At 46.7% G+C, this 287,313-nt stretch overlaps 1 protein-coding gene and 2 long non-coding RNA genes across 5 annotated transcripts; 2 read left to right on the forward strand and 1 right to left on the reverse strand.

Moving 5' to 3' along the window:
* Positions 1 to 62,024: 62,024 nt before the first annotated feature.
* On the reverse strand, positions 62,025 to 210,678 carry MDGA1 (MAM domain containing glycosylphosphatidylinositol anchor 1). 2 transcript variants are annotated; one of them, XM_054629836.2, is made up of 18 exons: positions 210,145 to 210,678; positions 209,238 to 209,482; positions 162,930 to 163,069; positions 160,017 to 160,191; positions 155,460 to 155,656; positions 152,532 to 152,664; positions 147,565 to 147,834; positions 146,843 to 147,172; positions 143,259 to 143,552; positions 118,466 to 118,735; positions 114,594 to 114,745; positions 97,565 to 97,742; positions 96,493 to 96,516; positions 88,968 to 89,120; positions 87,652 to 87,786; positions 73,386 to 73,516; positions 72,633 to 72,741; positions 62,025 to 71,509 (listed from the first exon to the last, which is right to left on the reverse strand). In XM_054629836.2, exons 2-18 carry the CDS (start codon positions 209,362 to 209,364, stop codon positions 71,418 to 71,420), a joined length of 2,910 nt encoding a protein of 969 aa, XP_054485811.2. In that variant the 5' UTR covers positions 209,365 to 209,482; positions 210,145 to 210,678; the 3' UTR covers positions 62,025 to 71,417. The 2 variants fall into 2 exon arrangements, with proteins under 2 accessions (XP_054485811.2, XP_077031918.1); XM_077175803.1 differs by lacking the exon at positions 210,145 to 210,678 and having other exon boundaries at positions 160,077 to 160,191; positions 209,238 to 209,364.
* LOC143693593 (uncharacterized) lies at positions 209,547 to 212,660 on the forward strand. 2 transcript variants are annotated; one of them, XR_013181440.1, is made up of 2 exons: positions 209,547 to 209,673; positions 209,997 to 212,660. It is a non-coding gene; the product is annotated as an uncharacterized LOC143693593 (long non-coding RNA). The 2 variants fall into 2 exon arrangements; XR_013181441.1 differs by having other exon boundaries at positions 210,059 to 212,660.
* Positions 212,661 to 218,830: 6,170 nt separating this feature from the next.
* LOC143693730 (uncharacterized) lies at positions 218,831 to 223,181 on the forward strand. The gene is made up of 3 exons (XR_013181672.1): positions 218,831 to 219,327; positions 219,440 to 220,753; positions 223,050 to 223,181. It is a non-coding gene; the product is annotated as an uncharacterized LOC143693730 (long non-coding RNA).
* Positions 223,182 to 287,313: the final 64,132 nt, after the last annotated feature.

Genomic DNA, 287,313 nt, shown 5'->3' on the forward strand with positions numbered 1-287,313 from the left:
AGTCTGTTAGGCTCCATTCCCTGCTGTCCTATGCAGAGCACTGACACTGGAAGTGTCACTCTCAGGGGGTTGTTTGTACAGACAGGAGGGGATGGAGGTGCAGTGACGTGTGGGAAGGGCTGTTTATTTTTAATCTATGCCAAGTTTTCAGAGCCAACTCCCTACACTGCGCTTCTTTCTCAGCTCTCCTCTCATCCCACCTTTCCTCTTGTCACTGTCAGAGGCTCACAAGGATGATGGATGAAAGGCCTTAAAAGCAGCTGGTTTCACATTTCATCACTGTCACATAACTTGCTTTCCTCTTTGCCTGAAATCACTCCTGCTGCCAGAAATGCCCTTGGCATCCCAAGGTGTTTTCCCTAGCTGGTGCCCAGCCAGGGATGGCCTGCTGGAGTCAGGTGTCTCCGTAGTTTTGCAGAGCCCCTGGATGCCTTGAGAGGAAGGATCCATCACAGCCCTCTGCTCCTGACAGCTGGAGACAACAGCATTATTTTGATGGTGGGAAGAAGGGAAGATTTGAGGTTGGCAGGATTGGCCAGGCAGAGGTGACTGAATAGCTCTGATGAGGGAGGGGAGGGAGCTGGCATGGGAAACCTTGGTGGTCCAGGGACATGTGGGAATGCCTTTGGGACTCTCTGTTCTTGTGCAGCCCAGCCTCCTGCTAGCTGTGTGCTGGGCAGCTCTGCTGTGCCCACAGGGAGATGTGCTTCAGGTGCAGTGGGCATGACAGTGACTCCTTTGGGGATCAGCTCTTGGTGTCTGGGGTCCCCTATGGCACCAAAGAGGGTTCCTGTCATGGGCAGGAGCACCCTTGATGTGGGGAGCAGAGGAAAGCAAGTCCCAGAAGGACTGCAGTGCTAATGCCCTGATGCCCATGGATAACCACACTGCATTTCCATGTCATCTCTCAGTGCCTGGGCATGGCAAGACCTCAGCCTATATCCCCTGTGCTGGCAGGCTCAGGTCCCAGGCATGCCTCCCAGACAAGCCTGATCCTCAGGATGGATCTGGGCAGGGACTAGGTAGAAAATATTTATACGGTTGCTCCACGAATTCCGTCCGTTTGCAGCGTAAGCAGGTGAAAATCTGGGTTGCAACCCCCCGCCCCTTGCAGACATCTGTGATTGAATGCCTAAGGAGGGGAGGGGAGGGGAGGGGAGGGGAGGGGAGGGGAGGAGGACAAGAAAAGAAATTCTTGAATAAAAAAACCTTAAAGTAAAATAAGAATCAGTGTGAAGCAAGAGAAGACATTGTAAATCAAATTCTGCAAAAGGAGGCAGAGAGCAAACATTTCAGCCAGGTCTAAGCCACCACCAGTTATTTATTCAGATAACATATTATTAGTGAGGAGAGACACTCACATCTGATATATATCTCCAAGTCCCAGAGAAATATGAAAAGGCAGCTGGCTCTGCTCCTATCAGAACCATTCCAGATGTTTTCAGCTGGTGTCAGATGTGCTGCTTGGCATGACAAAGCAAAGGGGGGAAAAAAGCAGAGAGAAAGAAGGGAAAAGAAATGTCATCATATTTTTTTTTAAAACACAGAAGGAAAATAAATCATGGCTTCACATATTAAATGTTTCCCCTGGCAGCTCTCGGTGTAGTTGTCATTAACAGTTGAAGCAGCAAGGGAGATAGCAGAACACAAGGCTTCTATTTACCATTGTTAATCAAGCACTAATTGGTAGTTTAGACATTCTAAAATTATTGTGGGGAACATTTCAAAAGTGTCAAGAACCCAAGATCCATTCTCAGAAGTGTCACCCAAATCTGATTTCCACATCTGAGTCATTAAAATGCTTTTGAAAATTTTTACCTTAGCAGTCACAGCTGACACTGGAGCATAAATTCTGGTGCCATGCGCTGCAGCACGGAGCAGTGGCCATGCCCCAAAGGTTTTGATCAACATCCAGGAGGAAACTCAGTCACGCTGTTCTACATCTGAGGGGTTAAGATATGCAGGGATTAAGGGTGGGATCTATATTGCTTTCCTGGGTAGTCCTGCAAACCACCCAGGCTGGTGTGTGTGTGTGCACAAGCCAGCAGTGCCACCCCACCCGCCCTCGCAGCACGCCTCTCGTGTGGCACTTGCTGAAGCCTGCTGGCACCTCCAGGCTCCTGCCAGGATTCCAACACCAATGTTGTGCTTTGGTAATTAACCATCTCTGCTGTGGACCCATAGGGACTCCCAGGTGATGAGCAGGGAAGCTGTTGAGTGAGGTAGTGCTTTATCTGTGGGGATCTGTTTGCCTGTGGTTAACACAGTCTCTGGGAAAGGAGGCTGGGAGCTGTTACAAGACCTCGCTTTTGCCCTTGGTCATGAGAAAGAAGGAATAAGCTGCAAACAGACCATGGAAGATAAACACAAGCACTATTGAGGAGAGGCAAACATGGAGCTGGGATGCAGCGGAGACAGTTACCATAGTTACTCCCCATGCCTGCAAGGTGGGAGGCTCAGGCAGCTGCCCACTGCTTTGGCACACAGAGCAGAGGTGTCTCCCAGAGCCCAGGGGTGCTGCTGGCAGTGGGAGTCAGCTGAGGGGGACATCAGTCTGCTTGTCCTGAGCTTAACCCCTTACCTGTGCAGACCTGGGCAAGGGAAATGTCCTGACAGCTAGCAGCCTTGGGGGTGGTGGAGCCCAGCTGTGCAGGCAGGACCAGGGCAGGGGTTTGCTAAGCAATGGGCAAAGCTGCAACAGTGCAAAGAGCATCCAGAGGTTGGTTGCAGATTTAGCTGGGATGCTTGTGTACCTATGGGCCTGGGAAACTGAGGGGGAAAGAGGGCTTTCCTTGAGATTCCTGACTGGGATCAGGTCAGGGCAGAGCAGGACAATTGACATCTCCCAGTCCAGTTTGGGGATTGAGTTTAGATCTCCTTAGGGCCATTGGAAGAGGTGCATGCAGGATGATTATGCAGACTGGTGGCTGAGATGCACGGAGATGATTACACAGCCCCAACTCAAGCTGTGCTTTGAAATGTCAATGGAATGACATGACATGGAGAGCATGCTTTACTTGTATTCAGTATGAGCCTGAACCCCAGAAAAGCCAGCTAGAAGCTTGAGTCATGCTACTTGGTGACTACAGAGAAAGAGTAGTCATTTTTCCCCATCAAGAAAAAGCCTTTAAATCACATCAGCTGATGCACAGTGACACCTCATTAGCCACTAGCTGGCTTTTCCTCTAAGAAAGAGTAAAGAGAGTGATGCCCATGCAAGAGATAAGCAGCCTACAAAATGAACCACAGGGCCCTGGAAGGTGCCTGTTCAGCTCCAGCTTACCCATGGCCATCCACAGCATGTCAGCTGGGGCTTGTCTCCTGATGGACAGCCCCAGCATCAGCCAGACCTGCTCATTCTGGCTGCCAGCAGTCCCACTGCTGCTTCCCTTGGGTGCAGGGCTCACAGTGGAGTGGGATGTGCTCAGTGCTTCGGTGCAGCAGAGATGTGTTTCAAAGCCAGAATCTGCAGATACAGAGAGCTGATGCAGAGGTGGTAAGAGAAGTTGTCAATGGAAGGTGGTGCCAGGCTGCCCTGTCCTCTGGGAAGAGGTCAGCATGGCACACAGGCTCCCAAGGCTCAGCCCACTCCAGAGGATGTAGCTGGGAGCTGGATATTGGCTGGTTGGGACTGTAACCATGGCAGCAGCAGCTTCTGCACTGCAATATGGCTTGGAGACCCAGAAAAAAAATAAAAAAGAAAAAGGACCAAAAACTAAACAGAAAAACAATTAGAAAGTCTAATAATTATGTAAGCTTGGTGGCAGATCAAGTTTGCTGAATGCCTTCCACTAGGCAGGGCCCACCCCTGGGCACCAGCTGAAGGAGTGATTTCTAGAGGAAGCCAAGCATGTGCTCTGGGAAATCAGGTTGTGAGTATTCAGCTGGTGCCTGGGAAGGGGCTCTGCTGGCTTCTGTGCTCCTGCAAGCTCTCATTACACTAAGAGGGAGCATCGTGGGCAAAGACATGGGTACCAGCACCCTTACTGTGCACTTAATAAAGTGCCTGAAGTTCCTCTACGTATTTTTATTAAAAAAAGTGTCAGTGCCTCAGTGAAAGGCAGGAGGGAATGACTAAATTGCTGTTAAGTGACATGTTCAGACACCAAATCAAGCAGAGTGCTACATTTTTAAATTAGTTTTTGACAGTCTTTTCCCCAGCATCTCACCAGGCTGCAGCTTCTGGGAAGATGTGTCCAGTCCCTCTCCTGTTCCCAAAGCACAGAGCTGCATCTCAATCCCATTCCTCGACTGACACCTGCAGTACCAGTTTCTCCTTTTGTGGAGGTGAGATGACCCCACTGCCTTATGGACCTGTGCTCCTGGAGTCTTAGGTACCTGCTGAGAGCTGGGACAAGCGTGGTGGGTGCTTCAACACGCGCTGGAGCTCCTCTGGCCTTCCCCAGCTCATGTGGGCGCACAAGCAGCTGTGTGAGTGAGCTGTGAGTGCTTCACGACGTCATGGATCTCATCTCAGGGTGATGGGCCCTCTCTGGGGCCCTGTCTCCCAGCAGCTGGCTGTGATGACCATGCCAGACTCCTGCTTGACCTAAGTGACTCAGTGATGATCCCAAGTTTCGTGGCTCCTCAGTATGAGACTCTCTCACTGCCAAAAGCAGCTCTTGGTCCATGCCAGCCCAGCCCATGCCTAGCTGCCCATCCCTTGCCCCAACCACATTTTGCCATGTCCCTGCTCTCCTGTATGGCAGCAGGGGTTGGAAGGATGGATAAGGTACTGCTAGGGAGAATTAGAGGTGTTGGACTTTCAGCAGTGCTGTAAGCAGATTGAACTCTGTGCAGGCTTGTTCATGTTGCTCAGCACTAGAGAACACCCCTCTACCACCCTCACCCCAGCAGAGGGGTGAGGGATTCAGCCCAAAATTCCTGAGCTCAGTTTGTTTCAGCTTGTCTGGAATTTTCATGTAGAGGATTTAGACTGCAAAAAAAAAAAGGCTTTGCAAGTTAGGAATCAGGGTTAGGAGCCTTATTAGCTTTTACAGAGAAGACAGCAGTGACAGAGTGGGGAAGGGTAGAGGAATGAAGAGAAGTTTAGAGAGAAGCTGTGGACTTGTGCAAAGTACTGGATGTCTTTAGGGTCACTCTGTCCCTCCTTTCCCAGCCCAGCATGCTGTAGGGGTTGTGTTGATGTCTGTGAAAAGTAGGAGTTGTGAGCAAGGGGTTGTACTGTTTTAGCATATGCATGCCAGGTAACGTGCTGGTGGATACCAAGGAAGAGCTGATGCAAACTCAGGGATAGGCATGTACTTGGCCAGCCAGGAGCCAACATGCACATCCCCAGTTCCTGTATCTCAGCATGTGCACAGCCATGACACCTCTCTTGCAGTGGCACAGCGGGGCAAGGGGCCCATGCAAGCTTCGTGGCACACACGCCTTCATCCCTGGCAAGCAGTCCTTGAGTTTAAGCCTCCTGAAAGCATCACCAGATTTCTCTCTGAGATTTTCCTAGAGCTCTTGGGCTGCATTTCTGGGTGCAGGAAGCTCATATGTAAAACTCAAAAACTCACCTGCAGTGCATCTCTTGAAAACCTCTTGGGTGAGAGATGTGAAGACAGTCCATGGAGGGAACAGAGGGGGCAAGCTGTCATCTTCGATGGGCAGGGCATTGCGAAGAAAGGAAGAGTTTCCTGTCTGACACCCGCTGGTTTCTCCAGTCCATCGCTTCTGTTATGGACTATTAAAAATTAAGTGAATCCTGTTCGTCATTAGCATGCGCTGCCTTTGTTCTCCAGGCTCCTAGTACCCATTTGTAGGGCTTTTGTTATGTATTTTTCAGCACTTTGTCTCTTTAATTGCTCACTTCTCTCTGATGTGCTGGGCTGTGGTTTGCAAGTCAGCTGGAGGGAACAGAGGGGCATTTTTATTGCTCCAGATTGGATGTCAGGGAAAGGAAAGGCTCGGCAAGCCCTGGCTACAGCAGCCGAAGCTGCTACAGACCCTGCAGTCTCTGGCGCCTATGCACCAGATGCTCCTTGCTTCCAGGCAGGCAGGCAGACAGCTCTGGAGTCTTTAATCCATTACCAGGGAGAGGCAAGGAGGCTTTGCTGAAACTTAGGCTGCCTTTGCTCCTTTTTACACCTTTCCTCCCAGACAGAGTCCTGCTGCTTTTCTCACTCTCTGCTCTCAAATGATGTAGCTGTTTTTGGCACCCTGAAGTGCAGTGCGGGGCTGGCTGTGGTTCTGAGGAGCTGGATGCCCTGGGCTCTGCTGCTGGCAGCACTGCAGGGGCTTGCATGGCTATGGAGATACCTCCAACCAAGCCCAGGCTGGAGGTATCCCCACAAGCCTTTCCTGGTATTTGTCTCTTCTTCTGAACATAAGTGCTGCCTTCACTGGAGTTTAGCTGGGCCAAGCAGGCCTCCTAACAGCTTGTATGGTCTGAATCCCCATAGAAATGGATGCAGCCTGGTAATCCCACCAGCTGGGCTGAGACTGAGCAAGGAGGTGTGAGCTTCTGCCCCACTCTTGAGGCTGTGGTGTGGACATCACTGTTGCTAAAGGGAGGTGGGCATGCAAGACCATGGTGATCATGAATCCTGAGATGCCTCCTCCTGCTGAGGGCTCCAGAGAAAAGGGGTGAAAACAGAGAGTGAGCTCAGTAGTAGGCACATAGACTGCTTTTGTTGTCAGGAGAGCTTTCTCCTTTGCTGACCTGGGAGGAAGCCAGGAAAAGAGATTATGGGATAGGGTACTATTGCTGAGTCTCCTGGGGCACCCCATCACTTGAAGCTACCAGTCATGCTGGCAGTCAGCTGGAGAGCACAAGAGATGGGTCAGCTGTTTGATGCTCATGCACAGTGAGTCAGTCCTCTGCCCACAGCTCCCCAGTGGGATGCTGAGCGGAGCTGACAGGCAAAAGCAAAACATCTGCTTCAAGCCCTTGTTCTTTTTAAGCTCAGAAATTCTCAAACCAAGAGCTCACCTCGTGGAACAGAAGTGCCCAAGGGAGTGGTACCAGGACCTGGCGTCTCTGGTTCGGGAACAGGGGTCTGTTTGGCACTGAATCCTTCACTTTTGCAACTTGGCAGGGAAGAAAGACTTGGTTTCCCTTTGGGTATGGACAATTAAGACTAAGACTGGGATTTACCACTTTGATCAACAAAAAAAGCCTAGACAGCATGTCTGCAGTTCAACAAACCATGCTATTAAGAAAAGCAAAGATAATAAGAAGTTTCTTGTGCCCTGAACCTCTGTGTAACACCCTGAATGGAGAAAGATTTTGATCTCAATTACCCTGGTTAGTCTCCTAATGTTTCTTATCAGAAAGGTTGTAGATCCCCAAATCACTGTTGCATAACAGCACATCAGAAGGACTCCAGTCCTTTTGAAAATGATGTAAATATTTTCCTTGGCTTCATCAGTCTTTGGATCAGGACTGGGCTTGTGGTCTCTGCATTGTCACTGTGATTAAAACACCCAACTGCAGGGGTGATGGTAGGAAGTGTTAGAAGGGGAAAGGTTGATGTCAGCATTCCCTCTAAGAGCTTTAATGCCCAACATGTTGAAATTTAATAATTAAGGAGTTACTTTCAATTTTTCTTTTTTTTAATAGTCTGACAGCATGAACTAAGCCATTCAATAATTAATTGATAAATTTGAACTGCACATGCCAGCAGCCGAGCTGAGGGTGTGGGCTCAATCTTTGCAGACAAATGAAGTGAGAAGTAATTGCTTCATGGAGAAAAGGACGATATTAACATAAGATTTGTCAGGTCCCTCATAGGAATTCATCATAGTGGGTCTGGGGCTTCAAATGGGATTTGTGCTGCTAATTAATCACTAATTAACACTCTAAATTGGCCCAAACATGAGGGAGGGAGCTGGGGCAATTCTAGACTACAAGAGGAGGGAGAGAGAGAAATCTTTTCTTTGTATGGGGGATGATTCAGAGGGAATAAGGAGGAGATAAATATGGACTGCTCATGCTGGACAACATATGCACGCATGTATTTGTTGTTGGGAGGGATCTAGCAACACTGACATCCACAGGGATGATCCCAATGTCTGGGTGGAGACTCAGTTCTGAGGAAAGGAGTTTCAGTTCCGCTCCTGGCTGACTCCAGTCTCCTTCCTTCTCATGATTCTCGGGATATCTCTGCTGTTGCAGATGTTACATCTTTTCTGTCTGGGTGAGATTAGCAATTCAGCCTGCCTCTAGTGCTCTGCTGCCTTGCTCCATGTGAGCAAGCCTATAGAAAGAACAAGGTGCCACAGTGAGAGGGGAGGCACCTCTCCAGTGTAGGCTCAATGTGCCTCTGAGGTGCTGCTGTAATATGGGAAATAACAAATCCTCCCACCTGCCACCTACAAATGGCAGCTCTACCTACAATAGGATGTGACACCTCAAAGTTGCAGCAATAGTTTAAATCTATCTCACCAGGCTATCTGTCTCTGTGTGCTGTGTGACTTGGGTCTCTCCTTGTTACCACGTGGGACAGCTCCACAGGAGAGACAGTGAGGGCTCAGTCAGTGTGCCTGAACCTGGCAGCTGGGTACTAACTAAACTTGGGGTGCTCTGTTCCCCTCCATGTACTCTGATCCTCCAGCTATTAGAGGAGTGTCACCTTTCCTGTGATTTTTTTTCTTTTTTTTTCCTTTATGAGAAAGCTCAAAAGCCTATTTCAAACATGATAAAACCACTAAAACCTTGAAAAATGCTTCTAAGAGTACAACTTTCTCCTTCCCATCTCCTAGTTTATTCCCAGGACAACAGATTAGTAGCATTTACAGCTACAAAGGATCTCTGGTTTAATCAATAGATTAAAAAAGATCACAACTGTTAGTGCCAGACTTTGATTTTTACACTGCCACTACATTTTATGTGGCTGCCTCCCCCTTTTGTGGCATTTTATAGTACTCAGGATACCTCTGTGTTACCTCAGTCCAATTTATGCCCTAATTTTATGCTATTCATCTATTCCTTTGCTATCCCTCATCTCCTCAGATCTTCCTGGATCCATGTCCTGCTGTGTTTCCATCACTCACAGGTGGGAAGCAGTCCCTCGAGAGACTGGCAGCGTTTGTGTGACATTTCCAAGGCAATGCAAGGGCAGGCTCTGGACTGCCTGCTTTTCACTTCAGGACCAGCGACTCCTAATTTTGGCTCGAGGCTGACCAGGGACACATGATTTGTGTCCCCAGACACCACAGCAGAGTCCTGAGCTAAGCCTCTTCCCCTTGAAGGTGATGATGTGGACAGAGTGCCAGCCACGCTCAGAGCACTGAGCAGGCTGCCAGAGTCCTCTGAGACGGGACTGCCAGGAATGGGGTCACTTCCAGTGAAGAAAAGGTATTTCTCTCCCCTTTTCACTGTTTACAGCAGCTGAGCTACTTACTCCCTCCCCACCCTACATGTTTTTGATCTTTGCCTTGCCCATGGTGACAACTGTGAAGCACCCTTACGAAGGACAAAGGCTTCAGGCAAAACGTGCTGCTGTCAGCAGCTGCTGCAGAAAGGGCAGTGGCCAGAAGGGCCTCTGTGCCTCATTTTGCAAAGAAAAATAAATGGATATAAAGAACAAACTTGTTTCCTCAGAAAGTCAGCTATGAAGGTCCCCTGAACTTGTGTAATCATTTTGCTGCCCGAATGTGACTAGATATGTGAGCAGATGGATTGAGGTGCTGCAGCAGGACAGGCTACAGACAGAAATGAAGGCACTGACAAATTATAGTGTTTCTTTGGTGTGGTTTATTCCAGAGACCTTGCTGCAGCTTCTAGGAAAGGAGTTACTCTTGAGGGAATGCAGCAAGTTTTCTAAAGTCTCAGGAGATAAAACCTTCCATAAAAATGCTATATTGGCTTCCAGCCAAAACCCCTCTAAGGAGTGTCTCAGTACCTTTTGGGCTTTGGGTTATCCATGGATTGTATGCACAAACATACCCCTTCCTTGTGTCATATACCCTAAAAAGGAAAATGTAGGTGTTGTCAGCTGTTTTTATGACTTTTGGAAATTTTGAAAGATAGAAAAACATAGGCAACTTCATTGAGGAGAGCTACAAGTCCATTCTCTGACTTCCTGGTACAAGTCCCTGGATGAGTTTTCTCTAGTTCTGCTACACATGAATGAAAATTTCTATCCCAACCTTAAATTAATTGGCATTGTGGGTCTCTACTCCATTATGTTTACAGATGGGGAAAATGAAAAATCCCCACATAAGGTCTCCAGCTCTGTATTTCTGTCTCTGGAGAATCAGTCTTCACAGCATCCCCTTGGACATTGCTGATCTAGTAGAAAGCCCCCCAAAAGATTTTGTTTTCTGCTGATCATCAAAGCTTTTTCTTCACCAGATTTTCTCTTTGGGTTTCAGGGTAAGTTGGAAATCTGAATAGCATTTGAGCACCCTCTGTAAGTCCAGAACAGCTATGTCATCTGATAAAACACTTCTTGTTAGTCTTCTGTCAGCCACAGAATGATTTCTGCATTGGCTTGTGTTTGCCCTAGTGATGATGTGAGTTCTACCCTGTTTCCCATGCATGAATAATCAGACATTGATTTGAGGGGGGTTCCTGCAAACACTGCAGCTTTTGTGACAATCCTCAGGATTCTATGAGGTCAACACCTCACTTGTACCTTGATGAGGACACTGAGGCCCTTTGTCCAGAAAAGAGCAGGGGAACCTGGATGATTGTCAGCTGTCAGTGCTATAACTTCAGGAGAATGTTTCCCTCTAAAGTTGATCTGGGATGCACAAATCAGTACTGACCCAAAGGGTAACCTCATAACTGTTACTGGATCCCCAGAAATACAGATACCTGTGGCTCCTGGATTCTCCTGGAGGGTTTCCTGCCCCAGAGCCAGCCAAGGACTTAGCTGAGGGTGTGAACATTGCCTCAGTGTGTACACATGGTCCAGAGGATAGTGCAAGCTTCCTTCTTCAGTGAGAACAGCAAGTAGATGCAACCTTGGAGAAAAGATGAACTCCTTTTCTTCCACAGCAGGATTTTTAAGACAGAAGAGCCAGAAGAGGGGCTCTGCTCTATGGAACTCCTTTGGAATTGTGTCTTGCCACAGTAATGAAGGTGGGTGCAAGCTGGGGAGAAATGCTTGGATAGAATGGCTCTGCTTTTGGTGTGTGCCAGGTATATGGCAACTGGTGGAGAAAAAAGTGACACAACTGTGGATATTCCTGTCCCTTCAGGTGGGATTTCTGCTCTTTGCCACGTGCTGTGTCCTGCAGCATTTGAGAAAAATGTACAAAGGTGAAGGTCTCTGATGCCTGGAAGGCAGATTTCCTGTGAATACTTGGACCAAACAGAATTCAGCCAAACTGGGGCCCATTGCACTAGAAAATACTCCAGATTAGGAAGTGGGGCTGTGCTGGCTAGCAGGAATTCTGCTCCCATGTCTTTCACACCCTGGAATATTTCCCTGGTCTCACATTCAAGAGTCCCAAGACATATTCTAAAGTGCTATAAATCCTGAACCTTTTTCAGTTTAAATGGTACAAATCAGATTTCCACTTTCCTAGCAACATGGAGGCTGGAGAGTCCTGGTTGTATTACTGCTTCACTGTGCCAAGAGCCCTGCATCAAACCTATTCCTTTTACATTCCTGCCTTCTGAAAAAGGGATGCAGGTAGCAGCAGAGTGTACCTGGAAAACACATCTGCAATGTTAGTTTAGGCTTGTGGCTCCCTGGAAACTGCTAGTGAACTGCAAGCAATAGCAGTGCATCAGAGCATTGCAAGGAAAAGCAACACATCAGCTCTGAACAAGCGCTGGTTTGGCTGCAATAGCCAGCTCAGGCAGCTCTGACAGCTTTGCACTGACTTTCTTCTGGAAGAATGACTCCTGGTTCAAACAAGAGACATGTATCTGTGGCCAAGGGAGGTTCCCCTGCACCAGCAGCTGTCTGTGAGGGACACTCCAACACTTTACCCCACCTTGTCTGTGAGGGACACTCCAACAATTCCAAGCCAGAAAATCTGCAATCAAAATGACCCTAAAATATCCACTTCCGTGACATTGAAATGAAACCTTGCAGCTTCATAAATCAAACTGTGGTGGGGAAATAAGTAGAGGTTCTGCAGTCTGAGTCTGGAGGATATAAACAATGGAAGGAGCACCTTGAGCCAGAATGCTCAGGGTCAGTTTTATCAAATTTTTAGGGGCAAGGAATAGTGTCCTGGCTGTGTGTGATAGTTACAGGATGGATGGCCTGGTACAGTCCAGGACAGGCAAATCTACAGCTGAGCAAATAGAACTGAACATGCAATACATATCAAGCAACTCAGCCTCTTTTCCTCCTGGGGGGAATGCCAGCCATCTGCCATTTCACTAAATCCTGTTAGCATACAAAATAATGGGAGTGACTTGCAGAGTGGGGAAATCACCACACATTTTGTAAGTGACAGCAAAACGATCAGCTGCGAGGGTCTGATCTGCCATGGCTTGTGGCAAAGCTCTGTAAACTTTTCCTGCCATCCTTTAGACACGTGGTATCTGCTTTGCTTCTGTTGGCTACTTAGAAAATGGCCTGCCTTATGTAACCTGTCCATCTGCCCTCCTCTGGGGACTGGTGCCTTCTTCTTCCTTCCGGAATCAGGGGTGGAGCAGAGTGTGGGGATGCTGCTGATACTTCACAGAGCCATGGGGATGAGGGAGTAAGACATGGAGGAACATCCCACAGGAGGCACCACAGAGCTGACACTGATGGGAATCTCTGGAAAGAACTGATGGGCAGAGTTATCAGAGCAAGACCAGACAGGGAGAGCACAAAGGTGTCACCTGTGCCTGGGGAGGAAGTTGTGGTGCTCCCTGGTCCCCTCCACAGCCCTGGCTGGTGCAGCTAGGGAGAGACAATGCTGTGGGGTAAGGCACCAAGGGCAGGAGCCACCCAAATCTCCTTGGTCCATCACCTCTTTACCCTCAGCAGAGCATTCACTGTCCAAGAGGCGCTAAGGTGGAGTGGGACAGGGATGTGATGTAGGGAAGGGGTGACCCCACTCCCAGCCATCAGTGAAGTGTGCTGCCAGTGGCAGCAGGGCTGTAACTCTCCCCCATGCAAACACTCAGTGGTTCCTTCATTCAGGCAGATGTAAAAGGAAATCCGATGCCGTTTACAAGCTCCCAGCCCATTACCGAACGGGTTCATAAAGCAGCGAACAAAGGCTAATCAATATGCTGAGTGCAGGGGAGAGGGAGCCTGAAAGCATTGGCTAATCAGGGGGTTGCTGCCGGCCCTATAAATAAGGAGGGTGTCTCTGATGGGGAATGGGCCCAGGGAGCAGTTTGGCACATTTCATCTCCAGTCGCCTCTAAATGTCTCTCTCCAGTAATGAGCCCGGCGCTCCCTTTCCTCCCCAGCGCCGAGCGGAGCGAGGAGGAAGAGGCAGGCGGAGCTGCTGCTAATGGTAACTTGCCACAGGGATCAATAGATGGGAAGCAAATTAACTAAGATCCCGTGGGAAGGGATTTGTTGATATGCGGGGTGACATCGGATCGGATGGCTGTGCCTTTTCGGAAATACCAGCCTGTAATGAACCCCCGAGGGAGGAGGAGGGAGGGGACCTTCCTGCCACTCTGGAATGCTGTCTTTCCTCACCTCATCCTTCCATTAGCATACACACCGCTTTGATTTTTCCCCCTAACGAGTTCTCTCGCTGCCTCTCTCCTCCGAAGTGCTGCTCTCTCCAGCAAAACTTCTTCCACAGATGCTCCTGGAAATAGGGCAGGATCCTCAGAGCCCACGGAGGGTGACCTAGGTGGCTTTGCCTTAGGATATATCTGTAGCCCTTTCTAAGAGGCTTGCAGCCTTCCTGCCCTGGAAATGTGGCATGTGCCTGAAGGAAAAGCCCTAGTCTATTTAGCTTGCCTCACTGTCGTGTGAGGCACTGTGCTGTGAGGTGGGGAGGTGGGCAAGAGAGGGCTTAGCCAGGTGTTGCTCACCCCTTCCTTCTCTGGGCCTGGGGAACGAGGCACTGCTTCTCCAGGCAATGATGCTGGCAAACCATGCTCCTTTTCCAGCCCAGCCTGGCAGCTTGGTCAGTCCTTGGATCCTGTGTGAGCACTCCCAGAGATGGAGATCTCAGGCCCCTCTGCCAGCAGCCAGCACAGGGGGCTGGAGGAGGAGACTGCTCCCAGCCAGCTGCTCCACAGAGCAACCTCACGGCTGGGAGACTGTGACGAGGCTGGGATTAAGGAGCAAGCGTCTTCAGCAGAAGTTGATGCAGCCTGTCCACACTGCTAGAATCAGAGAATCATTCAGTTCAGAAAAGACCTTTAAGATCATCAAGTCCAACCATTAACACAGCACTGCCAAGTCCACTGCTAAACCCATGTCCATAAGTGCTCCAACTACAACATTAGGGGAACAGCCCGACTTGTAGGGGGCTTCTCCTGCCTTTCCTCCTCTCCTGCACATGGGTAGCCCAGCACTGTGGGTGTTAGTCTTGGCATTCAGCACCTCAGCTGGAGCCAGAAGAGTGGGCAGAAGGAAAGGTAAGTAAGGCTCAACTGCCTGCTGGACCAAGAGTAGCTGGGAAAGGGCAGGAGCTGCAAGTTGTGGCACCTGCTGGAGATGGTTCAAACAGGAAATCTGTGTGCAAGTAGTGCTTTTAAGAATTGGAACAGCTGTCATTACCTTCATGCTCATATAAGGGAGGCCTGGCAGAAGGGTGGGTGGATTGGAAGTGCAGTAGCAGGGGAAAACAGTGGGCTAAGAAAAGCAAGTTCTGAGCACACACAGAGAGCAGGATGACCCTGCTGGAGCGTCAGTCACATCTGCAGAGCAGATCCATTTTTAGTATCTCTCATTTACTGCAGATTTCAAGGCACAGCATAGAAGGGAATCAGTTGTTTGCTGAGGCAGCCAGGAACTGGATTTCCCAGAACAGTCAGCCAAGAGGAGGGAGCCTTGGACTCCTGGAAGCCACTACCTGCGTATTTGCAAGACAAACTGTGGCTGAACAATGCTGAGCATTCCTCCTGGAGCTGACCAAGGAGACCCTCTTAATCCTGAAGCTCACTCAAAGCAGAAGTCATGAGCAAGGCCCGAGTCCAGTGAGTTTTTTGGAGGACACCCAAGTTCCCTTGGAAGTCTGGGGGGTGGGTGGGTGGCCTGGAGATGTATCCCTAGGCATGCAGAAGCGCCTCTCGTTCTCAGCAGTTGTGGAGGTGGCAGCAGGACAGGGTTCATCAGTCTGTTGTGTGGCAGGCAGTGTGTTCTGGCAGCTGCTGCTCTGAAGGAGCGGGGGCGATCTCCTGGCTGTGCTGCTTGTGCCGCTCCGGCAGGGAAAGCTCTCGCTGCTCTGCGCTGGCGGCCCCTCCTCGCTGCCTGACAGCTTATGCCCCGGGGGGCTCATTTGGTGCAGATCCAGCAGCGAGTTCAAACCTCATTTAATTTTGCCCACACGCACAAAAGAGAAATTCCTATTGTTTCTGCTGCTAGCTGCTTGATTGGCTGCCCAAAAAAACCAGGGAAGATAAAGTGACCCTGGGCATCTCTGCTAAACCATGGCCAAGGCTCGGCTGAGCAAATGAACCTGCAGAGAGAGAACAGAAAATGGCAAGAAATTGCTCTGCCTTGGCTGTCCTCCCCACCAAACACTGATGGCACCCAAAGGAGTGGAGCCTCCTGGGCACCTTTCCTGCTGGGGGTCTAGGAGGGCAGGAACAGGTGGGGAGAAGTGAAGGGAGTCCTCATTTGGGAAACCAGAGCACTGAGTGATCAGCAACTCACAAGGTCAAGAACAGAATTTCTTTGGGAGGTATGCTCTGTCCAGCTCCTGGGAGTGCAGCTTGCTCATCTGCCCCACTTCTCTGCTTTCCTCTCTGCTTATGGCTGAGGAGTCCAGTGTCTCTGGGCATACTTAGGAAGGTAGGCTCAGGGCCATGCTATTAATAACTTGAAAAGAAACCTTCCATCGCTCCTTCTGTCTCCCCCTCACTGCCTTCTGCACCCTGCTTTCTCATACTTCCATCTTTCCCTCCTGATCTCTACCTGCCTTCCTTATCATCCTTCCTGTCTCTCCCTCCTGTTTGATCTCATCCTCCCTCTGCAGTGGAGCTGTGCCTTTCAAGCAGCCTATTGAAGGGACTCGCTGAAGGAGCCATTAGCTGCAGGAAAAGCGGAGGCCTGTGGTGGAGGGCGGGGAGGGAAGAGCTGGTCTGTACAATCCAGCTCTTCTCACTGCCAAGTCAGAGTGACCCCCCTCGCCAGGCATCACTCAGCCATGCTGTGACAGCCCTTTGTGAAGAGTTCCAGCATTCCCATCTGCATTCCCTAATGAAGACAGAGACTCACAGAGCCCCAGCTGCATCACAGCCCACTCCCTTCAGCCCCATTATGGGAAGCATGGGTACCTCCTGGAGTTTCTGCTTCTCTGAGGAGGCTAGCTCTCGCCAGGAGGTGAGAGGAAGGTGTGTAGGTGAAAAGGGACCTAAGAGAAATCTAGAGGTGGCATCAGGGGCTGGCAAGCTCCTGACTCTTTTAGGCTGTTAGACTGTATTGTCCCAACAACAACACATTGCCTAGTTGAGTATCAGGGGCTGGGTGTGAAACTCTCTTGCCTCTTCGTCACTGTTGGCAGCGATAAAAGAAGGTCTGTGTATAAGAATGGAAAATAAGATTGGATTGGAGTTGTGCCTCTCTGTGCTAATGCCCTTTGACGTTAAAATGATGTCTGGATTTAGGGACAACTTCTGTTGGGACTGCTTGGCAGGATCTTCTGAGTGTTACTGTTCTTTCTGTAACAGTGAAGCCTGGCTGTGGCCCCAGCACCATCTGAGCACTTTCCCTGCACAAAGCTCTGTCCTAGCGAAGATCCAGTGTGTGCCTACAGGTCTGCTTGCTCTTTCTGTGGCATCTGTGGTCATGGAGTGTCCTTGCTTGAGCAGAGAGAGGGTGCCTGCAGGATGGCTGAGTTCTAGTTCAGAACTTGTGCACTGCAGCCAGTAAAATACTGGGATGCTATAGCTATAATTTCATGTAAGCAAATGCTAAGATTCCAAAAAGGCATCATTGTATCACTCTCCATCTGTTTAGTGCTTTGAGATCATTGGATGCAACGTTTGATATAAATGCAAAATAATTATTATTTAAAAAAATTATTAATTTCCTTCCATTACACTCAAACGCACCAAGAAGTACATTCCCATTGCCAGGCATTTGCACACAATCTCTAGAGAGTGGCTTGTCTGATGTGTTTATTCAGTGTAAATAAGTTAAATGCTGGAGAATGAATGGTTCTACTAATTGAATTTATTCTTGTAAATTTAATATGTCATTCTTGCCAAATGTGCCATCAAAAATGTGCATTATTTTGTTCATCTGCATGGTCATCATTGAAATTCAGAGAACACATTTGAAATCCTACTGCATGCTTGGAAGAAACGGTCTTTCCAGCAACCCATGGAAATACTGTGTGAGATTTCAGTATTTGTATATCCAGAATGATGGCAATTGTAATGCTGAAATGTGCTCACTGTGAGGGAAAGTTCAGTTTTTCAGCTTTTGTTACTCCTTGCATATTGATTCCTTTTAGGCTTAGAGTCCCTCCTGTGCTTGGTCTTTGCCCAAAGAGGATTTTAAAGCAGAGAGGAAAGGGACAAGGAAAAGCTATCAGTTTGTGTGCTTTGCACACACTGTAAGAATTGTATCTGGGTGTAACTCAGCATCAGTAAGGTATCTTTTGCTCTAATTCTCCTGCTCTGTAGCTCTTATGGGGAACTGACTGCAATGAAAGAGCTGTTTGTGAGGACACAATTGATTTGGAAGACCTGAGTGTAGGAGTTTCTTTTTGAATCTGAGTGCTAAGAGGGTCTTTTACATTTCTTTAAGCTCTTCATCCAAATCTTGCACCGCAGAAGGTCATGTATCTGCTGCAGACTCGATATCACACTTTTCAGCCTGTTGTGTGGCAGTTCAATAAGACGGTTCAGAGGTGGAGGAAGCTCCTGCTAGCCCAGCCACAGGAAGGGAAATAAAGCAAAGCAGAGAATGTCATTATGCCACTGCCCACGTGCTGAGTAGGGTATACAGCTCTGGCTTCTCCAACTCAAATGCCTTTTATATAATAGAGCTAAAAACAGCTCAGAGCAGCAAAGATGACCAAAGGTGGGAAGTGACCTGGGTGTGGAAAATTATTAACTGGGCTAGGACTCCCCTGTGTGGGAGAGGCTGGTGAGGAGATGTGGAATTGTGAGTACCACGGAGAAGGAGAACAAAGAGCAATTGTTGTCCCAGCAACAGGACTGGGCTGGGGGTAGGAAGGAACAGGCAGGTGGTGTTTCAGAAGAGACCAGAGGATGTGACTCCATGACAGGGGCATTGATGAGCTGTGAAATGCCTGGCAGCAGGCATCTGGAGCATCCCAAAAGTGAGTGGACAACTCTGTGGCAAAAAACCCAGGAAGTATTAAAGACAGAAATGACACATGAGACTTAGTATGTTTGGAAGCCAAAGGTGGCTGGGAGAGTAATCTGGGTAAATCCTGTGGCATGCTTGCCCTGCCCTCACCTGCTGCTGTTTGGAGGCAGGCTGTCATGTGAGATGGGTCTCTGGTATTACCCAATATGATCATTACTGCACTTCTATGTCCATTGCTCAAAAAACACCCCATGGTAGTCAGTTCAGCTCTAAGACCACTCAACTTCAGAAAGTTATGTGACTATTAACTGCTTTATCTCCATGCCATTAAGTATCATTAGGTCCCTACTATGGGTTTAGCAGAACCCCGATGAGCCAAGAGGGAGAAATAATTGCAGCCCATATGCTGAAATCATCCATCCCACTAAGGACTGCAATTCAGCTTATGAGCTGTAATCACATCAATTAACCTTTGTTCCATTGAACATTAGGAGGGCCATAGAATTACAGTTTTTGTAATTAACCTCCTAAATAGGGATGTATCCAAAACAGAGAGCCCTATGTCTCCCAGGCCTGAGCGAAAGGCAGGGAGAGAGGGAGATGAGGATTACAGAACAAAAAGAAAGAGAGATTAAAATGCCCACTGAACTCTGTTGTTGCCTTGCAAAGGGAAGGGCTGAACTCTGAGTCCTCGGGTCCTGTGAGCCTCCCAGACATGTGGCAGTTCTGCAAGAAGGGCCTTGGATCCAGTGCCAGAGAAAGGAGAGATGTGGGATCAGGAGTGGGGGAAAGAGAAAGCACCCAGACCTATGTAGAGGTGAATAAAGGAAGCTCCTGCCACAGAGAGCCAGCCTGTGTGGCATCACAGCCGCCTGGGATCAAGTGCTGAGCTGAAGATGCATGGGATGCTTGAGACCTGGTCTCTGCTGCTCTGTCAGAGGGTCAGACAGCAGAGCTGGCCTCAGGGGGGGAAAAAACATGGAGCAGCCAGTTAAAAGAAAAAATGAAGAAGATTCACTGAGCAGTAATGGGAAAGTAATTGAGCTAAACTGAAATGTAATTGGAAAATAATCATGGTGAGCAGCAGTTGAACACATTTTATTGTAATCTGAACAGAAGGTGCTTTAAGAGTTTGTGTTCAGCTCCATCTTGGGGCTTGTGGTGTGTCTATGATGTAGACAAAATACTTTTCCTGTGGCTTGGAACTGAAGCCAGAAAGAGACTCTGCTCCCTCATCCTCACTGCTGCCTCTGTCTCCACATTCAGCATTGAGGCAGAGCAGGAAGAAGAACCTGGTTTCTCTAGCAGTGTGGGAAAAGGATGATGATACCACCCACAGCAGAATGTGGCAGCTGCTGGCCGGGGGGGGAAATGCTGGGAGACCCCACTTGCTTACTCCATGTGAGTCAAGAATATTTTCCATCCATGTGTACTGTTCTGCTCCAAAGCAGCTTATATAAAGTGTTCAATAAATACCCCTGAAAGTGGAGGAGATGAACAAAGTAATGTGAAGATTAATGAAATGTCCCTCAGCCTCTAGGGAAGCAATATTGACCAGCTGTGGAGAGAGCTCATAATGAGCCAACTTTACCCAGAGAGAACAATAATAGCCTTCCTTTCTGTAGCCCCTGCTTGCCATCCCTCTAAATTGTGTTTGCTCAAGAAAATTATTTGTGCAGGAAAGGAGCCAGGCAGCAAATGCCAAGTGGAAGGGATGGTGTGGAGGGAAGGAGAAAGGTTGCAGGGGGAGTTATGGCTTGGATATGGCTCTGCACAGTCACTATTGCAGACAAGGTCTGCAAGGTGTAAAATGCTCCTCTGGACCCTGCTGGCCCAGGATCCTGGGGGAAGGAGGCTTTTGGGTCTGGGAGCCAGAGCTGGCAACAGGGGGTGGATCCTGTGCTCAGTGAGTGTGACCCTCGTCCCAGTCATGGTTTTCCCTTGCTTCACCCAGGTCTCTCTGTCCAAACCTCTGTTCTTTATGCAGGTGGTGTGGTCCCTGCACTGGCCACACTCTGTCCTGACAGTCACTCCAGGTCCTGAGCAATGCCCCTGCTCCCAGCCCCTTTTCTGCTGCACCTGTCTGGACAGAACCAGGGAACTTGCATCCTGGACTCACTGACCACTCTCCCCCGGCCCCTTTACCCACCATTGTGTCCTGTGGAGATCCCCTGAGCTGTGGCAGAGCAGCCAGCTGAGATGTGTGTCTGGGCAAATGATCAGCCCCACAGGGGTGTAACCCAGAGTGCCCAGTGACAGGGCTGCAGTTTCCCACCTGCAGTGGCTCTTGTTTTCTAGCCCATGACATGGGGTTCCTGGTGGCCTCTCCAGCACTACAATGTCTCTTGTTTCAGCAGCCATGGGGATTTCTAGAGAGCACCAGCTGCTCACCTGGTTTTAACTGTGCTATCTGTTCAGTGCAGCATCCTGGCTACATTAACCTTGATCACATCATCCCTTCCATTCCTCATTTCCATTCCTTGCCCCCTTGTTATCTGGGGAGGCAACAGGTCTGTCACTTTGCCTTTCTGTTCTTCCTATTAATTTCTCTGCCTTTTACTGTCAGAGCTTCCTTTGCCCGCTCCCTCCTTGAGCAGCATGCCAGTTGGGACCAGCATCTCATTAGACTGCAATTCCCTTTGCCTTGGTCCGGTGTACAAAGTGCCAGAACATCTCAAATTGAGCTGGGACTGTTGCCTCACAGACAGCAAGGTCACTGCAATCCAAGGAGTTCCTAAGCCTGTGTGTATTCGAGGTGGCCCACATTCACACAGTGCAAAAGGCAGCTCTGCAAACTTTAGAGCCGAGTCCTTAAATGGGTGCATTAAAACACTCACACATTGCATCATTTCTTAGGCAGATTTGGTTTAATTATCATTATTATTGTATAATTGATTTCCTCTGTAATGCTCAGAGGAGAGACTCCTTCCTGATTCCATGGCAGGTGAGAAAAAGGGGCAGGAGAAAACCCCAAATGGTTGAGACCTGGGATAAGGCATGGACCTGATAAGGTTGACTGGTGATACAACACTTGATGTGTGGTAGATCACAGATAGATGGTGATCTTCTTCCCTGCAGCACTCTGATGTGGCCCATTGTATGGCCAAACCAGGCTGGGTTTTCAGCCCTTTGTGTTGCTCTCCATGGTCTCAGCACAGCCTTTGTGACAAGGGGTTTCTCCCCCTGAGCTGTGCCCAATCCCACACTGGCACCCCCATGGTGTGTCCATCATCCTCTGCCAGGCAACAGAGGGGTGAGGCTTCACTGTGCCCTGAGGAAAAGTCTCTGGAAGCTGTCAGCCTAAAGCAAATTGGAAGAGCCCCCCTACTGTGTTCAATCTGTTGATTAACGCATAGCTGACCTTATTGTTATTCCTAGCAGATCAGCCTGAGTTTTCCCAGGCTGCCGCTGAGCCCACTGTTAGTTTGGCTGGTTGCAATGATCTGAATATATCCTAAGGGTTTTTGGTTTTTCCTTCTTACAATTTTGAGTCTGGAACAAAAACTTCTTTTTCATTTTGTGTTCATTGGGATTTCATGTGGCAGAACCTGCCAACCTGGCAAAAAACCTTTGATAATGAGTTGCTGAGAGCTGCTGGAGCAAACCAAACTAAACCAAGCCATGTGAAATCCAAAAAATCTAAGCTATGGCCAAACCAGACCAGATTCAAAAAGACCCATCAGATCAGCCTCAACTAGAGCAAACCAGAGACCTATTTTACCTTGACCAAACCTAATTGAATTAGTATTTGAGTTAGGGGGAATAGAAAGGCTCTTGGGCAGAAAGGCATTTTCTTTGCTCCTTCTACTGACTCCAGGAAAAGCTCTGCTCTCTTTTTCCCTGATAATAACTTGCCACAATGCCACAGTATTTCAGCAGGGATGTTTTTTCTATTCATAGAAAAAGCCAAATAAAAGCAGAGAATCATCCTTGCCCAGTATATACTTCCTTAGGAATCTCTGGAAAGAACACGGGAAATAGTCTCTTGCTATCACAGCACTGACTATGACTTTTCTGCTGTGGTTGACACCAGAGCTAACCTGGATTTCCTCCTGCCTGGAGGTGACACACAGCTGTGATCTGAATGAAGGGATGAGGAAGCTTTGTGCCTGTCCTTGTGCCTGTGCCACACGATCACAGTCAGCAGCACCAACTCATGGCCTTGCTGCTGTCCACTCAACAGGTATCCAGCAGCAATCCCAAAATGGAACAGTAATTGTCAGATGGAACAGCTCTTTGGAGACCAGGTATTTACTAGGCTGTCACTATCCATTGAAGCCCCTTATGATTTTTTTTCTCATAAGAACAAGGAAACAAACGACCTAGAAGAAATAATTTTCTGCCATCTCAACAGTTAGGATAAAATGTTTGTATTTAGACCTTCTCTTCTTCCCCATGCCTCAGGTTGAGCTCATTACTCTCCCCAGCTAATTAGCATGCAGCCTGCAGGTTCCACAGCATCAGCTAAATATAAACCATCCTTTTATTTTTTCTTTTTTGTTTGAGGGCTGTTGACAGAGCTTTTTGTTCACTTGAAAGGTAGAGGATTAGCCATGTGAGGTTCATTCCTCATGTCTGTCTCCTGTCATCTCATTAGCCAGGCACACATCCAAGGCAAGGTGTCAGACAGGAAAATGTCACAGCTGGCCTCAAGGGAGTGAGTGCCTGGGCTCTCGTTTGGCCACAGTGCTGAGGACAGGAGCTTAGCTCTCATCACTCCTGGCTTCTCTTGCCTGCCTCTTGGCTGTTACAGGCAAGTTACCTCTCCTCAATGTGCTTTGTGTTCTCCACATTGTTTGTCTGGAACAATCCTATTTGGGGAGAAGAGTGGCTGAGGTCTGTGAATAGGAGAGTTAGAGTGGGATTGATCCCAGTCATCATCCTTTTGGTTTAACCAGCCAGTACCTGTAAAATTCTGTGAGATTTGCTAAAAAATTAGCCTCCAGCATACATGGGATAATGATATGTGTCCTCTCCATGTCCTTTCATGCTCCTACCAACAGAGCTGGCCCCCATCCCTGTCTTGTCTGCCAGTTTGTAATGTTTTAGGAGTGATGACATTCCAGATTGAGGAAGAGTGAGCACAGTTTCTGATGTTAATTTCTCATCATTTGGTGCCCCCTGTGTCCTTTTCATACCCATTAGGAGGACAGGGTGACATTAAGGGAGCCGCAGACCGCATTTCAAAGCCTAAGGGATCCCATCTTGGCTGAACTGTAGCTGACATTTCACCCACCCTGGGCTTTAAATTGCAGCAAAGACCCTCTGGGCATGATACACAACCGTTTTATAGAGCACTGAAACAGCATTTTCCAGCTGGGATAATAAAGGAGGGGATTCTTTTTATCCAATGGCTCCTGTTGGAACACATTATGAAATCCTTTGTGAGAGGCTTTAAAAAGTGCCTTTAAAATTAATTCAAGTGGAGTGAGACTTGGCAGAGTTTGAAGTGGAAGAAAAATGTGGGGGATGGAGAATCTCCAAACCAAGGGAAATCATTCCAGGAGCATGGAGAAAGCTTGTCAGCAGGATTAGATCTCTTTCCTCCTCCCAAGCAATGAAGCAAGACTCAGATTTCCCCCCCTGAAGCTGACACACGGTTGTCCAGTTCATCACTGAGTCACACGTTTGGTCACACTTTTGCTACCCTACAACCACAAACAGCTTGGAGTGGACCCTCAGAATTTGCTTAAAGTGTTAAGATTGGAAGAGCCAGGGCTGATGTGTTAGAGGCTTTCTGGGGCCTCACAGTTCTGCTGGGGAGCCTGGAGAAAGTGGGTGCTTTCTGATAAGGGCTTGCTTCCTGACTCTGATTAAAGGGGTTCTGTACGGAGTAAGGGATGAAATTTGAAGATAGGGATGAGTGTGAGAATCTGTATGGTAAGGTCTCTCCTACATATTGAAATCTTCTCCAGAGAAACGAGATGAAAATTAGTCCATGGCTGAAGCACAAGAGAGCTGGAGTTTTCTTTGGCCTTAGGAGAGGAAGGGAAGAAGAGAAGAGTGTTTAGGGATCTCCACAGTCTGCCAGTGAAGTCTTCAGGTGCAGTTCAGGTCTTGTGTCATTGCTGTGACTTCCAAAAGCAGCATGATGGCACTCAAAACAAAAAGAGAAGCTAGAAATCCTGTGGCTTGATCACTAGCTTGGCTCTGGTATCTTTTCCTTACATCCAGACTCATTGCTACACTAGAACCACTAGTTTCAAAACCTTGATTCCTCTGTGCCTGCTCCAAAGTTGATCCATATGTTAACTGTGCAAGCTGGGGTTTTCAAAGCTGAAAATATGCCTTGGGCTGTTTTAATGTTTCATCTAAATTGGGTCATTCATTTCTGAAGAGAAGATTAGGGAAAAAACAAACACCACTGCTCTGACCACACTGAGCAAAATTCTGACAGATGGGTGGTTGGGAAGTGCAAGCCTACATGTTGGAGACAGGAATCAATGTTGTAAAATTCCATTCAACCTAACTAGAACTGTTCCAGTGAAAAGCCATGCATCTTTGCAAACTCCATGGCCCATCTATTTTCTGTAGAGACTGGCTGTATCTGGACTTCTCTGTCCTCAGAAGCACCTGCATTTGCTGAGCTTGCTCTGCCTTCCTGTAGCTCCTGCAGCCCAATTTGACAGCACTTCTAGAGGGTGATTTTTCTGGTGCAGCTGTTACTCTGTTGTATCATGGTAAAGTTTTCAGCCCACAAAGCATTCTACAGCACTACTGCTGAAAGCTGTTTCCCCACTTCCCCATTTTCTAGAGGAATATTCCCTGGGATATAGGTGAGGGTAAGGCTGGAGGAGGCTCCCCCTCCAAGTGCTGCCTTAGCTACAGCTCACAGTGAATATTAGGAAGGACTAAGTGAGGGAAATGCAAAATGCAGAAAAATGACCTCATGCTGCCCACCCCAAGAGAGTGGTTTTTTTCTTCCTCTGTCACTCTGCTCCTTGCTGTCAGGGAAAGGTGGCATAAGGTAAGACATTCATTGAGAGCAACTCATTTCTCCTTTCCTGAATAATGAGCCTGATTTGTGCTGTTCCTTATTATAACCACATGGATTCATGCTTCAAACACATAAAATCCCATGTAAACCCTGAAAAATCAGACTTCAAGATCTTTGCAAATCTAGCATCCCAAATTAATGATAATTTTGAATGAATTTGGCTTTTTTTCTGTCCCTCAGTTCATCAGGTGTGAAGATAATAAAGCCACCAGATTCAACAGGGGAAGCACTGATGAATAATTCATTAATACTCGTGGCACTAAATGCTGTCATGAGCAGAACTTGGGAAAGGCTTTGAGGAAGATCTTGACTCTGCTGAAGGCTGTGAATGAGCTGGAGCCAGAAAGGCAGAGGGAACACTGGGGGGATTGGAGCAGTGAGAGTCACCATGAGCAAAGAAAAATGACTGTCTGTCATTGTGATCCCTCAGCCTGGAAACCTTCTCCCTGGTTCCTCTGAGGGGCTAAGACATGGGGATACTTGTCTGGAGGTGCTTGGTGATAAGACTGGAAGTGCTGGGGAATAACCATGTGCTGATACTCAGGAATGGGATCCCCCGATGGGATAAGTGGGTCATCTCTGTTACAGCATTGCATCATGCAATTTCCACCTATAAAGAAGCACCAAGCTGAAGAGACAAATGGCTGTCCTTGTGGGAATGTGGTACTAAAAGAGGAGCTCCACCAAGCCCTGGCTCTCCTGTGTGTGCCAAGCTACAAGGCAGGACAGAGTCAGCTGGCTTACCTGTCTCCATGCTGCTGGCCTTCATGGCTCCTGCTCCCTGGCCACCGTGCAACCTGGCATTGCACTGGGAGCAGGCAGCTTGTGCCATCAGCCCAAATGCAACTAACCTGCAAGGGAAGGAGGAACATGTGTTAAATCTTAAATAGTGCATGGACATTAAGCACTTCTGAAAAATTCCAGCTCGGGTGTACAAACTCACGTAACTGTGAATCAGTGGATGAAGTCCCCAGTGGTAGTTTGTGTCAACAGAGTGATTAAATGCTTGTGCACAGTGCAAGGCAAAACCATGCCCAGAGCTCTGCTCCTCAGATGGGCTTCCTCCTGCTGTTTCTGACCTCACATACACAATTTTCTCAACCCCCAAACTCTGTCTTTTCCCTTAGTGCCTCGAGGTGCTAAGTTATTGAAGGGTTTAATTTCAAATATCTGCACTACAAAAGGACAAGAGTTTTCTGAGAGGTGGCTCACATATACAAAAAAAAAATTGAGTTCTTTGGCTATAATGGGGTGGTTCTTCAGTTGCTGGGTAATTCAAAGCATCTGACATGGTAGTGTGGTAGTATGAACTTCCTTTATGTCACAGAAGTCCATACCTTATAAAAAAAAATCAAAGTGACCTAAGTGATGAGAATAATCCATCTGGAGGATTGGTGGAGGTAATACACATCCCCAGGTGATCCAAGTGTCTGAAACCCTGGTCACTCTAACTTCTTCCATGGCGTATCACCAGAACATCAGGACATGGGTCTGCAACTGTCTCTTGATTTTCTTGGCTCCAGGTGGACAGCCTAGGTCAGGTGAAGCAGTGAGATCTTACTTTGCAGCAGGTCAGAAGTTACCTGATTGGGATAGAAGTGTACTTTGCAATAACCTGAGCAGTTTGAGCTAATATTTGATCAAGAAGTGCCACAGAAATGGTGTTTTCCACTGGAAAGATCCAGTTTATTGAAATCCAGAGTGTGTAGCAATAAGAGCTGACTTCAGTGATGGGAAAAAAAATATATGTGCAAGAGCATACATTTGTAGGGAAGGAAAAGTTCCTAGACTGTCAAAACCACAGTGAAATATTTGTGGCTTTCAGTTTGCAGCAGCTTTCCATTCTTGAAATGTTATTTAATTCATACATAGAAGAAGAAAAAAAAGGCCTTGAAAACAGTAAAGGTTGAAGAGGCTGCATGAATAGAGGTCTGTAGCCTTGGAGCTGTTGGAGAGGCACTTTTGCCACACAAAAGCCAGGCTGCCTGTCAGGAGAACAGTATCTCCCATCTCCTCAGGGGAGTGCCCGGGCAGGCTCTCAGCCCTGGAGTGGTAGCCAGCAGCTGGCTAAGAGCTCCCAGTCCAAAGGGGCATTTGGCAGAAAAAGGACACGTTTCCTCTGGACAAAGGGAAAGACACTGTGACACCCTCTCCCTGCTGCTTTCCCCTCCCAAGCCACAGCTGGATCCATCCCTCTCCCTCTCAGGCTGAGGGGAGGGAAGGGGGAGATCTGGCAGCAAGGAGGGCTGGGTGATAGCAGTCTGTTTGTAACCCTCGATAAATGCCAGAGTGCAGCCAGCGTGAAATGAAGAAATATTGCTTCTGGTAAATATTTATTTTATATCAGAAATTAGCATACCAAATGTAATTAAAAACAAATTTATGTGCACGTTCCCTCCCCCCCTCCCCAAGTCTGTCAAATTACAGCTTAGAATAACTAGTCATAAAGAATGTGGCCTAATTAGCAAGCATCCCAGCCTACTGCTGCTGTTTGATAATTACCCTACAATGAGCTTCTGAAACAGGGATTTCATTCCTCCTTTCTGCTCTCCTCCAGACGAAACCAGCACCTTTCTGTTGGTGAATACCCGAGTGCTACATGCCAGAGCCATCCTTGAAATCCCTCGCTTTGCTGAGCTGGGGACAAGTGAGTGACACCTGCCAGCAGAGCCACCCCTGTCATTTGGGGCAGTTTCTGCAAGGCAGGCACTGGGGTGTCACCTGTGCTCCTGAACTCCTTGTCCAGGCACCGGGGGCTTGCCTGAGGTGAGAAGAGTGATGGGATGGCAGGGCTTGGATGAAGGGAGACTGAAGAGAGGCATGGGGAAGAGCAATTAGAAAGGTCTCAAGACAAAGAGGGAAGCAGTTAATCCCGATCTGGCGTGTGGCTGCTTAATTGCTTATCCCGGGGCTGCTTGGGGAGTGCCTGCGTGCAGTGAGCCTCCTGCCTCCGTTCACCAAGGCATGCAGGAGAAAAAAACAGTTTTAAAGTCTTAAATCCCCCAGAAATGACCCATTAGTGGCAGGGAAAAAAACAAACCAAAACAACACAACAACAAAAAACCCAAAACAGCACAACAACAGCAACAACAAGAACAAAAAGCCCCAAACCAAAAAACAAACAAACAAACAAAAAACCCCCAAACAAACAAACAAAAAAACCCCAAAAAATATCCCCACCAGATGGTTCCTTGTGAAAGACAGCCTTGTTGCTACAGTAAAACCAAGGCTGCCTTCCCCAGCCCAGCACAGGTTGAGCCTGTGGAGAGGGACTGCTGGGGACCAGAGGTTTGGGAATGTGCATAGCTTATTTTCTCCTCCTGAGATTTTTTACTCCCAGTGATCCCTGCATCTTGTGCTGATGTGCACCCCTGACTCACTCTGGCCCCTTCCTTGCAGATCCATTCTCCCCACGAGCATCCTCAGGCTCCCAGGGGCAGAGTGGATGGGGGACAGTCCCTGAGGCAGGTCCTCAGGGCACTGCCTGCCTCAGCCTGCTTGTCTCTGAGCCCCTAGCTCCCCTTCTCCCTAGGGCAGAGGACACAGTGCTTTTAGGAGCTGCTTCGTCTGACTTAGTTTAAACACTGACCTTAGTATGAGACAAATGATGTCATGGAAGAGTCCATTTTCCTCACCTGACCAAGAAGGGACCACAGGGTTACTTGCTGAGATAAGAAAAACAACAGTGAAATGAATCCTGTTCTGAGGTGTTGTTTTCCCACAAACAGAGGCTAACCAAGACAAAGCAGAGGAGAGGGGCAGATAGGCTCAAAGAACAGCAGAATTAATTCTGATGGGAAGCGTTTCCCAAGAGGCTTTTTGAAAGATGCTTTTCATCAGCACACAAGAGAGGTATTGCCTTTGTTTGCCTTTGTCTGGGATACTTTACTAAGAGGAATGAGGGCACAAAGAGATGAGATTTTGGAGAGAACCACAGCTGAAAGGGTCACTCTGGAGCTGAGTTCTCTGGAAATTCAGAACATTCATTGGTGGTGGTTTTGATAGCTTGGTTGAAAGGAGGAGTTTTAAGGGAACCAGAGGCTTTAGGGAGAAAATTTGTGCATGTCTGGGAAGGCCCTAGGGACTTCTGTTCAAGCCACCCCCACCTCTAAGGGCAGAAGAACAGCATTGCCTTACTGCTTCCATGCCAAGTGGACTTTGGATCCCCTCATGGGTTAATGGCTGGTGGGGCTCTTTGGGTGTGAGGAACACAAAAAGTGCCAAAACTGCTGCTGGGCTGAGACATGCTGAGGGAGGGCAGGAACAGAGGGAAAGAGACCTGGATGGCTCAGGAAAGCCTTCCTGAGACTCTGCAGTAGCCTCTGTCCCCGTGCTGACAGTGCTCCCATCTTTATAGAGACCTCCTTCTGTTCCTGAAGAGGGCAGAGAGGATCTCCATGCTGGCACTGCAAATGCAGCAGCCCCAGGAACGAGTTTCCTAATTGCTGTGCATGGCAGGGTCCTCTTGGGCATCTGTCGGGTCCGGCTGTCTGTCTCTGCCCCGACACGGGTAGGGTGGTTCTTGGGTGGCACGCGATTCAAAGGACGAGTCTGGACTCTTCAGCTTTTTGGTCTTCAGATTGTTTATTGTCTCTTATCTACAAAATTTTCTGTCTACCCAACAGAGGTCTGATCTGCAAGCAGTCACAGGCACTCTCTGATCACCCACGGGGGGTCATGTCTTTTTATACTAAAATCTACGTACATAATATTTACCTTTATTTCCCAATACTTTTCACCCATGTTAGCAAGTGCACCTTCACCATAAACCAATCCCCAAGTGCCAACATCACCACAGGAGATGGAGGACAAGAAGAAGAAAGAAGAAGGACGAGACACGCCCTGATCCCTCCATCTTGTCTCCATAACCACCCTGTACCAAAAACCTTAAAGTTTATATTTCACCCTATAAATGTGTCCCTTTTACACTTTTCACTCTAAAGTGATTCTCATGCCCTCAAACTCTTGTTACTTCTGTGGATGGGTCAAAATCAAGCCACCAAACACTCTTGGCAACATTCCAGGATTTTCGAGACCCCCAAGGGTTCTCCTGGCATCTCTGGACATCGGGAACGATGTGCTGAGATCCCACAGGCATCCAGCAAGGAGGGTTATTGGAGATAGTGAAGGCTGGTGTTTCATTTAAGTCATTAGAGAATTCTTCAGGGAGCTGGAGAGAAGGCAAAGTGAGAGGTGTGGTGGGGGAGAGAGAGGGAGAGAAGGAGAAGAGGAGAAAAGGAAGGAATGAAGGAAGGTGTGGGTAAAACATGATGGAAATATGGTGAAGTATCTGGAAAGTAGAAGAAGAAGAAGAAAGATCAGAGAGAGAAGAGTGGGCAAGGGAGGTGGGGGGTGTGGTGGAGGAAGAACACCCCCATGTCTGAGGATGAGGGTAAAAAACCTGGTACTACCAAAGTAAGGAGCAGGAGCACTGCAAATTCTTCCCTGGTGTGTGCTCAGGTCCTGTGGCCACCTGCTTCTTCCACCCCTCTTCCCTCCCTTTTACCCTGCTCTTTGTGTCACCTTCCCAGTGTTTCTCTCCTCAGTTAGCACCCTGCAGCCATCTCCCTCCCCTGAATTGGCAGATTTTTAACCTTGGAGGTTTTTATTTTAATTTCTTACAGCAGTGAGAGCAGCATGGTCTCATTCACTCACTCTCTATTTTCCTTCTTTCTTTATTTTCTTGTTACCCCCTTTCATCCTATTATCCTTTTTTTTCTTTTAATTTTTCTTCCTTCCTTTCTTCCTTCTGGTTTTCTTTCCTTCTATCCCCCTCTGCCTCTCTATGTCTCTTCCTGCTTTTGAAATCCTAAAGCCTTTCCATCCCCTGCTTCCCTACCCTCAAAGGTGGGAAGCAGGCAGCTGCTTGCAGAGCAAGGAAAGGAGCTGACCAGCAGTACAGTGAGCTTAGCATCACAGTCTGTACTCTCATGAAGTTCTAATTGGAAATAATTCACTTGTTTTCTTTGGAAATACTTTCTCATGAAAAAAAAAGCAACCCTCCTCCCTATGCACATTTTTTTTGAGGGGGGCAGATTGTTTTTTCTATTAGATATCATGCTTTGTAGATGGAGGAAAACCACAAATTTGTATAACAAATATCTACTCTCTTCCTCTATTTCCACACAGGGAAAAATGACATGCCTGAAAAAGTGAAGTATTTTCATGGATTCTTTTGAAGAAAGTAATCTTTTTTGTGGTTGTAGAGCAAAAGATAAAAAAAGATAGTTTTAACAAACTATCTGCTGGCATTCTGAATAGACAAAGCAAAATAACCTCACTGTAGCTGTTTCACTGCTGTCTTTTAGCAGGGGAATCTGAGACATGCCCAGCTTCATGGGCTGACTCAAAGGCAAGCTGTGAGTCTGTAGGAAAGTGAAGCATCATTCCTGGCTTGCAGGCAGTGCCACACTTGAAATGACTTCCCTGCTGGCCATGAATCCTGTGCATCCCAACAGCTCAGCATCTCTGTGAAGCCCAGGAGGTAGAGGGAACCAGAGTTTTGCTTGCCCTGAGGATGGGGGAATGGGAGAGGGGCTGGATTAAGCTAGGCAGCTGTGCCTAGTTGCCATACAAACAGTTACCTCCTTCCAGGTAAATTGCACCGTGCTGTCTCCCCACCACCCTCAGTACATTTGACCTCACCTGCTCCAGCTGCATCCCACCCCAGTTCAGCTGCGCCCTTGCCCTCAGGGCAGTGGGCACACTGGTTGAGAGCTGTCCAGCAAGGATGTTTCTGCAAATGAGGAGGCCAGGGAGGAATGGGAAGAAGATTTAATTGCTGAAACTCAGTATGTTTTCCAGAGCTTGCAACACAGACTTCTTCAAATACGGGATGCGTCAAACCTAATTGCTCTCCAGGCTGGCCTGCTCCTTAATTAGAAAGTGTTTTAAAGCCCCATGTCAACTCCCTGCTGATAAAACTGCTTTGCAGTGTGAAATGAGATACAGCTGCTCCAGCACCTTGCAGCATTGCTAGGACAGAGGCAGGAAAACAGGCTGGCCCCAGGGCTGTGGTGTTGTGGGGTTCAAGGGTGGCCTCTGCTTCTGGCTAACTCATCTTCCCTCAGCCTGTTTCCAAACAGAACTGTCCCACTGGATATGTGTCCTTCCCTGGCATAGAAATTCTCCTACTAGAAACCCCAGGTCAGTGAGGACATGAGTGATTGTCTTAGGCTCAGTCTTGAGGCTGGACAACAGGGCAAGCAGAGGAGTTGCTCCCAGGCTTTCCCTGGCATGGAGATGCCACTGCATCAGCCCTCCTGCCTGAGCTTGTCCAAGCTGTAGCAGATCTATGGGAGAAAGAGGAAGCAAATAGTTTCCAGCACAGTTTCTTCCTTCTGAATGTGCCCCCCTCCTCTGCCTTTCCCCAGTCTGCCATTGTCATTTCCCAGTTGGCCGGCTCCACAAACATCTTAATTTCATGCCTGCTTGTCAGGGCTGCTTTGTGAAACATCTGAATGACATTAGCACAGTTAAGGAGTGTGACAGACTGAGGAGCAGCAGCCTCCTGTGATCTCCTATTCCAGATGGTTAAGTGACAAATCTCACTTCTGATATCTTAACTAGAGAGGTGCAGGAGGAAAATCTCTCCAGGGAACACCAACACCCCACCCCCAGCTCTGAGCCTTTACTGGGACCAGGCAGCGGTTAATCCAGACAGAGGGAGACGTGCAGCAGATGCCATGTTCTTTAGGGACCCTGGAAATGTTTTCCCCTCCCTCTGACTTGTTGCTGTCTCATATAAATTACATGGACAGCCATAAACAGCTCATCCATACCCAGTGCTTTTTCCAAGTGTCTTTCACCCAGAGACTCTTCTCACTGGGGTGATACCTTATCATGTTGCTTTCAGAGGGTATCTGCAGTCTCATAGGAATGCTCCAAGCCCCAAGCCATTGCAGGACATTTGGGGAATGAAGCTGCATTCACAGCAGTAGTGAAAGGCAAACCCTGCTGGGGGTGATTTTAGAGTCAAAACTTGGGGGGGGTGTGTGTGTGTAAGGTTAGTGTAGCAGAGACTGGTGAAGCCCCTGGCTCAGGGCACCTGCTTGCATCTTACCTGCCTTGCTGCTTGCAGCTTTACTTTCCAGTGTAACCTCTCCTGGATCTGTCATTAGTGTAAGAGTCTCCTACTCCCACCACCTCCGGGAGTGATAGAAATGCACTGTGTGACCAGTGCTGGCAGGTTCAAACTCTGCCAGCAAGAAAAGCTGGAAGTTTCTGGGTCAGCACAACAATCGCGTGTGTGACTGTGTTTACGGGTTGCTATTCTAACTCTTGAAATGCAGCTGACTGCAGCCTGGAGCACAGCAGCTGAGTTGGACAGGAGGTAGCAGGGCAGGAAGTGAAGCAAAATACTGTAAAACTGGGGAGGGATACTTGGTGATCACCAATAGCTGGAGTTTTGTGCCTTCTCTGCAGTATAGCAGTGTTACACTGCTTCCTTTTCCATGCAAGATAATGTAAATTCCCATCCTGGCTCAGGATCTGGATCCTGAGGTGATGCTGTTCTTTCTCATGCTGTAGCAACAAATGTATTCTGGGTCTGCAGGCCACAAAAAATTCAACAAACAAGGTCAATATTGAAAGGCTGTGTCCTCCTATGCTCCCAGTTCTGTTCCCATTGCTATAGTTACAGCATCTATGTGTTTGCTTCATAAATGCCCTTGCCTTCCCTAATTCCTGCTACCTCCAGCCTCTACTCCCAAGCTCAGACACCTCAGGGGCAGAAGCTCACAGAGCCTTTGCTGCCAGCACACCTGGCTTGCTTGTGTCAATAACCTGGGAAGGGAGCTGAGCAGCTTTACTAGCCCCCAGGCAGGGAAAAGTGTCCGTCCTTCCTGCCCTGATTCAGCCTCCCATCCCTGAAGAGAGGGCTCCCTGCCTCCTGGAGTGAGAAGCTGAAGTCATTAGCAATTGGTCTGGGCAGTGGGAATGAAAGACAGCAGCTGATCAGAAAATAAAACCAGAGACTCTGGGGAGAGGAACTAAATCTGGCTTTTACTGGTCTTATACAAAATAGCAGCGACCTTGTAGTTAGATAATTGCTTTTGTAAAATGCTTGGATTTCAACGTAATGTTGAAGGTTTCCTGGTGATGCCACATGAATAAATTTGGAGTCGATGCAGGTTCTACTTTCGTCTTGATGAGATGTTTGCTTTTGGTGCCAGGTGACTCAAAATTGCAACTAATGCTCTGTTCTGTGCTTGCACTCAGCTGCTGCAGTCTGGACGCAGGTCTGACTTGCAGACTCCTGAGAAGTGCTCACAGGAGGCATCCATCAGCATCCTGGTCTCTGCCTGCCTTCCTCCTGTTGTGATGGAGCACATCTGTTACTTCAGAAATATCCTTTGAGCCTCTTAGAAATAGAAATACATGGGAATTAGTATGTGCTGTTGAAACCCTATCTTCTGCCCTCTGCAGATAGGAGGCAGAAATGGCCTTGGATCCAGACAGGATTACTCTGGATGGCTGAAACGATCCCAGTCTTGTCCCAGAAGAATGATAGGCAGAAAAAGCAATGCAGGGGGAACAGATGTCTGAACCTTTGCTAGTGGAGAAATGTTTCCAGTTAGACACTCAGTGAAGAAAGGAAATGTTCAAGGCCCCAAGATAGGTGGCCTGGCCTGATTTAGTTCACCTGAGTGGCTCTGGGTGTAAGGAATCCCCTGTCCCAGCCTTGCCTGGGACATGGTGTTGCTCATTACCTCCAGCCCCTGCTTCCCTCCCCAGGGATCCTGGAGGAAAGTGACAAGCAGAACAAAATGAAACCTGTGGGACTCGGGAAGACAGCAGCAAAGTCCCCAGCCATGAGTAAACTGTGCATTTCTCAGCGCTTTTAATCTCCTTATTATGGTAATGGGCTGATAACTGATTGTGTAGTTAAAATGGAATTTGGCACCAGGGCTGCCGTTTCTCTGACTTCAGAGAGATTCTGCAGTAAACAACCTGGTAAAGAGCTATAAGAGCTGATGTTCTGCTTCAAACCTGTGCTAATGGGAATATGAAGAAGTGCAAGAGAATAAAGGGAAGCTGAATTTATGTGGATAGAGGCATCAAATGGCCCTGGATAAATAAAGCATTTCTTGGCCCAGAAAGGGGATGGTAAGAGAGGTCACCCTGTGGGTGGAGATGAAAAGGCATGGGAAAATGGGAGCTGTGCAAATAGAAAACTCTGAGGCCACTGCCTTCAGTGTACAGCATTTGCACAATGCTGCTGCCATGACTGCACACATAGCCTCAGCAGGCAACTGCCTTTGGTGGTCCCATCATCCTCTTACCCCTGCAGGGGCACATCACATTCTTCCGATGTGGCTCCCCTCTGTTAGTCCCAGCTGCTCACCAAATCTTTTTACTACATTTCTTTTCTCTTTCTTCTGCTGTTTTATTAATTCATAGATGCTGATTTTGTATTGTCTGCTGTATTGCCTGCTATGAGGTCCAGCGTGAGCCAGCATTTTGGCTAAGCATTTGCCTTCCATGGATTTCCTTTGAATTTTCCGAACATTTCAGGACTTAATTCTATTGCTTGACATGATCTGAGAGCTTTGCTCCTATCCTATCCTATCCTATCCTATCCTATCCTATTCTATCCTATTCTTCTGCACATCCCACTGTTCAGTGTAAGACTTTCCCAGCAAAGCACAGACTAATGTCCATGGCTTGTGGTTTGTTCTTGTATATTCACTCCTGCCATTGATTTGCCATCAAGATGTGTTTCTACAAAGGAGGAAAGGGATTTCTATCATGGTCCTAGCAATTAAGTTGCAGAGGATAAGAAACACCAAAGTGATAGGGCTGCAAACCTATCTTTGCCTCCATCCCTATAAGCACATTTCTTCCACACTACAGAAAAAGAAGGTGAAGAACTTCTTGCCACTCACCCTTCTGAGATAGGTGACAGCTGATAAGGCAAACTGCAAACCCCTCTGAACTGCTGGACTTCTGGTGCTTTTCCAGTTCCTTAATTCTGAGGGATTTCAGGTTGATGACCTGATGGCTGCAGGGAAAATCCTTGAGCAGTCCTGCTGGGTTTACCCCAATGAAGATCTGTAGTCATGCTCTACCAATTACTTTGCCTGTTCCATTCTCCCTTTGAAAAACAGAAAGGAGAAAACATCATGATGAGGATCTGCTTTTACTTTTTTCTAAATTCACAGTCAAGTACATTTGTAGGGGACAAAAGACCCATTGAATTTCAAGGTCTCAGGCAGCAGCTATTTCCTCCATTAAGCAAGCGGACATGGGGAAATGAGGGAATGTGTATTGATTGATTTTACCAAGGTTCATTATAGGTTGTGTGGATTGAAATATCAATCTGACTTTGACATTAGGCAGAGAGGAAGCTGGACTCCAGAGAGGATGCTGCAATGAGAAGGCACAGGCTTGGGTTTTTTGGTGGGCTCAGCAAGAGGAGGACGAACAGCGTCCCCAGGTGCCAAAACTGAGGCTGTCTTCAGAGTCTGCAGGTAGTCATGAAGTGCTCACAAGCAACCTCCCAAGCCATCCTCTTCCACCTAGAGAGCCATGGATGGTGTAGCTATGGGGTGTGTGAAGCCTTAGACCCCACCATGGACACACAGGGATGGGATGCCCTGGCTCCTCAGGCACCCTCTGCCCATGTGCCAGCACTGAGAATGGCACTAACACGGCTCCTTCACAAGAGAAGCTTGGGGACTGCACTCAGCCTGTCACTGAATACTGGATGACTCTGGTGCTTGATAAAGTAGCAGTATTTATGGAGGAGTCCACTGGAACCTCCAGCCTGAAAGGTGCTTCTTAGGGAAAGCCCTGGCTGTCTGGTATGATTAGCTGGGAATGCCATATGGAGGCTTTTATCCAGCTGCACATAGCATCTTCATGTAATGAGAGCAGACTTGCAGAAACTCCTTGCTGGCCTTGCTCTGTAAGTGCTGGGAAGCAAGCAGGTCTGAGGGCATTACACTGTGATGCCCAACAGGGTTCATGGGCTAATGGATGTCTCACATTCACCTTTATTCTTGGCATGTAGTAGAAGTAGAATGCACAGTGTAAATAAGAGCGAGTTCAGCTCCTTTAGGCAAAGCACTACCCCAAATCAAGCTGTGCTGATGCACTCAGCACATGCTAAGCTGTGGAACTCCTTGACACAAGAAATTAATGGTGAGAATAACTTCACCAAGATTGATGACACACATAGATAGGCAATGTGTCATAGATAGCTACTACACATAGATAGCATGTGTAGTAATACAATCTTTTGGTCCACGGCATAAGATGGAGTTTCTGTTCTAGCTCTTAGGTCTAGGGGGTTTTCCCAGCTGTTTTTTCAGCCTGTTGAACACATACATCTTTGCTATATGCATGCTATATGCATGCTTCTATTTGCACTAATTTTTTAGCAGGGGATTAGAGAGGTAACAAACGTTTTTTAATCTGCAGGATGCTGCTTGGCTGATGTAACCTGAATCAGAAATGCAGCTCACAGGAGTCTATGTGTTTTCTTTCCTTCCCAGAGCTGTCAGTAAATCCAACAACACCATCCTACAGGTCAAGCCCCTTAACCAGCCTGGCTGTTGTTTGGGTAAATTTGTGACCTTCTTCAGTTCTGACAGTCAAAAGTATGCTCTACCCTTCTGCTGGGAGAATCTTTTTGTCCTTTTTTGTCTACAACCCAGCTCCCTCATCCCAGACTTTGAACTTGTCACACATTGCCCATCAACTTGGAACAAACAGAGGCTGTTTGCTGCCTGCTTGGCTGCCTCCTTCCTAGCCCTGTCACTGTGGTTGCGCACCAGATTCAAGGCAGTGTTCCCTGGTGTGAGCTGGGCTCTTGTCTTCTCCTTCCCTTCCACTGCACATCATTTGTGTCCTTGTCACCTCTCTGATGCCATGATGCCTTCTCCCTGGCCTCTCCTCATTATATGCCACTTCCAGCCACCCCTTCCCTTGACACAGTCCAAGGAACACCCATTAGCATGAGGCTTCCCCTCCTTGCAAGTCGCAGGCAGACCCACTCCTTTTAGGCTTAGTGTCTAATTTTAGCATTACTTTTTCTTACAGCCACTCTTCCCACAAGGTCAGAAGTGTCCCTGCCCTGTCAGAGACATTATTCTTTTAGCAGCAAGCAGATATTTTGCCATCATAAAAGCCAGGCTTCTCAGAAACAAGCAACCTTTCTTAGGCATTACACAACAGCTGTGATGTAGGGTCATTAGGCTGGGCTGGCATGGAAAAGCTCACACACACAACAGCTGGGGGTCCCTCCCCAGCCCTGCACTGGGCAGCAGAGGAGTCTCCCTTTCCTGCCTGGCACTGCTCTATGATTGTGCCTCCCAAGAAATTCCACACAGACCTGGACTAATGCCATCTAAGTGCTGCCTCAGGGAGCAGCTCACTCTTTTTCTTCCCAGTTCTCAAGGTGTAGGTGATCCCTGCAGACTCACCTGGGTCCTTACCCAAACGTTTTTATTCTGTTTTTGTGTTTCAGAGAGCCATTTAAGTGCTGGGGAGAGCAGAGTGCAGCAGAGGTCTCCCCTGGCTCCTCTGGGAGAAAGATGTGCTTTCCTAAGCAGCATTCCCGGGTCATTGTACATCTCTGTGAGTATGGCTTTTCACAGAAACTGCCTCTGTCTCTGAGCTGACTGACACCCTCTGTGGAGTGAGCTGCCTTTTGGAAACACTGCACTCGTGGTATGACAGGGCTGTGTGTTGAGGTTCTCTGTGAAGAAAGGCAGTCCATGAATTATTTAAGCACCTCTGTTTCTGATTAGCTTATGACTAATGCTCATTGCACTAACCCCTGAGACACAGCACGTTAAAACTAATGCAGAAAATATAATGGATTTAATTGCTTTCTAGGTAACAAGGTACACACGGAGCTTCTGTGGACTCTTGTGTATTTGTTTTGCTTTTAGTTTTAAATAGGTATGCTGAAAGAGAGCTCAGAAAGTCTGCTCAGGGACTGGAAGTCCACAGTGGGCCTGAATCATTTTTCAAGGTCAACAGGGAACAACAGGGAGTGAATACCACAGCAGACAGGGGAATAGGAGAGAAATCTTCTTCTGATTTTACATTAAGGTTTTAAAAGCCTTAAGACCAGGAGCAAGGAGGAGAGATTGCCTTGAGATAGCCTAGGGAATGAAGGGTGCATAACCAACACCAGAAAATTTCACATCATGTTGAAAAAGCACAGAAAATATTGTTGGTGGAGCTCAGAAACCAGAGGGTGATGTTAGAGCAAGTTAATAAATGTCTGGTGTGCACTGACCTCTTGGTGGTCTGTGGCTGGAATTGGAGGCCATTTCTCCTGCTGGAGTGGATCTATGACAATCCCAAGTACCTGCCTCTTACCAGAGAGTGTGAGTCTTACCTCACAGCTCAGCTACTGACTGCTGTATGGATTGAAGACACCAGCTCAGGACCTGGAGATTCAGATATTCAACATGCAGTTTCATGTAGGATTTGGATTTTTAACTACAGTTTTCCAAATGATTCCTGTACCTATTAGCATACCCCATTGCCAGGTGGCAGAGCTATCTTTGGGTCACTGGAGACCACAGATATCTTTATGTCTGCTTCCCTTCTTTCTATGGGTCAAATGAGTGGAAAACTCTTAGACTGTGCTTCTTTATTCACATGCACTGACTGTTAGCTGTGTGTCCCTCTGGATACCTGTGTGCTGGCTTATTAATCACCTGAGTTATATTTGCTAACTATGAATCTTCATCAGAAAACCCAAGCAGCAATAAAAAATTGAAAACTTCATTATTCGTTGTATTATTTCACAATCATAGAGCCACCTGTGCCGTGTGTCCCAATGGTGTTAGTTTCCTGCAGACCTTTTCCTCAGCTGAGCTCCCAGTTGAACAAAAGCCACTTAGAACAAAAGTTTGGGGTCCAGAAGGAACATCAGGATATTCCCTGCTGGGAACCTCAAACTCCTGCCGCTTCCTTCAAAACTTGCATCTGGTTCCAAAACTTCTTTTTTCCTCCATATAGGTCCTGTTTGGGTTCCTTCCATCTGAAGGAACACTGTTTTTTGGGTTTAGCAGGATTGTCTGAGACCCCACATAGCATCAAGAAAAAGGAAAAAAAAGAATTGGGTTACAACAAAGAAATAGGTTACAACAAAACAAGGTCTCAATAGCACAATGTGCTATTCATTGAACTAAAGAGCATTTTCAGTGGGTGCTTCATATGTTCTTTTCATCTGGAATAGATAAGATTTTTCGTGTCCTTGAAATTGCTCTTCTCCAATAAAGGGATCCTGGGGTGAATATTTCACATGGAGGCATTTGCACAGCAGACATGCAGAGGGTGAGCAGGAGGGGGCAGATTTGGCCCCTGGTTACAGAAGCAGATCACAAAGATGAGAGCTGTCACCCAACTCTTCTACTTGCTGCCTTGTAAAGCAGGAACCAAAGTGGTGTTTTCCTGAACAGACCCAACCAGTGAGTCCCTGTTTAGAGTTGGGAGCATCCAGCTTCTCCTGGAAGCAAAGGTGGTTTCAAAATGTCTTCCAAGAGCTTCTCAGTGGCTCAGTTCATTTGAGGGATCCCCCTCTGCAGTGGTTTGTGTGTGCCTGCATCAGACCCACAGCCCATTTTCCTGCCATGGGTGCAGAGGGTGTGGAGCACAGGCTCTCCCATCCCTGCCACCCTTGCCTCTGAGGAGGCCAGCTGAATCCCAGCTCTGAATTCATGTGGGTCCTACCTACCAGTCCTACCTCACCCATCAAGTCATCTCCTCACTCTGTGCTGAGTGCTTGTTTCCCTGCCAGTTTGCAGAGACTGCATATCTCAGGCTAAGGCAATAGATGTGGAATCTACTTATGCTTGCTCCCTTCTCTGTCCTTGGGGGGATAACTAGGTCTTTCTAGCCTTCTGAATTCACCAAAAGGTCTTACCAAATCCTGGATTTCACCAGATTTCCCAAAATAAGTAGGATTTTGCCTGGTCAGTGTCCCTGTGGGAAGCCTGCAGGGCACATGCAAAGAGCTAAACCAAACAGCAGTGGCTTTCAGCATCACTGGCATGGTGTGACAGGAAGGGAGGCTTAGATGCAGGATGAGCAGTCTTGTAGTTAAATCCTGAAATGCCAACTGCAGTGGTGCCTTGACAATTTTTAGCCCTGATTTTATGACCATACCACAAAGCTTGTGAAACTGCTTTGTGCAGCACAGTTCCCATTGGGGCATTCATTGCTGCTTGCCTGATTTCTGCAAGTGCTGCCTCACAGCCCACCCCAGGGGCAGCTGCACTGCAGCACAAAGGACCCTGTTACTTTTGGGAGTCCCTTGAGAGGGGAGATGCCACAGCAGTGTGTTGATGGTGGCACAAGAGGGGCTGTTGCTGGGGACCAGCTGCTCTCCCTCTCTGCCATATGTCTGTTTCTGCTTGCAGCCTGAGTGCAAATACATTTTATTAAATAAAAACGCCTTTAATTCTATGAAACTTCCAAAGCTGGTAGGACTCCAAAAGCAATGTCAGCTCCAGGCACTGCTTTCCTTTTCTCTTTGACTTTTACCCTCTGAAGTCCAAACATCTCTCAGATATTACCTCTTCTGCATTTTCAATTGGCAGGGCTCACAGGTTTAAAGTATTTCTGTGCTCAGTTCAGGGAACACCATGGCCTCAGGATTGCTGCCAGCAGGATGCATACACGAGGCCATCCTGCTTTAGGAGGAGTTAGTTTAGCTGCATGGATGTCAGCACCACACCATGCTCTTTGCTCTCCTCACCAGAGAACAGGCCTTGGTCTCTGAGACCAGGAGAAAGGGTGTTTCGTCCTAGCACTTCTGGTCTCCTGGTGCTCCCTGCCACTGCTTCAGAGCATTGAAACTGGGCTGGCTATGGTGGGAGATACTTCATCTCCAAAGCCACCATCCTAGGAAAAGGATGGACAGAGCAATTGTTCAAGAAGATGAAAGCACTGAGAGAGGAGATGTACAATATCTCCCTCAACAACATCTTAAAGGCATGGCACCAGTGTGTGGAAGAGATTCCCCTTCTCCGACTGTTGCTACAGAAGCAATTTTCCACTCTGTATTGTTATGATCACTTGCAGGAAGATCGTGAGTCTTGTGCATCCCTGGTGTTCCTTTCAGCTTCCTTTCCATAGTGACCTTGCTACAAAACATCCTGCTGAACCTGTCCTCTCCTTCATCCTTTCAGTGTCAGCTGCTCTGAGAGGGTGCCTGTCCCTTTGCTGCAGCCCACTAGGGAATCTCTCTTCCTGGAGTCCTGATCCTCACAGTACAAACAGTGTGCTGAACCAGCTGAAGCACAGGCAGCCGCATGGGACACACGTCCTGGGGGTGGCCATATGGGCTGGGACCCTGTATGGAGACTTTGAGGGGTAACCAGACTCCAGCAGGGCATTTTCTTCATTCCCATGTCAGTCTGTGGCCACCACACAAAACTCCTGGCTGTGCTCTTCCCAGAGACACCCAGTGCTGGAGTATTACAGAGTGATGTGCTCGGCACTGTGCATTAGGCAACCTTGACATACACTTAACTGTTGTTTCCAAACAAAGACAAAGGCAGTCATTAGTGCACAGACATTATCTCATCCATCCTAGCAGAACCCACTCTGGCTTGCTCAGTGTTCCTCATGGCAGCCTTTCCACGATGACGAGAGAGGATGGCTCATCTGTCTGAGTCCTCTTCATTGCACTTAACTGCTGCTCCCTGCAGCCAGCACCACAAAAAAGCCTGTTTTCTCCTCACAATACTTTCAGGTTTGGGATTAAAGCAGCAAGAAGCCAGGTATATTTCCCTTCTATACAGTGAGGCTGTTGCCATTGAGAGCCTTCATTTGACTGGTTGAAACTTAAGAGTGGAGCTCAGGGATCTGCAATCAGAGCCAATTGCTTCTATCACTGGATGCTTTCAGCACTCACCCGGACACAGTCCCCAGCCATTCCTTATAGCATCACTTCTTGCACTGAGAGCACTTTGCTTTTGACAGTTGTCCACTCTAAGCCTTTTGCAAGACCCTTGCTTAATGCACTGCACAGATCATAGGATACTGTCACAAATCCCTGGTATCTTTAGTGCTTGTTTCTGGGGATATTCCAATTTCTTGAGCAGGTTTGGGGTCAAATCAGCCTCACTTTATAATCACTGGTTGGGGGTTGTTTTATTTCCCTGAACACAGAGTACCCAGTTCCTTCATGTATCATTTATATTCCCTGCACCCTGGCAAAGCTCCGGCCATTTCTCTATTCCAGCCACGTTTTCAGAAATGTTCATTTTCTTTCAGATTCTCTTTATAAAAACAGAGCTCCTCTATCATCTCCAATGACTCTGAGGATAGGTGATTTTATGAATTTTCCACAATCTCAGCAAATGCTTTGTCTGCAGATTTAATAGACACTGTTAAACTATGCAGTAGATTATAAATTTTAGCCACTATTATGGTGAGTAAACTGCCAGAATTTTTTAGATGTTATGCATTTAGATGTTTCCTCTCATAGCATAGGGTGAGCAGTTTTCTCCCAAGACACTGGGAAAGCCTGTTTTCAGCCTGCCCAGAGCTGAACATGTTTAATCCTCTCTCCTTTGCCCTCTGCATGGGTGGATTCCTTACATTGCTATAGCTGCCCTGTGCAGCTCCTGCCCTGTGCTGTATGAGGGAGTTTTGTGGCTCTCCTCATTCACCAGTAGCCCAGAAACAGGATTGAGCTGAGCTGCAAAAATGGATGGGGAGAAAATGGCAGTAAGTTCTGAGGTCTGGTTTATATCCACAGCTTTGCAAAGAGATGATTTTGTGCACCCATATGGGTGGAAGAACTGTGCCCTCACTTTTTGTGTTGCTACCCAGGTCTCCCTCTATCTTTTCTGTCTTGCAAAGTTACAGCAGAATCTCTGCCAAGTCCTGCAATGGGTTTGCATGGTATGGACCATGTTGTGGTTTAACCCCAGCCAGGAGCCAGGCCCCACCAAGCTGCTCACTCACTCCCCCACCAGCAGGACCAGGGAGAGAATGGGAAGGGTAAAAGCTGGAGAACTCGTGGATTGAGATAAAGAGAGTTTAACAGGGAAAGCAAAAGACAAACACACAGGCAAAGCAAGACAGGGAATTCATTCACCATTTCCCATGGGCAGGCAGGTGTTCTGTCATCCCCAGGAGAGCAGGGCCCATCACAGGTGCCAGTGGCTTGGGAAGAAAAATGCCTTCAGTGCAAATGTCCCCCCAGTTTCCTCCTCCTTCCCCCACTTTATACCCTGAGGAGGATCTCCCATGGGCTGGAATATCCCTTTGGTCAGCTGGGGTCACCAGTCCCAGCTGTGTCTCCTCCCAACATCCCATGCACACCCAAATTCCTTGCCAGCCATGGCAGCATGGAAAGCAAAAATGGCCTCAGCTCTGTGCAAGCCCTGCTCAACAATAACAAAAACATCCCCATGTTACCAGCCCTGTGTTCAGCACAAATCCAAAACAGCTGCATTCCAGCCACTGGGAAAAAAATGAACTCTACTCTGACTCCAGCACGGGCCAGCACCCTCATCTTGGCTGGCACCCCAGCTGCCATGGCTCAAACACTGCCAATCTGCAGAAATGTTGCGAGCAGGCTGCTGACACTTCCATGCTGGAGAAATGACAGCCTGGTGGGCTCTGTGCAGGCTTTGCCTTAGCTGGACTATGTTTGAAGCAGAGGGTGGCTGCAAACTGAGCAGGTGAGGCATTACCTGTACCTCCTTCCCCAGGCTGTGTTCTGGCTGCCTCATGTGGCTGCTCTGTGAGCCTGGACATCTCTAGCCAGGACAGAGCTTCCTGCCTCTTTCAACTTTATAGGCTGGCTGATGAGGATCTGAGGGTGCTCAGCCAATTAGCACAACTCTAGGAGAGCTTCCAAATCCTCTCACTGTCTTCTAACTCTCTGCCTTCTGATGCCATTGTTTTCACATGACACTTCTTCTGACAGCTGGATTTTTCTCCTGGTCAGCTCTTCTCCTCTTTCTGCTCTCTGCAGCTTGCAGTCAATTCAGTGGATGGAGGCTTTGGTACAGGAGTGGGACAGGAGCAGGAGCTGGATGGACAGAGCAGTCTGTGAATGTGAGATCCATAGTCCTCGGTCTCTTCTGCAGAGGGTGGGACCTGGGAGTTACGGTACTGTTCAGTATCAAGAAGCTGGACACAAAATCCCTTCACTCCTGTGATGTAAGATGGAAGCTGGGATGGCCAAGTGGTCTCAGGCAGAAGCAACTGAAGCAGGAGGAGAAGGGTTTTACTGATGTCTCTTCAGACAGTGGTGATTAAGTTACACAGACCATCCCAGTCCCAGTGCTCCTCCAGAGAGCTCTCTGCTCTGCGCTGAAGCTGTCTTTGCCGAACCATTCAGGCCCCTGGAGTCCTGGGAGAGATGGATTAAAGCAGAGCACACCTGAGCTGTGGGATGCCCACAGGCCCTGATGCAGCTGAGCAGAAAGGCAGCTATTGAGTCTGCTGAATGTTTTATAGTGCATTCAAGTACTGAGACCACTCTCAAAGCTGGACATTATCCATTTAGAGCCTTGTCTTCAAAATAAACGATAACCCTTCCAGGATGAGCTCCTGACAAGTGAAGAAGAGAGGCTGTATGTCTGATATGGGAAGAGAAACTATACCAAGAAGGCTGAACATTCTCACCTGAAGGGCAGAAGAGATGGAAAATGAGCTAACAGAGCGCAGGCATCCCTCAGATCATGGCATCATCCAAAGCAAATTTCCCAGCAAACAATATTTTTGTATTAAATTGGAGAATTTTGAAACCTACACTCCCCAGAAGAGAGGGTTGGGTTAGCTTAGCACAGATGGCTTGGGAAAGAAAGAGGAAATCAAAAGGACTGTGCTGAATTGGGAATGTGATGCCATAGGCACTGGCATGCAAGGGAAGGCAACATGGGCCTGAGGAATCTGAGGAAGGAGCTGTGCTCTTTGGGAATTTACACTGGGTGAAGATGTGGGTAAAATGGAGCTGTAGGTGTGGGGAGCAGGTAATGGGGTATAGGAAGATTTGCAGAGATCTGCAGGGAGCAGTGGGACTCATGAGCCCTGGGGGGAAGGGGGACAGCAGTGGGAGAGGGCAGAGCTTCCTCCTGCAGGAGGTGGTGACCATCTGGGGCAGGTGACCATGACCCACACAGCAGTAAAGCTCACTGTGTGCCCAGCCCTGCTCAGAAGCACAAAGAGACAACTGCTGCATAGAAAAACACAGGAGCCATGAATCCAAGCAGTAAACAAAAGGGGTGAGGGAAGGGGGAACAGGGGGCCACTGTGAGCACAGGAGATGCCACACTGGACAAGATGAATGTCCCTTTAGGCCCTTATCTCAACCCTGACAATGGCTGATATCAGATGCTCCAGCGAAAGCTGCAAAAACTATCTTCACAACACATCAGGGCATCTGTGTGATAGCATCCCCACAGGGGCTCTTCCTGCCAGACCCCATTTGCTGATCAGCCTACACATGGAAATCAGAAGACTGAGAGCTCTTGTCAGTTTTGCTCTGGCTGAAGTTGCAGCCAGAAGGACTTTCACTAGCATAGCCTGCTAGCCCAGCTGGTTTCCTTCCCCACTCGCTCTATTCTGGGTGTGCTCTGGGGTCCTCAGCCCTTGTGGCAAGCACAGACCCACGAGCTATGTCCCTATCCCCACGTTCCTGCAGACAAGCACAGCCCAAGGTGGACTATACCCTTTCTAGCTCCATCTAATTGCCATGGGCTGGGGGCTCACCCATGCTTCATCCTGCTGTTTTAAACACCTTGCAGCAGCATGCCACCACTCTTTCCTTCTGTGGAGGGCCATTCCTGAAGAATGGGTTTGCAGGAGTGTGAAGAACAAACCACATACCACTGCTGTGGAAGTAATGGAAGGTCCCACAATGCTCCATGGCCCAACTGGAGGGTGTATGCCAACATTTTCAGGTGCTTGAGGCATTAACTCTGCTGCCTTCATTCTGCACTTGGCAGGACTGATGAATAGAGGAAATAAATTTGAGGAAGGATCCCAGGAACACAGGACAAGCATCTGGGATTTACTGACAATTGCTATCTGGGATTTATTGGCAATTGCTGAGCAAGTTGATGGAGTGCAGCATTATCACAAGAGATCTTTGACGGGCCCTAAGATGACATTCCATAAGATACCAGAGTATAATCTACAGACCTATTGTACATAGATCTCCTAATGGAAAACCCACACTATCTATTCATACTCAAAGTACAAGGAGACCAAACAACAAGCGAGAGAGAAATAAAAATGGAATAAAAGAGCTTTAAAAGTTTTGTTTGGCTGTAAATGAGAGTTGCTCCTGGCTCTCTGCACATGATGTTCTTCTGGAGAATTTCTCAGTAGCTTGGTTGGTCACAAAATCACAGATGATGAAACTCTGATCTAATAGATTTTCTGGACTAAGTCCTCTCCATGGATGTGATTAGATGTGAGCCTGGGACTGCCTTCAGAAAGACCTTCCCTCTCCTCAGCACTGAGTGGGAAGTTGCAGCATAAACCACAGGGGACCCCCTGGCTCTCAGCTCGTTCAGTTCCTCTGACAGACTGCTGGTAACACTGAGAGGTGTGGGGCTTTATTTTGGCCCTCCTGTCCCTTGCATGCACACACGTGCATACATGTGCACAAGTGCCAGTGGTTTCCAGGTGCTTGAATCTGTGATTTCCCCCAGCTGCAGGATTACACACCCAGCCAGCAGAAGTGGTTTTGTACTATTCCCCATGCCCCCCCTCGCCAAATAACTGATTTTGGGGAACACACTGCACCAATTCATTGCTACTCATTGATGTCCCTACTGTGACATCCTTGACCATGGATCATGGTCAAGGGGCAGGGGCTGCATCTCACTGTCCTCGCTGTGCCCGCTCCTGGAGGAGCCCCAGGGAGGTGAGCACTTGGCTGCTCACTGCTGCCAGCTCTCTGGATGCCTGTCCCCATCTCCCCTCTGCCCTCTCTGTCCCGCTGCAGCCCCCAGAGGAGGCGGCTCTCCCTCCCTGGCTGGCTGCATCACGGGGTCACGGCTGTGCTGGCTGTGCCTTGTCACAGCATGGCGTGTGGGACCAGCTGAGCACAGCAGGTTCACAGGAGTTCCAGCACAAGGGACTTGGCTGGCTACTCCAGCTGTGTTAAAATCCACAGGCAGACAAATCAATGGCTCTCCAGGGAGGATCTCTCCATGTACTGGCCCCTTCCCTCTTCTTTCTCCTGGCCTTTGTGGTGAACTCTCAGTATCACAGAGAGGTAAGTAAGGACACTTAAAATCTGTGATTCACACTTGTAGGACTATGCTGCCTGATTTTTTAAGGCTCTTTTTTATTCGCTGCTGGGACACCACACTTGTACTTTCACAGTTTCTTTAGTGCAACAGTGTTCATCACAGAAAGCACTGCTCTCCATGGGTTAACACTGCCCTTCCTTGGGAGCAGTGGCAGCTCTGCACACTGCTCTTTGAAGTTCAAGGTGGCAGCAATAGGTAATATTTCTTGACCTGCTAATGGCTCCTGGTTCGGTTTATGTGAGCTTTGTGGTTTCTGGTACTTGGTTTGTAGTGTGGCTTATAATGCCTAACAAAGAGCAGGGAGCAAAGCTTACTCAGAGACCACATGAATGCTTGCACTTTCTTTCCCTTTAAATTAACACTTCCACAGTGTCAACATGGAGCTTTCCAGTCCACAGACATTCAGGGACTTTATCCCCACTTTAATGTAATTTTTTCTTCAATACTCATTGTTAGTTTGTTGGTTGGTTGGTTGGTTTAGGGTTTGTTTGTGTGGTTTTTTGTTTTTGTGTTGGTTTGGTTTGTTTTTTAGAGGTAGCAATGCTTATTTCTAAGCTGCTTCCCAAACAAAAAAAGTGCCTTTAATCAGGCTGGGAAAACCCACAAATGATGCAAAGGCAACTATGGGCTGACAGAGGTTACTGAAGCACACTGGACTTCACCACCCCTCCTTACAAGTGCAATGTCTGCCATTAATACAGAGCACAGATTCATTAAGTATTTCTTACACAGTTAAAAGAATCCTCACAAAATATCCTCCCCTTCATATAGATTATAACTACCGCTCCCTCCCTTTCCTCCCCCAAAGTAAAAGCTCAGTTTTCAGCTAGGGTAACCCCACTACCCACACAATGTGGTTCCACAGCTCAGGGACTGCCTCAGCCAGCTCTACACTGCTGCTCTCCAAGGTTTGCAGCAGGGCAGGGGTGCCAGGGCAGGGAGCAAAGGTTGTTTCTATGAAATGAGTTGGAAACAAAACCTTGGATTTTGAGCTTGGATACTCAGGAAGTCAGAAAAGGTAGAGATGGAAGAAGGGCATAATTGTGCCTCTGGCAATACAACCATGTAGAAATGTGTTTAGCTGAAAACAATAAGATCATCTCAGTGTCACAGAATATGTGTCTGGGTCCAAAAAAATTGCCTCCAATGCTGCTGATGCACACGCCGAGGTGCAGGACTGAATGATGGATTTGTAGCTCCCAAATTGTTCATAACAAAGATCCCAGTAGTGATCCATGCAGTGCCTGTTATTTATTCTGTGCATAAACAAAAGAATTCATCCTCCAGGGACTCCGAGTCTAGTTTCTTTCATTAAGAATAAATGGAGTGTTAATAACAACAAAAAAAATTACAGAACAAAAATTTTTAAAAGTGTTTTTTTGATTGGAACACATTTCTGTAAAGCTCTGGCTGGAATAAGCAGCTTGTAGTGCAATGTATTTCAAATAGATAGAAATAATGCCCTAAATAACTGGGCTAATTAGATGTACTTTCTCCACAAAACCACAATTCTAATGTTCCTGTCTCACTGTAATTAAAGAAGCATTTACCATGCATTGGAACTTTTAATTAGGTCTAACATCTAATAAACTTGGAGTAAACTAACAAATATTTTCTCTGCCAGTGGGTAGTTTTTAATCAGTGTTTAGAGGTTTAAAATTTCAGATAACAGACATCAGCCAGTGTCTAAAGAGCTTGAAGAGGCATTTGAGCATAACCATTTGAGTAACTGTTGTGCTCACCCCTGTAATGTTGAGGGAACCAGTTCCCAGCTTTTTCCCTTTGGTAGTTTAATTTTTGTGGGGAGAATTACTCTAGAAACTGTATTTGCACAAGGTTTTTCTAGGCTGTGGAGACAATGTGGGTACCTGCTGGGTGGCAAGTGTGGGTTCCTTCCCTCTTGCAGCAGCTCTCCAGAGGCCAGACCAGCACTCCTGCTGTAGTCAATGGAGGAAAAGTAGGCTCATTCCCTCCCAAACAGTGTTTAAGAGAGGTGAGGCCAGCCCCCTGCTAAAGATTCCTCTCTTTCTCAAGGCAGAGAACCTTAGTGGCCATCCCAGAAAAAATGTCTGAATTTTAGACATGTGAAGAGAGGTAAGAGGCCTGTCCCTGTCCTGTTCCCCAGGAAAGCCCTGCTTGTATGAGATGGAGTTGTGAGTTTGCTGACATGTCCCTGCACAGAAATCAGAGCATGCCCCACAGGAGAGCTATTGGGGAGGAGAAGACATCTCCTGGTGGCAATGGGGCTACAGGAATCCAGTGGGGACAGCTTGTGCTAGCCATGTAAACAACTGTGTCCCTTTCCTCAGGAGGGAGGGACAAGGCTGGGGAAGTGGGGCCTGGATGATGAGGACAGAGGGACTGGGGGCAGAGCTGTATCCGTGTGCTGTGCTGGTATGGGGTGGGGAAATGGACATTTCTTGGTGACAAGAGGCTGTGAGTAGGAAGGCTGGCAGCCCATCCTAAGCAGTTTGCCATGGCTGTGTTGAGGTTCACATGATGGTAAGAGAGAAAAGACATTGCAGTGGCCAGGCAAGTACACAGATGGACAGCACAAGTGCACAGAGCTGTCTGTGGCTGACAGGTCTGAGTCCAGGGAAAGAGGTCACCTGAGATCCTCAGGACAGACCTCCCTGGCAGAGGAGTCGATTCTGCAATGGAGGAGTGCATCCATCCACATGGATGTTTCAGTGGGATCAGACAAGTGTAGATCCTTTAGGACTTGCCCTCTCAGGAAGTTTCCTGTGCAACAGGATAACCGTTTTGAATCATAAAACACAAATCCTTTATGTTTTCCTCTGGAAGGTGGGGCATGATGCTAGAGCTCCAAAGCATACTCAGCATATTGTGTCTCTGCAGCATCCTAAACTGCCTCCAGGAACCAGTCATGCTATCTTCCCATGATGAAATAGCTCAGAAATTTCCACATTCTCTGCAGAAGAAGAAAGAGCAGGGAAGGAGAGTATAGGAATATATGTTAAAGGACCAACTGAGGAAACAAACAGAGAAGTCAGGAGGCACATGCACAGGGTAAAGACAGGGGGTATGCTCTTTAGAAAGAGAGTGCTATGGAGGATTTGTTACAGTGAAGAAAACTGGCAAGATGTGAAAGGGTAAAAACTTTCAGATTTGGTCATGAAAATGGGGTTAGGACACTTTGGAGGGGCAGGATGGAGCCCAGGAGCTGCTGAAAAATGGGCACACAAGACAGTGCCTGTGAAGGTAATATTTGCTTCAGCACAACTGACACGTGCCAGTACTTGTGGAACAGAAGGTCATACATTTTATTTTCTAAGTCTTCTGTGTCTAGGGAATTACTTTAATGTAGCTTGAAGTACCGATAAGTGGAATAAATATGTGCCATTACCAATAACAATAACAGCCCTGGAATATTTTCTATCCAAAGATCTCAAAGCACTCCTTTTTGTGATTTATTCATTGACTCTGTGTCCTCAGGGAAGGAGGGGATTATCATATTCACCCACTTTGCAGGTGGTGAAACAGAGGGCAAGTAGCTGAGCTGTAAATAGAGCCATGACTGTTATCTCTCGGCATCAAGTTTCCAAGCCAGTGGTTGGGAAGGAAAAAGTTACAGCAAGTGCCAGGAAAAGCCCCTGGCTTCCCAAGGAGCATGCTGAGGGGTACTTGTTGAACCTTCCTGATAGGACTGTGATGTGAAGACAAACATTTGGACACCATGAGGGCAGAGCCAAGCAGGTACAGCCTTGTGCCAGGCAGGTTCTCTGTTGCTCTGGCTCCTGTGGCCTGGACCCCAGCACCATTTGGAAGTGCTCAAGACCTGTTTTTGAAAAATAGATTTACATGGGTGAACCCCAGCTCTCTCCCCTCACTCCCAGATACCAGGCTGGTTTCTCACCCACTCACAGAGGGCAACTCACAAGTCAACAAGGGTGTTTGGTGTGATCTGAAAGTGTGGAGAATATTTGGGGTCTGCTACATCTCTCTGGTTATAACTGATGTTCAGGCTGGCTTTTAAGCTACCAGACCAAAGCAAAGGGGCACTCTTCCACACAGCTATGGGTGACACAGTGTGTGTGCTCTATATGCTGTACTGTGTGCAGTACGTACAGATTTAAATGGAAATTTGACAGGGAATTTCCTATCTCTGTGTATATCTTTAAGAAGCCTACTAGGAACTTATCTGGGGGCTATCAATGCAATAGACAACTTCCCAAAAGGCAGCTTTCCACAGCTGTGCAGAAGGTTGTCTCCAGATGAAGAAGAGAAGATTAAAACATTCCTGTTGCAGTGGGACCCTAACTGGACAGGATACAGTTAAGTTGCTTGGCCACAACCTACTGGCCTAGAAGGAGGCTAGTGAAAACCTCTGTGTTGGTGAAGCCTCTGTCTTGCTTCTGTCTTACCTCCTGACCCTTTCCATCAACGTGACTCCCTCTTCCTTCACTTACTGCCTTTCCTGGATCTGGCTGAAAACACACACAAGGAAAGCAGACCGCCACAGCCAAGCTCCTGAAGAGGTTTTTCCAGTGGGGGCCAGCAGACCAGCTCACCCTGGGGTGGAAGGTGGCCTAACCTTGCTTATGCTGGCTGGCTCTGTCTCTCAAATTAATACAGGCTAAAGTGAAAAGCCTGAACTTGCCTTCTGCAGCTGAGGAGGGGCTGGGGGAGTAGTGTGGCAGCACTGAGAGTTATTGCTGTGGCATTTATGGAGCATGTTGCTATGAATCGATATCTCACCATAATTACCTCATTTGCCTGTTTTTCAAATTAGATAACAAGGTTCAATGCTTGACCAGATCATTCTTCATCCATTTGCATTTCCTCCTCTCCTTTGCAGTGGAGGGGAGCCCCTCTCCTATTAATCAGCAGGCCTTGGGGTGAGTGGGATGACACCCTGAAAACCCCTTTTGTCTCTTATGCTGGAACACTGTCATCAAAAGGTGGGAGGCCAGGCCAGGCTGCCCACTCTGGGAGGACAGGGGGCTGTTTGTCCAGCTGGCTCCATGCTGAGATGGGAGGCGGACAGCAGTGAGCTCACGCTCTGCTCAGACAGTGACATTTCCGTGGGGCAGGGCTCATCCATCATGATGTGGTGACTGAGGAGAGCTGTTAACTGTTTCGAGCTGGCTGCCTGCCTCCTGTGCTGCTGCAGCTGAGGTTGCTCCCACAGGGAGCTCAGGACCTGCAGCATCCCTGGGGAAGCAGTGTATGGGTCTGGGGAGAACCCCCTCCTGAGCAGGGGACAGTGAAGAGGACAGGAGCCCCCCACCATGACTCAGTGTTTGGGGAACAGAGAAAATCCATTTGTAAGGGAACTGCTTCTGTTTTACCCCCAGGTCTGAGGAGATTTTTTCCTCTTTGTACCCACTGTTCTCCTTGCAGAGAACAGGCAGACTCCCCCCAGCATGTTTCCTGCCTGTGCAGGAGCTCATGGTTTGTGTCACAGACATGCAGCCTCTTATCTCAGGGGATGATTTCTGGCTGAACACATCACCCTCCATGTTGTGGCTGGGGCTTTTTTGTTTCTTTTGCTCAGCAAAGCATCACGCTCATCTGGGTGGTGACTTGGCTTTTGTAAAAACACCACTTGCTCAAAATCAGAAGATTATAATATCCTCAACCCCTCTTCATGCCTCATTCTCCTGAGCCAGCCTCCAAGGCAATACCTATTACCAGGTATTACAAGCAAAGCAAATTCTTGTAGTCAGATGGCTCATTAGCTCCTGCTTCTCTGGGGACGCCCCTGTGCCTTTCCTCTGCTCTCTCTCCCCTGTGAGGAGCAAAGGACTCCACCTTTGCCAGGGCAAAATAAAGAACAATTAGACAGTCATTAATCTGCAAGAAGGGAGGGCAGGAGGAGCAGCAGCTGCTGAACTGCTGTTGCACAGCTGAAGTGTGGTTTCCCAGGGGCAGGTGGGAGTGCAGCTTGGATCAGAGATGGGAGAACTGTCTTGTGCCTCTCCCTTGCTGTCAATTAGTACAAGAGGTTGGCCTTACCTCCAAGTAGCCAGAGACCTCAGGAGCAGCTCTCAAAGCTGCAAGCAGACTCTTTGGAGACTAATTGGGGTCTTTCACCTCCTTTTAGCTGCTTCCAGGAATGCACTCTGGAGTGCAAACAGGAGAACAGATGCTTATTTTGTCAGGGAGTCAGCAGGGCTTTACCAATTCCCTGGAGCTTGAGAGGTAATAGAAAGAGACCTGGGAGACACAGCCCTGAAGTCAGCAAGCCACTTTCAATCATTTACCAGTAGTCCTGGCAAACTGGGGAGGTCCCAGATGACTGAAGGCTGGCAAATGTGACACCCGCCTATAAAAGCCAGAGGCATGATCCAGGAAAATACATGCCTGTCATCCAGATCTGAGTACCAGGGAAGGTCATGGAGCACATCATCTTGAATACCACCGTGCAGCATGTATGGGACAATCAGAGCCACCACAGGCTTATTAAAGGTAGGTGCTGCTTAACAAACCTGATCTCCTTCTGTGACAAGGTGACTGCTTGGTGGACAGTGGAAAGGCTGTGGATGTATCTGCCTGGGCTGCTGTAAAGCCTCTGACACTATTTCCTCCAGGAGAAACTGGCTGCTCATGGCCTGGATTGGTGCACTCTTTTGGGCAAAAAACTGTCTGGATGGCCAGGCCCAGAGAGTGGTGGTGAATGGAGTCACGCCAGCTGGTGGCTGGTCACAAGTGGTGTTCCCCAGGGCTCAGTGTCAGAGCCAGTTCTGTTTAATCTTTATTGATGATCTGGATGAGGGCATTGAGTGCACCCTCAGTCAGTCTGCAGGTGACACCAAGATGGATGGAAGTGTTGATCTGCTGGAGCATAGGAAAGCCCTGCAGAGGGATCTGGACAGGCTGATCGATGGGCCAAGGCCAATTGTATGAGGTTCAACAAGACCAAGGCTGACAACAACCCCATGCAGTGCTACAGGCTGGGGAAAGAGTATCTGGAAAGATGCCTTGCAGAAAAGGACCTGTGGTGTTTACCCTGGAGGAAAGGAGACTCAGGGGGCACTTTATTGCTCTCTACAACTGCCTAAGAGAAGGTTGTAGTGAGGTAGGGGCTGGCCCCTTCTCCCAAATAACAAGTGACAGAAAAAGAGGAAATGGTGATGAGTTCTGCCAGTGGAGCTTTAGATAGGCCAATGGGAAAAAATTTGCTGAATGGATAGTCAAGCATTGGAAGAACAGGCTGTCCAGAGAAGTGGTGAGGTCACCATTTCTGGAGGTGCTTAAAAGACACGTAGATGTGGCACTGTGGGACAGGGTTTAATGCTGGACTTGGCAATGTTGGGTTAATAGTTTGACTCAGGCATCTTAAAGGTCTTTTCCAGCCTAAATGATTCTATGTTTCAATAAGGTGCTTTGTGGCTGGAGAGAGACCCTTGCAGGGCAGGTGGTACCTGCACTGGCAGCCAGCAGCAGGGCTCCCCATCCCCAGCTTTCAGACCCTGCATGAGACTCCCTGCTCCCTGCTCATGTCCATCTCTGTTCCCAGGTCCTTGGGCCAGTGCTCATCCAACCTGTAAGGGACCACCTGCCTTCCTCTATACCTTCTCCTCCATGGAAACACGTGTGGGGAGACCTTTATGCATGTGGGGGAAGCTGCTGTTTTGCCAATGTGCTGCAGAGCAGGAACATGTACATCCACATGAAGAAGCCCCCCCTTTTCACTCCTGCTGCAGGCCCATGGCGGCTTACATGAAACAGTAACAGAAGCATCCTGTGAAAAGGAAAGGGAAAAGACTGCCCAGAGGTCTCCTGCAGGAAAGGTGTTTCCTCCTGGGGAGAGCAGAAAGGGATGAGTCCAGAGCATCTCTGAAAAGATGCTCTGGACTGCAACAGAATCTGCCATGCAACGAGTGTGAATGGCGGCTGGTTATGAGCCCCAGTGGGGAGGGCAGCAGGATTCAGGCTCAGTTATTAAGACCATAAATCATGGAGACAGTCATGGGAAAGGCTGATGAGAAGAGTATGTGCAGCCAGGAATGCCAGGAGGGAGAGATGGTGGGCATCAGAGGCACAGAGCTTCTACACATTCTGTTATTTTAAGAATTTTTCTTTTTTATGGCAGTGCTGTCATTTTTATCAGAAGAAGGGACCAAATGATTTTAAGCTCCCATTTCCTAAAGACCCAGGCACAAATTCCAGGTTACTCCTGATAAGAGCAAAGGCTGTGGAGTTGGGGGTAAAACAGCATTGGCAAGGGCTGCAGGGCAAAAGTGAAAGGCAAGGACAGGGCTGGAGTGAGGCACCAAAATACCAGGAGTTTTTGAGGCAGGGGCCAGCCAGGATTTGGGACTGCAGTATTTTCACTGTCAAAAGCAGAAGGCAGGTTTTGGTGAGATGGGGAGGTCAATGCACAGCACTGTCTGCAGGGGAAGGTGGGGCTGTTTGAGGTAGCAGGGAGGGAGGCTCTGCAAAGCCAGGTTTGCTGCAGCCCTTTCCCTTGGGCAGCCCATGTGGCACTGATGGCTTCTCTGCTGCTCTGCTGTTTGTGCTCAGCTCTGGTATCTCCGTGCTGTGCTGTAGGTGTGATGCATAACTACCTGAAGAGTAAGCAGGCGGATCCTTGTCCATTTGCAGCTGCCCAAGCCTCCCATATCTCCTTAGGAACCTTCAGCTCTTTCTGGTTAAGTGCTGAAGGTCTCAGAAATATCTGGGGCAAGGAGAGGCAGTCCCTCAAAGCTGTGCAGCCAGTGTGCCTGGTGACTGCACTTTGCTGTGGGGCTGAAGGAAACTTCCTGGCTCTGGCTTAGCTCTGACTTTGGTTTTGGCTCTCACTCAGAACATCAGGCACAGCTGGAGCTGCACAGGGACATACAGTGAGATTTAGGCACTACTCATGTACTGACAGCAGGGCTCTGGCTTGCTGCAAAGCCCGTCCAGGACACTGGGTTAGAAGAGGCTGAGTCTTGTGAGTGTAAATCTACTGGATTAAGGATACCTCAGAGGTTTTCCTCAACAGTGTAGCTCTTTTCAGAGGCAGGTGAAGTTAAAATCATCCAGGGCAGCCCATGAGAACATAAAAACTGGTTGTGGTGTTTTGAACAGGTGAAGTGCTAACCAGGCTGAAACCGGGCAGGAGCCTGTCCAGAGGCTGCAGCTCAGTGTTCAGACATGGGATGGGACCCCCTTCCTTCTCAGTGGTGTGGAGCATTTTCTGATGCTTGCACAAGCAGGAGGTGATAGCTTTGACCTGCTTTGTGGTCTGCTGCCATGCTTCACTTGCAGCCCTGCACCTTGCAGGAGCAGCCCTGGCCCTTCCTCCTTGTCTGCTCTCAAGAAAGGCCTTCAGAGGCATGTCAGTCTGGCTTTTGCAAGGAGCAATCTGTGATGCATCTGCCTTCCCTCGTGCCCAGGGGCTCACATGGGATGTTGAAAAGCCCTGCAGGGATGGAGAGGTCATCTCTGAGCTCCAGCTGCCAAAACCTTTGGCCTGTCCTGGCATCCCCCATCACAGCCACCAGCTGCAAGCTACCAGACTCTGAGCTAGCCTGTCTCTTCTCAAGGCAATGTGAAATAATTAGCTAATTAATCCCCATTCCCTCTCCATGGCAGGGAGCAGCACTGGCTCAGTGCCAAACCAGAGCTACAGGAGCAGGCAAACAGGAGCAGGCAGTGCTCTTGCCTTATGCTACATGAGTGGAGCCATGCAGGAGGAGGGCACAGCATCCTGAGCCCTGGGTGCAGCAGGTCACAGGGCAGTCAGCCCAGGGGACCAGACTGCACCATCTGCCTCCTTCCACTGAAAATCCTGAGTGCAGCAAAGAGGATCAAGATGCAGCCAAGGGAGGCTGAAGGGAGACAAAGTGGCTGTCCTCACACAAGGTGGGACAGTGCTCCCATAGAGGGAGGAGAGTTTCCCAGAGATCCAAGATCCAGTGGTAGCAAAATTCCAGGAACAATCTGTGGCTGGCATCAGCACAGGGCTATTGCTGACAGAAAAGGGCTGGGATAGGGTGTCAGGTTCAGTCAGAGCCCTCATGAGGATGAATGTGTGGCATGTACATGGGGCCACACATTGATGGAAGAGTGTGACAGTGGGGAGAAACGCAGATGGAGGGAGGTGCCCCCTCCATCACCAGATATTCAAGCATATGCTCATCCAACAGGTCTCCTCCTTGCTGTCCCCACTGAGCTGATGGACAAGGCTTTCCCAGCCAGACTCAGGACCCAGCTCTGCTCTGGGGCTCACATGGGCTGGCAGGATGCTAATGTGGTGGGCTGCAGCTGCAGCCTGTATCTCTAAATCTTCTCAGCTTTTTAGGTCACTTTGTTCTGCTTATAAATCCCAGTCTTGTCTTACAAACCATAAATCTTCCTCTACAGTCAGCACCATTTATTTTTTCCTCTGGTCTTAAATAACAGGGTCAGAATATTTAAAATCTGTATTGTTGCATTTTCTGTGGTTTTTGCTCATAACAAATATTCTCTTCCATTCTGGGAAAATGCCACAGACCTGTGGCCAGACAGCCTTACTTAAGAATTTGTAGGAAGAGAGGAGTAGGGAAAAGGGGTTCCAAAGGACATGCTGAAATAATCTGCCACTCACACAGCCCTTGCATGTATGTACAATTCCATGCATGTGCTTGGCACACCCATGTGCAGGCATCCTTACCTTCCCTGCTTTCACACACGTACCACCTTGCTGGCACCTGCCACCTCTCTTCACTGAGGCACAGCCTTGCACAGATCAGAGCTACACCTTGTCCCTCCACTTCTAACCCTCATCCATTCCCAGGCATCTGGCAGGGAACAAGTGGTTCCCATCCTCTCCCTTGCCAAGCATGGCCATTCACACAAATCTGGTCTCTGCCATCCCAGCTTGGTGCTCTGAGCCTTGACACTCTCCCCAGTGTTAGGAGCTACTTCTCAGCAACCTCCATACCCAGCTGTGCTCCTCACCCCTTCCTGCAAGGTGCTGGTGAGTCCTCCCCTTGGCAGAAGCAGCACCTCTCCTCTGCTGCCTGCCCAGGGAGGGGAGGGACTGTGAGAGTTGGGTTCATGTGTTGGCACAGCGGTAAATGGCCTCTGCCAAGCAGCAGGACAGCCCTGCATGGGACCAGGAGCCTGCCAAAAAGTCATGTGTGATGGTGCAAGGCCAGCACTCCATGCTCAACTAGCCTGGAGCCCACAGATATGCAGTGAAGCATCCTTGTGTCTGCATTACAGTTCTCTTCTTAACGACTGCACAGCTCGTGTTTCTGCAGGTTTCACACAAAGGACTCCACTCACTTGAGCATGCAGTCAATACTCCTTTCCATCTTCATCACTCACTGTCTGGCTCCAGGCTTTATTTATTGCACAGCCTCAAATCACCAAGCCAAAGACAAAAGTGGCTCGTTCCCTTGTGGCCCTTTTGGTGGGCATTCCCAGCGATCCAGCTTTAACAAAATTAGCATTGCTCCTACCTTTGGAGGTGATATTGCTGTCTGCAGTGCACACAGGAGGGACTGAGCTGTAGCAGCTGTACAATCAATAGTACAGACCTTGCAGGAACAGCCTGAACCTCAGCCTGGTCCTAATCTGCCAGCACATCCTCTTCTCCCTTAGGGAAGAATTGCAACATAAAGCTCAGGAATGTATTAGTGTGTAGGTAGCAAGAGTGACCACAGATGGGGTGTCAGGCAAAGACAAACTAAACAGTAAATTCTGGGTTATCAGAGGTAATCCCCAATGGTGGTCCCCTGTCTGAGAGAGCCAGAGCCCAGGCTTTTACAGTGTGTGCCATTTTACAGCTGACAGCACACTAAAAAATTTGAGTGCTTCTGTAAAGCAGACCTAGTGTGGGGACAACTAGAACAGCAAGAATTAACAATTAATGACAAAATGCAATGTTCCAGGACAAAAGGTAAGCAGCTGGAGTAGACTCCAGCTCTCTGGGTGATTTTAAACAATCTTACACTTTCCTTCTTTGCCGCCCCCTCTACCTCATTTCCTTCCCAGCCTGTGCCTGTTCCTTCAAAACACAGTCTGCTTTCCTGCCCAGTCCCTGTGCAGCCTCAGAGCTGCTCTGGCCTGTTTGCGAAGGGAGAGGGACTCTGAGGAGGAGTCATGGCAGAGTGGGACTCTGTGTCTCAACATGTGCATGACAAGGGTGAGCTGAACTTGGGCAGGAATGACAGAGATGAGTGCTATGTGCATGCATATATATGCAAATATAGAATATATATGTATGTTACATATATATATACACACATACACACACACAAATGTATTTGTTTAATAGTGCTTTCCAGTAATTTGACCTGAATCACCACAACAATTCCAGTATCCAGCTCCCTTCAAACTCCCATCTGGAACAGTTATTTTTCATTATGAGAGGGCAAAAGGAAGCATTTGCTAGGCATGATTACTTTCATAGAATAATAAAATCAAACATCCTCTTTGCCAGTGGGTTTCACAACTGCTTGCAGTGAGGGAAGCATAGGAGACAGAAATGTTGAGTTAGCTTGGAAGGCCCTTCTGTATTGCATTGAGCCCTATCCCAAACTTTCTCCAGGCAGATCAAGATGCCATGGAGTCTTCACCACTTACACCAGATGAAGTGGTGTTAATGGCAGGGGTATGGCAGTAGCTGATGTGATCCACTGCCCCACAGTCAGGGTAGGCACCTGGGTGCTGCTTTTGTTTTAGAGTCTGGTGATGTTCAGCCAACAGCAGCTTGTGGCACGTAAAACAAAATTATGTTTGGCTTTCACACACAGTTCTCTTAAGTGTTCCTCTTAAGGGCTCAGGTGATGCAAAGTTAACTTAGGGTCTGAGCTGAGTAGCCCTGCAGATCTCATGGCAGAGAAGATACATTTACCCAAGAACATCTTAGGCATCACATGGGTCATGTTGGCATTGCCCATTCTCTGATGGGTCCATGGAGCAGCTGGACCCATGCTGGAGACCCACCTCCCTGGGGTGGAGGGGAGTACCAGGAAAAGGGGCCCTGGCACCACACTGACAGCCCAGGGCTGTTGGCTTGTTTCACACCTACTAGTTTTGGAGCTGCTGCCTTGGCTCATTTTCTTGAGGGAGAAGTCAAGAGCAAAGGACAAAAGAAACAGTTTTGAGTGGTGTCATCAGAAGCCAGCTGTAGCCTCAACAGCCTCAAGCTGCAGGTCTGGGATGGGAAGGAAAGGTTTAGAAAAGGCAGGAGTACTCGGTAAGGGAACATCAGGGGTGGGCTCTGAGGCACTCCCTTCACAGGGTTCCCCAGCACTCACTGCCCCAAACCTGCCTGTGCCATGTCCTATGCCCAGCCCCTGTGCTGGGGTTTGAGCAAATCTGAGAAGTCTTCCCCAGGGACTTTTAATCAGGTATTTTGGGAAAGACTCAGGGTCAAACACTGGCACATGCCTCAGTGCTGGGAAGCAATACAAGTTCCTCCCTGCCCCAGCCACTGTGAGCACCAATTGCAGGCTGCACCTTGTCACCCCAACCCCAGAGAGAGGGACACACAGGCTCACCCACTGGAGTACTGCAGCTTTATTTGAATGAAACAATCCACGCTGAGAGTCTGTAGGTTACACGGCGGGTGCACTGGGGCTGGGGGGAGGTGGTGGATGAGGCAATGCTTATAAAACATCTCACCCTGTTTGAAAGGATCAGTTCAGTCCCTTTGTGTTTTGTGCTTTTAACGTTGTGGACAGCTTGGCATCATGGTGGCAAGAGGGTCCCAGCTCCACTCAGTGGTGGCGATGGCACGCTATGAGATGTGGAGTGGGGATGGGACAAGACATGGTGGCAATGAGGGGGGTGGGTGGAGATGAGGCTCTGTCCCAGAATCCCCACCTAGGAGACTGATAACAAAAAACCCAAGAGACACCAGAGGACCCCCCTCCCTCCTCCAGAGTATCCCCCCACACACAGACTTTGTCTGTCACTCCATTTGGGGGGCTGTTTCCACACTTCTGTCAGGTCAACCAACACTTTCTTACTGGCCTTGGTGACCTGGACACGTGAGGTGATGCAGTCCCACTGGAACTAGATCCCACTGAAGTGGCTCACTGTTGGGCCTGAGCTGGTTCTCCCTGCACCCCATAAATTGAGGACGGGATTTTGGTGTGATCCCCTTCTATGGGATCCAGGGATGAAGTCTGCTGCTGTCTCTCCAGTTGGAAATTAAACACTTGGTGAGGGTAAGTAAGGAGCAGGGGGATGGAGTGAGAAAGAGTGTGGACATCACTGTCTGATGCTCACTTCTGGCCAAAGGCAGATGTCACAGTTGTTTCCCCATGAGACAGTTGTATCTTGGATGATGGCCCCTTTCCTCTGCTGTGTGTATTGTGATACAGGCAGGATGGTTCTGACTGGGGAAAAGGACCCAAGCAAAACCATGCTGGCACCAAAGTTCCCATTCCATCCAGAGATCAGAGATTGTATCCATGCTGTCAGGCAAGGGCTGTGACTAAAACCACGAAGAAAAACCACGTATCTGCAGCATTCTCAGCTTTTAGGGAATGTCTTGAGATGAATGCATGCTGTGGAACTCCCTACTGTGGAATGAGATGATACAACCAGAAGATCCCAAAAACTGGAAAGCAGGCCAAACTCATCTATTTGAAAGCATTGACACTACCCAGCTTTAACACCAACAATTACATTAATGTGCTGAGAAGCTGGGGATGGGCAGCAGAGAAGAACAAAGTTTGATGAGAGGAAAAGGTCACCTCCAGCAAACTCAGAGAGTATTCTTGTCTCAGGATCTCAGGATGCTACATGCATAGGAAAGCTTTGCTCCAAGTCTGTAAATACCTTTACTCATCAGCATCTGAATTTTCCCAGGGAAATATCTAGTGCTCACCAGTCCCTTGCTCAGTCTCTGTGGTTCATGCTGCCACCCATACAAAAGACCCAAACACTAGTCCAGTCAATGCCTGTGGCATTTTATAGACAGAATGGTATCTATATTCTCCTCTCAGCACAGTCTAGGTGCTGCCTGAGCTGACCATGACAGTAACAGCCTGTCTGTTACTCTGTTTACTGATACCCACAGCTGGTTCTTGAGAACAAGGCCCAGTGAGACATAATATACCAAATGCCCCACCTTTGAAGGTACTCTGAGCTGGAGCATGGACTGTGGGGAAGGGAAAGGTGGGGACTCCACCAGTAAAAGGGGCCCTATCCTCTCCCTGCTGCATTTCTGGCAGCTGCAACACACCCACAGCTCAGCTTTTGGCTTTGATTCCTCTACAAGCTGCTAAGATAAACACCTTACCAGTGCCAGACCTACAGTGCAAGCAGCACCTGGAAACAGCTTCATCTCAGCACAACATTGCTTGTCAGGGTCACCAAAAGAAAACCTGTTGGTGCCTGCCTGCAGAGGCTGCAATGCAGAGGAGGAAGTGGGGTTGCACTTGCTCTTGGCTAGTTTGGGCTCAGCTTTGAGGTGCTGGAATGCTGAGAACAAAGGAGGTGCAGCTCACTCAGTGGCCGAGCAGGACTGCTGACATCTGGCACCTTCCAGCCCCTACTCAGGGCCTGCCTTTGCTGAGGAATTGAGGCTTGCTGTAGTTATGCAACTTCTGAAGATCTTGGAGCATCTTTCCATTGTAACAGCTGGGCTTTACACAACTGGAAGCCATTCACTGCCGACACGGCAGGACCAGAGCCCATTTTCCCCAGGCGAAGCAGATCCCCACTGGCTCACAGCAGCAGCAGCAGCAGGGGGGCTTTCATCTTCCCACAGACTTGGCTGGCAGGCAGGACAGATGCACATGGCTGGCAGAGCAGACAGGTACCCTTCACTTGGCTCCAAGCTTCAGGCAAGGGCCCAGCCATTACAGCATAAGGCACATCCATCACTATGGGCTTTGGGCACTGGCACTGCTGGGGACTGGCACTGTATGACAGCTGTCCAGCTGGCCCTGTCTTATACTGAGTTTAGGCCATCCTGGGGGTAAAAATCCCACTCTAAGTCAAACACTCATAGCCCAATTTCCTTTTGGAACGATAGTTAATGGAAGCACAAAATTTTGTCTCATTCCACAGGAGCAAATTGTTTATAGGCTGTAGCAAGTGCCAGCAAAACCTGGATTTACAAGAGACTTGCACAGCTCTCTACAAAAATCTCTAATCACCCAGCTCTACCGTTGCAACAGTAAAGACAGCATCTCTCCCTTTCCCTAGTTCTCTGTCCCATGATGGAAAACCCTCACCATGAAAGGCAGCAGAGAGAAGGACAGTGCTCATGAGCTGGGACCAGCCCTTTGCAGCTTTCCTCAGGGATCACCCATGGGAGGACAGTGGCTTGCCTGGCTTCTTCATGTACAGATGTGCTGAGGATCTGGAGCTGGACTAGTGCCTTTTACTGGGAAATGTGGTCTCAGGATTTTCTTTAGTCTCCTTGCCCAGCATCTGAGAAGCCTCCGGTCAGGGCCTGCTGCCTGCCATCAGTGAAACAAAGGACAGGGCACTGTGGAGCTCATCTTTCCTCTCTCCTTTTCCAGAGAACACAGACAAGTTCTGTTCCATCCTTTCAGCCATGCATGGGGCTGTTTGTGAGCCCTCCTTTGCCTCTGATGGAGCCAGGACATGACCCACACCAGGTCTCTGATGGAGCCAACACATGTCCTGAAGTGCTCCTGCTCCACCACCACCACCCAGGCAGCCCCACCAGCCCCTCAGGCTTTGCCAGGGCTGCAGGGAGCAAGATGGAGAAGGTGCCAGAGCAGATCTAGGTGATCTGGACCCAGCCCCCATTCCCTGCAGCCCCATAGCACAGGGACGCAGTATGTCCTGCTGACTTGCTTTCTGTCTCTGGAGGTCTCTCTCTTTTTGAGAAAGGATCCTTGATGGCAAAGCCACTGAGCATGCACCTGAATCACAGCCCAGGGTCTGGGTGTCAAGCACACATCTCAGACAAAGTGGAGTGGGATGGCACTGCTTTTCCATGGCCAAGAGGTTGTCCTGCAGACTTCAGCTGCCTGCAAGCTGCATCCTCCCCCTCTCTGGGATGGTGGGTTGGTCAAAAGCAGCCCTGGGCTGTCCCACAGTGCTCCTTGGGGTGTTTAAACCCTCCAGGGCACAAGTGGTCTGATACGACCATACCAAACTATAAGTAGCCATCAGAAGACCCCAAAATCCCCTGTGGTGTGCTGGGTGGTGGCAGATGGTCAGCCAAACCGACATGTGCCTCAATCCCAAGGGAATAACTGAAAACACCCATGGACCACCGCCCTCATTTGGGATGCTGGGTGTACCAAGGCCATTCAGCTTCGTCCTGGAAACCAGCAGCTGCCAGGTATTACCATATGATCAGGTTAAAATGCAATATCCAGAGCTCTCCAGCACTTTTCTTCTGTAAAAGCCTTTTGTCCCAGGATGAGCAGCTATCAGTTGGGCCAAACCAAATACAAATTATGGCAACAGCCTGCAGAGGGTCCTGCTGCTGCACGCTTGTCATTACAAACAGGGATGCACCCCCATTGAGGGCAACCTGAAAAAGACAACGTATTGGGGCAGTTTAAAGGACCAAGAGTGGTCTTTCCCAAAGCCAGGAGTGCCAGGAAGCCTATCCTTTGCACAGGAAATACTCACAGTGCACCTGCTTGTCATCATTGAAAAGCAAGGTCCTTCCCCCTGGGTGCAAGAGCTGGGCATCAGTAGGGGCACCACCGTGTCCCACCGTGCCCAGCTCGAGGCACAGAGCCCATGTGACATGCTCCAGTGACATGCCAGAGATATGCTCCTCTGTGCCATTGCTAGGACACCCAAAGGCACCCAGGAGGCAAAGGGGTGCTGCAGCATTTCCAGAGAAAAATGGATATCTGCATGGTGCTGACAGACAAAGGTGACTAAAACAGCAACATCCTGAAGCAGCAGCTTCCTGAGCTCTCTGCTTTAACAAAAAGGTTTGTCTCTTCAAGTGGGGTGAGGTGACACCATTTACCCCATGGAGGAGGAAAAATACCCTGGTTCCTTTGCCTGTCCCTGCCTGGGGCAGCATGAGGACCCCCTGGCAATTCCCATTGACAAAATTCCCTGCCTCAGCCTCGCTGAGAGCTAATGGGGAGCAGGCCTTGCTCTGACAGTGCCTTGAGGGGGCCCCTTCATGCTGGAGACAAGGCTCAGGGCAGTGGTGTAGAGATGCTTCTCCACCAGCACCACTGACTGTCCCCCCCAGGCTGAGAAGCACCCGGCACCAACCCAAAAGCTGGGCCCTTCTTGGAACACAGTGATAGGGACAGGCTGAGGAGGAGGAATCCAGACTCTGCTCTCCCTTTGGTAGTAAAGCAATGTTTTTGTAATTCTGGAGTAGTGCACCCACAGGGTTTTGTATAGATAGAAATTAAATTTCAATACTTTGGATAGCAATAGGGAATAAAATACGATTTGTATCATGTTTACTAAACTCATTCTCATATCTCTAAATTATTTTTGCAAAAAAATTACCAGTCTAAATATCTGAAGCCCTCCCCCCACCAATTTTTCCCTGATTGCTACCATATTTCTTTCCAAAAGAAAACTCGTTCCCAGAAGAAGGGCTCCCTATCACTGTTGCTACAGCTGTTCTCCAGGCAGCACACTGTGCAGCTCTGCTGGAGCAGCTCTGTGTGCCTGCCAATCACAGAATCCCAGAATCTGCCGAGCTGAAAGGGACCCATGAGCAGTTCCCAAACCATTTGTGCACTATGCAAAGTTTTTCATATACATGAAACAATTTTTCACTCTCATACAGCTGAGAAGAGTTGCACTCAGGTGCTCCTAATCACTTAACTCCAGATCAAATGGAACATATTAGGTCCATCACTTTCCAGTGGCTGATCTTTGTGGAAGAAAAATAGTCTATTATTATTACCAGCCAGGAACTGCATTTCAGGGCAAGCATCAGGAATTGATGTTCATATTGTTAAAAGCCATGGATTAAAGTTCTGTTGATGACCTGCTATTTGGACTTGCACTGAAATGTAGAAAATGAAAATTAAAAAGTGTATTTTTCAGAATATGATGAACAACTACAAAAAGAGGTTTCAAATGTAAGTTTCTTTGTATGCCCCACTTGTAACTACACAGTAGCATTCACTACTTCTAATATCTACAACTTATACCCAGGAGCCTGCACACTCACATATTTTCTGTTCTACACCCTGAAAAAAATGAAATTGAGTATATATCGGCTAACACCCACACAGCATTCTTCCTAATGTATTTCTACAACTACCAAGCAGAGGTCTCCTTGTAAATAAAAGCAGTGTCTTAAATTTATATTGCACTTTTCTTCTGCAGGGACTTTCATACTATATACAGGAATAATATCCACCATTGCTGAAATGCAGCCACTTCTGGAGTGGAATAAAGTAGCTACTTCATAGGCACAGAGCAACATAAAACATCAGGAAGAAAAACATAACATTGGGACTGCAACAGATATTTAAGAAGACAGACAGTAATTAAGTTTAAGGACTGTAATTTAGCCAGAACAGTGTGAAAAATGTGAAGGGATCTTTAATTGGAAGGGGTAAGGAGCATGGCTTTACATCTCACCTGGGATGCATTACCTCCACAAGGAGACTTGCCTCTCAAGCATGGGGGTAGTAAACCACAAGTACCGCTACCCTCAAAGAAGAGGGGTCCTGCCTCCCCTCCATCCCATCATTGCACAGCTTCCCATTCTTGCTGCTGAAGTGCCTCTTTCCCCTGATACCATCTCTCAGCACATCTGCCAGGGAAATGAAGTCTCTCCTGTTGTCCTCAACACTTCTGAGAAGCAGGGGCACTTGTGTTAATGACTTTACCCCAAACTCACCACCAGCTGCTTTCTAGCCAGAGATGAAAGAGCAGAGGTCAAAGTGGGAAGGGGCTTCCTGAGACTTTTACTGAAGCTGAAGGACACCTGACAGCAGGAGAAGGCTTCATCTCTGGCTGGGACAACCTCCTTGCTCTGCCCTGCACCTACAGCCACCGAAGGGCTTCCAGTTCCCTGTGCCATGGATTGGTGTGGTGAGGCTCTTACATCCTTCCTTGCAGGGGCTGGCAACAGGGCATGGACTCCCTCCCTGCAGGCGTCCCTTTCTAAAAGTGTGGCGCCCTTTTGCTGACACTTGCCTCGTGGGTAGTGCTTTGTCCATCATCCTGAACCTTCAGGCTGTACCTCCCCAGCCCCACAGCACCTCTGATGCCCACTAAACACCAGCAAAACCTGGGTGCTTGTGCAACCTGGGCTGAGCATTCTGTAGAAACAAATCCCCAAGGGCCTCTGCCTCAGAGCTCAGAAGGTGAGATGGTTGCCCTGGGCTATCTCTTACTGATGGGGAAGCACTCCTGTCTCCACCTTCTGCCCAGCAGAAGCCTCCTGCAACCAGCAATGCAATACAAATGTTTTGCTGCTGGCAGATCAGGAGCATTGCGAAGCTCCCAAGCATCACTGGAAAGCACAGTCTCTCTCCTAGGAGTGGAAGTGGACTCCTACCAGGAGTGGGGTGATGACTTCTGACCTCCAACAAGCACAGAGGAAAAGAAGAGCACAGGGCTGAAAGAGCTCAGCCTAAAAAGGCAGCACTGGCTGCCCATGAAAATGGCCACAGACAGCAAGACACAGAATTGCTGTTGGCACCCACTGCATCCCATGATGCTGCTTGGCCCTGGGCAACAGCCATGGCTTTCCTGGTCAAATGTGCACTGTGATTTGAGGTCTGGGCTCTGGAGGGAGGTGTGGAGACAGAAAAGACACAGTCCCAATTCTTGGAAATGGAGAAAAGCAGAAAGAGCTGGGGAGACCTCTATCATGCCCTCCCACTGTCTTGCAAGGTCTCCTGTGAAGAAGGTCCCCTTGTCCCCCAGACCTGATGTCCTTTCTCTCTCTGATGGTGGCTGGGAGTTAAGTAAGAACTTTCCCCCTCCATCAGTGAAGGCAATGAGGCCCCAGCCATGGCTGGGAGCTGAGCAATGCAGGAGGCAGCTTATACATTCAGGTGATTTCAGACAAACATGGCTGTCTTAGAGAAGCTGATATATTGATCAGAAATGGGTAAGGTGCCATGGGTACTGGCTCTTCAGTGAAACAGTTATCTTATCTGTGGTGCTCCAGATAAGGATTTTGGATGGGGTCGCCCTTAGGAGGAAGAGTCACACTTAAATAATTGCAAGTGTGGGCTAGTAAACCCCAATTCATAGCCTTGTGGGGCTAACTCTGCCCTGTGCAGGGAGGTAACTCATGCCCAGAGCTGACTCCAGATGCAACAAGGCTATCACAGCTCCTGTTTGGCTGGTGCAGGGCAAATCCTTCTCCTGGGGGTTCATCTGGAGCAGCATGTACCTCCACCTTGAAGAGGTTGGGCCAGATCTGCTGCAGGTCTGCAGCAGAAACACCAGCTTTACCCACTCATAATACCATCAAAAAAAGGTGAATTTCCCCCATCCCTGCTCCCTTGTTCCGCAGTGGCAAACAGTGCCACAGCTCAGCACAAGCCCCTCTTTGGGGCCAACTTCCTGCCTGCATCCTTCTTGGAGCAGTTTCTTGCCTGTTTCACCTTTCAGCTCCTCTGCCCACTGCCCTGGCAGTGGAAGCTGAGTGCCTGTGTGGCTGCATGTGCTGACAAAATTCAGCAGCCTCAGCCCTGAGCAGTGATGCTGTTGCCACCTTTTGCCCACACCGCAGCAAATGCACTGTGCATGTAAAAGGCCTTGGGAGATGAGAGGGCAGCACTGGGGCTGCCTGAACTGCCAGCCCAGGGGTTGGGTCATGAGCACAGTTCTTCGCCTGGCTAAAGAACATTTAAATGCCTGAATCTTTCCATAATCCAGAAAACTTGAGGTGGAGGACGTTATGGAATAAAAACCAAAATAAATAGGTAACAAAATACAGGCAGAGAAGCAATTGTGGGTTTAGGGCTGAGGCAGTTGCCATCCCAATATTCACAGGGGGAAGCCAATGTGCAACTGCTCCACCCTTCCAGTCCCATCCTGTCACATCCCATCCCTCAGCCCCAGAGAGACCAGATTTTCTGTCTGCAGCTCAGACCTGATCCCTATCCAGCAAGCGTGCTGAGAGACAGACAGAGGCTCTTGGAGGCCCATGCTGCAGCTGGATCCAGACAGGACTTCCCCACTCAGCGTGGTCCATGCCATCGGTCCCTTCCTTGCTCCATCTTCTTCAGGCTGGGGGATGAGGAGAATCACAGAGCAGTGGGGAAAGGCCAAAGCAAACCACACTGGGGGCAATTAAGTACATGAGAGCCTGGGAGATGTGGATGGATGGAGACACTGAAGCACATGCGGTGCGAGGAAAGGCGCTCTGGCCACTGGCACGCGGGGCGGCTGCTGCCCCACAGACGAGGCCGGTGCTGCAGCCAGAGCGGGGCAGCCCCAGCCAGTGGGAAAGCATGAGGAGACAAGGGGAGTACTGCAGGATATCATCCACTAAGCTGTGGGCTCTGCAGCAAAGAAGGTAACTGTTCTGGTAGAAATTTGTGCTTTAATATATTTTTGTTTGTTTGTTTAAAACAAGTTCGCACTTCCCTGAGGAAGCCCTGTCCGACATTCCCAAGGAAACATGGGTGTGGTTTTTTTTCTTCTTTCATTTGCTCTTCACATTTCTTCATTCCCATTTTTTTGTGTTTTGTTCCTTCTTTTCTCCGTGTGTGTTTCTTTCCTTCCTCTCTCTCTCTCTCATTCTCTCTCGTGCACGTGCTTTTTAAAAAAAGTTTTGTCTTTATTTTTAAATTTTGTTCTAGACATAATGACTTTCTCAAGGAGTGCTCCAGTTCTGAACCAGATCCCTTTGCATGGTCATGCCTGTCAGTCTTTGGTAACATATGGACACTTTGGTGTGCCAGTGAGGAGGGGAGGAAGGAGCAGAGGTGGCTGAATAGGAAAGGAGCAGGAATGTCTTGGTCCGAAGACAGGAGCGCTCGCTTGCCATCATCTGAGCAGCACGTAAAGGAAGAAAGTCAATGGGCCACAAAGCCAAGGGCTGTGCAGGGCTGGGACACCACTTCCTGGAAGAGCAACAGCTGTCAGCCAAGAAGGGAGAAAGAGAATTAGTGATGGGACAGATACAGACCTCATCAAACAAGTCAGCACACATCTATGTCTTCACCCACCCTGAAGGACAGAGAGTTCTCTGATCTTTTGGAAGATACTTTGAGCCTCTCCTGGACATTCTCAAGGTTCCCCAAAACTAACTTTGAAAAAAAGGTTGAGTCTTAGACTCTTTTGCAATCCAATCCTTTCTTCCCCAGAACTTTCAACCCAAGTCAAACAAAAGACTCTCATTGTGTTATGCTTATATCCTAGGCTTAAAGAGACCTTTAACTGCACCTAAAATTTTGAAAATTTTAGAGTGTTCTGACTTTTGTTTCCCTCTTCATCTCTGGAGTTAAGAAAATTGCTAGAAGCGACTCTTACTCTGAAGGTTTTCTTGCTTCGAAAATAAATAAACCAAACTGAACCTTGCTTTCAAGTGCCTGTCAGGCTCTGGTTTGCATACCCTGAACATCTGCTCTCTGGCCCACCTGGGGCATGCTATCGAGGGCACAGGCAGGACTAGGGCAGATGGCACACCAGGGGTTCCCACCCAATGCCTACGTACTGCTTACACACACCTCAGCAGGGCTTCAATCCATGGTGCACCCTCGTGACAGTGGAGTTGTCTCCATCACTGCAGTGCTGGCATCAGTTTATGTGGGTGGACTGGAAAGGGGCTGGTGGGATTTAGCTTGGCTGTGCCTCTCTGCTCAGATGGCAATGGAAAGCAGCAGAGTCCTCCCTTGTTCCAAAAAGCAGATTGTTTTTTTTTCTTAGAGTAGGACTGACTTAACACTACAAAGGCCATTAACGCCTGCAGAAGGTCCTTCTCCTTTCAAAGCCTCCATAACTAGAGTTTCCAGGAAATGAGGTATTGCAGAAGTCCTTATGGGGATGACACCTCCTGGTTGTGGTTGTTCCTTTGACTCCTGCTAACTCTAGTGTATACAACAAGCCCAAGAGTCTGACAGCCCCTCTGGTGACTTCTGCTGCTGGGGTCAACCATCCCGCTGAGTCCCACCAACACATCAGTGTGCTCTGAAATCAGCTGTGCAGTGTGTGAATGCACTCCTACCAGCTTGTTTGCCTCTGAGGCAGACACAATCTCACCCTTATTCGGTCCAATTGGCTTCCTTGGGCAGTCTCCCTTTTTCAGAGTGACATCATCGATGGCAATGTCCCCCTCGTAGCTTGTGCCCCGGACACCTTCAAAGATGATCTACAAGCAGAGCGTGGGAGAGAGGCCAGCGTGAGGCTGCAGGTGTGGAGGGCCCTTCCTGCACTGCAGGGCTTTGCAGAAGTCAGCAGGACACAGAGCAGATCTTATCAGGCCCACAAGAGAATTATTTCCATCCCATTTCTCCAATATTCATAGGCTCTGGAAAGCCAGATCCCACTGTTTATAGGACCAACCTCTTTGTACTGAGTGTCTGTTCAGTAATAAATGAGCATTAGAGCTCTGCTTTATTATGTGTCCTGCCCTAACAAGCCAACCAATACTGAACAGAACTTGCAAGAGTAACAACACTCTCATTTACTATTTTGAAGTGTCCAAAAGCACACTGGGCGTTTTGCCACAGTGCCACAACTTGACCAGCCTATACAGGGCAGCTCTCACAAACAGCCCTACAACAGCAAAGTAGCCTGTCGGGTAAGAACCCCAGCCATAAAAGCAGCCCACTGTCTGGGTACACATGAACAACTCGATGAGCACATGCAGAGTGCCCTGCTCATATTCACAAGAGCTCCCAGTGCCCTCCCTTGTGCCCCACCAGCCCCAGTGCTTCAGAAGAAGATGTCTGACAGGAAATCTACATCCATGGCACATGGGCAGGTGGCTCTTTGACTGTGGGCTTGGCTTACCTGGAAGGGCCCAGGGGGGTTGATGGGCACATGTGCTTGCTGCCACACGTTGCCCCGATTGCCACTGAGGGACCAGACCTGGGTGTCGATGGCTCGCTTGTTCCGCACGCGAACTAGCAGGTTCAGGGAGCCTGTAGGAGAGAAACAGCCCTCTTGGCATGCTGGGGCAGGCAGCCAAGCCTGCCTGCTGGGCTGGCTCCTGGCACAGCTCTGGGCTCAGCCCCAAATCACGGCTGTAAGCCCCAGCTGGCCCAGAGACAGCCTGCAGAGCTGCAGTGGCCATCTCTGAAGGGAGCCAGCTTTCTCCTGTGTTCATGGGTAAGTGCCACTGGCAATGTTTCATCCACTTGGCCTTTCCTAGAGAAGCACAGACCCAGACAAGGAGGGGCAGGATGAGGAAGAAGCAGTGTGCAGCATGGCTGGGGTGGCAGGAGAAGGGGGTGGCAGAAATGCTAGCTGCCAGGGACCTCCAGAGGCGTCCCATCCAACCTCCTGCTTGAAGCTGTCTCCTGCCCTCCATGAGGGCAGCATGGTTTTGCCTGGCCAATCTTGAACTTCCCTGAGGAAACCAAGTTTTTCTACTGTCCAGTATGAACCTCCAGCACTACCAGTTGTGGACACTGTTCCTTATCATATAATCTAATACTATGAAAAGATTTTGGTTCCATTATCTTTGAATTTGCCCTTGAAACAGGTGGGGGCCAATGGCCAATAGCAACCTCTTCTTTGCCAGACTGAGCAAGTCCAGCTCCCTTAACTTCTCTTCCTAAGGACTTCTGCTCCTGGCCCTTGACCATTCTGATGCCCTTCTGCTGGGCCTCACCAATCTCTCCACATTCCACTTGAAATGGGGACCCCAGAACACGTATTTGCCTCTCCCTGTTCACCACTGACACCTGAAATATGCAATGCATCTAACAGGGCTCTCCCTGCTCTTTCCCTGGCCATCAGCTGTGGAAATATAACCAGTGTCCTCATTCACCACTTGCCCTGGGAGCAGCCTTGGAGTGAGCAGCTGTTCTTTGAAGCACCAGACAGCGTTGCCTGTTCCACACCACCTGGTACCATCCCAGCCCAATGCTTTCAGAGGTTCACAAAGATCCTGCAAATCAATGCCAACTTCAAGTTCTTTCAAAAAAAGCAATTCCCAAAAGGTTTTGTCTATCATTAAACCAAAATCAAAGCCAACAAATCTCAAAGCATTTCCAGTTCTCACTTTGAAAACAGTGTCACAGCTTCCTATCCTACACCCACTCACAAAACCATCTCAGTTTGTCTTACTGCAACATTTTGTTAGCATGCCCTCAGATTACTTATTTTCCTTTTTTGCTTCAGTGAAAAAAAAAGAAGCTAAACATTCAGTCAGGGTTGACCTGAAACACTTTTTTTTTTCTCAAGAAATCAATCAATCACAAGTCTAGTCATGCTGTTGCTCATCAGGGTTTCTGGTCTCCATACACAGATATATTACACCTGAGAGTATGGAGGAAATAGTAACCCTTACTTATCCATCTGTAGTCTATCTGCACTTGGGATGCTGCCTTCCCACATGGCTATGCCCTTTGGAAAAGCAGCAGAATGAGGTCAGGGGAAGAGACAGGGAAACAGACTTTCCTGTATAACCTCCCTCCAACACGATCCCCCCAAATCCTTCATTCTTGGCACATCCACCTTAGGGGCACTGTGTGAAGGACAGGCACCTGGAAACACTCCCATCAAGCACCTAGCTGTCAGAAACTGAGAGATACATTGCAGGGAGTTCAGATCATGATAAAGATGATGAAATGTTTAGATTCTTAGTGAATGACTTACGAGAAAAGGTTAAAAAATTAAATATGTATATAATTTAGTGAAATGAGGATAGAAAACACATTTTCTGGAAATATTCAAAAGCATTAACTGTAAGGCAAACTGAGAAGACTAGATGAAGGCCTGACAGGACACAGACAGCATATCCAATCCCTTTCCCTGGTGGTACTCAGTTTGGGATGTACACCACAACCCAGGGCAAGGATAAAAATAGCTTGTTTCTCTCTCTCAAGACCAGCTGGCACTGCACAAACTTGGGGGATCCAAGCCAGTGAGCTCTCCCTCCTGGAAACCCAGTGCCACAGATAAGAGAAGTCACTATAGGAATCTCTGGCAAAACCAGCTTTGAGCTGCTGATTTCTTGGCATCTTCCCTGCCCTCAGCAGCTTCCTATGAAGGAAAGTCTCTCTAAGGACACCTAGCCCTCATGGAGCCCCTTGTCCAAACTGACAGCTCAGGCAGGAACTACATAACCCCATAGATCAATGTCAACAGGAGTGTGTTCAGAGCAGCTAATTACAGACACCAGGGCCGGTGAGGTGAGGGATTGAGAGCAAATGAAGAATTAATATGGAGCTGCTAGCAAGCAAGGATTAAAAACAACCATTGTCTATTCTATCCTCATTTGGGGACTTGTAGCTAGGATTTGCTGCACAATAGCCTGGCTGAGTAGTCAGCACTGGGACAAATCACGCAGCAAACGAACTTTGACGCCCTAGGAAAAAAGCAAAGGCGAGATAGAAAGAAACCCTGAGAAGCATCTGGAATGCAAATTAGTGCCTCCAAAGCACTGGATGTGAATGCCTGGCCTAAACCCAAACCAAGCCTGAGCACATCCTGGCTGACAGCTCTGTGTCCTTGCAGCATCAGGAAAAACAACCTTTTGGCCCCCGAATTCCGTAATACAACAATACTGAATATGAGCAGGCATTCTTCAAATGGTTTACAATTGGAAAGGAATCTCCCTTATCTACTCACAACATGCAGTGTTTCACTACTGTCTACACATGGAAAACTGAAGGTCAAAACAGAGGAGCAGCAATCCCATGGCTATCTTAGAAGCCAGTCAGAGTTGTGAAGGGCAGCCAGCTCTCACAGCCCTACCTGCAATCCCTGCTAAGTTACAGAGGTTTCCTGAGACTGGGAAGGAACTACAATACCTCCATTTTCCAGTAACACTGTCACTGGGAATATGCTTCTGGGAGGCATGGAAGAGGCTCCTGGATATGAAACCTCTATCCCATCTGAACTGAGTCCACAGTGTTGTAGATGTTAAAGTTTGTGCAGATCTTCTACTTTACTCCCTTCTACCACATGTCAGTCTGCCACCAGTAGCCAGTAAATTCAAGGGCACATAGCCTCTGATGGAGGTACCTGTAAATGAACCTTCAGATCTGCACTCTAGGCAGAGCCATAAAAGATTGCAGACTTGGACTATGGGAGTCTCCAAGTCATCTTCCTTTCCAGTGCCTACAAACTGAAGAAGAGCTGAAGTGTGACCTGCTCTCCAACTTCTCATCAGTGGAGATGAGAAAGACCCATCAGTGCCAGTTGCTGCAGTCACCCTTTTTGCCTGGTTTCACACTGCAATCATGCCTGGTTTCCTCTATCAGAGTTCGGAGCCAGCTGGACAGTTTTGTTCCCCGTTTCTCTCCTTGTTGCCCCTTCCCCATCTCCCCTGCCTGGCACTTTCTAAGGGCACCTGCTGGTGAGGCACACAAAAAGTTAGACCATCTATCTGCTGCTATATCTCTCCAGCCACCAGAGAAAGACAAACAAAAGGGAAATCCCAGGACACCAAGAATCCTGTTGTTACCTCTTCCCATACAAGGCAATCTTTGCATTTGTCTTGTAACCTGTATTATTCTTTCTTCCCAGTCAAAAGGGAGAATAAAGGCAAGTGATGAGTGATGAGGAATTAATTACAGGCAGAGCCAGCTGTACCTTCTGCTGGCTGCCTTGAAGACCAGAGCTGGCATTTCAAAAGACTGGCAGTCACACAAAAGACCAGCTGTGCTGCCAGATAGAATAACCCAAGGGATGCCTTTAAATGTTACCTTCTCACAACAAAAAAAAAGTATTCACTCAGTTTCCACGGGAGGGGGGACTTCACTGTCACACTGAATTGCAGAGTAGCTCCAGAAGAGCTGGTGCAGGGAGCAGTGGGAGGGATGCAGGGCCTCCAGGGGCAGGGCCATCAGCACAGTCGGTGTGGGATGGCAGAGAAGGTAGAGGGTTCCTCAGGAGTTCCCTTGGGGAGTTAATGCAGGGTGATGGGGTGGGGAAAAGGCTAAGGAACAGCTCAGTTTACATGGCTCAGATGGGAGGCAGGCAGCTGGAGCAGTCAGGAAGCAAAGGGAGGGTGACACTACACACTGAGAGATGGGGTGCCATGCCAAGTGCAGCAGAGCTCCATGGGATGGGTAGGGAAGGCTGCTGGATCCACAGCCAGGAGCTGGCATGCAGCCTGGTCTCACTGCATCTGCCTGCTGCACTCCTGTAAGATCCTTGCTCCAGTATGGGGCAATCTCAGGAGATCAGCTATGGATGAGAATTCCCGGCTGCAGTTCCAGTTTAGATTTGGCACCCAACTGGGAATTCAGGGCTGAAAGCCCCCATGGAAATTCCCATGGCATTTCCAGGGCAGGCAAGATAGATTGAGGTAAGAAGCTGACTGATTACAAGAGATATCCAGTAGCTAGAAAGAGATTCATGGTGTGGAGAGGAATTTGACCTTACACAGCTTAGCAGAGTCATCTGTAGACCCAAAATGAGGGCTAAAACCAATCCAGGGAGAAAAGAGCTCTTACATTTTCTAACAGGGGCTCTAAGCACTTCTTTGAGTGTTTAATGTTAATGCCACTGATCAGAAACTAAAAGCCCAGAGCTCAGTGCAGGCACATACCAGGACCCAGTGACAGTCTCCAGAAAGAACCTATTACTGTTTATAATCTCCACAACAAACACAGGTCTCTCTCCCTCTCATTTAAATGGATGCTAATGAATAGCAGTCAGCATCAGCTTGGTTACAGAGCTCGGGGGAAAGTTATTGCTCTGAGAGCTAGAGAGCAGAGGGTGGAAAAACAATTGTAGCACAGATAGAGATGCAGAAATAATACCAACTGGTACTGACTCATAATTTCTAGGAATGTAAGTTGTCTTTGTGCCATGGTAGGGTGTATTTACTCATTCACAGTCTCTCAGGATGCTTCACACATTAACATATGAGGAGTAAGACAATTAAAGCCTCTGGGCTGCTTTCCACTTCTGACTACAGAGAACTTTTATTTCTACGTCTGTCACTGTTCTCAATTTGGTGTGCAGGGTCCCCTCTGCCCAGTCCTAGGGTCACTACACAGACCTGTTTCTGCAGCCACCACTTCGCTAACTTCAGAGCAGGAGGGTTCAGAGAGCTCATCCTGGTCAGAGTTTGGAAAGCTCCATGATCCCACCTCTATTCACAAGGCATCTGCATTGGGGCATGGAGAATGTTCAGCCTGTGCTGCCAGCTGATTGCTGTGGGACACTCCAAGCTCTGGTACAGTAGGGAGGCTGTGGAGAAAGGAATCAGGGGAATCAAAGCCTCCTGTTTCCCGTTGTGTCTAGGACTTTCTGGGGATATAAACAGCAATAAAGTAAGTTTTCATTGGCAATGTTTCCCCTACAGCAAACCTGTGAAAATTACTTATATATGGCTACAGGGAATTTTCTTTGGAGTTAACTGTGGATTTCAAAAACCCAAAGAAACAAACACATTTCCACCTCTGACCTCCTAAACCATCATCAAATGAGGCTGGGCTTGAAGCAATATTCCCTGACATGGCAAAGCCAATTGCACAGATTGATCTATGATCCATCACTATCTATCTGACCAGTCTGGCGTGTACGGGAACTTCGGGATGGAGGGAATGTGCCAGCAGAGAAGCAACAACACTCCAAAAAGACAAAGCAGACATATGGCTGGGCTCCTGGGGAGACACACTGGGCAGGGGGGACCTGGGCCCTGCAGACAGTGGGGTAAGTGCAGTGATATTGTCATGGCTGCCTCATGATGGGGAATGATGGGAGGAAAGCAGGGAAGCTACAGCTATAGCTCCTTCTCTCCAGCATATCCCCACCTGTCTGTGTACATAGAGAGCAGATGGTGATATGGCAGGAGCAGACTCACAATGGAGCTATGCTTGAGCTCCTTTGCTCATTTGATCCACCAGTCTAATTAGAGAAACTGTTAGCATAGAGAGATGAATGATACAAGACTTCCATTTTTGATACTGTGTTTATAGAACAAAATCCTGGCACCCCTTTTCATGGAAAATTCCCTGAGAGGCTGTTTGTGACCAGTAACAGGCCTTCTATGTGTGGACAACAGGATGTGTTTTAAGAAATTCAAAAGAGAGAGAAAAAAGATCTCCACACTCCACATGTTAAATTTATGCTATCTCAGAAGAACAAAGGCCCATCTGATATGCAGCTAGAACAAAGGAATGGCAGGGCACAGGGACAGTGACTCAGGGGTAAGTTCAGAGCTGGTCACTTGTTGGGGCCATGGCTGTGCAGGGGCCCAGTGCTGCTGCTGACTCAGCTCCAGGCAGGGCTGGGGCAGCCCCAGGTGCTGGGCAGGGAAATGGATGCTCTCCTTAATTTCTCTGTGCAGCTGCTGGCAAGCAGGATAGGAAGATGCCGATGGGGGCAGCTCCTTCCCTCTTTCCTGCTGTAGCTGCTGGTCCCCCAAAATACTGGATACTACTTTAGAGAGGAGAGGCCAGCCTGGGGGAAAAGCACAGAATTGTTTACATTGGAAAAGACCTTTAATATCAAGTCCAACCATGAAAAATAAGAGTATGAAAATGTTGTATGTTGCAAATGCAAGATGTGGCCGGGGTGTGTGTTCTATTGCCATCTGTTGGAGGTGGGGCAGTTATCTTCTATTAATTGCCCAGCTGTCAAAACCAGGTAGGGAAGTTTTCTTTATATCTTCCACAACCCATCCTCCCTCTGGGGAGGCATCTTCTGTTATTGGGCCATTGAGTCTTACTGCATGACTGATCAAATTACATCATCCTATTGTGAGAGGCTCCACCCAGGGGGAGGAGCCAAGCATTCCTACCTGGATATAATCTGATATTTGGAACACCACAGGTGGCCTTTTCCACTGCATTCCCAGAGGAAGACAAGGCTCCTCTGCACCACCATTGGACCTTCAGAGGAAAACTCCACCCTTCTACAGGATCACTGCTTCAACAGAACACATCTGCCACTCCAGGAGAACTGCAGCCACCATTTGATCAAACTGCTACCAACATCCTGACCAACAGAGCGTCAGGTCATATTCTGGCTCTGTCACTGTTGTTTAGTATTACTGCATTTTTATTTGTTTTCTCCTTTATTATTTTTCCTAATAAAGAACTGTTATTCCTACTCCCATATCTTTGCTTAACAGCCCCTTAACTTCAAAATTGTAATAATTTGGAGGGAGAGGGTTTTCATTTTCCAATTCAAGAGAGCTCCTGCCTTCCTTAGCAGACATCTGTCTTTTCAAACCAAGACAGATAAACCTAGCAAGAAGGAGTTCATGTATAGGCAACTTTTCCCACCAATTTTGTAGACTCAAGAAGCAGAGTGAACCATAGTGCATTTGTGAGGTCTGTTTGCTCCTTGTTCACCCTCTGTTTCATGACATGCCCAGATGCCTTCAGGCAATGCTCTCTCTCCTCCCAGCTTTGATAAGGGGCCCTTTGATCTTTGGCACCAGAGACAGCTGGGTCCTTTGCAGAATTCATGTGCTCAGCTCTCAGGCTGAGAGCACACACTGTGCTCAGCACTCTCTGACGAGCCGAAACAAAGTCTGCTTCATGGACACTGCCAGGTTTAAAAGAGCACAACAGCCAGACAGGGGACTCTGCCTGTCTCCCTTCTGAGGACAGGCTTTGCAAAGACTTCAGCAAGAGAGGAGGGGGCCTCCCAAAGCCCCCAGAATACAAAAGATGTGTGTGAAAGAGCCGCTGACAAAACCCCTGCAGACATGGATGTACTTATGCTGAGGAAAATTTTGCCTGTCTCCTCTCTATCCCTATTAACAATTCTCTATTTCCCCATCATCACCCTGTCCGTGGTGTCTCAGTCCTGGGAGCCAAGCACAGCAGCTGCAGGGCTGCAGGGCTTGGAGCAGATGGGCTGTTTTACTGCAATGCTGAAGCCAGTGAGACAGCAGGAAGGAGCAGCTGAGATCACATTTCTTCCTGCTGAACTGAGGACACCACTCAAAAGCTGTTCTCTGGCCTCATCCTCTGCCTGACCCAGGGAGATGTGAGAGGATGAATGGTTCAGGCCTGGAAAGTGATTTGCTGCAGGAAGGCTGTTTGTTAGAACAGGCTGTGCTCCCAGCTTTGAGCTCCTTATAGCTGGGATGCATTATAGGATGCATCATAGCAAGAGGCTTTCCCCACTTCATGCCTTGTGTTTTTGCACCACAAAACTCCAAAGCAACTAGCTGAGACAGTGAGACTCCAAACCTGCAACTGCAAACTCCATCAAGTGTTGGGGTGCCTGTCATCCTTGCAGAGTCACTCCTAGAAGTGATGGTGGTAACTGATACTTGTTGAGCATTTATTTGATTTTCTGGGATGTATTTCCATACATTACAAAATCACATCTGGTTGAAGTTCAAGTACAGATAGGGATGGAGGCACAAGTAGGGTATCATAGTTTGCACTCTGTCCCCATAGCCTTTCTCCTGTGAGAACACCCAGTGGGGTGTCCAGATGTGTACCTGCAATGACCAACAGTGAAATAATTAATGGTCTGTGGAGAGAATAGAAGAGTGACAAGGGAGTGCTAAAGAAGTAGCTGGATATGCTCTGAGAGCTCCTGTTTCCTCTTCAGGGTGTGTTAAGTTTTGTATATATCAATTTCAGAGTCTGAATAATTGATGCAACACCTGATGTCTCAGGAGATGATCAGGTAGCAGTGTATCCTTACAGTTCCTCAGCTTTGCACAAGGCTGCTGCTGTGATTGAAGTCTGAATGGAAAGATGTTCTGCTGAATGAAGGGAGAGTGGATCACTGCAAATGTCCATCAGAGGAATAACTGTCTCCCACCAGGTGATCAGGAGCAAAGAAAATCTGTGGGGATTCAGGGCATCTGCAAATGAATGGGTGCCAGCAATCTGTGCTCCAACAGCCTTCCCAACAAAACCTGCAGCAGGAAAGTAGTCAGATGTTCAACTGGTTACTTTCTTTTTGAAGAAAGTGACATTTCAGTGCCTATCTGCACTGGGAACTTGATTCAGTGATGCCCTTTTAGTGAGGGACAAGGAAAGGCAGGGACCAATGAACCCACATTCAAGGTACTAAACAGAATGCCTGCATCAACATGAAGACACAATGTCTGTGGAATGAAAATTACATGTAGCCAATCCACATCTGAACACCTTTCCCTCATCTCCATGTCTTCTTCTTTAGATGTTAAACTCTTTGGCTTAGGGATGATCCAATCTTACATATCAAACATTGATGCTCTTTGTAAGTAAACATCTAATGAAGGTATAGACACATAGTATTTACTATTTACTATATTTATTTTGCTCCAGCAAAAGTAACTGAAGGGAATTCTCTGCCCTTGGTTATGCAGGAAGTTTGATTAGATGATGTATCAGTAATATTGGGTCTTAATAATCTTTAAATCCATGCCTTTAATGCAAAATTCACAGAATTCTTTAGAGAAACAATGACTTAATCTGTCTTTGGTTCAGAGTCACTGTATTGAACTTACAGAAGTTGAATGACACTTTACAAATACATGGTCTTCTTGCAGGATATTTACCATCCTTGCTCATGATCATGGTATTTGACTAACCTCCCAAAAACCCCATGCAGATACTACTAGAAGAGACCACAATCTATCCAAAGGGTCCATACCTCAGCCCACAGGAAGGTGCTGGATCTCTTATAGATCATTAGTCAAATATGTATTTATCAATGGCCAAAACCACATCTGAGTAAGTGGAAAAAGGATGAGCATTAAAAAAATTGAATGCACTTTTTCATTACAAACTCTTCATTTAACTCTAACTGCAACTTGTTTTCAAGAGCCTAGAGGGAAGTGAATCATACTCATGAGGAAAATCAGCCTCTCCTCAATCAATCCAGTGATGTAATCCCTATTGTGCAGAGTAATTGCATTGGAGATAATGGCATGGATTTAATGAACAACACATTTCTATATAAGGCAAACTTCTATATTTCTATGTAAGGCAAACTTCATGTACCCAAAAGAACACAGCTACCTCCAGGGTGCCACCTGTATTACTGTGCAGTGGCAGGATGCTGTGTTCATAAACAAAGTTTGGGTAGGAACGAGGGACCTATGATGGTGAATCTCACAAAAATGATGCCTTTGTGATTCAAGCTGCTTTTTCAATGACAGAACTGGTACCTCTCAATCTGTGTGACCTGATAGCTCTGACTAACATGACTTGTCAGAAACAAGCCACATGGCACCCACTAGCTCCTATGTGTGATCATCCACCACGGCCTATTAGACACACTCTGCACTGATTGTCTGATCTGAGCTGAAGAAGTAAAGCAGCAATTCAGTTTGCAGACCTTCCAGACCGTGATTCCTCCTCAGCAGGAGGGCTTCAGTGGGGACACTGCCTGTGTAAGTGGCCTGCCCACAACCCAATTCCCTCTGTGAAACAGCCATGGCTTTCTTGAACTCAGATGCTGCAGCAAGCAATCTGATCAGGTCTCATTGTTTCCAGTGACTCGGAACCAAAATCCTTCTCAATCAGTATCCAGCACTGTTCCTCATGGGATCTTAGAATAGAGTAGAAGAGAAAAAAAAGAAAAGGGAAATGAAAAGAAAGAAAATTTGAAAAGGACCTACAAGCACCTGACCACTTTGATCACCTCTCTAGGAAGCCCATTACAGTGTCTCATGACCCTTTCAAAAAATAGATTTGATCCTCCCCTGATGCAGCTTTGAACCATTCCCATGCATCCTGTCATGGGATTCACGGATTGGCACCTTTCATCCCCTTTCCTTCCTCAAGAAGCTGTAGAAAGCAATGAGAACTTTATAATTTTACTGGAAGCTTCCCATCCAGATTATACACAGACCAGACTTAGCTGGGGTGGTCAGATAAGGTCGGTGTCAGCACTGGAACAATCACACCCTTAACTCTCCATTCAGTGGCTGAAATTTCCACATCTCTCTCAGCAACCTTCACACTGTGAGCTGACCATGAAGACATCTCTCGCTGCAGAACCTGCAGCACCAACTAGCAGTGAGCAGGAGGCTGCACAGATCATGACCTGGCTACCACTGAGTTAGGAGGCATGAGAGAAAGATGGCAGGGGACTGTGGTGGAACTAGTCAGTCAGGAAAACTGTCCTCTTAAAGCATCCCCCTCTGAGGCAGCCCCCAGGAAGGCAGGAAGAGGAGTCTGATGGCTGAAGCAAGGACTTGAGGATTTCCTCCCAGCCAACCTGACAAAGAGGCTTTTTGAACTTGGCAAATAGTTGCTAGCTGCCATGGCTAGTTTCCTCCCCTGAAGAACGCAAACAATTCCTCAGAAACACAGAACACAGAACATTCTGAGTGGGAAGAGACCCACAAAGATCATTAAGCCCAAATCCTAAGTGAATGGCCCACACAGGGATTGATGCCACGACGATGGCATCATTAGCACCAGGCTCCAACCAACTGAGCCTCATTTGACATTTCCACACCAGCTGCAAGTAAGGCACTCTTGTTCTTGAATGTCTGGTGGAAATGGGATTTCTTTTCTTCTCCTCCCCCTGATTTTTGTGTTGGGGATGGCAGGATCATAGGGCAATGCGAATGCTTGCTACAGAGGGGGCCAGAGGAAGAAAAACAGATGACCAAATAACTTCAGAAGAACAGGGACTGCCTCCAGGGAGCTCCCCTTCATCCTGCTCTCTCATCAGCTGAGAGATATTCAACAGCAGCCTACTCTGCTAGTCACTGAATATTTTATATCATGGCTACAACCGGTGCATTTGTATTCTGTTTCTCTCTTTCGTCATATCTATTATAAACGAGTAGTGTCTGGGAACTCTCCCAGGGAAGATTTGCCTGGATGGCTACGGATATTTTATAGTCAAATTGTGAGAGCAAACCAGCTTTCAAGTTCTGTAGTGGGGGGAAAAAAAGGTAATAAAAGAGTTATTAAAAAAATAAATAAATGTCGGGATTTTATACGGCTACTTTTTGTAGTGACAGAGCTTCAGTTTGCTCCACGATGGAGCTGGAGCTGCTGGAAGAGGCTTGGGATGGGAGACACCCTCTTGCTGGCATTTTCTGCTGAAGAAGCAATCTGGTACACTCTTGCTGGCACCTGCCTTGGCAGGACTGTGCTGGCACGAGGTGAGCCAGGGGTTGTGGCTGTGACTGCACAAGGGACAGCTGGGTCTATGGAAAGCAAGGCATGGCTCAGGATTGCAGCAACCCCACCTGTGCCTTCACATTGTTGCACATTTGTGAGATGGATGGAAGGGCAGGGTCTGTCTCCTCCTTTCACAGGAGAAGTCCTACATCCTCCTGTAACCCAGGGCTGAAGAAGAAGAGCTGAATAAACTTGTTTTGCCCTAAGAACTCTGAGAGGACTTCAGCCAATAAGGACATCAAGCCTGGTATCAAGGCACTGAGTTTCAATTTGCAGGCAGATATATGGTAGGTTTGCTGGACCAAGTCATGTATTTCACAGGCCAAGAGAAAAAGAACTTTTTTCTCATTTCATTCTCTTTCAATCTCTGCCTAATCAGTCTGATTTTAAAATTTGCTCTCAGCTCAGCAGCACCCACCATGGAAATCATATGGCATTAAGGAGTCTATCCACCCCACAGAAATTTGTCAGCCTTTGTACAACAAGAGGAAAACCAGGGATCAAACAGGGCCCATAAAATTGGGTATGAAGGGGGAAAACCAAAAGATATAAAAGGTGTCGGAAGCTGAGGAACAGAAAATGGCACTTAGAGGCTTTCTTAGGTCTCAGGAGTCACTATCACTTTTGGGTAATCTGTGGGTAGAGCAAATCAGTAAAGAGTTAAAATCCTAAAAGAAAAAAAAAAAAACTGTAATGAATTGGTTCTCTGGCATGTCCAGTCCACCCCATCTCCAAACAGACCACCACAAAAGAACTATTAAACCAAGCTCTTTTCCAAAATCAAGAAAATGTTGATGATCTTTTACTTCACCTGTGAAATAAATGTGGAAATCTGACACAAGAAAAAAAGCAAGACAGGCCTCCTCTCCCCACATCTTTTTTTTTGTCAATCTCCCACCAGTCTGGGCCACTCTTCATCAAAGAATGAGACCCCTTTCCCAGCCTCCAGGAGAAGACAAGCAGGAATTAGGCAGCAGAGCTGACTTACCATAAGGTCCAGCTGCAGGGAACATGTGAGTTTGCCAGACAGCATTAGCAGCTGGACTCTGTCAGCTAAGCAGGACCAGCAGCTCCAGGAAAATCTGGTGTGAGCCAACACCGACAGTGCTCTGCCTGAGCAAGCTGCCACCACTGGCATGACTACAGCATGGAGCAGCCTGTCTCCAGCAGGAATCCAGGTGTGTGAAAGCACCTCTGACCTAGCCCAATTCCAAGTGCAGAGAGCAGATATGAACCCTCAAAACACAGACACAGATGGAGACCTGCTCAGTGAACTGCAGCCCAGCTCCTAGCCCCTACACTCATGGTGTCAGGGTTTCAGCTTTGCCCAGATTTTGCAGTTTAACCTCTCAGCCGTGCCACATGTGCACAGAGATGTGGCCAGACTCAGGAGTATGTTCCTCCCAAAGACATCTGCCGTACTGAGCAGAGAGAGGTTAATTAAGCCCGCTTATTGAAGGGCGGACACATTCCTGCCTGGGCCCTGATTTTGCAGTCGGGCTCTAGTCCAGCAGGTGATTAATAACCCTGTGTGCTGTGTGAAGAGTGCATCTATTATTCAAATTAATGAAATTATAATCAAGAGGTGACGAATTAGCAGTTGCTCCTTGACTGGATATGGAAACTCATTAGTGTGCCAGGCGCTTCTGTGGTGCTTGCTGCATTTGAGGCTTACAGGAGCCAGGCAGAGCAGGCAGCCCCTGGTCCAGCTGGGGGAACACACATCTTGCACGCCCCAGTGTAGCTGTGGCCACCCCAGAGCTCTCTGGTCCACAAAGCCCCTTCACCCTCTTCTCCTGTCCAATGGACAGACTGACTGTAAGGTGCTGGCCCAAGGACAGGCTGTGACAGCCTCACAACCCTGACACTGCTGGGCTATGGGACAAGTATTTGAGTGCAGCAGCCCACCCTGCTGCTTGGAATACTGGAGTAGGACTCCCACCCTCTGGAATTGCTGGTTGCAGGCACAGCTGCCGGAGCAAGAGGCTGGAGATGTTCCCCAAGAGCCCCCATGAGAATGAGTTGACCCTTGCCCAGAGGGGACTCACCAATGTGCTTCCCATACATGTGGTAGTAGAAGGAGACACAGTAATACTTGGCAGTGATATTGTACAGGGGGCTGATGAGCCGGGCTTTGTCTCCTGTCACCCGGGGCCGGGACGCCTCGATGAACATGTAATAACCTGCAGAACGAGAGGGAAAGGTGGGCAAAGGCAGTATGCACTGGGTCTCCCTTCCTGCAGATGATGGGATGCCAGTGTGGCTGGGAGACCACCCCTGCTCTGGGAGACACGGCCTTGCTGTGCCCAACTGCTCTGCACCCACTGTGATCCCACCCAGAGACACTTCCAGGATACTCCCAGAGCCTCCCCTGCCTCAGCAGTATTTAGGGAAGCACGGGAGAGACAGGCATCTGCAGACCTGCTGTGGGCACACGTAGCAGGTGAACCTCTGCACATCTGTCTGGGTGGACAAAGAGCCCCGGAGCTGGCTGCACTGTGCAAGGAGAATACCAGAAAGAGAAACCATTCCAGACTAATTTCTCTGCCTCAAGTAGAGGGAGAGAGAGTTTGGTACATCTAGCCTGAACAATTTTATTGTCTAAAGAGAACAATACCAAAGCAATTGTTAACAGCCCAGGGAGGAAGAGATTAGCCATTTAATTTGTTAACATCATTTTCAATGCTCAGTCAGGTTGGGTGTACTGAACACTAATGGGAGAAACCATTTCCTTAGCAGGCCATTGGACGTTTCCCATTTTTTTCTGAATTCAAAGATACGTGTTTGCATATAAATTTACTTTTCTTATTACAGAAAGAGGGACATAGTATCCACTTAAACTGGGAGCATGTGCTCCATATACAGCTATAGGGTGAGCAATACATAACACCAGACTCCTCCAGCTATAGGTGAGGCTTCCTCCTGCCCCACAGGCAGCTCCTGTCTGGGCTCTCATGCTTCTGTGCTTGGTACTAAGGAGATCTGTTTGTATCCCTGAAAATTTCTTTGAGGAAACAGCTCGCTAAAACCTACAGGGCCATTTCTAGGTGTTAGAGATATTCTCCTAGTTGTTTATCCATTTTTTTCTTCAAAACAAGCATCAAACAGTGCAAGAGCATTAGGCATCAGGCAATTAGCTGACAACAAGAACTAATGCTCACACTCTTCCCTTCAACAAAGTTGTCGGTGTTTTAATTGTGTGTTTAATTCCAATCAGCAACATGCAAATTAACTGCCTGCTCCCTGCACCCCATGTGAAGTAGAAAGCAGACCAGCTTTCTCCCAGAGCTCTAAGGCTCCTGGCAGGAGATGGTGTGCACCTCCCCTCGCTGCCAAGGCAAAGGAAACCCAGACATGTGCTGACCCTCTGGGGTGCCGCTGATGTCCGTGGGGGGCCCCGTGTTGACGGTGCGCTTGGGGTTCTGCGTCAGGGCGTTCTGCCGCGTCCAGTCAAAGTTGTCCATCTTGTCCTGCACGAAGCCGCAGATCTTCTCGTCCTCAAAGCGGCAGGTGTTATCTGTGGGGATGGGAAGGGAAGGGCTGCTCAGCTGCTGCTTTTCCAACACCCTCCCCAAGCTGCCTGGGTGCTCACAGCAGTGCTGTGCCACCACTGAGGCTCTGTGTCAAGCCAGGGGCAGATGGGCAGCCCCTGGCCTCAGGAGGAGGCTGAAAAGGAAGGCAATCACAGAAATCATAGAAACCACAGAATGGGTTGAGTTGGAAGCAGCCTCAAAGTCCATTCAGTTCCAAACCCATTACCATGGGCAGGGGTTCCATTCACTAGACCAGGTTGCCCAGGGCCCCATCCAACCTGACCTAAAACACTTCTACAGATGGGGCACCCATAACATCTCTGGGCAGCCTGTTCCAGTGCCTCACCATTCTCTGAGTATGGAATTTACTCTTCAAATCTAATCTAAATGTCCCCTCTTTTATTTAAAAATGTTCCCCCTTTTCCTATCACTACCCATAATACACCAGTGATCAGTGTTACTACAGAAGTGTTAATCCAGGCTGATAAATGTGATGGTCTGACAAAATGGAAAAAAGCTATTATGGCTAAAGAGATTCTCAGAGAGATCTGAAGGGGCAAATGTAGAGGAAGGTAAAAAGATCACCAAAGGCAAACTGGCTACAAGGCCTTTTATATCAGAACAACTTGATGGTAGAATAATTTCCCCAGGAGAGAGGAAAAAGTAGCAGCAGATGACCCCCCTTCAGGCTATATATTTAACTAAACTATGACACACATGAAAAAAAATCAGCTGTGGAGAAGAGGTCAGCTCAGCACGACAAACGTGTCATTTAGCCAGAGTACATCTAATTTACACCAGCTAAAAAGCACATTTGATTTTGCAGCTTATGCTGGTTCCCCTAACAAAATAAAACACGTAGGTAAGAGATTTTTATGTAGGATCAACCATATGTGCAATAGGGCTCACTTTTATTGCTACCACAAGACTTTTACACCCTACAGCAATATTGTAAGACAGATGAAAAATCTCGTGCATAGACATAACCCAATATGGACTTGCAGAGATTGAAATGAATTGGACATGACCAGGCTGAAGATTGTAACCTTTGTGTTAAAAAGGTAGTTTTGTGTCACAAAAGCAAAGGTCAAGAACCTGCTTTATACTGCTGACACAATAGGAGAGGGATGGATAAAACAGGCAAAAAAGAAAGAGAAAACAGGTCCAAAAACCAATGTGAAAACTGCCGTGTGTTTTGAAAGGTCCCTGGGCAGAAACCAGAGCTGGAGAATGAACTGGAAGTGGGATCTTGGACCTTGTGAGTGATGTAGATATGGCAAGCACAGATATCTTTAATTGCTGCTTTTAAGTAAGAGCAAGGAGGTGTGCTATGAAATGGAAAGTTAAAGCCATGAAAGAACACATACACAAAGGAAAACAAGGCTCTCCATGAGGGCTTGGAATGTGCTAGGAACCTCATCCGTGGCATGCTGGTGCAAGACTCAACTTCTGGGGGTTTACCTCCCACTATTATTTATTGTGCCTAGATGAAGAGAAGCCCAAATGCCTCCTGGGGCTCCTGCATTCTTGTATCTTCAGTGATGCCTTGCTCTGGCTCCTGGGCAGGAGGCTTTTTCTCCTAGCATGCATGGCTCTGGCAGGACATGTAGGACAGAGCAGGGTCCTTAACCTATGGGCTGAGTGCCAAGGATGGGACACACAAGGGAAGGTTTCTGCAATGCCAGGGCCAAAAGATCCAGAAGCAGCACAATGTGATGGCAGGAGCTTCATATATCTACCATACACAACAAAATCTGTTCTCTTGTACCAGAGAAAAGAGACTACCCAAGAAATGAACAGAATCTTGACTCTGAGATGCTGCATCTTCTGGTGGCTAGCATCCTCCCCATCCCCTCCCACTTGGAAATGAAAATGACTGTAATCCCAATGGACATCAAAGGTCTGCACACCCCTGGGGTAGGGAACTGGGTTCCCCTTTCTTGCCTGTCTCTTTCCAGTGTCCCATCAAAGCAGTGAGAAAAGAGGATGCAGCCTCCTGAGGTAATCTGCAGAAATGTCTTTGCCAGCATAGGTTGGGCACTGTGAGGCAAGCCAAGGGCCTGTTTCACAGACCAGGGCAGCTGGGTTTTCAGTAATCTCAGCAGGAAACGCTGCATGCCCACTCCTTTGGGCTGAGCACAGCCATCGGGAGCTTGTCTGGGCTGGTTTAACTGCTGATTAACCCTGGCTAAGTGCTTTCCACTCAATCTGCTCATTTCTAATTAGCATCCAAATCCAAATTAGCCATTGCTCTGCATTGCCTAACACAGGGGGCCGAATGGCATCTGGAGCTGAAGGAGAAGGGAGCAGAGGACAGGGCAGATGCTTGCTGGGTCTGAGACAGGCTAACTATGTGGGGGCCTCTTTCATCCCCAGAACAAAGAGATGGAAGGAGAAAAGAGTCAGAAGGCAGCTCCTAAGGGTCCTTCCTCAGCTGTTTTGGCTGAGAGAAGGGAGTTCCTGGCTGTACCAGAGCCCCAGTAATCCTCAAAGGAGACGCTGGAGCCCACAAGCTTGCTGATGTTGCTGTGTGGTGTAATAGCCCTTGTTTCTCTCCACTGCACCAAAAACATCTGCATGACTCCAGCTCATGGGTTGCCAGCTGCAGTTACAAGAGACACATTTTCTCTCAGAATGGCATTATCTCACACAGCAGGATCCACAATGACTGTCCTTTTGCAAAACTCCAGGGCAGTTTGCCTCTGACCCTGCTGAGAACATGGACTTCCAAAGAAAGATGACATCGTTCTCCAACACAGAATTACCTTAACAGGGAATATCAGGTGGAAAGCAGAGTTGGAAGCTGCAACACAGAGGTCAGCCAGGCAACTGATTGAGAGAGAACAAACCACAAATGAGCAGGCACAGAAATCAAAGGAAAGGCAGATTAAGGCGAAAGCACAAGCTCAGGTGGGTATCAGAGGGAGTTGTGTAAGACAAGAGGACCTGAGGACAGCATTCCAAACTTAGTCCCAAGGCCTGGTTGGGCCAGCCTGTGGACTGTGGTGGACTACTGTGCCTTCATTTTTAAGAAGGCACACTCATGGGATGAGATTGCTCAGAGAAGCTGACTCATAAGTCTATAGATTGCTCTTTTAACATCCAAATAGGGCCCTGAGTGCATTTTATCTTCTCACTCCAATGCAGCTCCTTCCAGAAGGCAATGCTTCTAGCAGCCCACATAAAATAGAGAAGGGTCCCATGCACCACAGATGAAGCAATGCTTAATCAACAACATGATCCATCTTATGTGCAACAGCACTTTCTGTGCAGGAGTTTGAACCTCCAGCACATCACCTTCTGCTTAGCTTGGGAGCTCAAGCACTTTGCAACAACTAATGAAAAAGGCTTCTTAATTTCTCTGTAGCATAGCAATGCCTCTTTCTATGTATCTTCTGCATTACATGGGGGGAAATAGATGCACAAAGTATAGAGAGACACATTTAAGGTCACAGTAGGCAATAGCTAAGCTGGAAACAGAACCCAAGTGCTCTGACTCCTGGTCCTTTGGCGTAAAACAAGCCACAGGAAAGCAAAGCTCTGTGGTTTCTCTGAGCTACAATGGAGGTGCCATGAATAACTAGGAAGTGTTCAGTGTGGTTTGGGACACTGCCAGCATGTCACCTCTTGGTGGTTATCAACAAGGTTCACCAGGACAAACCTGGCAGATCCAGCCAAGAAAAAAATCTTTATATCACTTGCTGTACCTCAGAGACCACAGAGGTGACCTGACTTTTGACCTTGACTGTGTGATGCAAACCTTCTTGAAGACTTTTTCCATTTGCCAGGGATCCTGGATAATCCTCAAGGAGTAAAGGAAGCTTCCTGTTTAAAATTTAAGCAATGGATTTAAATACTGAACTCAGAAGTTGCTCTCTGGACTGTAACAAGTAAGGTGGAGGTGGCAGGGGAGCTGGCTCCTCAAAAGCTGGGCTTAGTGCTGTCTTCACCACACAAATTTCCTTGGCAGGCTTTTCAGTGGTGGCAGCTCAGAGTGCAGAGATGTTTGGTCTCAGTTACAGACACCTTCAAGCATTCCCAGGGGAGAAACTCTCTACTGTGGCTATTAGCATTTCTTGTTGCTTTGCCTTCCTGAGAAACATAATGGAGGTTTTCCTTTCAAGTCCTTAGGGGAAAGCCGTCCCTGGTTCTGAAATTCTGGCTGCCAGATGAATGCAAAAAATAATACTCCTATTCTAGCTGCAGACTATGGGTGAATAGCAGTTGGAGTGCACTTGAATAAAATTGCCTTCATCATTTAGCTGTGGTGTGACAACTGGCACTGGCTTGGGGCATAAAGGACCATGTTCCGAGCCCCAGCTCTGTTGCAACCTGCTGTGTGACCCACAGGCTATCATTTTATGGACATCAGTTTCCCCATCTAGAAATTGAAGACAATGAGAACTATATTGAGACCTCAAAGTATGTAATGATCTAAGAAAGAATATTTAACAGTCTCTCCCATTGCAATTTTCTAGGGATTTTATAACCAATAATGGGAGACAGCTTCACAATGCTGTAACTGGTTAAGTCATCCTATTTGCCACCAAGATACAAGGAACTGTCACCTCTTTAAACCTTTGCATTACAAAACATTCTTGAAGAATGGGCACAAACTCGAGTAATCCAACTCTAAACACAGGCTGACATCTCATTCCCACGTGTTCTCACCTGAACAAACTTGGATTCCTCTGGACTCTGAGCATTATCAGAGACTAGACAACAGAAATAGATGGTAAGCAACAAGCCAGGCTAATCTGCAACAACCAACATCTGCCACGGATCACCACCCACTGTACCTGCCCATGGTCCCAAAATAATGGGTTTAGCACCACACACATCCAGACTGCAGCTATGTGAGAAATAGTGTTGCTGCTCTGAAAGGGCATGTCAGGTTGGCCAACCAAAAAATAAACCAGCAATCCCATATACTTAATGACATCATCATCAAGGTTATAAGGTTACATCTGACAAAACAAGGGAAACCGAAACCCACCAGGGAGGAGGAGCTGGAATGGCTTTTGGGGCAGCACTCCATAGAAAGCAAACATTATATCTAAATAAAATTGCAGAGGAGGTAAGGACAGAGCAGATTCCCCAGCACTGGAATGTGGTCATGACATTAAAACAATCATTTATTCTAAGAGAACTTTAAGGTAAAATCTCAGAATTCAGATAATTCTTAGGCTGTTTTTAAAATACAAATTCTGCTTTTTAGAACCAGATTTACTGATTTTTAAGAGCCAGTCCTACTGATAACCTCTAAATATTTGAAATTCCCAACGTCTTTTGTTCACTTCCTCTTTCTTCCTTTGCTTTTCCTTTCTAACCCAATACCTGGCTCTGTAACCATGCCACACGCATGCCTGCCCCAATGTTATTAACATCTTATTAGGCTGAGAGAGAAAATGCATGAAGAAGTAATTGTATTAAGTGACTCTCAGAGTTTGTAAATTAATCACCATTGTGCATGCCCTTGGATCAGTCTGCCAGAGGCATTAATCATCTAATCTTTGCCTTTCACTCCAGAGCTTTCAATGTTTGCTCCCAGAATTTGGCTCAGCAGCCTAGTGTGAACTTTCCCCTGGGGGTGACCATAGCAGGGGAAGTATGAAAAGAAGAGGTAGCAGGAGGGATTTCTGTGTTTTTGGGATGAAGATCTGGGGAACTCAGCTGTGGTCCAAAGAAAGAGCAAAAAGCTTTTGAGCTCATATTTCACTGGCAGCAGGTCTGAAAGGAAAGGGCATATCTGAAAGCAAGTGTGGTAGGTCTGATTTTAGGCAGTCAGTCTCGAGGTGTGAACACATGGGCAAGAGGTGGCCCAGAGGTCCCAACAGCCACCAGAGGCTGGGCAATTTATATCAAGAGGAAATCCTAAGTGTTGGGTTTACTGCATGAAAAACACAAGTGGCTGAGTTGTGTTCCACCACAGGCAAATTTCCTGCAGTTGTTCTGGACTCAATAAGGCTGCCAAAGATACCCCAGGCAGGCAATCTGAAGGCTCAATTTACAAAGACCCCAAGAGACTGACACAATTAGGACTGAAGTTGCTCTGGGTTTCCCAGTGATTTATGCAGTGTAAAAGCAAGTGGCAAAAAGCCAGACTTTGTCACTTCCACCTGTGGGCTGGGATACTTGCCTCCTCCAGCAAGTACTGAGAGACACATTCTAGAGCAGGTCCCTGGCAATATGCTCCGTATTTCCCAGTGAGTCTTCTACGGAGAATATTTAAAGTAAATCAGGAAGTGAGGAAAAGAAAACAAATGGAATCAGGAATTAGAGCCACAAAACCTCTCTGACTCTGTAAGAAACTCCTACTCTCAGGCAGAGTATGGTTCATCAAACCATCCTCAAGAACGTGCAGGAATTAACTCCTCGTGGCTGCCTTAACAAGAGAACTCCCTATTCTGCCATCACCTAATCCTGGCTTCTCCTCTCTGCTGGTACCCTGCAGTGCAGTAGCAGTACTTACCTACACAGAGTAATTACTCTGTATACACAGAGTAATACATAAAACTACTGAATACTGACTCAGCAGCTGGAAATGGAGAAACAGCCCCATGCTCTCCATGGAGCGCTAGCAAGTAGTCTGCCCATCTCTGCCCAAGAGCTTTGCCTGGGCTTACATCCTATAATCAAAGTGAAGGGACCTTGTTGCATCCCCTGGGGATCATTCTCCCACCACTTACAGCAAGCTAGAATTCCTCTTTTATGCTCAATGGGCACTGTCATGTTGCTGTTAAAGAACATCATTCTTAGACATTGTGTATTCAGCTCTTGAAATCAATGGGAACTCTGGATGCTCAATAGAGAGGGGCCTGCATCTTGCCAAGAATAACCAGAAGGTAAAAAAGCAAGTTAACAGTGATGACACTGAAGGGGAGGAAGAAGGGGACTGTGCTCAAAGAGTTTGCAAGAAGAGACAGATCTGAGCTGGAGACTGCTCCATACAAGCCTGCAGAGATACCAAGTGGTATCATTCCTGGTCAGAAGAGGATGGGGAATATTCCTAAACACAGATATTTTGGGGAACATTTAGTAACCTGCTTACTGGAAGTAGATTGCTCGTGCTGGGGCATGGGAGTGGGTGTTCAAGATCACAGTCTGCCCCATCACAAAGATATCAGGTGAGTGAGAGGCATATCCCTGGCATAAATCTCCTGGCAATAACTCGAGGTAGAACAAATGGCAATATTTACTGGAAGATTTAGTGTATACAATTTTATCCTCTTCTGGGGAAAAAAGATTTGACAAAGTCAGCTGTGTATTCCAGCTGCCTGTCTTGCCTGATCTGCTGGAGCACTCTACTAAAGTACATTACATTCAAAGCATTAACACAAAGGTCTTGTTGCTTACCTGTTGGATTGGGATAGTTGATTGCTGGAAAAAAATAGAAAAACAAGTCAAAACAAAAGCACAAATCATAATCAGAGTCTGAAAATAAAATAAACACATCAAGAAAGGTCACAAATGCACAAGTCTCCTGGCAGCATCCTGTGAGAAAGCAATGCCTGGTGCCTGTTTTGGTGATGGAAAAAGATGTGGACACTGATCCAAGCAGCAAGAGACCTTAAGAAAACCCCACCTAAGGGGTGATCCTGGGATTATAGGAAAACCTTTCTGGCAACCCAAGTAGTTTCCTTCTGGAGCACTCAGGGGGATAGCACCCACTTAGATACCAAAGCTTGGTATCTAAGGGGGACATCAAAGCACTTTGATGCACTGTGGAAGAGTGACAGGACTGGTACGCTGGGGACACCAGACACACTGTCAGTCCACGGGACAGGAGGGTTGTGTGAAATCAAGCAAACATAACAGGAGAAGGATCTGTACCTTCTGCTGAAATAGAGGGTCCAAACTCCTGTTGGAGAGCAAAGGAGTCATAGAGTTGTGGGAATAGAGAGAGCTGTGAGCTGTTGGGATGATGGGAAGAGAAGTATGGTCAATGTATACCAATGAGATAATCTGGGATTCAAGGTACTGGACAGAGCTACAGCTTTAGGAGTGACTAGCTAGGACAGGAATCATGCATTTAGCTCTGGAAATAACAAGGCTCCTGAAATTCTCTTGCTGTTATAGGAGTGTGGCTAATACACAGCATCCAGTGGCTATTTTGTATTCTAAGCCACTGTACCACAGGGAGTTGCAGCATGGCCTGACTGGGGTTTTGGGCATCTCCTGCCCACAGGGATGTGAGAGTCAGAGCTGCTGAGTGAAGGATGAGTGGAGACTGACCTTCAGAGATCTCTAGTGCTCCGCATTGATGGCAGCATCCAAAATACAGTGGAATGCAATCGCGCTGTGCCATCAGAACTCCTCAGAGCACAGAGACCCACCCAAGGGTGACAGAAGAGCACCTCTCTGCATGCCCACATGCCCTGAGGCTGGGGCCTGCCCTCGTAGGCAGGACCGAGGAGGAGACACCTACGTTCCATGTACCGGATGATGCGGGTGGCCATGTCTCCGGCCCCAAAGCTGGTGATGGGCGTCAGGCGAACTTCATAGCTCTGAGGCACTTTCAGGTTGGGTAAGATGTGCTCCAGCAGCAGGCCTTTCTCCATTTTCTTCACAGGAATGAAAGTCTGGATGGTGTTTCTCTGAGACAGCTGCACAGAAAAAGAACCCATAGTGTTATGAAAATCCTGAAACTGAAAACCTGAGCAATTGTATCCATCATTTAACACCCTATTCCTCCTCTTTCTACACGGATGTACACCCAGTTGTTCCATGAGATCTTCATGCAGTATTGGTTTGAAAATTGTCATCCCTGGTACAGAACAGTGATCAGGAGCCCAAGTTTCCCCTGAAGGGAAGCCTTGGTGTCCTCCAAGGGAGGGACTGTAGGGACAGTTTGAACTACGAGTCCTGAAGCAACTTCATGCAGAAGCAATGGTCTCAGGAGGGAGAAAATGAACCCAATTCACCCCTGTTAGTGCACCCAGGTCCTGTGCAAACACAGCATGGCATTGCATCAAGATACCCTTCAGGTCACAATCACTGCTGCAGAATTCATTCATTTGCTGCCTGGGCCATGTGGCACTTCATTTGGTGTCTCACTACTGCCAAGCAATCTACTACCATACTCCCTCAGAAACCTTCCACAGGGTCCACCCTTGGACAGCCTCTGCAGAGCAGAGCAAGGGGTCTATTTCAAGTTGATGGTTCTCTGGGGTCACTCACAGGCTCTCCCCTCCTCTGTTTCCCATTGGAAGAGGCTGAATTATGTTAGCTGAACCATACCAGCTGAACACTGTTCAGTTTGCTAAGGCAGCAGGGAAGTTTCAAGAAAACAGAGGAAATATCATTATCAAAATCACCACCACTAAAAATGATGAATTACATGTCAGTGAAGCTTCCCTGCCATGGTCATGCTTGCTTGGCTGGGAAAGAACAAGAACGAGGATTGCATTGTGAAGATACAATTTCCTGCCTGTTGCTGCGCAGTGCCTGGATCCCTGTGGCAACACACATTACTGGGAATGCTGGTGCTGGTAAAAAGACCATTGGCAGGATTTTTGATAGACCAGTGTTAACTAAGCTTTCCCTTGCCTCTGATATGTCCTCTAGGCTGAAGTTTCCACTGCAAAGGCAGTTCTCCTGCCAGGCAGTCTTAGTGTTCATCATTAACTCTGAAGTTGCAGGATTACTGGAACCGGAATGCATGGAGGAAGGTTTACAGCAAATGTGTCAGTGGGCCGAGAAGATGGAGTGAGGGCACAGCAGAAGTGAAGGCCATTATCAAAGCAGGGCAAGGGGCAATGCTGATTTGGTGCTTAGCAAAAACAAGTGCATGCTATCCCTGCTCTGCCTGTCTCCAGCTCTCACATATGTAACTCTAAGTTCAAACCCAGAAGAAATGGCTGCTGCTGTAGAGCTTTCTGTGCCAAAGCCCCATTCATTTCCAACACAGTCAGGACTCATTGACTCACCTCCTTAATCCACAGTTTGGACGCTGATCCCAAGTGAAGGGGCCGGCACTGGTCCCTGGGAACCAGTGGCTGCATGTGGTTCTCACAGTGAAAAACAATTCTGCATTTGTCTTACAGATTGCACCTAAAGGAGTCCTTTGTACCTGCACACATCAGGGTGCAAGTTGCTTGAGGAACTACTTGCTGCACTCTCCTCCTCCTCCTCTGGCAAGATGGAGCAGAGAGCTGGGAGCTGTTCTGGTGCCTTCCCCCAGCTTGGTGCTGCCCTAGGGAGCAGTCCTAGTGGGCAGGACCAGGGCAGTGGTTCCCAGAGGCACCAGGATGCTGCCAGGATCTGTTCATATCAACAACGCCCTACCTGCACACATGCCAGCTGGGTTCTGACCCATCTGGTGTTCCTATTGCTCAGCCCTCCCATCTGCCAGCCCTCCACACCATTGCTCTGGCCAGCAGTGGCAGAGCTGGCTCCCTGGGGCAGGGACTTAAGCTGGGCTCATTAGCACCAGACCCCCAATTAACTGGGAAAAGAGGAGCAGTCAGAAGCCAGAAGCAGAAGGCTGGAGTGCTACAGCTCCTAGCCTGGGACTTTTTGGGGAGCAGAGTGTGACTGGGAGGGCTGGCAGCAGCTCCTCCCCACAGGCTGCCATTTGCTGGGGTGTTAGGAAGGCAGCCAGCAAATAGGAGGAGGTCAGGAGCCATTTCCCTTGTCTAGACATAACCTTTAGAAGAGAAACAAAATGGAGAGTCAGAGAGAAGCTTGAGGGTGAGATTCAGACAGTGCAAATTCCACCTCAGCTGGGAGTTAGGTGGAATTTGGGTATTTAAGGCTTCTGGGAGCAAGGTCAAATCACATACTCTCCCACATCATCTCATCCAGGACAAAATGAGAGATCAGCCTTCAGTCTGCACTGCAAAGCTCTGGATCCCCTAGCTGAGTCTATCCTCAGGGATTTGTGTAACCAAAAAAATAACTGGCTGCCACCCAGGTTTGGCTGCAAAACAGAAATAATTAAAGGCACATATGCTTCCTATGGGTTGCAACCTCCCTGCTTTCTAGAAGAGACCTGGATCACTAGGTAATGGGAAAGGCACAGCCAAGGCTCAGCATGTATCTCCTCCTGGTGCTCAGAGGTAAAGTTTTAAGAGGTCTTTTCCCTCCACCAAATATCTTTAGCTATATCTTCTCCCAGTGTATGCCCTGTCTCTCTCCAATATGCAGCTTGGACTGACACAGAAACTGGCTGCCAGCAAGACTGCCCTCTGCACATCTTTACTACAGTCTCCACAGTCCTGGCATCACAACAGAACTGGCCCTGGATGTCTTTGGAAAGACTGGCTTCTCTGTGAAAAGCAGCATGGGCCCTGAGCTAGCTGCAGCTGTCAGTAGAAAGAGCCAGGTGCGCTGCCAGCACAGCTTAAAGGGCATGAAATTAGTGCAAGGGAGAAAAGGGAGCAGCTCCAGCCAGCTGCTTGCTGTGTGCATGTGGAGCAGGTGCTGGCTTACAGTCACTAGCACAGGTCCAGCAGACAGAGACATAAAGGCCAAAGTCTGCCTCTGCATCCCCCTCCTTGATGATGCTCTGTGTCCCTGACTGCCAGCAGCAGGTCTGTGCAGAGCTGCATGCATCAGTCCAGTAGGAACCCATTTTTCAATCCACTTCAATTGCCAGCTGTTTCCCTGTCTCCTCTCCATGTGTTTTGTGCTATCCTGGTATCTTCTCCCTTCCACCCCCTTCTCAGCATCTCTCCTTGGATCACGCTGACCCCGTGCTACAGTTTAATATTGCTGCAGTGCAATTAATAAAGCAGAGGCTGGCTCAGAGGACAGGGAAACACTGGCCACCTTATTAGAGACGCTGAAGCCTCAGTGGAGGAGCTCATGCTACAAGCTCATTCATCACCAGGCTCAGCAGGCTGGCCCAGGGGCCAGAACAGGAGCACTGCGCAAAGCACACACTCGCCTCTGCCTTCACCTCCTTCCATTCCCAATACTCTGAGGAAGGGGATGGGAAAGGAAAAAACCCAAACAAATCCACAGTTCCTACCAGCTGGCTGTGAATATTACACAGGCTGCAGAGGTGAGAATGTTCTTGCAGAATGGGCTCTCTAGAAACACCTTACGAAGGGCAAAGTCAGCTCCATGTGGTTTGCATGTATTCATGTGCAGTGTATGCAACCTGTCCCTGTCCCTGTCCCTGTCCCTGTAAGCAGTATTAGCAATCAGGGGAGAACTCACTCACATGCACTCAGCCACCAAACCTCTGGGAGCTGCAAACTGGGGCTGCCCTTCCTCATTCCTCACCCTCACCTGCCCTGTTGGTGGGCACTGTCTGCCCTTTCCCCTGTCATGTCACTTGAGCCAGCTTGTGATGCTTGCAGAGTGCTTGTCCCACTGTAGTCAGCCAAGCTGGCCCACGGACTGGGAACACACACCAAGAGTCTCAGAGATAAAAGCAGGATGCCACAGTACCCCTGCCCCTGCTTCCATTCTCAGCTGGGGCATTGTCATAGGGCTCAAGGTATGACACTGCCACACCCACATTTTCTCTTTATATAGGCTATTAAAGGAAAAAAACAGGATGATGTTTTCAGACTGAATGATGTTTATGCCAGATGAGTACCAGCTAGAAGCCTTAATAAAGCTGAAGTATATTAATAAACACATCTGTCAAGAGTTACTGTTGTGGTTCTGCTCTACACCACCACAACAATCTACCTGTGCTGAGACTGGTGTGGCTTGTGAAGCCATGCATGTGGTCTCACAATTGCATATTAATGCTTGTTTGAAACGAGAAATTAGAAAGAAAATCTGTTTCATCACCAAGCCCAAAGGTATTTCTAACAAATAACAGCTAGAAAAATGAACATTAAAATCAGGTAGACCCCTCAACAAGTTGATCAGAGCAAAGGAACTGTTTTGCAGGCATCCAGCTTCCCAGCATTGCAATTCACTCCTGATGCTCTCTCTTTAGTTGTCCCACTTCTTCAGCAACTTCTCAGCTCAGGGCACAAGCACCAGCTCTGCTTTCCAATATCTCCATTCAAATCCTTTCCACACACACTCACTCTTTCACTCTTTTTTCTCAGCCTCATTCAAATTCCCCTGGCTGCTCCTTCCTGCAGCACAAAAGCGACAGGGATGGCTGTCTGCATTCCCTCTCCAGCCTCACTAACTGCAGATATGGGCTGCAGGGACAGCTCCCAGCTCCTTCTGCAGCCTCTCCAGCCTCTCTGAAGGCAGAGAAGGCAGCAGATAAAGGCAGGCTGGTGTGGCACAGCAGCCTTGCACGCAGGCTCCATCCCTCTGACAGGCTCTTCCTTGCTCCCTGTGCAGCTCTGCACACCAGATAAATGCTGTCTCTGGCTTGTGTGCAGGTGGGGTGTCCTAATCTCCCCCAATCTCCTCCTCCTCTCTCATTTGTAGTGTCAGGACACTCTGGAAAGCAGATATCCACTGGACTAGGTGCTGTGGAGAGCCTGGTGGTGCAGGAAGCATAGGTATCTCACAAAGGTCTGAAAAGAAGCATGGGGCAATAATCTGGACAAAATAATCTTCAACTGCCTGTGCAGCTGGTGGGCTGTACTTCTCAAGCAACCAGCAATCAAGGTGGTCTTCAAAGCTCAGTGCCAAGCTGCCCAGTTTCTCAGCACACATGGATATCCCTGTTTAGCAAGGGGCCAGGAGAAGTGAGAGTAGCAGAAGGGCACTTCTGACAGGCAATGCCACCCAGGGTGTGACAGAGCCTCCCATTTGTACCATTTCAGCCTGTTTGCACAGAATCTTGGCTTCCTTACACAGCTTTATCCCAGAGTGCTGCAGGCATCATCTCTTATCAGATTTCCCCAGTGGCTGCGGCTGCAATGACCTCATCCCAACAAAGCCCAGCTAAGATACAGCTGCTCCCTTCCTAAGGGAGTGCTGCTCACAAACACCAGAAACAATCACACCACTGCCCTCACCACAATGGGACAGCCAGGACAGATACTCCCAAGGTACTGGAAGGGGCTGAGCTTGTTTATGGCACTGGTAACAGCTCCTGGGATGAACATGGGGCTCTGCAATGCCAAACCTCCTGCTACTTCATCAGATATTCCCTGTCCTCAATTCCTGCCCCAACTCTGCCTCCAAAGCTACAGGATATGGGGCAGAGAGGCAACCTCAAAGAGTTTAGATGCCATGGATTTCTTAAAGTTAAAAAAAAAAAAAAATAAATATGATTACAGAATTTATGTGTGTTGGAGTTTATAGTACCAAAGATTGAAAGAAAATTATCCAGTTCTCCATTGCTCCATTGTTGGAGAATGAGAGCTCAGCATGTAAGTTCCATGGGTAGAAAGAATTTCTTGGGAAAGTGGAATGAAAAATTCTCAGGAACAGGGTCAGGAGGGAGGAGGGGACAGGAAATTTTAGGGAACTCTCTTGAACATGAGGTTCCAATATGTTCCACACAGCTGGAAAAATATGCCATAAATCTGGCCCTTCCTTTCCCCTTCTTCCTATTCACTCTGACACACAGCAGTGGATTGGAGATTGTGATCCTTGATGTCACCTTGGCACCACAGGGCAGAGCAGAGGAAGATGTCTTTGACATTCCTTTTGAATACTATGAATTGGATGCTTGATCTCTGTATTTTGGCAGAGGGATAAAACCCCAGAGTTCAGAGAAGGCTACAAAACATGGCTACAATCTAGGACACAGAAAAGGATCCACACTCCTGGCTGACAGGGTCCAGTCCCCTGTCACCAGAGGGGCTGCCTCTACTTATTAATTTTATGTATGTATCACATCTTATCTTAAAAGTGGTTTGTTCCTTTTGGGCCTGCTCCTCCCCTGGACATCTGTTCCAGAGCCTGGCTGCCCTAATGTTCTCATTTCCAGACTGAATTAATTCACATGCAGCTTGCACCCAGTAATCTTGTGCCAGCAGTGTCCTTTAGCTTCAGTGGCTCTTTTCCCTCACTGCTGCTTGACCCCCTGATGTTTTACAGACAGGAATCTCACCACCTCTCAGCCTTTGCTTTGCTGGGCTAAGGCTCTGTGACTCCCTTGTAACACAGACTCTCACTTTCCAGGATTGACTCTACAGTGTTTTTCTGCACGATCCCATTTGCTGGATCAGTGCCCGGCCTGCATAAAGGATGTAGTGGCACTTCTCCACCTTGCCCAGAAGTACCTCTGGTTTCATCTAGGAGTACATTTGCCCTTTCTCACACCTGCATCTCATCAGCAGCTCCTTGAAGTCAACTCAGTTGAGCACTGCACTCATTTTCCAAAGATGAGCTTCCAGCCTGCAGCACCTTCTGCATCTATGACCCTGCCTTTGTACGACTGCATTTCATCCCACCAGAACCACTCAAATAGTTTTCCATCTTTCAGATCCTTCTTCCAATCCTTCCTAACCCTTCACCAAGGTGGCATTGTCTCCCAGCCTGCTATCAGCTGCACAAAATTTCAAGAGCACAATCCTAATAGGGGATTCTGAACTCTGGCTGGTATCGGCTGCAGGGAGGATGCCTGCCTACTCTGGAAAAAACTATTTGGGTAAGTTTTGGGTAGGGAAGACATTTGGTTTGGATATGAAGATAGTCATTGTGATGCTTCTTTATAATCTCCCATCAAACTTTCTCTGCCTGTGACATTAAATTAGAATATTTTCTTTGGTTAGTTAATCACCATCTTGGATGGAAATGATGTCAAGCATTAACCTCACCAATTAAAGGGTTAAGGGAAGTTTAAAGCTGGATTTATTTCATTTTCCTTGCTTGATAAGCATAACTCCTAAGGGGTTTCCAGAACAAATAATCCCATTGCAAGCACAAAGCTGGCATTTCCCAGACAAGCACATCAGTGAACTGAAATTCATGCCTATGTTTTTCATCAGCCAAGCACACAGGTTCAGATCCTGGGATTAAGCAAGGATGGATGCCCAAACCAAACCCATTACTCAGTCTAAATGAGGAGTCCTGGAAGCTTTTTGTACAGAATTGTCCTTTATCAGGAGGCCCAGTTTCTCAGCTGAAACATTCCCAAATCCAGAAAGAGAAGCAACTGCAACCTTCAGTGGCTTCTGAGGACAGCTGGAGCCATCGAGGCTGGGAGTCAGTCTCTCTCTTCCTCTTGCACAGGCAATCAGCTGCCCATCCTCATTAGGTGCCAAGAGCAGCAGTTTATGGCTTCCTAGAGAAGCCAAATTGGTGCTGTCATGAATTACTGTAAGTGCTTGTTCCACACTCTTCAATAATGTCTTTCATTAGGATCTGATCAGAAAGCAATATGTATTTTATTAGCGTATGTTCCTGGTCTAAGGAAGAACAGACCTAGCCTTCACTCTGTCAGAGAGGCAGTCAAGCACAAGCCTTAACTGAGACTCTCTTCTACTGTCTCACAGCCTTATTTTCAACCCTGAGGGCAGGTGTAGTCCTTCTGCTTCAGACTGGAAGCTCTCTACTCTTACTGCAAGTTCCTGCCTGTACTGACTCTTGACTGTGCACGGCAGAGCCTGAGATCACCTCTCTGTCCTTTGTATGGGCACGAGCTGGGTAAGAGACACCATCTCTCATGTTCCTCCACATCCCCCTCTTGCAGAGAGCAATGGTGCCAGACTCTTTTGAGCCTCACATCTGAAAATGAGCACTGCTTAGTGCCTTACTGATCCAATTTTATACCCATCCCTACATCAGTAAGCACAGTGTCCTCTTTCACCAATTTCCTTGCACTGGACACACTGGCTGCTTGCAGCCAGACCCATGCATGTGTCTATGCACTGTGCTGTCAGCAATTCTGACTCCAAGAAAAAAAAAAAACAATTTGGCTCTGCACAGCCCAAGTCTGCCCAGCTGCAGTTAGGTTGAGCTCTGAGCCACATTGCCTAAAATATGGGTGTAACTTGGAAGCAGGACATGCTCCACCAACAGGAGCTTAATTTCTTCTCTACAGACCCTGGCAGAGCCCTCTGTTAGGGCACCTTCACCCTTGAAACAACTAATAAAGGATGGGGCTGATGCTTCCTGGAGCAGAAACAACCTTTTTGTGTGACTCTGAACTTTCCAGTCTGGTACCTGTAATGAAGGTTTGTAGGTAAGTATCTTCCAGAGCCTCTAGGCTGTCTATAAAGAAGAGGCAGAGGCAGCACAGGATATGCAGGGAGACCCATAAAGCCCTTCACATTGCTCCATGCTGCCCACTTCATTTCTTTATGATACACAGCCAAAACATCCATCTAGTGCCTACTCCTTCCATTTGTGACTAGCTGTGGGAGAGACTACATCTCTCTTCCAAACCCTTCCCCTTCACACACTCTTATCTCTTCTCTCCAATGTGTTCTAGGAAGTGAGAGCCAGGGGAAACAAAGAAACAAAACCCAGAACAAACCCAGAAAAAGGAAACAGAAACAAAAGAAGGAAGAAGTGGAATATAGGAAGGGGAGCAGGAAAAGGCACAAAGGTCCATAAAGAAAAGATGGTGAAGCAGTAGGAGGAACATGGACTGACTACTAAAAAGAACAGATGAGCAAACAGGAGGAAGCCACATCACAGCCTATCAACAGGGACTTTCAGAAAGACTCAATACTCAAGCATGAACCCCTTGAAGCCACCGAAGGAGTGTGGATAAGAGATGCACAAAAAAGACTGACTTTGATACTGAGTAAGCATTTTTCATTCTGTACTTAGCTCTGTAAAACACAAGCCAAGAGCCTGCTGGATACAAACAAGCACAGTGGTGTGGAAACAACATCTGTACCCTGCAAAGCTGCTATGAGGAGTCTATTGGTTTGGGGAATCTGATTATCTCTTCTCTCACATTTTTCTTACCCAAAATGAACACTGAACAGTGGTGTTAGGAGCTAGAAAGACATGAGATTTTCCTTCTAGATGTGTTTTAAGATCATATGAGCCTGTCCAGCAAGATTATTTGAATTGCTCTTCTCAGTCACTGTAACTATTCTGAACACAGCTAAAACTGGGACATGTGCTCGAAATATTCCCTTGTACTAGGAAAGCTAAACAATATCCTGCTTTCCCTCTTGCCCATTTATGTACTTGAATGGCATCAGGAGCAGTCCTTAAAAAAGTTAATGCTAAGACAAAATCTCTCTGCCAGGCACCTGATGAATGGCCAGACACCTTGTAACACTGTCACCTACCCTGTTTTGGGCAGGTTACCTTAGGCTTTGGATCTGGCTGAGACAGAGGTAATTTTCCCAACAGGAGCCCTCACAATGCTGTGCTTTGTGTGGGTAGCTAGAAAGAACTTGATCACACACCAGTGTTTTGGCTACTGCTAAGCAGAGTTCCCACAGCACCAGTGCTGCCTCTCCAACACTCTCCCCTCACCAGCAGGCTGGGGGTGGGCAAGATCTTGGGAGGGGATGTCATATCCAGGACTGCTGATCCAAATCGACCAAAGGATTATGAAAGTAGGGCTGTGACATTTGTCTTCCAGAGCAACTGCTGCATGTACTGAGGACCTGCTTCCCACGAAGGGACTGGACATTGCTTGCTGTTGGGAAGTAGAGAATCAATTGTTTTCCTTTGATTCTGTGCATGGCCTTAGAAGTTGGTTATTAAACTGACTTTATCTTGACCCACGTGGTTTTTTCAATCTTATTTTCTCCCCCCCTGTACTGCTGAGGAGGGGAGAATAATAGAGCAGTTTGGTGGGCAACTGGCATCCAGCCAAGGTCAAGCAACTACACTTTACTTACTTTGGATAATCACAGAAGAGAAATGATACCTTAAGACTGAAGCATAACTGATCTGCCACCGCTCATATTGCTAATTTTTCCAACTAACTGCTTACAAATGACCCGTGGACTGGAAAACCAGCTCAGAAAAACCATGTATCATACTGAAGAGCAATTTGTGAATGGAAAAAGACAGAATTAATCAAACTAATTCAGTAATTAAGCATCATTTGCTAAGTTCTCACGGGCAAAGGGAAGAAGTCCCAATTGTGGCTCTGGAAACTACCAAAGGGGGAAACCTTATCCCATGGCTACCAGTCATTTCCACTGAGATCACACCTGACCCATCAGTGCTGGTCAGGCCTGTGCCAAGCTTTCCTGGCCACCCTTGTAGAAAACACTCTGGTCCTCTGGCTGACAGAGCCAACAGCAGCCATGGCCAGGCAGACATCTCCACCTGCAGTGAGTGGGAATGGCCAGGGGAAAACTCCCTTCTTTTGTGCTGCTGGAGGCTCTGCTGCTGTCAACTTAGCCAACACAGAGTACAAACATGAAACACGGAAAAAGCTCCTTGTTTCCACCCCCACCAAACATTCAGCTATCCTGGGATCTTCCCTTATAACAGAGGTGGAGAAGACCTTGTTCTAGCAGCACCTTCTGTGACAGATTGCTAGGGATGAAAATAGAGATGGCTCAATGTGTAATCAGCTGCAGTGACTGATGGTGTGTCCCATTTCCAGGCAGAGAGAGCACAGCTGAGCTAAGATCCTGCTGTCTTCACTCCCACATGCCCATGGCAAAGTCACTGCTTCACTTCCAGGTCCTGCACAGCAATCTTATTAAGCTTCAAGGACTGCTTGTCCACCATTTGTTATTGATCAGCCAGCTCTCCTTCCAGGGGCGTGCAGCTGACACTCAGTCCCAAACCCCTCCTCCTCTGCAGCCTAGAAAGGCAGAGCCTCCTCTCCCCCCTCTTGCTTTCCCTGGCTTTGCATCGTGATGGCTGCTCAAACCATCCACCAAGCACACCTCCCACTGGCACTGGCTTATTTCTGCATCCTTTTCCACCTCTTCCTAAGGGATGAATCCTGCCCAGCATCACGTAGGCCACTAGCACAACTGAATGCAATTGTCTTGAGAGCACAGATATAATCTGCCTATTCTTACTGCCTGAACAAAAGTTGAAATTAAAAAAAAAAGCATCAGTAGTGAGATAGGATAGTTAGAGCTTAAAAAAAAGACCTTTTCCACTACAGAGGATGGTTCTGCAGGTAGATGGAATTGTGTTGATTTGATATCCAATATGACAGCAGCCTGTGATCAAGCATCAAACTGGTAGACAAGGGAGGCAAAAGAAGAAGAGAGGACCAGAGAAGCTTTCTGACAGATGTGACTTATGAGCCATCCTGTAACAGAAGGTCTGCTTTGAGATTCAGTGCTGGGCAAACACTGTGAAGCCAAGTCACTGGAGTCCTCAGTCCTAACACCAGTGAGAGAGCACCAGCAGAGCTTGTATCAAGTGCAATGATGAGGCTACCATGTGCTGCTTCAGGAAAAGCCACACTCCCTTCCTGGTTGCAGCCAGCTGTAACTGTGATGCTCTGGGTAAATGAACTCACACATCCTTGTTCCATGTGCCCAGTCTGGGTCCTACCTTGGACATCAAACTGGCCTGTCCAATTAAGCAGCCTGTCAGCTGGAGGATTTTTTGGTGGATGTGGCACCATATTCCCTTTTTCCAGGTAACACCAGGCCAGTGGACCACACAGCATATTTTATCCAGAGCAGGATGGATACCTCCCTAGCTCACAAGCTACAACTCTTCTTTAAGCATTTCATTTTCTAGTATGAAAACTAGGATAGCCCTGACTGCTTTTTAGTTAAGTCCTAAACCAGATATCATCTCCTTAACTCTTGCAGCATCCCCCAGCTGAAAACCTCCCTGCAATAGTACTGTGGGAATGCACAGGATGGGGCCAGTGGGGTCACAATGCACCAGAGAGCCTTGGGATGAGGGCTGCGGACCCAACCTGGTCTGCAGCGGTTGCCTTGGCAATGGCAGCGTTGTGCTGTGGAGCCAGCAAAATGTCAGAGCCTTTGTAAAGCGAGTTCTGCCACACTGAACTCTGCCTTGTGCAGAGCTGCCTCCTCACCAAGCCTTTGGTGTCCTGTCCTCCTCCCTCCCTCACTCCGAGGTGCAGCCCCCAGCCACCCCCTAAGGCGCCAGCTGCTCGTTTTTCGATCCTTGCCTGAAGCCATGGCTGCATGTGCAGAAAAAAGGGAATTTTGTTCAAGAAAAGGAATTTTGTTCAGCCCAGGATACGCCGCTGGGCTGCTACAAGAGCCACCACTGCTCAAGTACATCACCTTTCTGCAGTCACAGCATTTCTAACCTATGACCCAAAGGCATTCTCAAGCAAACATTCACAGGGAAGTGTGGGCAGGTGCACTGCTGTTCACCCTCCCTGCTCTGTGCATACAGGGAGAGACACCCCTGCCTTCTGAGGGCTGACCGCCTCCAGGAGCCCATGAAACCAAAGACAGGCTGCAGCAGACAGAAACTGCCCAAGTGGGCTCAGAGGAGAGAAAAAGAACAACTCAGAGGAAGAAATTAAGTGATACAGATCCATAGTCCGTGGACTTCGGCATAAAACCTCTCCCGCTGTGCTGGGATGGCCATCAGCAGAGTTAACCTTCCACTCTAATCACAGTCATTAAATTCCTGCTAACGCCCCTGTCCTGTGTCTGTCCCAACTGCTCTGTTATCTGTCACCTCCCCACATGGTATGCAGGCTCCCCATGGCCGCAGCTCTCATTAATGCTGCTCTGGATGGCTGATGAGGCAAGTGGCAGCCGGCTCCCAAGCCCAGATGAGTTTTGTAGACAGCAGGGAATGTTTATCCAACATGGAGGGGATGTAAGCAGAAACAAAGAGGGACCATACAATTACTCAGGCATTGCACAGGGCCAGTCTCATTAGATGGTCTCCCTGACAGGAATTAATCTGAAGTGACAACCCAGGGAGCAATTTAGCAAATAGGTCTGGGGCCTGGCCCAGTGCAAATTTCAGGGGTCTGTCTGGCATGTAGACTCAGCCTGCTCTGAGGAGGGGAAAGCCAGGAATATATGAAGCTGGCCCAGTTCTGGCCTGAGCCTGTGTATGAGAAGGTACACAGCAGCCTCAGGTCGCCTTGAGGGGAACAATGAAGATTAAACTTTCCTACTGCACCAAGAGCTTCTCCTTCCTCTTTCTCTTGCAGCCTCAGGTCACAGATGGATTCCAGCTCATTAAGTGCACAGTTATTCTGCCACAAAAATCCCCCAAAACCATAACCACCAGCCCAACTTAGATCTTTCCTCCATGATGCAACCTGCTTGCAGTATTAGATGGCTTTTCATTTCTCTTTAATGTTAGAGCAGAGCCCTGGGACGGGTATAAAATACATAGAGAAAACAAGCAACTTAAAAGGCTTTTTATTTTTTAAGCAAAGATCTGGTTTGGGAAGGCTGCTTTGAATCCCCAAGCAATGAAAATAATTTTCAGTTGGAAGGCAGTACTTCATAGCCTTTTCTACACTGCAAGAATACACGGAAGAAAAAAAAGTTGACCAAACAAATAGCCCTAAAGCCTTGTGGCATCTGCCCACAACCAAACCACCCAAGGCTGTGACCTCATCGAGGTCACTGGGTAAGGTGGAGCAAGGTGGTTGGCATTTGGATCAGTTGCCTTGCAGCAAGAAAGGAAAAACCACCCAAGCTGTCAGGACAGACGGCTGTGAGGCCCCTGCTGTTCTTCGCTGGGCACGTTTTCCCCTCTGAATTGTCATCAGCAATGCCACTGCCTAAGCCCACCTGAACGGTACCCTCCAGGAAATTACAGCCTCTTTGCTGGGACGTAGAGTAGAGGCTTCACAAGAAGCTTGCTCCAAGTTGCTATCATATGCACTTTCCTGGGTCAGTGGCTCCAAGCTGTCAAGTTGCCTATATGGTTTTAATCAAAAGTTAATTCTTATTCTGCTGGCACTGGTGTGTCTGTTGTGCCGCTCAGCCTGCTCTGCAGCACTGGGAACAATCAGCTCTGGTGGAAGTGCATCTGCCCATCTTGCTGGGAGCCCCCACACATTGCTTAGGAAACCAAATTCCCCCAGACTGCTTGCAATCCCCCCAGAAATGCCCTAGGAAGCTTCTGAACAGGAAGAATTGGAGGAGGCATGGCGCCAGCCAATTAATAAGCAGCACTCTGACTCTCACCCAGCCCCAATTTCAGCAGCTGCAGCAAGCAAATTTAATTCAAGCGTTCCCAGGTGCCTTGCAAAGCATCCTCCTACTTGGGCATCTTCACATTACATATGCCAAGAGCTCCTTGAGCAAACCAGGGAGTGTGAAATGAAAACTAGCAAACTAAATTGCAACCAGTGGGCATCCCAGCAGGTTGCCTTTTGCATTCCAGCTCAGCAAGAGTTAATTCTCCTCTTTTCATCCACTCTTCCCCCTGACAGCCCCTCACCAACCCAAGACTGCAGGCTGCCACATTCATTCGTCCTGAAGAGCCCCTGCCATGATCACTGGGGCTGCAGAACTCCAGGGACTGCAGGAGAAAGTGGGTTGGCTGGCTGGGTGAGCTTTCCCCAGCTTGATGCTGGGAATAAATCACTTGTGTCTGGCCACGTGTAAGGCCCGTTTCACCTAAGGAGAATATTCCACTCCAATCTGAGCTCTCTAGGAGGGTTTTTGTGCCACCACAGCTCATGCCTGGAAAGCCAGCACGTCCAGTGAGGAGTGTGCACAGGCAAACAGCAGCTCCACGCTCAGGCAGACAAATCCCCTTTCTTAAGAGCTCTCCAGTCAGTAACACTTTTAGGCTTTTGAGCTTTTCAGTTATATTCACTAAGGCCACTACGTTTTGCAGTCCAACAACGGAACAGAAGGATGCACAACTTAGTCCAGGGGCCCCAGCACAGAGAAGAAGATGTGATAAAGCAGCAGAATCTACAGGAATGAGAGGAGGTGATGGAGCAAGGGAAGGAGTTAAAGGTCAGAAGGGGGCACAAGGCTGCTTGGAGCCCAAGTGAGATGTCACAATGAAAACACCAGGAAGGCAGTACATGAACAAAGGGAAGCAGCAGGCTGGATGTGAGAGGGGATGTGATCCTCTGGGACAAGGAAATGAAAAGGGCTCCATAAGACCTCAGTATGGCTCATGGAAGTGGAGACCTCACCATGAAATGCAAATGTTTTCACTGGAGAAAAGCCAGGAGGAGGCAATGCCATGAAAACCTTTTCCAATGTGTCTTAGTTTCATCCAGGGAAGGGTTCATTTTTTACAGCTGTATCACAACAAAGTGTTTCCTTCTCGTGCTTGACAGAAGTGTTTACAAAGCTTCCCTCTCTCCTCCTCCCTCTGCCTATCCTTATTCAGTCCCAGGCCACGAGGATGACACCTGTAGCCATTTCCAAGAGCTTTCCCATACATATGACTGGGCTACAGCAGGGCCTCAGTACCATGCTCCTCTAAAACACAACACTCAGTAGTCACAGCTACATTGTGATGCTACAAAACAGTAACGGCAGTAACCAGTGGGGTATGAACCAAACCGGGTGTGTGTGTTTAAATTTGTATGGCACTCAGCTCCCTCCATGTCATAACTTAAAGCAGAAAAGTGATCTTCCCTTCTCTTGATCCCTTTTAGTAGGAGCTCAAAGAAGGATAGAACCAAGATTACTTTTAGACACTGTGCAAAAAGGAAAAAAACCTCAACTTACTGGAGAAGGATAAAACCCACAAATTTGTTCATTGAGTTGCAGTGCTGATAATAGCAAAACTTGGCTCAGAGGGAAGATCTACTATGACAAACTGCCTTCATTATTAGAGGCTCCCCCGGGTACTGTATTATTATTAAGTACTGACAACGTGCTCCATACAGTGTGAGTAACAAACAAAGGCTGTCCCACCCCAGAGAGCTCACAATCAAATGGAGACATAAAACTGGAGCCTACTGTGCAGAACTAGAGGAAAGAGACACTTGAATCTTTTTAATTATTTTGTTTTCTATCTACAGTAAACAACATTTTCCTTGCAAAATGCATTTGCTACTCAGCTACCAGTGAATGGTACGAACCACCAATTTTAAGTGTCCCCATTTTTCCAAAGTGTTGAATGCGGGCACTTTGCTGGGTGTGGATGAAAGCACCTGGCAATCCTGCTAAGATAATGTGCTCTTTAAACACATCAAACTCTTTTCCCTAACCTTCTCCAACCAGTGATGTCTTCAGATTTCACTCAGTTCTCTACCCCAGCCCCCAACCCCCAGTATGATTTTCCTTCAAACTCAGAAGACTTGAAACCCACTTCTCTTCCCCTGCAGAGTTCATACAGTCCAAATAGCTTAGTTAGTGTGACAGGATGAAAGCCCTTCTGCAACACAAACAGCCATTGACTTCTTCCTGCAGTTCCTGCCTGGAGAGCTCTTCAGCTTATTCCCTTTTTTCCATACGAGTGAGGAGGATGGAATTCCACTCGTTTGAATCTTTGGCCTACAAAATCTACACCACCAACTAATGACTGTAAGGCATTGTTCCCACTGAAACCCCATTCAAAACACTGAGCATGAACAGCCCAACTGGGGCCACAGGGCTTTGAAAGACCTCAACTGTACCCAACCCCAAAGGAAAAAGTGAAAACTGAGCTGTGCACTTGGCCTGTCTCTTCCATTCAGTGGAAAAGGTGCAAGACTGTCAGGATCTGCCAATTTCATCACTTTCAGCTCTTGATCAGCAAGAAAACATTGGTGTAATTGCTTCCTCAAAGGCCATATGCTGGGGCTACAGGAGAGCAGACCTTACCTGCCGGACTTCCAGGCGGTACTTGAGGATGGGATCCACAGCATCAGGCTCCTTCTGGGTCCACTGCAAGACGTAAGAGTAATTCTTGGATTGCCTCTGGCTCAAGGTGGGGTTGGGAGTGTCATAGTAAAACTCTGGGCTATAAGCTTTTGCTGGAGGGGAGAAAAGAAAAAAGAGGGAGGAAAGTAAAAGAGTGGGATCAAGGGGAACAGAAATTACAAAGACACGTGGTGAGAGTGGAAGAGCTTCACTCACCCAGCTTATCGACCTGCCTCTAACACAATGGACACCTTTACTTTGCACAAATGTGCCACTGTTTTCTGTGAATCACTACTGCTTTCACAGCCTAAATTGTTGGGAGGATTAGTAGCCCTGCAACACCAGTGGGACATGACCAGCACCTGAGAAGGTGGGAACAACTCCAGTTCTCCAGCTGGAACCAGCTCTAATCTTTTCTCTCTTGCTTTGTAGTTTAGATTGAAGTAACAGCTTTAAACTGGCATTTCTCCCGTTTTATCTGCTGCTTTACAGAGACTCCTGCTAACAAACCCTGAGGAAAGATCATTTGGCCAGTAGGTCATAGGAAAAGTGTTATTTATCACACAGAGACCATGGCATTAAAAAGGAGACCTTGCTCCTTCTGCATCTCCCCTGCCTTGGCAACACAGTGCTCCAGCCTCTTTGTAACACAACAGTCAACTCGGCAGCAAAGAGGACACTGACCTCAGCCTGGGTAAAAGCAGTGGGAGCTTTGACAGGGGCGGAGATGTCTTTTTCAAACCCATGTCTCTCCTTAAAAACAAAGTGCAGCTGGAGAAGGGAAACACAGAAGGAAAGACGTACCAGAGAGAAAACGAGCAGTTCAGAGAAGAAGGGACTACCCGTCATTTCCCCAGCAGTTTCTGTCCTGAATCACGACCAAACAGAATTTGAAGGCTCCTGCCATGCAGCCCAGCAGCTGGAGGACTAATGCACAGGGAGCACAGGCAACTCAAGGTCTTACCCACAACTGGTTTTGCCCTATTTGAAATTATGGTCATTTCACCCAGTGAACTTCAACTTTTGGCAGGTCCTGTCCTGAGCCAGGCAGGAGTCGGACCTGAATGAAAGACAACTGTCTGGGTTCGGGTCCAGTTTGAACCAGCAGAGACCAGAAAGGTGCCTGGGCAGCAGGGGATGGTGGAGAGCAGAACAGGAATAAACACCACCTCCTCAGGATGTCTGCTGCACCTTTCCATTTGAATCACCAGCCCTGCCATTCTGTGTGGTTATAATTAGGCTCGACAGGATTCAATGTTTATTTTTTATGAACTCAGATGTATAATATTGATATTTATTTCCAAGTCCTTTTTCTCTTATTATTTTTATTGACTTGAATTTTTGCGCAAGCAAGAAGTTCAGAACCACCTCAGAGACTAATTGCTGCTTATTCAACTTGTATTGACTATGGAAGTCAAGCTTTATAATGGATTTCGGAATAAAATCAGAACTGATGATAATCATCATCTTGCATGATATTAATTCATTATTAATTGACTACAAGATAGAAATAGAAGCTAGAAAAAACAGGTGCTTTTTGATAGAATTGCTGCATATCAAAATACTTTCAGAACTTCCTTCTGGAAGCTTTTACTACTTCTGGAAAGTTTTGTCTTTTGCTTACAGCTGATGGGAAAAGCTGAAGATTATCCATGTCTCTCTTTGAGGCTCTTCTGTGCTTGTGGCTAGTGAGGGAGCAGGGCTGCCCTGGTAACTTCCCCAAGAGGAATGGGTTGGAGGTTTCACTATCCTTCCAAAACATTTTGGAAACCTAATCACTCATCCATAGAAGAAAAGAATCCCATCCTGGTCAGATACATGTCAGATACATGTACTGTATTTTCAGTGCACCTGAATGCCCCACTGTCAAAAATGAGTCGCTTTCTGTTGCATAGGAAGATTTTTGGTATTTTTTTTCCACAGAGAAGAAACAGAAACAAAAAGAGACCATGCCACTTTATCTGCTCAGATAGGAAGGCTGTGGTTGATGGGAATTAAAACTCCTGCAATCCTGAGTCCAAGTAGAGCAGTCTAGTCACTGGAATATTTTTCAGGTTGCTCTACAGGCTCAGAAGGCCTGATTAATTTGTAACTGTCCAGGACACAGGCAGAGATGTCTGGAGTTGAACAGCTACAATCAGATATCAATGTCTTGGAAAAGGAGAAGGGATGCAGGAAAAATAAAGGCTTGCTGCTTTCCTGATCAGTGTCTCTAGGCATGAATCCTACTTTCTGCTGAGGGGATCTTATCTGAGGCACAGCATGGCACACGGGGTGCCAATGAGTATTTGTTGCTGCCACCAGTGAGAAATTCCTGGGAGCATTCCCAGGCTTGACAGGGATGCAGTTTTCTGTGATAGAGAGATTTGGTTTGCTATCACTTAGTGATGCGAGAGTTACAAGCATATGAAAAGGGTAGAGAGGGTAGAGAGGGCCAAAGCTTTCAAGCAAAATTTGCTGCAAGACAAATGCCAGGAAATCTCAAGGGGTGAGATCACAGTCCTGAAAAGGGACCCAAATAGTAGAAGTAGTTTGGGTTCCCCCATTTCTGTAAGCATCCCAGAGTTACAGCATACCTGAGCTTTCCCAAACCCTAGGAAAGGCTTGCTTCAAAATCAGGCCTCTCTGGATGTTATTCATTCTCATTTTTCTCAACCCAGGCTTGAAAAGTATTATAAATTGGCCTGGACTCAAACCTGAGTATTTGGACTGAATTTATTGCTTATTAAGGCAACTTCATAGGAGAGCTCTTCTAGAAAATTGTGCCCAAGTCAGTTCTGGGGTCATGGGAAAAGCAGATTTAATGATCAGCTGGAGAGGCCAGGTCAGATGTGCAGTTTTAGATGCTATAAGTCTGCCATCCCTCTGTGCAGTTGCAGATGCTGCAGAGGAGGTCTGTTACAGTGGATGATGGATTCAAAGAAAACTGAGCAGCAAATCCACTGTGGACTAGCAGCCATTCCCAGCTCATGCTTTTTCTAGAAAGCACTGTGAGACACAGACAGACAGGAGTCATAGAGAAGGCACGGGAATACATAATACAGGTTTTGTTTATTTTAGTTTCTTTCTTTGCTTTTAAAGAGGTAATCAGATGGTTTGGAGCCTCTTGGAGGGATCTACAGAGCTTTTTCACTTCCTCTTGGTCAATACTTATCGATGACACAGGTTGTCTAAGCTTCAAAGCTGATTGTGGCCTTGAGTTTAAGTCCTGTAAGTGGTCAAACACTGCTAAAATCTAACAGGGGCTAGCACTTAGCTTCTCCAGGTCCATCTGCCTGAATGATGGAGACAGATCTCTCTGCTGGCTTATGGAAAATTATTCCTCCTGAACAGAATGCTGGGCACACAGGAAGCAATAGACTCATGTAGTGGCACCAGTTTATGAGGAGCAAGCTTCCTATGACTGTGCTATTCACATTCTCTGAACAGAGAGAGACATAATTCTCTCTCCCAGGATTTTTCCTGGGAAAGGCAGTGAGAAGCTCAGAGAAGAAGAGAAAACAATTCTTATCTCTACTTGCTGCTCCTGTTGTTTGGCACATGTGGAATGTGTTATGGAGATTGTATTACTGAAGGTGATGATTGTTTGGATTGATTGGCCAGTTAGGTCAAAGCTGTGTCATGGCTGTCTCCAGACAGTCACGGGGTTTTCCTGAGTATTTCTTTAGTATAGTTGTAGTATAGTATTAGTGTAATATAATATAGCTTAATAAAGCAATTGTTCAGCCTCCTGAATCACGGAGCCAGAGCACATTATTCCCTGGCTGGGGGTCCCCTGCATCGATACATGACCCCATCCAACAGCTCACTCTGATGTGCATTCTGTGACTTACCAGACACCTGGAAGAGGCAGGTGGAGACCCCCACGTCGTTGGAGATGCTGCACTCGTAGTTCCCGCTGGTCTCCCGGCTGACGCTGTCCACCTTGAGCTCCGAGTAGTCCTGCTGCTCTGCCAGGGGCTGCGCCAGGAGGCTCCCGTTGAAGCGCCAGATGGAGGTGGCCACCTTCATGGGGCTGCCCTTGAGCATGGTGCAGCGCAGGGTGACGCTGTGCCCCATGCCCTGCCGTACGTCCTGGAAGGCCGGCTCCACCACGGGGGGGACTGGAACAGGGCAACAGACAGGGATTCACCAGGGAGCAGCTGCCTCACCCAGCACGGTCACCCCGAGCACCTCTGACAAGACAGGTACCTATGATTTCCAAGGGGTTGAAGGCAGGATCCATCACACCAAAAGCAAAAGTCGTCTGACAATCCCTTCTGACTGGGCTGGGGCCACATTCTACCTCTCTCCCTTTGAGGCAGTGGTAACCTTTAGCAAGCACTCATCCCACACTGAGCACTGCTTGGAGGAGCTACCAAGCTCTGCTCTCTCATGTGAGAACTGCAGCACCAGCAGCTGTATCACAGCTTGGATTCAATCCTCAGATCTAATCAGAATGACTGGTCCTGTTATATAGCACAAAATGCACTCCCTGAGCAGATAGGTAAGTTCCCAAGCAGTCATTCCTTCTTGTCAGTGTTTGGCAGGGTTATCAAGGACACTCCCTTTATAATGTAGACGGAGGGATCTGCACCAGCTCTCCCCACAGACCTGAAAGGGTTTTGGAGGGCCCCTCCCAAATACATCAATACAACACATCACGGACTGGCTACAGGGACTCTGGGTCCTATTTTTATCTCTAGCAACAATTCCCTGATGTTGGGAGGTGAGTCACATCTATCCATGTCAGCTTCACTGCCAGTAGTGTGAGAATGGGAATGGTGATGTGTGCTCACCTCCTCAGCAAAGGGAGACTACTATGTCTTTTGCACTTCTTTAGCACTTGTAAGAATTTATGGTAACCTCATGATTTGGGCATGGTTGAGGCACAGCAAGGAGAAAGTTGGATTGGTACTGTTTGGGTTATTCCTTATTTAACGCAATGAGAGGACTTAAATCCCCACTGTCTCTGATAGACATGTTTCACTTGCAATAAACTCTTAATTAAAACATTACAGCATTGGGATAAACAGAAGCTCTCCATCTAAAATGAGGAAAGCTTCCTGAACACAAAACAGCTGTTAGCCTGAATGTAAGAGGGAGAACTGATTTATAGCAGTTTCAGCACAGTCACAGCTGACCTTCTCCAGGTTCAAAGCAAGTGCTCTTCCACAGTTTCTATGCCCACAGAGCATCTGCCTCCTCTAAAGGTCCACAGAGTTGCCAAGCACAGCCAGGCCCAAAAACATGCAACACACAGCATCTGCAGCAGTTACATAACATGGGTCCACCAACAACCATGGGTCACTCTGCATCCCTGCTGCCCTGAACAGAGCTGTGCTGGGAAGGGCTTCAGCACACCAGTCTCCTCCCATAGCCTGACCCCAGCAAGACCCAACAGCTCTGTGACACTAGTGACATCTCTGTCTTCACCACAGATGAAGGTGCTGCATGCACTGTCCCACGTGTGGGCACGCAGTGTCCCATCTCCAGGGAGCACAAATGCATCTGTGGGTATCCCGTGTACAATCATCCCCATCATCCCCTCCACCTGGCAGCCTTTGTTTGATGTGGCTGATTGTTTTCCAGGTACCTTGTTCTCAGCTCTAAGTCTTTGGGCCCTTTGCTGTGCTTAGGTGGATTAAAAGCAGCCCTGCCTGAGCTGGGGCTGCCGTGCTGAGCGGCACGGTCAGCTCATTAGGGATGGCTTTCCTGGGGATGTGTGCTTTCCTGCCAGTGCTTCGAGTGCTGACTTGCCTTTGGCTCACACGTCTCCCACCTCACAGTGAGAATAATGTGAGAAGTTGTTTGATTAGACCTAGTGCCATGCATGTATCATCTCCATCCCTCGCTGCAATCCCATTTCTTCAGTCACATCTGATCCTTAATTGAAGCCAGTGGGGTCTCACATTATAATCTAGGCCAGCTGGTGATATAGGGAAAAGAAAGAGAAAAAGGGGAGAGAAGAGAAAAAAGAAGGCTCAAAAAATGGCACAGCCACTTCAGATGTACTCAGAGCACTCTGTCTCCTGAGGAAGAGCGAGAGGGGTTGGAAAGCAGCTTCCCTCACTGAATCTAACTGTGCCAGGTATGGGGCTGGGACAGAGGAAAATGTCTGAAACTGGACAAAGTGCACCTGCAAGGATGTGCTGCAAGGAAAGTGCCCTCCCGGGGCACACTGCGGGAGTGTCTGGGGCTGGTAAAGGGTCACAGAGGATCAGGGCCGGGATCCTCCAGAGGCTTCCTTAGGTCACTGGAACAGCAGGGCAGCCAAGGATGCAGAAGATATTTAGTCTTCTTCAGCTGGAAAATGGGATTTACTTGATTTGCACTGGGACAGGCTCCAGGACTATGTTACCATCTTGCAAGGGGAATGTCTGAAAGTGTCTATCAATTAAAAATTGATTATATTTTCTCCTCTTGTCTCTTGCACTAGAAAACACCCAACAAATATTAACTCTGCAGGTAGTCCTGGAGTTCCTGGGTTTTCTGGAGAGAGAGCTGAAGCAGATTATCCCATCACTACAAAGTATAGAGAACTACACCAGGGGTCAGTTATTCCCCAAGGTTCCCAATGGATATGAAAACAAAGGAAGGTCAACAGCAATTACAGAGCCAGACACCAGCTCTGGCCTCCAATGCCTACTGGGGAGCTCACACTTGTTCAAGGAGGTTAAACACAAAAGGCAGACTCACCACAAAGGCAGGGATTCAGTCCATAAAACCTGACTGCTAACAACACAGCCTTTTCTGTTTCTGTTCTTTTCTCTGGCTTAAAGGCAAAAGAAAGCTTGTCTAAATGAGCTGGTGCTGCTACTCCCCAGAACTGGGAACTGAACAGCTCCAGTACACCTGACATGGGGGCTGTCTTGGAGGAGAGACCTGTGATATGAGCCCTGCATGGACACCTTTAGGGAGCTGCAAAAAGGATAATGATTTTCAAGGTGCCTCTTATACTCACGGGGAAGCAGCATTTCTGCTGGCTATAAGGAAGTTGTGTTTAGCTATTCTGGCTTGCGAAGCTGCTATGATGCTCTTTAAGTTTTTAGCCCAGTTCCAAAGGTGAGTCCTCATCCAGAGGCCCCTCAAATGCCTTCCTGTATCTCCCTTGAAATCCAGCACCTGTATCAGAAGTGCTCTTTTAAGCAGCCTCCACACTGCAGGCAGCAAGTTGCTAGGCTTCCAGAAGGTAAAAAACCTCTGTGCACATAGAGAACTTCAGGATCCCTTGGCAAGAAACGCAGCAAACAATTATAGACAATTACTGCTCTTTCTCAGAACACAGCCTAACTCTGGAAGAGCTTGCTGGCAACAGCAGTGATGAAAGGGGTAAAGAGGCAGTGTTGAACTGAGGGTCCTTCACCAACCTTGTTAAGATGCTGCTGCTGCAGAACACAAGGCAGGGCGCTCTGCCTTTGCAGCAGAATTAGCTGGTTAGGAGCAATTCTAGTGAGCCAAACCCAGGCAACCTGCTCCAGCGTGCCAGGCACCCTAAAACAAAGCTGGGCTGCAGGCAGCTCCTCGCTGTGAGCCAGAGCAGATGCTCTGCACCAAAGGGCTGGTGAGCTAACATGGCTCACAGTGATGAGGGCAGCGGTGAGGGAAGTACAACAGTGAGATGTCAAGCGCCAAGGAGTGCTGCTTTGTGTCCCATTAACATCTTATTTTCTCAGTTTTACTGGAAATAACCAGAACAGAAATGCTAATCCTTCTAGGTGAGACAGAAGTGTCTTCGCACAGTTCAGAGTTATGGTCTGCTTGGTTTAAGTCTGTTTTAGTTTTAGCCTTGAGAAAGGGCAAAACTAAACTGGGGCTTTTCCTTACAGGAGCTCAATGGAGAGACCACAGTCTCTCCTTTCACTGTCACTGTGCTGTCCTGCTTGGGTGTAGCTCAGCAAGGGATACTTGGTCCTTGCAACGCTGTCAGATTGCTGCAGGTTCCCATCAAATTCAGATGCCCCCCAGAAGGCAGGGATGTTTCTTTCACCAGTGATGAAGTCAGAGCATCCCAGGATAGCAGAGATGCACTTTGAAGCCTTTTACTCATGGGGTAAATAGAGAGAAAAAAATTCCCATAAATTAGAAACTGTCAATGTTGTCATGAGGCTGCTCAATCCAGTATGTATGAAAGGCAAAGAAAGGCTCCTGTTGAAGTGGACTTATGCCCAGAAATCAGTGACAAGCTTAAAGACAAACCAGGATCTGCAGAACAGGGGAGCATTGAGTGAACGGACGTCACACAAATTGTTCAGGCAATAATTGAGAAGGTTGAACATCCTAGACATCACAGGACAGCACTACTATGCAAGACACATGCAAATTCTGCTTCCCCACTGCAGTTTGGTAACAGTGAATAGCATAACCTGACCAAATCTCAAATGCTGGCTTGTTTTGGAAAGGTTGTCAGAGCTAGGGAGCTCTCTCATAATCTGCTTTCTGACTCAGAAGCAGCCTTGTCCCCCGTGTAGCCATGTACAGCTGACAACAGCCATCTCTGTGGGTGGTGAGCTGCCAGCACTGTACCGCCAGTGTGTGCAGCTGCCATGGGCTGCTACATTCTTATTTTGCTACAGGAATTTACTTCCCACAACACCTCCTCTGCTGCAGAGACCACCACAGCACAGCAATGTCATGGGGAAAAGGAGAGGCATGAAGACATGACCTAATCAAGGTCACACACACACAGATCAGACAAAAGCAGTGCAGGAGTCCTTCATCCTCACCTTCACTATACCTTCCATATTGGGACCCATATCCTGCTCCTTCCACTCGTAGCCCAGTCTTCCTTGTCTATGAGAAACACCCTCTCCTCTATCCTCCAGAACCAGTCTTTAAATTTTTATTTAAATCTAGACAGTGCAGTATGTGACACGAGTGATGAAAATAGCAAGCTGTGCTGGATTAGAAAGCTGCTTAATTTCAGCAGCTTTCATCCCACCCTACCCACTGACTACCTCAAAGCTTAGCCATGCATCACAGCACTCCTAACTTTGGTTTTCACCACGTCTCTTGGTGAGACCCAACTGACCACCCATTTGTAGGACATAACATTGCAAACAACACACAAATAACCTGGCATGAAAGACTGCACAGAGTGGTTAGTTACAATTCTTAGCTGTGTCTCATTATCCAAAGAAGCTAGTGACAACAGGGAGTCATTTTTCTCTAGAAAGCAAATCAGCACAGGCAGCTATTTGGACCTTTTGAGACCTAAATGAGTCTATCCAGCATCCATTTAATTTCTTATAGGTATCCTTTTGCAGACTGTTGGATGCAGTCTTCCCTAATCTTCTCTAGACAACCAAAGCAACCTCAGCAAAGGATGCCTCCCTTTTCCAGCCCCAACCCCATAACCTGGGGCAAGAAAGATATCACAGACAGCAAAGATGCTGCAACCCTTTTCTCACAGCAGGAAGAAAATTCCATGGTTTCAGCTCCAGGAGAGACCAGAACTCTCTACCTGAACAAAAGGGAAGCTCTTTTATTGTCACAGGGCTGGGAAATCACAGCTGAGCAATTCAGTTTCTTGCAACTGCACCTACAGCCCATACCTTAGGAACACACATTAGGCACCAACAGTTTTCCATGTGGAGACAAATATCCAACCCGTATTTACAAGCGCAGTCTCATATGCTTGTTTAATATATAAGTGAGTAGTTAGAAGAAGGGAGATACAGGAAGGCTTGCTCAACCTGTTTCAGATAAAAGCCAAATCTCATTCTTTTATCTTATATGGCTTTTGCCTTTGCATTTCAGTCTCTCCATGCATGAAGAGATAAAACATGTGGGTTTTGCATAGTGCTTGAAAGTCAAGTTGCAAATATTGTTATTTCAAAGAAAACAAATTTGTTTGAGTGAATTTTCTGCTGGACAAGTGAGAGCAGGGTCTGAAGAGGCAGGGCTCAGAGAATGCTTAGTTCTGTGCTAGTTGACTGCTTTTAAAAGAAGAGCAAATGAAATGTATTCACTACCAGCTTTTCTGCTTTTCTCTTCCCTGAACTTTCCAAGCCAATTAGCTCAACCAGTCTTCACCTATTAATAAAGAGGGATTTACTAAAGGATTTCCTCTTCTGCATGATGAACTGTGCTGATTAATACATGAGACCCCTTGCTCGCTTTACAGAGTGCTTTGAAGAAAGTCCATCCTGGGTGGGAATTTCCAGACCTTTAGCCTCACAGATAGGCCTCCTCAAAAAAAGATCTGTCCCAGACATGCTGGAATGCCACTCAGACTCACTGCCCAATTAATTCACACTAACAAGATGCTACAAAGACAAGTATTCTTCTGCAGTGTAAAGCCACCCCATTCCCATGCCTCACTTACCTTCTAGGGTCTCATTTTAAAACAGTGCACTCCCCAATTGAAAAAGATAAGTAGAAAAAGATACTGCATGTACATAAAACACATACACATTTATATGTCAAATGCATGCTGCTAAGCCTTCCCCCACCCATACACCACCCAATCAGCCAAGTTGTTCACTGGAGAAATAGAGAGGATGAGAGTGGATATTTCAAAACTAATACCTTCAAGTACTGCCAGACCAGTGGCATAACCCCAAACTTAGATTTACTTTTTTTTCCACTGACTAACATGAAAATATTTTCTCTAGCTGACAACCAAGTTTGCTAATTATGACATGGTAAAGCAGCATGACAGCCAGTGTGGATCTGCCCAGCCTTTATTCTCCTGCCCACACACAGACCCACAAGAGGGGAGCCCTCCCATGTGTAGCAGTGTCAGAACACCAACGTTTCACTCAGGTTCTGCCTGTCATCCACAAGATAACAAGGTGTCACCTCATACCCATACATCTGTTATTACATGCCTTGTTTAACAAATTGGGCTGGCAGTGACACGCCACTCCCAACAGCATATAAATAGTTTAGATGCAAACATTCACTAACAGCCAACCAATGATATTATTTCCCCAAAAGCATCCTATATGCATTAACTTTTGGCAGAGAAACAGTTATCTTACTATTCAATAATTCATAGGTGAGCCACTCAGCTGGGCAGTTCTGGGAATAAAGCAACTCATTGCCAGTGTGAACTAAGGAAAAGAAAAAAAACCCAAAATCAAGCCCACAAGAAAGATTAAATGAGGTTTTTCCAAAGCAAAGAATCCACATATTTCCTCTTACTTCAGAGTTTATCAGTAATTTTTCTTACCATCTAACCTAATTCTCTTGCTGCAGTTTAAGCCCACTGCAAGTCCTCCCCATCGGTGTTTTCATGTCCTAGTAATCAACTCTGTACTATCCCCAGGGTGTAAAGAAAGGAAAATAGAGGGAAAACAGCTAATCTGTGAAGTTCATCATCCTAGTACAGGCCCTCCACACTCCTGAGAAAGATTTGGAACAACTGGGAAAGGACTGATAACCTCCCCTCCCCAAGTTTGACAGCAAAGCTGGTGCTAGCTGAAGCAGGACTTTAAAGCCCAAATTTACCACATTTTAATTCATTGAAACACTCATCTTAGGAATGCCACCTCCCTCCAAGGCTATTAAGTGAGAGGGACATCTCCAGAGGATGATTCAGATGGCAGGAATTCCTAGCTGGCAGAGCCTCTGTCCTGCATGTGCACAGGGAGCTTAAGGTGATGCCAGCCCTCCCAGCTCTGCTAGGTGGGATGAATGCAGAGTGAAGCAAATGCATTGATGTGGCCAGTGCCCCCCTTCCCTATGAACCTCTCATGAACTCCCAGTGCCCCTTGTTTGATGAGCTGATCAGTAAGCTGAGTCTAACACACATCTGAAACCTGGGCAGTGTATCCTGCTCTTGGACAGGAGACACCTCCTGTGCTCCAAGTGCTGTGTGCCACAGCAGAGCTCACCTGGGCAGGAAAACAGGCACCAGCCTGCACATTCCCCATAGCAAACATACTGAGAAATCTCTGGACTCCAGGAAATGTCCAATTAGTGCCACCACCAGGGCTTATGTCCAGAGAACACAGCTGCCTCCTACAAGGAATCGTCTGAATTCTCCCTTGTCTCCTGGAGGTGAGAGCACCCCCAACCAGAGCAGCAACTGGGCAGAGGTGACTGCTGACTCCAAGCATCAATCCAATAGCTCCTATTCCATTGCCAGCTGCCATAATAATTCAATTACTTCCATATATTTACACCCCATTAATAAAAGAACTGAAATTTAAAAGCAGGGAGGCTGCAGGAGAAAAGTACCTCTGAGGACTGCAATCCTGTCAAAATAGAGAAGAGCCTCTGCTTTACAAATGCAGTTATTGTCAGAGCTGCAGGGGACCAGAGTCTTCTTCTCACAGCTAGATCACAGCATTACCTCACCTTCTGTGTTCAGTTTGAAAACTAAATTGAGACCACAAGACAATCCCTCCACAGCTGCTTTCCAAACAGGCAGGCAAAGTGAGAGGTAGCACAACCACAATCAGAAACATTGATTAAAAAATCAGATCTGCTTTAACGTTGGTGAGGTGGGACGGAGCTGGAAAGGGGAGAGATCCAAGTCAGGAAGAGCCCAGTAGGGGAAGGAAGGCCATCCAAAGCAATTAATATAATCAAATACTAACCAGCACTCCTTAATATGTTTACTTGGAAATCTTTGTTCACAGTAATAAACAAAAAGGATGCGTGGGGCAAAGCTAGACCAGGAAGAGTTAATACAGTCGTTCACAATTTATCTACAGAGTGGAAAGAAGACAAGCTTCCCCACACAAAACAGGCTGTTCCTCAGCTTCTTCTTCAGATCTAGTGGGGAATTTGGACCAAGGATGAAGAATTCTGTGTAGAGCAATGCTCAGTTCTTCATCACTTCTCTATCTGCTACCTGAGAGTTCTGCTGCCAGTTGTTTAATATCCTGCTCTACAAACTGCCATCATTGCCCCATTTTTCCATCCTTCACCCTTGATTGGTCTTGATTCATCTGAGGAAGATGACGACAATGAAAACGTAACTGTTCAGAAAGAGGCTGAAAGGATGCTCAAACTAAAAGATTTATGGCAAACGCTCAGGTTCATAGATGAAACAGCTGAGGTCAACAGATATCAAAGCAATTTTTCCCATAAGAATTAATGTAACAAGGGGGGCAGTGCATACAGGAACTCAAGAAATGCATGCAATTTAAAAACACGCGATCAGTATATATAGCAAAGAGAAAGGAGAGGCAAGAACATTTTTTACTGTAAGCATTTTTACTGTCATTCTGTGGATGGTTACCGCTTCATCATTGTCATCATCATTTTCAGATGAATCAAGGTAGATAAAATCAATCACAGGCAAAGGATGGGAAAATGAGGATGGGTTCAGGAGGTCTTCAGATGAAATGGCTGAGGTCTTTCAGAACACTGACTGGCTTCAAAAAGCCAGCTGCCAAACAGCCACAATCTCTGCTATCTGTACATCCTGTTTTTCCCCTCCATCCTTTACACCATTACCTGCACATATTTAAAAGGTGTGACATCCATAAGGACCTTTGCCCAACTCCTCTTCTATTAATTAATTACTAAAAAAATACTTCATCTGTCCTATTAGTACTGTCATAGCTTTTCATGGACCTATCTTCAACAGATTGTTGGTTACAGAGAATCATCTCTCTGCTCTTTATTCCAGAGGATGCTGCCTGCCTTTGGAGGCAGCAGAGGATCTGGCAGTCCCATTTCTTCAGGAATGGGTAATATCACCCACCTCAAAGAACTATATGGATTCAAGCTATAGAGGACTCACTCCTGCATTGGAAACTCCCTGTTTTCTCTCGATGCTGGCTCTGTGTTTCCCAAGGCACACCAGCCCTGCTGCTGAAGCAGGTGCAGCCCTGTCGCCCCTGTCTTTCCCTGCATGAGGGAGACCACTTTCACTTCTGACACTCACAGGGGCTGTGGGCTCCCAGAAATCACTTTTCAGGGCTTGGGGTCTCTTCTGCAGCAGAAGGCACAGAAAGGAGGCCAGTGAGAGAACTGGCAACCATTCAGGGACAGCAGCCTGCTCCTCAACCTCCCCATCTGGCTATCGGCTCTGTCCCATCTCCTCTGGACTTGGATCAGGAGAGCAAAGTTTATTAACAGTCTCATTCACAGGATAAATCTGATCTGACATTCGATTTTCCATGGCTGACCTCAAACTGGGCCAGTACAGCAGAACTCTTTGGATGAGCAGCATCCCTGCAATGTGGTCACTTGCCTATCTCCCATATTCACTTCTTTGTGTTGGCCAAGGAGAGCGTCAGCCCCAGCCAAGGTGAAATGCAGGACAAGTGGGAAGGCCACACTATTTCTTCCAATTCTTGGATTTTGGTCCAACACATAAACATCTGAAGTTGGTTCCATAAGTTTTTATTATTCTCATTCTCAGCTCTCCTGGGACAGAAAAGTTAAGGCTATTATCTTCCTCATTCTGACCCGCTGCATCAAGATCTGAAAGTGGATGCTGGCCTGAGTCAGTCCATCAGCAATCATCATTCTGAGGGGTTGCACCAGCACACACTGCAGCACAACATCCTGCTCCTTCTGCCTTCTCTGTAATAAATAATAATGCTTCCCAGAATCAGCTATCCCAGGTAAAAAGGTCATTTTAAACCAGCTTCAGCAACATTTGCTGAGACATCCTGCTGTAGTGGGCAGGAAGCAAATCTAATTCTGCATACAGTTTTGGAAAGAACCTGCATGGACTTAAATCTGAAAATATTTGTGGCTAAATCTGTGATACAAGCCAGAGAAGTAGGAAAGACAGCCTCTGTCTGTTTGTAAGACTCTGGCTAGGTCTAGGTACCCTGATCTGAATTCATCAGTGCAAAAATGGCAGACTAACAATGGATCATAAAAATCTTAAAAATGACACAGAAAGTAGTAAAATATCCACTTTCTGTAGAAAAGGGATCTTTTCTGTAGAAAAGGGAAAACTTCATCCAGCTGGGTCATTGAGGTGAAGTTTGTGATAGCACCTTGTGAACACCAGAGGAGATAAAATTATTCTGTACCCTCCATGCAAGCACTTTGTATGGAGGTACAAACCAAATCATTGGGTCAACCTAAGCAAATGAAACCTCAGAACAAACAGCAATAAACCTTTTTATTCCTCACTGATTCCATAAAAAAACTCATGGAAGATGAATGTGGGATGCAACCTTCCAAGCTAAAAATGAATGATGATTAATATAGTTTTATGGGTTCTTGGCAGACAGACCGGGTAGTGTTTGAGAAAGCAACAAGAAAAGTAACTATCTTGTCATAACATCCTCAGGCTTTGGAAAGAACCTGGCTTGCTTCCACACGACAGACTAATTGAAGATGTAATACTACTCAAATGCAGCCCACATTAAGCAGATTAAAAACACATTAACTGGAAGAGTTCAAAAAGAAATTTTAAATGGCTGCATGCACCATTGGGATCTCTATAGTGAGAGGGAACGCCTATTCTAGGAATACATCTCTAGAAAGAATCCACATAAACCTCTTAAAACTGATGCTCTTTCACATCTCCATCAAGGTCAGAGATCCAGAGAGCAGCTTGGCAAGGCTAAAGTGGATCAATTATAAAGCACTCTGTTCAGGCTGTGTAGCCAACATCACACATGACCACCTTTAGTGTCTGAACGACCTCACACATGTTTGCTGCTGGTGTGGCTGGGTGCACACTTTGGCACATCTGTGGCATGTGGCTTGGGCTGTGCTTCCTTCCCTCTCACACAAAGGCAGTGATAAGTGACAATCATCACCCCTAAGCTCCTCTGTCAATATAAGAACCAACATTTCTAGAAGATACAAAACACATAGCAGTAAATGACAAACTGAAGAAGTACCTCTTACAGGACAATTTGGCTTGCCTGATGGAATAGTCTTTTGGGAACTTCATTCAATTTGTCCTGGATATTCACGGAATCATAGAATATTTGGGGTGGTAGGGACCTTTAAAGGTCATAATGTAAAGGTTCTTGAAAGAAAATTGTTGAGGAAAGAATGCGTCACTCTTGCAAGGAAAGAGACAATGACTCCAAGAGGAGCCTGAGTTAATGTAACCTATTAACATCAGCTTTCAGCTTAATTCTGTGGTCCAAAGATGTCCAAATCCTTGGATGATTAAGCCAAAGCTCACTAAACATATTGTGAGATGGGGATCACATCTGCACTGGTGAGATCATTTTTGAAAGCCTGTTTAATACATGTGGCCATGCTGACAGAATGATGTTGAGAAAAAATGAGAAGAGGGCTATAAAAATAAATATAGGGCTGGAAAACATGCCTTGTGGTGAATAGCTAAAGAGACTCTTTCTGGATTGCATACTGAAAAGGCTAAGAGATTACTTGTTCTGGTGTCTGGGATTACACGAGGAAGAGACTGCTGATAACAAATAGCTCGTTATGTGAGAAGACAGAGGCATAAAAAGAGCTCGTAGCTGGAAACTGAAATGAAACAGGCTTAGATTAAGTGATGACAACAGAACCATGAGAGTAAAAAAAACACTGGAACAACTTACTGAGCAACACATTGAATTCTCTGTCACTTCAGGGTGTGAGGAGATGCTGCACTGAAAATGTACAAATAATCCAAGTTTAGATGCACAAAGGTAAACTCTCCTTGTTCCTCAGCTCCATCAGTTACAGGGACTATGCTTGGCATATAAATAAGTCTCCTGTCCAGACAAACAGCAAAAATGGTAAGAAAGAGATTCAAAGAGCTCTTGTTTTCTCATAGTGATTGGGAAGCTGGAGTCACGGCATTTTGGATAAGCAGATTGGAGCACATAAGCTTCCCTACACAAAACCCAACTCTTTCCTCCTTTCTTTAAAATAGTTTCATTTGCATTTTTTCATTTATATGTTTAAGTTGGTTCCTAGAAAGTGAATCAATATGAAAACTTACCCACTTCCATGCATAAGTTTGGACTTTTGCAGAGCCTCGTTACTAGCAGCCAAAGGGGAAAAGAAAGATTTCCAAATCACAAAACCCTATTTTGAGTTGTTCTGTTTTCCTCTGATTGAGCCAACTACTGCCATTTTCTTATCCCTTTAGATCTACTACAGTCTCTCCAGCAACCACCTTAGATGGAGGGCTGCTCACTTTCCCTCAAGCTCCATTTCTCTGTTTTACAGCATACCAGAATGTTGGCTGAAGGGCCTGTATTATGCATAAATAATGAACTGCTCAGAAAATCCCAGCAGACTTAGCACTATTAAGCTCATCTATATTGCATTCAGTTATTAGATACTGTGTTCTAGCTTGTGATTAGGACAGTGGAGTTTCTCCTTGCAATCAGCACTTTCTAAGGAAAATCCCTGTTCAGTGCAAATGCTACTGTCACTCATTGCTCTCTTGACCTCAAGCACAGCCACTCTTGGGAACCTCTATTAGTTCTGGCACTACCAACAATTCCTCCTGTGAAATGCTTGGCCAAATTTGCCCGAGAGTTGTAGCATATTTGCATGAGATTTGCAGCACTGGTTTCATCACCTGTGAGAGCAGGTCACAACAGATCAAGAATCTTATTTTCCCTTCCACCTCTTTCCAATCTGGGCTACCTGTAGAACTTGAGATCTCAGTCTCAATCCCAAATTGCCATTTTGGTCTAGCAGTAGGTTTAGGGTTCAGGTGACAGCTGCAGGGATACTGGCACTGGAAAAGGCATGCCAAGTAGAGCACAACACTGCATCAACACTGATCTCTCCACATCTTTCTTAATCTGTGCCACCTGTGGTACTGGGGTCCTCAGGCTCTGTCCAAAGCTGCAATTAGTGGCAGGGTTCAGAGAAAAAAATGCCTACAGGTCCAGGGATACTGGGGCTGGAAAGCCTGCATTTCCAGAAATCAAAAAATCCCAGTCACAAGTGCTGTTCCCCAGTGCTCAGTGTTGAAGACAGCTCTGTTTAATCTTCATCAATTATCTAGATAGAGACTGGGGCACCCTCAGTCAGTTTGCAGATGCACCAATTTGGGCTGCAGTGTCAATCTGCTGGAGCATGGGAAAGCCCTGCAGAGGGATCTGGACAGCCTGGATCAATGGGCTGAGACCAACTGTAGGAGGGTGAATAAAGCGAATTCCGGGTCCTGCCCTTGGACCACAACAACTCCTTGCAGCACTGCAGGATGGGGCAGAGTGGCTGGAAAGCTGCCCAGCAGAAAAGGACCTGGGAGTGCTGGTTTACAGCAACTGAACATGAGCCAGTTTGTGCCCAGGGGGCCAAGGAGGCTGGTGGCATCCTGGCCTCTGTCAGCAGTGGTCTGGCCAGCAGGACCAGGACAGGCATTGTCCCCCTGCAGTCAGCACTGGTGAGGCCTCACCTTGAATCCAGTGCTCAGTTCTGGGCCCCTCACTACAGGAAAGACACTGAGTGTGTCCAAAAAGGGCAACAGAGCTGGTGAAGGGTCCAGAACATAAATCCCACAAGGAGTGACTGAGGGAGCTGTGGTTGTCCAATCTGAAGAAAAGAAGACTCAGGGGAGATCCTATTGCCCTACAATTATCTGAAAGGAGACTGTGGCAAGATGAGGGCCAGTCTCTTCTCCAGGCATGAAGTGACAGGACAAGATGAAACAGCCTCAAGTTGTGTCAGGGGAGGTTTGGATTGCATATTAGGAGAAATTTTTTCACCTAAAGGGTGGTTAAGATTGGAATAGGCTACCCAAAGAAGTGGTGGATTCACCATCCCTGAAAGTAGTCCAGAAATAAGTGGATGTCGCACTTTGTGATATGGTTTAGTGGCCATGGTGGTATTAGCCCAGAGGTGATCTTGAAGGTCTTTTCCAATCTTATGATTCTAAATGAGCAGTCTCAGAAGTCAGCTTCCTCCCAGCCAACAGCAACAAAAATTTCCGTGGTTTCTTGTGACCACATGTGACCCTAGAAACAAGGACTCCAAAATGAAACAAAATGCAACAGGTAGGCATTCAAATAGGAAATGTAGGCATGTCTGTCAATTCTGGGACCAATGATGGAGGTTCATTACTGGGGTCATGAATGAAAACCAACTGTTCTACCTCGAGTAATGGAGGCCAATTATATTTGAATCAGAAGTAATAGCTGACAAAGGGAAGGAGTGTGTGCACACTTGTGTTTATTTGTGTTTGCAACAGAGATGCAAAGGAGAATGGAAATCAGGAACTATATGAAGTGAAATAGGGTGAAAGGGGTGAATGCTGGAAATATGATTTCTGCTCACTGAGAAAACACTATTTCCTGGCTTCAAAGAAAAAACAGTTTCTTGCTCAGAAACTGGCCCAAGTAGAAAAGGCAAAAACTAGTCACTGTGCAGCTCCATAGAAAGCTCCAAAAAGTTCTATGACCTTGCTAAAAACAGAGCCCTCAGCCTCCATATAGAGCATCCTAGCACAGAACTGGAAACAGGGAGACTCACTGGGATGTAGAGAAGCCTGAGCAGCTCTGAAATTTAATTCTCATTTAAACAGTTTCCCTATAGGGGTGAATGTAATTAGTGCTGTTTCAGAGCTTGGGGTCAGGATGGTCACAGCTAATTCAGAACACATCCAGGATGCTCAGTTTTCTACTGGGGCTTTTGTTCATATCAGGAATGTCTCAGGGGCTTCCCTGCATAAGTCCTCTCCTCAAAAGTGGCACCACTATTCTGTGCATTACTTCCACATGCCTGCTACAATCCTCTAGTCCTTCTGGGCTTGAGGGAATAGCTCTGCTCCAATGCCAGAATCCAGAGAGCAGGTGAAGAGTAGCATGAGATTCTGCTCCTGCACAGTCATAGGTGCTACATGACATGGTTCACAGCCCAAAAATCCTGATAGAAAAGCAAAGGCACAGGCACAATGACACAGCACCACATAGCTCCCTCTGGAAAAAAACCTGGGGGAAAAGGATCTCTGCTTCCCTGGCACAGGTCCTGTGTCAGGTCTGATGGCCTATGCTGCTATGCAGGTTTGGACAGCTGTTTTCACTTCTCTGTGCCTCAGGCCCTTGTGCAGAGGCTGAGAGTTAACATGAGAAAATGAATCACAATTTTTGTTTGCATGGCGACTTCCTGGTTTTCCTAGTAAGTTCTGGTCCATGACATCTCTCTCTCTCCACCTCCAAGAGGCAGAATTTGATAGGAACAAAACCAGTCCCTCCTTTCCTGTCCTGTGACCCCAGGCTCAAAACATGAGAGCTGAGAGCAGGTTTCTAATTTGCTCCATCTTCCACTTCCCTTGCCCCATGACTGCTGAAGCCAGTGTGTCTTTGTTTCAGCACAGAGTTAATTGTTTTGGAACAGAGTTAATTTTCTTCGTAGTAGCTGGTATGGTGCTCTGTTTTTGATTTAGGTACAGTGATGTACTTAGGATGAGAACAATTTTGATAATGCACTGATGTCTTAGTTGTGGGTAAGCAGTGCTTTAACTCATGTTCTTTTCATTGTCTCATGCTCTGCCAGTGAGCAGGCGCACCAGGAGCTGGGAGGGAGCATAGCCAGGACAGCTGACCTGAACAAACCAAAGGAATGTTCCATACCACAGAATGTCATGCCCAGTATATAAACTGGGGGGAGATGCCTGAGAGGCACCAATTGTTGCTTGGGGATGGGTTGGGCATTGGTCAGCGAGCTGCAAGTAATTGTACTATGTTTCACTTATTTTTCTTGAGTTTTACTCCTTTTTTTCCCCATCTCTCTCCCCTTTACATTACTATCATTACTACTAATATAATACTTTATTTCAATCACTAAATTTTTCCTACCTCAATCTACAGGTTTTACCTTTCTTTTTGGATCTTCCTCCCACCTGTAAGAGATTCCCCATGATCTCAGATACCAGTCCTATTTATCACCCTTAGCAGAGAATATCCCATAACCCCACATTCCAGGATCCACAATGCTTTCTTTGCCTTGGCCAAGTTCCCATGTCTCTTGGATCTGTACTAGTGCTGCATGGGCCCAAAGAGAAAACAACAGAGCTGCAGTGCCAGACTCACTGTCTCTGACCTACTGACTGGAGATAAGCACATGGCAAAAGTACTCACAGTGTTTGTTACATCCCTGTGCTAACAGAAGCAGAGCCAGGACAACCTCTCTCCCCAGTAGGCTATCTTGATGCAATCTGGGAATCACCAGCTGTATTGCACTTTGGAGAACTTTGATACAGGTGGTTTTACCCATGGTCTAAGCCTAGACAACAACAGGACTCAAAAGCAAAGCAGTTTCCTCAGAATGGCAAGATGGGAGGCACTGGGAAAGTGTCTGACAGTCCTCTGGCAGCAGTATGCTCGTGTGACTTAAAGAGAATCACATGTGTGGGTGAGACCCAAACACGCACAGCCTTGCAGGATGCTCAGCACAAAGCATTGGAGAGGATTCTGGAGTTGTTTCTTATCCCAACAAGTTAATATATACCTAGGTCCTACAGGGAAAATAGCTGCCATGGCAGGAAAACCTTAGAAGGAATGTGCATTAGAACAGTACGAGATTTGGTATTCAGCCCTGAAAGGACCACAGGTGAGCAAACATTTACAGAGAGATGACCAAGATTGTCTGCCATCCACTGTGTCTATACAGCTCTTGTCTCTCCCTTCCTGACAAAACTGTACAGCGTGAATGTGTCTCTCTTAATAAAGTTGCTCTTCCTGCAGAGTCTGGCCAAAAACCAGGGTAATGGCAGATTATGGAACTGTATTTGTTTCTCCCAACAATATCTGAGAAATGGATAACCGATTTAAACCCGTTCTCTTCTGAACAAACAAATTCATCTCTCTAGGCGACGAGCTCTCACAAAGCTTTTACTCAGCCTATTATTGCAACCACAGAGGTGCTGAGAGATGAGCAATGAGCTGCACAGAAGCTGAATGGCAGTGCAGGTGGGCTGCAATCTCACATAGCAGACCCAGGTTTCAGCTTTAAGGTGGGCTCCCACCTTCCTGACGTGCATATCTGGGGATTTTCCTCTCTCCTTTCATGGTCTTTTACGCAGGGCACAGCGAGGAGGCCTCACTGTACTTTGCATCTGACGTATGGTGCCACAGACTGGACATGCCAGCTTTGCAAAATCTGCTCCACAGCCTCCGAAATCCCCCTGCCATCTGGGCCTTTTGCTTTATGTCTCAAGTCTCTTGTATCTCCTGGCCACCACAGGGTGCAGACATGGCCTGTCAGACCAATTTCAATCAAAGAGGTGAATCAGGAAAGCTCTCAGGGAACAAGGGAGGCTTCCCTTCCTAAGAAATCCGAGTGAGTGGCAGCACATGGGAACCATCCCCACAAGGCAGCAAGCAGAGAAGAGACCACAACTCTCGCAGGGTAAGACCCAAGTGTTAAACACAGTTTAACTGATGACAAAAATTCAAACCAGCCAAAATTCATACAACTGCTTTACCCTGTGAAATATAGGTTGTTTGTTTTGTTGTTTTTAAAGCTGGATATAACAAATGCTACAAAAAAACCCCAGCCCTGGGAGTCCTGGGGCTTTGCTGTATGAACATAAAGGCATTCCAAAGAAGGCTTTAGCCAAGCATCCTTAGCCTGCCAGACTTAAAGCCACTTAAAGCCAGGCTGGCAGGAGGGCAGGACCAACGAGTCCTACACAGTAACTTTTGGTACAACCCCATGTGAGGACCCAATCCTAAACTGATGTGAGCACTGTCACTGACTCCATGTGTCAGGCCCCAGGACCAATACACGGTGATTATTATGACAAATCTGAGGCCAGCTGTAAGTGTCTGTGATTATTACTTTGCTCTGAACTGTGGCCATTTGGGTTTACAGTCATGACAGAGTAAAACTTCAGCCTGTCCTGAGACTGACAACTCTAATTAGTTGCTAGCAGTCTGGGCACTGGGAAGCAGAGTGAGCAATCCTAATGCCATATCACCCAGGACAGGGCTGCGTGCACGAACACGAGCTCAAAGGAGCTTAATCCCAAACACAATACTGCAAGAAAAAAGTATGTTGACAATCAGGAATGAAATCCTCTGGTCTTAAAATGGGGAGCAGAGGGGTGCTGTGTATTGAGAGAAATGCAGAAATTACATGTATACTTTCAGTTCAGTCACATAAAACTCTTGTTTGGGGAGAAGCAGGGAGGATTTCCATCAAAGTGAAACCTAACTACCAGGTCAGGCTTTGTTCAGACTGGTGGTTCAATACCATGCCCATTGCTATGAGTTATTTTATTTTTTCTACCAATTAAAATCTCTAAGTTTGCAAACACTGAACTTGCAGAAGGCACAGTTTTCCTTTGGCTTTGAATACAGACACACTTGCCTCAGAGCATCAGTTCATTCTTAAACCTTTGATGGTGTAAAATGAACCAGAACACACCAGAGTTCTAGCTGGCAGGAGAGCCCGAGGTTTCCCTCTCTTGCCAGCAACACGTGTACCATGGAGAGCAGCAATAATGAAACATGAATGAAAGAGTAGGAAAGCTCCACTCACTACAAGAGCAGAAAAACCATCTTCTGCCCCCAAGTTAGCTCCTGAGCTGTGCTGCTCAGCTTGGAGGAGGGTATCAGGATGAATTTCACCAATGAAAACAATAAAGAAAAACAAAGCTGTCACTATAAATAAATACACTCAGAAATTAAACCAACCAGGTCTAAAATTCTTAGCAGATGGCTCCATAGTGCAGCTCACATGGCCAAGCAGCAAGACAGATAAGCCAGCTCAGCCACAGACGGAGGGGTCAGCTCTGGCCCCTGACAGCCTCATTTCTCTTAGACTCCCTTCATAGCAGGGAGAGCTGCAGGGAGCTCTTAGCAGCCAAAAGCTCCGTCTAAGCCACTCTGCAAAAACATCTCCATGCCCACAACACGTCTCAAGAGCACTTTTAAGAGAGCAGTTAATAACCAAGCTTATATTTCAGGAGGGGGCAGGGCACCAGCAAGAAGCACTGACATTGAGCTATGGCTCCAACAGCTGATTGAAACAGTTTAATGCATTTCCATTTCCAGTTGCATGGAGCCAGCAATGTTTCTTACTTATTTACAGATTCACCCCTCCTCTGCTCCCCGCTCTTGTGTTTGCTACACAGATAACACGGAGAATTGATGCTGACTATCGCCTGCCTGATGTACAGCACTGCCGATGGGTTCAGCAGGATTTTAAAGAGGAATGAGTCAACAGTGTGTGACCAGGAATAACATTTGCCAGTGTGTGAGCTTGAATAGGAAAACATATCTGTGCACACCTGAACATTAGTTAAAGTGACAGTGGCAACAGATGCCCCAGCAGGACGTGTTCTGGCAGTCCTCCAGGTCAGGGCAGAGCCAGACCTGCTAGCCACCAGCCCTATAGCAATGCCTGTGTCTAGGACTGTAAATGGCTCCTGAAATCCTGATACCCATCCCTCCAAAGGGAATGCCAGTCTGCTTTCCTGATTACACCTAACATTCACTATGTTTTGAAGATAAAGCACAATAACCCACCTGCTGCCTAATGTGGCAGAACTTTATCTAAGGGCAGTAAGTGTAATCCTTTGGAGATCAGTCACAGATGATTGTGGGCTATTACTTTAGATCCAGAAGAGATAAATTCACAGGCCACGTTATTGCAGAGAAGGAGATACTCAGTTGAACTCCTTTTCTAGTCTTTCTTCCCGCAAAGATTTCACCTGCTGTGTGATCCCAACACGGGAACCAGGGCCAGCTTTCAGACTTGACTATTGAAAACAAAGTCAGCCCTACATAACTATTGCCCTTTCCTCCTACTCTTCTTTCATTGGGCACTCAGAGACACCAAAACCTCTGCAAAAGACAAAAATGGCAGCAGGAAAAATCTGCTCATCTCATCTTCAGAACTTGGTAAAATAATTAACAACTCAACAGAAGACACAGGTGCTCTTCCACCAGGCTTTGATGGTTATCTAAAGAGGGAGAAGCCATTCAGATGGTCAAGTGTGGCCCTGAGACAGCAAGTAGTGAGTGCTGTGAAGGAGGATAAACCCATCTGCAGGAAAATGTGGGAGCAGATGTATCAAGGATCAGGTGGGATGAGGAGTGCAGGGCTGAGCTGGATTTGGATGGAGCTGTGCAGTGGTTTATGAGATGTTGTCCAGGACTGGCAAAGCATCAGAGATGACATAATATTATTCAAGCAGGAAAATGTAGTAAGATTGCAATTTTCACCATACTGTTTTATGAGGCTCTAACGGAGCAAATGTCCTATTCACCATGGTAAAACAATCATCTCAAGAGCTGCCTCTAGCAACAGCCAGAGCTTAAAGTCACTAGCAACCTTTGTAATTCCTGCAAACACTGCTTTGAGCAGTCTTTTAGGTACATGGCTAATACACATCTCAGTTTTTTGTTACATACTTGCTAAATTAATATCTAAGTAGCATCCTTTACACTGATCCACACATGCATGCTTTCTTTCGTCTTCTCATACACAGCTGCTCAAGTGACACTACTGAGTTCCAAAACCCAGACTGCTGCACATTTTCAAGCCCAGTGTGTGTTTCACAGCCTTAGACTAGTTCCCCTACACAGGCTGGTCCAGCCCTGATTTTAAACACACTTCTGCTGAGGATTTACTTTTCTGATGGGATTTTCTACAAGTACCTGATCATGAAAAAAAACCTTGATAACAGCATCAGTGATAACATTGATATTATTAACATCACTCTGCCACTCCATTAATGTTTTTATTTCAAGACTTCAAAGTGCTATATTTATTATGCTCCACAAATTTTTGATTAGATGGGTCAGTTTTATTCCTGTTTTGAAGGTACAGGAAAAAATGACAAGACATTGCCAATCCAAGTGTAGATTCCCAGGAGTTCTGACAAGCCCAGTCTCTTGCTATAACCATTATACAACATTTCTTCATCTTAAACACAGAGATATACAGCTGCACAGACTTTCATAAACTTATTAATCTTTCAAAGCTCTACACTATAAACCAAGAAGTCCAGGGAACAGATCATTCATCCTGTCAGAAAGCTGATGATAGACAATTTCAGCTCATAAGCTACAAGAAAAGCAATTTCTTCTGCTTTCTAAATACAAAAAGAAAAGCAACTTTTTCTGCTTTCTAAATACAAAAAAACCAACCAACCAAAAAAAACCTAAAAAGTCCAAACACCCTTTTTTGACAGCTGACTTGTTCTTTTTGTCTTCTTATTCTCCTTCCACTATTGCAGTGCAGTTGGAAAAGCCTATTTCTGGACTAGCTTGTTACAACACAGCACCATATGCATGAGGATGAAGGGAGAAAACCAAGGGAGAAGGGAAACACAGAAACCGGTTCTGACATCTAATCAGATCTGCTGTATTGATTTTGCAACTTTAGCTCTGGAGCAAATCAGAGGAGCGGCCCGATTCCCATGCGGCTCCCCGGCGCGCTCCCGGGGCCGCGCAAACGGGCGGGCTGCATGCGCGCACACGCGCAGCCCCGCGGGTGCGCGCCCCTCCGCAGGGATGCGCCGCCTGCGCCCGGCGGGAGAAGCGCTCATCACCGGGGCTGCAGGAGCCACACGATCCCCATTTCCAGCAAGATGAGAATTCCAGAGCGAGCCGCCGAACTAATGAGCTGCCCACGCTGGAAAGCTGTGTTTCAATTAAGCACAGCAGCCCCTGTCGCACCCACATCCTTCCAGCAGCATGGACAAGGAGGACAGGGATAAACAGGGACTGTGTTGCTTCTGGGTCTGCTTTCTGCGTGAAGGGAGAGGGAGGAGGCTGTAAAAGGGACGAGGGCAATTCTTGCCCTACTTTCTTGGTTTCGTCCATTTTCATACTAATGGAAGGAGCAATCAACAGCACTGAAACCAAAGCTGCCTGCTGAGGCACAGAACAAGTGATGAAGCCTTCCCACATTTTCCAGGCAGGAGGAGACAGCTCAGGTGTACAAACACTCAGTATGCACCCAGCTTCCACTAAGAGTACACAGAACTGCTTGACAAGGGAAGGGGGCTGTTTGGGTGGGCTGGCTTGTGTACTATATGACCATTACTTGGGCAAAATCACAATAAAGCGTTGCTTGGCCATGGGATGAGCTATAGGAAAAGCATGTTCAGCCACCCTTTACACAGAAGCTCATCACATCTTTGTTTTCTTGAGAGTCACATCCTAGTCTCTGCCCCAGACAGCTTCTGGCTTGCACCTACCATCTTTCTCGTGTGGGGAATCATGTCCTATCCCTTCAGCCCAAGATTCAGGTCTGTCATCCACCCCAGACCACCTAGTATGAGTGAATTCATCCCAAGCTCAGCACTGCTGCTCCCTCTGCAGGGGCAGGGAGGGTCAAGCGAGGTCCACACAGCTTTCAAACAGCAACACCAAACTGGGGACAGCAGCCAGTCTGATGGTTCTTGGCTCCCAAGTGAAATTTTGCTGCATCTGTCATTGTCTCTTGGTGTGACCAAGAGTCACCTTCCCTGCCATGTCCTTCCAAGTCCCGTATGACTGAGCCAGGTTGTCTTCCTCAACAGCTCAAACCAAGACTCACATTTTCACCCTGCTTAAGGGAAGCTTCTCCACATGTACTTACCCGCATGGAAATCTTCACACATTTCCCTATCTCATCATGTAATCTAAACCTGCAAGGCTCCTGAATAGACAGAGATAATTTTGAAAGGGGCTCTTCAAATACTCAAAGTGCCTGCAGGATTTCACACACCTCTGATATTGCTGTGCTCCCAGCAGCTCACATCTGTGAGCAGTTTGTCTGGTTGGTTTCAGCCAGGTTGTCTGCTCCGGTCTCACTTCTCTTATTCCTGGGGAGCAAGCCTGGGAGAAGTGTGGCAGCATGTCTAATGAGTGCTGCTGAGCTGTGTCTGGAGGCTTGTCACTCACAGCTCACAGGCAGCATGCCCAGGTGTAAATTAACCTGTTCCCTGCCCGCCCCACACCTGCCAGATCTGTGCTGCTCAGAGTACTCTGCCAGTGCTCAACAATCACACTGCACTAATGGGACAAGATCTGCAGGGAGAGCCAAGGCATTTTATCTGGCTGCCTTCCCCCAGTCTGATTTCAAGTCTTGTAAGAGAGAGCACAGACTGCTGCATGTCAAAACACACCTCAACAGCTGAGGGAGCTGAGCAGGCACTCACTTCTCTGGTGGGAGAAACCACTGCAGGGAAAGGATGAGATGTCACCCAATGCAGCATGCCACCCTATATGTTCACCTCTGTGTACAGATGCTGCCTTCAAGTGGGACTGGAAGAACCATCCATAGCCAAAATCACCCCAACACACCTGCTAAGTGTCAGTTTCCTGATGTTTCCTGTATGATTCCTTCATACAGCGTGGCTGTATGAAAACCATTTGGGAGTACAGATTCCCTGTTACCTATCACTGCTTTTCAGGCAAAATGATTCAGGCATATCCAGGGGTAACTAAGTTGAAGAAAGCGTTGTGGTGTGGAAATGATCTAAATAACATTCATTTTCCACCTTTTGAGTTCTTGACTTTACAAACTTACTAACATATCCTGAAGGTATTTTACACACATGTAATGCACATAAACACACCTGGTAAAGATGCACTCATTCCCTGACATGGAAATAGAAACCATTGTACACAAATACACACAACACCTCTCCCTTCCACTTGCAACATGCTTGCCATATGGTACCCTGCCCTTAGCCTCATGTAGCCTGACCAATTAAATATAAACTGTTCAAAGGTCCCCAGACAAAAGAGATGTGTCTACTGAGCCCAGTAAGAAAGGTCAACCCTGTCTAGCCCCCAGGCTTTTGTGTACACAGGCATTGAGGCAGGCACTCCAGTGCTGCATGGTTGTACTTACACTGCACGTTGAGCTGCACCAGGGCTTCCCGGGGTCTGATGTTAAATCCATTGTACCTGGCTGTCTGACACTTATAGGTCCCGCTCATTTCTCGGCTCACGCTCTCCAGGTGCAGCTTCCCATCGTAGGTCTCCATTGTCATTGTCCCTGAAGGCATGGGGGTTTCCTTGTCCACCCGGGACCAGAGGATGGGTGGCTTTGGCTTCCCTCGAACCTCGCACTGCAGCTCGGCCCTGGAGCCTTCCCGCACAGTGATGGCAGACTGACCCTTAGGGACACTTATTGTCGGTGGCACTAACAGAGAGACAAGAAGGGAATCATTTTGCATTGCATTTTCAGCAAGTGAGGAATAGTCTTGAGATGCTTCTGATGAAATCACAGCAATAGCCTTGAATCCCAAAGGTTTCCACTCGACACACTGCAGCCCTTCTATGAACACACTGTCCATGCAAGTTATCCTGCAGGGTCTGGAGCTTCAGGGCACCAAGAAGGATTCCAGCCTTTTCAACAGTGTGTCCCAATATCAATGCCAAGGGCCAGATGTATTGGGGCAGACTCCAGGCTCCCATCCCTCTGTTTGCAAAATGCTATCCAGCTGCAGGGATAGCATCAAGGAACACAAAGGCAAAAGCCTCTTTGATCCATTTCTCAATTTCTGGTCAGTGAATTTCTCAAGTGGAACTGAAGTCTTTTGGCCAAAAATAGAAGTCATATCTGCCAAGGTATCTAGACACCTTATCCAGGTCAGACCAAAACCAAGACTTAAAGGATAAGTGCTTTTAGATCTCATCTCCAGCCTTCTCAGAGGTCCAAGATCCCTGTTTGTTTCTAAACCACAATAGGGAATCAGCTCTTTTTAAGCATCTTTGCTTATTTTACTTTTATTGCATATTTTACTTTTATTATTTATTTTGTTTTTATTGGTGAATGCACTGTGAAATTCTCACACCAATAGACCTCTGGTTCATCTGAGTGAGAGATGCATCCCAGCAACAATCACTCCTGGCATCCCTTTGAGGTTGGGAAGAGCTCACCCAGCAGAATTGCTGCCAAGCTGAGGCTAGAGTTGGAGGCACAGTAACACTCAAATTAAATATCCAGCCATCAACTGACAACCAAAACTTTGCTCATAAACAAAGCTTAAAAGAAATCCATTGAATACAGGGTACAGAGATGTCAGTGGGAAGAGCTTGGCTGTTCACATCCCCAATTCCACCAAGAACCCAGGAAGGGGATTTTTGTGCTAAACCACATGTAATATTGACAATTTATTTGTGCTAGACTTTAGAGTCAACAGTTCAGCTGAGGTAAATATGGTCACAATCTTTATTGAAAGCTCCTTTTTCAGCCCTTCCTGCTGACAGTGGCAACATTTGGATTGACACTTCCATAACTGCAAGGGCCATGTACTTCGTTTCCATTTAAATCAAAGTACAGGACTACAGAAGCTGTAACAAGCTGGTCTGACCAACATTAGCTCAATTCAGCTCCAGCAAAGGAGAGTGTGCTATGGTAATTGTACATGTTACAGCCTGCAGCTCTTTATGAACAAATTTAGGATGGATCCAGCCTAATCTCCCTCTGCAATGACCTCCCTATGCAACACGGAGGGCACATTTCCAATTTGCAGGTCTCCCATGGGCTGGGGAATCTCATCACACCCTGTCCTGCACGGTGTGAAAGGACGGCAGCGCTCTCAGAGCTAACGCTGCCAGCACTGCTCACCTGGTGAGTAGCAATTTTCTCCACAGGTAAAGTTGTAAATTGCATTTGAAGATTTTTTTTTTTTTTAATTAAAGCTATCACCTTGGAGCTGCTTGGCGGAGGCAGCCACTTTGATGAGCTCAGGCTTTGCTCAGTGGGGAAACATGGAGCCACTGTTGCTGTCCTCTTGCTCATCCTGTGGAGCAAGGTGTTTTATATGGGAATCACACATTGGGAATCACATGTTGGAGGTGGCTTGTTGCTGATTATGGGGATGTTCCATGTTGGACAGCCTTGGCTGCTGCATGGAGGGCTGCTCCAGCAGGGATGGCTGTTTTCATTCCCTGGGACACAAAGCAGTCCTGCTGGCCCGGGCTGCCAAAGAGAGGCTTCAAAATGTCCCAGGCTGCCCTCCTTCCCTTCCTCATTGGCAGCATCCACATAGGCATATGGGACTCACTCTCCTCCAGACAGGCACAGGGCAACCTGTCACCCCAGACACTTCCTTTAAGACAGCAACTGGCTGGTGCTTGCACCAACACCTGCACTGTCAGACACTGCCAAGCCTCTTAGTGGAATCATCCCAGGTGTCCCAGCTCTTCACAGCCTCCCACCCTTGCAGTCTTAAACACAACTGCACTCTGCCATCTAGTGATCTTGGGCAAAAAGAATTGTTCCAGGTGGTATCAGCCATAGAAGTTTGGGAAAGCCAATTTTGCACCAGGATTGGCGAGTTCCCCCAGTTTTGTTCCCTGTTGGTGTAACAGGGTTGGTGTTGGCTGGCATGGAGAGGTCCTACCTTCCATGGCTGTCCTCAGAAAGGAAGGACCATTCTTCAGTGTTGAGTGGATCCACGGCACAGTCAGGGCTCAGTCTCCAGGCTGCCAACAAGAGCTGGATGCAATCCTACCAGGAGCAGACTGGCCCCAGTATTTCTAACTGGGGACAAGGGCTTCCCAAAGCACCAAGAGTTGCAGCACTTTTTTCTGGGGAGCTGAATGAACAGCATCCAGAATACAGAGTGAGATCAGCCTGGCCTGTGGATCCAGCACAACCAGGGACTGGGAAGTAACATTCTGTGAAGGTGCAGGTCAAAATCTGTGGGCAGCTGACTCCCCTGAGGAGTCTTCCATCAGATTACTAACACCGTGCTTCTTTGTGCTGCACCCTCATGGTCCCGAAAAGGCAGCACAATGATATGGATGAAATGGAGAGCACTGCTGAACCCACTGCTTTTGCAGAAAGAGAAAGACAGCCCTGAGACTCTGCATTTTAGTCCCCAGCATGACTGACAAACACTGACATATTTGTCCAGTCCTCCCTGGGCCATGGGGTGAAGCTCTGACCCTGTTTTTAGGGGGGAGGCATTTATAACACTGGCACTCCTATAGAGAAGGTCCAAGACAGACTGCATTTGCAATCCAGCAAACATGAAAAGTCTTCACAGAAATTGTATCCTGGAAACAATGCCAAAGAAAAGAAAGAGCAGCTTTTTTTTTCTTTTACTCACTTCTAAGCAAAGGGACACTCGAAAATTGCTGAAATACCACCACACTTCTTCCTTCCTTCACAGTGTGGAGGTTTGTTTGAACAATCACACTGTAAAGCTGTCTCTGTAGCTGGAGTGCACTTTGGACTTTTCATAGGAAGAAAACATAAAGGGAGATCTACTTGGTACATAATACATCTGACAGAGAAGTTGTAACTATTACCCATCTCCAATCTGAGCCAAGTGCTTTCCTGAGGATGTAAGACCTTTCTCCACTAGCATTCAAGACATGCGTGTGAAGTTCTTCAAAAAAGCCAGAGGCATGGGGCTGTGGGGCAGCCAGTGATGCCAAACACTCCTCTGGGGTCCCCCCTGCCAGAGAGAGGCTCACCTGTCTCTGAGGAGATGTTCACCTCCACACTGAGGTCAGGAATGGGTGCTCCCTGGAAGGTAGCCACGCACAGGTAGGTGCCATAGTCACTGAATCGCAGGTCAATAATCTCCAAGCTGCAGGTCACAGGTGGGAGCTCGGGGTCATTGCGGGTGATGAGCAACCGGTCTGAGAACCTGGCTGGTTTTCCATTCTTGTACCATGAGTAGACAACCTTCTCCTGGGGGACAGCATCTACATGGCATGAGAGCTTCAAGTCCTGGCCTAACTGGATGGTCTCGCTCTCTTTGATCACATCAGGAGTGATTTGGAATGTGGCATTCTTCATGGCTGAGATGAACAGAAGTGCAAAACTGGTTAGGGATATCAAAGTATCCTGCATGGGACAGGAAAACTGTTCTTTGCTCCTCAGGAAGGCAATATTTCCATGCAAAATCTGCCCAAAGACTTCTCCCACTTATGTTCCCACAAAATGTCCCAAGGGCCTCACATCTGGTACTCTGGGCTCATCCAATTCAGGAGAATGCTACAGCCCAGATGAACCTGCAAGCAGTGCTTGCACAGCCGTTGGTCTGGGAGCAGAGAAACTTGCACAGGCACTTCTCCAGAATATTAATTACTACTAAATATCACATTCGCCCTCAGCTGTACAAGAACAGCCAGGAGGAATGCAATTCCCCCACTCCCTGAAAACACATGCTCAGAGAGAAGCAGCAGCTTACACCGCACCAGCAGGTTCACAATCTTCTTTGCCGGGTTGCCCACGTTGTTGATGGCTGTGCAGTTGTAGTAGCCCGAGTCCTCCACACGGATCCTCCAGATGGTGAGGTTGCCTCCTTGCACAAGGCTATTGGGAGGCATTGGGCCAGGAGAGTGGGACCAAACCACTTCTGGCTGTGGGTCACCGCCTGTCAGAGTGCACTGCATAGTGATGTTGTCACCAGGGTTGACCACCAGAGTCTCATTGACAGACAGCTTCAGAGCAGGTGGGGCTGGAAAAGCACAAAGAGGGACACTTCAGAGCTTGAGAAAGACCCACCCACTTGTCTGTGCACAGCTTCATACTTTTAATGATTTGTTCTTGTTGATGGCTGGTTTCAGTAGGGACAGCTGGAAAGATCTATGAATTGATTATAAGTATGAGGTACTCGTGAATCTAAAGTATGATCATTATCATATCTTTGAATGAGAACACTCTGCTCTTTTATGGCTAGGAAACAGAGCAGGCAGGACCTCACTCTAAAACCACTCAGAAAACACTCTACCAGTAGTGCTTAGGACTGGGGCACAAAGCAGCTATGACATTTTATCAGTGCTCAGTGCAGGTTCTCTATGGCTTTAGGATGCAGGTCAGAAGAAAAGCCCAATAAACCCACTCTGCACATATAAGCATGGCAAACAGGCAACATTTGGCAGTGAAAAACCCAAGGCCTGAAGTTTCAGGCCACTGAACAACTGCAGCCAGGCCTAAGGGCAATGGAAACCTTTGTAACCTTGATGGAGAGGTGAAGGAGAAAGGATAGCCTTAAAGGAGCCTGCTTGAACCCAACCACTGCTTGTGCTCAAGGACAGCTGGCATTAAACCACTCCTCTCATTCAGAGTTTCCATCCCAAGGAGCCAGCTTTAGGGACGGTCTATCATTAAAAAAGCTTTCCTCAGCCATGCCATGATACACCTCTCTATCTCTCACACCCAACTAAACATCTTTGAGAGGCAAAGGCTTTGCCAAGCAGATAGTCCTTGCAGCTTGGAGACTGATATGGAGGACCAGGACCTGTCTGCACCTTAACAGACCATTAACAGCAGCTCTGACCTGGCTCTTAATCTCCTTCGCCTCCTCAGGTGTTTAATTTGCTTTTCTGCAAATTACACCTGGGGGCCATCACAATGAGAAAAATTCTCCTTCACATTCAGATGAGTTGAGACTGATTCAAAGTGCCTACACAACCTCTCCTTTGAATGCCCTGGTACCTGGTTTTTTGGTTTTATTTTATTTCTGCACCCTTCTCACTACAGCCTCCTCCAGGAACTGATCCAAAATCCTTCCCTTTGTATTCTCCATTTCATTCCACGAAAAGTCTTTCAAAGCCTCTATGAGCACTATCACTGGCTCCATCCAGACAGAGCTGAGAAAGTAGCAGTCCCCAGCAAAAAAGCAGGGAGTATGTTTTAAGTAACAGCCATAATAATGCAAAATAAGACATTGTTCCATATTCATGAAGCCTGATTTAACAGCATCATTATTTCTGCCTCTTCTCTCCCTGGACCCTGTGTTAATGAGCTGTGCTGGATTTGTGTTGGATCTCTGAATTACAGCCCACACAAACAAGGCAAGGAGGACTCTCCTCTCCTCAGCACTGGTGCCATAATTTAGTGGCACAACTACTGCCATGCTGGGATATTGCTTTGGTGTACTGAATATAATGTCCTCCCTGGCCACTGCACATAATATTTGTGTCAGAGATGGCCAGCCATGCCTAAGGAAGAAGGGTGCTCTTCTGCTACCTCCACTGGCCATTTTGAGGCCAGTGGTTGGAGCCTTTGAATTTCGGGAGGCCACAGCCTGCACTCAAACAGACTTTGTCAGGGCTCTTTGCAGGAGTCTTGTAAATAGTGTGCAAGGGTTAATGTTTATTAAATAGCAAAGGAAGGATTTGTACATCCTCACCAAGCTCCAGATGGTTTCATGAGATAGTATGAAGCCCAGAAACACAATAGCTCAACGTGGTTGGGCAGGACACATTCCTGTCACTAACTCAGTGTAGCTGACACCAAATAGCTGTTTCTGCCCTTGGGCATTGAACTGGTCTCAGATTCACAGTGCACAGACAAACTGGCAGATGCAGCATTGCCTGGGAATCTCCATCCATCACTGTCAGACAGAGAAAGCCTGAGACCAGCCCATGTCCAGAGAGAAGGTGTCAGAGTTGGGGAGCACAAAGCAGGGGTCCTGCAGGCTCTGGTTAAGATTTAGGGCTCTTGCAGGTTTAGGGTCGGATATGCAAATATCTGACCCACACTCATCTTGCCCAGCTCTGGGCAAGGCAACATTTTAAAAAGGTGACATGCTGGTGCAAGCACTGCATGAGGGCAGGCTGTGTGTGCATGCATGAAACAGGCAGGGAAACTGCAAATCTGCCCCCTGCCACAGCTCCAGGAAGCGAGCTCCCACGGCATGCCCCAGGATGGAGCTTTGGCTGTGGCAGCCTGCGTGGGCTGCCACTCCCCACTCCCACTCCCGTCAGCAGACAGAGGTTAACAGACTGCAGACATTGTTATGCAGGAGATGATTCTCATTTATTTGTAACCTGTGGCAATTCCTTTTGTTCTTGGCTCAGAAAACCTGCTGGCGGAGTCTGCCGAGCAGCGAGGGACCATTAAAAACAAAGAATCGCTTTCAATTCCCTTTGAAGTCCAATTTGCTGCAGTAAAACTGCAGGAGAATTAACCAGCTGGGCTGGTTAATATTGCAGAAATTGAGGAAGGGGGAAAAGTCAGGCTGATCCTGCTGGAGCAGGTGATGGCAGCCTGGTGCCGAGCTGGTCCTGTGGCTCTGTGGACCCAACCTGCTGCTCTGGAGCCAGGCAACAGCAGCAGAACAGAGAGGGAGCAGGGACATCTCCTTCCCACTAAGGCAAAGAACCCATTCCCTGCTGCAAGGCCCAAGTTGCTGAGCAGAGCTTGGGAGAGGTCCATCTCCTTACCAGAGAGTATGATCTGCCCAAAGGACACTGAGGAGACAGCTGAGGAACAGCAAATGAGCTGAGGAGATTCCCCTGGCCTGACCTGACTTGACCCACCCATTCACCTCATGGTCTGTAGTGCCTGGACTATAAATATTTAAGAGAGAGAAATTTCCAAGCATTTCAGCATCCTTTGGGCCCTTCTCAGTTATAAAGGCAAAGGCATCCTGAGTGAAGCTGCTCAGGATTCTGGGCACAGCCAGGTCTAGAGAAACTGTGAAAGCACAAGCGCAAGGGGAAGAGAAAAGACCTAGGCAAAATAGGAGAGAATTAAAGAATTTCATTTAAATATTTCCTCACCTATGCACAATACTACCTACAGGGCAAGTAACCCATATAATATTTCATGTTAAATATAGCCATGCTATTTAACATAAACCCTGATCACACTGCAATGCCAGCTTCATTTTCATTGCCAACTTTTAATACAATTTGCTAAGAACACATTTTCCATGGCCCCTTTGAGCTTGTAGTGCCAGGCTCCACTGTACTATATATAAATATGCATTTATAATTAAAAAACAGGTGGAAAAAAATCCTAGATAGATGTGCTTAAGAAGGTGGTGTAAATTGAGCCATATCGCTGACTTGTCATCAAGTACAACCTGAAAAGACATTTTCCCCATTCACTTAGGACAGGGGCTGGATTGAAATGAGGAGTAGTTTCCCTGTGCTTGGGCTGGCAGGGGGAGCGGACATAAAGAGAAATTTGATTCTCTAACTCTTCAAAGGTAAAGGTACACAGGGAAGAAGAGCTGTATAAGATCCCTTTCTTCATCATGAACAGAAGATAAGTTTTTTAAGGGAATATTTCAACATTTGCTACACTCTCATCCTGTGAGAAATTCAGATAATAGGGTGAGTTGTTCGAGACATGTTTAGAAATCTTACTACAAAGAGAATACTTTTTTTCTGACATTAGCTATAATTCGCTTCCTTAAGCTCATTATTTTTCTTCTTCCTACATAAAATGAGGAAACTATTGTTCAGCACCTTGGAACTCAGATCAATAAACATAATTTAAACAATATCCACAGTATCCTGTCAACAGTTAACAACATCAAAAAAAGTTCTGTTTCCACTGCACAAAGATGTCACAAGGGATGCAAACTGCTTTGTGTTACATTAGAGAGGTGAATAATTCAAACAGTTACAATGCCTTTCTCTCTGATCATGGAATACTCCAGGGCTGGAAGCAATTTCCTGACATTTACTTATTATTTGCAAATATTCAACACACATGAGGGCTTTATGGGTGGGGATTTTTATTGTGTATGTGGTTTTGGTTTGGGTTTTCTTAATGGACAGGTTGCAATCAAGTCCTTGCCAGTATTTGCTACATGACACTCAGTTATCATTCACTTATTGCACGTCAAGCAAGAGGCACCAAAGTGAATCAGCTCACAACTGGAGGTGCCCTCAAGCACTGCCAGTACAAATATGAGTGTAAAATGTATTTATTGGAAAGGCACTGGAGAGGTATGCTTTCCACAAACACTGGCACCAGCGGAGCTCGTTACCTGGGAGGTGCCTAGAGCACAGCCTGGCAAACCAGGCTGGAGTCACACATGGATGAATTATTTGTAAGAACTCCTGCAGCACTGCCCCACTCAAGACTGTATCAAATCTATTTTTAAAGTCACTTAGAATTATAAATAAATAAAACAGTGTATGAATTAGAGGCTACATAGTGCCTCAACACCTACACGTAGTCTGTTTTAATGATCTCATGGCAGGCCTGGCCACATGCAGTGCTACAAGAAACTAGAGCAGCCCTGGCCATAAGACTTCCATGTGAAGGATCTGTAATCCCAGCAGCCATGTCAATGAGGTCGGGGTGCTGCAGGCCCTGGACAGAGTGCTGTGTTATCCTCCTGGAGGAGTAATGGCTGTTGAGCAAGTGAAGGGTCAGAGGGCTGCAGGGACCCTTCCTGTCCCCTCTTACCTGTGGTGTTAGTGAGCTGGAAGGTGATGGATTTGTCAGGAATACTGCAGACATTGCGGACAGACACCTGGCACGTGTAGCTGGCATAATCCTGAGGTCGAAGGTTCTTCAGCTTCAGGACTTTGGTTTCACCCTGGGATTTGGGAAAAATAGGGGCAAGAAAAGACACAGGTGTCCAAAGCACAGATCATCATTCCAAGCCCATATCCTGTCCCAAAGTTTACAGATTACCAGCAGCTCCCATGAAAACCTTAGGGAACTGTGCAGATTTCAAGCTCCCCACAGCTCTATTTAAAGGAGACACAAAATGTTTGCAGTGGTCATTTCACCTCCAGGGTTTCACAAAACACCCAGCAAGTGACTGACATGACCTGAGAGCACTGCCAAGCAGGTCTGGGCATAATTTCTCATTAACTACTGCCAGAAACATCTTGTAGAACATGACAAACATTAACCACCCCAGAACAGACCCTGAGATCTAACTCCGATACGTCAGTAGGAACCCAAAGGAAGTCACTGGGGACTCAACATTGCCATACCAAAGTAAATCAGAGCAGATTGAGGCACTAATACTGGCCTAAATATGACAAGTTCAACAGTTATGCTCTAGAAATCTGCAGTACAGGAGGAAAAAAAAAATCAGATAAATACTCAAAGAACTTCCAAAACTTTCTGATGCCTCTTCTCCAGATTCTAATCTCATTTATGCTGATGTAAATCCAGAGTGACTGCAGAGAGTTTGATAGCCTTTTCTCATTCTAAGGTAACAAATAAAATCACTGCCTGCACTCCATTAGTTACTGGCTTGTTATAGAAACAGAATCAAGTTGTTACATTAACGACAGACGTGTTCTGTAGGCTTTTATTTATGGAATGCAGAAAGCTCTGAGAATCATCCTATGGTCTGCACACCCTGCAACTCGTATGTCTTCTGCTGACAGCTTCTTGCTGTTGTTCTCCTTGAGTTTGTCTAAATCTCTTTTGGAGAAACCATTCCATAACCGCCTGCAAATGTGAGGAGTTGTCAGCATGACAAATCCTCCAGAGGACAACCTCAAGGGACTGGACAATGAGCTCAGGAATGCTAATACGCCGAGAACAAGGATGTAGAGTGAGTAAATTAGAATGAAAAAACCTAGGGCACCAGTAACCCAAGAGAGTCCTGTCCCCTGAGAATTGTTGCTATATCATGCAAATGATGGCATTTACAATATGCATGTCATCTACATACTTACAGGGTCATATGTATCTCCTGTTTATTATTAGTGAATTTAGGTACATGGGTATAAGCCCTCCGTCTAAGTAAGTTTTAAAAGCTTAAACAGTGAAATCTTCACCTCATTTTTAATGTAAAAGCCTATTCAAACATGACACTGATAGAGGTTCATCTTTAAGACAACACTGCAAACTCCAGTGAAGGGTACTTTGTTAAACATTCCAGCCAGATTTTCCCCTTCCAACAGTGCTGCAGGGGCGTGTTTTTGTTAACTTCAACTCTTACCAACCCAAAATTACAGGCTTATGCTGGTGTTAAGGAGAGGACCACAAGGGCATGCCTGTCTGAGCACAGCAGTCCCAGCACCCTCTGTCAGAGCTGGGAATGACCCATCATGTCAGGAGCATTGCCTGACAGGAGCTGCAGCACACTGGGCCATTTAAACATTAATGCTGCAACATAGTGAATTTTTACCAGATGCCTTATTTAGCTAGAGAAAATATCCCAAGTCCTAAGACATCTCTCATTAGGAAACATCTCCTGTTAATTACACTAAGCCTAGTGAAAACTGGAAGAGCCCATGGTGACTTCCTCCAAGGCCAGGGATGTCCTAGTTGTGAGCCACGCAGCACACAGACAAAGCTGTCTTCAGGGCCAAACAGCAGCTCTGACCTACAGTGTTTCTGCAAATCTGCCACTAACCTGCAGCTCTCTCATTCCTCCTCATCCCCCTGAATATTTCCATTTGGATGCCCATTTCCACGACCTACAGAGATGGCGTGTTTCAATAAAATACGAACATGACTACATTAACTTAAAGGTTGCCTGGAGCATTGCTCAGAAATCAAACTCAGCCAGAATGTGCTCTGGGCCCAGCTTTGGGAATGTAGGAAGGTGCTAGGCATGAAACAGGAGCCCTGGAGAGGTGTCCTTTCAGCCTTCCCTTCCCACTCATCCCTGCCATGTGCTCCCTAGCAGCCTTGCTGGCAGTACTGCGGCTGATTAGTGTCTAAAGTACATTCAGCTCCTGAGCTCAGCTCAGGGTAACATGCTCAGAGTGCCCTGGCAAAAGAAAAGTTCCCTTCCATCTCCCATTGCATTGGCTGACTAATTACTGTGAAGAAAGTGGTGTTTACAGGGGAAACCTGGATGTGCAGGGTAAGTCCAACAAAGGCAGGCAGGAGAAGGAGAAAAGACATGGACACCTTGTCCCAGGACAAGTCAGGAAGTGCCCAGGCATTGAGCTCCCCATTACTTCTGGCCATTAGAAAAACTCATGGATCCCACAGCAATGCCTGCCATTTGCTCACACTGCTAAACAGGAAGCTCTTCCCTGATATATGGAGCCTGGGCACTCAATTAAAAAAAAAAATAGTGATGGGAGATAGACAAAATCCAATCTTGGGATTATTTGGATTTTAGTCTCAGTCATCCAACAGCTGCATAACCTCAGTAGGGGAACTGCGTCACTGCTCTCAGGGACAGTGATAAAAAGGGAAAGGTTCTCATAGGCCACACTCCCTCCTACTTCTCTGCTCCTCTTGTACCCTGGGAATTTGCATGCAGAAGGAAGGTCTACCTGCCCTTCTAGAGGCTGCCTGCACCTTCTTCCCAGCATCACAATCCACGTAGGGAAGGAAACACCTCCCACCACAGTGCCCTGCATCAGCAAGACACTCAACACAAGTTGGCAGAGGTTTGCTTATTTTCACCTGTGTGTAAAGGGGCTCATAGATGTCCACACCATTGTCCTGACTGTGAGAAAGTGTCTCAGCTCCCCGTTTCCAGATGAAGCGAGCTGGGGGGTTGGAGTTGACCGTGCAGCGGAGGAAGACAGTCTTCTCCTGGTAGAAGCTGCCCCGTACATCACTGATGGTCTGGTGAACGGTGAGAACAGGCTCATCCAGATCTGCAAGGGAGGTAAGGAGGGTCGCAGCCGCTGTTAGCAAAGCCTGGTCTGCGTGCACAGCCTGCAGAGCAGATGGTGCTCCAGGTACCACTGAGGAGAGGGGAAGGTCCCACACATCTGGCTGATGACAACTGCTGATTTAAGAGCAGTTTTACTACCTGAGGGCAGGTAGTACAACCAATATATAAAGGGAACACACAGGAGAAGCCAGTATTCTCCCGCTCACCACACAAACCTTCAGGGAATAGAAAGCAGTCTCTGGTTTGCAGAGCCCCATGCAGTCCTCAAAAAAAACCACCTGCCTGCCACATGTGTCTCAGAGCAGTGGGCTGCCTCATATTCCTCAATGGTACCCCCCTACAGAAAATCACTACTTTCTACTTCAGTGAGAGGATGCCAGGAGACTCTGTTCCATCACAATTTCTCCATCTTCTAGCTCCCAAATCTCTCCTGAAATCATGAGGCTAAGCCCAGGGCTGTGATATGTCCATACAAATGACATGAAAAACCTTCAAGACAAGGAATGAAAGTAAAAAATCAGGACAAAATCAAGGAGCTGAGTTGGAAAGTCATCTAGACACAGCAAATCTTGTGAGGAATCACAGTAACATGTGATGCAAAACACTGTAATAGGTAGGCATAATTTCTCTCTCTTCCTATTAAATATCCTCTGTGTATTTTCTTCAAAGTCTGTATCAACTGTCCTTTGGCAACTTCTAGTCACTGCAACACTATTATCTCTCCCTAAACTGATCAGATTCTTTTGTTCTCTTTCTTTACAGAAGATGTTCCTTTTAACTCCCTTATTGTACCTGCACCAGACACACAGCCACCATGACTGAATCAATGGTTATCAGTGGCTATATTTTCAAGGACAGAAGCAATAGCGCTGCAGGAAGAGGATTTTCTCTATCCACACAGAGCATACTGCCCCACTACAGTTGCCCACCTGCTAAAAAGGGATTATTTTCTCAGAAGTTGCAGCAGGTATCAATGTTTGAACATCAAGGTAGCATGGGGGACACTTCAGAGGCAGTGGATCTTTCTCCTCACAAAACCACTTTGAGACTAAGGTTAAATGTAAATATCCCTTTTGGCAAGAAATGGCCCTCTAAAATGGGAATCAGTCCCTGTGTCTTTAAATATGTCTATAAGGCACCTTTTGAGCTCAAGTTGAAGCAATTCTATATTTTCAGGAGCATTATGACGCCATCTTCGGCTGCAAGGAAACTGAGGCACTTGTACCCAGTATCCTCTTGTGCTGCCATCATGATCCTCTGCACATGCTTCACAGGCTCATCACCTCCTGCCCTCCCATGCCACCTAATTTTCACAATCTTTTATTTTACAGATTTTTAAGCTTGGAGATCTGACTTCCAGAAAGGAAGAGGGAAGCAGGGATGAGTTTCTGCTAACATGTCATCCAAGCAATGTATGCTCTCTGCTGAATCACAAGTGTCAACTTGGGGGTTTGCATCTTTTAATGAGCAGTATGCTCGGCAGACAGCAATTGTTATGTGACCTGAAATTTGTCTGCTTGACCATAGTGCAGAGATATGAGTAGAGGCATTAATGGAATAATGACAAGACGAAAAATATATCCCAGGAAAAAAGCTCCACCAACCAAAAAACACCCACAGCTGAAGAAAAACATATGCAGATGGAAAAAAAAGCCTCCTCTCCATACAGTGCTGTCTTCATGTGGCCACAGGATGACTGAACATCAAATTCTTTTGGACCAGGACCCTGAGCACAACTTCTCCTCTTTTCCTCCTTCCTTGTCTTTAACCTTACTTTCTTTGTTCAAACTTCACATCAGGGACTCTGTAGCTGCCATCCTTCTGAGACTGTTTCTCGACAGGTAAAACACTTGCCTTACTAACTGAAGAAGCAGCTCGCCATTCCAGTCTCCTGGCTCCCAGCTACTCCCCACACAGAAAAAAACACCTTCTTTTTGACTGCTAAAAGTTTCCTCCTTTGAATTCTTCAGTCCTCTTTTGTAGAAGTCAGCTCTAGGTCTAGCCCTCCTGAGAAAAGCTAAAATAAGACCTATGACAATGTGTATGTCCTTGATGTACAAGTAATGCCACTGATGTCAGTGAGCTGCTCCAATGATAAATTTGGCCCAAGGCTGTTCATGGAGATGATCACATGGGATGTTTCATGCACAATAAAAGCTTGTAAACATTCATTCTTTTCTTTTCCTTACCTTCCCTCTCTCCCACATGGAAATACTCAGAAGAGCATCTGCCTCTCTGCCAGTATCCAACCAACACTTTTAAGCCTCACTGATGCCCACTTGGGGCAGAGGAATATTATGCTACATGGGTTAGTGTTCCCAGTTTAATATCCTCTTGGCACCAATGGTGCTCTCTGCGCAACCTCACTGCCAAACACTAAAAGTATGACTGAGGACTAGCAGCAGCTGTCAAGGACACCAAGGTACACATGAGAGTGATTACTTACCTCTAACTACAAAATGGGATGCAGGAAAAGAAGGGGTTTGTTTTCAAATTCTGTTCATTCAACTGAGGGTTGCCTGGGTGAGCGTTCAACAAAAACCGTAGCTTTTCCCATGTGTTCCCTTGTACCTACTGCAAATACTAGCAGAAAATAGTCTCTCCTCCCCAAAAACCAAGTGAGCAGAATAGAGGTGTAGTACCAAGTCCATCTGCAGAGTAGATGTTAGTATGAGAAAGCCCTGGCCACCCCAGTAGCCCCACAGTTCTACAGGTCAGAGCTGCATGAGGGACCACGGGATGCTACATCACTCTAGCTCCAGCCTGCACCACCAGAGCACCCTCAGGGCATGAAGAGATTCATGGCACAGTCCTGTTCCTAGAGATGCAGGCCCTGGCAAGGTGTCACACTAAGCCTTGAGAAAACCAAGTATCCTTTGCAATGGATAGTTATCATACGCCTCCACTACGCGAAGAAGAAACCGGCAGAGAAGCCAAACTGATCTAGGGTGGGTGCCAGAACTTCTCTAAACAGAGTGATGCAATGCCAATGAAAAAACACTCATCCTATCCCCAGTAGCTGCTGTTGAAGCAATCCATTTCCACAGCATAGACAGGATAGTGCCCACACTACACTACTCCAGTAAAGGGTAGGGTAAGGAAGGAACAGATGGGAGCTACTCCCAGCCATACAGTGTGACAGTGGATCAGGAACCTGTCAAAAGCTAAGGACGCCCAAGTCTGTGGCACATTTCGTGAGAGTCACATCACAGCTGGGCTGGACAGCAGGACTAAAAGGAAGCAGTCAGGCACCAGTTGTTGTCAGCAAAAAGGTCTGCCCAGACTCCAGGCATGTACTGGGGTTTTGAAGCTTGGAGGTTGTTCCACTGACAGACAACCACAGTGCCCTCAGCTCAGAAGGAAGGAGAACATCTAGAAGGAAGAATGTAGAACAGCTCATGACAGGTTCAGGGACAGATTCAGCTGCTTTATCATACTTTACAACTTTTTAGCATCAACCTCTTTCCTTCTCAAATAATATGAGTGAGGAGAGGGATTTGGTGTTAGTTGGGCTGGAGAAAACTGGAATAGTGGATAGTCAAGGACAATGTAATGGTAACCTTCTCCAAGAGAGCAAAACAAGTTGCCTAGACATTAAATCTTGGATTTCTCACATTTGGGCCTTATGGAGTAAGTTTAGTTTCCCTCCCTTTTGATCACAGCTACCCAAGAATAAACACTAAATTCAGGAAACAAACATTAAGAGAAACCCTCAAAACTTGAAACCCAAGGTGGAAAACCACTAGCAGCATCTCCAGGACTCAAGAAGGATGGGTACCAGCCAGAGAAATGTTGAATCACCTTCACATTATGGCACTATGACCAACCAGGGCAATGTTGAGTCACCTTCACATTCACTCTATCACAGCTCAGCCTCTCAGCTGCATTCCAGAGTTTTCAGCTCTGTTTCCACCACGCTGCAGAAAAAGCAATGTTGGGCACAGGACACTGGTTTCAGGAATGCTCCCAACATCTGGGGCACTACCAACTTCATGAAACATTGCCTGCTTCAAGCTCTGTCAGCTTCAAAAGGAAGACAATGAAAGCAGACACCACACCCAATGCTACATCCCGGACACGTGCTAGGGAACCCTGTCAGTGACAGACATCACAACACCCAGGTAAGAATGAATCCCAAGGACAGCTGAGCTGTATTCTGCAGGGATGGATCTAATCTCCCATGCAAAAAAGACACTGGGGAGAGCACGGATGGCAGTCCCTCTGCTCCTGAATCAGGTGCACGTGGTCCTAGGGCAATGCAGCTCCCTGCTGGCCCCGCAGCGAGGCAGAGACACGCAGTAGAACTGTGGGAAGGTCTGGGTTGCCACTAAACGACTTACACTGCACATCTACTCGAATGGACTTGATGGCAGGGACCCCAACCCCATTTTCTGCTTTACAGTAATAGCGGCCCCCCTGCAGCCTTTGGATCTTCTCAATCCGAAGGGTCTCGTTAAGCACTGACGTCTCTTGGAATTTGTCCGACGCGCTGCCAGCAGTTTTGGTCCATCTCACCTGTGTGGGAAGAACAAGAGAAATGAAATCAGGGACACAAAACAGAGATCCCAAGATTCAGCAGAGCTCCCTTTGTTGCTCTTCCCTCTCTTCCCTAGCTACTTCCATAAAGAGGTCCTACAGAACCGCCAGACTTGCCAAAGCTCACTACTGATCTCAGTATGTCTTAGTAGCCCAGATGCTGATTCTGGTCCACTGCCAATCCCCATGTCCAAGTGTCCAGAGGAACCCCTCAATTCACCCAGACACGCACTGCATGTTTGCCACTCCTGCCCTGATCCTGCAAACCCAGCAGCTTGCTCAGTTTTATGCCACCATTTGCACAGCACGGGACTTTCAGCGTTCAGCCTTGAGACCCCATGTGGCTGGTGGGCCACGACACTACAGCAGACATCAGCTCACAGCTACAGAGCTTTTACTACAGTCCACACTCATCTTTTTCTGGACAGCAAGGCTATTTCTACTTTTTGCTTTTCCATGAGTGAGAAAAGGCAGTTGCTGTCTGACTCCCCTTTCCCACTGGGAAACCCTGTGTATTTTATTTTTGTAAGTCATCCTTTTGCAGCACACAAGATTTTCCTCTGTTTTTAATGATACAGAAGAAAAGAAAAAATAAATCCCTTCAGGTTTCAAGCCACCTTTTTATTTGTTTGTCCTTATGTTACATGTCTCAAGATCCTGGCTTGAAGGAGCAACAGAGGTGCATGATATTTCATGGTGAATGGTGGCAAGAAGACAGAAATCCCAAAGACTGAAGGGTTTCTCTTTTGTCTGGAATGAGGTACAGCCCTTGCAGTAGCAATACAAGCTTCCTCCTTGTTTTGTGCACTCCACACAATGAGAGACAGCTTTTCTCAGCCCATTGGTTTTCTATATCTGCAACCTCCCTTCTAAAGGGTGCTGACTGTTGGCCTGCTACTCTGGGACAATTTAGACTCTGGAACTGAGATCCAGCAAGATCAGCTACCAGAAAGAAGAGAGACTTTCATTCAGCATTGACCAAAGACCAAATACCTTCACCACTCTTCCAGACTTTGACTAAAGCTCATTGCCATCACCTGATTGGTGCTGATGCTCTAGAACAAACAGGCCTGTCTACATCCCATCCCAGAGCACCAGGCTGAGCAGATTTTTGGAGCTATTGACCATGGATTTATTCAGCCTTTGTAGGCTTGTGAAATTGTCTGAGGGCTCCAAGACTCTTGGAGTCTCCTGCTTTGAAGGACACTTCAGCCAGCTCTTTAATCTTCTCAATCACCATCTCATTTTAGTATTTTGGCCACATTTTCATGCTTTAATGACTGGTTGATAGAAAGAGAAAGAGAAGATTAAATGGAGGTTAGGACAAGAGCTTAGCTAGGGAAGAAATCAATCCATTAGGAGGGAGGGCAGAAATGGGATGCATGCCACATCTTATATGTGCAGGTTCTAGTCTCCCTGGTCACGCCTGCTTCTAGGTTCTGGTGCTCCCTGTGCAGGTCTGGCAATGACAAGCCAGAGTGTTGCTCACTACCATGCTCTCTGCAACAGGCTCTGCTCCAGGAATCTCTCTAGATACTCAGGCTCAAATCCCTACAACCTGCCAGGACCCTTCCATGCATTCAACCACCTTAGGCAGGGACACTGCTACCAAATTCCCCATTTCTAATGCACACAGGTATCATTTGTCCGTCACTGTCACAAGCCTAGGCTGGTTGTTTCTGCTGACTTGGCTCGGGTAATTTTCTTTTTATTGTTTCCAGGATATTTTGATGGAAAAACCATTTCAAATCTTTGCCTTTGTCATCACCTCTTTGCCAAGTAGCTCCTCACAAGCAGGCCCACGGAGGCATTAACTGGCATGAGAAGATGCGTGGCTTCTTGCCACAAGTGTCTTTGGCAGGACTGAGGAACGGGGCCAAGGCACAAATCACATGTGGCTCCCCTGAGGGTATTCTGGCACATCCAGCCTCGCAGTGTGCACCAGCTGCCACTCCTAGCATGCTCTGTCCCAGAGCTGGCAGACCCATGCTCTAGGCCAGTACCTCTACAGACACCTCCACACCAACACTGAACTGCCCAGCTTGAGTATCTGAAGGGTGCTGAGGTGGCTGCATGGGCCTGAGGCTGTGCAAACCTCTGGGCACCCCAAGTAAGGACTGCAACCATTAGCCAAGCTCAGCTTTGTGCCTCCCCATGGGACTGTGTCTCTGACCACAGCACGGATGTGTCCAGTGCTGCAGGTCTGGCTCTGCCTCTGCTTGGTGGCCACAAAGCAATGATCAGAAGGTTCTGTGAGGGGCTCAGTGAGGTGCACTACCAACAACTTCCTGAAATCCCCCAAGCAGCACCCCCTTGGCTGCACATCCAGAGAAGCTGAGAAATGGATGGACCATGAAGGACCAATTCCTAAGGTAAGCACATATGGGAAGTATCTTCCAGGATGTTCCTACTTTGTAGTAAGAGGGTTAAAGATTTGAGATTTCAATTTGGACTTTAGGTTTTTGGAGGGACTTCACACACTGAAGACAAGTAGAAGGTCTTTGTAAGCTTCTGCAAAGCTTTGTGGACTGTTTCCCATGAAAGCAAGCTTAAATGCTTCATAGCTTAACAAGCTAAGTACTTGCAAAATGGGCAATCCATACCCGAGTCCAATGTGCAGGAAAAGCTGGACACCCCACTGCCCACAATTCTCCTCTCTGTGGAGACTACAAAGTACCATGGGGCAGCATGGGTGACAGGCAAGACTGAAGGTTTACCTGTGGCCGGGGGTGTCCTGTGACCAGGCACTGCAGGACCAGCGTGTCCCCCTCCCGAATTGTGTAAACACGTTCACTGATGTTGTCTTCCTTCACCACGCATGCTTGCCCAGCATGGATGATTTGGGCCTGAGCAGGAGCTGTAGAAAGGAAAGAAGAGGTAAAGATGGAAACGAGCAGTAGCCCATTTCCTAATGCCCACTGCCCAGGGTGGCTTCCCCCACCTCATAAGCCACAGAGGGGAAGAGCCAGGAAGTTCTGGGAATGAATCACGGAGCTCTTAATGGATATATTATTAAGCAATTTTCCCCATTTCCTGAGTGACTGATATCAACTACTATTTTAAAACCATTGGTTCTGTAGGGATGAGCAGCTCTAGACACCGAAAAGCAGAATATGGCACTTTTTTGGGGTGGACCCTCCTGCATAGGTTGAGGACTAAAAATTTCCTGCTGTCGTCTCTCTCAGAAAGGAGTATGTGCAAGCAGCTATAGCAGGGACCTGGTCAAATCACAACTGCTCCATGCCTGTCTAAAATAAGCCTGATTACTATGATTTACCTTGCAGGGGGTTGGGATAACTACTGAGCAGAGTAAGAAAGGGCCCTGAAGCTCTGTACAGCTATTAGCACATATCCCTAGAACAGGCATAGCAAACACTGCAGGAAAAACAAGTCTTTCCCATATTAAATAGCAGCCTGTCTCAGCCCTGAGCCAGAGGAAACAGCCTCTGCAAGACCAGAGGACCCCATAATCTGTAGAGATTTCTCCACCTACGGCTGCTAATGGAGACCAATTACTGACAGTCCAGGCAGGAAAATGGGTGAAGACCAGTGCAGTGGAAAAGTACATAGAGAGAAAGTTCCCAAAACAAAATTATAAAACGCCCAACGACCCCAAACAGCACCTACATCCCACAACAGCCCTGACGAGAAGCAGGAAGAGATGAGCTCTAGTAGAACAGGATTTTATAAAGAAAAAAGCCTCAGCTCTGAAATTCTGAGCAAACAGCCTTTGGCTCCCTACTCCAAAGCATTTGTGTGATCAGAGAAGTGGCTGAGCTGCATTGAAGGTGACTGCACAGCCCAGCCGCACACCTGCGCTTGTTTGAGGGGGAAACTCCAGTTGCACTTCAAGGTACAGAGAAACCCACAAACATGTCTAAGAGCTGGTGTCTCACTGACAGTCCCCTGGGATACTTACCCAGCTTGCAAGAATGCTTTCAGGTGACTCTGGAGTCACAGCTCTAGCTCCCATTAGTGGAATACAACAAAAATGAACAAACCAAGAGGAGATGATCAAAGGGTTTAAAGCAATGAGCCTTAGAGAGCCTTCCTAAGCAAGAATAAATTTTGTACAACCTGTTAAAGCCAAACCAAGCACCCACTTTTTCCTGAAGGTTAGTTGAGCTTGAAAGACTGCCTTTTTAAAAATTATTTTCACTCCCCTGGCATGACCAAAATGCTCTAGACCAAAACACCTGGGCAAGAGAAGTGCTCAGGTATTTGCTGGTTTAATCCACCAGCAGTACAGACAGCAGGACAGGCTGGGCTCAGGCAGTGGAGAAGATCTGCCTTTGAGATCAGCCTTTATAAACTGGTGTCACCACAATGCAATGACCAAGCTGCAGGGACACAAGAGTAGACACAGGGCAAGTGGGAAACTGCCCTTGCTGCTGGGGCTTTACAGCCTGCCATGGCCATCCAACATCCAGGCAGCAGCACTGCACATACAGCAAGCTAATCTCTCATTTTCCATCTTTCCAGCATGGTGGCACTTTTAAAAAATTATTATTACTCTCCAAATTGTTGACAAACAGAAGCAACATGTCCATTTGAAGAATACAATGGCACAAACATGGCCAAATCCCTCAGCCTCTACTGTCCTCCCCTTCTGCAGGCCTCCCACGATGCCTGCCATCACTCAGGCATCATGGAATGCCAAAACTGACTGTTAAAACTTCACTGATACAACTGAGCAGATGGGTGACCTTCCCCTGCCTGGATGGCAGAGTCCTGTTGAACCCAGGAGAAAGCACAAACCTGTATATGTGCTTACACACAAATATGTGTGGGCATACATGCAGACAAGTCAATACATTAATTAAAATAGCGATTTATCAGGAAAATACATCATGAATGCTTCTCAAGCCAACAGTCACGGGAAGGAATTCAGAAGCCTACATAACCTTTGCTAATACACCTTAATCCAAATGACAGCCTCTTGTGCTGTTTGAGCCCTCAGATCAGTTTTCTGCAGATCTGCCACAACACCTTTAGCCTCACTGTACAGCAGAGCACTCCTTACAGGGCTGAGACACAGGCTGTGGTGCTGATTGATCTCTGCTGATTAAAAGAGAGACTTCCCATCCTATGCCAGATTCCCCTAACCCCCAAACTGTGCTGCCTGCGTTTCAGCAGGGTCCTGGCACCCTGAAGCAGCAAAGCTCTGGTAAGCCCTCTTGACAGCCTCTGGGCTGCATTTGCCAGCTGGTGGCTCTATTCTCCCTTTGCAAACATGACCTTGCTGTAAAAATTTCCAGACACCCCATGGACAATCTTATTTATCTGCAGCTCCAGGTCCCAGTTGCTCTTAAGTTGCTTTGCTGTACCCCATATGGTATACAAAGTAAGCATTGCAACTTTCACTCTTCCCTTTGTCTATTCCACTTGCATTATTTCACCTGTATTGTGTAACCCTTTTCTACCACTTGTCCAGAGGCTCTTCCACCTGGGGAACTTCCACAACAAAATGATTAGGTAGAGTGAACAGGATTAGAAGGCTTTTGTGCAACTATTCTGTGCCAATATGCCTTGGTGTGATTTGCTGGCGTATCACTGAGTTTGAGAGGAACATTATTTAAACTAATCTTTGTAAGGCACTAGATTACAACAAAACAACAGCCCTGGGGATAAGCCATGGGTCATAATTTGGTCCTCTTCTCCCAAATTCTCCCTGGATACACTGAGCTGTAATGAAGCTGACAAACAAGGCTATACACATCTGGCTTTGTTTGCAGGTGTCTGAACTTCCTTGTGTCACCATCCCTAACACCTTTCAGCTAAATCATTGGAAAGGGATATCACCTCAAGGGAACCTCCACTGCTTCAGCTGTAACATTTCTCTGGCAATAACAGCACCAGGTCCTCAGCAGAACAACCACCATTTTGTCATGTCTTAAACCCCATGTGAACCCAGATCTCTCAAAAGAAAGCTTGGGGTTGCCTTGGAGAGAAAATCACTCAGGTAGATGGCATAGGAGCCTGAGACACTGCCTCTGGTTTGGTCATAACTTGACATTAGTAGGTGGGGACTGAGCAATGAACAAACCCAGCTCTTTGGGGACTGCATTAAGATGGGACTCAGGAGGGTCTCTGTTCCAAGCTCAGCTTGCCATAGCACACAAAGCCTGGCAAAGTCACCTCATGCTGTATTACAGATGGGCAGAGAGACTGCAAGGATTAATTGCACTTTTAATGTGCTTGCACAGAAAGAATACAATATTGTTTGACATCATCCCTCATCTCCTGGAGGATTCCAGCATGCAGACAGCTTGCACACTGCCAGCACAACAGGATGGCAGGACCATGCCTGTCAGAGGAACAGTTCCACAGAAGGTGCTTAGGAAGTCAAAGAAAGGCTGGAGATGAAGGAGTAACCACAGCCATTCTCAACTCTTGAACAGAGACAACCTCCCCTGTTGAGTCCTTCTGGGGCAGAATCCCTGGCCTCAGGCCAGCCAACCCCAAAGCAGAGGTCCAAGGAAGACCTGTGACGGCCTCTATGGATGAAGAAGGGACAGATTGTCCCCAGAAATTTTGTGGGACAGAGATATCATCACTTTTATTCAACCTTCAGGTAAGAGATCAACTTAGAGAAGGTTCTCAATACAAAGTCCTCCAGAGAAACTAGGCCAGCCACATATTTAGTGTCAGATGTTTCAGAAGGGGAAAAAAATCAGACTGTGAACATGCAGCATTAGGATCTTGCTCAGAAAATGGCTGGACTGTAATGCATTTGGCCTCTGCATCTAGATTTCCTACTATGCTTTCACTTGATATATTTACACATTAAAACAAAAGGAAATTGAAGTGGATAAAATAACTTTATTCCCAGTGCAGTGTACTGTACAATGTTATTATTACCATAACCTTGAAATTTTATGAGACTCTTGGTGCTTAGAGGTTGCTAATACCATGAAAATGTAGAAAATGAGAGAGAAATGGTCTTTTGGAGAGGACTGAGTCATCTGTATTTGGTTTACAGGTCTATCCATCCATCTTATTGAACCTCAGATCTCATCAAGAAAATGACAACGATGAGAGCTCCTTCACAGAGAGGATGGTGAGTGACAGATACTGCACTGACACTCCCTCAGTCACTGTCAGCACCCACAGGGGCAGCTGCTCCCCGTTCTGCAGCACAGCACCTACTGCACTTCTCTGCTGCCTTCCCAGCACTCCAAAAGCAGCCACCATGCTTGACTCTGTCCCACCACTACCCCTGCCATCTGCACGTCCTGCTGACTGCCTCAAGGATGGAGAGCATTTATCTCCAAAGCTGCTGGGCCAATACCTGCAGCTGGATGCACAGGGGCACTGAATCCATTCATCCTTCTCCAGGCTGGGGAGAGAGGGAAGCTGCACCTAGAGCTTTCCTCTTCCTCAGCCTTAATCTACCACCCTGCTTTGCAAGGCAAGAAATGATCTTCCATGCACCTGGTGCAGATACCATTCAGCCTCTTCTGCACATAGCCTAGGCAAAGAGGCCAGGGTCCTTTCCATTCCTGTTCACAAGCTCCCCGGCCTCACACTGCTTAGTTACACTCAAATGAGGAGGGCATCAGCTGCTAATCTGCAGCTTAAACCTCTCAAGAGCCTGTCTGTCTCCTTTCCTCACCTTTTCCATCCTAAGCAAGTGGCATATAACAGATGCATCTTGAAGGGATTCCCAGAAATGGGGAAACACACACTGTTTATAGAGCACGGTGGGGTTGAATAAGCATTTCACTAAGGAAATCCACATGTGGAATTTCTTGCTGAAGAGACACTGACAGTGACTGCTTCTCCAGGAACTGCCCTGCAGCACTGTTAGCTACAGACCATGGCACAGCACCCCAGGGGCAGCTCAGGCCTGGAAGGTGCTGCTGGAGGTAATGTTTTATCCCTTCTGCTCAGCAATGCCCGCATCTGCCTGGAGAGCAGGGGCACACAGACATGGAGAGCTATGAGGAAGGGGTTGTGGCCCCTCAGCAGAGCACAAGGGAAAGCCAACACATGCCTAAAGGGAAGAGATGAGCTGGCAACACTTGGCAGCAGCAAGGAAGGTCTCATACAAAGCAAAGGGTCTGCAGGGGCAGCATCCTGATGGCCAAACCAAACACCCTCCTCCAGGAAGGGATGGAAACTGCCTTGATGTGTGCTCCAGCACTGCTCTGCTGGTCTCATTGATTGCTCCACTAGGGAGGAAGACCACAGGCTTTGCTGAAACTTTAGACAAAACAAATTAACCAGGCCAGATCCAGCCCACAATGCAGAGCATGATATTGATGGGCCATTTGAAAAGGAGAATTCACTCCAGCTTGAGGACAATTATGGAAATAATAATACACAATCAGTGTCCATTAACACTGTCAGCAGGACTGTGGATCAATATTGTATTAATGGCTGAAGAAAAACCAGCCATAGCCATCAGTCAGCAGTTAGGACCAGCAAAGAGCACAGGCAGGGAGGCAGCAGTGGGTGGGTGTAATCGAGCTCAGGCGTTGGATGTCTTTGTGCAGCCTGCCCAGGGGAGCCCACTTTCCAAACCAAGGGCCACCACCATCTTCCAAATACATTCCCTGGCACTTGCTCCTTCTCCTCACCCCAGCTCCTCACAGCCTCTTTGCCCAGTGAAATGCAAAGGGAGCCCAGTCCCTGCAGGGAACTTTCCCCATGGGAGGTGCTTTGTACAGTTCAGTCTGCTTAAACCCCAACCTTTAACACAAGACCAGGCTGGCCCCGAGCACAGAGAGAGGCAATGCAGAAGGCCCAGGGACAGGAAAGGATCAAAGCACATCCAGGGTCCTGGGTCTCCTCACACTCCTTGGACTTCTGTCTCATCCAAGCTCTTCCTGTTGACTCTTCCAATGTCATGTGCTGCCTGGGCAGCTCTGTGCTACCACAGGACTGTCCTAAACCAAAAGACACCAGGAAGCCCTCCCTGCCTACTGACACTAAGGGGTACAACCCCAAACAAGGCAGATCTCCGCTGAAGCTCCTTGCCTCTCACACCCCAGTGCTTTCACCGCAGCCCAAACCACATATGCTCAAAAAAAGAAAAAAATCTGCTTACTGTACACCCAGCCTAAACTTGCCACAGGAAACACATCATATTTCAGTAGCAAAATGTGACTGACTCCTTTGGTGTTTGTACACCGATCGTGATTTAAAAAAACCTCATAAATTCACCCACAAAAAACACACATCCACTTACAAGATATGCAAAGAACCATGTCTAACCCCACACAACACTTCACAGCTACTCTTGAGCAAGAAGAAAAAAATAAAATTTTCAATGAGAAGTGCACAGAGAAATGACAAGTGTGGAAAGTAATCACAGAGCACGAAACTTGGCTACTTGAAATAGCATGGGATTTTTTTCACTTGGAAGAGACCAAGACTATGTCTTTATATCTGTCTGATTGCGTCTCCAGAAACCAAGTTTCTTTTTGTAAAACTCAGCCAGATCATTTCCACAGCCTTAAAATAACTTTTTGCTTAATCAATGTCACTTCCTTGAAGCATCTCTATAATTTTGTTTATTTTAGAAAAATGACAGCAAGAAAATCATGTGAGATGTCATGAATAGAAGGTACACCCCCCAGCGACTGCAACATCTGCTCCTGAGACCATTGTTCAACTTTAAACAGGATTATGTGCTTTACCAAAGTATCAGTTACCAGATCATCACTGATCACCTCAATCCCCAACTCCACTGCCTGCAGCAGCTCACTAGCTTTCCTAGATGTTCCCAAAACATTCTTATTTTCCTTATATTCTAAAATATGGGTCCACCTAAATGCAAGAGTGCTAAGTAGAAGAGCAAAATTGATCAGCAGCTTTTTCTGATAAGAATCAAGTGACAGAGGTTACACACACAGAGTATTATAGTGGCATAAACTGTACATTGTTGCCTAACTCTTGTGCCTGAGTGGAATTTCTGTAGACAATTCAATGCCAGCAATATGAAGTAGCTTGTCTTCAAATCTTTAGGGGCTCCGGATACAGTGGCAGTCAGAGCCTGCACCTCAGCAACACTGTCCTGGAAGATTCCAGCTCTGGTTGGGAAATTAAAAAAGCATGCCTGTCTCATAATGGCCCTAAAAGAGAGTTTATCATCTCTCCCAACCCACTTCCTGCTGTGCCAGCTACAGAGCCTGACATGTATCTCTAAATCCTGGTGCAAAACCCAATGAGCCACAGAGCCACACTGGGTGAGGTGAGGCTGCCAAGCTGATTGCTCAAAATGTTGCACATTTTCTTTTCTGGTTGCCACTTAAATCTCCTGAGCATTCATTTTAGGGGAAAATACAAATCAGGCAAGCAGCCTGGGGGACAAATCCTCTAATCTAGAAGATGTAGACCACTAACAGAATTACTTATTTGTCAGCTGGTAAAATACCCAAAAATGAAACAGTCCAGTCAGAGCAAAAAGGGCTACAAAGAGAGGAACTCAACTGGACATGGGTAGCACAGACCCTTGTTTATCTGACCCCTGTGCTGCAGGAACAGGTGAGTACTGCAGGACAGGTGAGCACCAGGCTCCTTGGTAGGTTTGATCATTTGTCTCCTTTATGTGAGCTCACACCAGGTCCCCAGTCCCCTGAACCAATCTCCAGCTGCTCCATGTACCCACCACCCTCAATGGGCAATGAACAGCTTCAGGCATCCAGAAGGAATGCAGACCCTCTGGCCTTTGGTTTTAGCTTTCACTGCACCCATCCCCAGGGGCCTCCAAGTAGCCAGCTCACCAGAGAGCCAAGGCTAGCTCAGATGGAGATGCAACTCACACTTCTGCTCCCCCTTTTCTGCCTCTCTGTCACAGCATGCAGGAGCCACTGAAGCTGCATATCCCCACTCAGACAGGAAAAATGCCTTTTAGAGCCATGCTGCAGCTTGCCAGCACTGGTAGCAACGTCCAACAGATGATGTCCCCACCATCTGCTGCTAATAACTTGTGCAGGCAAATGGGCTTTGTTTGAATGGTCCCAAGAGCTTTACCCTCTCTCCCCTGAATTCAAGATCAGCTCATTTCTGAAGCACCACTGGTGCTGCTTCTTCTGCTTTTTCTCCCTTTTTATACTTTGAACCGCTTTGGTACAACAAAACTCTTCAACAAAGAGGTCCATGTGCACAGATCTTTAAACCAGAGTACTTTGAAACTCATCTGTTGTTTCATTTGACATAGGACATAAAAGGAGAGCACAACACAGACAGTCCTTCAAAACAGGGAAAAAAAGTCAATTTGCTAATCACTTGTCAACTAGATTAGAAGCAAAGGTGCATGAACTCCAATCAATGAATAACTACAGGCTCCTTTTCATATCAAAACCAGAAAAAATATCAGATGTCATCTGTTGTTCCTGAATCATGAAAAATAAGGCAAAGCAGAGGTAGTGGCTTCAAACTGCATTCCCCAGCTAGTGGGACACAGGGAGAATGCTCCAGACTCTGCTGGTGACGACTCCATCAGAGTCACACCTACATGCTAAAACCCACTCTGGAAACACAGGAAGATAAATAAATTCAAGCTCCAGGTATACTAAAAAAAAACCCCCAAACATAACAGAAGAAATAGAAGAAAAACCAAACCAGTATGCAATCAAAGTACAGTATCAGAAATTGTGTAAGAATAGGATCATTTCCACGCAAAACCAGCTGATGCTGTTCAAAATGCTAAACCCTGAGGTGCAAGTTCTTCAGTGCTGAGGTGGAAACTGGAGGCTGGTGGGCAGGAGAAGGACTGGCAGAGAAGAGCTCTCAGAGGAGAGAACTTCTCTTTACATGGAGAGCCAAAGGGGATGATGTATGCTCAGGGCTGCTAGCCCCAGAGAGGGGCAAACATGGGGCAGCAAAGCAAAGCACTGACTACTCTCCCAAAGACCTCCTTTTGTATGTGACCAAAGCAGATCCACCACTGCCAGGAGAGTTACTGCAGAGGCACAGAGCTCTGTGCAGACCACAAAGCCCAGCTGTGAAGCTGGGTAAATATTCAAGCACTGAATCAATGCTAAATCTTCACCTGTCACAGCTCCACTGCTTCCAGGGCCCCATCCACACAGCTCAGAGTGAGCTGGGGATGTGAGGGCAATCATGCCATGATGGCAGTGCAAACATTCCCTTCACACAGGAGAGGAAAGATTCAACAAATGTCCATGTTTACCTACTGCTATCCCCATCTTCCACGGAAAGCAAAAGGCTATTTCAACTGTGAAACAGAGGGCAGGAGCGGGGGGAGAGGGGAATGAGAGCAGGAGAAAGTGGAAAGAGGCACAAGAAAAAGCCACTGGAATAAAATTCCACTGAAAGCCATTTTAGAACAAAACATAAAAAGAGATGGAAGTACAAATCTCTGCCCCTTAATTCCACTGCCTAAAGCCCAATTTTACTACTGAAAAATGGTGGGCAGCAGGCACTTGTCTGTCTCCAAATCTCTAGGAACAGTGGTGCCCATCCCACATACACCCCAGGTCCCCTGCAGCAAAGTCACCTCCCAGGGATCAAATCACAAGATCAGCTCTCAGCTCCAAGCCACTGGGTGGGACAGGACAGGCAGCCATGGCACCAACCCCAGCACAAGCACTCACTGGCAAACCTGGCAGAGATGCCCAGGACCATGGGCACCACAGAGACTTGGCACCCCTCTGCCGGGTACCCATCTGCTCCCAGCAAGATCAAGGATTGGAGAGGCTGCTGATGATGCATGGAGGCTGCTTGTGACACAGCCCCTCAGTGGGGAGAAGCCTGTGTGCTTGAATGAGCTCCAATGCAGGTCCTCACAAAACACAGAACTTTTTATCCCCCAGGCAGTGCTGTGAAGCGGGGAAGGGCTGCTATTGCCCTCTGCCATCCTTGGCCAGGAGCCTAAAGCACAGCCAGGGATCAATCCATACCTAATTCCAGTCTACAATGCAAAGGCCAAGCTCCCCCCAAAAGGAAAGGGAGAGAGCATCAAAAGCAAATGCCAGGAAATTGTCAACAGAACCGAGGCAACAGAGGCTGAGTGACACCCCTGGAAATCAAGCCAAGTAATGTTTTATCTTGACAGCATCTTCTACGTCCCTGCAGTAGCTTTGGTGAGCAGTCCTAGAAAGTCCCTGGTACTTTCCCTCTGGAGAACCAATACTTAACAACCACAAACTGGCAGACAGGCGAGCAATTCCCTCTGGTTCCGATAAGAGGAGCTGACATCTCTCTAGCCCCAGCCACCTCCATTGCTTTATTCTCTTTGTTTATTGATCCTTTTATGCACATAATGCAAATTGACATTTAATAATTCAGCCGAGTTAATGGTGCTTAAATATTAAAAGGCTTTTCTCTTTTAATTAGCTGTAACAAAATAGGCAACAAAGGAGTGCTAGATAGATGCCATTTAAAATACTCTTGTCCAAGTTCCTTGGCATTTTTCTAGGGATGGAAAAGAATAGTTCAACAGAAATTTTGTACAAGTCTCCTACTCTCACCAGGAAGGTAACTAACACACAGAACCATTTCCAGAAGCTTTGATTCATAGGGCATATTAATCTCTGTCAACTCTTGGTTTTCTCTGCCTTCTCCTCCCAGTAAAGACAGAGGGGAGTGGAAAGAGGGGCGCAGGGTAGAATGAAAATCCTTCCCCATAAGAAGTGCCAGGACCCATGTGAAATGTTGCAGATGCGGATGCAGAAGCCTTCTGATACATTATTGCAAGACCTGTATCCAGGTGAAAACAGAGCTAAAAGGTAGCAGTGCACAAAGCTATTTGAAGAGTTACAAACAGCGCAGAAATCTTGCAATTATTCCCTGGGGCAGGAATAGCTTATTCAGAAAATTAATTGAATATTACTCTGGTAAAAAAAAAAAAAAATCCCATATATAGCAGGGTAAGGGAGCACTCATTTCTCTTCTGCTCATTATGCCAAAGGTTCAGAATAAGAGGGAAAATACATGGCATCTTTAAACCTCAGTTCCATCTCAGCTGGAGCCGATGGCAGTAATACATCTTAGTCATAATGTTGCTGGTGTGAATCACCATCACTGAAAAGACTTGTTATTATTTGGAATGTTTTAGCTGTGCACACCTCCTCTCTGAATTAGTGCTCACTTGAAGTCCTCAATTGGTTTGAGTTTGGGATAATGATTTCCCACCTAACCCAGAGGAGAACCACATAGTCACAATAATTAGATATAGAAACTGTTAATAACTTAGTTTAATTACAACCTATTTTCTTCAAATTTAGCCTAGACATAAGATTTCAGTGAATTCTAATTACATGCCATGTTTGAAGAGCCTGTGTTATTACATTATTAATTCCAGACAAAGAAACAGACTGACAAACACTACATTCCTTACTGAGGATACTTTAAAAAATTAATCTTAATTCAAGTCAATTAATATATTGACTTGCAAATTCTGTGCAAATTCATTCTTTGACAGAGGGCTACACATTGTAAATCTGTAGAGGGAAAGCTGCATTTTTCACACATAACAAAAATATCAAATTCCCAGTTTATGTGCAAAATTGAGTTTATCCTTACCACCAGATCTGCTAGGGGCATTTCCACAAAACACTGAGTCACTGTTCTGAAGCTGCCAGGCAGGACATCATGCCAAAGGTATCCTCACATGCAGGGGCACCCAAGGACTTCAGGATTATGGGAGAGGGCAGAGCACTGGTCCTTCTGTCCAGAAGTGACAGGGGTGTGCAAGACACACAGCCTTGTTCACACCCAGCATCCCCCTGCACACAGGAGAGGGCAGCGCTGCACATCTGAGACCCAGCCCATTCGACTTTAGCACTGACTTTAAAGGGGTGAAATTAAGCTGCAGGAACTGCTACTTTATCTCCCCTTGCACACAAAATCTAGAAGAAGGTCTTTTACAGCCCTCTTGGACTCTGGTTACCCCCTGCCCATCATTTTGGCAGAACATAGGGAGGCACACCTTGCCTCTGTAAGGCTCTGCACAGGGAACATTTTCCATCACTCCACATCCACCACATGCAGCTCATGCACTGAAATATTCTTGACACTGTTACAACAGTTTGCATTGTTTCCCTTTAACAGACTATCCATCTACTCCTCTCCAGCTGTGCAGCACATCTGGCTCACTGCCTCTCCTGGGCAGGCACTCCTAATTCCAGTTTTCCATTTATAGTTGCTCAGCAGGGTTAGGAGGTGATAAGGGAGCAAATGCCCAGTGGACAAGTGGCATTTCCAGGCATTTTCAGAGGTGATAAAACGCAAGTTCACTAGCAGCCTCTTCAGTTCTGAGCTGCCACTTCTGGCCCTGTGTAGTTGTCAGGACCCAAAGAATGCAGTTAACTTGTCTCAGAGCACTGTCAAAGAAGGAAGTTTCCTTAGGATAAACCACCACAACTGGCTAACAGGAAACAGGAGGGTGTTAATTTCAGGCCTGCATGGATGTGAAAGGTTTGGAATTGTCACAAAGGACAAAATTCCACCATGCATACTGGGGTGAAGGTGCAGATGGCAACACAGGAAGACGCCAGGCCTGGTAAGGTGGATCTCGGTAGCCTATCCAGACAAAAACTCCCATCATGGCAAACTGTGAGAAAAGGAAGCAGCTGCTTACAGAGATGCCATCCCAAGTTGTGGGAGTGGCACATACATCTCTTGGATATCTGTCACCTGGACTGCACAGAAGTGGTACATCCAGAACCTGGGGACTCCCACCACAGAAAAGACCAGCAGGAACTCACGTGGTGGTGACTACACTGTCTGTATCTCTCTGACACCCTCCCCTCCCCCTGCCCCTTCCTATATCTCTCTCTACCTCACCTTTACTGTTAAATAAAATCTGTACTATTGACTTTGGCATATAGTCTCCTTTGCAACTTAATTTGGGCAGAGGCATATTTTAATAAATAGAAGTTAACATTATACTGGTGTATCATAGCATTATTTTCATGTGAGAAGTGGGATAATAACAGTTGTCTCCCTTCCACCTGCAGCTATTCCCAGTGAGATGGGGCCACACATTGGATATACTTGTGATTAATTAACTGGAACTACTGTGATTAACTAACACACTACTGGAAGTTCATCTCAAATGGGATGAACTTTGGGTTATGACTATAAAGAGCTCTCCTCAACCACAAGTGCCAGATGTTGGCCTCAGGAGCATCCCCCAAACCCTGCAAAATAAGGGTAACTCTGGCAATGCCACATCCTGGCTATATTGATGGAGTTCATTCTGACAAACAGCTGCAGCAGCTCAGACAATCAGACTGGGGGAAGAAGAGGGGAAAAAAAGGAAAAATGAAAACAGATTAGCAAAGAGTTTTGCAAAAAAAAGAAAAAAAATCTGATCACAGCTGAAATGTAGGAAAGGAGAAGTGAGGCAGTCTGACGAAGGCTTGGCTGTTCCCCAGTGAGAGATCAGCAGCAATGAACTTAGGAGCAAAAGTTCCACAAAGCAAGGTTATGAATTTATTACTCTGTGTCTGTGCAGAGTCAAAAGATCATCTGAAACACCAGCGACTTGCAGAGGAAATTGGGAAAGCACTAATCCACATGGGATAGTGTTTAAAATAATTTCTCAGCTGGCTGACTGCACAGGGGGTAAGAACAGGGACTAATTCTCTACCCAAGATCATGCATTTGTGCAAACATTGTCGAGCAGCTTGTTCAACAGGGGACTCGGGGACTAATGCAGCCGTATCAAAGCAGCCAGGGTCTGGCTGACAGCTCTGCAAAGGAAGTAAGATGATCTTTGACACGAAGGAAATAAAGCTATTAGAGACTAAAATGCTGACAGGCACCAGCCTCAAAGCTGAAGCATCTCTGAAGAGAAAAACTCTTTAAAGACTTTTGTTCTCAAGCTCTCTTCTGCAAGGGAAAAAGCTTTGGCCTACTTAGGCAAGGCCAAGGGCAGACTAAGACCTCAGTATATTTTGAAATCACTTGTCTTCAGCTCCATTTGATGTTTTCTTGATATTAGTAAGAAATTTCACTTTATTTAAAACACTCCTGGTCCTTCAGTTGCATGTGGACACAGAGCAGTCCATCCCTTGGAGAATGAAATGGTCCCTTGGTCTCTGAAGGGGACAGGAGAAAAGCAAAGCCACACAGAAACGAAGTCTTGCAACCAGCCTCCTTTCTTAGAAGACCTCAACCAACCCAGCCCTCTGCATAACACCCTGTGACATATGAACACAAAACTAAGGAGTGGGCTTCCCATTTAAAAGACTAAATGTCTGCAGAGGAAAGGATGCACGGCTTCTGAAAATGTGAATTTACTGGAATTTCCATCCCCTAGATGAGGAAATATTTTTTTGGGTGCTGCCCATCAGGCAAAGAATTGGTTTACTTTCTAAACTCTAGTTTTGTCCCCAGTATCAGTCTACTCCCATTTTGCACTGAGGGTAAAGACTCTGGATCTGGTTATGCCCCAGAGGAGCAGACCTCTCCAGCAGTCCACCAGACTGAAGGCTGACAGGGACTGTGAAGCTGAATCCCAGAGTTTGTCCCACAGGACGTGTCACCAAGCACCAAGGCACCACCAGTCAGTTTCACTGAGGTGGGCAGCACACCTGTCTTGGGGCACTTTGAAGCCTGAAGTGATAAAAGTTTGCTTGGTGTAAATTTTGGGGAAATGACCAAGAACCATTTTGAATCTTGCAAATCACTTTTGCTAATCGTCATCTGGAGGGACAGAAGTTAGCCTGGACAAACCTAGGAAACCGACTAGGGCAGCAAAAAACAAGTCATGTCTTGCTCCTACAGAGGGTACAACCAGGACTTCTGCTCCTTCCGCAGGCCAACAAGTACACATGCTGCTGAACACCCAAAAATGAGCCACTCTGTCATGTCCTACAACCACCATGCCTCCAGACTTCTCTCCCTGTTTGATCAGATCCTAAAACATGTGGGGAACAACAGGCTGTTATCAGCTATGTGCTTCCTTGTTAATGCCTGCCACAGAGGAGGCAGAAAGTCATCCATGGTAGCTGGGGAGCTGCTCAATGCCCTTCAAAGGATTTCATTTGCAGCAGCAATGTTCCAAACCAGCAGTCACCATCGAGCGTTCACTGATGTGAACTCTTCAGGACCCTATTAATTTCAAACTATCCCAACTCCATCCAGGAGGCATGGCATCCTGTATTTTTGCTCACTTCCATGGATCTAATGGTCTTCAGATTATGGTCTTCACCCTCTACCACCCTCATATATCCCTGCTCAGCCGTGACACCAAGGAAGACAGAGAGAAAACAACCCCCAAACCAAGAATTATCTACAATGAGTACTTAGTAATTGCCTTGATGTGTGGCCCCAGGCAAGCAGGTTCTCTCCTTTTTGGTGCATCTTTGTCTCACCGCGTGTGATTTGAATGATTGCACTACCGTGTAATGCGGGGTACTTTAAGGCTTAGTGTTTATACAACTTTTTGAAGATGCAAAAATCATATAAATGCTAAGTCTTATTGTGGTTATTACCTTCCTCACAGGGGGGTTATGAAGCTTTGTAATTAATGTTTGTAAAGCAAATCTCTGTTATCGGATGAAATGTAATGTGCTAGAGAAGTGTGAAGGATTAATATCCTCAGTAATCTGATGTGGGTTTTACTGCTCTGTGCAACACTTAAAAAAATAATTAAAAACAAACCTAAGCTGATACCAGTAGGAAGGATGAGGAAGCAGAGACAGATGCATGTGGGGACAGAATGCTCTCCATTAATTAAGCCCAAAATCATCCGTCTCCAAGACACTGCCAAGTATTTTCTTGTGTCTGGTGATAACCATTCAATTTAAGGCTGATTTTGGGTAACCAGAACTCTCGAGCACTGCAGAAACACTTTCAATGCAGTGAGAAATACCAAACACATCTAAAGCAGCACAGCTCTGACCCCACAACTTTTACACAGGAACTGCTGCCTGGGGTAGACAGCAACCAGGTGAGATATGCTCAGAGACCTAGGAGAGAGCTGAAAGAAAGCTGTAAACCCACAGGGTCCCACTCCCATACACCCAAAGTTCTGGTCTCCAGTCACTAGCTTGGAGGTGTAGAGAAATTTCACTCCTGAGGCTGTGCAGGATTCAAGCCCCTGCAGCACCAGCAGCTACCAGTCCTATGCATCAAGTGCCACCAGCTCAGTGGCTCTGCAAAAAAAATACATACGAGCTTCAAATTTCTTCAGCATGAGAAATGTGGCCGCTGAAGTGTTCTGCAGTACAGCTACTCCCAAGTGCACATAGATGGAGAAGCATCTGGAAAGTCTCTTGAAGAACAATTACCACCAGAGAAGGAAAATTGCTGGCAATTGCCTTAACTCCTTAAGTACCAGCTTTCTCCCCAGCACAGCAGATGCAGCCAGGGCACCTCCCTCCCAGTGTCTCCATACCTGCAAACAGCCCTCCGGATGTTTCATGTGACTGAGTTCACATCACACATCCCTGTATTTGGGATGGGATGGGTACTATTTATATCCTGTACATGTACTATTTGTATACTGTATAAAATGATATGGGCTATCCTGCCTTTACACACACAGCTTGCAACAGTAGCTCCCTGGCAGACTCCAAAATCAACAGGATGTCCAAGCACTGCAGACTTTTTTGTGCAACTGTTCATCAGGCTTCAGTCTTATTTACTGCATTTGCCCACATGCCACGGGCTTCTCGTGCCAATTCTCTTTGGTTAATGCCAAAGGGATAAAAGCCATACTGGTTTTCCCCTGAATATGTGCACAGAGATATGTCAACACTTTCCACAGCCAACAGTAAAACTCAGAGAAGCTACAGAAAGAGTTCAAGGAACCACACATATCTCAGACAGAGCCCCATGGTACTGCCAGGTCATCTGCAAGCCTTCCCTACAGGCTGCTCCACAGTGATCAGCCTGACTCAGCTTTAAAGTGTCCCCAGAGAAGCTTCTCCACAGCTGCTTTCTCGTTTGCATCAGGAACTTGTTCTGGCATTCAGCGCCACTTGTCCCTACAAAGGGAGGACTGGGAGAGGCTGGAACAACAACACCCAAAGCCCTGTCTTATAGGAGACATGCCATCTTTTCTGCTTATCACCTGAAGGCACACAGCAAGGGATCTGAGCTCACATCAGGTATTAGAGTTAATAGGTGTGATTACCAATAACCTTGGTAGTGCCTGACACACCACCACAGCAAGCAAGACACGCATCCTTTCTCTTCCCACCAAGTGATGATGGGAAGCAAACTGCACCACAGCAAGAAAGATCAGCCACACAGGAGTCCACAGGATGGGATGGGAGCATGAGAAACTAATCAAACACCCCTCTTCACCTGTGGGACTTCACTCATTACTTCCTTTTAAATCCTGAGAAGGCACTTACACTGACTCACTTGAGGCTCAAAAGGAACCCAAAACATGTGGTACTACAGAGCAGTGTAACACACCTCCTCTCCCTGCCCTGTGCAAAGGATCAAGCCAAATGTCCCTTCACCATCTTGGGTTTTAGGGGAGAAGTTGGAGGGGGTGTGCCTCATTGCAGGAAGCTCTCCTAATCCTTACGATACATGAGCAATAAGGGCAAAGGATTAGCATCACCAGCTGCTCTGCTGGAACGTGCAACAAGGAAAATTAGATGCATATATGCAGTGTGGAGCCATTAGGAAGAACTGCCTCAAGCACCTCCCCCTCCCCATATTGCAGCTCATCATTCCCCATGTCATGAGCACTGCACTCCCCTTCAATGCTGCCTTTAACTCTTGTCTCCTCTGCAGCCTGTTACCCCAAATGCCATTTCCACCCCAGAAACATCCCCCAGTTTCCCATCAGCACTGCTACAGAGCCTACAAACCCATGCACAAAACCATCCCAGGCAGCTGGTGCAGGCTGCAGAGCCATGAGAGAATTCAGCACCCTCTGCAGCTTGGCCTCAGCAGTGTGGAGATGCCTGACACCCCAGCTGTGAGAAGTGGTCACTTTGCCTCATATTTTCCTATAATTTGTCACATCAAAAAGACTTCATATATACACAGGTTGGGGAAGAGGGGCTGCTTCCATGACAAACAGAACACAGCTTCCTCTGAGGTGGAACACAGCTGGTTAACAGGGCTCAGGAACATTATCTAATTGCTCAGGCTAGAAAGGGAAAAGCAATCTAAACTGATTTGAAGCTTCAGAGGGAATTAGGGAACAGAATATAATAACCTAAGTTGGAATTTGGCCATGACTCATGGGAAATAGAAAAAAAAAAAAGTGATTCTGGTTTTTCATGAACACAAACAAATTGCAACCTGGTGTTCCATTCCTTTCCAGAGTGGTGCAGGCATGCATTTGATTTTGTTCACACTAACAATGCTCTTTAAGAAGCAGCTTTGAGGTTAGGAAAAATGCACTGGCTTTACACCAAAAGTAGCTGTTGATTACATTGTGACACCATGCTACAGAGGACACAATGTCTCACATTGCACAGCTGACCTCAGCTTTGGGAGTGGGCAGATTTTCAATCCTTTAACTTCACTATTTTTGAAATCCTCCACCAAATCTTCAATAAATCAAATACACACTAACAACCAACTGCAGCCAAATGCTTTTCAGAATATTCTGTATCTGTCACCACAAGACTTTTCACAAAGCACCCACACAAGAACAAGGTTTCCTCAGGCCAGGTGCCAGCTGCACAGCTCTGGGTCCATGGCACGGTGGCACTGGCCCAGGCTTGTGCCCTGGCTGAGGTCTTGGTGGCAAAAGGCTCGCTCAAACCCCAGATCCCCAAAGCAATGTTGGTACAGGTCCTAGCAGTCCTGAGGTACAGTCAGAGGAGACCAGAAAAGTGTGCATTATCAAGGCAGGAAAGATTTCACTCTCATTAGCTCCAGCACATGGCTACTTTGAAGCTTTCCTGGTATGTTACAAATTGTGAGAAGGATCCAAGCCAAACCCGGTCTGTTTTAAAGAGCAGACTCCCACACGGGTCTGAAACATTGCACAGCTGCCTGCAGCTCACATGAAGTCCACATATGGGACAGGTCATATATAAAACAGTGCTTGGGAAAAGCTGTCAGCAGTGCCAGACTGCTCCTTTTCCACCTCCAACATTACAAGTATCTGTGAACAAGTAAAGACAAGGCTGGTCCCCTTCTGCTTCAGCCTACCCAGAAATACAGCTCTGATGAAGCCTTTGCTGTTCCTGTTGCAGACATGGCAGGAACAACCTGGAGAGCACAGAAGACCATGGAGAGCAAAGCCCACTTCTCCTGTTCCCCTGAAGAGGTTCTTCCCACTCCCAGCCCTAACTTTGAGAGCTTTGACAGGCATGAAGAGAGCACCAAGGCCACAGCCCTCATCATCCCTACCTGCCCTAGCCAAGTGCCTGTTTCACCCACTCCTTAATGTCAGCCTTGTCCCACTCTTAAAGAGCAAGGACAGAGCTAATGCTGGGCTGATTGAGCATTTAGGCTGATTGATCTGCAAAGAAATTCATGCCCATGCTTTACTACTGCAAGGTGTCCACACCCAGACAAGGCAGCACCAAGTGTTTAAGCCCATGGAAATAAGTGGATATCACAAGCTACAGGCACTGCAAGTGCCATGCCAACATGGGCTTGAAGATTAGTCCTCTACTAGGAGGATTACAAGGGGACAGGTAGGACACCAACACCATCTCTGCTGTTCAGTAGCAGTCACAAAGCTTTGACAACATTGCTGGTGGGATTGGAGCTAGCTTGGGGGGATAGGGAGGTCTGCCAGGAGGAAATAATTTCAACAGTTTTAATGCTTAATATAATAAAAAAAAAATCCATAAAACCTCAAAAAAGCCTTCACAGAATAGAAACTGTCAGAAAGTAAAACACTTAACATTTAAAACCCCTGTACAAACAAAGGAACAAAAGAAATTGGCAATAGACTTTGCTCTCCACCCTGTCACACTTATTGGTAAAGCAGGGTGGTGGGAGACACTGTCCACTGCAGACTGAGTCACAGACACTTAGAAAGTGCACTGACCTTGGAAAAAGGCCCAGTGGAAGCCCAGGATGGGTTTTCTGTGTCAAATATGCATGGATACAATTCCACCTTCGGCTGGAAAATGGTAACTGTCACTGCAGTTGATGGGAATTACACCTATTTAATAGACAGACAAATTGATTTTGTGATCCCACATGCCCGGACCTGCAAGATTTCCATCCCGCATAACTTCAGATAAAAATCCAGCAAACCCCAAGATAATGAAGTTTGAGATTCCACAAACACTGCTTCACTAAGCAAAGCTCGGATGTGCTTGGAGCTCAGTGCAATCACAAGCTTCTGCTAAATTACCTTGGGCCAGAAGCATTGCAGATCAGGATATTTCCAGGCAGGTTAGGGACTAATGTCATGAGAATTGCCACCTAAGGGATGTTTTTATTGCTACTGTATTGCTCCTGGGCAAAATGTAAAAGGCATTATGTGTACACAGAGCTACAATTTCCACCTAAGAGCTGAGCCCAAGCTTCACATCAAGCTGTTTGACTCTACACTGCAAGCTTTGCTTGTCACAGTGAAAAGGCACCGATGTGTAGAAGGAGATCCTGTAACCAGACAGACAGAAGGAGTGAGCCAGGCAGCAGGAGCAGCTGTCACCTGCTGAGACACAGCTCAGCAGCTTAGCCAGTGTCACACTGAGGGCTGTGAAGTGCCTGACAGGGGCTACAAAAGGTCATAGAGATACACTTCACTACCTGATCCTGGCACCTTGATCAAAGTACTCTTGGGAAATGGGAAGACTCCTCAGCTTTGCTCCCCTTTGTGTTCTCTTCACACTCCCCTTGCTGAGCTTCTGAGCACGAGTCAAAGGCAAGAGGCTGCTGCTGCTGGAGCCAGCGGGTGCCTGGCAGCTGAGGGAGTTCAACAGAGAGAGCAGATAAAACCTGAGGCACGAGGACAAGCATCTACACATTTTCTCCTGAAATACTTACTCTCTTCTGTGTCATAGAAAGACTCAACATGCTGGAAGAGCATGAGGCATCCCCACAGCACCAGTGGGGAGCTGAAACTGGAGGCACACTGACCAACAGCCTGGGAGCTCAGCAGGGCTCATTTAGCAGTGCAATCCCATGGCAATGCCTGTTCCAGACCCAAAGGCTGTCCTAGAGTCCTAAAGATGAATTAAGAGTGTTCAAGCAAGACTTTGGCTGGCAATCCCTGTTCCTTCAAAGAACACAGCCTCTGCTCTCCTCCTCCCTTAGGAGGATTCAGGGAGTGTCAACTGTGTTCAGTTCAGCATCCCATGTCCATTTGCAGTAACTCCACCCCAGGGGACCCTATGGACCATGTGTGACATTGTTCCTGCTGCACAGAAATGACACTGTTTAGCAGCACACTGGCCACAAACTGTGTCACTGTGCATTATTTTGTTGGCTCTTGCCACAGTGATGGTGGCCTACTGGGACAAGAGTGGATGCATCTTCCAGGGAGAAAATCCTGCTCCCAACCTACTGCTCCTCTCCAAAGGCAGACAGCTGAAAGAGGTACTGTGGCACCTCGGGGGAGCCTGCATCACACCTGGAGAAAGGGAGGTGGGAGAAAAGGAAGACAAACACATCACCTCTCCTCTCCGGAGGGCAAGTGCTTAGACTGGAGGGATTCAGATCACTGCCTTTCCTCTCAGCCTTTTACAGGCTTTGGGAAGAGACAGATGTCCCTTGTCCTTTGGAAAGGGACAGATGCTCATGCCCCCCTGGCAGGCTGGTCAGCAGCTGCACGAGTAAAGGAACTGGGCACAGAGAGATTAAGGATTGTGATGGGATATTCAGGGAGTCAGCTGTTCAGTCCAGGAGCTCACTGTATTCATTTGCTCCCATAGCTATGGCAGTCTTCAGCAGCAAACAGTGTGGAACAGACACTTTGGTGCTTATCCTTGCAATTTCCAGTCCAACAGCCCAGTCACACATTTACCAGCCTTCCACAAAGGGAATTACAGTATAGGAAACAACAGGGCCCTCAGGGTCTGCTTTCTGTTTGCTATCCAACACAGGTTAGCAAAGGCTGCCTAGTGTACTCCTATGGTAACAGCTCACACCCCACAACACCCCAAGGGCCTAGAAAAAGAGGTGCTACGAGATGGGGGCTTATTCCACTCATAAGCAACCTGATTTGCTGCTGGAGAAATCCAGCCCCTAAGGAATAACACAAGGCAGAGAAGTGATGAACAGCAGTAGGAGACTGAGACAGAAAGCCTTCTTGGTGTTTATTAAAATAGTGTCTGCTAGTCACCTCCTCAGCAGTGGTGGCATTTAAGCAGTAAAGCACTGCCTTGAGGCAGAAACCAGCACTCTTGGTGCAAACACCTGATTCCCACAGGAATGCCAGGTGGGAGCACACATGGCTGCAGGTCTTTCACTTCCAAATTGCCCAAACACATGGAGCCCCTCAGTCTCCTTGAGCCCTGTCTCACATCCCCACAGCTCTGCAGGCCATGCTGCCTGCCAGGAAAGGCTGCACTGCCTGAAACACCCAGGGGCAGGGAGGAAGGACTCAAGGGGAAAGGGCAGCTGGAGATGCAGAAGCTACCTACCCTAGCTAGACACGTGGTCAGCCCAGCCATGAGAACTTGCTGGGATTGCCATGCCCACAGCAAACACGAGCACTGCTCTCCCAGTAACCTAATAACACTCATTACAGTAGGCTGGATCCTTCCCCAGGGAAAGCACAAGGTCTCCCACACCATTTCTTCAGCAATGGGCTTCATACAGCCGAAAAAAGAAAGGGTGGAAAAACCAACCTGGCAGCTAATGGCTCAAGGCTGAGAGTGCCCTCACCTATGCAGTGGTGCTGCTGGGGAGGTACCATGACACCAGTTCCTTCATAAAAGGCATGAGTCAGAGACCCAGGGAAGGCACATTTTCAGTAGCTTTAAGGGATGGCTGGTGTCAGGGGTTGAGGAGGATGGGAAGCAGTGGGGAATTTCAGCCCAGACACAGCCCTATCCTAAGCTGTTCGTTCTCCTGGGGTGTGTGAGTGCTCTAGGAAGGACTCACCTCAGGGGGCCATTGGAACCAGCCAGGTTTGTAAATAGCTTGCACCATGACAAGTAGAAATTCCAGGTTCATCTGGCTGAAGGCAAACATGCTGCTTTCCTTCCAATACCTTCCTCCTAATGCTGCTGGCTGCCAAGCCCAAATGAGGCTGGAAAATGAGTGGGTAGTTTCAGCAAAGAGTAGGGGAAAAAAAAAGAATAGCCTGCTTCAGTTGTTTGGAGAGAATTAAGGTTACTCTCAGAGAGAGAACAACAGGGAGCAGCATCAGACCTGCCTGGGGAAAGGCAAGTCTCTGCTCACCAGGGCCATGATATTTTGTTGAAAGACAAGAGAATAGTTAAAACTCAGTTCTGTGCTCTGTATCTAAGACAAGAATAAATGTAGTATAAAGAGCAAGTTTCATCCTGTAGCATGAGAATTGCCTTAAGTTTCTTTGGATTACATTTCTCAAACCTTTTTCTTCCCTCCATGCCCACAATCCCTTCCGCAACTAAATCATGCCTCTTCTGCAGATACAAGGCTGGTGAAGAAGCAGGAAGCATCCAAGCTGGGAGCAAAAAGCTCTGATAGAAATTCTAATGGAAATACAATGGGTTACAATGATTTAAAGGTAACATGATTCTAGCTGCATGTCAGAAGAATTACTACAGCAGGAATTACTACCTGAACCAATGGAAGACAAGCCTTTCAAGGAACAGGGCAAATGAAGCAGTGCCATGACCTGAGCTGGCTTTGGTGCCCAGTAAGTCCATGCAACACAGCACATCTCCTGTCCCAAGCGACCACTGTAACAGCTGGAGCCAGGAGTCATGGACTGAATGAACTCAATGGACATTGTGTAGACATTTACGGACATTCTGCAGACCTTTCATGGGGCTGGTCCATCAGCTATGGGAATGGTAACTGTGAATTATACCAAAGGGCAGGAAGGGGGGTGCATTGGATGGTATGGGACCTGAGCATGACAAACAGTATCTTTAAGGGATAAAGAATGTGCTGGGTTTGGCTGGGATAGAGTTAATTATCTTCATAATAGCTGGTATGACCTGGTTTGGATTTGTGCTGGAAACAGTGTTGATAACACAGATGTTTTCTTCTTCTGATTGCTTATCAGTGCACAACATCAAGGTCCTTCCTGTTCATCACCAGCAAGGGGGCTGGACAGGGACACAGCCAGGACAGCTGACCCCAAGTGACCAAGGGGACATTCCACACCATACAGCATCGTGCTCAGAATATAAAGCTGGGGGAAGAAGGAGGCAGTGGGGACATTTGGAGTTGCTGTGTTTTACCTTCCCAAGGCACCATTATGCACGATGGAGCCCTGCTTTCCTGGGGATGGCTGAGCACCTGCCTGCACATGGGAAGCACTGAATGAATTCCTTGTTTTGCTTTGCTTGCATGCACGGTTTTTACTGTCCCTATTAAACTGCCTTTAACTCAATCCATGAGTTTCCTCCTCTTTGTTCTTCCAGTTCTCCCCACCTCCCCACACAGCAGGAGTGAGTGAGTGGCTTTGTGGTGCTTAGTTGTTGGCTGGGGTAAAACCACGGCACAGGGTCAGGAGCAAGGGCCACTGAAGGGAGTTGATCACTCTGGTGTCATGGCATCAGATCCAGGCAAGGAGGAGATGCAGCCCCACGTGTGCATACACATGTTGGGCAGCATGAGATTCAGAAATGAAAGAGACTTTGAGTGGAGCAGTGCCCTCCCCCTGAGTCACACCAAACCCCCAGCAATGTGGGCAGGCAAGCACATAAATAGGCAGATGTGAGTGGAGCCTGTAAGGAAGACTTCCTCTCATATTCCCTGGGAAATAACCCTGCCAGTGGTGTCACCTCGTAAAAAAGAAATACACCATGCAAGACATTAATAGGGACACATGAATAGGCATCTGCAGGGGTGGTGGAGGAAGCAGGTGCTGTTTGCTGTAGTCCTGAACCAGACAGCCTGATACCCTTTCTAGGAGAAATATGATGAATCTGTCTTGCACAACAGCAGGAACACCAAGAGGGTGTTATTCTGGGGACCTGTCACAAACTGTGCTGTGCATCCCAGAGACACACTTGGCTCCTATACACCCCCCATATTACCTTCCCAGTAGTCATTTCCAAGCCATACTCCACAATATATGCTACAAAACTTTACATGTTAATTGGAGAAAACAGTTTTCCTAAGTCCTTATGATAACTTGTGAGCACTATCCCTCCCTACCCCCTTTCTTCAGCAAGGATCCCTCCCATCATTTTCTTCCAACAACCAAGGCAAGGCAGCCCCCAAGCACCTTCCTGCCTGGTGCTATCCCAGCAGTCCTCTCCTGCCAGGTTGCTGCTGGGTGCTTTGTGCCACATCCCTCCATGGGAGCAAGCAGACAACCTGATACCAGCTGAGTTCCATCTCCTCAGCACACTATCAAAGCACAGCTTGCTTGCTTGCTTTGCTATAGGAACCAAACCTGCAAAATTAACAGAGACAGTTCAGTTCCCTCCTACAACCTGTGCCACAGCCCAGGAGGAAGGAGACACTGGTATGAAAGGGCAGCACATTCAAAGCAAGGCCAAGGATCTGCAGTTTGACAGCTCTGTTTCATGAGTCATTCCCCTTTCTGCTGAAGCCCGGGGCACTGGTCATGCTCAGGGCAGGCGCTGGACCAATTAGCTGGCATGAAAGGCTTAAAATCCAGCACCTAATGGGAGCCAATCACTGGTGCATGTCAAGCAAGTGGTACCTTGGATTTTAATTGTCTCCCTGTAGCCTGCTCAGAAAGCCTGGCACAGCAGTTTCTCTGCCTGTTGTCCAGAAAGCCATGATACAAGCTGGAGGAATGGGGCTCTCCTTCCCCTGGGAATGTGACTGGCAGCCCTTCTGCAGCAGCCAGCACCCTTGCCAGCTGGGCAGAGGAGCCTGTTCTCTGCCAAGCCTCCCCTCCAGCACCATAACAAGCCTTCTGCTAAGCAGCATCAGCTCATTCCACAGCCCCAGTACTGTTAAATACTCTCCTAAATATTACAAAATGCTGCTGTCATTGTCCCCATGCACATTCCCCTCATGCCATCAACTGCAGGGATCTCTTCCTGACTGCTTTAAAATCTCATTAACTTTCCCACTCTTTCTCAAAGCTGGAGTTACTGCTCTCCCTGGTACTCAGGCTGGTTCCCTGAAAGTTATGGCCAAGTCAAAAATAAATTTGTGGCTTAAAAATTGTACAGATTTAAGATTTAAAGTCATTATTTATTTCTGCCTTCCTGCCTCCTTCCTCCCTCTAAGTGTTTCTGTGACCAACACTAAATTAAAGCAAGTATAAACAAGGCTGAGGAGAATTCCAGCTAATATTGAAAGTTAAAAGCAGCATCTCTCCTACCCCGTTACTCCCTCCTACTCTTATCCTTGTATTTTATACAAAGGATGGTTTCCCCCTCTTCCCACCTTTACTAAACAGATTTTCCAACTCATTTCCATTAACTGCTCCCACATCTGGGCAATTAATGGAAAACAGGCAGCATGGTGTCACACATTAAGGTGGAAGCCCAATACAGACTTAAGGACCATGAGCTTGGTCAGGGAGCTAAGTTTAGAAGTGAAAAACACTTCTTACATATTTCAAGACACAACCCTGTTGCTTCTGGCCTTCTCTGAGGCAGAGTGGATGCTTGTATGCACATAAAAGGTCTTTCCAAAACATTTGCACATCCCTCCAACCACAGCTCTACAACTGCCTCGATGCCACAACAGACAGGCTAAACCAAGCCTGGAGATATCCAAGCTGGCATGGGGCTGGCAGGAAGCAGTGGACATCAGACCTGCTGCAGACCCAAAATGCAGGGGAATCCGTAAGTCTTGCTAACCTCGTCAGCTTTTTCACCACCGAGATTTCTGGAAGCTCTTGATAGCTGCAGCATCTGGATTTAAGGGACACTGAGACTGTGTTTCCTTGTCTGGATTACTCCTAAAGCAATCATGGAACAGGCAGCCAACAGGGAGGAGTCAGAAGGGGAGCTCCATGACCCTATGGCACCTTCAGCACAGCTTTGGGTGAAAGCTGGGACCTCAAGCTTCTTGGTATAAGGGAGCTTCTGTCAGACTCCAAGAAATCATTGGGATCCAGCAACCCTTGTAGCAGGTCCTTAACTTGAGAAGCACCACCCACACTGGCCCTCTCCAGCAGGAGCAAATTGGGGTGAAACCAGTTACAGAGCACAGCTGAACCAGGCTGAAAAGCAGCCGTGGAGAGAGCCATCCAGCCCCCTCACAGGAAACCTGTTCCTGGCCACATGTGGAGGGAAGGATGGGCACGAGGCAGAAACCACTTTTGCCCTCTATCCCCACTCTTTAAAAGGCTGCAGGAAGGGCAGCCTTCTCCTTTCCAGGGCAGCTTTGATGCGCCAGGCCTGTGTTCCCCATGCAGAGGGGATGCAGCAAGCTGCCCTACTGCCCTCCCAGGCAAGCCTGCTGCAGCACCCAGACAGCCAGGGAGGCACACGGGGGGTGCCCAGCCCAGAGTTTATCCAGGCTTTTTTTTCAGCCAGTTACCTGGCTCAAGCTTGATTCCCACTTGAGAAACACCACCCAGCAAACCCCCATGACGGGGCCCCCCTCTGCAGGCTGTGCAAATTGGAATACAAATCAGAGGAAAAAGCTTTCCTCTGTTTGAACAAATTGCTATAGATTCACCCCCGTCTCAGGTCAGAGCCCCCGATGGGAAATATTTTCACTGGCTGACTGCTAATAGACTCTGGAGCAGCCACTGGATCGATACCTGAATAAGAAAATTAGCCAAAGCACACAATCTGATTTTACCTTGTTTTGAATTACAGCAGGTTTGTGTTTATTTCACTCCCTCTTCCCTCCTTCCCTCTCTAGCATGCTTCCCCCATCCTTGCTCCCTGGTTACCTATCTATCAAATCTAGTCAGATTTGTGGGAATATAATAAAGTACGTGCAGGAAGATGTAATGCCTTTTGAAGAATGTTTACATGCATTAATATTTTCTAGTGACACTGCAGTGCTACCGCTCCCTCAGAGGAGAATAGTTCAGGAGCAACAGCAAGATTTCTATACATCCCCCTCAAAAAAGCCATATGCAAACAATTTAAAAAAAAATCTTCAAAGTAGGATGGAGACTCAGCTGCACACTCCCTCTCAGAAAACTCAAGAGGTCAGTAGCAAGGTTTCAGTGCCAGGAATTTAACACAATAATAGTAACAACAACAACAACAACAAGAACAACAGCTCAGTCCTTTCATTCGGTGTTGGCAGCAATGGGGATGTGTAACCACACCTGGGCTATATTTCAGATGCAGAGAGAGCTACAGAGACACCAGAAGTCATCCTGTTCTTTGAAAGACTTCAACAGCAAAGGGACAAGCAAAATGCTGCCTTTCACAGAGATTCACTGCTGTGCTTCTGACAGCTGAACACATGAACCACCCAACGTCCTAATCCTTTCTTGCTGGTTTAGAGCCTATTTCATTTTAATCTGGGAATGGCCCTACAAGAAGGGGAGAGACAGAGAAATAGATCACAGATACTAAGCACATTAAAGAAAAAAAGCAGCCAAACCAACTGTTCAGATAGGGCATGCTGCCCAGATAAAATTCAGTGGGAGTAAAATAATTCCTTCTACTTCCTACCCCAGCATCCCACTCTTCATGCCACCTACAATTGTGTCAAATGAAGAGAGAAAGCACGGCTCAATCTTCAGCTTCCTGCTCCTGCACATCATGCTGTGAAGCAAAGCCACCAGCAGGGCACCCATGGAGAACTCCAAGTGTAAAGAAACCCCGGAGCATTCAACGTGAGCTGAGGTCCCCCTGTTACATTAACACACCACAAGGGCCTTCCAACTAAACAGTTTGAGCAGAACCTCTCACCATCCTCTTTATAATGCTTCCCTGAGAAACTGCATGTCTTTCTTCCTACCCAGCCACTTACTCCTACCCACTGGGGACTGGACCCTCTCCTTTTGACTTGGCACACAGCACAGAGCACCTGCTGGACATTCCCTGCTTTCTGTTCAAGGAAACAGACTGGGTATCCCAAGGGCAAAACTGCAAAATCACTGGTGTGTCAAATAAGTAAATATATATATATTATATATACATGCAACTGCTCATGTAAGTTCATTGATACATACACACACAGAGCTATTTTACCCCCTGTGATATGTGGTCATGGCATTTAACACCCCTCCCCACTGTCTCCAACCCCATGTTTTGTTTAATCTTTATGTTATGCTCATGGAAGACTACTAAGTATAACCGTCACCACACATTATGCTGCACATAATGGAATATGTACAAATGTCTACATCTTCAGTTTCCCTCTTTGTCTGTAGCACACTACAGCAGGAGTTTGCTAATTACAGCATATTAATCAAGGAACTCCAAAGAGGAGGATAGGCCATAAATACCAAGTAGCAAAGACAACCTCAATGAAAGAAAATAGAAAAGTCATTTTTTCAGAAAGCAGCACTTACAGTATGTGATACTGGATCAAGTCCAGTGAAGGACCACCAAAATGGCCAGGCAGATGGAGCATATAGTATATGAAGAAAAGCTGAGAAAAATGTAGGTGGGTTTCTGTGGTTGGCTGGTTTGGTTTTTTTCCTAAGCCTTAAAAAAAACCAAGACAGAACTTACTGGTATTGCTTAACTGGGAAGGGGTGGCTGGAAGGAAGATGGACACAGAGTCAGACTCTCCTCAGTGGTGCACGGTAAAAGAAGGGCAAAACCCACCAGACACAACACAGGAAATTTGCATTTCTAAAGACAGAATCTATTTCACCATACAGTTGGTCAAACACCAGCAGGGGGGCCCAGAAAGCGTGTGTACCCTCCATCCTCAGGGAAGATCAAGTTCATCTGGATGAGGTATTTAACATCCTGCCTTAACTTCTAACATCAAAATAGATCAGCTTTAAGCAGAGGGCTGGACCAGGTGACTTTCAGAGGTCCCTTCCAACGTCAATCATTCCATGAAGTAACCACACACAAAATAGCTGTAAACTTGGTGATATATCAAAAAAGGTAAACACCAAAACCACAGAAGAGGAATACCATGGACATCAGACTTGTTAGCATATATTTTTCTTCTGACTTACTTGGTTTGGTTTGGTTGATTTTTAAGATTTGTTCCATTATTGCAGAGGCTATCAGAAACTAACAAGGGTTTTTATGGTTTAGGGCCTCTAAACCAAGCTGCAATCCAGGCAGCAGCAATTTTTGTCAGTCCTTTACACTGAGATTCAGACTGAGGCCTCAATTACCATTACTTTGGTGGAGATTTAAATCTCCACAGATTTAAATCTCTGCACCTTGCTATCTCCCAGAAAAACTGAAGAGGAATGGAAAATTACCATTAACTAGCTGCAAGCTGAGTCACAAAGAAACAGAACTTTTTTTCCTTTAAAAACAAACATATATTTCCCTCCTTGCTCTGTTTACAGTGTTGATTTTCCCCAGTAGGAAGTTACTCTACCATATCCCTCCTTGAGGACCATAAAACGCAGAAAGAGCTTCTGGGAAGGTGGCCACAGAGCTCCCAACACAACACAAAATGTCACAGCTTTCCCCAGGCAGGGATTCTAGAGAAATCTAGCAGATTATCAGAGACAAAAGCAGTTATTCCCAAATGGATGAGCGATGCCTTTGCTGCAGTGCCTGCAGCTGCACTGCTCATCCACAGCACCTGACTGCTGCCATCCGAGGGGCTGCACGATCCCCGGGGAGAGACTCCAAACACTGGGGAGGAAGAACAGAACAGCTAGGAAAGGGGAAAAGTCACATTCCTGAGACTCCTGGAAGATAAAAAAGGAAGGTCATTCTATGATTTAAGTAGGTGAGAGCCTCACCTACTTAAAGGTGCAACTCTTTTCTCCAGCAAAAAGAACTGCACTTATCGCTACTCACCCCAAGCAGCCCCAGCTGCTGCAGCAGAACTGCAGATCTGGATGGATTGCTCACTGGTTACCCAAGAAAAAACAACACACTGATCCAGCTGCAATGAACATTAGCTGTCCTGGAACATGTGGAAGTTGAGTTTTGGCTTTGCTCCAGCATCAGCACTGGGCTGAGCGGTAACCTGGCCCAGCTGAGCCCCTCCAGGCAGGGCAGTGCTACGGGAGACACACCAGCTCCAGAAGCACTCACAGACCTAGAGCCCACACTTCTTGGAGGGTGATGAGATGATGGATAAGTGATGTGGGAATGTATCTGCCCAAAAAAAAAGGCAATAAAAACATTTTTAAAATAAAATAAAGGCAACAGCAGCAATAATGCCTGTGTTAGGAATATCATGAACTTTACATGAATTTGTGCATGTAAATCAACACATTTAGTTGGACAAGGAAGAAGGTGAAGCTGGAAACAAGTCTCTGGGAGGGAAGGCAGAATAAGGGAGCACTGGGAATCTGAAAAGCTATTTGACAGGAAAAAAAAACAAAACAAAGCAGCTGACAGTAAGTTTGCTCTCTCACTCTTGCTCTAAAATGGAAGCAGTGACAAAAGCTCACACCATCAAACACTACAGCAGAGATTGCTGCTGTGGCTACAGAAGCAGCCCTGGAAGACTTTAGCCCTGCCTCAAATTACATCTGATCTCACCCACAGTCCCCAAGAGACCCAGGAGCCCTTAAGCCCAGACCCCCAGCTCCCTCACAACCACCAGGCCAGGTTCTCACCCCAGTGAGATGAGACATTTAATGTCAAAAGTGTACTAATAAATACAAAAACATTAACAGAAAGGAAAGGAGAGACATGGACACAGCAGAGAAGTCCACCCACTCTGGTCAGCAGGGCAATCTAAACACATTATTCCTAGGTCTTTCTCAGCTGTTCCTCTGCTGTGCTGAGCTTTCCAGTCACCATTCCTTTAGCAGGTGCTGAAGACATTCTGTGCTTCTCCACAAGAGCTCAAAAGCTTTGTGGAAGAGGGTCAGGAAAATACCCCTCATGAGCACCATGCCTGCTATTTAATCTTATTCATACAGAAAGATCAAACCAAGCTTCCAGCTGCTGTTTGCCTTCAGTGTTGCAACTCAGTATAAAGGCATCACTTGGGTTTTCTTTGCTGCTGCTTCAGCTGTAGGAATTTCCATTGTATCTGGAATTAGTACGCAGGAAGCAGGGGAAAAGGGTTTTCTTCTGTTGCAGACCTCTTGCAGGATTTTGTTGACACACTCATTTTATGTGCAAAAGCATACAGTCCCCTCCTTTGCAAACCCCTCTCTCCCAGAGCCAATATGTGTATTTAAAATAATGTACCCCTTTAATACAGTTTTTATTGTTCAAACAAGTATTATTTTAAGCACTGTGAATTCAGGAAGAATTCCAAAGGTGAAGCAACAGAAACTGAGGAAAGAGAGAAGGCAGATGGGAAGACAGCGCTGACAATGGGACTAAGATTCCCCCCCTGCAGGCCCTTATCTCCAAAACAAAGTGAGATCCTGAACACCAGCTCTATTTATGTCCCTTCCTTCCAGCTACACTGTTTAAGGACATCAGAAAAGTTAGGGAACAAACATAGGTGACAAAGGCAAGGAGAAAAAACTTCAACAACTGTAATACAATTAAGCAATAGAAAGGAAAACTTCCTCTTATTCTGGCATAAAAATCCTGTGGGAAAGCAAAGGATGGAGAAAATAAAAAAGAAATCCAAATAACTCTTGCCAGCTACTTCCAATTCACTTCAAAACATCAAGGAGAGACAGGCTTGCAGTAACTAGAAAAGGATATTTGAGTGGCATCACATATCAGATAAAAGAGACAAAAAACTCTTGGGGTAGGAAAAACTACTTTTCCCATTATTCCAGACTGGCCAATGGTAGTGAGGGCATGACTTGCAGAGAGTTAAGCTCTGTAGTTCAAGTATAAGATAGATCCCATTCTGGAATAATCACAAGCACGATCCAAGTCCTCCAGAGTAGTGGTGTTTGAAATCCAAGTGCCCAGACACTTTTCAAGCCATGAGAAACAAGAAATCCCCCTGCAGAAATGACCATCTCAGAAAGCTGATCCAAAAACTGATGATTACAGTGCTTGGCCTCTCTGGCAGCACGTTCCTGGCAAGCCAAGCCTCGAGGCACTGCACTCTGGTTAGACAAAGCCAGCACACTTTCTGAAGGGGGATCACACTCCAGGATGGGCTCAGCTCTGATGACAGATCTGTGGTCAGGTTCTCCAGCAGCAGCTCAGGGAGTGCCTGAGTGACAGCAGAGCAGTGACCACAGCAACCAGGCAGTGATGAAAAGATGCTCACCAATGGAAACATCAGCCAAGTGGAAACTAAACTGAAGTTTAAAAATGTCTTAAGTGAAAATTTAATGATGATGGGGTGGGGGGAAAAAAAATCAGATGTCCATGAAAACTGTAAACTACTAAGGCAGGACACCACACAGAAACTGTGGCTGCCCTGTCTGTGCCCCCTCCCTTCATATCCTGATGAAATCACCTCACTGAAATCAGCAACTTCATCTCCAAAACCTCTGTCAGAGGCAGACAAATGGCACACCACTTTCCATCCGCACAAGCAGAAGGGCAGAAGAAACAAACAGATTTTAACTTTTTTGTGATTTAAAGTGAGTTTATTTGTTTCTGCTTGTTATGTTTTGGGGTTTTCTTCTACTTGGTTTACACTAAAGTCTTTAAAATAAAAATGTCATAAAGAAAGAGTGACAGCAACAGGATCCAAGTCATTATGTGCAGCATTTTAGGCCAGCATTTTTATGAGAGCAACAGCTCAGTTGGATTTAACTCCCTTGTCTTAGAATGAAAATGCTATCTACAGGAGTAGCACAGCAAAGCCAAAAATTATATACAGGAAAGTGAATCCTCTAAGATTTCCTCCACCCTGCTTCATTTTTCTAATGTCTTTTTTCCCTGAGGATCTGAGGAAACTCAAGCATTTCCCCTGGTCAGGCAGTAGCAGAGGCTTGAGTCAGAGTTTGGCCAGCAGCTTTTGCTGGCAGATCACAGGCACAAGGGCTGCCTGCTCACACCCCCACAGCAGCATCACTTCTGGGCTAACAAATAAAAAGTCATCTGTGTCATCAAGGTGAGCAGGTGTGACAAAGCACATATGAGAGCTAAGATATCAACAAAAATCCAATCAGCCAAACATGCCTCCAAAACTAACTACAATGACTCACTGGATCAGACAAAGAGGGAGAAAAACATTACAGGAAAAATCAGTTAGTTCAGCAACTGATCCTCTTAATTACAAACTATCACCCATTTGACACCACCCTGGGATTTGGGCGTCAGCCTTGGTGTCACCTATGTGTGCTTACCCACAGACAGCAGCTCTGCTCCCAGAGCACCTGGGACCCTAAAAAAAAAGTGTCTAGAATTACATACACAAATGCTACATTTATCCCCCTTTTTCTTGCAATGGAGGTGCTAAGATAAAACCCCTTTTACATGACCCTGAACTTACAGCTATTGCTTTCTGGCAGATATGCAATCCTGTTCAGGGAAGGCTTCTGCCTGATGGGGATGGCAGTTCTCACTTGCCCTTAAAATCCTTCATTTTCAACAGCAACAATGTTATGGGTATTATCGTGAGATCAATGAAAGAAAGAAATATTCTCATTCCTCAAACTTACACACTATCAACAGCATCATTTCTTTCTCTTTCTTTCTTTCTCTTTTTTTCCTTTTTTTTTCTTTCTTTTTTTTTTTACATCCAGCAATAGCTAGAAACATTTCCTTCTCATTTCCTTGTCCACCTCACCAAGCACATCATAGATCCTAGTACTTTTTGGCATTTTACCATTTCCTCCTTCTGCAAAGTTTTGATTTAGAGCAAGCAAAAAGCTCATAAGCATGGTTTCCTTCGCCCAGCATCCTCACTAACTGCTTCCTCTAGACTTGCTTTGAGACAATCAAATGTAATTCTTGAATTAACCTCTGTCTCTTAGTATCAGTTCTGCTGGAGCTTTACAGCACACTGTTCTATGCAAGGAAACCAAGTTTGCTATGCTGTGACATGGGGCTGGTTCCTCATTTTTCTCTGCTGCTCTTTTAAGTGTCTGCTCAAAATGCCCTGTTGACCCAACTGAAGCTGAGTGATAAGCAGCTGATCTACTGTCGTTTACCCAGCATCTCCTATCTAAAACCATCTCCTTCAGCAAGCCATATGCTGCAAACATACTTTGAAATGCCTCCATGATAATCCAAGAAGCAGAACTGTTTGTCAAGTAGCACACACACTACTGCTGGCCACTTGGAATAACCATCAGCCACAAGTAGGTACATATGCTCATTGTGATCTGCAAAAATCAGCATGGCATCTTTGCCAAGGCTTAGCAAATGCCAGAGTGGTTTCTGGTTTCAGTAACTAACATTCACTCTGGCTAATTTCTTCTTCTACATGGAGTTCCAAGCCTGATTACCAACCACAAATACATAACAAATTGCTTCTTTCAATTTGTTGTGGTGATATTCATGCCTCTCACCCAACATCCCAACATGAAAGATTTATGGTATTAATCATGCACATCATAGTAAACAGTCATTCTCTACAGTCAATTGCATTTTTCTGCTGAAATAAGGATGAAAGTGCTGAGCTGCTTATCGTTTGACCAGCCAGAACACAAACTATTATTGTGCTATTTTAACCAAAGCTGGGGCTTAGTTTCTATGGGTAACATCTTCATATGCAGCGACACAGTACAGGAGCTTGACTATCCTATTTTGAAAAAACAATTTAGAAACTTAATCACAGCTAAATGCAGGGCTTGTCTATGCAAGGAGTTATTCAGACATAGCTTTTCAAAATTAAAGATTAATTCCAGACCTGCTGTTCAGAGGTTCTCTTTCACCACTTAATGCAGCAAACTGCATTAAGCCAGTTTACACTCCTGCATCTATGCTTGCTTGAAAGACACCCCAGATCAAGAAGACCCCTGGCATTTGTCTTGCTGGAGTTTGCAGCTGTGGGATTGCAGCAGCTAAGCTGCTGCAGCCATCAAACTTCCAACTGCCCCCCCCCAATAAGCCAGCTAGTTGGATTTACAAGATTCTCATGCAGTGCCACAAGCAGGAGTTGAGTTGACTCTACTTGTTCTCACCACAACCCAAAGGAAGCATGGACCTAGTACAGGTGCCCCAGAGTTTATTTATCAAGGGGCCAAGCACAGCACGTCACTGCCAGGGGACCCCAGGCACAGGGGCTCAGCACACACCATGGGGCTCACTCAGGATGTTGCAGGAGGGGCTGGAGCACAAGCCAGGCTGAGCTCCATGCTGCTACTGCTGCACTGCCATCAGGAACCAAAACTGTGAATTCAAAGCTAGCTCAAGAGTGCACTCACAAGTCGCAGTCCTACTTCTCCGTAGGCGTTAGTGTGTGTGCACTGTAAGTCAAATTGTCAAACAAATACCACTGACACCAAGTCCTTTTGGTCTTCATTAGCATTTGGGAAACAAACACTAGAAATTTCTCTCTGTCCTCATACTCGTAAGAAAACTAAGAATATGGTTTAGCACATACCTAAAATGACAAAATGTGTTGGAATATTCATATATCCCTTTCGCTTTTTCAAAAGCTGTGCTCTGCTCTGGCACCCAGCCATATTTTAGAGTCATAACACTTGATATCACAACTCCTCCTTTGTCCTAGGCACTGTCTCTAATAATGTACCTGCTTTTCTTCCCATCCCAAATCTTTGCTCCTTCATGGCAAACACAGCCTTTCTGTCTTTCCACTAGGTAGCATCAATAGTCATTTAACCTCCTCCATTCATGACAGAAATTTTCTACAGCAAGAAATACTGCTTCTTTGATCAAGTGCAAAATAATTTAAATTGTTGCAGTGAGTCAACAGTTTCCAAAATTGATCCTTCTGCAGATCCAAGCAGAGCAAAGTGATGTGTGTACCCAAAAATGAAACATTTCTGTCTCTCTGGTGCTCAACTTCTAGAAGACCTCCAAAGGGTGTCCTAAAATAAATTCTAACCCATTCCAAAGATGAGCTAAATTGGTAGCGAATGACAAAACATGGTTTTGTTTTCTTACTAGATAAGCTTGATTCAGCAATAACTGGATCAGAGCCTATTTTCAATGGCTTATGCCCTCTTTTTTAGGATGTATTTACCTTGGATCTATCAGCCACAGGGATTGCACTTAATACCAACTGCACCTTACCAGAGAGAAAAGGATGGTTAAAACTTTGCTGATGTTCGATTCTCCATTCTGCCATCGGCAAATCACTTTATCTCCATCTCATTTCCCCACATGCAGAGTGGAATAACCAGGCAACAGAAGCATTGTAAAGGTGGAAGCTCATAGATATTAAAGGGATGGGAGACACATAAGCCCACAAGGAATCCTACATGTACACTGTGAGAGGGATTTTCAGGTCTATCAACTGCAGATGCCCCTACCAGTTAAATATTTTTAACACCCCACCTGTATTCACATGACTGGCAGGGGAATTCTGTATCCCATCACCAGCTGGCTCTTGCTGCTCAGGTTACTTTTATGAGCCTCCAGTTCTCAATGTTCTGCTATTTTGAGAAATGCTCCAAGTCAGAATAATCCATTTATTAAACTTAGGAAAAGACACTCATTCTTTACTCTAAGTCTACAGATGTCTTTTTCTGCTATGCAAGGCATGCAACAAGCACCAGAAGGTGAAACAGTATTTGTAAGCAAAACCCATTTTGACACGTTTCTCAAACATCTGTCTGAATCACATCTTTGTTTTTCCTTTTTATTTCATCACAAAGGCACACAAGAGATGCACAAGATTCCCATCCACATTTATTTTAAAACAATTTACGCTAATTAGTGAAGGACCATTTCCTTCTGAAACAGGAGCAGCAATAGCAAGCAGTTACTCTTATATTAAATGTCCACCTGCAGACATCCTAAAGCTTTTCTCACAGCTTGACTTCAGCTTTCAATGTTTTGTCAGTTCTTCTATAGGCAACATTTGCTTATTTGTCTTCAGAAACTGCCGTTCTTACTGCACCTTCGTCAATTGCTATCCTCACCCTGCCATTTCCATTTACAGGAACCCAGCAAAAGTATCTGGATGCCATTTGTCCTATGTTACAGCTCACAGTGGAGACAAACCACAAGCCAACAGATCACAGCCAGGAGGATTTTTAGTTACACTGGTGGTGTCTCCCTTATGCAAGCTAAAGCAAAGGGTAACAGCCATGAGTGATTTGCAGCAGGAGTGGAAAAGGAGCCACAAGGAAGCAAGAGGCTGGCTAGAGCAATAAAAGCTGCTCAAGGTCCCTGCTTGCCGCCTCGATGCACCCTCTCCCTGAGGTCTGCAGCCCAGCACAGAGCCATGACCTGCTCACAGAGCAGAGCTGGTGACTTCACATCACCAGGCCACTCCAGCAAAACAGCTGTCCCCAGTGGGCTGCCCTGCTCTGTTCACAGCCACTGAAATACAGAACTGTGTCTACACAGCTGTTCCTTGCTAGCACAATACTGAGAACACTGAGTGCTCTGCAGAAGGAGCATCCTTCTCAGAGGAGTTCAAGCATTACTAGAACCATAAAGCTCTCTCTTCACTTTGGGAATACACTCACAAACACACACTGGAGTAACCACATCACCTAGTCTAGAAGAACAAATGGAAAATTTAAAGATCTAATTATTTCTATTCAGCTGCCTCTCTACTTCCCTGGTTAACTTTAGGTGTCTATTTTCCCAGCCACGGGCCATAGCATTTGGGCATTAAAACAAAAACTTTAGTCAGAAGCTGACCTTGGATAGAGTGTGGCAAGTACAGTGGTGCAAAGAACTCCCTGCAGGTAGCCACAATGCTCAGAAGACACCATTGCTCTAGGCTAGGGCCCCTATTAGCCGTGTTTTTCAAGGGCCAAAGAACCAGCATCAATTCCATACCTCTGCTGTGGGCCACTCAGCTCTGCTGCATCACAGAACCAAGGCTACAGACATATCACAGCACTAATGACCTCAACAGAGGTTTATAAAGCCCAATAGTCAGACATCACCTTGCTGTCTTTTCTTCCTCTCCCAGAGCAAGGCCATACTTGTGTATCTCTCTTCCCTCATATCCATTCAGATTGCTTTAATCCTACCTTTTTGAGAACAAAAGCCAACCAAACAAAAGCCTAAAAAAAAAAAAAGGCCCCAAACCACAACTACACAGATATGTTAAGGAAAAAAAAAAGAAAATAAAAAAATGAGGGAAAACCTAACGAGGGATTTAAGAGGCCTGCACTCACTCTCACTTTTTTGAAAAATCTTTGTTTGGATATGGGCAAGAAGGAGTGGAAGAAAAGCACATTCATAATCCAGGAGAAAGTGGAAGGAGAGAGAGAAAAATAAACAAAAAAAGAGGAAATGGTAAAAAAATACCCGGGGGGTGGGGTGGTTATGTAGTGCTTGGGTACAGTTTGACAGAGCTCCAGATCCCAAAACAAACCCGGGACAGACACAAAGCCACACGCAGGCAGCCAGCGCCAAAACCTGGACGCGGCAGCTCCATCCCGGGCGCTCGTTCCCCACAGCCACCGGGAAGAAGGACAGGAGGACAGCGGGGTCCCGCCCGAAGGAAAGGGCCCCGGGAAGCAGAGCCGCCTGTGGGCGCCCCCGGCACCGGTGCCGCGCCCGGCCCGCCCAGGCGGGAGCGCGTCCCGAGGAAATCCCGGCCGCTGTGCCGGGAAAGGGGCGCTGGGCCGGCACCCCCGGCGGGGCCGCGCTCCGCCTCCCTCTGCCGGGCAGCGGCGGAGGCGCGTCCCGCCGCCAGATGCGCTCCGCAGCCACAGCTGCAGGGGAGCCGCCGGCAGGGAAGGACGGGCAGCCTCTTCCTCGGGTGCGAGGGGAAGCAGGAACCGCCTGCGGCGGCGCTTCCTGCGTGGGCAGAAGTCACAGAAAATAAGCGGGAGTCTAAACCTTCGTTCCGAGAAACGCTTGACACTGGGCACAAAGGCTCTCGGCCTCCCATTATGTGCTGTCCCGGCTAGCCTGGTGGTAACAGCCCTTCTCACGCTTGAACTTCGTTGAGACCAGATCAGCTGTAGCCCAGGATCTCCTCTCCTCCTCCACTCCTCGAGCTCTTTCCTAGCTCTTTAATGCAGCACTTCTGAGTCTCAGCTCCATGGATTGTCACACATTTAATTTCTTCTATTAAACAGTAGGCAAGTGCTCAGCTATAAGAAAAAAACTTTTGTTGTTTCTTCAGTCACCTTCCCCAAATGAGGGACAGATGAGAGCTCTTTTTCTTTTCAAACTGAAGTACTTTGGATCCTACCAGAGATCTCAGCAGTGTAACATGGGCACAGAGACATAAAATACACAAATTCTCCTTTTCCACTTCTCAACACATCACTCTGTCTGGTAGATCCTGAAGGCCTCCCCAGATGTGCAGTGTCAATGTCATAGCTCTCCCCTTTCCTCCACAAGCTTAGGGGACACTGGCACATTTTACCCTTTTGAATTTAAACCTGTACCACATCAGAGGATGATGATCAGCAGAAAGTGTCTGGGACACAGGCACGTGGTGTGTTCACCTTGACTGCTTGAGAGCAGAAATGGTCTCAAAGTTTTCTTAACAGTTTCAGCATACCTAAATATGGTAGCCCGGCATCCCTGGGCTACCAGGGATGTTTGTTCCAAGAACAAACCAACATTATCCACTGTCTCTTGTCTAGAGGGCTCATCTTCTCCACAGCAAAGCACAGCCCCTTCTGACAACAAAAAACACCAACATCTCACCTGATGAGAATTTTACCTATGAACTGTCTCTGCAGACCTAACACACAAACCAGTTGCCTGTGGACTTACCTTATGCCACCTAGAGAAGCCTTTTGCAGGTAGGGTTTGGGACATTTCCATGAAAAGAGTGAGAAACACCTTCTACCCCAAGCTGTCTTTCACAAGTAGAAATGCATCTCTCTCTACTGCTTTTATCAGCACACTGGCACTGGGCAGAAGGCAATTTTCCCCCACCCCCCTCTGCCCTCCTAATAACAAGCCATAGCCATGCAGGCATGGTTCTTAGCTTAATGTTAATAGACTATGCTTAATGAACCAAGAGAGCACAGTGTGTATGGAGGGAGGGACTGGAAGCCTGAAACCACACTATTCAAGCAAGCAGAATAGCAGTAACTCATCAAAACACAGGCAAAACTGTAGGGCTTCTGGTTGATGGGAAGTGTCACAAGATCCCTGAGTTACCAGCATGAAAATCATTTTTATCTTTACTTCAAAATAAGAACAGCAGCCTCAGCAGCACAGCACCCCTTACTGCCACTGCTGAATTACTGTCTTGAACCTCCAGGGCCATCTTCTGCTGCATCTTCCACTTACTGGGAGTCACTTACTACATCTACCTCCCCCCCTCTTTCAAACTCATCTGAAATCATATATATATATATCAGAAACTCCAGTGTGAACCTGACATGGTGATAATTTTAAAAGCTGTGCTGCTCATGTCAAATTATTCAACATCTGTCTTCATGTTCCCACAAAAATTAGCATAGGATGGTGGTTTCTGATGACACCTATAGTGAAATATTTTGACTTCATCCAGCAAGTTGCAAACAACCTGTCAAGAGGATAATGTCAGTTTTCTAGAACTGCATATTAAAGTCAATTGAGGGCTTATCTGGTGTGTGAAGCTACTGACCTGACCTAAAACCAGAGGCTCTAGTGTCACAGAAGAGTAAATCTGACACATTACAACTAAAGAACAGCAAGGTATTCTGAGGCTGGACAGATTTAATGCCTTGACCTATAAGAGCTGATCAAGAACTATGCAAATCTTGGACCAACCCAGTCCATTGGTGAAACTAGTCCTATGGCACTGCAGTTAGAAAACTCATTCCTCAAAAGACTATACAGCCTAGGCCAACACAGATTTAACAGCTGGACAGCAAAGAGAACTGATTGAGCACAAAGAATGTGTGTACATCCATATATATATATGTGTACACACACACACAAATATATTTAGTTTGGGGGACCACTGTGCTCAAGCATTGCATTTTCCCAACACAATCAGCCAAGAAGTGGCTCACAGGAGCCAGCTGCATCATTCCTTTTGCCAGCAATCTCTTCAGCCATTTCTGAAGACACAGGGTGCACTGAGATGACAGCAAGGTACTTGAAGGGCTTCATGTCTTGGCCCCCTGTTACTGCTGGCAAAATAGCTCTAGGCAGAGGCATGTGAGAGGGATGGATTCAGATCAGCAGGCTCCAGGTGACATTAGAGTGCCTGTGCCCCTGTCAGCAGAAGATATGGATGCATAAAGGTTGCAAGAGGGTGTGGGACAGTCTATGATAAAAAAAAACTCTAGGAAAAGTGTTTTTACTTTAAAAAACAAACAAACAAACAGGTAAAAGGAGCAGGAAAAAAATCATGTCATGTGTACATGAAATGAAAAAGTGTGGATGTTTATAGCCTAAACACCAGACATGTTTTACTATGACACTCCTCCATCACAGACACAAGAAAACAGTCTTCAACTAGTTTGGGGTTTTTTTTGCTATGTCTGCAGTGGCATCTCAGGGATGATTCAATGTGATGGTGTCTCTTAAAACAAAGAGCCTCAACAGGTCATTTATTCCCCACCTCCAAAGGCAGGGCAGGACTACCTGACACTCCAAGCGCTTCACCCCACCAGTTTCAAGTGCAGCCCATCCAGTCCCTCTGATCATGGTGCCAGGCAGCTTTCCTTGCTGCCCAGCCTAAACATTTCCTTTCATTCCCTTTCCATCACCTTGCTGTATGTAGCCCCTCACCACACACAGTGATGCCCATTCCTGCAATGTCTTTTCTGCAGTTGAATTAGGAGAGGCAGGGGACAAAACATCCCACTTTCTTATTCTGCCTGAAAGGCTGCTGCTGATCAGTGGGACTGTGCTAATTGCAAGACAACCCAGTAATGTTAATTATACACTGCACATGGAGCAAGCACAGCAGCAGCACTGTGCACACCAAACCAGAGCTACCCAAGTCCTGGAACCTAGAAAGCAGAGTGGGAGGCAAGAGGCATGCTTTTCCCTCTGAATGCCACCACCACACCCCAATCCTCCCCTCTCAGTCTAACTTACAGTCTTTAAGTGTTGATAACTACAAGCCTTGAAGGGCAAGTCCCCTGTCTCCTTACCTCTTCTTTCCTCCTCCTCCTCAATTTTGACATTTTCTAGAGATCTATTACGGTTGGCTTCTCATCTTGACCAGCAGCATTAACACACCAGGACTGAAAAGCACATGCAGTCTGGGAAATAGGCTACCACAAAAGGCTGATAAAAGTTGCCTCTTGGCAGCCTGCTGAATTGCCTTCCCCATCAGGCCAACCTTGTCTCACTGCAACAAACAAGGCTGAAAGAATGGGATCAGCTAATGAGAAGAGGGTTTCAGACACACTTCAGTCATTACAACAAATGCCAATTTATATAACAAGCCTCTTCAGGTAGCAGGCAAAAAGCACCTTGACTCCTAATTAAATTGCACCTCAATTGCAAATGCTTCTTTCCCAGAACCCCCCTTATCCACATTTTATTTATACCATTCATCTCAATAAACCTCTCCAACGACTCTGCTCTCCCAGACAGAGGTCTTTTGTGTGCATCCATGTGGGTGTATTATTTAAAGGGTACATCACATGGATACTTTATCTTGTTTAATCTGATTTAATCTCAGGAGATTTGCTAAAGTAAAATATATTTATAGACCCATATAGATGCCTCCCCCAGTCTCCACTGCCAATAGGCAAAGGCAGGAAAAGAGATCTGAACCGTGACACATGAGTTCCCATAATTTTTACATTAGGTGCCACATGAGATTGACATTCACAACACAGGATGCTGAAGTACAGCTTAAAGCTATGGCAAGAGACCAATACGGAGGAAAAACCCAAGCGGAGGGGGGGCAGTGGGACTAATTTCTAATCCTGCTTTTTATTTATCCTTGCACATATAACAATATTAATCCAGCTCTGCTTGAGCCATCAGCAACAGCAACCTCACATCCAAAGAAACAGTGCTGGCTGCAGAAGGCATGAAATCAGCCCAGGGTAGTGGACTGAAGGCAGAATTGGTGAGGACAATATGAAAACTATTAGTCACCGTCCAAGTTTGCAGCGTGCTGATTCCACGAGACACTGCTCTGGGCTGCACTCAGCGACAACTGCGCATTAACGCTCCTGTTGTTCGATAGTTTGGAGAGGCAGGGGTGGGAAAAGGAAGGAAGACACTAGATTTCCCCTTTGTGTAGTTAAGAGAACAGACAGAAATAGTGGACCATTTTGGCTTAAAAGGATGCCTTCATCTTAGTGTATGTGTGCATCTGTGCTTTCTTTTGTACACAGCTTCTTCAATCTCTCTCTGAGAGAAAAAGACAAAAACATCAGTAAGTTATTCTGAAGATCTAATAGCAGCAACTCTGTCAAATGCAAGTTCACTGAAGTGTATGAAAAAATACAACAGGCAACCCTCTAAAGCACATTCAAGCAAACCTGGTTTTAAGCTCTGTCCCTCTTGCTACAATCCTAGGCAGTGAGTCCATTCTACAGCAACTGACAGCAAAAACACTGATGTGAAATAATAAAAGTTCAGCTAGAAGCAGAGTACCTGTTTTAAAAGATAAAATTATATGCCCCGACCAGGTTTCTGTACCACAAACTCATTCTACTCCTCATCTTTCCAGCATTTCAAGGGTCATAGAATTTTTGTCTGGATATACAGACTGGGAGAACAAAACACAAATACTGAGAAGAAGAAAGAAAAAAAATAAAGGAAGCTGAACACTCTCTATTTAAAATGGTTATTTTACAAAACAGACCCAAACTCAAATTAACATCCCAGTCCTCAAGGAGAAAGGACGAATTGTTTCCATTAAAGAAATACATCATTAAAAAGTGACCTACAAAGACTTACCCATAGTCAGTGAGACTGAACTGATCTTTGCCAGAGCTCACACAAGAGACTGGCTGCGTGCTGTTAAAAAAGAGGGAGCGGGGGGGCTGGACTCTCTCACTGGGGTCTCTCTTCAGAGCTCAGAGAGCTTGGCTTGTTAGAGGCAGTGGCATGCCTTCCAGAAGGACTTAACAGCAACGCACAACTGAGTTGTAAGCCAAGATAAAGCCGGCTTGTTATGAGAGACAAGTCTTGTGGGTTGCTTTTATTTATTTTTTCCCAGTGTATTGGAAATGCAGATCTTGTAAAGCAAGAATTCAGAGGGGGCTGGGAGAGGGAAAGGGGGGCTGCACGTCTGGCTGAAGTAAACCCCGGGTGTTCTCCCAGCGCGGGGCTTGTGCTCGGCGGCACGGGGCGTCATCCCCCGCCTCTGCCCTCGCACTGAGGGGCTGCGGGAGCCAAACCTCTCCTGAGGAGACCACCCGAGCTCGCCATTTGCCACCCTGCCTGCAAACAAGGAGAGGAAGTAAGCTCCGTAAATGCAAAAATAATAATAGTAAAAAGGGAAAAAAAATATCAAGCAGCTCGGCATCATCCCTGCCACAGACCACCACCCACCCATCTCCATCACCTTAAGAAGAAAATCAGCCGCGAAGTTCCACAGGGTGCAAAACCAGCCTCGCCTCGCCCCCCCGGGCAGCCCGGCTGTGGGGAGCCGAGCCGGGCGGAGCCGTGCCGGCGGCGGGAGCGGGCAGCCCCCGGCAGGCCGGGAACGAGAGCGGGCAGCCCGCACGCCCTTCTCCCTGCTTCCCCGTGCCCGTGCTCCTGAGAGCAAGGAAACCCGCAAGCGCATCGCCGAGAAGGGATCCTCCGTCCTCCCCCTGCCCCAAAGAAAAGGCAACTCGGAGGTGCTCCCAGAGCCGCCCCCGCCGGCATCAGCGCGGCGTCCCCACGCGAGGCGGGTGGCAGCGGGGAGGCAGGGCCGGGGCTCCAGCCGCTCCCCCGCGGCGGTCCCGCCGGGCTCCCTCCGTGCCATCGCGGCGGACTCGTACATGGGAGGCGGCCAGAGGTTACGGCGAGAAATTATGAAGTAGCTACAGGCGCTGGAAGCCCTATTGCTGCGTCAGTCTCTCCGCTCAGGCTGAGGCGAGGTTCGGCGGCATCATTTACTTTCTCCTGCAGGTGCTTTTTAACTTTGATCCCACCGCCGCCGTCTGCGCCCTCGCCCCCCACCCCTCCCTCGCAAACAGCGACAGCGTCTCTTACCGTACACCCCTTGTCCCCTGCTGTACACCGGCACCAGAGACAGGAATAAAAAACAGATCATGTCCATCTTCAAGGCAGAGCCTTCATCGCCGGCGAAGAAAAACAGCCAAAACAGCTCAGGCAGCATCCGGCGGGGGAGCGAGGAGCAGCCGAAAGCCTCCTGAAACGCCGCCCCATGCGCCCCGCTCCGCGCCGGGCACCGGCGCCCCTCGGGCGGAGGAAGGGACCCCCCACACAGGGGCCACCTGGGGGTAAAATTTAAAATTTAGGAGAAAGGAAAAAAAAAAAAAAAAGAAAAAAGAAAGAAAGAAAGAAAGGAGTGAGAGAGCCAGAGAAGGAGGCAGGAGGGCAGAAACGCGGAGTACCGCTTCCCGCTTCCCCTCTCCAGGTTGCTCGAGGATCTCCAGGCGAACAGGCAGCCGCACCCGCGCTCGGGGTACGGGGAAAGGCCAGCCCGGGGGCACCGGGCCGGCACCGGGTAGGGCGGGAGCAGGAACCGGGCCAGCCCGGGCTCCTTTGTTCCGCGGGAGCTGCCGAGCGCTGCCCCAGTCCCGCGCTGCCCGAAGTGCTGCCAACTGGGGCCAACTTGAGTGAGTCCTCACCCTCCCTCCTCCTGACGAGGCTCTGGCCGCAGCCCTTGGAGCGGACGGGGAGAAGGAGAAGGAGGTGGAGAAAAAGGGGGGAAGCGAGGGTGGGGGGTAGGAGCCAGCTGCTGAAAGGCGGAGGAAGGGATAGGTGATTCTCGCTCCTCTTTTCCAGATCTTCTGAGGAGGGGATTGTTGTAATTAATCAAATCCAGGAAGGATTTTTTTTTTTTAAAGCGGCTCCCAAGAGCTCCCCCAGCTGCACTGCACCGCCCCAACCAGCCTGAAGGGAGAAGCAACCGAGGAGCAGACAGACCACGCACCCTCGCAGCGCCTGCAGCTCAGCCCGGCTCTCCTCGCCTCCTCCCCAGCCTGCCAGGTCCTTCGCCCTTCAAAACTTTCCCTGATGTTGTGTGCCAGCCTCGTGTGGGTGCGTCGCCTCCGTGCTTGCCTGCTCCGCCCGCCTCGCAGAGGATTTGCAGCTGCACAGGGGCCCGTGTCTCTCTCCCTCGACGGCTGCCGGAGCTCCTAGTGGGAACTAACGGGCTGCAACTGAAAGGTAGCCGGCAATGAGGGACAAGAAGATGGACAAAGTTGAGCTACTCCTGCCAGACGCCAGCTGGAAACCGCTTGGGAGGTCTCTACCCCACCGCTGTTTCCTGAAGCGCCAAAATCTCCTGCAGAAGTTGCCGGGAACGCCACCGCTCCCGAGGCGGCCCCGACGGGGCGTCCCGGGCTTCCCGCGCCCGCCGGCGGGGCTGGCCTGAGGCCGCCTCCCTCCCTCCTGCCTGCCGGCTCTGCCAGCCGCGCCTGATTTTCTACTCTGTTGGCTTTCCAGGTTTCCCCCCCACCCTCTTCACCATTTCATTACCCTTCGCTAAAAAAAAAAAAAAAGAAAAAAAAAAAAAAAGAGAGCCAATTAAAGCGGGCGTGCTGGGGAGAGCCCTGCCTCCTGCCCAATTCCGCGAGCTTCCCCGCGCCTCGCCCCGGCCCAATTATGGACAAGACCGCAGGGATGGGAGAAAGAGGGATTTGCTTCGGGCGGGAGAACGATTGTCAGTCCGGGGTACTCTCATCCTCAGGACCCTCGCGGCAAGGTCGGCTTCTCCCGGCTGGGACCTGAATGAAGTGCCAAGGGATGGGGGACAGCGCAGGTTTCGGGGGTGTCTCCTTGGTGCTGGTGCTCGCTGGTGCCAGCAAAGTTTTTGGGGCCCCCCAGGTAGGTTGCAGGCTGGCGGGGCTGCCTTGTGCATGCTGCTGGGGAGCGGCGGGGCGGGTGCTGTGCGGGCCCAGCCCGGTGCGTGGCTGCCGGCCCGGGCCGCGGGGATGCTCCTTCGTGAAACCCGGAGCGGGGAACCTGTGCATGCCCCGCTCCCCGTGCCCCCGCGTAGGGCCCGGGAGAGAGGAAGGAGCAGGAGGAGGATGCTGAGAGAGCCCCGAGCATCTCCACCGGCAGCGCGGGCTACGCGGGGCCCTGCTTTACCATCTCTATCTCCGTCTGCTTTGCCAGGGAGATAAAACGCTGCTTCTGGGAAGCCCAGACCTGCTCGCCCCCGAGCTGGCGAGCCCACCCGTGCCTGTCCCGGGTGCATAGCAATGAGCCAGACCGTAAAGCGGAGCCAGCGCCGTGGAAACCCCCCTTAGCGGCGCGTTCTGCTCCCGGGAGCCGGCTCCGGCTCGCCTCTAACCCAGCGCTGGCTCAGCTGGGGCTCCCGGGCAGGGCTGATGCGGGTGTCCCTTAGCGACAGCGAGCCCTCTCCGGCTTTTCCTCGGGGCTGGTCCCTGCGCGCCCCCGCCTCGGCCACGCGTGGGCTCGGCTCGCTGCCCCGGGGGCTCCCGGCCTGGCATCCACGCCCGCTGCCCGCCGCAGCTGGCCAGGGGTGCGGGACCCGGCAGGCACTGAGTTGTCACGAGAACAGGTCACTCCCTGGATGAAAATGTAATTAAAAAAAAAAAAATCAAAAACTATGGCCCAAAGAGCGGCTGGTTGCTCAGTCATGCTCTAACAAACAAGCAATTAATAGATATGGCCCCTAATTAGCAAGTAGTTATTGTAAACGGCGCTCAGTCAGAAAGAGAAAAGCAGAAGCATGCCCCAGGAAGAGAGCAGCGGTACAGACAGGACAGCATCACCCAGAGCCCAGCGTCCCCCCAGTGCCCGGTATCCATGCACGTGGGAAGCAGTTTCCCACTGGACTCTATTCTATCACTTATCAGGATACCACCAGTACAAAACTGCCTTGTTTGTTTTTGTAGTCATTTACGGTTTTGTTCCTTTGTATTTCTTTTTTTGCTTTTTTTTTTTTTTTTTTTTTTTTTGCTATAACTAAGGGAAAATTTGCCTAGAAACTGTGTTTTTAACACTCTTAAGATGCCTTTTCCCTAGCTGATAGCATAGAGCAGGGCACCTGTGAAAGCACCTGATATGAGCAAATTTATTCTTTAATACAATAAACCCTTATCTGAGAAGTATTTAATCCTTCCTGCGCTGGGTGGTTGCAGCATTAATAAAGGGTGCCTAGGTAGAAGGAGGCAGCCAGCACCAGGAGAACAGGTGGATCAACTCCTTTGCCACAGCATGAGGAGAAGCAGGAGCTGATGATAATGAGACAAAATAAAATTGTCTACATCTCCACAAAGCAGGCTGAAGGCAACCCAAGGAAAACAAGACGAAGAGATGTTTGCAGATCCAGGAAGCTTTGTGGTGATGAAATAAAACCGTGGAGACATGAGTCTTGTTCTTTTCTATGCATAATTTTGAAATAAGGATATTTATGTGGCATTTTGTAGCCCTTCCATTATTTTTTTCCAGGGATTCTCATTAAATTATGGAATAGTGCCTCGCTGTTTGAATGAGTATGAATTACATATCTGGCTAATGAGTCAAAAAAAAATCCAAAAAATGTATGCTTCACACCCCTTTTTTGTGTTAGTATTCAATGCACATGCTCATGTTTCACTGGCACAAATGCTTATGAAAGATGAATTTCAAAGTAAACTGCCAAAGTATATTCTGAGTAGGAAAAGATACTGCCAAAACCCAAGAACATAACTGCATTTGCTAAGTAAGGTAATTAATAATTATTGCTTGAGGCCTAATAAATCATAGCATTCATAATTATGGAGTTTCCAGTGGTTGACAGCAAGGCAGCACTCCCATGCACACTTGCTAAGCAAGCTACTTGTTATAGGGAAACCATACCCTGTAGTGATTGTACTTGTCAGAAAGCAAAGATGAAGGATGGCTTTCCTCCCCCCTGACTCTTTCCACAGAACATATTTGTCCCATCTTTCCATCTGGGAGTCAGTGTCTCCGGTCACTTCTCAAGACCCCACTTGTCAAATGAGTCCTGTCTCTGAAATATTTATACATACTTCATCACCTATATTTCACAGCTCTGTTAAGAGGTAGACAGTCTCTGGGACAGCTGCTGTGTTCAAAGAGAGCAAATCATACAAAGCATGACACCAGGCAGGAAGCGATTGAGGAACTGTGTGAGGCCAAGGTCCAGTTGCATGAACATTAATTATCTCTGTGTCAATGTTTTCATGCTGTACTCCGGTGCAGTCTGTCATTTCATTCTTTCCTGGGATGATGCAACTATCTCTGGGCCCTGGTGATCTCTTCAGCTTGTGGCCTGACATTTCTATCACCTCTTTCCTCTTCATTTTCTTCGCAGCAACCCATCCAAGAATGCCTCCAGGATCTATGAAGTTTGATCTCTTCCTCCCCTCCCTCCTTCCACACATAGATGGAAGCTTTACTGCAACATCACTCTCGCTGTGCCTCCTGAAAGGGAGTAGAAATAGAAAGCAGGGACAGGAAAGGAACATAATGGAGCACCTTAGAGGCAATGGGCAAAGCCAGGGTGACTCCAAATGCTGCAGGAGAGATGAGAGTTGGGAAGGGGAAAGCTGGAAGACTCTGTAGCACTGCAGCAGAGATGTTAGCAGGGAGAGGGGAAAACAAGGGAATTCTAACTGCATCATAGGTCTGCATCAAGGAGCTGAGCACACAGAGTTGTTCCTGTGCTGCTTCTGAGCTGGAGCAGGTTCTGCAGCAGTGTGGAACAGGGCACCTGTCTGACATGAGGCAGTGAAATTGGACAGCAAAGGAGCCAAAGGGGGGGAACTGGGAAAGGCAAGGGAAAGCCAGTGTGTGTGAGGAAGGGGAGCCCTCTCAAACTGCTGCAAAAAGCCAGACACAACAGCACCAGGTACTCTGCAACACACGAACTCCTGGAAGATGAGAAGCTGGACAAAGCTACAATGACAGGATGCAGCTGAACAGTCTGTTGTCCCTTTTCTTTCTGTTTAATTGGTCTTCCCAGGAAAACTGTAAAAACATACATTAAAAAATCCTAGTTTGCCATTCTGAAGTGCTGGATTCAGAATCTCTGTGCAAAAAAATTCCCCTGGCCTAGAGCAGTGTTTCCCATTATTCATAACACCAAGCTGGTGCTGTTGCAGTCCTAGATTCTCCTGGGTATCTCCTGCTTTCAGCATGAAGCATGCCAAGATAGGGTTATAAATCCCAAGGGTTCTGCTTTGCTGTCCTCAGTTCTCCTCATCTGCACTCCAGGGAATAGACCTATGCTGTGCTCACTTTCTTCCCAGATGCATTTTACACCACTAGTGGTGCCTCTGAGCCTCTTGTGTATTCTCTGCATTTTTAATTATCTCTTCTCATCACAGATAGTGTTTGGTACTGAAAGGAGTGATGGAGAGGGGAGTCCATCTCTGTTCTTCACCCAAGGTATTCATCCTACCTGAGCTTTACGACCCTTCCTCCCTGCGCTTCCCAGATGCTGTCAGTCATGGGGCTGTGCTGGGATTTCTGACAGCTGGTTGCTATTGTATCAGATTCCTGCCTTCACCCAGCTATACTTTGACACACTTCTGTTTCCTGGTTAAAGCTTATTTGAAAGCCATTGCAATCCCTTGCCCCTGTGATCTCAATGTGTGGCCCCTCTTCTTTCCCTAGCTCAAGTGCTCACCCCGTGCCCTCCCCGCTTCCCCCTTCCCTGCTTGTGCACTAAACCCAGAGGCTTTTAGCACAATATTTCCTACCAATCTCTATGCTTTTTAGCCTATATATCTAGTTTGACAGAGATCCTGCTGGGCTGGGGTTTTTTTCTCTTATGCTCTAGGACAGATTTGGGCTGGTATAGGGGTGCAGACAAGTGTCTCAGCATCACTGGGAACATCTTTTCTTGTTTCACCTTTTCTTTGATCTTTTTTCTCTTCTGCCTGCTTCTCCTTCTACATTCATGCTTTCTTCTTCTTTCCCACCCTCCCTTTCATGTGTAAAAAGAAAGTTGAGAAAATGTCAAGCTGGTGCTGGTCAAAGGAACCTGTTCTTCCTTTCTTCCACTTCCCTTTATTGCCTCGGTGCCCTCTCCTAGTCCACGTCTCCCAGACTGTGCTGGAGAGGGATGCTTTTCCACAAAGAGCAGAGACAAAGGGTTCAAGCATGATTCTCCCCTGTTTCTGCCCTCTGCCACTACAAGCAAAAGGTGCATCGATTGCAGCTTTTGTCAGGGCCAGGCAGCTGATCCAAAACATGTGATCCCTGCCCTGAGGTGGAGGTGGTGGGGCAGGTGACAGCAAAGGAGCTACTCCTGAAGTAGATGTCTCCATCCAGAGGGCTGTATTTGAGCCAGTTGTCAGCACTCCCAGGAGAATGTGCTACTTGAATTTCCCTTGAGGGGTTTTAAACACCACTCACAGCACAGGGATGGTTTATTGGCTCATAAAATATGAACCAAAAAACTCATGGGACCTGCCTGTTTAGGCTTTGGTGAAGGCAGCATTTGGCCATAGACAGAACATCATGTCTCTCTGATGAGAGGAGGAAGCCATCCTGCAGAGTCACTTCTGTGGAAGCACTCAGGTGAGGCTGTGGCTCGCATGTCCTGACACCTCCAGTTGGTGAGAAAACATTCCAGCTGGTGTTCTCACTTCAGTTGCCTAGTGGCCACACTAATTTTTGGGAATCTGATCCTATCAGCACACAGTGACTTAAAATAACACACAAGAAGTTCCTCAGTCCCTTTTTGTCCTTAGAGAGAGACACCCTCACTTCAAGAATTGAGCATTTGTGTTTTGGATATTAAAAAGTAACTGCAGAGTAAACTATTTTTCTGCCAGAATCCCTTTTCATTATCCATCCCAGACCACAAGAGCTGGCAGAGCTGGTTGCAGAAAGATCCAACAGTGTGCCAGGCTGGCTGCAGAGAAGAATATCCCATTCAATGCCTGAAGGAGCCCCACTGCTTCCTGGGGGACCATACCCTGCTCTTCAGAGGTGCAGCTCTCCACTAGCCTCTCACTGCAACACAACAATGAAAAAAAATGGAAATCCGTAGCTGTCAATGCCAATGTGCACTGCCAGAGTCTGAACAGCTTGGGCAGTCACACCTTGACTGGGATGGGCTTTGTTCCACCCAGGAGAATGGGTGTGCAGTCCCCAGCTCACATGGCCATCACTGGCTGTTTTGACTGGAGACACCTGAGTCAGCCCAGTGCCTGGTGGAGGCTTCCTCCTACTCTTTTCTTGGCAGCTCTCCAGCCCATTGCTATTTTCCTTCACTACCACAAATCCACTTTCCAAGGCTGACCCATCTTCCCTTTGCCCAAACTCCTTCTAGGACTGCTATAAATAAACATGGCTTTGACCTGAGTTTTGGAAATCCTGAGGCCAGAGTTCTTGTTGGAAGTATAATGGTCCCTGTGTACTTATCTCTTCCAGAGGCACTCAAAGATGGATGTGGACACTTATGTTTTAATTCAAAATGACTTATATGGCCTGTTTCACTGTCATTCCTTGCTCTGCTCGTACCCATAGCTCAGGGTGGCAGGTGAATACATCAGAGGGCTTCCAGGCTTAAGGAGAGAGTGCAAAGAGCTGCCTTACTGGGCAATGCATGTCTCAGTGCCACTGAACTTCCTTGCTTTAGCTCTGTGAGCTGATGAGGTCTGGAGGGATAGAGGGCTGCAAATCTTACTTCCATGAGGGAGGATGCTCTGAGCTCATCTGTGAGGACAGGGTCTCTCAGCTCTCATTTGCGCTCCTCAGCAGTCTCTGCACATACACCACTTGTATAAAAATATTATTTCATCTCCGTGTTTTGATCCTGTATTACATTAGGAAACTTGGATGCCTGAAGTCCAACTGCTTTGAGAACATAAAGAAAGTCATGGGTAGTTGGCCCTCTGACTTAATCTAAAAGTCACTCCCTTCTCATGACCCAAATCTAGCCCATGGTCCAAAAGCAGCACACAAGGCTCAGCTGCTTTAAGTGCGTTTGAGAATAAAGCCCCTACAGTTAACTTGTGCAAAAGTAGTTTCCTTGTTGGATATTACATACAGTCTATGAGCTACCCTTAAATGTTGCTATTGCCTCTTCATTTTCAGGTGTTGTTTGCCACTGCTGCAGTACTTGACTCAAGGACCCAGTGATTTTTTTTCCTTTTTTTTTGTTAACTTCTATGTACACACACACACCCCCACACCCTTTCCTCTTCTGTCCAGTGATACACTACAGCTACATTTTTAACAAACTGCCTGTTGAAGTGAAAATATCTTTATAATTCATTGCACAAATGCAGAAGTTGCAAAAGAAATGTTGAAAAAAGAGAAAATGTTCAGAACTGCTGAAAGGATGAAAAACACAACATACACACACACACACACGCACACACACACATGCACCAAGGATTGCTGCTCCCTCTTTACCTTTGGGGTGAGTCTGAAACACAATTCCATGTTGCCCCTATGCTTAAATATTCTCACATCCTTAAGGCACAGCAGCATCCTTGTTTTCCCTCTGTAAATGGATCCATTTTAGTAAATCAATGGTGAAATACCCTGTTTAAACTTCACATGTTTGTAATACAATTGTACAGCAATTCAGAGTTAGAAGAACCATTACTGTAAAACTAAGTAACACTAGATGCTACATGCAAGAAATTAACAGAAAAACCCTACTGAGAGGAAATTACAGAAAAACCAACCCCATTTACCAACATATTTTTCATTGGAGTCGCTCTGATCATTTTAGAGAAGCTGGGGCTGGAGCTGCCTGGGGACACAAGACAGGTGTGTGAGTTCTGTGCAGCATTGAAACACTGCTCCTGGGGAGGCAGCTTACCAGCAGAGCTGCTCTTGCCAGGATCACCCATCTCCATCTCCTCACTGCTTCCAATCAACACAACTTGTGCTCCCACAGAGGGGTTCTGCTGGCATGGCTGTCTCTGCCAGGCATTGCAACTCTGATCAAAAGCGAGCATGAAGGGACACTGGCCTGTGTGAGGAGCGGGCTGAGACACAGAGCTGAGGTGTGACTCACCCAAGCTCAGCCAGCCAGGCAGAGAGATGAGCAGAGCTGGAGCAGAGTGCTTGCTTGCCTCATTTCTCAGCACGGCTGCAGACAGACAGCATTGCCACTGAACTGTGGATTCCAATGTATAATTACTTGCTTATTAGCTGGCTAGCTCGGTATGCCAAGAAAGTTATCGGGAATGTGGAACAAAGATATCTCTCCTCTTCCTGCCTTTCAGACCAGAGAAATCCAGATCATACAACCTGCTGGGAACCTCCACCTTCTCCACCCTTCATAGGCTGTCAGAGGTTGAAGTTTAATTGATTTCTCAGTTACATCTAGTCCTCAGAAGAAAGAGAAAAAGAGCTAATCATGCTAGCCTGACACTAAAGTCAGGGACTTCGATGGCTGTTGCTACTGCTGCTTCCAGAGTGATGTGCTGGGCCCATGGGTGATCTTGTACCAAGCCTCAAAGATGTTGGGAGCAACCAGCCTTACCACACACCCCTGCTTGGTACCTCACAGATGGGGAGGACTATGGTATGGAGTGTCAGCCTGAGGTAATGCCAAATACAGGGCCACTGGAGCCAAGACAGGGCTTGATTTACCAATTGTTTAGGTGACCCTTTCCTAAAGCTTAAAAATGTTGCAACCTCTGTTGCAACCTCTGTTGCAACCTCCCTCTAGGGGCTTGCCAGTCACTGCAGTGTTTTAAGGCATATCAGTTCATGTCTGAAATGCTGCACACTCACCCTGTGGGTTTCCAAAGAAGTCTATCCATGCAGCTCCCCAGGTTGCTGCTCTCTTCTCCCTGCTGAACCAAGCCCCGCATCCCAACTTCCCCAGGCAGATCAGTCGAGGGTTTTGAGCAGCAGTAACAAACTTCCCTATTAGCTGTGTCAATCAGTAAAATTAGTGGGAAATTGCATAATTTTCAGATGGACCAAATCATTTCGATTACAGACAGAAGGAAACACTGCTGGTCTATCTCCTGTTCTAATCAAAGTGCATTGTGAGGAACAACCTCCAGTGCTGATTTCTGATAAGCCAATAATAAACCATTCATTTCTATTTCACACAGAGCAGTGCCATATTCCATCAGGATGCACAAACCAGTATTCTGAAGGAACAAAACCCATTTGGAATCAGATTTACAGCTCTTCAGCAGCCTCAGATTTGCAGGTAAACTACAATATCTGACTTGCTGGAAGGTTTCATGGCATGTGAAGCTGGCACTGAGGAATTGATGTCTCTGATTTTCCAACTCTGATTTTTCCTGGTTGTTGGTATGAAGAATGAGGGAGACAGGTGCCACACTCCACCCAGCTTCAGAGAGGACTGGAGGAACCAGCAAAATCCAGGTGAGAGGGAGGAGCTGGTGGGAAGACAGGTAGCACTGACTCAGGAGTTAATGGGGTGGGCAGAGAAAGGAGGGGCTGGAATGTGCCCTTGGGGAGAGATGAAAGAGGGGCACTGGTGCAGCTTGAAGCATGGAAGGAGAAACAAGGACTGCTGGAAAGATTCTGGGAGCAAGTAGACAACAGAAGCTTGGGGAGAGCTGGAATGAAGAAGGCACTGCTTCCTGGGGCAGGGACTGGCTGGGCTGAAATGTGGTCCTGGGCCACGGGTATGGCAAGGGGAGGCTTGTTGGGGGGAGGCTGGGCAGGGTCCCCAGGACCTGGCAGCTCTGCCCCTCCTTTCTGCCCAGCTAGCCCTTATTTCTCTCCCTTCCACCTTTGTGCACACCCTCACTTCCCTCACACCCTGCCTTGATTCCCTTACAGTCCTGCCTCTACAAAGAAGCCAGTGGGGTAGGAAGGGCTGATATGAAGGGGGAGTCAGGAAAGAATAAGGTGAAAAGTGTTTCCTTGTGCCTTAAGATCCAATCCAGGTGTCCTGGGCATACCTAGTCTTGGGAGTAACATGGAGTTGGGTCATTTCAGCTGACAGGGGATGAGCTCATCCCTGCTCCAAACATCCTGTGTGAGATGTCTCATGTTAAATACTCTTCTGTATTCCCCATGTACCTCTGAGTCCCTGAAAATAGCAGACATATTTATAAAAGATGCCTGAGAAAAATATTTTACAGGAACCAATAGATGCCTTTCTCTCTGGAAAACAAGCACTGGTTAATCAAGAAATTACCAATAAAAATTTCTCATATGAGCACTTTTCCTCCCCTTGTTTGTCTGGCTAGAAGATCACATTTCATTTTCAAACCGCAGTTCTACATTTATCATCCCTGATTTAGCAAATTGCCTCTTGCAGAAACAATGTCTAACCTACCTTTATTTAAGATTTTGCAGGATAATGTGTTTATGTTGGACTCAGAGAGGCTCACGAAAAAGTGGTGAACATATTGCAGTGGAGGAAATATAAATTATTTTAGATTCAAAATATTTCTCCTCAAGTAACGCTTTCAAAATATATTGTATTATCAGTAAGACTTAACTCTAAAATCTTGAGGCAAGAATTTCGTTGTCTTTCTCCTCTACTTTTTTTCTTAACAGGGATCAAAATCAAGCTTTCAATAAGCCTCTCATTGTAGTCAAAATAGAGAAAGGTGAAGATACCTCTAGTCAGAGTTGGCTCAAGGCTTATCAGCAGGGTAGGTAAAATTTAATTTTGCAGCCCAAAGAGTTTCACTTCACCCTTGGGCAAGCAAGTCAACTCTGTGGCAGCAGCAGAGTGGGTCCCTCCATAGATGTGCTTCTTCTTTTCTATCCTCTTTATAGCATGCTGCTTGGAGGGGAGGGGCTGGACAGTGTGGTCATGCCTGCTGCAGCCACAGCCATCCCCACCTCTTCCAGCCAAGCAAACTAGGCTGCTGGCAGCCCCTGGCAGGCTCCTGCCTTTGGCAGCCAACAGCTTTGCCCATGTTTGTAAACCAGCCCTGTCTGTAATAAGGTAGAGAAACTCATATCTGCAAAGCTGAGTCTGGAATCATTATCTTATAGCTGCAAATGGAGCCTCCCACTTCAATGGAAGGATGCAGATAATTGGGCTATCCGGTAGAAAACAAATTCTTCTGCCCTATAAACTGCAGTCAGTACACATGATGAGATCTCATTGTGCCAGGGTGGAAAGGGGAGTCTTGGGAATTGGGGGTGGTTTGCTTATCCTGAGCAGGAGAGGACTTCTGTGCTCTTGGCACACACAGCCAAACTCCAGGAGACCATGACAGTCACACATACGACCCCTTCCATTTGAGCTCCATGGGAATACTATCAAGATGATGATTTCCAGTGAAATCAATAAGAAAGTAAGAGGGCATCAACACAATCATTAATAATTTCTCTCAATTATAATCCAGTTTCTTCAAATACAGCGGTTTCTGGAGCCTCCAGCCAGAATTAATGATACGGAAAATCTGAAGGACAATAAACCGTATATCCTTGAGCTAGCAGGATGTGAACAAACAGTAAACAAAAATGAAAATGTCAAAGGGGTTAAATCTTTAATAAACTACTGTTCCAATATTGTTTGATAAGCTCTCCTTCAGATGTTGCACAAATATTCTTGCTTGCTTTCAGAGCCAGCCTGGTCTTTTTCAAGCCAAACACATTTCACAAGACAAAATTGTAGAGGAACTGAAATGGCCTTTAAAAGAGAAACAGATTGTAACCTCATTCTTACATTTTAAAAGCAGTAACATGAATGCATGACTACACATTCCTCATAGCTGGGATTCCTCTTTCCTCATAGGTACAGAGCCTGTCCTGTGTTCAGCACAGAGCTCACTGATGTTCAGTGCATTCTGCTTGTTTATAAAGCAAAACGAGCAGGTACATTTTGCAGTTGTTAATACCAAGGGTAATAATATACACACACACATGCATCCACCCACACAAGTACAGAGAGGTTAATACCAATCTAAAAATATTTTGTGTGGCAGAAATAATACAAAATCATTGTCAGTGGAGTCATTGGAAGACAGTGTCAGTTAATGGAAGTTTTGTAGTCCTGGGCACACTGTCCATCCTGGGCAGCCACTGTATTACCTCTTGTAAAGTACTTTATCAAATGCTCTGTGATGAGAAATGCCACAATCCCTGTCTGCCTTACATAAGTAAACAGCAATGCAAATGAAAGAGGCACATTTATGAAGCCAAGGAAGGAAAGGATAAGTTATCTTAGGTCTGATTTTATGTCACTGGTGCATTTTTGTTACTTTTAGACTTGTCATGAGTGACTCAAAATGCCAAATTCTAATCTCTCAAGACACAGAGACAATCAATCAAAGGGGAAATGCTGAATTCCCAGTATCCAGCCTTCTCTAAGACAGCCGGTCAGCTGTGTAATGCAAACTAATCTGTTTCAAGCATCAGCTTTTTTATTTCTTTCCCTGGTTCACATAAATACACACATCCAGTGGGAGAGAGAGAAAGGAAAAAAAAGAAAGGGAGGGGAAGAGAGAGGCTACATCTACACATATCTATTATTGTTGGAAGAAAATAGCTAATATGTGGAGCTAGACCTGGAGAAGGTGGGACTGCTCTACAATTCCCTTGGTGAACTATAATTAAGATAGGTCCAGAACTATCATAAACAAAATACTGCACGGAAGACAAAAATCAGGGCATGTTTTTAGCCGTCTGGTGGGGGGAAAAGAGCTATAGATTCTGACTGGGAGAAGCAGATGGCAATGAATTACGAGAACAGGGCACTGCTGCTGCTGCTGCTGCAGCCGCTGCTGCAACTGCCACAGCTCAGCTCTGCTCCATCTGACAGAGAGGCCCCTGGGCAGCCACAGATGAGTCATACTCGTGTGTGTGTGTACAGGCATCTCTGGAGAGCCCCAGCTTTTCCCTTTCATTTGTGTGACACTGCTTCAGGGTTTGAAAAGATTCACACAGCCCCCACATCCTAAGAGCACCCTTTCCCTTTGCACTTACTTTTCCCAGTGTCCAAGGTGTGGCCAGCCCTGACCAGCACAGTGTGGCTGGCTGCCATCATGCAGGAGGGATCTCTACAGTCTCCAAGCAAGGGTGATATTGGCATCCTCCAAGTGGCGCACCAAAAGTCCTCAGCTGATGCCCAGATGCAGAGAAGGAGCCACTGAGGACACCCACGTTGGAGCCATCTTGCTTGCGCTCCTTGGGAAGCCCTGCACCCAAGGATCCACGGTGCAGAAACTCAGGATTTGCCAACACACTGAAACCTGTGTTACCTGTTAGCACTGGTGAATAGCCCCCTTTGGCTCTGGGAAGCACTGCAGCCCCTGAGCAACACTGGCCCAAAACTTCAACAAAGCAGTGGAAGCAGGAGGAGAGTGTTTTGAGCTGGAGCCTGGCCAAAGAGCATCCACGGCATCCACAGTGTGAGAGCATCCAAAGAGCTTCCACAGTGCGAGAAGCTCTTGCCTGCTTGCAAAAGAGAAGCTATGCCAGCACTGGCACCCTGGATAGCTTTTTTTTACAGAAGACATAGATGTTGGATTGGAGCTGAGATGTTTTCTATCCTCAAAAGACTATTTTAAGCTGCTCCACAGAGAGCAGTTGTTGAACAAGCTCTGTAAATACAGAAGAGCAGTAGCAAATTCATTTCACCTTCCTAGCTAATGGCTTCCCCTTCTGGAAAAGAGATTCCTGAGAAAAGAAACAAACAATCTCTGCCACCAAGTCTGACCTGAGCTTCCTTGCAGCAGGCTGCTCCCTTCAGCAGGTGGGAAGGAGAGCACCTCTCTGATAAAGGTGTCTGCCTTCAAATACAGTAAAGGAGGGGAGATGAGCTGGGTGAGGAATTATTGTTTTCTGTTCTTTGATACCTTCTGGGAAAAAATTAGGGGTACTTAGCTGCTGTCACACAAACATTTTATGCAAATCTTATCTTTATCTTCTGCATACTGGTACATAATTTGCATCTGATTATCAACTTTGGGTCTATTGTTTTATTCTAAACAGAGTTCCTGCTGCTGAAAGGTGTTAGATTGACAACCTTGGTGAATAAAATAATCTCATCTTCTCTCTATCAAGAGAGTAGGAGAAGAACAGCTTCTCACACAGGGCTCTGCCATTATTCCCCAGCCAGGGCCAGCAGTGAGCATGCCAGCCCTCGTCATCTTCTGAGCCTGCCAGCTGATGTATAGAGGAGCTATGAATATGGAATCCCTGTGAACTTTCTACAAAGGCAACCTAAAATCACTTAAAAAGGCAGGAAGTCTGTTGGGTCAGATTCACACACAAAGGGTTCCAGCACCTAGCTGGTTCTGGAGTCACACCCAAGGTTCATGAAACAGTTTGCATGGTGGGATCTTCACACCCAAATTGAAGGCCTTTACTCTCTTGACTTGGAAAAGTGGAGGTATTTGCTCCCTTTGGCATGTGCACAAATATTGCCAGCTGGATACAGCCCTGTCTCCAGCAGCAGCAGCACACTTAGTCCTTTTCCTGACTGTAGCAGGGTGTCTTGCCTTGTGTCTTAAGTTAAAAATATTTGCCTGGAACTAAAGTGTCTCAAGTCCACTGGAGGCAGCCACTTGACTGTCCTACTTCAGTTTCCCCCACTGAGAATTTGTCTCAGGTACACAACATTAGCAGGAACATTTTGGGAAGCCCCATGTTGGAATCAATGACAAGGAGAGATCATGGTCTTCAAGTTTTGCAACACGTGGATCTTATCACTTACCTCTTCTGTCTCTGGAAAGATACTCTTCTTTCACCTTGAGTGAGGGCACAGAGTGCCTTCCCCTCCCTAATTCTGGGGAAGAACAGGGGACTGTTCACAGTAGCTACAGGATTAAGTGGGGACTGAATTAATCCTGCAACACAAGGCTGCTTCAGTCAAGCCAAAGGATGAGGACAAACGAATGTTAACTGGATTCTCAGGCTTCAGCAGTCACAGCACTGAGCAATAGGAGTCTGTCCACTTGACTTTGGGATGGATGCCTGTTCTAGCTGTGTTTGTCCTTTCGATAAAATATTCAGGCCCAGCAACAGCTGCTTCTGTAAGAGCACCAGATTAAGACAAATAATGCAGACTTAGTGCTCTTTACATGGATTGCAGGGGCTGACCCTGCTGCAATATGCACACCCACAAATCTTCTCAGCTCATTACCTCATTGAACACGGCTGCTGCTCTGTGAGGACAGGAGCCTGGTGATACCTCGACAGAATTCGAACATGACATGCCAAGTCAGAGATGGAAAGAGCTGACTGAGAGCTCAGGGCCTGCCTTGGCAGGAAGGTACATCCTGTCAAAAGATGTGGCCTCAAGAAGAACATGACAGCTCTGATGGACAGGACCCTTGGCATTGTGGAGGAGCTCATTAAGACATCCCTCATTATTTCTATTCTTGTTCTTTGGTATCACCCCCTTAGTATTTCGCTTCTCTTCTGCTCTGCACAGCCAGTTTTGGGTTAAGTAGGGAAGAGAATGCATTGCGTAAATGAAGCTTGTTGTTTTTCTTTAAAGTACATGGGAAGGCTTTGAAAACTCAACTGAAGCCGTTCCCAATAATCTCAACTTTCTGCTCTATTTCTCTGGTTAACCTTGCTGACTCAAAACAACAAAAAGCATAGCCTGAAGGAAATAGTGCTCAGTGCTTTCTTAACTTTCCAATGGCATTTTCCCAGAGATATTTTCTTTTTGCTAAGACCTTTGAAGTCCATTCCTCTCTTTCTGTGTGGATTCCCACTGAGACCAAATGACTTCCCAGCCTGCTTCCCCAGGTCTCCATGGGGTGGGAAGCATGGCTGCCTTCCCCAGATGATAACAAGAAGGAAGAGTCAATGAGGGGGCTGCTGAACTGACAGCAGTAAACAAGGGAGCACGGAGATGTGTTTTGTTTTCTTCCCAGAAGATGGTGGGAGTGAGATCTTCCCTCACATGTCCCAGCTAGAAAATGATGACATCATCTATTAGGATATTGCTCTGCCCATCTAGTAAGACTGAGCAAGTCAAAACGTCACTCTTGACTCAAGCAAATTTTCTTTCCCCACACACACTTGTTTCCCCTCACCCCCAACTGCAGTTAGAAACTGATTGCCTGGAAAAGGAAGTAATAGGAACTTCACATTAAGGCAGGCTCCTGTCAAGCTCTGCCAAGATACCTGCCTGGAAGAAGAGGGTGAAATGTGCCAACAAGAGGTAAGGCAGACACCCTTCCTTGCTCCATTCCTGCAACAGAACTTCTGGACAAGATTCTATCTCCTCCCTTGTCTGAGCTCAAAGGACTGTGTTTTCCTTGCCAACCTCAGGCCTGCTTCCACATGCTGGTCACTGGCTTGACAGACAACCATCCTGATGCCTTAAGTGTCAGCTTTCATAATTTTCAGATTCTATGCTGCCTTTGTGTAAAACTGAACTTCATGTGGGGTGTTAGCAAGTCCTCTTCACAGTTTAGTTAGACAAAACCATCCTTTTCCAGCCTGACAACCAAGGACACCATCGCATCTTTGGGGCCAAAAAGTGTAACCAATGGTGAACTGAGGAGAGCAATTTGGGAGTATGGGATTTCATAACCTGAAGCTGTAATTGGACAATTAACCCCAATATGTACATATACCAAAACTTATAAAAGTGTGAGACCCCGTGACCAGTCGTGTACCTTGTGTCCATTTTGCGTCCATCTGGGGTGTAGCCCTGGCCAGGCTCTTGTACTGCCCAAGGTGTATCCATTGAGGCCTTTTAATAAATACCTACTTTATTCTTTAACTCTGTCTAGCCTCTGTTCTGGGTCAGCCTCTCTAGGCATCAGTCCCACAACTGCATGGCATAGATAATGCTTCTGCCAAGGTACAGATCCTGAGTGTGGGGAACGTGATGGAGAAGGGCATTTGCCAACTGTGAAGTGAGCACCTCAGCACTACACCATACAGCAGCCTGAGAACAGGAAAGACACCCAGCTGGGAAAAACCTCTGCCAGGAAAGCCTGTCCCATAGGTAGAGCCTTCATCCAGACCAAGTCAGACCATGTACCCACCCAAAAGGATTCAATATCACCACCCTCAGCTTCTTTCTCATTTCTAAGGAAATTTCTTCAGGGGAAGATGAAAAAGACATGTTCTGCTTCCATTGAACAGCCAGCCCTTCCATTGATCCATGTGATGTGTAAAGGGAGGGAGAAAGGCCTGTATGAAGAGGCCCCTTGAACATAATTGGAGAACTGGACTAATTTGGTTTGTCCTTATAAACAGTCCAGAGCTGGGCACTAGACTTATCCACAACAGATAAAAATTAGTAACTACATAATGAGGTTAAAATATTCATTAAGCTAATTGCATGTTAATTAAGTAAATGACGCTATTAGGGATCCATTGAGCTCCATCTATGAGTGCAAACAGGAGTGAGAATAATCACATTAGAAAGCAGAGGAAAAGACTGTGGCAGCACACAGGCGCCAGGGGTGGAAGGGATAATCGGTGGGAGAAGTTCCAGGTCCTGGGAGAACTGACCGCTGGGAAAAGGAGGGTGGTCTCATGAGAAGAGGGGGCTTGGCCACAAGAAATCTTAGGTGCTGTTGCCAGCACTGTGAGTGGGCATATCATTTTCCCATGCTCCATTTCAGACATGTAAAACATGGACCATAGCCTTGTCTCAAGTAAGAAAATTAACAAGGGAACTCAGGAAAGGGTCTGGCCAAACTCACCTTCACTATTGTGTCTGTTAATTTTATAAGAATTTCTTGCAGGGGCAGAGATCCATCGCCCCAGAAAGATCAGTAGAACTCAAGCCAACAAGCCATAAGGCAGCGGAAAGGTCTGGTTATTGAAAATGCCCAACCAGAAGGCTAAAAATAAGGAGGCAGAATAACTCATGCATTTAAACTTCCTCTGTCAGCATCGTGGAGGACAGTTTCTAATAGGTACTTCGTCAAAAAAAAAGAGAAAAAATTCCATCTGACATAATTATGGCCAGTGTTCTATATGGCAGAATAGGGAAAAAGCCTACATATTTCATGTTAAAATTCATTAATAATGAAAGGCAAGGGTTAAATTATATAACTGTCGCCTTAAAGTTAAATAATATTTTCAGCAGAAGGAAAGGGAGATGGGACAACTCCATAACTGGCACGTTTATTTCAGCACATGAATAATTTAGGCAAATAATACAACAGCTTTTTAAAGGGGAGAGGATTTGATGAGGAGATTGGGTTAGAAAGGACTCACACTGCATTTGGAGATTTGAAGGACTGGTAGAATAATTCATAATCAATCATTCATTCAATTAATTTGTCCTTTCTTTCAGGCCATTAATGGGCAGATTGTTCTTTTTGCAAATGCACTTACAGTTTGAAGTTACTGGAATAAATCTGGTCCATGGTTCCCCTTGCGTGGGCAGTTTTTTGAAAGGAGACACTGCACAAAATGGGAACAGGTTTGGATGGGGAGGTCATCTCCCAGTGGGCTTCTGATATCAGACTAGTTCCTCAAGTACTTTTTCTATGAATCTAAATTTAACATCTCATCATTCTTCTGCAATAATTGCTTAAAATTTCTTCTTGCCCAGGTAGACCTGGCAGCTCACCCCACTAACCCTGCATGGGTACAAAGTAGAAGGCAAAATTGGAGTGAACATGAATGAAGCAGATTCATTAAAAATTTCAGACTATTGTTAATGAAAAATTAGTTTATTGTGTTAGCTTGTCCCCAGTGAAGCTGGCATTGTTCCAAACTGCCCTTCTGATGAGTGGGAAAGAGAAGAACTGTTTAAGTCATTCATATTTCTGCAGTGAAACCTGACAGATGATGCTTTATCCAGAGGCTGATTATTGTCTTGGGAAAAACAAAAATATCCCTGTAGACTCTGCTAAGTGCCCAAACATATGTGCTCTGCTGTGCAGACCCAGAGCCTCCCAGAGAGACTCTGGCTCATGAAAGATGCCCCGGAGAATTGGCACAGCCCTTCCCACAGGCTCCCAGATAAAACCTCTGCAAAAGTGAACCAGATTCCTGCGAGTGGCTGGAGCTGTTGGCAAGAGCTCTACGTGGGTCTAGGGATGATGATCCCTGCGTAACAACAGAGCTCCAGTGCCCAGAAACCATTCCTGTGACTGACTCAGCAGGAAGCCTTAATCCTGATTATTTTATGGCTCTTAAAGGCCTGTGCCTAATGATTTCTGTCTGGGTTGTCTGCCCATTTCCAGGTAGATAAATGTCTGTGTAGCAAAAGCAGAAACCCTGTTTTGCACTGAGATGCCTGCCAAGCCAGGGATCTCAACAGGCAGCCTTGGGGCTCCTGCTCACTTCAGTCTCCATATCCAGGGAAAGCTGTTTTGCAGTGGAAGGGACAGACAGCCAAGGAGGCACAAAAAATGTTGCTTCTGCCCTGGTAGTAGGAATAAACAAAGAACACCCATCTCTGAGGATGCTAATTAATTCTGCACAACATTCTCTTTATTTAAAGAAAAATTATAAATAATAAAAACTTCTGAAAATATTTCCATTAGGTTTGAAACACAAGTGAAATCTAGGGTATTCATATATGTAGGCAAACTGGACAATGAGCAATAATGAATCACAGTGGGGGTATGTGTGAGCAGGAAATTTTATCTGCTATTTTATCTGAACTGTTTTATGGGGGTAGAGGACCTAGTAAGTCTTTTCCATCTCTAATTTCTCTGCTTTACCTATCTCTGCTATCCCTAATTTATCATTAAGGAATCACTCACACAAATTCAATTAAGTATTTAACATTTTCCTTCCTGTAGCTCCCTGCCTCACTGACTCTTCATCCCATCTCAAATCTCAGTTGACAACATCTCTTACTTCTCTGGCTCCCACTTCTTTGCCCTTAGACTATTAACTCAGTAGGTGTGTGACTCAATCCACTGAAATATTTTGGATTCTCTCTTTCTTGCAAAGGAGACACAAAATGCAGCTGTAGTGTGGGGCACCAACAAAGCCTAGCTGCTGACTGCACAGCTGTGTGCTGCAGGAGATTGGCCTACTGGTCTGTCAGCTCTGATGACCCCAGTTCAATGCTGCATTAAATGAATGCAGCAATGAAAATGAGGTTTTACTTTCCATTGTTGGTGTTCACAGGCTAGGTACAACGTATGGGGCTGAGTTTAGCAGGGTGCATTCATGAGATTGGGATGGGGAGAAGCAGGTTGTGGCATGGGCCAGAGGAGGGGGAAGACTTGTGCAATGAGGAGTTCAGGGCTGGAATAGCAAAAGGTGAATGGGTTGCAGGATGTACAGCAGTGGTGCTCAGTCTCAGCCAAGAATTACTGCTCTGCTGGGCTTTGAGAAGGAAATTTTAGCTGCTTACCACCTTGGGTTTCATTTTTCTGGATTTTCTGCCCTTAGTCTTCTGGGTTTTTGCTCTCTCTGGCATATGCTACCCTCCCTTCCCACATACATGTCACTGCAATTATATGTAGGCTTGCTCCAGTTGAAAACCAATGTTCTACAAAGGCTCAGGAGCAGGTCCCAGCTAAGTGCATAATTACATAGTACTTGGAGTAATTTTCCTTTTCCTCTGAAAATGCTCATTGGCTCTGATTTTTCTATCTGCAGATTGTAAGCTCATAATTAGCAGTAAATTACTCACACAAGTGACAAATTTGGTGCTTTCAAGTAAACAGACAAAATACAGTTCACAGTTTGCCTCGTGGTGGCACATGCACCTGGCTTTTCCTGCTTCCATCTATCCCACTTGTGAGAGGGATGGATGGATCAGGAAACATTTCTTCAAGGAGCTTGGATGAAGATATCATTAACTGAGTTACCACAAAAAAGCTATAAAAGGCAACTGCTAAGCTGATGCTGGCCAGTCCCTGAGGAATGTGTGGCTTGGCTGGGTGTGAGAAGGAGAGCATGTGTGGCAGAGGGACTCAGGAGCAGAGGGTGTCCCTGCAGCCAGCCCAGACCATCTGAGCACATTAATAAGCCCTCAGTGCAACAACTGGAACTTCCCTTCTCAAGCAACAGGAGCTTTCCATGTGGTCTGGAAAGCTGCTGCAGAGCACTGGACGGAAATCAAAGTGCTAAGCCATTGTGGAGCAAGGTCCAAGCTAAGCCTTGAGGGTGGAACAAACTCCTTAAACTGCAGTCTGGTCTTGGGCAGTGCTATGTGATGGAACAGTGCCAGTACGATTTGCTAATCACAGTTAATCCTGGCTGCCAGGGGCAATAGCCCAGACAGAATGGACTGCAGGGCACACAAGCCAGTTATTTTCCAGTTTTAAGAGCCTTCAGCAGAGAAATGGCTTCTGGAAGAAGCCCCAGAGATGGGTGTAGCTGGATAGAAGATCATCTGTACTGACTGGACATCTGTCTGAGACTCAGAGAATGGCAATAGGCCTATTCATCTGATTAATGAGGTGTATGTTTTCAGGGATCTGACCTGATGGTCATCAGTGTCTCTACTACATAGCAAGAGGGTGTCTCAGGAAAAATTACCACAGCAATTATCAGAGAAGTAGAGAGGACAACAGAAAAGAATTTTTTCCTGGGGTTAAAAAGTAGTAGTTGGGCAATGTATAAATACAAAGGAGGGATTATTGGAACATGCCATTAGCAACAGAAGAATAATGTGAGAAGGTTCTGCAGGAGGGATGTTGATTAGGGCTAGAGTAGCTTTCAGGAACCAGTGTGTACAGTGGCAGAGTAAACCCTGTTCCCTGAACACTGTCATGGATGCTGCTGTGAGAGTGCAGGCATAAGCAAATGCAAAAATCATATTCTTGTTTCATCTTCACTGGAAATTCAGGGGGGAAAACACATAATCTACCCAGCAGCAGAAAATAACAGAAAAGGAAAGGAAAGACGTTAAAAATGGAATTAAAAAAAACCAAAAAACCCCAAAACAACAGGAAAAGATTATATATATATAAAAAAAAATTGAAACCAGAGGTTGCTGTTGGCCTGGGATCATAATCCCTTTGTTATTACATATTAATATGTAAGGGATGTTTGCAGGGAAAGGCTAGGATAAAACAATTAATCTAGAGCATCCATCCAAATAGAGGCAATTCTTTCCTAAGCATAGTATTATGCGAATGCATTGGAAACAGAGCTGATCACAGAATCATTTCATATAGAATTCACTCGCATTTTTAAAGGTGGACTGAAATTTTCCAATATATATACATAAATACATATTTTTAGGAATACAGTGTAAGTCCTCGAATAATAGTACTTTGCACTATTGTAGCAACTTCCTTGTGAAGAACTCAAAGAACTTTACAGAAATGAATGAAGGAACTTTCTCCAACCCACTGTGAGGGAGATAACTGCTTGTCCCTTGTTCTACAAAGGGGAAGGAGGGGAAAGAGCAAGACAGAATAGTTAATTTGATGAAAGTCAAGCAGTACACCCAATGGTCTGAATGAATTTAAGAAGGGAGCTGCTAAAAAGAAAGTATGCAGCCTGTCTGATAGCAGCTCTAAGAGAATCAGGGGCTGGCAGATGTTGCAGCAGCCCTCTGCAATAGGTGTTAGGGAAAGCAGAGCAGGAAGTGTTAGTTACCTGAGATGAAAACAAGACTGGAATGACAAAATATCTGAAAGTTGCAGATATAACAGGGACTCTGGAAGGGCATTTGCAAAACCACTTCAATCTATTAGCACTCTTTGAGCGTGTCAGCAAACATGGGACAAATGAAAATTGTCTGCCTGTTTTCACTTGGATTTTCAAAGCATTCTCGACAGGATCCAAACAAGAGAGTAGGCAATCAGGTACTCTATTAATGAGAACATCATGCTGTGGCAAACAGACAAGCTGGCCAAGCATCCAGGAAAACAACTACGTCATTTAGCATCAAGTTTGCCATTTCCAATGCAGAAAAATACTAGTAGCAGCATGCATCTATCTCTGAGAAATATCTCTGGTGGTTTGTAGGATAATGGACAATGCGGCAATGGCAAAGTCAGTAAGGTGGAGATATTTGCAAATGGTAAATATTCTTTGTCAAACCTAGAGAAAGATGTGAGTAATCAACCATATAATGGTGCAGAGTTTCCTGGTAACAAATGCACATTGAAAGGATTCATTTGAAGTATCCATATCTGTTCCTAGGTTCAAAATCAGAAGGCTCTGAAGTCCTCCGATGCTGCAGTTTACATCGTTGTAGCACCATGCTCCTCTGGGGTCAAACAGTGCTCTCCATTTGTTGGGGCATGAATAGAGAATAGGGTGGAGTTTCCTACTAAAAATGGTGTGAGATCAGTATGAAAGAGCATTATGTCCGGAATGCTGTGTTCAGTTCTGCATTCAAGGAAAATTACAGCAGAAATCAACAAGGTCCAGAAATAGTCAACACAATTGTTTCAAGGAATAGCATGACTTCCATGTACGAAGCAAATTAAATTGCAGGTGTATTTATTTTAGAAACCTTATTAATAAAATAGGCATTCAAAATAGTTAGAATAAATTATGTAGAAAAGAAAATTCAATGTTCCTATTTACCTTGTCTTTCACACTCTAGCACCAAAGGCACATCTCATTAAACTGAGAGATAGGGAAAGTATTCCATCAAAGGGAATGCTTTTCCTCAGGCATCCTCATTCACCTGTGGAAATCTCTTCTACAAGATATCTCTGAGGTGCAGGGTGTGGAAGGATTCAAATAAGAAAGAGATATTTGTGGATATTGAAATCTTCCAGATTTACAATGGAAGTTAAGATACAAATGATTAATATAAAAGCTTCACGGCTTCACACTACAGCATGTCAGACAACCACTAATGAGGGTGCTAGGGAAGCTATTTCCCTAAGCAATGGTTATCCTTAACTGCTCAGCATGAGATTCTGTGAGCCTTCCTTTGTAACTTCTGGTACACATAAATATCAAAGACAAAATACCAAAAAAATGAATAATTGCCCAGATCAGACGTGGCATTTCCTGTGTTCTTGAATCTTCTTTTCCTCTATTTCTTTCTGTCATCAAGGCCAACCTTCCTGTCATCTAAAGTGCATGGAGGTACAGTTGAATCATTTAACATTTCTATCGGTGGCTTTTTGGCTCTTTTAAGCAATTGAACTCATGGTGCCCAGCATCAGCCTCACTGCCAATTTTGACTTGACTTGGTCACAATTTTGCAAACACTGTCAATGCCAGAGCAACAGCTGAAATGGAAATTTTAATGATGTTAATGAGTAAAAGCTTAAGCTGTGCTTTCTGCACCTGGGCAGCAAAAGTGCATTTATAATTACTTGCCGAACAAGCCTCCTGGCTGCGCTCTATTTGCCCCAGGCAAGCAGTTAACTGAGGTTCTCTCCTTTCACCGGGATTACTTTTGAGTGAATACTTCTGCCAGTGAAAGCTGTTGGATTGACAGCTGTGGAGGCTGAAGTCCTCTATTATGTGACAGAAGTGAAAAAATCTGTAACAACAGATTTTATTAGGTCAACTAGTTCATCCCTCTGTCAACACAGGATTGCTCGTTATAATATATTCTTGAGTGATTTCCACTGCCCCTATTCTTCTCCTGCTCTTAAATATAAATCCCTAGGTCTTTTCCATTTTGCTGCACAGTCTCTTTTTTACTGGCATTGTAGCAAAAAAAATCCCTGTGTGTGTGAGTATGGAGATATGCATGTGCATCTTCCAGGCTCCCAGACTTCATTAGAGGAAGGGCAACAAGAAAGTTTGAAATCTTCAGGGAAGATGCTGAGAAAATATCAGATAGCAATTTCTGTGGAACAATGATTTTCCTCCTTGAAGCATCCTAAAAAACAACGTTCTCTACCTTGCTCTGATGCTAAAGCACTACAGATAGTGTCTGAATGATCACCACCTTTTTTACTAGCAGAGCATCCTTAGAACTTATCATAGCACTTTGCAGTTGTTTAGACAGCGAGAATTGAGACACAGGGGCATTAAGGGACTTCCCCAAGCTTACAGTGGGTGAAATGAGTCTCCTACCTTCAAGACCAAACCCTTAAATCCTCTCTGGGGACTGGTTGAGTAAAATTCAACTACCAATGAATCTTTGTCCATTACAGGATACTGGTCTCATACCAGTGCAGTAGGAACAGAGGAGTCCTTCAAATCCCACACCGCATGGATATCTGGGAATTCTGATCTCCTCTTAGCCCCTTCTCCGCTTACATGTTGATGGGATTTGGATTCATTGCCTCCATATTGTAACATGAGGGTATTTATTCCAGAATGCATCCTTCTCTCTGTCAAAGTCAAACCTACAGATGAAAACAGGAGCCTGCATAGCCTCATGAAAAGAATTGTGACAGCTGTTTCTGTGTACATTCATAGACTCACAGAATGGCTTGGGCTGGAAGGGACCTCAAAGACCATCTAGTTCCAGCCTCCCTGTCATAGGCAACCTTCCACTAGAACAGATTGCTCAGAGCCCCATCCAACCTGGCCTTGAACACTTCCAGGGCTGGGGCATCCACAGCTTTTCTGGGCAACCTGTTCTGCTGCCCCACCACCCTCACACTATTTAATATATGAATGGAAGTGGGAGCAGGATCTACACTAGAGATGACCAGTTTATAGAGATGCATTTTCGTTCTGTTTTGAAATCATGTATTTACAAATAATTCCAATAGTCAGCAGCAATTTCCATACACCCTTTCTTATCAGACTACCAGTTATTGTACTGAAACACATCTGTGCTGCGTAGCTTCCTCCAGAGAGGCACTCCGAACACCCTTAACTTCAAAAGACCATAACCAGTCTTCAAAAGACCACAACCATATAAAATGGCCGAGACTACTGTCCCAGACATGATCCAGTTTGATTAGCATTTGGGTTCCTGCCATTTAATTGTATACATCTGGTTCATAAAAGGATCTCAGCTGGCCAGTGTCAAGCAGTAACCAAGTGTGTTCAGTCAGGGAATTACAACTGATTTATTTATTGCTGTGATAGTGCACATGGATGGATCCCAGACTGCATGCCCATAAAAGAGGGCATCTTCTGCTCTCACACTACAGAGCATATGTCCATCATGCAGTGCATCTCATGCGGAAATTTCCAGGCTTGCACGCCATGATTTCACTTTGGTTTCAAAGGCACAGGAGCTTCACTGTGTGGTGCTGGCTCCAGGGAGCTGGTCCTGCTGGGAGCAGTCTGCTGGCATTGCTGTGCCACTTCCATGACCTGACCTAATGTTTCCATGCCACTCCCTGCTGTTGGGCTCCCTCAGTGCTTCAGCACAGCAGTGCACTCCGCAGTGTGGACGTGCCCTCAGGTCACTTGCCAAAGTCATTTTATTCCTCCCAGCTCATGCCATGACAACAGTGCAGCATCCAGATGTGGTTATCAAAAAAGAGGGTGATTACAAGAGGATGCAACAGTCTTGAGGAGCCTTTACAGGAGAAGGGCTAGCTCAAGAGAGTCAGAGCATTAATAGAGCTTAGAAAAGAAACTGGGAACAGCCTCTGCTGGGATTTCACTCTGCAGGAGAAAGGTACATGCATGGGCCAGATCCAGCAAAGAAATGAAGGATATTGGAAGTGAACCTATGCTGCAAAAGAATCAGCAAGGCACTTTAAAGAAGGTGAGAATCTGGGTGGCAAATACGGGTTGTGTCAGATATCCGACTCAAGCCTGGCCACCTGGCCTCCTTCTGTCTTACATTGTTACTTTGCACTCGGCAGAACAAGGTCTGGCTCTCTGTGCAAAGACTCCTGGAGCCTGCCCCATCCTGGAAGAGATTCTGGGCCTGGCTCCCAGCCACCCTCACGCACCACAGAGCAGCCAAGGACTGGAGCTATGAGGACCACCCTGGGGTCTCATCCACACCACACCCACAGTGCTCATCCAGAGTCACGCTGCCTTGTGCCCTGGCAAAATTCATGCCCTCTCTAAGTGAACGATTTCCAAAAGAGTAACACCAGTGACTCATTCTGTCTTACAGTCTTTCACATGTAAATATTTTATATTCCTATTGAATATTTTTAGATGATTATGAATTCTTGATGTGATGAGGACCTTGCTATGAAATGCAGGCAATACCAAGGACTCCACAAGGAGGGAAAGCATCCAAGAATAAAAAATATGCCATTACAAATGACAAGTTAGAAAGAGCTGGGGTAAAACCATAGGCACATACCACTCCTTCTTTCTTCTCTGCCTGGACATTTTCAGAACTGTCTGGAGCTCGCATAATGAGCTTTGCACATGGATTGATATGGAATTGGCTGCCTCTCACCCCTTCCCTCCCTTTCTCTATCTCTTTCTTCTTCCAATTCAGATTTTGTTTCACTGTTCCTGTTGAAAGATGCAATACCAATAGCCCAGGGGACCCAGGACTGAAGTCACTCCAGAGCTGCTCTGTCTGCAGTTTGACTCTTTTTCTGCAGTGCACCCAAAAACCCAGATTGAGCCTCTGATTCCATCAGTGAAGTGGGACTGAAGGTGAAGAATTTCTGCAAAAGAGATAGACTCTGAAAGGATCTAGACAAGACAATGATTACTTTTATAGCCCTAGTATTGATAGTGGCAGTATGAGCTTCATGTACAAGTACCAAAGTGCCTCAGTGTCAACAGGGGGGACCTCTGCTAGATTGCAGTGATCTCTCTTCTGGGTCTCAATCATCCAGTTGGTCAGAAGGGCATGCACACGTACAGAAGTGAAGGGGTGAAAAATGTTAAGTCTCAGTCAAGTCAGGACAAGGTTTGTCAGCAGAAACCTATCCTCCTCATTGAACTGAAATAAGTAGGGTCAGTTATAATTAATGTTTTACCCCATGTATCCATACATAAGCTTGGCTTCTCTTCTAAAAGTCCTCGCCATGTGCTAAGCAAGGGATTTCTAATGCAAATTGTTTTTGTAATGCCCTGACTGATAAGATATTGGTGTCCGTGGGTCACCACAATCCAGCTGTGGTCTCACCTGCTAGTCCAGATCTAAAAGTACAGAGCTTTATCCAAAGGGCATGTAGTTTGTGTTGTTGGTATGCCTAGCTAAACCAAGAATAATAGGCTTTCCAAGGTGTCTCCAGGATCCTTGTTGTCTCTCATCCAAGGTCCCAGCAATTGCATCTCCATAGAAATCCTATGACAAGGAGTCACACTGCTATCTGTACAAGAATAATTTCTCAAAGCCTGTACAGAATACAAAGGTGCCTTAGCCTTCTTTATGTGGTGAGAGAAGAGAACATTATCTTTGTCAGAGATAAAGCTAATTTGGACAGATCTAAACTAAAAAGCTGACTCAGAAAATGCTTATCTGACCCGTCTTCCAGACCTGTCCACCTCTGCTCATGCTTCCCGAAGTAGTTGCCTCCAAGCACAGCCCCCTCATGACTGTCTGTTTAGCATGTTGCCTGCAAAGACAAAACATCCCACTCTCTACCAGGGAAACGTGGCCAACCAGCACAGCAAGGGAAGTTCTCAGCTGAAAAAGCCCAGATAAAGATTGCACAAAGGACCCTGGTTATCTGGTCCCTGTTGTGCTGGTATCAAAGTCCTGCACTGAGCATTAGGGCTTCCATGTGTCCCCAGGGTGTAGTACACTGACTTTGCTTGAAGTGCAATTTAAGATTGATGAATTCACACATTTTAAATCAACTGCAAGCATCCGGGCTGGCCCCTTGATGGAGGCTATTAACTTAATGAAACTGAAAGGCTGTGAAGTCAGATAACAGACATTAGAGTCTTTATTTACCTAGAGATTTAAGGAGACCTTTCTGAGATAGCTGATGGCTTCTCTTTGGAGAAGTATAAGCTACTGCCTAGCAGCTCTTCCCGTGCACATGTACACACACATTCAAGCTGCCAGGAAGGCACTTTGTGCTGAAAAGTGCTCATTCCCTCTCAGGCTGGCCGACAAGTGGTACACTGTGGCACACAGAGAAAAGCTTATTTTAAAAAAGGCCAGGTTCTGCTGCAGTGGCTGTCCAGTATGAAAGGAAGGACACCCAGCAAGCATCAGGGTTCCATGTAGCCAGCCCCCCAAAAACGATGCAGTTGGATGACTGAGGGATGGTCTTGACCAGGTGTGTGCGAGGTCACTCAGCAGAAGGGCTAAGGGAAGAGTCTGATTCTCTCACCTGCTGCCTGGCTCTGTGGACCACCAAGCACCACAGCCTCCCATCATACACTTCAAAAGGAAGAGCCAGAGCAGCTCTCCATCCGAGCGAGTCAGTATCTATCAGCCACCGGGATGCCCCTGCTCCCCACCTCATGGTTAATGCATGCAGTGCAACACGTGCGTGCTCGCTCTGTGTACAAACGTCGTCCCTTTCAGCTGCTATCACACTGAGCCTCTCTGATAAACCCAAACATTATGTTTCCTGCCTCTTCCCCACTCCCACACACAGCTACAGTGACAGCGGGCACGCTTCGAGCGCTCGGGTGGCTGCTCCGGAGGCGGGAGAGGCTGGGCCATCTGCCTGGCTGCTCCCAGGCGGGACAGGGGAGCGGCAGGGTGGGCACCCAGCACCAACAGCGATCCCGGGCACCCAGCACCAACAGCGATCCCCGGGCACCCAGCACCAACAGCGATCCCGGGCACCCAGCACCAACAGCGATCCCCGGCACCCAGCACCAACAGCGATCTCCGGCACCCAGCACCAACAGCGATCCCCGGCACCAACAGCGATCCCCGGGCACCCATCACCAACAGCGATCCAGGGCACCCAGCACCAACAGCGATCCCCGGCACCCAGCACCAACAGCGATCCCCGGCACCCAGCACCAACAGCGATCCCCAGCACCCAGCACCAACAGCGATCCCCGGCACCCAGCACCAACAGCGATCCCCGGCACCCAGCACCAACAGCGATCCCCAGCACCCAGCACCAACAGCGATCCCCAGCACCCAGCACCAACAGCAATCCCCGGCACCCAGCACCAACAGTGATCCAGGGCACCCATCACCAACAGCGATCCCCAGCACCCAGCACCAACAGCGATCCCCGGGCACCCAGCACCAACAGCGATCCAGGGCACCCAGCACCAACAGCGATCCCGGGCACCCAGCACCAGCAATGATCCCCGGCACCCAGCACCAACAGCGATCCCCGGCACCCAGCACCAACAGCGATCCCGGGCACCCAGCACCAACAGCGATCCAGGGCACCCAGCACCAGCAATGATCCCTGGCACCCAGCACCAACAGCGATCCCCAGCACCCAGCACCAGCAATGATCCCCGGCACCCAGCACCAACAGCGATCCCGGGCACCCAGCACCAGCAAGGATCCCCGGCACCCAGCACCAACAGTGATCACCGGGCACCTGCCCCGCACAAGCCAGGGAAAGAGCAAGGACAGGAGGAGAGGATGGAGAGCAAACAGGTCTAATTACCCCCACAGCCATTTGCCTCCTTGGCAGTCAGCTCAAGAAGGAGAGAGGGTGTTTGGAGAAATAAAAGTGCCCCAGCCCTGAGTCCCTGCCTTCACTGCAGTCAGTTTACACAGTTCTGAAATCCAGCCACAGAGATTTGTGATGAGAGCTGTTAGAGTCAGGGAGCAGCTTCCTGCAAGGCAGTAAGGATGCTCCATTCATGAGATAATCTAGGAGAACAATCTTAAATGAAGCACTGGTGTTTGGATGTGTTTGTAGTTATGCCTCCTTTATTCAAAAATAGACCCTTACTCAGTGACTGAAATGCAACAGAGCAAAACCTTTATTTAAGTCGCTTTTGTCCTGGAAAGCCCACTGCAGACTCTGGCATATCTTGCTCAAATGTAGCTGGGCTCCTCCCAGCACCAGACAGGAGAACTCTCAGAAGCATGTGATAGAGGATTTAAATGTCAAAATAACTAAGGAGTATTAGGGGATTTATTTTGGCTAAATGGCATATGTTTCAATTTGCACAAGGCTGGGGACTATTCTATTTAAGCTCTTATGCAGATGATTTTTGCTCTTTTTCACCTAGATCTAGCCATATTTTTTTAGAGAAAGTGCAGGGGTCACTCTGAAACACACTTTCTATTCAATTCTCTTAAAAAGGGGGAGCAGGTAAAGTTTACCTTTTAAATTCTTTCCAGTTTCCAGTTTTCCTCTTTTAATGATGTAATGCCTCTTTGGATTTTCCTGTGGGCTGAATGCATTAGTTAGACTGTAGCAAACAGACTAAATTTAAATTCCAGAAAAATATTCCATCTGCAGGAAATTTAAATCAAATATTACATGCAAGTTCTTGTTTATAGGCACAACGGAAATGTGAGCACATGTACATGTATTTTTATATATGTGTTTAAACCCAAGAATCCGTTGCTGGTATAATCAAAGTCTTAACAGTGTAATCCAAGAATAACACTCCAGATCTGACTGCAACACAAAAAGGAAGCATACTTTTGTACAGAAAAAAGCCCTCAATAATAGTAATAACATACTTTAAAACTTCTCAGTTGGCACCCATTTTCCTGCTCCTGTGCTCCCCTTTCCATTGTTCTTACAGGTCTTGATGGTGGTGGTTTCTCTCTGGTGGGAGGTGATGGGGTTTGTCATGGTGTGTCTTCAACATCTGGAGTGCTTCACCAGAAAAATGTGATGTTAATGTTGATGGTTCTTTCTTCCTCTCTCTAGGGTCCTGTTGGGGTGTGTTTTATATATCTGTTTCTATACCTTGCTCTTTTTTTCATTGGTTTGCCCCCTCCCATCACCTCCAAATGTATTATGTATGGATAGATACTTGTTCCTTGCTCTCTTAGGTACCCAAGATCACTGGTTTTGGGCAGCTCCAGATCAGCTGTCCAGCTGCATTTCTTAACTGGCTGCTGCTGAGTGGTTTATAGCCATGCAGATTCCACTGCCAACCTGTGGCCCATCTCCTGCCATCCCATACTTGTACTCTTTTAAACCTCTTCATGCCTACAAAACTGACAGAGATCCATGTGCAGCACAGCCCTGCTGGTCCAGGCATTTTTACCTCAGTGTTGCTCTTAACTGTCACAAAAATCTTGAAGACCAAATGTAAAGACAGGGAGCTTTTCCTTTGAAATCCCTGTGGCTTTCATTCCTCTTACCTGCTGTCTGCCACGTCTAATTGAAGTGCAAGGACCATGTCATGAGGATGGTGAAGTTGTATCTAGACTGCAAAATTTGTTTCCCAGCCCTGTCACCAACTTCCCAGATGACATCAGACAAAAACACAGAGTGTGCCCTTTGTTTTTCCCTCTGTAAGAAAAGGATGGCATTGCTTGTATTATCTCCACAGAGATTTTGAAGGAAGGGCAGATAATGTATTGACCCAGGTTTGTAGATGAGCTCTGACAACTCAGACAGTGAAGGAGAGGCTAAACCATAGTAATTCTCTAACCAAGTTTTCACTGCTTGTAGTCCTGGAGCAGAGAAAAGAAATCCTGAGGATCACTAACAATGGAAAATTTATGTAATCCCTTAGGGATTATCCACCTGCAGAGGATAGTGAAACCTCAATGATTTCCCACTTTTCCAATATCCCTCATATGCTCAGTGCCAGGGATGGACTGGGGATGACTTAATACACGAGACTTGTGCCAGATGGGTGTGAGGAACTCCTCAGCAGTCAGGTACCCATCCCCTCTGGCAGGACAACAGGATGCAGAAGGTCTGATAACCTTTCAGAGGCTGTAATAACAGCAATAAGAGGATCTGTCTCTCTTGCAGCCTGCCTTCCAGAGAGAGAATTTCTGCTGAGATTCTCATCCTAATTCACTGCTTCATGCCTCCTGGGCTGCAACTACAGAAGCATGCCATTGTGCTCAGAAACATTTCTGTGGATGGCTTCTGGCTCCATTATTAGAAAATTGTGCATTATCTACTGGTGAGTGACTCGTGTGTTAAAAGTCACCCACGGGGCCCTGTCCCCTGTGCACACAGGGGCTGCAGCCTCGGGTCACTAAGATCCAGCTCTTTGTTTCAGGCTGCTGCAGACAGTGTTTCCTCTCCTTCACTTTGTTGTTCTGCCCATCTCATTGCAGCAATAATGCTCTGTACCAACAAGCTGCTCCTGCTAACCATGGTGCAGATGGGCAGCAGTCTTGCTGGCAATTGATGAATATATTCCAGGGGGGGAGAAAGCAGAATTCAGCCTTCCAGTTCCCTGACACATTTCCCGCAGCAAATGCAAAAAAATACCATAAGACAAAATAATTATATCTCCTACATCTTACCTTTCAGCATTAGGAATAGTTATGGACCTGGATGCAGCCCATATCCTGACTCAGGATTCTAAATTTTGCCTTTTCAACACAGCTGATAATAGGTATCAGAGAAAAAAGAAAAAACAAAAGAGCAACAAAATGATAACCATTCCTTCCCCTATTCCCTGCTGGAGAATTTCTTCCCTTTGGTTGTTGCAGAGCCAGAGAAATAGCAGACTGACTGGCTGTCAGATTTCTTCTTTGGCAACTGGCCTTCCAGAGGCAGTGCCTTTTCCCTTCTCCTTTTGGTCTTGTGAGACTGCTCCTTCCTGTGCCCTCACCTTTGGTTTTTGTCCTGCTTGGCAGAAGCAGCCAAGTCCTCATGCCAATCTGAAGTCAATCTGGAGTGATATCAGGATGATTGATATAGGACCCCTTTAGCTTCACAGAATCACAGGATTATTTAGGTTGGAAAATACCTCAGAGATCATTGAGTCCAACCTGTGTTTAAATACCACCTGGTCAACTAAACTGTGACACTGCATTCCATGTCCAGACTTTTCTCAAACATCACAGAGATGGTGATTCTACCAGGTCCCTGGGCAGTCCATTCCAATGCTAAACAACCTTTTCTGTGAAGAAATTCCTTTTGATGTCCAGTCTGAACCTCCCCTGGTGTAGCTTGAGGCTGTGTCCCTGAACTTTTCTTTGGGGAAATGAAGGGGAACTCTGTAAAGGAGAATAACCAAACCAAACCCATTATAATTTCTGACAACAATTATTATTATATCCACTGTGAACTACTCTAACCTATCCCTCCTTTCCCCCATCTGCCAAGTTGCATGTCCCAGGTGCTTGAAATGAGAAACCACCCAAAACTGAGATGTCCTGGAGTTACCTGAGCACTGCCATGCCTGTACAGGCAGCTGGGATGGTAGCTCAGCCCATGGGCAGCTACCTCCAGCTACCACAGAGAATTAAGGACTCTGTCAGCTGCACTGCCCAGATACACCTGGGCAAATACATCATTTACCGATGATACATGAGGCAGATTTTACAAGGTATGACTTCTGTTTTGCCCAGGAACAAACCCAGAAAGGCAGCTACAAGAGACCCCAGAAGAGGAACATCTTCTCCCAGCTGTGAAGAAAAGTTCTGCATTGCCTGCTGCTTAGGCAGGGAGGGCAATAGCCACATTATGATGGTGCAGCCACATGCTCCTCAGAGAGCAGAAGAGGACCCCCAGCTTCTGGGTCTTTGAGCTGTTCACAGCCCTGCCTTGGCTCTGCCTTCCCCACTATCTTCTCCCTTGGAGGGGAACTAAACAGTGCCTCTCCAGCCAGGCTGGCCCTGCCCCATGTATTTAGCCTTTTCACTCCGTCATAGCTGGATTAACCCTCCTGCTCATCTGGACAAGCTGATTAGTTCAAGAACTTGTTCATCCCTCTCTGGGGTTTTATTTTTCATCTGTCATTCTCCTCTTTATTACTGCAGTAAGCTTCTGCCTCTCCAGCTTTTTCCATGCTTTCCACTCACTGTCCCCTTCAGCTCCTGGCCACTGGACTTTGCCAATCTTTCCCAGCTGGGGTGAGAGTGCAGAGACTTCCCATTCACCTCAGTGTGATATTTCTCCATGTCCTTTTACCTCCTTCCTTCAGATGTTGCCTTTCACCTGAGTTAATGCCCATTTTATTCCTTCCTTACTCCCTTCTATTTCATCCCCCTGGGTCCATGTTGGTCCCACGCACAGCACTGTGCCCAAAGACTCTGGTGCTCTTGCACATTCCAACACAACTGGAGGGAGTCTCACGGGCTTTTATCACTGTGCTTGATAATCCTGGGCCAGGAGTCAAAGCAGAAACTGTATGCAGGTAGCTGTCCTATAGAATGCTTACACATTTGTACTTGTTTCTGGCCAAAAGAAGCTTTGGACCACGAAAGGGAGGCTCCAGGACTCTGAAGTCCATTTGAATGAGCTGTACTGAACCTGGCAGCTTTTCTCAGCCTTTTGCAGGCCCAGCATCACCACTCCCTCAGCTGCCTTACTCATCTTGGCAGCTGGAACATGGCCTTATTTCTCCTTAGCTCTGTCTAGTTTGCTGATTACCTGATCCTGACCATTGCTCCCTGCTCCTGCCATCTCCTCTCTCTGCTGTTGTCCTTCCAAGTGTCTCTGCACATACTTCTCTGTCTCTGACCAATACAGGCAAACACTCCATATGGTGGGCAATGGAAATGTATCTTTAGGGGAGTAAAAAAAAAAGGCAAAAAGAGCCTATGATTATGCTGTCCCTGTGGCTGCCAGCAACAGCTCTGATCACTTTGATTGTACATTGTGACCCCTTTTGCCATGCTCCATCTGTTTGTTTTTATAGTCTGAATTGTAGCAGCAGCAAAAGGACAGTGTCTTATTTGTATCTACAGGGTCTCCTATGCAATCTGCCCCAGCTCTGACCAAGGCCTTGCTCTACAGGAGAGATCAGGAAGAAGAACAATAGAGAGGGAGCCACAGCCAGCAGCATAGCCCTGCTTTTGAGAGCAGAATAAGACAATTAAGGAAAGAATTCTCAAATAATCCAAATGAAGGATACAAGGGAATAAATACTTAATACTCCCTCATGCAGTTTCATCCTCTCTAATAATCCCTAATGTTTCTACAGCGCCTTTCAAAAGGGAGCAGCGCATAAAGGGCAGATGCAAAATGTGGCTGCAACAGGCCAGGATCCTTCCTCTTCCCCAGTGGGATGGCAAGTGTGCTGCTAGACCCAGGACATGAGGGAGTCCTGTCAGGGGCAGCCACAGCTGTACCCCCATGGAGCTCTGTTGAAGGATATATTCTGCTTAAGCTGTAGTTGTGGCTGTATTTCATATTATTACTCCCCTTGACTGCACAGGCAGGATCATGCAGAGATTATGGATTTAGAATACAGTAATGCTCTGTTCAAAACTGAAAAAAAAAACAGCTCACACTTTTTGCAACACACTCCATGTCCTTGTCTGTCTGGGGGCTCAGCAAGTTACTCTTCTTGAGGGGACAGGGTGCACTGATCTCAGCTTCCCTTCAAGAAACCTCTGCATTATACAGACAATTTCCCTGTCCTCCTCTTGCCCAGGCATTTTCAGGTGTCAGGCTCCACTCAGGAATTCCCAGCACACACCAGTGCTGGTATGAAAAATACTGATGTCCAGGCTGGGTCAGGGGGAATTGAGGACAGTGGGAAAGGACAGACAGATTGCTGGTGGATTGGAGTGGCCAGAGAGAGGCAAGGACAGGCAGAGGCATTAGTGTGTTCCTAATGGAGGATGCTGGATATGTACCTGGGATATGTGCTGGATATTTTGGAGCGGGAACATTGTACTTTGTATGTGGAGAAAGGGGAGGATTTCAACAGACTGATTTTTAAACCCTTTTCCCCTTGCCTGACAAACAGTTCTGATTATAATCAAAATTAACAAGCCATGCTCCTTCTAGGCAGGTAATATCTGTGAACAAAAGGTGACACACACACACACAAATATATATATATCAGGGAATGGGCCACCTGCAGAGCATCTGCAGCCTTCTCCACTCTCTAAAAGTAAACTTGGTCTATTTTCCTTCTTAGTAGCCAAAGGCTAGCTGCAAGCAACTGGCAGGAGAGGGAAGAAGTTACCGAAATGCTGCATCTCTGCTTCTGAGAGTACTTGAGTGTATTTGGGAAAAAAGAAATCCCAACTGCAAAGGATGGATTCAGATAAATCTCACTCTGGGATCTGATAGGCTTACTGGGGATTGTGTTAGCTTCCAGAGACTTGGACAAAGGAACCACATTCTCTTCACAAGTTCTCTGGATTATATAACCCTTTTCAATTTTCTGCAAAATCAACCATGCGTATGGAGAAAGCTCCCGCTTTGTAAGGTGGTCTCAAGGTGGTTTTATACAACTCAGTCTGAGGTCCTGCCTCCCAGGATGAAGACAGGATGGCATTTCAGAAAGGCATCTTTTCAGTAGTTTCCATGCAACCACGAGTGCAGCACTGTGTAGTGGCAACCTTGGATGGAGAAAGGAGAAAAATGAAGAATCGCTGAATAATCCAGGTTGGAAGTGACCTTCTAACTCCTGCTAACTTCAAAGCTGACTTGGTTATACAAGGTCTTGTGCAGGTGAATTTCGAACATCTTCAAGGATGGGGCACCCACAGCCTTGCTGAGCACGTCTCTCATGATCATCCTCCTGGTGAAAGATTTCTTACTTATGTTCAACTGGAATTCTGTGTGCTGCAATTCATGTGTGATGACCGCCTTGTGCCTTTTGACCTCTGGGAAGAGCATTTTCACTGTCAATGCCTTTAGGCAGTAGAAGACAGCAATTGGATCTCCTGTTTGTCCTCCCTGCTTACGACTAAGCTGAGTTTCCCTCAGCTTCTCTCTCTGCACTGTGTGCTGCAGCTTCCAACCACCTTGGCAGCCCTGCTCTGGACTCCCTCCAGTCAGCCAAGCTCCTTCTTTTACAGAGCAATCTCACACTGGACACTGGACACTCGGTATGTCCTCATGAGTGCCAAATAGAGGGACTAATCCCTTCCTCCAGTTGATAGTCAGCTCAGCTTCCCAGATCTGCCCCTAATAAATGGGGCACACCATGGATGTGTTCTCTGCAGCTCTGCTCTATGCACTGCATACATGTTAGAAAAGGAAAAACTTACTGCTGAGTGTCAGACAAAATTTCCTTTAGTACAAAAAATTAAAACACTTGAAATAATTAATGTTTGAAAGCTACAAAAAAGGAAGAGCTTTCAAATGTCCAGTAAAATTTAAGGGCCAATTGTGTGTATATGCTTGTGGGATGTGAGTAGGTAGCTGAGTGGGTGTCAGTAACACTAGAAAGGAATTCTTACTGCTTTTTAAAATAAAAAAACATTAAGGATCAAGCAGTATGAAATAGCAATTACTATGAAGCATGTTCTCATTTCTGAATCTGGTATGAATTTCAGGCTCTGCAGCTATTACATTTTGAATAAATAGCAATTAACATCTAAGGGTTTTCTATTTCTTATAATTTCTTTTTCTTGCCTCCCAACTTCTGGATAACTGACAAACTTCAACCATTCTGAAATTCAAATACCTCTGAAGAGAATGTCAAGATCTCTACATCACCACTAATGAAAAAAAAATCCAAAGCACATTATCCAGCTTTGAGATTTTGCTTTATCTTCCTGGACTGACAAGTACTGTCCACTTGTGGGTTGTCATTTATTGTAGTGTCAAATGCCTGCAAATCTCATACTGACTTTGCAGCTGATTTGTATTTCAGCTTTTCATTCTAGTGTCTCGCTGTCAAGTTTAGACTTTTTTATCCCTTTGTTTGTACAATAATACCCATAGCAAAGTTTTGCAGACCATGTTCTACTGCCAGTGGCACCTGAACAACTCTACTTTCTGTGGTTCACTGACAGTGATACTAGAGCATATGCTAAGTCTCCAAATTGTGCCTGAAGCAGAAGATGTGGGATGCTCCCACCAAGACTGGAAAGTGGGAAAAGGCAGTGTGGAGATGAAGTATGGAGAGCTGGAGCTTCAGGTTACCCTTCCTGGTCTGTGATAGTGACGTAGGAGACGCAACACAGAAAACCAGTGAAAATGTAGTTATCAAAGAAAAAAACCCTAATTCTCAGGTGGTATATTTTCCTTTCACTAGAAAATCCTTTCTGACCCATCTTCTTCCCTTAATGTCTTCAGTCAGTATGTCTAACATCTACAATTAGAAAAAAAGCCTTGAACATGAGATGAAACATCCACATCAATGAATTAAACCATTCTTTTCAGTTTATGAGCTCCTTAAATAAAAATCCAGTGTAAGTGTTATTTATTTCCTGTAGAACAAATGTAAGACTGCATTCATGTTTCTTTGTTATCATCTGAACATCCTGTGGGAGCAGTCTGTGAACTTCCAGGAATCTGCAAAGCTCAGACTGAAAACGATTGCAGTGATGTATGTGGAACGGATACACCGCCTGCAGAGCAGCTGTTGGACCCGTATTCAGCAAGATATGAAAGCTTTGGAATAGACAAAACACTCCACTATCAACCTCTGTTTAATAGAAAGTGCTGTTGCTGGAGGACTGATGGGAGTTTTGCTCCTGAAGAGGAAGCAGTACCACAGCCCACTTGATCCTAAAATGCATTAACCTCACCAAGCAAGTGATGCAAACAGACCAACACCAGCTACTGCCTGCTCGAAGGAAACCACACTCTGCCCCTCTTCCACATATTACCTCCAAGTGTACTTTTCAAACCTCCTCTGAAGCCACCTGGGGTGTTGGCAATGCCTTCAGAATGTGACACAGACTCCAGTCAGTTGTCCTTTACCCTCTATTGCTGCTTTATTCCACATTACCCTCCAGAGGGCACAGCGGGAAATCTGGACAAAAGAATATTCCTGGAAAGTTTTCTCCCTGCAAGTGCAGGGGGAGGATGCAGCTTCTGCTGTGGTTTCCAGGGGGCAGAAGCAGGGAGCTGAGCGGTGTTGTTGAATCTTAATTCATGGCCATTATCAGAGGTCACTTTCAAATGCTTCTCCCTTAATGAAACGCTGGCTGTTCCTTCCTGGTGTTTCATTAAATCACAAGCTGGAGCAGGCAAAGATGCACTGGAATGGAAACAGGGAAAGAGGGGCCCCAGCTGGGCCCCTCTGGGGTCTTCTGGGACCCTCTTCTGGGACCTTCTGGAACTCTCCCCCAGCTCACAAAAGAATAAAGAAACTATTTTCTGTGTTGAGGGGTTTTGTTGTTGTTGTTGCTTTTTCCCAGTGCCGTGCCCAACGTTCCAAAGAGAGAAGAGAATATTTGATTGCAGTAATTAGTTAATCAGTAACTGGCATAATTTTTTTCCCTGATTAATGTTCTGAATAATCATTGCAGCCCTATCTGTAGGCAGTCCTGTTATCAGAGTCACTTTGAAAACAGCTTTGAAAAGATGGATCTGCATCCCTACAGATAAAATTAGACAGGTCAGATGCTCCACCCTCCAAAAACTGCTCTTTCATTGAAATTGGCCAGGGGAAAAAGGAGATCAAAAATGCATTCTCTTCTCTCAGCTCACTCATCTGCACTTCCCCATAAGCACCATTCTGGAAGAACCTGGGGAATGAATCCACATGGAAAATTTCAAGCTCACAGGGCAGATGGAGGCACAGGATGGGCCTTCCAGGAAATGAAGACCAGGGAAAACATTTATACCAAGACTAATCCATCTCTGTCCCTAGAGCCTATTCCACTGCTCCAGGGGAATGCTGAAACAGAGGACCATATGCTGATCTCAGGGAAGGGCAATCTCAGTATAGACTCTGTGTGTTTAGACATATTTACAGTACATGTATATAAATAGGTTTTTTTTAGATATATACTATAGTTTTGTATAATGTGTGTTTCATATGTCTTAGACATGTAAAATATGCATACATAAGATAAAGCATAAAGCTAGCTTCAGAGAAAGAAAAAGATGTGATCTTTTCCACCCTGCAGGAGTTAGACCAATTCCTAAAGCAGCATCAAAGTTCAAATCAGCCTTTGGAGGGATGAATAGTGCAACTGCAAAAATTTTTGTAACAAATTATTAATTCTGAAAAACTGAATATCTCCAGAAGAACATCCCAGACTCAGAAGCAGTCTCTTGGCTCCTGAGTGAGATTTCTAAATTGAACATTTCTAAGAGGAAGACTTCTGTGAGAGGAACAGTACAAGTGAATATATGCAATGCTCAGAATGCTCAGCACAGGATAGTGCTCAATGGGAAGGGCCCAGCAGTCAAAACCATGGCTTCTCCAATTGACTCTGAAAACCTGAACCTGATCAATTTTTTTTTACTCATCCATGATCAGTGCTGATGAGTCTCTTGCACATGAGCTATTTTGAGTGTCCACTCCCAGTCTGTCACCTCTCACCAAAAAAAGCTTGATAGAATGGAAGTTTTCCTTTTTGTTCTTTTTCTCCCATGAAGCAGGGGTATTTCCAAAATCCTGAAGGTGCTGGGAGGATGAAATACCATTTCCTGACAGCTGGACCACCTGCCTCCAGAAGCTGTAACATCTGCAATGGGTACATCAGTAGCTGTGGGAAGAGCCCATCAGCCCATCAGCCCATCAGCAACCCATCAGTGATTTGATTGTCACAGGTACAAGCTGAATCCTCTCCTTGAGCCAGTTCTCAAAAAACCACAAGGTATAAGGTGAAAATCAAATGAGTTTTTAGATAAGAGAAGAGCAGCAGATTGTGTGTGAGGACAGTCACTGCATCATTCAGAAGAGTTGGACCCAGCTACATTGTGTGACCCCACAGATATCAGCAGCAAAGGGGTGAAAGAAATTCCTCTATGAAACCACGATTTCCTGTAATTTGTGTAAAGAAATATATTTATCAATCTTACAATGTGATACCACAAGTAAATCAGGAACAATGCGATAGAATTACAATCAGACCATCTTATCTTTATCTAAACTATGTCCTCAGTTATGTTATAACTTTAGTGAAAAATTGCTTCTTGGCAATGAGGCCATTCCTTCTGACCTTTTGCTTGTGGAAAGCCTCAAATCATTTGTCTTGCACCTCCAATGTTTCCTGGACATTTAACTTCCACTTAGGCTGCCTAATGCTGAGCTGACAAAAGCTGTCTTGGTAATGGGTACTCATACGTGCAAAACTACTACCTATACTCCTATCATATTCCTTTCCTAATGATTATTGTATCATATTTCCTACTTTCTCTTATGCTTAATACTATACTTAGACTTACTAAAAGAGTCAGGATTAAATGACATGTGAACAGCCATCAGAATGGATAATACTATTCCCCTTGCGACAGGAAGACTCCCAGAGTGATATGGTCTGGCTGGCTGATGCATTTGTAGTCATGAGAAACTAAGCAGACAGATCCCTCCTCATTTCTGTCTCTGGAGGAAGGAGAGCAGCTTAGAGCTTCTTTCTGTCTGCTTAATGGGTAGTGGCCACTTATAGGGGTAAATACAGTAGGACCCAGACAGTGACTGAAGGAGACCCTTGGACATCTCTGTCTCAGTCCTGTACTTGGAAGAGCTAGGTCACTCACTGGTAAAACCAGTAAAAATGATGAGATTTGTTCTTGTTTCATTATTTCAGAAACAGCTATCATCTTCCAAAGACTGTTTCTGCCTTTATAATTGACCTGGTCCTGCCAGTATATAGATATCTGCAGAGGGGAAAAGATGATAATCCACTGATGTTTACTCACTCTCATCCTAGTGGGGATGCAAATACAGAAGGTCATGGCCCTCCCTTGTCCATTTATTTAACTAAGAGAATTTCTGCCTCGAGCTGCTGGGCAAACCCAGACTGGGGAGAGCTGGGGCTGCTGTCCTGTCCCTGCTGGTGGCAACTCCACAGCCCCAGGAGACTCAGACTTCACTGCAAACACAGGGAGCAGAAGCAGTGTTAAATTTAGACGACGTTCATTTCTGCTGTCTGAAGGAAGAGTGAGCAGCTGCCTATGCCCCGGATTCCACATCTGAGCTGTCTCTCTCACGCTTGGATGCTTGGGCACACAGAAAGTCTGGGAAAGAACTGGGGGCAAAGGCAGGAAAACTGGAGGACCTCTGTGCAATCTCATCCCCAGGGAGAATCTCCTCAGGCTTGGATGTATTTTTAATCTGTTCCATCAGCAATAACAAACACGGTCAGAAGAAGTAATAACAGGGATTTTGCTGTGTATGAACTTGTTATCATGAAATGTAATCTTTCGATCAAATTAGAGCTGTGTTCACACATTCTCTTTACTGACCTTGGGCTCATCAAGAGAAAAACATTTTCTTTCAAAGTTGGCCTGTCACAGCTGTGTCCTTTAATCAGCCACCTAAACACTTTGCCCTTGTAACTACCTCTTTAATCTGTTGATGCCTTACTCCCTCTGAGTCAACAAGTAAGGTCAAAGCAACATGAGATGCTGTCTTTTAACATAAAAACCACCGTTGAGTCTGATCACTATCTTGTTACTTCTGTGCCTGAACCAGATACCAAGCAGAAGAATTGCAGTCCATCCTGGATTTATCCTATTGTCTTAGATGGCCAAGAGCAACTCTTTCCTTCATACTCTTAACTGGTGTGTAGCTAAGAACTGAAAGGCAGCTGCTGTAGTTCACAGCAAGGCTGTGACTAGACCGCAATGCAGGGCAGAATGCTACCTCAAGGTAGGTAGTAAGTTGGTGAAGTTTGTGAGACAGCTTGGGTGGAAGATATTCACTCATCATTCACTGAGACACAACTCCTTAGACAATCAATTCAGGATGTCAGACATCCTCCATCCCACAGTGCCAGTGCTTAAGGGCTCACAAGGACCTTGCAGCTACTGCATCTGCTTGCTGGGGCAATATGATAAATGTCTGGGAGGTTCCTGAAGCTGATCAGTCAATTCCGTGGTGCAAGCTTGCTGAGTCTTTGTCCAGTGCTCCAGAAGACTTGTCCAAACCCACACAGCAGAAGTTAAAGGGTAGAGGTACCAAATGACCCTGCTGTGTCCTTAATGTGCCAGCATGCATAATTCATCATCCTCAGATAACCTGCAGTCCTTCCACCCTTCTGGTGACTGTATCAGCATTTGCAATGCAAAGCACTCTTTTAATTTTATTTATTGAGGGACTGATTTGCACAGCAGGGCATCACTTTGTTTATTCTCTGCACTCGTTGTTACCTTTAATGAAGACAATGAAGAATTTTAAATAATAATTATAAAATATATCCCCCTCAGTTACCGTGGCAACAAGCTGGAGCTTTTTAACACTGCCACATATTCCATCTGTTTCTTTCTTTTAAATGACAAAACAGCTTCCTCCCATACCAGTGTTGTATGGAGGAGAGGAGACTCTCAGGAGGAGGGAAACAGAAGTTCCAGCTAACAAACATCTCACTTTTTACTACCCTGAAAGAAAGCCTGTTTCTAGTCAAGAGTGGTTTCCTCCCACCAGTGCTGTCCAATAAGGTTTCTCTACACAAAAAAAAGGACACAGATCTTTTAGCAGCCAAGCCTCCAGGACTTCATTCACTTCTTCAAGGAGCAATAGGTACAGTGGTGGTTGTGTTCCTCCCTTACCTCAATCTGCAGCTAAATCAGCTAAATATCTTTCAGCTTCATGCAAGTCTAGACCTACATATGACTCAGCCCAGTTTCAACTCAGAAGTGCATTCATGTGATACTGCATGAGAGCTGTCACAACAAGGTGCTTTCCAATTGATTTTTGGGCTGTGGATTAAGGGTAAATAAAATATCATAAAAATGATGGTTTTTAAGAATCAGTTTCTCTCAGTATTCTGCCACCCAGATTTGCTGGACTGACTTTTTTCCCTTCCTCCTCTTTCTCAGACTCTGTTTTGGGGCTTACCCCAGCTCATCCCTATTCCCAGAAATTTCTTAGGTCTCTAAGATGAACTCTGGTCTTCTCTCTTCCCTTGCTGGCAGATAAACCCTCTCCCCCTAAGACTGGCTGTCTGCCACTGCTCAGATGTATGTCACACCTGCCTCCTGCCTAGCATCTGACTCACAGATGGAACCATTTGTTGTACGAAGTCTCCATCTGCAAGATTTTACTCTTGCTTGTAAGGATGTGAAGCCAGAGCAATTCTCCCAAATTTCCTGGAGATACTCTGTCTCCTCTGCTTGTACTACCAACACCACAACTATGATCAAATGTTCCTCTTGGTCTTGCAACTGATGTTGCACAGAGAAACATCAATGGACCGAATGCTTAGAAAGAAAGTTGGGAAGTGACCTTACAAGCACAGCAAATATAAGCCTTATCTTCAGAAGCATCTTCAGAATCAAAGAGTTTGCACTCTCCCTTCCTTTCCAGCTTCCAGGCTTCATTTTGGTTTGTGTGGAGTTTTTTTCCCCTATTATCTAAATGTTTCCTGCAGTCTTCTACCTTCATTTTCAGTTGGTTTTGCTTTTTTCATCTTGTGTCTCAGTGTTTCTCCCAGAGTCCAATTTAATTACCCACAATTTTATTTTCAGGCAGGCTGTATAGTATTTTGGGGTTTTGCCTCTTCTCATACCAATCTGTTTATTGGTTCCTTCTGTCCTTCTGAATAAACAGCAAATTGCAGCTGGGGATCAAGAGGAAGCTGGGAAGCAAACTGACAGTTCACCTACTGACACTGTAGCAACTCTAACCAAGCCTGAAATGAGAGTCAGCTCATGGCCAGGAGAGGTTAATGTCTTTTGCTTCTGCATATGTAGGTCCTGGCCAGAGCCAGGCCTTATCTCAAACACTGCTAATGGACAGCAGATAAACCATCGTGGTGCCAATCTCTACTTCAGAAAGATTCATGGCTGGACAGCAGAGAATCAGGACAGTCAGTAGCAAGGATGCATCTGCAGGAAAGCCTGGAAGCCACAGACTGAAGTAGTAGAAAGTGCTGTGTGACTGGCTGAGGTTGCCCCAGGATATCAATAACAGGACATGGCCCCAGTGGTGCTGGAGGGAGAACTGTGTGGTGGTTGCAGGATAGAGAAGTGTGGCAGTAAGACTGGTCTGACTGGAGGATGAGTAGGAAAGGACACACAAAAAAGGACAGCAGAAGAGCTCTAAGAACAACAGATGTAAAAGGCACCAAAATCCAGAGGTCACCAGGATAATGGCATATCTACAGGCAGTCTCCCAAGAAACTTGGAAAACACTCTGGGAAAAATAAAGAACAAACTAAATATGGATATAACTTTTTTTGTTTTGTTTTTGGTATTATAGCCCTGGAAAGTACCATTAGCATTTCTCTGTCACACATAGACTGAGGTGCTCTTTCTTTCTTTCTTTCCGTCCTATCTTTGTGCATAAAAAGCAGACTCCTAGAAATGCTGTTAATTTCCTGGAGGAAAGAGACAGTTATGAGAGCAGCAGAGATGTTTGCCTGTAACCTGATGAGCCATGGAGCTAAGACTTGGGAGCCATGAAGCTTGTCTGCTGACCAGTAGAGTGTGGGATGAATGGAAGAGAGCTCCTCAGTGAAGCATTGAACAATGGTGGAGAAGAAGCAGAAAGGTCACATGACCTTTTAAAATTGGGATAGAAGAACTACTGGATGAGCAGTAGAAGATGGAAAAAATGGGCTTGTTTTGAGATACCTTGCCTTGAGATTTCTAAGGGCAATGTGCAGTGTCTGGATGATAAACTACCAGAATTGTGGTTGATATCAACCTTTAGAGATGCTGTGTTGAAGTCTTTGAAGGGCAGAAAGGGAGAGAAGATCAGTAACATCTTCTGTAATATCACACCCCTGAGCCTGGAGGGCTTGGGGCAGGAATGCCACCATCCTGCCTTGGCCCTGCTGTTTCACACTTGTCCATTACTGGGGTTTTTAACTTTCATCCCGAGGTGTCCCTTGGTATCTAGTGCAATAAACAGGGCCCTGGAGCCAGATGGTCCCATTAGCAGTGCTGATGCTGGCAAGACAAGGGCATAGCACTTGGCACTTTACTACCTGCTCCTTTACATTGCTTATAACTGATGGTTGTGGTGCTAAAAAAAGGACAAATATGATAAATAATCATGGAAAAATCTATGTAGATGGATATTCTACTGTAAACCATATGTCTCTGTCCAGGGTACTGCACAGTTATTACTGAAAACAGCAGGGTAATAAAAAGCAAGATTTTCTAGATTTTCAGTGATGTTCTCTGACCATGTGTAATATCAAGTGTTGAGAGACTGGCCAGAATTTCAGCCCTGGAGGTCAGACAAAACCTCCTCACGTCACACCTTCTGGGATCTTTTGCTAAATGGAGGAATCCATTGCTGCTGGCCAGTGCTTGCCTGGCACCAGGCCCTCCTCCTCCTTCTGGTGGTGAATCTGCACCTCCAAAAGAAGCCAGTTTTTCACTGCAATCCTAGTGATCATAAAGCTAAAGGTGCTGGCCCTTGACATTAGCTCTTCAAGGGCAAAAATCTTGTTTAGAGAAAGAACACACACACAATCTGAGGAAAATCCAAAGTACTAGTGCCAGCAAGAGACTTAAACCCCCAGTTTTCCAGGATCCCTAATGACAGAGTCAACTCATCAAATTACTTTCTTGTACACTGATGAGGATGTCCTCAGGGCTTCTGGACACCCATCTCCCAATTTCCACTCATGACTAGGCATACCAGCCAGGTTCCCACAGAATAACCTGCCTTTGCTGTCTGAAAGCTAATCCAACTAATTCTTCACCCCAATTAGCATTCATACAGAGAGGATTTGCCTGAGTCTTTTCTGCTTTAACAATGCCCTGACCATCAACTTTCACCTTATAGTCTGTAACAGCTGTCATTGTCAAGCTTTCTATCTCTGTTGGCTCTCTGAATTCCTTGATTTATATCTTCTGCAGCAAAAACTTAGAGGATGAAAGCTAAAAGTGCTTAGCCAAGCAAGGACTGAGATCAATGAAATCAAGGGTTTGGTACTCCCAGGTGAGGAGCAAGACATGAGTAAACACGATGTGCTCCAAGTTAGAAGCAGTTCTGTCCTGTTACCTGCACCCAGGGAGACATGGTGAGTGGGCAGTTAATTGTTACCCCCAAACACAAACATTTTCTGCAACTGAAAATCAATATTGCTTTATCTTACAAATCTATAATCCCAGGTAATAGTGGTTTATTGCCCTGTCACAAAGAGCACTGTGAGTAGGGAATCCATAAAAATGGAAATAGTCAGAGTCATTTCCTCCTCTACCCAAGTAGACAGAATAAAGGGTCCTTCATCCCTCGGAGCTCTGTCTCTGGGGAATTGGCAAACTGGAGAGATGACCTTTCTACTAACAACTGTGGATGTTAGAGGGGTTTTCAGTTGTAATTCTGCCCCAGTGGGTTGGTAGAAGTGAAGCATTACAGGAGAGAAGAGCATTTGCAATCCTTCCTTCCAAGCCTTATCACCTTTTCCTGGCTGTTACGATGAGCCGAAGGATTTGTTCCCCTACCTGTCTTCCCTGATCTGTTTTTCATAGTGGATTGAGAAAGGCTTAAATGTTACAGATGGCTGAAAATCTTGTGGCATCAGCATGAAATGGCTGTTGCTGTTCATGCTAATAGCCTGAAATGAACAGCATCAGCAGCAACATTGTGAGCCTTGCCCTGGCCCCTTCAGTGTCTACTAGCTGAAAAAAATGAAGCAACATACCTGGTAGCAAATACTGTCCAAAGCCTTTTTGGCCCAAATTTTCCACTGTTTCTAAGAGAGGTTTGGCTACCTCAGTGATAGCAATGAACAAGTGACCCATCCAGAATGCACAGATCCAGAGAGTTGCCAGCATTTTTAATGTGGTTTTTGTTTGTTTGTTTTGGGGTTTTTTTTAGCAAAGATGAACCTAAGGGGCTATTTAGGATGCTTGTTTTTTATGTGAACTTCCAAAACCTCTAGTGTTTGAGACCATTTTGCTACCAGGCCCCATCTCTACAATAGCTGGAAGTGCTCAGGTCAGTGTCACGTAGCCTTTTCTTTGCTGTATGGTTTGGGAACAGAATTAAAGGTGACCCTCATCTGACTAAGTGCTTTCTGCCTGTTAACCAAAGCAGCAGGTGAGTGTGCATCCATACATCTACTTTTGCTTGGAAGGCTTCCCAACCTGTCCTTGTACAAGCCTTTCCTCATACTTGGTCCCTTCATGACCTGCCTTCTTTTTCCCTACTTCTTCCTTTCACTAGAATGTAGCTGAATCCGGTAGGATGAAAAACCAGCACAGCAATCTGATTTTCATACTCACATCAAGAAAAAGCAGTAAATCCAGGTTCTTGGTGCAAAAGCACCTGTAATTGAAAGCCATCACTGGAGCAATGGAGCCCTCTGCTCCCAATCCTCCTCCTCTTCCATGCAAGAAAGGTATTTGCCAGCAGAAATTTGTACACATTGGTGTCATCTCTAAAGCCTTCTCTGTAACAAAGTGGGTAAGGAGGAGGTCACCCACACCTGTGTTTGAATTGTTCATCTACCAACAAAGAAAGTGATCCTTTTAAAATAAAAATATTCAAATTAAAAAGAGATGCATTTGTTGGAGACAGATTTCAGGGTGTTTCTGAGCAGCTGAGCTTGGCTAAAATGATTAAAAGTGACAGGACCTAAAACTCAGTTTCCATGTTTTTCTGCAGATATGTTTTTAACCTCAACCATGATTATGCCTTGGACTGGAATCCTAGGAAAGCAGATGGGTTTTCCTGGCATCAGGTTTCCTAGGCTTTTGACTGTTGGATTCTTCTGCATCCTGTTGTAAGGGGAATGAATTTTGCAGTGCCATAACAGGATTCTGTCTATTTCCAAATATAGTGGTTCCCTCCTAATTCTCAGGCAGGAGGTACTGCCAGGAATGGCTCAGCCTGACACCATTTTACTACACTGGACATGTGAAAATAGCCTGATTTCTGCACTGAGATTCCAAGCCAGAAATTAGTTGAACCAAGAACAAATAAGTAATTCCTTGTTTATTCCTCAGTTAAGGTTTGCTGCTGTTGTCAGGCCATAACAGGTCAGGGAGGAAAATTTCTCTCTCTGCCTCAAAGAAAATACTACTCACTGTTACAGAAAATGAATAAATGGCAGGACTCCTTTTCCTCCAGGAAAAGGATAGGCCCCCCTCTTCTTGATTTAGTATTTTTTAATTTCTGTCTCTTAACTACAAGTGGTTGGAATATCATTACTACTTTATAAAACATGAAAATCTTCATAACTTCCCTGAGGTTTTCTCTCACCTGTCAAGGTCACTGTTGGCTTTCGGGGCAAATGCAGGGACAATGTGCCTGGAAGCACTGAGCTTGTGAGCTGAACCCATAAGTTTCCATGCAGAAGCATGGAGGAGTTAGTGACTACAGGAGGGTGTTCTACAGAAGATCATTGCCTCACCAAAGCCATGAGATCCAAACCACAACCTCCTTCTGAAGCTCTCCTTTCCTCTATCATGCTGGCAACAGGAGTTGCTGGTACCCACAGCCCCCTTCCTTCATAGGTACTTTTGAAAAGCTCCTTACCTTATGTTCAGGCTCTGATCACCAGTTGTTTACTCTTGGCCTTACATCTCAGGTGAGCACAAGGACATTTTTTGGCCATGTGAGCATTGCCTCTGCAGAGGAAACCCTGGAAGGAGAGGTTTCCACAGCACTCAACCTCCTCTGTTGCAGGCTTCTCTCTGGCAGCAGAGGGCACTCTCCATGGTCTCTGTCAGCAGGACAGAAGATGTGCAGCTCAGGAACGTGGCTTGTGTCCCACCAGGGGAGACATAGGCACTGCTGACACCCATCTGTAGCACAGCAGTAGCCCCATGTCCTGTGCTTGAAGTTGCCATGCTATGGGGGCACTGCCAAGATGACTTCTTGGCTAAGATTGCCTTTAGGAACAGGTTAAGTAGAGAGGCACCTGTGAGGACACACAGCAGTCCTGCTGCAGCAAGGGAGGTGCCCAGGCCATCTCTCCCTGCTCAGGGCTGCTCAAGATGCTCCTCTGCTTGGTGAGACAAGGGGCTGCATCACAGTTCTGCTCCATGCCTCTGCTACTACCCCCCATCCATGACATGTGGACATCTACTGCTACTGCAGAGAGCTCTTACCTTAGTATTTTACATTTTTAAACAGCTTTTAGTTTTAACATTGTTTGATGATCAACTGGACCCTTCCATCACAGTGTTAAGCACCACTGAAATAATTCATAATTGGTAGAACCTTCCAACAGAGCCTGATTTTCCTCCAGCCTTGAGATGAAACACTTGTGGAGAAGAGAAAAAGTGGCTGTTTGTGGTGTCCACTAAAATTATGCAAGAATATAGGACAAAAAGCAAAGTGAAATCTGCACTTATCTGAAGTGCTTGGGAGATTTAACAATCATATAATTAGACAGGCATCAATGTGGACAGGAAAACCCTGTTCAGTGGTTTCTCTCTTTAGAAAAGGACCTGAATTTTGTGCATTTAGCAAATAAAGAATTCACCAGAATATTATCAATGTCCCCATTCCTATATTAGGCACAAGTATAAGGTTCAAATAGGCACCCCTAGTACAAATAGAAAGGTATTGCTGTCCACCCACGGTCTGTTGCCTTTGCTACTTAAAGACCCCAAGCATTTTGCATTTTACCAGCCACTTGGAATATATATACTAGCTATAAAATGATACTTAAAGAGTTCCTGCACTTTGTACAAATGACTATTTATGACCTGCCATCAATGTTGTTGTAGGAGAGATGTGGGGAGGGGGGATTGATGGAGTACTGAGCCAAATCCATCAGTCACTTTGCTACGAACTCTAAACAGATTTTAATTGTGAGGCCAGATTTACTCCAGCCATCTGTATACGAAATGTGTCTCCCCACTGAGACAGAGAAATACTTCATCCTGAATGTTCTTTTGCAATGTATATATTGTATCAATGTCAATAAAATATTTGTCACAGCAAAAATGTAAGCCTGTCTGCTGTGTAACAGAGAGCCCCAGTGGAAGGCAACATTCCCAGATTTAATGCTGACTAAACTTCTCAGTTTCACAGGAAATTAATGGGGCTGGGGAAGAGCCTTGCAATTAGAGGAGCAGGGCTACAAATTCTTGCCTTGCTGTTGGCTTGCTTTATTGGAAAGATCTCAGTTCTCTGAGCAGTACTAGGCTGATGGCTGGAATTGCTGGGAGCTTTTATTTCTCCTCAAAGCAATAAAAAAAAAAAAGCCACTGGCATGACAAGCTTACCTATGCCTCCATCCCCTGTTTTGCCAGAGCACCCCAGGTTGTTCCCCACCCAGAGCAGTGGATTTACTCCCCACAACCCCTTTAAACTACAGCGTCACTGCTGAGACTGCCAACATGGGAGCCAATTAGGTGGTGCTACAAAGATGTGAATGCCTGTGGTGTGAAATCTATCGGCTCATCTCAAATATCACCTGAACTGCTGTAAGTGGTAGCAGCTTTTAATCATTGCTGAGCTTGACTCAGTTCAGACCATTTCTTTGAGCTATCCATTCCTTCTGTCCACCTTACTTCCACGATGATTAAAACTCTATTTAGAGAGAAGGCAGTAACTTTAAATGTTATTCCTTTCCTCTTTGCTAACCAAAAATATGATTGCTTCTGAAGATCCTCGGGTTATGTGAGTTCCCCCTCCCTTGTGGTAGACCCAGTCTGCCGCCTCAGATCTCTGGGCAGCCTGGCAGAGTCCTCAAGACCTGGTATCCAGTCCTGCCACTGCTCAGCTCCCTCTGGCACTCAGAGCAGCATTGCATTACACCCTCCTTTCTGCATTGCTATAGACAGGCCCTCCCTGCCACTCACAGATATGTTTTACCCAGGCAGAACAGTTCTCCTTTGCAATTCCTAATGCATCTGTTAATAATAAAGGCAAAAAGTGACCAGTACAGCCTGAGAGGTTGGTCTCTGGAACTCCTAAAAGTGCTGTGCATGTGAGAAACATTTCCTCCAGAATCAAGTGACCACTGCATGCAAGTGTCATCCTTATTTTCTGTGAAGGTGCAAACCCTGCCAGCCCCATTGCACCCACATTTGTATTTTTTCTCCTATGACATGTGGGTACCACTCACTCATTTGTTGTGTTACAGGTTATTCACACAGCTTGTGGCACAGGACTCCAGTCTAATTTACCTGAATGGATGCTGGCATGCCAAAAATTGCATACTCAGATTTATAGAGGATCCCTCAAAAGCTTATCCTTGCAAGGCTTTTTATAATCCAATTTGCTTTTCACATTCTGCTGTTTCCTTGTTCCTTGGCATTTCTCTCTGATGGACAATGGAAACAGACATCTGGCTTTCACTTCAGGTTCTAGTCAGGTTTACTTTGAATTTTGTGCACTAACAGAGTAACATTTGTGTTGCAAGTTCCAAAAGGGGATTTTTCCTTGTTTTTAAGAACATTTTTTTCATTGGAAGTTTTTAATAAATTGCTGTGTTATGTTTTTATTGGTCTGTGGTATTTATGGGGCAAGAAAAACCTGGACTGAGGGTTAAGCCCTAGCCTTGGAGCTTCCCTCAAAATAGAGGCCCCTGGGCCAGAGTTACTGAACCTAAAACATTCATCACAGGCTTTCTGTGTGCATGAAGGGAAGAAGAGATATCGACGGCCTCTTATCTCCATTTCTGGTCAGCCATGCTTGGTATCACAGTCGCTAATTCTCAAATCACCAGGTGTGTCACCAACCTCTGTGCTGTGTGATTCAGAGAGATCTGCCAAGGAAGAAAATAATAGGTCAGTGTCTGTCCTTCTGCGTTAACCTGGCGATGGTCGCTGCACAGGCACGAGCCTTGTCTCCTGGGTGATATTGAACAGCCCAGGAACGACTCCAAGCTCCTCAGGCTTTGCTCTTGCTAGGCTGGCAGCACATGTCACCCTTCTCCCATTAGTGAAGTGAGACATGGAGTATATGGATTTGAAGATGGGAAGGAATCCCAGTGAGGCAGGCAATAGTTTGGCAGTTAAATTTACCATCAAAACCACTCTAATGTATTCTAGAGGCACTTTAAGTGCACTGCATTAAGCACAACCAGTAACACAAAAACAGAACAGAAATACGTCTTTGATTTCCTTGCCTGTTTTTTATTGCTCTGGTGTGTGCTCTGTAAACCACGTGAGCATTTGCATCCAGGATAAGGCATTAAATGACAGTGAAATTCAGTGGGCAATGTTCCTGCCTTTAGGCACCAGCATTGAAGGTCTGTATTTTCCTTCAAACTCATACCTGCTAGTAGGAAAGCAGGAAGAGGCTGGAGGGGTAAGCTGCTTTTTGGACCAAGCATTAAACAGAGAAACATTGTGAGATGCAACAGGGTGAGAATGAGGACGCACATCACTCATTCCAGAAACATTATAGCAGAGTATGTACATCTGACACATAACAAAACTTATTAAAATGACAGTACAAAGTCAAACACTGAAAAATTAGGAAAAGGCAGGGATCTTCAGGCAACCATTAGTTTGCTCCCTTATGCATTAACTATGTGGCTACACAGTGTTTTCCCTGCAGGGCCCTGTTTCATTCACTGCACAAGGTAGGCAGCACAAACTTAATAAATAGCATTTCAGTGTTTCCTTTCTCCTTGGTGTTTGCTCTGCTGCCTTCACGGTTGGGTTCTTCATCTCCTGTGCCCCTTTCTGCTTTCTCGGTCCCTGTGCTCCCAGTCATGTTCCCCTCCCTTGCTGGTGTTCCAGTCCAGAGCCCCTCCACAGGCACAACACTAAGGCTTGCTGCTCTTTCCCATCAGTGCCTCAAGAACTGTCACATTTGTCTCTGCTCCCCTCTTTCCTCTTCAACTCCTTTCCAAGGGTTGCTGCTGTCTCTGTAGGGTCCCACCATTATCTCCCCATCCACACAATCTTGGTCACTGAGGACTTGCCTCCCATACAACCCTTACCCCTCCTTTCCCCATCACCCCCAGGGAAGGACCAAGGAGTCAGCACTGCATCCAGGGGCTGCAGGGGTAGGACTGTGACATGGAGAGACACCCTGCAGAGGGTTTTCGTGCCAGCCTGGGACCAGGGCTGTGCAACACAGGCAGATCCCCAGTTCTCATCAGCCTGGGGAGGTTTAAATCACCTGGAGGGCTCAGCAGCTGATGTCCCTCCTGCAGGCTGAGAGCCTGGGCCCCATCTGACCAGACACAGAGGTGTCCCTCTGAGCTCATCATCTGGTGAGCCTTTTGTTGTCAAGGCAGAGAAAACACAGCGGTCCTGGGGCATGATTCATCCTAAACAGGCACTTAATATAGGTCAGTCGAAATGTTCCCTAGGAGTGCCACTGGCTGTAAACAGAAATAGAGCCTGCAAAGCTGTGCAAGTCAAATGCCACACTGGAGGCCAGCAGGGGGAGGTCACACAGGCCCCTAGATGCGGTCTCAGCCACTGTCATCTCAGTCCCAGCCCGACTCCCTGATCCTACTTCCCTCACCCAGATAACTTTCCAGGCCCAGTCCCTTTGCTTGTTGTGTCTCAGTCTTTCACCCTTCTCTAGATCCCAGCCTCATTTCCCTCTCTCCCTCTTGCCCTTACCCAGGTGAAGTTCCAAACCTCACCAGGCTCCTATGAAACTCTGCTGGCCCAGCAGCCTCTAAAAGCCAGCTCCACTTGGCTACAGACCTTGAACAGCAAATTCTGCATAGCCTGAGGCATCAAACATGCTCGGGACAGAAGGAGTCTTGAGGAAATGATGCTACTACAATCCAAGTAATTCCCAGTAGGCATATGCCTACAGTTTTTGGGGGACCACATTTGGGGCAGGTTCACAGAGAGACAAAAGGTGCATTCCTGACACACAGGCTACCCAAGTGCTCAATTTCAAGTCTTATTTCCACAGCATGCTGGACACAGAACTTTTAAAGGAAAAGGTCACCTTTATTTCTTAATGTGCACAAAGGCACATTATTTTCTGGCTTCATTCTTGAAAACTGTTACATCATTTTGGATTGAACAAATATATGTATCCTAAAAAGGAAGACTGAGTAACCATGAAAAATGTCTGCCCAGAAATGGTCTTACATATCGAAAAGTAAAACCTTGTGATGGGAAGTGCTGGACAAGCTTAATTATATGTGAGTCTAACAACCTGCACGTAAAGATGAGGCACTGTCAGGAACTGATGTGTCAAAAGAAAAATTGTTAAAATAAATGCACTACATTAAAGAGCTGTAAATCATCACTCTCTGATGGCCCAGATTAAAAAATTCTGAAGGCACCTAAGAAAGAAATTTTGGAGGAAAATACATAATCTCTCAATAAAATTACTTAGCTGGAAAACAGCAAACAAGAAGTCTGCCATTTTCAGAAACATTAGGATTACTCATTCCATGCAAATCAATACATCTTACTCTGATAAACAAGTTTTGTAATGAAAATTTAAAACATAATTACAGTGCCACTGATTGAGATACGTTAAGGTCTAACAAGCAAATTTTCGACACAGGAAAATCACGTTTCATTGTTTGATTGTACTTTGGTTAAAAAGGCAATGGAGAGCTGGTTGCTACAGGCTACTGGATTCCTACAGAACTTTTGACAAAGTCTTTCTTAAGACAGAATTGCATAAATTAAGTAGCTAGAGGCAAAGAAACCTCATAAACTAGAGCAAAACTGCAAAGCAAAAGAAAATCAAGAGGAACAAATGACCAATTTTCATTATGGTTAAACACCAATAGTGAGATACAGTAAGATTTAGTACCAGGGTATTGTACTATTTACCATAGTCTTTGGTGCTCTTGAAATGTGAAAAAAACCCAGCAAAAAAACAAGCTGATGAGGTCCCTTTATCTAGCCAAGGATATGCAGGACTGTGGGGGTTGCTGGGCTCCTCACACCTCCAGGGGGCCACCACTGAACCACCAAGCCAGAACTTGGGTCTATAACTTCATTTAACACTGTATTTGCCTGCACTGCTTTCACAAGACTGCAGCTGCCATGTTGCTTCTTTCCAGCTTTAATTCACAGTACAGCTGGTCTTCAAGCTCCTTTAAAAATGACAGGTATGGCTTATGAAGCATAACCTTCCCTCCCGGGAAGCTGTCAATCACAGCCCTTGCCATGCTCACTTTGGGCCTGGAGGATCAGCACCTGTACAACAGGGGTCTGTTCCTGGAAACCTTTGCTTCAAACTGTGAAATTTCAACCATGGTTTTTAATAGCATTGCATCATGTACATTTATAGCATTATAAAAATTAAAATAGTCTTTTTACAACAACCAGTCCACTCCAATCAAGGGTCAAGCCGACCCATGTCCTTTGTCCTGGCACATTTGGATAGGAGACTCCTTAAACTCCCTGCAGGGTCAGCCAAACTGAAGCCAGTTGCTGTGGAGGGTGGCTGCTTTAGAACCTCACCTGTCTCTGCCTTTGAAGTCTTTGCTCAGAGTTGCTGAGGACAAGAATCCTTTAATCCCAGAAGCTGGGCATGCATCCATAGATCACAGCTCCCATTTTCTTGGGCCTGACCCCACTTTTTGTTTTGGCATGAACAAATCTGCCAGATGGTGCATATAGCGGGTAATAAACATGTCTTGTGCTCCCAGGTATGCTTCATTGCTGTGGCTGGGGAGCCGACAAGGACATGCTGCTTCTTGTGGCCTCAGAAATAATTCTTTCTTGGGATTTTCCTCTCTCCTTCAGCAGGTAGGAATAGCAACACCAAGGAGCTTTCAAAAGCTCTCCACCCACAGTAGCACCCTCCCAACACTGCAAAGAGGGAGGTGGGGAAGGAATGGAGGAAGAAGAAGAGGCAACATAAACTTATCAGGAAGCGGAGTCAGAAATGGGAAGCATTACTAAGCCTTCACCTGAAATTCAATACTCAAAATGGTCAGGCTGGTTTGGAAGCTGTAGTTCTGTGATAAAGTTTGGGGAGTGCTCTGGAGAGAGCTGGGCAGTGCCCAGCTTGGTGTCTCTGCTGTGCAAAGGCAACATGCTCTGTGGCTATTCACCTCTGGGCAGTGCCAGCCATTGGGGTGGACACTGCCCACGCTCTCAAATCAGCTGTGTGTCTCAGAGGTGCTCCCTTCTCCTCTCTGTGTGGTCATTTCCTTCTCTGCACACAGTGTCAGGTGCTCTCCGGGAGATAATGGGGATCTTAGTGATCTGTGTGAGACAGCTTCACCTCCTTTGCCCCTCTACCTCTCTTCCATGCCATATAAGCCACCTCTTATCTGTACAATCTGATGTTTAAGCTCAGTTTCCTATATGGAAATTCATGGTTTTTTATGTTTGACTTCCACAGGGGCCCTTCCCAACACCCTCTTAAGAAGTAAACAACAATCTAGATTTTTTCCTATTCTTAGACAGCACAAAAAGCAAATAAAAACATTTACTGCTCCTTCAGCTATTTACAAGGGCAGGTGGACATTCCCACACCAGAGAGGGCAGGAAGTAGTGAAAACTGTACTTCAGGGCTCCTAAATAAAAGCGGCTCCACAGAGCAGCCAGCTGAGCTGAGCTCTAGCACCACTCCCCTGCCCCCCTTTCACTTCTCAAACCTTTCTCCAAGTCTCCAGCTACAAAGAAGAAAAGCAACAAATCTTCAAAGGTCAAATGCTGTTGCTGGCTTGCTGGGGTGGGAGAGTTTGGTGTCTCATGTCAGTGTGGGGCTGTTTTCCCTAGTGCTCATGTCAGTAAGACAGATTGCTTTGAGGATGACACCTCAGAAGTAAGATAAATATTTGGGGTCTGAGTTGGATGGCAGCTGTCTAACAGATTGAAAAAAATCTAAGAGGACAGTCATGTGGGTCTGGCAGCAGGGGATCAGCCCTCTGCTTAATATCTTCACACACAGGCTAGAAATAAAGCTCTCCCCTCCTGTCCCTATATCTGACTGCTTCAGAGACAGGGGAAAGTGTTTTTTGAAGCTCCTCTTGCAGGAAAGCATCTCTCATAGCAAGGAAAACATGGTCAAAAGCAAGGCAGCTCTGGGGCATGGTGCACTCTGGTCTCCCTGAAGTGACATGCTGAAGTTACTGGCCTGAATGTACACAGTTTAAATAAACCTCTCAGCTGCCTTAAAGAGGGTCGGCCCATTAAAAATAATAAAACTTTTGCATTTGTGCCATGACTTTTGTGCTAGAGAGTCTCTATTGGGGGGTCACGTGTGCCCCTGTCTCGTACCTGCTCTTAAAAGGGGAGGTTTTGGGGAAAAGGAAGAGGCAGGTCATCTTCCCCCATGCAAAACTGGATATTGCTAGCTGGAGTCCACTGTCCTTTGCAGGCAAAGGGGGGTGATGGGGTCTGCTGCAGCCTCCCATTGTGACCCAGCATGGGCACACATGCCATGCAGCTGACAGAGCACATCACAGTGCCTCCAGCTCCCTGGCAGTCAAGGCTAGGCGGGGCAGCTGCACTTACACCCAGGGTGGAATTGTACCCAGCCATCAGCACACACATTGAGGTGTTTTTTCTGTGTCTACACCATCCCTAGGGGAAGGGAGATGTTTCAAATATACCTTCTTGCCCCAGACAAGGGGTTTTAGATGCATATTAATGCATTTATTTACCTAAGCAGTTTAGACTGTTAGAAACTGAGGGCAATTCCCACCAATTTTCTTTTTTCTTCTTTGCACTGAAAAACCCTGAGGACTGAGAATAATTCTGGAAAATTTTAATTAATTGATTTTCTGGGAGATGTTCATAAGTTGGTGAGGCACTGGAACAAGTTCTGGATGTTTCATCCCTGGCAGTGCTCAAGGCCAGACCGGATGGGGCTTTGAGCAAGCTGGTCTCATGGGAGGTGGCCCTGTCCATGGCAGGGGATGTTGGAACTAGATGATCTTTAAGGTCCCTTCCAACCACAATCACACTATGATTCTACAAAGTTTGTGGGGAAACCCAACAGGTAATGCAAAAGTCCTCTGCTGCTCTAATAGGACAAATGCTGGGGCCCAACACAGGGTCAGGTAAAGATCAAGAGCAGCAGTTGTTTGCCTTTCTTGACGCTATCATGCGTCCTAATTAGCAACCTCAGGCATCTTTGTAGCAGTGCATCTTTTCTATTAAGGGTCAGGCTTTCACCTCATCCTTCTCTAAGTAATAGCCCAGGGGAATCAAAAATAAAATAAAAATAAAAGTCAAAATAAAATCAAAATGAATGTCCAAGATAGGCTCTGTCAAGTTGTGTTCCCTTCAGCTAAGCTATCAGAGTTCAGTTCCACAACACAGCCACGTAGAGCAGTTTTAGTTGGGCAAAATGTACTGAGTGTGAAGCTGAGAGAAGGTTTATCCCTTTACACCATTCTGTCAATTATTTTCTCTATTAGAATTTCTCTTCAATAGGAATTGTTTCAATTTAGACCCTTAGGAATAGCCTGTGCATAATTTTTCATTCTGACTTAATGATATTAGCTTCAAAGCCAATGTAATTAAAGTAGTATTCCCTCCTCCTGCACAGTCACACTTTAACTGGCATAAAGGGACTTATAATGATACTGTTTACATGAAAATTGACTGCATTAATTTTTCCTTCTCTGCACACCTGTATCACATGCAAACAGCTGCAACATCACAAGGGGATGAACTGGGCATGAAATACTGAAACCTTTCTGACAAATTAAAATGTGTTCAGGCGTAGGCAGGTGATACTAACAAGGCAGACCACCTCACACTCTGGTCTTGCACTTAGTGGGACAGACTCAGCATCTGTGGGTTTGAGGAAAAGGAATCTAGAAGAGTCTGATTTGGAACACTCTGTCAAGAAAGTCCTAAAAGAATGGGGAACTTACAGCTTCTGGTGTCACACCAGCATGAATCAGGATCTTCACTCCTGATGGCAGAGAACAACGTGCTGGTTTCAATTACATGGTTCTGTCAAGTCTCAAAACTTGTTTGGATACTGGAGTTTGCAGCCACCCCTCCACCCTCCCCACCCTGCTTTTCCATCTCCCAAACTCTAGGTTCCTTCCAAAGCAACCAGAGGCATCCCACATCAGGTAAGCACCTCTAAGCCACCACAGTCATCTCCCCTGCACAGATGCCAAACAAAGTGCAACATAATTTCACATTTGTGACTTCCCAGACTCCTTTCCAGTCTCCCTGATTTGTGATTTCTATTTCAGGAGCTCTGCAAAGGAGCTCCACTGATTAATCCTCCATCTATGAACTAAAAGCTGCTGTAATCCCATGGCATGGGGGAGGGACCCTTAAACATTCCTGGTGGAAAGAGGCAGTATTAATTCTGGCATGGGAACAGTACTTAGCTTGCCTGCAGAATTACTTAATTTGTTTCTTAATGGACACAATGCTTTGCTGATAAAAGCCCTAAAGTGCCTTTAAAAAAAAATTAAGAAAGTGATTGTTCCTTCTTTACCCATTGGAGATTTCATCTGTAATGTTTATGCTCCATCCTGTAAAGTGGAAAGGGTCATGCTCCTGATGGAAATTAACAGGTACAGGCTCACGTACTTTGTTAACTTTGAGAGGGAAGGGAGGAGGCTGCCATTGAAGAAATGCTGAGAGCAGCTCCTTGTAAGAATTATTGTCCAGCCAGAGGTTCAGGGCAGGGCAGGAGGGATGCCTAGATATCCAGGGAAATGTTTTACCCATGGTCTTGTGTGTTACAGGAGGAAGAGATCAAACATTAAAGCCAGTCTCTAAATTTCCCTAAATTGGATAGTAAGGAAAGTCAGATGCCACATATCAGGCAAAAGCTGGGACCAAACATCACTCCCTAGGCAGAAAGGGTTTTCAGCCACTTGGCTCTTTCTTGTGATGCAGCCTTCAGGTGTCGTCATTTTCTTATAATTGCTGATGTCTCAGCAAAATGGAGGAGGAGGTGGAATGGTAGATCCTAGAGATGGGAATAAGGAAGAGCTTTTTAGATGATATATATGACATCAGAATATCAACCAAATATTCAGAAACTGGAAATCAGATCCCTGCCCAGCTCTGGATCCTGGCCCAGTGCTTTGTTTTGGCCATTTCTGCAGGCTGAATTTGTGCTACTGACCACTGCCAGCCAGTCTAGCTCTGAGACAGACGAACCATTTGTTTAATCTAACATGACAGGTCCTGTGTTCTGTAATGCATGATGCATTTCCAGGGACCCCAGGCTTTCATCTTAAGCCTAACAGCCAGGTTCTGGTACCCAGGCTAAAGTGCTGGGGCTCCTGCTTGTACTCCTTGCCACATTTGCCTAGAGTTGCTGGGTGGGTGCCGGACCCAGCACTGCCATTTTTCCCTGTCTCCATGGCAGGCAAAGTCTTTCTGGCATCCCCTCACAATGTGGTGTGTGCTGGGTATGGTGCTGCAGCAGGGTTGCTCATGTCTCCTGTCAAGGTTAGTGGATCACCTGCTCTCACCCCTTCAGGTCTGGGATCCCCTGTTCAGTTATTCCCATGCTGGACTTCTTGGAGATACAAGACTGAAAGGACACCTGTGATACCATGGGACAGAGAGAGAGAAATGGCAAGCGTTTCTCACAGTGGCTTGTGAGGATTTTTAGGAAGTTGTAAAGACGTACTAACTTGTTAAATATAAACAATCTGCAGGTGGTGTTTTTCTGCTTCATCTTTCTGTTCTTCTCAAGGACAGTGTATAAAGAAAGTGGTTTTGTTAATTAGCCAATCAAATAGAATCTATTGTATCACTCTATAAAAACTGCGCGGTTCTCTTGAATAAAGCCTTCTTTTGCTCTTTCTACAATACTGCCTCCTGCCTGTTCCTGTGTCATTCTCAGTGCAAAAGTGACAGACACCATCTCCTCTTATGCCTGGAAGCCTCTTCTAGGAAGTAGGTGAAAGCAACCCACCCTCTGAGGTTTATGTCTCTCTCCACTATGGGGACAGCAGGCTGGGTTGGACCCAGAGGGCTTGGAGGTCAGTCTGCCCACAGCAGTAAGCTTCCTCCCTGTCCAGGAGATGAGGATGGAGCAACAGAGCTTCTGGAGGCCAGATAAAAGTAGATTAGAAACCAAAGTAAAACCTTTGAGCTGACAGAGAGAATTTGATGATCCAGGAGTATCAGTGGAATGAGGGAAGATCTTGCAGAGATCAGTGCTATAAGAGCAATAAAGCAAAAGAACGTGACTAGCTACTCAAAACAAAGCTCCTTGAGTCATATTGCATTAGTCCATGCAGAAGAAAAATACCCTTTGTAATGTACAGAGAAATTATATACAGAAATCCTGGGCCAAAGCTGAGAGAGGGGCAAAGTGCACAGGAGTCTCTGTTTTAGTGTCACTCTGTCACAAGCACTCACCAAGGCACACATGTCAATGAAAGCTGCACATCATCCTGCCCTGGTGAGCACAAAGGGCACCCTTGTGTCTGCAGGAAGAGACAGGGATGTGGCACCCGGTCCAACCAACACTGAAAATTCCCTGACATTGAGAAAATCTAGGTTGAAATCAGCAGGAAGCTCTGTACTGTCTTGGGCTTTCCATCCTTTTGCCTAGCAGGTAAAAATATTGTTACTTGTTCAAATAGGAGAAATCAGGGAAATCCCATTCCCAAATACACTGTTTGCTGGCACTTAGCATCTAGCCCAATGCTGATCTCACTTTTACAGGCATCAAGGCAGCATTAACATCATCTGAGGAACTTCAGACTTAGACTGTTGTAACCATAGAATCAGAATCAGGCCTTCAATAATTTTTGACATGAAAGTCTGTTCCCCTCCCCCTGTTCCTCCCATTATTTTCTGTGGTCTATAAGATAATTCACTAAAAATATTACTATGTGCTGTTTGTACTGCCTGCCTCTTCAAGGTGTTCCTATGCCATCATCCCTTCCCCACTCCAATCTGTGGAAATTTCATAAATCACTGCAGGTTACACTCACCTGCCGTGGGGACATGCATCACCTAAATACCCTCTTCACAAACTAGCTTTCACCTCAAGGACATAAGAAAAGATGCTCCTGCTGGCTAGTCTGCCTCTTGCCTCACAGAGGATGTGTGAGGAAAGCTCCAAACACAGGAGTATATTGATCTAAATTAAACACAAAGACACAATCTAATTGCACTGACAGGAAACTGGTGTTTAAAGGCAGAAAATTAAAGCTGTTAATATAATAATGAACAGTTGTGCTTACTGTCTGTGCCTCTGACATTTCGTATTGTCATTTCACAGCTAATCACCACCTCTCCCTCTTTTGTGGGAGTTAAAATGTTTTCATCCATTCACCCAACAAGGTAGCTCTCCAGTTCTTTGACAGTTACTAATATATCCTACCTGCTAATGAGGCACCAAGCTGGAGCTGCCCAGGTGATGGAACAACAGCCGCCCACACTCCGCAGTAACAGCAGTCAGGTCAGGCACAGCACACTAAAAGCCTCCTGACCGCTTGCCTTGATCCCTCAGCTGAGAGCAGTGCCCCAACAGCCCCACTGACCCTCTCGGTGCTGATGGGGGAACATCAGGAGCAGCTCTGAGCAATGTTCTCAGGCTGCCGCAGGAGCAGGGGCGGGCCACAGCCACTGCCTTTGGCCAGAGAGGCTCCTCCCTGGCTCAGGGCTGGAAAGTCAGGCCCTGGCCGTGGATGTGAACCCCAGCTCAAAGGGCTGCACCACCCATGGCTTTGCAGGGGACCTGCAGCTCTGCCCATGCAGTTTCCCAGAAGAAGCTGCAGAGATTTTTGAGGCACTGCACTTGACGCTGGTCCTGGCTGTTACAGTAATTTGGCTCCCCTTATCTCCAGCCAAGGGCTGTGAAGACTTCAGCCGGCAGCCTGTGAGGCTGCTGGGCCGGGCCACTTCAAAGGGTCTCTCTGCAAGTTTACTGGCCAGCTGTCCCCTGCCTGTTCTCCCAAAATCAGGGACATGAGCACTGCAGCTTGATAGCTTTTTTTGCCTGGAGAGCTGTGCTCACTGCTAAGTAAATATCTCTGCTCCACAGACAGTGAGCCTGGGGGGAGGCAGGAGGACAGATTTGCCTGCAGTCAGCAGCTGGACTGGGAAATGGACCCTTGCCCCAGCCTCTGGCATTGCCAGTTCCCATTTCCAACAGCAGAAGAGGAAAAAGGGGGAACGAGGCCGATCTGCCTTTAAAGACAACCTGCAAGCTGATTTCCTCCAATGATTTTCCAATAAACTTGGCTACATCGCTTGAGTGGATTCTTGACAGCCTCAGCATAACAGAAAGGGCACCACATTCACCTACAGTAGCCCCCACAAGGGCTGCAGGAGCTGAAAGCCTGTGGAATAAATGTTACATTACCCAGGCCAAATCCTGCTTTGTGCTGCCCGCCAGTTATGTCCTGGGTGATGAGTAACTACCTCGTTAATGGCAGAGGGATGACCTTGGAGTTGCCAAAGTAATTGGACCTGTGGCTACAGATCAGCATGACCTTCTGCTTGCACAGCCAGTGTGTACAGAGTCCTGCATCCAGATGGGAAGGAGCAAATCCAGAGAATTAAGTGTATTTCCATAATACATATTCATGCATATTTCTTTTTTTTTTTTTTGTCCCATTCTGTTTTTTGGACACATTAATTTTTGAGAGCAAGGAGTTCCTACGGACCTGGAGCTATGTATTACACAAAAATAATTTCCTAGCTTTTTATGAGCAGGTTTTCAATATAATGAATCATCTCTGAGAAAGAAAATAATTATGAGCCTCCAGTACACTTTGTATAACCCATCTATTGTTTTACTCTGGTCTACCATGTCTTTGTTATTTATCTCCTGTGTTTGATGTAAAAATCCAGTATTTTCCACCCTTTTTCTGTCTGACTTCCAGTTCCTTTTACTTCTCCTACACCTTTTGTGGACAGATCTCCAGGGCAGAGTATAATATTGCAGGTAAAAGCAAGCGATCTAACAATATCATGGCATTACCACATAGTTGATCTCCTCTCACATTTCCAGCTGTTCTCTGCCTTGCTTCACCACCTCCCTGCATACTGGAGGGGTTTCATAGAGTTCTCTGCACTGGAAAGCTCATTTTTCCTTCCCTTAAGTGAAGACACAGCAATGTCACCGAACAGCTTAAATTACCGTGCCTTGCTCTTCACCCATGATGGCACCCACATCTTTAGGAAACAGATTTTTGGCTTTGTTTGGGTTAGCAGTTTTCCATCCCCTTCATTTCTGTCCACCTGTCATATTTTCTGTCAGCTCCCTCTGTTTATGGACTGCAAGAATTGCCCACCAGTGCCTCAGTCAGCCCCATGTACGCAGACCCACACCAACTGCTGGGAGCAATGTAGATGAAGATGAATGCAGTCCTTCCTCCTGCAATTTGCCCTAAATCTTCAGCTGAGAAGCCACAGGAAATCAGCCTCCAAGCCCAGACTTTCCACTACCAGAGACATGAAGAACAAAATCAGTCTTCATTCGCCCAAGAGGGAAGCAGTACTCATGGATGACATCAGGATCCTGTGGGGAGCAACAAGGTAGTCAGGAAGCCACAGATGCCATACAGCTTTCCCAGGTTCATTCCAGTGCTTGGGTTGATTAAATCCAGAGGACATTCAGGAAAGGCCAATGACCAAGCAGGGACAGCAGAAGTCCTGTTTCAGAGGGAAAGTAAGGACAGCAAGGCAAAGTGGAGGGGTCTGTCCTGCAAAGCAGAGCCAGCTCCATCATGCTCACCACCACACTGCAGAGCATTAGTGCACTGATCCCTGGAGATTGCTGCCAGTGAGGGAATTGCTGCTCAGTGGAAATGCCTCACTTCTGGGTAGCCATGGCCACTGGCACCATGTGTTAGTCAGCAGAGATGGGAGGTGGTGATGGGGGGGATCAGAAAAGCCAAGATGTGATCAGCTGTAGCAGTAAATCAGCATTTTCCCTGGCCTGGCCTTGCCTTCATGGAACAGACAATGGACACTGGATGGATACAAATCATGGCTACCGCACCTGCCTTCTGCATTGAGAGTGACTCCACTAACATTCTCCTTCACATGGATCCCATCCTCTGACAGGTAGGTACTATCCAGGCTTGGCCTGCAATTTGTCACTCAGAGGTCTCTTCTGAGACACTCTGCTCCTTACTTGGCCCACAGCACAACCAAGAGGAATGCAGAGAAGGATGTAATTTCCCATTGCCCAGGCAATGAAAGTATCTTTCCTCGTTTTATAGGCACCTGCCAACAGGCTTTAAAAATAGGGGACCCAATTTCCATTTTCATGGTGTTCCCTTATAACATAAAGGAGCTTTAAATTGGAGTGATCTATATTCATCTCATGGTTTCTTTCCACTGCCATAGTGCTGTAAAACCTGCTGTAGTGTAAATGAGAATCAGGTCCAAAGTGTTCCCCTACAGCACAGAACAGCACTGGTCCAAATCTTCGAGCAAGGCACCTGGAAAGAGGGAGAGAAGGAGAAATTCCATGGTCAAAAAGGGAGGGAAGTAAGAGGGCAGGATGGCAAATGTGACCTTGATAGGCACATTTGAGAAATAACCCTCTACCAGCTTATGGCTGTGGATAGCCCTCAGGGATGAGAGTGCTCAAGCTGTTCACACATGGGTGAATTAATGTGAGTCCAGGCTTGTGAGAGAAATAGGCACCATGCAAGTGACACCTTCAGTGACACAGTGTGAATGTGTATGTATAAATCTATATATTTATACACATGGATATCCCGGAGTTTTGGCAAATCTTTTCAAATTTGTTTCAACTACCACCAAGATCCAGTGGATTACTGATAATTTAGACTTATCCTTCCTGTACAAGATAAGCAGTTTCATATGCAGTGTAAGCAAATATGTCAAGCAATTTCTTGGTTCACCCATCTGTAGCTGCCAGTCACGCTGGGATTTATGTATTAACTGCGTTGGATCAAATGTTGGCTCAAATGTTGGATAATTTGGTGAGAGAGGCCAGTGTTTTTCCAACTGAAAAGAGAACATGCTGGAAGATGGACAGGACTGTGACCAATGGAATAGTTGTACTTTTTTAACCCCTGAAAAATGCCACAGGCAGCAAGGCTAATCACTTCCACTCTTAAAATTGGGAGGACTGCGGGTTTGGTGTATGCACAGCTTATGGGCAGGTAGCCACTGCCATGGGCAGCACTTCCCTCTGACCACCTCCCCTATGCCTGTGGGTGCAAACTTGTCACTCCTGGGCTTGGAGGAGGAGGAGGAGACGGCAGTGCAGAGGTCAAGAGTCAGAGAACAACAGCTGCTCAGCAAGAGGTTTCTCTAAGAGCTCTCAGCCTCCACAAAGCCCATCTTTTTCTGTCAGGGTATCTGTGCAGTCTCTCCTCTCACTGCTGATGGGTAGGCCAGCACAGCTAGGAGGCATTTTGGTTTTATGACCAAAATCCACAGAGGTTCCCAAGTCACTTTGTGCATTCATCTTTGAGAGAGGAGAGTAAGTGCTTCCCATCCCTTGGACCCTCACTGAACTCCAGAGGAGCTTGCAGGCTTGAATAAATTGTGCTGAGCAGAATCCTGGGACCTGAACCAGGACAAGGGATGATGCATGTCCCAAGGCCCCCACAGAGCTGCTTTGAGGACTGGAAGAAGGACAGCCTCTCTGCCCCTTCTGCCTTGTCTGCCTGTGGTACCTTCTGCCCTTCTAGTTCCCTGTGGGAGTCTGAAACCTGACTGCCTCTCCTTGGAGTATCATGAAAAAGGTACAGGTACAGGATTCTTGGATGTTGAAAGAGAAAAGAAGGAAGGAAGAAGGGATTTTCCCAACCTAGCAAAGGTGAAAGGTCATTAAGTTTGTAGAAATCAGCCTTCAGCAAAAAAAGAGGCTCTGTCTGAAGTCTCAGATATGTGAAAAAGATGTGTAAAGTCCAAACACACTGGCCAATGCTTTGCACCAAGGAGTTAACACTGTCATTATGTGACACAGCATTTGAGGTAACAGGACTCCATGAATGTCAGTGGTCTGGGTAACAGACTAGGAGACCCCATTAACTCACTCCTCTCATGGATTTCTGCTTCAAAACAAAAGGACAGGTTGGCTTGAGGATCCCCATAGAGAAAGCAGGTGTCCAGCTGGTGGTCTTCTCATTCTGCAAACATCCATTGCTCCTTACCATCAAAGACAGAGGTCAGGCACAATACAGCAGCTATGAAAGCACTGCACATTTCCCAGCCAGAAAGTCTGAAAACAGCTAAATTAATTGAGTGGGTTAGAATGTGTCCAGGATGCTGGTACTCTGTCCTAGGAAGAAATGCTGTGGCATTTGCCAGGGATTAAAGATATCACTAGCTGCACAGTTCATCCAGGTCTTGCTAACTCTTTTATGGATTCAAATAGCAGGGAGTGGCTGTTTCCTGCAAGCACAGACACAGCAAAACACCAGAGCCATTTCCCACAGCAGTTAAGTTTCCCATAGTGGGGCACTGAGACATCCTGGTGCTGCTTACTTTGTAGGACAGGTCAGAAGCAGAGCCCTGAAGGACATCATATGCTTGCCTTCTTCCTGTAACTTTTTCTTGCTGACAGTGGTCACATCACCCTCCAGCCAACTTGGCCAACATATCTCAAACAGAGAGATTTCTGTGACCAGCTGAATCAGACCTGACCAAGGAAAAATCACAGTTGCTGGCTCTTCCAGAGCAAGGCTTGTTCACAGCAAGCCAAGAGATGAGCAAGAGTCAAGAGTAGTTTTCCCATGCTCCCAGGAAAGAAACTCTTCATCCCAGGTGGTGCTTCCCAGAAGACTTACCTGGCTGGCATTGATTCTCCAAGGCTCATTTTGCTTTTGCTACTTCCTAGCTCATATTTGACTAGTTAAAAGTTTTATCAGCCAGGGCCATAAATTATCATGACAGCTTCTAGGGAAACTCGGCCCTTTCGTCTCCTGCTCATTTCCTCTCTGTCCCTTGCCATTGATCAAACCTGCAGAGTTTTAGACTTTTCAAAAGCAGAAACAAAGAGAACTCCAACCCTGTCTAATTGAGATGTAGGTAAAGTTTAAAAGCAGCTGCCACGCATGTCTTTGCCTCAATTAAATTGGCTCCTTGATATTTCTGATAATTCCTTTTTCTTCTTTCCTTTTCATATCTTTTTTTTTTCTTTCTTTTTTTTTTTTTTTTTTTTTGTTAGAGCAGCTTTATGATTAATGGCTGCTGTGATGTGGTGACATTTCAGCTTTTCGCATATCCCACGCCCCTGTTAAATGGCAGGGGCTCAAGCTCCTGTTTACAAGAAGCAAGAGGACTGCAAGTTGTACCATTAATCAACAGGGTAATTCAGCAGGGGTGTGGTGAGAGAGCTCAGAGCCCTGCTCCTGGCAAACGTGATACCCCCCCAGGAAATTTGAAAATGTTTGTATCCAATGCACTCTGCAGCTGAGAGCAGAGCGGCTCAGCTGAGTAGCAGCTCAAGGAGTATCACTGCACTGCTTGAAGGTCATTAATTTGTGTCTGACGAGAGAGAGAAAAAAGCAGTGAAAGCCAATGCTTTTCCAATGTGTGGATTGAGGGCTCTAACAGGCCCTGAAGAGCTGATGCTGGAGAGCAGGAGTTGTGTTTCAACCCATTAAGCCCTGGCCTGACTTTCAATGTCAAAAAGGAGATGGATGATGGTGCTGAGAGCAGTTTCTTTGCACAGGAGTTTGAAGGCTGTACAGTAAACTTTGAACGGGAAGAAGTGTAAGGAATATCAGGCTTTGCTGGGGGCTGCTTCTGTAATAACAAGAGTTTCAGACACTGTAACTGTCTCTGATCCTGAAGGGACTCCAACAAAACTGGGTTCAGGAATGCCTCACTCTGCTGAGAAGGGAAAGGCGGCTGGTCCTGGAGGGAAACAAGCGCAGTGGAATAAGACAGCACTGCATTCCAGGAAAGTGGGACTGATCCTCCTACTTAAAGGGCTCATTGAGAATCCAAAAGCATTGAATGAGTGTAAAAGTAATGTTTAACCATGTCCCTAAGAGAACATCCTAAGTTGCATGAGCATTATGGTTGCCTGGCAAAAAGCCTCAAATTTCCATAGCTGAGTTTCTTGGTTAGGTCTCTGCTATGTCAGCCATCATGCAGCTGGGGAGGGCAGATAAGGTGGTAGCCTGACATGACTTTGTGCACCAGCTGAGGAATGGGCTATCAGGATTCTCCCTTTCTTCCCCTGGTGCAGCATTTCTGAACAGGGGTGCCAGCCCAGCATCTAGCATCTGATGAAGCATCAAAGCACAGAATGTCCTTTCTTCTGAATGGGAGCAGAACAGACTCCCTTGCTATTCAAGTGGGAGTTGCACAATGTGGCATGTTCAGCAACAAACAAAAAGACACAGGTTAAAATAAGACTTCCAGAAAAGGATTGGAGAAGCTAACTTTGATCTTATCAAAACACAGAACACAGCCCTATAATCATCAGTGTCAGGACAACTGAGGGGGCTGCAAAATGTGTTACGAGAGCAGAAATTTCTTAAGTCGGCTTTCTGAGTAAAGGAAACTTATGATGTAATTACACCCTACCAGGAAGCACAGCAGCAGCAGCAGGTTTCTGTTGTCACTGGATGTCTCTGTTCCTCCCTACATGGGTGTAGTTATAGTAGAAGCAACCCAGCCAGTCCAAGCTATCCCACATAAAATAGCAGCAGTGAAGAAAATAATTTAAAGCTTTTGTCTCCCACGGCCATATGGGGCTTGTAAATGATGTTCCCAGTTCTAAGAACAGGAGAGGCTTCTCTAGGGGACCAGGACACCTAAAATCAGTGTGTTGTCTAACAACTGTGAAGATGGAAGAAGTTGTGCTTACTCTTTGGGAAGACTTGTGGAGCAGCAGCCCTCAGAGAAAGCATCAGAGCCGGTACAGCTGTTGTGTGGAGCTACTGCAGAGAGCACTGTGGCTCAGCACCACAACAGCGATTATCCTTCAACGGCTGGGAGGGGAGCAGAGCCAGCAAAGCAAAGAGGAGACACCCCCAGTCCATTCTACGTTGCCACCTCTCCTTGCAGAGCACCAGCAGAGACATAGAACAGATGAAAGGTCCCTTCTTGGGCAAGCAGTATCCAAACATCATCCTTGCTGCTGCCTGCCTAACTCACCTCCGAGAGGTACTGAACAAATACTCTCCAACATAACTAAACCAAGGGATGAACACCAAGTGCTTTCCCTGAACTAGAGGAGCTCCCAAACGAGGGGTTGGCAGGCCTGGGAGATTCAAGAGAAAAGAATTTAAGGAGGCTTTGACAGCAGGTTCAGGGCCACAAGCTTCTGAAGGGGAAACATCAGAGGGATGTGTTGGCACAGCTAACCTTGCCTGAGGAGTTTCTGGGATGGGCACATGTCTCCTGGGAGAGACCAGCTCTAACCAACCCTGCAGGGGTAGGAGAATGGGCCAGCAGATCTAATGACTTTCTTTTTGCTCCCCTTTTCTGCCTTAGTTCCTGACAAAGGTGCCTCTTTGTAAATACAAGAAATCATCGTTTTAATTCTTCCACAACCAGGCTTAAGCAGAGCAAATAGATTTAGATATAAAACCCAAGGGACAGGAAGCTCTGTTGGAGGCCACAGCTTTATCCAGTAACCCCAGCCACATCCTCTCCTCCCTCCTCTGCTGAATAATTCAGAGCTTCATTTTCTTATCTGCTCTAATCTAGGTTTGTACAAACCAGCCCTGCTGTTAAGTAACATGAGGAAGATAAAGAACAACAAGGCATCTTTGTGCAGGGGAAGCCTCAGCAGGCAACAGATACCTCCCCTATGTGCTGCTGCCGTTCAAGAGAGGAACTGGCATCTTTCCTCTGCACTGGCACACTTGTTTCCCTTCATTTTTTCTTCATGCTCCTTTCTCCACAAGGATTCATTATGTGCCTAGACTGGCCTCTACCTGAAGCAGGAAAAGCCAAGAAGCACTGAGGCAGTAAAGGAAAAACAAAAAAAGCTCCAAGCTCTGTAATAGACTTTTCATTTACTAAATCTTTTAGAAGTTTTCCTTCTTTCTTCACTAAATACCAGTTCCTTAAGATAATCTGTGAACCTGCAGAATGGCCATTAGGAGCTCCCTGGTGACTAGGTTAATTCACAGTAAATTACAGTCCCTGGCAAGGAGATTGCAGGGAGGTTAGGAAGAGATTGGAAGCGGCAGGCAGCAAAGCACTGTAGCATTTACCAAAACCAGAAAATAGAACAGTAATCAAGGATTGTAAGGAACAAGGAGTCCAGGCAGTGAATGCATGTTGGAATAGTCATTTCAAAACTCTGACAAATGCTAGTGAACGCTGGCATCAACATTGAGCAAGTTTTCTGAGTGACAGATCAGCAGTAGTCTGTGTTACCATACACGGGAAGCATGAAGAACAGGCATAAAGAGACTGCCCTTTTCCCAACTGTTTTTTAATGTGGTAGAACACAGGAATGTTGGGCAAGAGCCAAAATCTTGGCTGCACCAGGCACTGTATGCATGGAAAGGTGTTTTTCAGGGATGACAACCTTTTCCACCTTACCCTTCCCCTCACCATCCTTCCATCCTTTCCCATTTGACTGCTAATACGATGACACTGACCTTGTCATCAGCCCCACCACTGGTGTTGCTGTGAGGACCTGGGCTCTTTCATAACCCAAATATTTGCTAGTGCACTGTGTGTGCTCCTGCTCAGAGGCAAGCTCTCTGGGTGCACCTCCCTGATGAAGACCAGCTAGTTGTAAGCATAAAGTTTGTAGACAAGTTCCCTCTGCACATCACATCTCACAGAGCATGCTTTGCCTCCTTTCTTCTGGCTCAGTTTAGAGCCCAGGTCCCTCTCATGCGCTTGGCCACTGTGATGTGGGAATAAGTACATTTCCATAATCATACTCAAGAGGAAAGAAGGGGAAAATGCCACAATCCAGGCAATCCCTGAATTACTGAACAGTGATTTCAGTCACAGCAATGTCTAAGTGCAATAAAATTGTGCCTTGAGAGCTTTATGAGAATGCCAGAGTGGTCTCCACTACAGGACTGTTCCTATCTACTGGGGATTGCAGCTGTCCACTGCGAACCTCCTCAAGGCTCCCAAACCAATTGTGTACATCAGAAAACTGCCAGGATTTCTTCACCACAGCTTCCAGACACATAAGACTCCCTCAACAGATTTGCCTGTTGTCTGCATCCCTTCAAGAGGCCAGCATAGTGAAGACCAGCTTGGCCCATAGTGGCAATGCAGCCAAAAAGAGGTCGCATAGCAAGTGTCACCATCCCACAGGGGCTTCTCTTCTGCCTCCCACCCAAGATTTGTTTCGTTCTCTTGCTATTTCCACAGTCCCTTACACCAGCCACTGCTGTGGCTACCAGCCAGTATTCAGATCCCTGTGATATTCTGGTTGTGGCTTCCTCATGTATAAAAGGCTGGTGTTCAGCACTTTCCCAGTAATTTGGTAGGAGGTCATCCTCCAGTGTTCTGGGGTTTTCTGCACTATTCAGCTCAATCCATTCTTCCACCTTTCTGGCGGGCTGCAGGCAACAAGGTATAGAGGTCTCTGGAAATTCAGCTACCATCTCACCCTCCCCTCCCTTCTTCCTTTTCTCCTTTTCTTCTTCCCCCCACCCCCAACCCCAGGCCCTGGGCTGCCAGGGCTTTTTAATATGAACTTTAATTTTTTTCTGCTAGTAAAACATAACTGTACCAAAAAATCATACATGCCTTTTTTTCTTTTTTCCTGAAAATACACACATTAACCTATTGGAAAGCCTTCGTTTCTTCTGCCAACTGGTATCAACAGTCAATCAGAGTCTGTCAACATACCAATTTTATCATCTCCAACTCGGATAGCAGTGCAGTCGTCATGGGAACCAAAATAGTAACTATGGAATAGCTGCCTTAGTAACAACAACAACAAAAAATGTGTTGGCATAAAATTGCATTTGTAGTAAATTTCAGTTAACACTTTAGAAATTAAACAGCTGCTGTGTGAATCCTGTAGTTTGTAAAATCAAGGGCCCTCTCCAAGGAAATGGGGGCTTTTATAGTTCCCCAAGATCTAACCTTGTTGCTGACCCCTAGTGCTCTAATTTGAAAGAGAAGTAACAGGGGGAAACACATATTTATTTTGATCTGGGCATTTGTGTAACAGGAGATTAAAGATGCAGAGGCTTTACCCTGTTTGAAGAGGCAACAAGCATTCCTTATATACAGAGTTAAATTTGTGATGCTGAGGAGAACTGCTAACTACAGAGATTTTAAAGACAGCTTGCTTTGGTCCTTGTGAAAATCCAAAAGAACATGGGGAAACAGCAGGAAGGGAAACATGGAAATTGCTGTATCAGTGCAGACCTGTGGCCCAGACTCTGGGGCATATGCACATTTCAAAGGAAAATGCATATTCTCGAAATGCTTAAGTCACACATGCACAGAGATTCAGCTTTTCAGGATAGTGGGTCACTCCCTTAGTCCATTGAATGCTCACATTATATTCCCAAAAGCAAGTGAACAGAAAGGGAGGGTATGTCTAAGAAGAGCACTTGCTGGGTTTGTCTTTTCAGAGGACAGGTTAAATACATTGCTTTCATCCCCTCCAGACCTCTGGTTTCTGTCCTGAAACAGCTTCAGAAACAGAAAAAGTCAATCCTAGCTTTACTTTGTACGTGACCTGTAAAGATCCTGCCAGATCTCCTTGCATTGCATAGATGAATATGATTCTCCTAACAGCAAAGATGAATAGCTAATTTGCAGGTCTGCTTTTTAATTCACTGTCAAGGAGGTGACCTGCTCAGCTGAGCATCAACGCTACCCACAGCAGCAGGTTCAAATCCCAGCACTGTCTTCTCTGCCCTGCATAGAAAAACTCATTTCTCTACCACTGAGGTCAATCAGACACTGTGGACAGTTGAGAAAGAGTCCCCAAAACAGTAATAATGTCCTTTATGAAATGTCTTAGGGCTCTTTTTGAAATGACAGTACTATTAATTTCAGTTTGCCAAAACTAACAGATATATACAAAACACATCTGGCACTAGAAAAGCTGAGCCACAGGAGATTGGAGGCTGGAGAAGACATGGGGAACTACCACTTTTTACTTACACTGGTCTTACATTTTTTCTGAAAGGTCCAACTTTTTACTCCTGACAGATAAAAGATGCTGTGCTGTGGGGATCTCTGACACACATGGTTTAGGTATTACAATACTCTTCCATACACACGCCCAGTTCATTACTGGCCTACAGCCAAGGAACAGTTTTATTTAATCGGTGCTATATTAAAATTGTGAAAACATTGTCATAAAAAGGGAATGGGTAGGTAGTAAATGTTTCTCTTTCTAGAATAAGAGGTAGTTTAAATCTTTGTGTAATTGCAGTGTCACGGGGTTATAATCCATTCACTTTAGCACCAAGACACTCTTTACTGGGAACAAGGCCATTGAGACTGTCAGTTTGCAACAAAGGGCAGCGACCCAAGCTCCTGCTCCAGTAGATCATGTCCCCAGGTAAAACACAATCATTTAGAATGGTATAAGTGCTGTACACAATTTAAGAGACCTTTTGGCCAGATGAGTGTGTCCTAGTGACTAGTTACCTAGAGAGAGCACGCTCAGAGGAGAGCAATGGTCAGAAAGGTCAAGAAAACTTTCCACTCTTTCGCCTTCGTAAATCTTTTTGTAAGAATGCCTTGAGATGCTTCAGAGAAATCAATAGGAAAATTCTGCTAGAGCAGTAACAAAATCTGTGTCATGTAAAATGAATTTAGACCTAAGGTTTAATGCCACTATCTTAAAAGGGCATCTCTCTACATTCTTCCTAGCACTGTGATAGTACAGTGGAGAATGATCTGAAAAGGTGTTTCTCAAGAGGAGGTGTGACCACTGAAGGGTTTGGAGGATTAACCTTTCAATTTTGAGCCAGGGCTGTGAGAAGTGGGTACGAGTCAGTGAGAGCTGCAAGGCTATCAGCGTGGACAGAGCTGGCAAGGTTACAAACAGTTTGGGTGATTAGCCAAGAGCCCCAGTGGAATCAGTGACAGAAGTGAAAACAGATTAGAAAATGCTGCAGCTTTGAAGACAGGAACCAGGATGTTGGGTAGAGAATGAGTTTAGTTTGCTCAGAGGCGTTTCTGTGCTAATGAACAGGGCCAGGGGACTCTGGGAGAGGGAGGGGCCCTGTAAGGCTGATTCAGAAAGCAGAATTATGGTGGGAAAAGGACCAACTCCAGAGGCATTAAAAAGCCTAGGGTGTACCCATGCAAAAGCTTGTAGCTATTATTTCCTCAGTACACACATTTACCACTCTCTGTATCACTTGCCCCTGCTCCCTTTCATCCTGACATACACAACCACTTTTCCAAACAAAGGTGGGGTGAGGTGAGAAAACTTTGCAGTTTTACTATTCAGGAAAGCTGAGTCCTAACTGGGATGTCCACATGGAGCTGTATGGACTAATCAAGTTCAGTGACTGTTTGCCAAACTTCCTCTATTTTCCTGTGTCTATGAAGCACACTCCTTCAGCCCACGAAAGATGATTGCTACTGTTCTAATTTCTAAAAGACACTTGAGAATTGTGATTTCTTTTTGCATCATGGAGTTATGGGTGAATCCCAGCATTAATGGTGCCTAGCTGCTGCCTATAATGTTCTTTAATCCTCAGAAGTTTCCATATCCCACATATGCTACAACTAAAATGTTTTAGAGAGCAATTTAACACCAAGAAGAAAGAAGCAGAAATATTTCATAAATCCACTAAAATCTACTGGGATAAGGAAGGCTTTAGGAAGGGCAAAGGGAGAAAATAAAGGTATTTCAAAAGACAAATGGGGCATAACATAGGATATGCATGAGAACCAGTTTGTCACAGCCCCTCAGTGCCACCTCTGGCTCAGGAGGTCACAGGACCTCCTGTCACAGTCCACAGGCAGCCAAGGAGAGCACACCAGGGAAGCTTCATTGTCTAGTGGCTTATTTCTGGTGCTTTTCTCTAGGCCATTGCTGCTGCCAGACACTGGATTCTGAGTGAAAT

This window comes from Agelaius phoeniceus, chromosome 3 (assembly GCF_051311805.1).
Source record: "Agelaius phoeniceus isolate bAgePho1 chromosome 3, bAgePho1.hap1, whole genome shotgun sequence".
NCBI lineage: Eukaryota > Metazoa > Chordata > Aves > Passeriformes > Icteridae > Agelaius > Agelaius phoeniceus.

Bases quoted from the DNA above. Each gene is read 5' to 3' on its own strand.
- MDGA1 (XM_054629836.2), bottom strand. From the start codon at position 209,364: ATGCTGCCTGAGCTGTTTTGGCTGTTTTTCTTCGCCGGCGATGAAGGC. The intron at 89,121-96,492 runs GTAAGCAACAAG...CCATCCCCACAG, and splicing joins CAACTATCCCAATCCAACAG to ATAACACCTGCCGCTTTGAG. The intron at 71,510-72,632 runs GTGAGATTGTGT...CTTGGCTGACAG, and splicing joins GCCAATTGGACCGAATAAGG to CTGTTGCTCTTCCAGGAAGT.